We start from the raw sequence: 266,844 nt of genomic DNA on the forward strand, positions 1-266,844 counted from the left end.
TGCAGCTTTAAAATCTAAAAGCGACGGCGTTCGCCCAAATTCTTGACCCAGATAATAGAATATACCTCTGACAATAAGATAATACGATTTCGGAATGGCTAACATAATTAACTTAAGAGCGACGCATTTCGCCTTTAAAAAGTCATTATGTTCACATCGACACAAATTCACATTTCCGAGAACGTGAATAAAAGACATCGCGATCTCTGAATACAACAAAGCGTAATAGAATCAATTCCTTTGGTCAGTAAGAATATATGACCTGCACTGATTTTACCACATACGATGGAATTTCTCAGTATTGAACAGACCAATTCCAAATAACTAAAATGCGAACTTTTTTCGCTAAACTAAGTGAGGCGGCACCTTCCAATGAACATGAAAAAAATCGACGAAAAAGAACGTTATAAAGCGATCATAACAGCCCCATTTTCATATAAATGGCTACAAAATTGTCTATTTAAACGCTATCAGGTAACTCACTGCTATAGTGATACGAGCACAAAAATTGTTATTAGGTGATCTGGTAAAACGGTGGCAGCCTACGTCCAAAGGGGGAAAATAACGTAAGAAAGGTTATCTCGGGGTATACAATTTACAAAATCACGCCCTATTTACAATTTTGCAGAACGGTAATGTATCACAATATACGGAGAAAAGCACTAACGACGTTGCACTGAATAGACCAAACGGCTCATCCTTAATACCTTTTAAGAGAAACAAGCGAAGGTAGCGACGCGAAACCACTTTAAAAAACGAAGCGGAGCAAAAAAAGTGGATCAGTGGGCGACGAGAAGTTACATTCCAAGCGAAATGGAGAGAGGCCAAAAAGCAGGGCAGGGAGAAATACCTTTTACCGATAAAGAAATAGTTGGTAAGACGAAAAAGTAATCCAGAGTTCGCTTTCTTTCAGCTCGCAAACCCTGGCTGGCATGCTTTGCTCCCATTCATACTTGAGTGGTGAATGGTGTTCAAAGAAATACATCCGGAGCGGAAACAGTAAATTTTTGGAGAAATAGATAAGAAAGAAGGGCACCAACACAACGGTTCCGGCAGAATACAGACCGGGCCAGGCACCTGCTTTTCCAAAAACAAGCAGATTTCGTGACAGGAGAGAGATTAAGGGTCACGAGGACGTAATTCAAAAGAATTTAATTACGCAAAAATGAAGAACAACAACTTCGATCGGGACAATACTGGCCAGCTCCAAAGAGACTGTAAAATACTACACCAATTCGCTAAAATACTCCACCTCACGCAGTGAAGTAAAAAATAAGATAAAGCCACATTGAAGTACTGGAAGGAAAAAAAATTGCAACCGCGAAACCCTATTGAAACCCCGAGCACGGTTGGCCTATCTCAACGCATACAAAACAAATTTTAAAAATGAAAACCATGCCGTAAAAAAGAGAATTATAAAACTGCGCGAGAACATCTCGGTGAAAAACATTCCTGAAGACTAACATACGGCAATAACCAGTTTTATTGCAATGCGCACATCATATTGCGAGGATAAATCCTTCGGCCAAGGCATGGGACTCGCGTAGCGGGAATTACGGCTAATGAAGAGATCCAATTCACTTCGCTACCAAAAGCCATTAGACTAACGAAGAGAGATGTCTCCTTGCTTAATTAAGCGTGAGTCCGGAGCTGCTGACCTCACGCACCGACAGCCAAGAGCAGAGCCTGAACGCAAATGAGGATGACAGGTGTGTCCGAAAGGAGAACGGCGAGAGAGGTGTAAGGGGCGAAAAGAAGAGAGGGAAGGGTTATCAGGGGACGAAGTGTGGGCGGAACCAAGACACGGCGAACACGCGAGAGATGGGCATGAGAGAGCCGAAAGAAACGGAGCACCCACTACAGTTTCCCCACTACAAACATTCACTCGATGGGTAATCAAAATAAAGCAGCGATTCGCAACATGTACCACCCCAAAAATGGCACTTTCAGAGTTTCATAGGCCACGGCCACCGTCGAAGAAAGTGAACACAGACAAACTTAGAGACAAACCATCGAATCAATACTGCAACGCGATTGTCAATCACCTCGTGAATGGTTATGGGCCACCTTACATGGGTGACCCATAACTCTTTTTCCGTCGCATATTTTACATTTTCCCAAAGAGGAAAAAATTGCGAATAATATGTCGAAAAAACGCGCAAGCACAGACTTCCGGAACTGATGAGTGTTTTCAAGCTATCTAAGATTGGTGCCTAGTTCTCTAAACTAAAATATGCAGGTTATAGCTATGACTATATTTTTAAATGTCTAAATTTTAAATTAAAATCAAAATTTTGACATCAAATCTCGATCCTCGAAAGCCTCGATTATTTAGTTCTGTCATTAAAGCGTTTTGTTCACAGAAATCAAGTAAAAATAATGTTTAAATTAAAAAATAGCTTAGGACAAGCATGAACTAAGTAGTATATGTTTAAAAATATAAAAATTATGAGATTTTGAAAGACAAGACCACGAGACACAGTGAGACCAAAAGAATGAACTTATAGCAGGGACAATGAACAGGGACGATTGCGGCAGCAACTAAAAATCTGGAAACGAGCGAAATTAAACAAAAGGGATATGAACTAAGTTTTCCTATGGTAAAGGTCCACTCCTGCGGCGGTATCAACAAATTTCAGACGCCGTCATATTCTCTTCCTTTGGTCTTTCGGAGGCCCCACTCGCTTGGAAACGCACGAAAACAAGCTACAACGCTTATGATGTTCTAAGGGCAATTCTACGGTCGTCAATTTTTGGCATGTGAAGCACGTATTCACTTTCGATTCACTACTTATGAGTGCAAGCTAAATATTACATCGTTACATTCTACAATCAATGTGTTAATATCCGCACGTGGTGAGGAAAATTCCTCTTTTTTATTACACCACGTAGCAATAGCTGATTCCTGTCGCAGCCAAGTCATCAAAATGCAGAAAATAACTATGAAACTTAGATAAGAAAATAGCCCAAGCCAAACTTGGAATTTTCCAGAGAAATGTGGAGGAATTAATTGAAAACCACACTTATTTATGCAGAGCATGCTTTCAGGTGGCATATGCAACAGGAGAAGTGACCTACTTAGTTAAAGCGTAGACAATAGTACGAGAATATTCTCTTGAAATGTTGTTTATAAGTACCCTTCAAGGTAACACACAGAGATTAGATAATAGATACCCGAGCGCCTCTGCTGGAGGATTCAAAAGTAGTTGATGAGTAAAGAAAGAAACTAGGCACCTAACGCAACTTGCTCCATTGAAGAACCGCCTTAATGCAAGGATCTTAGAGGACGAGAAACAAAGGAAGGAAACTGAAGAGAGAAAAAGCCCAGCAATTTCGTACCCAGGTGCCCTAAATGGTCGGCGGTGGCTAACGCCAGGAATGTTGCGCTGGGACGGGAAGTCATGCGAGTATATCTGAAGAGAGCACAAATGTGAGCGACTCACCGAAACGAATTGGGTGCCCATTAAAAGGAACACTCTTTCCCGTGCGGGCATCTGGCTCGTCATGTTCCTGCGTTTACTATCGTGCGTTCTAATTGCATTCCGATGCTGAGAAAATGGTTCAAAATAGGAAAGTAAACGAACTGTGCAGCACGAAAGGAGCTTGGCAAACAATTTCCGATTCTGAGAAGTGATGTTTGAAGAGAATCGCAAGGATGAGTAGGAATACCTCTTTAAAAGGGCCTGTTCGTAACCACTGGTCCAGATTACACGTACGGCTTCATTTCAATAGTGAGTGAAAGGAAAAGACAATGGAAGAGAAAACGAACCAAATCGATGCATAATAAGTGGAACACCAATACATTTCATGGTAAATAATTCGACTGAGCTTCTGAACTACTGGGAAATGCAAGGCCATCGATTTTAGACGCATTTCATATTAAGACATTCACCTTTGAACCAGAAATCATGATCTAATAAATAAATAGGAAAGCTTTTTCTACCCCGGGAACAAGCACATACATGAATACCCGATTTCGATTAACACTAATGCCTGCCTTTGCCGGATATATGAAAGGTGAAATTTCACAGAAAGTCCTCCACCCAGTAAGCAACGGAAAATTAAATCCATTTTACAAATACACAGATCTGGCGTATCAGAGCAATTAAAGAACTAATGAAAGATGATCTGCCTCGACAATACGATTCAAAGCATTTTTTGTTCAGTATTATCACATCCATGTTTTTGAATTACATTTTCACATCCATGTTTTTTAATTACATTTTCTAACAATTCTGTAGATGATATCCTCTCAAGCGAAATATAACTATTATGCACAGCGTAAGGAGTAGTCAATCCATGTTTTCAAATTAACTTTTTCCTCAACTCTCAGATATGACCGTAACGCAAAGGTCATTCTAATTCATTTTATGAATTAACGTAAAAATTAGCTATTTATGAAAATTTAATGTACAAATAGTATTAACATTTTATTTTGAATATTACTGTAACAAAATAAAGCATCTCAGTAAGTTATTTCTCACACTGAAATTATATTCTGGATGTTATTAAATTAATGTATCGATATCACTAGACATTTTTACACGGAGGATTGTTTTTAGATTACTCCGCCCAAAAAATTGGAAAACCAAATTGGGGTGTAATGACGGTGGGTGAATTAAAAAATCGATTTTTTTATGGCCAGTAAATTTTATATAATAATCAATTAATCGATGTAAGTTTCCAAAAACAAAATGTAAAGTAAAAATGCCATCTATGGAACTGGAATGAAAAATAAGGAGTGAAAAGTTGAAAATGAAATGAAAAAAGAAACAGCAAAATATGCATCGGTGAAATGCCAGCCATATTAGAGCGGAAGAAGAGAATAAAATTAATTTTATCGGAGTGAAGGGGCCAAAAAACGAACTCAAAGAGGTCCAAGATCGGTATGTATCCACCGTGGAATCGTTTCCCGCCGAGCACGTACTAACGGCAGAATCCGCACACAATCATCGATTAGAGAGGAGGGTGGAAACATTCCCAAACGCCAAATCCACCCGAGAACGGCAACAAGAGGGGAACACACAGGAGTCCAGAACCGCCATCATGAACAAGGGTAGATGGAGGGGAATGGCAGGTGCTGCCAACGAGTTAGGATAACGACAAAAGTGATACCCAGGGAAGGGTGCAACGAAGAGATTTCTTTCAAGAAATTCATTGACCACTGCGCCAAAATATAACGTTAGCTTAACGGTAATGCACTCCACATAAAATAATGCTTGAGTACTGGGAACCCTTCCCTTTCTTTAACATGAACAGAAATTCTTAAGCGAAATATTTGCTTTGAAGCCAGAGCGTACTCTACTTGAAGAGATTAGCTAATTACTACGGGTATCTGTAGCAAAACAAGCCCCAAGAATGGGAGTTGGAAACTATTCCTCGGCAAGAAAAAAGGATGAATTCGCTCCGAGAGAAAGATCTATATCATAGGTAACAGAAGTAACCAACCAATTCCACACGGAATTTTTGATCTCCGGACGAGTTAATGGGAAAGCCACAGCCGATAAGAGTTCACGGCTCTACCGACCTACCCTATAGCATGGGAAATACCTTCAATACTTTTGGTCATTACGGAATTCACCTTGCATCATAAAAGATGGCATAAAAAAATAGCTAAAATACAAGAATAAATTTGAAGGATTAGCAATGACCATACTACTACAAATCATCTACTTCCTAAAAATCGCGGAGATAACACGTTTATAAATATGGAAAAATATTTATGGATCAAGATCACTGATTCAATATGTTACAAAAGTAAGGGAGATTAAAAAGATTCCATTACGCATTCATTAAAAAAATCCACGTATTTCCTACAATTGGTCATGATATTTTTACGTAGAAAACTCCCTAAAAGCTTACAATAGATGTCATAAATGATGCAAACTCATCTTTCAGAAATGAAACATCACAAACAATAGTAATAAAGGTACCAATGTGTTTCAGACATTCGAACAAAAATCACAATATTACCAATTCATTTCATCACATACTTGGATTAGGGCCATGCGGTTTAATGACTTCACAGAAGAAAGTACTTATGAGAGAACACGCAAGACCAATGGAGTTAATTACGAAATTTCCATTTCTGTCCATCAAAAGCATAGAGAACCCAAAGGTACTGTTTGCGTCATCGCACTCTTGAAGTACAGAACAGCACGCCAGCGGAAATACTTCAATTTTCAAGAGCACCCGGTAAATCTCAGACACAAAACATGATATAAGTGTCCTTCCTAACCACGCGCCCGCGCAGAAATAAAACCGACAAACCTCAATAACCGGTGCATTAATCATAAAGATGCATCTTTACATTGCTCAGCAGCGTAAGCATAAGATAAAAAAATGAACCATACATGGAGAATTAAAATTTTGACGGCAATTTCATTCAGCGATTAAACGGAGAGCCATGAAATTAATCCTGGCAACTCAACCACTTATATGTGTGAGACTTTGAGAAGTGATTATAGAAAGCATTCATAGGCAGCACGGAGTGGAGGACAAAACACCGCATCCACAAAACGTTGCCCCTTTAATTTCACTGCCTTCCGGCTATGCGACGGGAAATGTCACACGTGAGGAAGCCGGAGGAGAGACGAGTAAGTTAATGCGAGAGGTCCGCGAGAGTTGAGGATCTCAGATCTCAAGTCCTACATTCCGAGCGATTGTCCAACCTCAACGAGGCGTGACAGACGGCCGCGCCGATCCTTCCCTCGACCGTACTCTCATTCGTCAACATCCAGAAAGAGCTCTTCCTCACCAACCACTCAATACGAGGCAAGAGCGGAAATTAGTTTGCAGTGAGAAAGACCAAATAATTTCTTTCGACCGATATAAGAAAAGAATAAATTAGCAATAGCATATGGGAGTGAGGAAAGTCGTGTATTATGAGAGAATGGAGGGAGAAAATCTCGAAGTGGGAGTGAGAACACAGGCCGTGAGGCTACCCAGTTATGGAACAGGCGATGCATGATTCATGGGGGACAGTCGCGAAATGAGGGCAGGGAGAGTTCGGGAATCGTCGAGATGAGAAGTATCTCCGCGACAGTCCCCCATTCGAGTCACAGGAAGGATGAAAGTGTCGAAAGTTTTCGCACGAACCCAGGAAATGGCAGGATACATTTTCATGAGGCTATTTTTGCGGTATCATCGAGCACAATCAGGGCAGAACTACCGGACTCAGTTCATTAATCAAAAGCACCGCTAGCACCGTCTAAATTGAAATTCAGAGCGTCTGTGAAGCGTGCTTGATGCAAAGTAGAGGGTAAGACTTCAAATTGATAAATACTAATTTCCTCCACTTTCTCATTAAAATCATTCTTCATTAAAACTGTGTCAATTGGTTCGGCGGTAGCTCCAATTGGTAAAAACTAATTGATGAATACCGTTGGACCACGCATCAGACATACCGCTATTAAAATAATTGAAGGTTTACACAAGGTAATGTAATCATTCCTTAAGTCTCATATAATGGTAACTTGTAAACCTCAAACAAGAAAGGAAGATAATATCAATGCAACGACAAGTAAAAATGAAAAAAATTGTGGCAATGGCGAACAATAGCACCATATCAGGGAAACGCCAGACAAATTTTAGTATAACTAGGTATTTAAAAGGTAAAATGACAAAAAAAAAAGAGTAAATAAAACCAGGAAAAAAGTTTTAAATACGGAAATGATCGAATCATTCTCTAATAAAATTATTAATAGCCAAGGAGAACATGATATATCCATTACTACTAAACTCTCTTACTTGGTTAAATGTTGCGTGGCCAGAAAACTGGTTTATTATTTTTAAAAGAGATATTACCCGTACTCCAGGAATAGGCGAACATAGCAATAATCAATATTTTCCGCGCAGATTTATTATCCAAAAAATGAGAAAGGATAAAGTGCATTCAATTTCTATGGCACGCGATAATGAAAATGCGCAAATGATAGCCCACTATACTAGAACATAAATAACCAATAAATTCAAATGAAATTATGAATATCACCCGATTCGCATCCTCCAAAATGCGATTTCATTTTAAAAATGTAAACCTCGCTCCATTTCCCGACACTTATTTTCCAAACCGAAAATAACGCACAGAATTAAGCGGAACGTCGAGAAAGGCTCAATTGGGCACGCTGAAAATGAGTTATGATACAGCGACGAATTTGGGAAGCTGGGGAAAGCGACGAGTTATGCAGACGCAATCAATCCTTCAGACGCAAGGACGGAGAAAAATTTAAGAAAGTACGCGAGAGGTGAAATTTCGCGTCATTCGGCGGAAAGCACGGTTCCAAACAAGTGGAGACTTAATATTCCTCCCCCCGAAAACATACCAACGATCGTATAAACCAAGCGGACTGCATAGAGGAGGTCCAATAGCGTCCCAAAGAAGGTTGATTTCTGTTGCCATGTCGCATTCCATTCGGTTTTCAAATATGATGAGTGCAATGCGATCCACTTTTACCAATATTTTTCGTTATAATATTTGTAATTGCGACGAATAGCATCCTGCTTTTATGACTTTGATAGTTGCCATCATCACGTAGATGAATTTCGGTAAAACCCCTGTTTACACCTCATTTCTGCGAGAAACTACGTGATCACCTTGACTGTAAGCGACGCGAGAGTGGCGACTATTGTAAACCCATTTAAATGCGCGGTCGGTGACAACACATTAAGGGGCCGACTTGAAGATCCTTTTTTGTAATATTCGTGGCATAAACCTTCGCAACATGGGCAACGTGAGGAAGACGGGCGGAGCATCGCCGGTGCCTTCTTCCGCTTCCTGCAACGCCACGGCGACAGGCACGACTCGTTCAATACCGCCCCGAACCAAGCGAGTGGGGTGGCTTGGCCTAAGTACACCACCGGAGAAGGGAAGCGAAGGAAAAGGAGGTAGAGAGGGAGAGAGATGATGCAGCTGGCAACAGCAGCGGGAAATGAAATCCCTCCCTCTTCCCCTTCGCGTTCGTTTGGGCGTTGATAAAAAAAAGATACGAGAGAAAACGAACGCTTGCCGGCTTCAATGGAAGAGTGACGACACGCGTGTACGAGCAATTGCACCGCAATAAAAATGAAACAACGCACTCCACTAATGAGGAAATAGGCAACGCTGATCCAGCGAAACGTTTTTACTAGTGAATGTGAGTGTGGGCATCACCCGAGAAGGTGGAATAGCAAATAAAGAACTGTCAAAAGAGAATGAAATTTCAAAACAATAATTTAGACGACATATTTAGACGATCTATTTGCGTTTAAAATATGCAATAAATCAAATTAATTTAAACTTATTTTATTACATACTGAATTACGTTACTTCTAGATAAGTTTCAGTCAAGATGCCTTTTAGTTCCACCACCCTAAAACTAAACTGATATTCAAGCAAATGTGATATTAACTCTGTACAAAAAGTCAAAACGTATAATCGTACGTATTGGAAAACCAAGTTGCATGGGCAACCAGATATACTATTATCTATTATCACTTTATTATTTAAATGCAAAAAAGAAAATTCTTAATATATAGTACATTAAAATATGAGCTATTAAAAACTGGGTGAATCTATGAGAAATTTGGGCAAGATATAAGAAATAAGACATTAAATAAAACACTAATACCAGATAAAGAATCTTCTATACAAGTTTCATCCATCCAATCATTAGCGCGCATACGTATTTAAAGAGAATAAAAATGCATATTGTATGATATGCACATTGCAAACACAAATTAATGCATTAATATTACCGTAAAATACCGCATACTCAAAATAAATAAACAAAGTGAAAGAAATTTCTCAAATTTAATCATACTTTTACCTTCAAAATCTAGCTATACATCAAAATGGGACAAAAAATGGTATATCGCGCTGGATTTAAAAGGTAGTACAATATTAAAATTTATGATCAGAAAACTCATGCAGAGATGTAAGTGAAAAACAATCAAATTCATTTATATGAATACTAATTCTGATTAAAAAGATTCGTAACAAGTGTCGTCTCTTTCCTTCAACTAAAAAATAAAAGCAAAGCCGCACGGAGATTAGGAACCACTTCGCCCACTCACCCCACCAACTTGGCGGCCTCGACCTGAACAGCTCCGAAGATGAATGCAAATTACGGCATCGAAAAATACAACTCCGAGAGGCTTGAACTCAAACAAAATATTAATTGAATGTCTCAACATCCAGCTTTCTTAGCAATTCTCGAAGTGCTACTTTAAGAATAAAAATGTGATGCCACCACAGCCCTATTACATTCCCTCGAGTATGATAGCTTTCATGACAGAAAAAAGAGAATAAATAAAAACTGGAATAAAAAATTCTGAGACTTATCTCACAGCCTGGAGTATCCAATTCAAAGAAAAATTTATAAAGCTAGTCATACGTACAGAGACTTCAATAATATAAGTACGTGATCAACGACAAAAGTGTGACCCGAATTCGAGAATATTTTGAAACAATTAAGCCCTAAACTATCCCTTGCAATTAAATACGATTTAAAAAAACACTGCAGACCGACACGAGGGTCCTCAGCGCTCACGATTTCCAAGGTAAGTGAGTATTCATAAGCCAGATGTCACATCGGAGATTCATCACAGCCCCGTGACAGCAAAAGTCTCTGGGTGCTGAAACGTCGACATAAGGTGCAAACTTTCTAAGGTAATGATGAATAATATAATACCGAATGTGACAACCCAATCCCTTCAAAGAGACAGAATCGATAAATCAGCTACAGGAAAGGGCCCCGCCCCCTTTGGCCCGTCTCGTTTGTGCAACCGCCCCAAGGATAGCGAAGGTGAACGGGAGGAAGTGAGGGCAAGGGAGGCGCAGGGGACCGAGGGGGTCACGGGGGCGCGCGCCGGCGCTGCCGCTGCAGCCGCCGCCAGTCCCTGTGACCTGGTTTGTGAGGACCCTCCCTCCACAATGTGTCCCGCGCCTTGAATGCGAAAGCAACTCCAACGCCCGCATGCCGACATCGAGAGCAAGATTCGTCCGCCCGAAACTTAAAGAAATTCTTGCCATTATTTTTTTTTAATCCTAAGGCTGAGAACGACTTCAATGGCACGGAGATTACAATGAATTTGAAACCCTTTTCTTGTTTTCTCTCCCTTCCTCAGCAATTGACCACTAATGTGTGTCACATTTAATTAGAACGACATGAAATTCTTCGCAATCGATCATAGGTGGACCAGGGAAATCAGGGCCACCTGATTGCGAGTCATTTATGACGAGATGGGTCGATCTCTTAACCATTTTGAGAAGACGTTTGATATCAAATGAACAAGACTTCACAAAAATACGAAAAATGACAGCATGGAAAATATTGAAAATGTAAAACCTAAAAATACAGGGATCGATCTAATCTTGAAAAAGGATGATTCTTTTCAACACCGGTAAACTCAAGATTTTCCCATCGCGTGGTGAAATTCATAATCTTTTTTCTTTGATAAATATCCATGTATACATGCCAGAAACGACCAAAATTACCAAAATGGCCATGGAAAAAATAACTTTCATCAACCTGATCACTGATATTTAATCGTCTGACGTTATTCAAAAACTTATAAGACGTGAGAAACAACCAAGAAATTTTAAGAAGAGACACTTAAGAACAGTTAAAAAAATTAGGCAATGACTTTTAACCTATAATTATAACATCACAAAACACCACAGTCATCCTTCCTCCCAAACTGTTTACCGGGGCTTTAACCTTTAATTCCGTACTCGCGATAACAGAGTGGCTAAAAAATTCCAAAGCCTTGATTGGAGTAAGCACCACGATTGAAACTCAAGGAAAGCAAGAAAAACACAAAAACAGGCCCAGACAGCGGCACTTAAAGTAATACGTAAGGGCTCCCGAAATAAACGACACTTCTTTGCGAGTGGCATTGAGGAGAACAGCTCTTCAATCCTTCTATTACAATAGGGAAAGAAATATGGCTCACATAGCTAAGAAAAATCTTCTCTTCCACTCTTTATTAAACCTCTAAACGCTCTCAATCCCTAGAGTAGTGACTGGCCGAGATATTGGACCCCTATGGACCAATTAATTATATGAAGGCCGGATGGGAAATATTTGTATGAAAATGGTATTTCACAGTGATTATCACCACGCGTTTCCGCAATTTTTTCTTCCTACTCGTGAGTCCAAGACAGATGAGAAGATTAGCCGAATTTTCAGCCGCCAATTCATCAGAAATGAGTTTGGCAGTGCATGACGTCGCATATAAAACGCCTATTACAGATTTTGGGCCAACGAGAGATTATTGTACTCGCATTGCATTGAATCGACAGCAAAGCATAGGTGGTAAACAGTCCGCAAAAAAAAATCCTCATAACTTCCTGATCATAACAAGAAAAAAAGGTGGAAGAAAGTATTAAAGTTATAACAGCTGAATATATTCAAATGACTCAATAAAAATGCATCGAGGGATGAAAGTGGAAGTGAAAGGTGATTAGGGAGGAGTCGTGGAGCATACCGTGAGGCGGAAGAGAGGCTCACACGGGGAGTGGATGGAGGTGGACGGCGGGCAGGCGGGAGACGGGCGCACGAAAGCGCGAGGTAACCAGAGTACTCCCTTTCTCTCCACAGGGCCTACAGGGAGACAAGGGCTAGGAAGACACAAGGGGAGAGCAAGCGGAGAAGACTTTTGTCGATTGATTTCCTCACGCCTGAATCCTGCTCCCCAAGGGGTCTCCACACGAGGGAATAAAACAAATGTAAAAGAGGAGCAACTTTACTCAGGAACCCTAAAAATTATACGAAAAGTAAATACATTAAACGTCCTCAACCACAGTCGGGCTGACGCTCCCACAAAATCCACAATTGTACGGTTTATGAAGAGACTAAAGACCAGCACCGGAAGGGTTAATTTGCAACAGGATTCTCTGCACACGCAAATACACCGCACCGGTTTGCAACATTTATCGGAAATTTTTATTTTTGGAAAACCGATATTAAATTCTACGCGTCGAGTTAATGCTTTTCTTGTTTTCCAAATCACCAAAAAACACTAACACTACTCTAGGACTTATGTACCTCCAAGCGATTTTATTTTGCGAATTATTAACACGATGGAGAATAGAAAAAGCAAAGCATCGCTCTAATAATATATTGATGAATTAATTAAGATAGCTGGCCCTAACAATATCGATACGTACGTATCTAAATTTCTCGGATTTTATACAATTTGAAAAAAAAATAAAAAAAATGGGATTCACTAGGATACGCCGTGACGCTGAATGTAGCTGGTGAAACAGTGCACACGTAAGGAAATAATGTTCACTTAGACACGCTATCACGGCGATAATGATATTCGTATTTATCCCCTGTTCCCTCGAAAATATATCCCGATTTAGCACGTCACAGAGGATAAATAAATTAAGATAAATAAATAGCAATCTCTAACAACTTTTAACCTTAAAGACAGTGCGGTGAGCTGTTATAACTACGGAGCCAAGATAGAAAGATCACATTTCTAAAAAAAAATGGTAATTAGGCGAGGCATTGTCTTTCCATAATTCGTAATTCAAAGCCAATAATATTAAAGTTTTCACTAGTAGAACACATTATGTATTTTTAGAGATTCCCAAGTACTTATATGACAACTAGAATTCATCACGACGCTCCTTATACCGAATCAGAAAGCAATTCATACCTAACCTAATACACACTTTTATGACTAATCTTGACGACATAAATTCAAAAGCATATCGTTTAACCTAACAATCACTTTAGAATACCCGCAAAGATGGTATTTTATCCCATTTTAGATATAAATTTCTAAGCTGAAAAACAAATTCTAGGCAACCAGTACTAGAAAGAAGAAGAATCCAAGTTGTCGCACACTATAAGGATAAATAGAAACATTCATATAAGACGAAAGACGCCAAGGAAAGGGGCACGAACTCATTTGCACCGCGCCTACATAAGATAACAAAGAAAGACAGAAAAAGATGGACAAAAACTTGAAATCGACTCTCATTTCAACCACCGGACACTGACCCAGCAGACCAAGACTGAATCCAAAAGAGCATTGAATCCAGCGAATAAAAAGCTTCGGTATCACAATGAGAGTACGTTCAACTGAGGTGGACTAAATGAAGGTGGTAGAGGGGGACGAAGGACGTTGCATAATAGCAAGGGGATGAAGGAAAGGATCGGTAGCTTGGAGCGAAAAGAACGTCTGAAGAGACGATGAACGGTAAAAGACGAGAGAAGAGGAACACGTAGTGAAGAAAAGTGAGCTCTTCCTCCCCCATGTGGTTAGAGGGGCATTCCTGTCTGGGAATGAAGGAGACGACGGAGGTACAAATGGGAAGGGGAAAAAGAAAGTAAAACGGAGAAGAAAAAAAAGAGTAGCACGTCTGCGAGTAACGAAGCTGGGTCCTCGAACCCGCCCTTGTGCAACCCAGCGCACTTCTTCCACCTCTCACGGTATTTGCATTCACGGACGCATTGGAAAAGACGACCGGCCATCCCTCTCTCTCTCTCTAAGGAGATGTGCCTCCCTCGCCACTCTTCCCAGCACTCCTGTGTCACCTAGCAGCCCCTCTTAACCCACGGCCTCCTACACCCTCAACACTCCAACTTCAACCCTCCCCCTCTCAGAAAGATCGCGAGTCTCTCTCTCTCCTCTCTCGGTGCTTCATACTTCCACCACTCGACCCGTCTTCATCCTCCAAGGTATTAGCCCCGACTCGGCGACGGTGAGCGTCCAGCTTGAGGCGGCGAGAGAATCGGCTGAGGGGCGGAATAAAGAGACGTTTTTGGTGAGGCAAGGAAGAGAGGATAAGCCGACTCTTGAGGTGCGGAATGTAAAGTAGGGAATAGGACGAAGAGGAAAATTCGCCTTTTTAATACATAAAAGTATGTATGCATACAAGTGTTCGATGGGATGTCGGCTCCGCAAAGCTGAGAGTGCGGAAGGTATACGGGAGGGGGGAAGAAGGGATGCACCATGAAGTTAATTTTAAGGATGAGGCCCACCCTAAACATAAATTTAGCCTTTTATTACAATACTTACGAAGAAAGCGACCAAATGAATAAAATACATTTCCCGTTAGTGTTCTGTAATTCGAAGAGCTTATTTCCTATTTTGGGTTATTACGACCACAGTTCAGATTTTATACATGATGGTTTGGGTTTAAAGGCTAATTTTTCGTCCCTTGAAAACCACATTTAGGTGCCACGGCGCCCACCGTGAGGACAGGGAAGGGCAAAGCAGAAGGGGGCATGGGCGAAAAGGAATCGGCCCGAGTGAAAGAGGGTGGATCTATAATTAACTCGACCAAAAATTTGCATCATAGCTCCTTCCTTCTCACTTCGGTTTCCCTTTCTCCCACTCTTCTGTCCTGGGTTATTGGGTAACTCCCAGTCCTTTCCCTCCCATCACTCTGAAATAAGATAAGTTATGACCACCCATTTTGCTTCTTGACACCAAAGAATAGTTGCAAAACAAACACCTTTAAGCTCCGTTTTGTACAGAAAAGGATATCTGGGATATAAGTACTTTTTCCTTTCATTTGTAACTAAGTGATTTCTTCATTATTATTGGGCAAATATTATGAGAAAGGCTCAGCAGCTATCTTTTTACCTGAAACTAACGACAGCTAACGATAAAAATAAATTTAAGTAAAGCAATTATTCCACAAACCGATCAGAAAATAAGCATAGTAATTTGCGCCATTTCAAATAGTCCATCAGCCAGGGCTCCAAGTTTTGCTTATAAATACCGGTCTCCGCAAACAAACGAAACCAAGTCTTTGGCAAGCATCAAGTTTATCCGAAGGCGTTCCTCAAACTGTGTTCCAAAACTCCATGAGTCACTCTCCACGGTTGGCACATGGTGAGTATGTGGGCGACATAAGGGACCAAAATAGAGGAGGTTAAAAACCCAACTCGTGCAAAAACGTTTCCTGCCGGTTATGAAATTCAGAGCGATGCGAGGGTATGACTTAAAAAAATGCAGGGAACTCAATCATATTAAAGCCACATAAAATTCCAAAACATTAACACAAAACGTTTTCCAAAACAGCCCCAACTTATTAATCCTAATTTTTGTACTACATACCATTCAGGTCCTACAAGACCGTCTTATCAGGAAACCTGATAGAGCCTGAAGGTCAGGTAGCAAAGCGTATACTTAAAAATAAGTATCGATTCTGGGGTAAATCTATTAATCTGGAGAGTCAGCTAAAATCACGGTCCAAAAGAAATCTTCGACGCAACTTATTGTTAGTAAATGTGTTTTTAGCAATCCATATAATTCATTCCAGTCACATCTATAAAAACACATCAAGTAAGAAACGTGACAGCTTACGATTAAACCTAAAACCGCCAAAAAACATATTTTTACGGTGGAGTTGATTTAAGCTGATATACAAGAATAAATAAGAATTCCTACTGGACTTTCATACCAAGATCACAGTAAGGATTGTAATTCTATTTTTTTCATATCCAAGATTATAGCAACTAGTGTAATGGCTATTAGAGAGCTCACATTACGTGATTAAGGTCATGGAAGCGATAAACTGAGTAGGGCAATAATTAATGCGATGCTATCCACCAAGCCACAGGCAAATGCCCAAGGGTGAAAGCGAGAACGCCCACCGGAAACAATATTCCCATGAAATCAGACGAGTATAAACCCTATCCATAAAAAAAGGAATGAGTAATTCTATCCTCCTGGCGATCTTATCTCAAAGAAGGATGATACCCCTGGCGGTATATCGCGAGTCTACCAACGGAATGGTAATTACTATTTTAGATACTTTAACAAAGTCAATAAAATAACTCCGCCAGAGTGGAAATCGAAAGAAATACAGTTATCTATCGACGTTCATAACAATCTACGTATAAAACATTCAAACTCGCAAAAGAAACGAAAAACTAAGCCTATCGACTCATTGTCACCGAAAGACAATAAGGCAAGTGCGGGCGATAATAATAAACCCCGCTCTCAAATTAATACATGGAATATAAATTCTAGCCCCATCAAAGATAGTATCACTTAAATAAGTAACCACTCTTGAATAACCAAACGTTATTAGCCCTGAAATGTATGCCCGACCGTGCATAGGCACAATACTGTAAGAACAACATTTCTAACACTCGACGATAAAGGGAAGATACAGAAATGACCACTGCATATAAATGAAGTCCATCCCAATGGAATGCTATGCCGGCAAAGCATATGGTGTTATTTCCCATTAGGGGCTCCCTCTTACGAAGGGAAACAGAGGCTCTTCGTAAATAAATTAATATTGAGCATATTACAAAATCAAGTACGTTACACTTATAATCCAGAGACGGCTTACAGGGAAAATAATATGAAAAACTGAAGGAACACAAAATGACTTATCGTTGCGACGACCTTTTACGATTGCGCTGCGACGTTTACGATATCGTTGCGACGACGACGGTTAGTGGTCCTTTGGTTGACGTCACAAGAGAAAGTTCTGGCCAAGATGCACAAAATCGCATACATATTCCATTGAAATTACTAGCTTGGTATTTATGTGGCCCATCAAAAAGCAATAAACATGGGCAATAATTTTGAGAGGAGAATTTGATTAAGACGTGTTTTAAGAAAACCAGAAACCTTAGTGTCACATAATCACACGAGGAAACAAACAAAAATGACTATTGAAAAAATAAAATGATCTTTGAGATTCCTAATACGCATCATCGATCCAAGGAATATCATTTTACGGCGATTACGATTAATGATTATTACTGGCAACTTGCACTTTACAGAAATCCGCTCGCTGAAACTAGAACATCAAAGTAGCACAGAACATTTAGAAAAAAAATCAGGCACCAAAAATATTTCGTCTTACAGAAATTAAATCTGCAAACGCCGAAAAGCTAATACATCACAGTTCAGCCACCAGATTTTCTCATTCAATCTCTTAGTTTAACGAACGGAAAAATCATTGTTAGAAGCTAGAACATCAAGAGTACGCAAAACATTTAGAAAACAATCGGGAACTAACAATTTTTCGCTTTATAAAAAAAACCGCAAACACGGAACAGCTAATGCATCACAGTAAGGCCAAAAGATTTCCTCGTTCATTCATAGGTTGAACGAACGGAAGAAAATCATTGTTAGGACTCCCGCTTGAAAGTCACTGGAAAGGCGACCAAGAACTTGAAAGAGATGCGGAAACATCAGCCCCCAGGAAAAAAATCTCGGTGAAAGGGAAAGCAAGTTATAGTGGTTGATTCATTAACTTGAGAATGCTATTCCAACAATTTACGCCTCTCAGGAATTAGAGAGTGGGGTGGTCACGCAGGCATACGCAAAACTTTCCTCCCAACCTTTCCAGTACTCAAAAAGAGAAAAGAAACAAGTGCGAGGGCATAAGACGGGTTCGGTCACACTCAGCAGGACAAAGATGGACTGGAGAGCAAATTCACATTTAAATCGTTCGTCTCCACCCACGGCACCGTCTCGAGTTTCAAGATTTCAAGTTTCAAGACTAGATATGAGCATTGTAAAGTGAGTAGTAAGCTAATGACAAGCCAGAGCCTACTGGTGATCGAGGCTCAACAAAGATAAAAACTGAGAATTAAAATCGAGCATGTAATGAATATTTGTGAGATTCGTGAATTTCAATGAACTATAATTACTAATACCAAAGCCATTGCTCAGTTTTTATACTGATTCACTTCCTGAGACTTTTAAAAAAATCACTAAAAAATGACTTTAGGATTCAAAACATTTTCCAATTCCCTACGAAATGACCATATGAAATTGCAGAAAAGTTTCTCGGGTTTTCTACCGGTTGATGTTGTCCATGTCTTCCATGGCTGATGTCGTCAATGGGAGACATAGACGACATAAACCGGTGGCAAACCCAATACACTTTTCTGCAACTGATTCGCCGGGAAAACCTAAGATTATACATCATATGAAATACTCACAGGTGCGGTTCACTAGCGCCAAATACGAGAAATTGGATGCGAGCTACGCAGGAGAGTACCTGCATACTACTCTGATGTCACTTACACGGTTCAAGAATAACTAACGTTGAAATAATGAAAGTTTAGGTACTATGAAAATTACTCAGGCGCATTAAACCCCGAAAATAATGACTTGCGCAAGCAATTAATATTAAACAATTCCACGCGGAATTAGCAACCAAAGTGAATTAGATTCAAAAGTGCTTACTTGTAAGTACAAATGAGTCATGCGATTCTACTTTAGTGGATTCAAAGGGCTAAAATCTTCCCATGGTACTCCACAGAAATAAAGTCGACAGCATAAAGAACTAAATAAAACTCGAATTGGGTGAGGTATGTCAACCGTAAAATATTTGCAAATGTATTCCAGACATAAATTTTCCGCCAGAAACAAAGGCAATTTCTAATCCACTCAGCCTTTCGTTACATTTTATCTGGGGAGAAATTCTTGGGAATGACTTTTGGCGGTAAAGCCATAAGCATATTCCAACTCGCACGGTCTGATGGAAATTAAAAAGGGTGGGAATACCTGAGTAAAAGCTAAAATTTTGTGGAAGGGAGGTGGGCGCTAGTTATTCCCACCGCGGAAAAGTTTACCAGGGCGAGGTGCACGGTACATGAAAAATATGAAGCACATGAAAGAACAACCTCAGGAGAGTGAAACGAATCTTGTCACATTCTCACAGTCCCAAACACTTTCCATCGACAAATTAAGATCCTATTTTAAGAATCCAATTGACGAAATTCGCTTCCGGATCCCTTTCTTGAATCAAATTCCTCGACTTCTCATCCGTCACACAATCTCATTGTCAAGTGAGTTATCCTTTAAATATTCCCACGTAATCAATGCCGACGGCAAAAGAATTAATTGCATCCCCACCCACGCGTTAGTAACGAGGAAAAAAATCACCGCAGCGAGTGCGTGGGACATTTTCACTCCTTTCTTCGCCAGGGTCACGGACGGCGGGCGGCGGAGGAGGTCGACGGCCAACCAACGGCTTCTCCTTTCGCTGATAGGAAACGGGCGATCTCCGGGATCTCGCTCGCTTTCTACACGAACGCAAACAAAACATTCCAGGAGTTTCCATCGAGATTGATTGTGTATTCTTCGATACGATAGCGGCGGTGGAGTTAAAGGACTGCTTGGTCATCACTTCGCAGGGCCCAACTGCGGTAGAAAGTTGTAGCTGTGCGGCGTTTCCTCTTCAGATCACGAAACATATTACCATCGAAAAAGGAGGCGGTGAGAAAATAGATAAAGGCGTTATTAGATAATCCTATACAAAGGAATAATATTTTAGCAACTGGATACCATGCCTTCGGTATCCGAATCGTCAAAATAAGATGAAACGGACAACTATAAAGTTAGTGGGTGGCTCTGTCCCTGAAGAAAAAAATCTGACGGGACAGGATTGAATTTGAGCAGATCCAGAAACTGAAGCATCACTAAAACTCCAAGAATCCATCCGTAACTTACTGTAGAAACAGCACTTGACTGGGGATCACTAGAAATGGGGAAAATAAAGGAGATATCATATACAGTCCATACGAGTGTCAAATGTAAATAGATTGAAGGTGAAAATATCTATATTAATAACCAGATTGTTTTACCACACAAATATTGAGGGAAGAAGGGTACATTCTTCGCAGTTTAATATGCATAATCAATGGGGTGAATGTTTAAGCCGAGCGCTTACTTCATATAAACTAATATAATACTTAACAACATTAACGTTAAAGAAAATCGACGGAGTATTTGGTATGTTACACTAATCCGTACCTCCCATGCGTACCTCAGACATGATATACCATTAGTAACCAAGCAACGTTCACAGGAAACTAATTCGGTAGTGTTCAAGCACGAATATCACGACATCGGTATCTCGTTTCGAAAAAAATGCGGAAGACACCAGCAGTGGACGTGAGTGAACAGGTAATGGTCGGAGAAAGGGAAAGACGAGGGCATAGCAGAAGACATGGATCTTCAAGATCTCGACCGGAAAGATTGTCAGCAGCTGGAAAGAATGAAGACGCGGCGATGAAAATGGACAATAGTGTTAGAAGAGGACATTAGATTTCCCCTTTAGGCGCTCGACTCCAAGTCGATGACTATTCGTGGAGAACATTTACCCTAGCGGAGCTCCGTCGTGACTCTTGGGGGAAGACGATTGGACGTGGGGAGACAGGGAGGGACGAGGGAGGCTCCAGGCCATGAAGACGCGGAGGCAGAGAAATTCCGAGGAAGAACCGTAAAAGGGAAGACGCTTTCCCCTTGCTCCCGCAGACGAAAAGGGTCGGTGTACGCACATTAAGATTGACCATCCAGCCAAAGACGAGCCAGATAGTTCTCGATAATTCCCCCAGGGAAAAATGTCAAGTCTTGAGGATAAAATCAAGTCATTCCCAATCGGATGATCGACATCAAGTAATGCTTTGATCCAAGCGATCACCAATAAGAGTTATACCTACAAGCTACTACATGTAAGAGCACTCATAAATATTATTTGTTTTAAATCCATATTTTGTAGAAAATAGATGCTAAAAAATGTGATTGTATCGAAGATTTCGTACGTGTCGGTGAAATTTTTTTTTTAATTTTCTTCTTACAGTACATCCCAACATAATTTTAACACGAATGAATGTGAATCGAATTCCTGGAGATACTGGGTGAATGAAAATACAATACGGAATCGCATAGTAGTAAAATCGAAGGAAAAAATTAGATAACAACTACCCCACAAATGGCCATTTCCGAACAACGCTTCGCATTATATGAGGATGCTGATTGTTGAGTTAAGTCCATAGGGGCAACGTGAGGAAAGGATCCCATCAAACGGAAGTAAGAATGTTCTTCACACCGAAGTAAGAGCTGGTGAAACGCCATTTCGATAATCGGATCTTCGAAAGGAACTAAAACGTTTGTGATGTTGTATGATGATTCCTTCACGCATTCATAAACGGCTTAATAGACTTTCACACATTCCGATGAGACATTTCGTTGTTCCGGTGGGATGATTATACTAATTCCGCCGCTTCAGCAACAAGATAGAAAGCAAAAATTTGCATTCCCGGGAGAAATTTTTTAATTAAGGACGAGTGAATCGACCCAATACGGCCGCTTCAAGTAGCAAATTATTCTACGGAAGTAATTTTCCCTGTACTATGCATGATTTTTTTCCACACCCGGTAGAGAAAAATGGAAAATATGTTTAAAACGTTCCAGCTTTCATCCCAATTCCCATTGGCAGGAGGTGATAAAAGACCGCTCAACGCACATTAGTCACGAAATCCTTATTTGGCTGATTTCCCACGAAACTATCAGATGAACAGTATGTTACACAATATCATTTATCTATTATTAGTAATGACATAAAAACTCTAGAAAACATTATATTCTAACTACGATAAAAATTAAGGAGAAATTCGAAATTGGCATTTTTAACGGTCGTGCTGACGTATCGAGTAAAGTCATGAGTACGTACTCGATCCAAAGATCAAAAAGTTAATCAAACCAGAATTCGGATCAGATCAAAATGGCTAGAAAATAGGAAACAAAATAAAAGGAGCGTGCATAATAGAAACACAATACGAATATATTTTCTTCAGAATGAATGAATGAATAAAATATATCATTTAGGCAGTTAACATCTAAATTCCGACGTCGAAAAACTCACGAACGCTGGGAATAAAAGACCCGTGATTAATGAGGAAAACAGGGTAAGAAATATTGAACTGCGGATTGGTCGCTACGAAGGTGACTAATTATCATATTCAAACCATGAAAACAGAGATTTTCAAAGGTCCACGACAAGACAAACGACGAACAATCAATGGTCCCACAGCCGCGAAAGATATCTACAATGGATTCCCATCTTTCTTCTCATTCATCCTACTGAACTATTTCTCATAATTATCACCTTCAAAGCAGCAATGGCAAAAAGCAGGATCGAACCAAACAGATAAAAGTGAAGATTTCGCCCTTCGTTTTTCATGGTTGTTGAGCACATTCCCGCGAGATCAGCGTCCTTCCTTTCTTTTCAGATTTCCTGTCTGTCTGGGCGAGTTTCCACTCTCCCTCCACGTTAATAGGATGCCCATCCACTCCCCACACTCCGCCCTGAGAGTCTTCAGTTTCCGAGCGTGCAAGTCTCTGAAATGCTTCGATTAGAAAACGGGTAGCAAAACGAAAATACGTACACCCACTGCATAAATGTAAATCATTCCTTTTACAAAACTACCAAAGTAAAACTGGTGGGGAATACTTGAAAAATAAGCGAGAAATTAACCACCCGAATGTGGAGCTATGACATTCTAACAATAGATGGCTCGCCGTCGAGAAAGAAGTCTTAATTTCCCAAATTGATACAATAGACGGTCCCTATCGTGGATTCATGGAACCGATTCATTATGTATATGTAAATGCAGAATTTGTAGTTTACAAAAAAACTTCATTTAAATGACCCGGGTGTCGAAGTAACACGGTACCTGAAGGTGCCGAAACCGTTACCGAAGGTACCCGACAATGAACTGTTACTTCGAAACTGGGGTAGTTTAAGTAAATATATTTATTCCATATGAAAAAGGCACTATTGTCATTTACACTTCCAATTTGAGGCAGTAACCCTCGTGATCCACACTTCATTCTTCGCTCTATGTCAGACCAAGAGACCAGTACCTCTGATAAATCTCTTACGAACCAAACCTAACCCTTACATACCAATTATCCGATACAATGCCACAAGACAATGTGAATTGTCTCTCCTAAACTTGGTAGCAAGGCCATCCAGAGGAGCCCCCAAAAAACAATCTCAGAGTAATAAACGGTAGCAGAGGGCCAGAGTACAGACAACACTTATAGACTTCAAAAGTCCAGATAACCCCTCTCGGTCACCTTCATATCACCGTATGCATAAGCGAGAAAGGTCTTAACTGTCATTGTAAAAAACCGATCGTGATAAATGGATACATAAGCCAAAATGCACCTATGCAAAAAAGTCACAACATTACGACCATGTGGAATTTATGGGGTAGATTTCAGAGCTATACTGCTTATCATAAATACTTGGTTGTACACATTCATCTTCACGACGCGAAAGCAGCAATTGGTATTACCTTTGGAATCAAAGTAATTCAACTCAATAAATTAGCAATTGAATTGCTTTCAAATCTACCTTGGAAAGCAATAAAAAAATACGACGCCAATTAGATCGCAAAAAAAATAATTTCTCCGCCAACGTGTATAGCTACGCACGGCCATGACCGAGACACTTGAATTACAAACAGCACCTGCGGAGAAAGGATAGGGTGCAAACCGTGGAAGGGAGGGGCGATACGGGAGGAATGCTGGAAAATTTTTCTCAAAGAAACCCGCAGACGGCAGTGCCGAATCGGGGTAAGTGGATGATACGCGTGAGAGGCTGGAAAAAAAAATTCCACCGCTCGAAGTGGAGTGACGGATGGAAAGTCGTCCCGACGGACTGGCCACGACGGAGCGAACAATGAAGGAAAACCACCTGGTCGCATGGGGAAAGCACGCGTCGTGGGAAACGCAATGGGGGATGGGAGGAGGGCTGACCAAAGGGGACCGCGATCAAGAGCCGCAGCGCCGGACGAGGGAAGATTCGGAAGTCGAACCCCAGAGCCCAATTATCTCTTATTGTTAAAAATCAAAAAAAATCCAAATAATGCCATCTGGAAATAGGGTAAGTATTTTACTTAAATGATCAAGCCAAAACCACGCACTTCCATAATTTTTGCAATTTTTTTACGAAATATAACACACAAAAATTAAAATCTGTGATCTCTGCAAGACAAAGATAACCACTAGGTGAGACCATAGTGACACCCCTGATGCGAACCGTCAATTTCGAGGGGAAATATTACATTTGCCATTAATGAAAGACTTCTTTCAGAGGACGATTTTACTTATCCAAACGACACTGACATGACACGGCCATGAAGACTTTTAACGACTGCATTGGAAAATTTTATACGAAACACCACGATCAATAACTATTAATTTGAAAAATGGAATGATTTCTCCACATTCATAGAATAATTAAATTTCCCACAGGGGTACATCGAGCAAGTGAAACGACTAAATATCATCTCTTGTTATATTCGGCTACATTTTTCGGAAGCAGAATACAAAATGACTTATCTAAAAGATGGATGACTCTCCCAATATAAACTATGGATTCAAGTAGGAAGTACAGCAGTGGCCACAGAAACGATACGACAAATATGAGAGATAGGAGTCAGCATACACGGAAATATGCGGTCGGAATGGAGGGAAAGAATGTGAAGACCTGTAAGGAGCTAGAATGAATTATGCCTTCACCCCCTTGCAATAATTGATAGTTTGAAATATTTGTTGTCACTGCCCAACACACATGAGCATTCTCCCCTAAGGTGGCCATAACCATCGCCACTTTCCGTCCCGTTTGTCTCAAGAAAGACCACCAAACAGTAGGTACATAAACAATACCCTTTGAGCAACCTCGAGGGTGTCTGGCAGGGGAAACAATTCGCCAGGACGAAGACTAGAACTCTCTACCTTTATTTTGCCAACCCACTTCTTTATCAACCAACCACCACAGCAGTGGCCGTGTTATATACTGAGAATAATCTCTGGACCATCTCTTCTACTTGGGAGGTTCTCCCTTTCTCTAGTCACAGTAAATTCCATGTTTTGCTAGCGATAGTTGAATGTCATTGGGGCAGCGAGAGATTCTGCATTCCCGAACCATCCCAACCCTGGGGGATGCGGCGTCCATTACACGATGAGACCTCTGTTCTCTAATTTCATCCCGAATCCCGAACCCACCTGAATTGCTGAGTAAAAAAGTCCATTAACTTGTTACTTTATTTCAATGGATGGAATTTCAAAATACACCCTCAAAATCGCTTGGATATTTGGCTAATTATTACATCAAAATTATTAAAATTGACGTACAACATCACTTTGATTATCAGATACGCGCATGCTGTAATTGAGCAGGGAAACGTGTAAAACTGACAAGGTGAAAAACGACTATTGAGCGACAAGAGTCCTCCAAAATGTCCTCCTGTCCTTCCATTTCCGTCTCCAAGGATCCAAGTTGCTAAGCAACCGACGCGACGCAGCGGAGCGGAGGAACCCACTACAACAGGCCGCCGACTCCCCCTGCCAGCCATCCAGCGCATTCCCCCTTCGCCGGCGGTGGTGGTGGCGGGCGGGCGGCGGCCTCCGGTGACCTCCACGGCGAGCACGACTCCACGAGCCATGCACTCACTCCTTGGCGAGGTGAGAGAGGCCGGGGGAACGCCCCCCGCCGACGACAACGAACCGCGATACTCGTAAGCTGGATTAGAGCACACTCGCGCGCGCCCAAGGCGGCGGAACGCTGAGCAAGGGAAAGTGAGCGAGCACCTCGCGAGGGATGCCCTCGCGATGACGAACGCCGTGATAAGCGAGACACCCTTTCTTACACGCCCAGAGATCATCGAGGTGCCGCAATCTTGCAAGTGCTTTTCTCCTCACTCGTGATGGACGGGCAAATATACATCCATGAAGAAAGGAACAGAGGCGGTCTAGCCAGGTCGGCAATCACAGAGGGCCAGGAACTTTGGAGGGGGGGGGGGGGGCACAACTCTCGCGTCTGTTGTGAAGCATATTTTTTTTAAAGGCTCAAATTACTTGAACCAATTTTTTTTGCTATTACAAAACTCTACGATTTCATTGGTTTCTTTATTTACAGAGAACCTTATACTATTTGACAGGGTCATTCGAAAAGGTTATTTTAGAGGTTTTTTTTATATTTCAGTGCAGTTTCATGGAACGAATTCACTAAATAGAAAAGAGAACAATAATACATCTTTAAATTTTATAAGCTGTGAAATTCTAACTCTTCATAGTATTTGTCCTTGCGAAATGGATATTTTTCATTGCCTTTTCTCTACTTTTAAAAAGCCAGAATTCCGACAAAATCCATTTCTGGGCATTTAATTTTCTAAAAACTTTCCGGGGGAGGACCCCCAAATCACTCCGTAAGGAGGACCCCATCGAGAACCCCAGCCGAGGGGCCCAGACTGCCCCAAACTTGGGATTTCACAACGCAGAACTTTTCTACATCGGGAATTCAAAAAATACCAAGAAGAACTAAGTTACGGTCAAATAAATTGATCCATTCGTTACCATCTGTGCCCATCACATGGTGACATCTGCTGCACCTAGACGACATAATGGTGCGTGAAGATGTCAGTTCGTGGCAAAATCCGAGTAGTAACCAAAAAATCAATTAAGTGGACCTTAATACAAAATGTAATTTTTAAAAATTATGATCTGAGATCATTATTAATACTAGTAATAATTTATTATCACAACTATTTATTTTTAAAACCTATTATGATCCGATATATTATGCCTATATTCGGAATCCCAGTGTCCGAGAATGTCAGGTTTTGGTCTCACCAGACTCACAATCAGGAAATCGTGCAGAACTTTGACTCGTTTCCTTCGATGACAGTTTTCATTTTCCCGATTTAATTAGAATTTTAAAACAGCTTTAGTTACACGAGAAATGGGGTGAATTTTGGTAAATTTGGGTAAAATATTTTAATATACGAGCCACGACACGGCATTTATACAAGAGATGGGAGGGGAATCCTCCTCAAGAAGTTCGATCATTAAGAGGAAGATAAATCTGTATTCCCTACGGGAATTCTCTCAGGCAAAAAACATTATACAGTGATGACACATCTAGTATGTTTTCTCTAAGCCGCATGATACAAATATTTCTCTATAACGACCCAATGTCGAAACTTATATTTTCAAGCGAAAACTAAACAGAGGGTTATGGTTTCCTTTGCACCTATAAAAAGTAAAGTACCCCTTTTGGCAGTAATCCTAACGTGAATAGCGCAATCATATCTCACTATCTCGACATGTAGAGTCCATGGAGCCAATCCGCTGACGAGTTTTCTCTCATTGTCCCGCAGGTTAATCAGCGATCTACTGTGATGGCACTACGACTGCGGATGAGGATAAAACTGATTTTTCGTCCCCCGTCTGTATTGTTCTGAGTGTGAAAACTAGCAGTTAACTTAGAGGTGGTGTATTGAGTAATAGTCTATTTCCGGGTGGAAACAATTTGATCCCGGTAAGAGATCCAGAAACAATTTTCGTCTAATTGTCTCTTTAAATATATTTTTACAAGGTGATGAAAGAGTCAGAGACAGAAGGAAAGTCAAAAAAATAAAGTACGGAATTAAAAGCTTAGTAGATTGGACAATCGCTAAGGTAAGCCGAATTTCAGACTGATTACTGCCCACAACAAGATAATAGTGAATATGTGATCGTCAATTTCCCTCCGGGAGCCAGACATTAACTCAAATACAATTAATGCGGGCCTAAATGACATGCGGACCAAAATTATGAGTTGCAGACTACAATTTTAACGCAGTGAGAAAAAATAGCAACTATTTGGCTGATACTGCCCTTGCAAAGTCAAGGGTACCCGTTTTACATTCAAACCAACACATAGATTAGCAATATGCCTTGTGTCGGAAAAGGCGAATCCGGCAGCTTATAAATACGATAACTTTAATACGGTCCGAGATTTTAAGGAGTCGTCATTGATTCCAGACTGCAACCGTATAGAAAGTGATGACGAGGAGCTCAGCCGAAATAATGCCACAAGATTCCCCGATCTCCCCATTCACGGGATGGAGTCCGGCCGCGGCGCAGCGGCCCCAAGACCGACCGGGCACGAGAGATGAGGGAGGGAGGAGGCTGTGCGCAGGAATTCCATTTCGGCGTCTCTGGGGGGAGGCGAACGTCGAGGGGGCGGGGGTGCTCTCCTCACCCCACGGCCTTTCGCTTCCCGAGAGAGAGGCACGGGGAGGAAGGAGGAAGTGAGCGTGCTTGCGTGCGAGGAAAAATCGGCCGCGGGCACAGCCGACGATGCATGCTGAGGTCTCGAATTCTGACCGCAGGTCACCCATCGCATTGGTCCAGAAATTTGGTCGTCGTGGAGGATCGCATTTCGATGACCAAGTGACTTCAGTACTGTGAATCAGACGATATGCTGGCGCCGGTCCTCAATTATACTGCAGCTGCAGTCTATTGAATTATGCATTTCAAACCAATGCGTTTCAGGAATCGAATCGATCCCTTTTCCACTAAACTTATACTTAAAAACAGCCTCTAAGTATATGGTGAATCATTCATCGAAACTGAATGGTTAACAATAAGATATATTCCAATTAAAATCCGACAGAGGAAAATTGTAACCTCAATAGGGAAATAGATCTTTACTGTAATCAAGTAGTGATTCATTTAGAAGCAGGGCACCCATCGCATAGGTCCAGAAATTTGGTCGGCGTAGAGGATTGCATTTCGATACCTTCAGTATTATGAATCAGATTATACGCTGGTAGTAATCCTCAAGAATACTGCAGCTGCAATCTATGGAATGATTCGTTTCAAACCAATGCTTTGCGGGAATCGAATGATCGGTTACGCGCGATCCACGATCAACTAATCTTTTACTTTAAAATCAGCCTCTTAAGTAGATGGTGAACCATCCATCGACAGTGAATTTTTAAGATCATCCACTTCGTAGTCGGACCTAAAGGGTAATTGGAAGCTCAACGGGAAATATAACTTTATTGGAAACAAGTAATGATCCATTTAGAATATTTTCCATCATAACTCATTTTTCATGTACTTTACATGAACATATAAACAACAGAGGTTTTGGAAAATAGTACCCAGCATTACGACGTAGATGGATTTCCTCCATTGAATTATAAATGCATATTTAACTCAAATTCCATTTCACTGGCATACTTCGCATCTGATGTGAAACAAAAAGGGATCTGTTATGAAAAAATGTGATGTAATCCAAAGTCTACAATTCTCCAAAATTGGGCACACATTATGAGAATTATTTCCAGAGGATACCCACTCCACAATGAAAGCCAATTCATTTTGTGCATAATGTATCCAAAATGCCTAAATCCACTTTGTTCGATTCTTCTTTTAATCTGCCTAGGACCTGGGCTTCACCAAAATCTACGGAAATCCTACGAAGAACTTAAGCATTTTAAGTCACCCACGTCGAATTTTAACTTAATTTTACGAATACCACCTAGCCCAAAGCCAAAGCCGTCCAAACTAAATGAAATATTACGGCTAAAATTAATAAGATCGAACAAACTCAGGTCGTGCAGATTTAATAAGAACCCTGTCACTTAATGGAGAGCTTCCAGACACTTCAGCAGGAAATATATCGGTCGATTTGTTTACTATGTGCCAGAATTCGTGAGGGTGCGTAGTTAACTAATTAAGGGTATGTATCTCTACGAATGAAAACATATATCTATTGTGTCGGGAGAGATACCTAGGGCTTGGGTTATAACAACGATTATGAAATAAGGTGAGCTTAAAATGAAGTAAACTATCAAAGGATCACAAATCACAATTGTTCAAATTACTAAGTACCATACAGCATGCATGATACATCAGGCAACAGACGAAAATATATGGCAACTTAAAATCATAGCCGGTCAGGATCACATAAGGAATTATTGTATCATGAATTTACACCGAACGGTCAACTTCACCGCAAGGACTTCAATCAAATTATTGACAATTGTCCTTTCTATGACTCACACAACAACACATAAATTATAAAACGCATGTCGGGTAAGAATAATTTTCCCGCACCATTTTACGAGTGATTCAGGAGTTAGCATATTTTGTAGGGAAAAATTAACAGTAACGTTGAATGTAAAAATTTCAGAATATTAGTAGCCAGGTAAGTAGCTATTTTAAATCTTGATCTGGAGCAGTAAAAAATCAATATCTTGATAAATATCAAACGAGTACAGTGACGAGATGAAATTTTGGCAAGTATCTTTTTTACTGCGAAGTGAGGACATAGTTGTTTACTGTAATTCACGAATCGCGAAGAAAACAATAACAGGATCGCGCAACTTCTCAATGGCATTTATTAAAGGAGGACTTCTTAATGTATACTTCTAAGGTTAAATATTTACCTTGAACACCTCCGAAAAAAATCCAGATCCAATTTTCTCACAAGTAAAATCATCAAGCCTGTTGAGAGCAGCCACTGCATGGCGAAGAGCTTGGCAGGAAGACCCAGTTTTGCGACTAAAACCGGAGGATGCCTCGGGAGGCTCTTCAGGAGGTACAGGTGACTTATCGCCCGAGGCTTCAACATTTTCATCTAATTTAGTCTTTTTTATACCGATTAATAAGTTACCAGAGTCTGAACTTAAATCCTTCACAACAGTAGGACATGAACCGTCTGAAACTGGGCGGCTCGAACCCATACAATTGCCCTCTGCAACCAAAGCATCAATACCAGTCACGGACACCAAAGGCTTAACCGGAGACACAACACTGCACTGTTCACAGTATCCAATATCATTTCCTGACGTAAACATGATGGAATCCTTCGACGATGCTTCAATTTCTAATCCCATTCACTTCGTAATTTGGACTTAGAATCAGTCTTTTAACGCGAGCTCCTGCCTTCATTTTCCTAGGGTTTTCCTCTTTCAGCGAAAAGATCATGTCCTAAGATGTATCTTTAGGTCCGACACCACAAATTTAAAACCAGCACGCTCTAACACACACTTAAACCTCGAAGTGAGAATGTAAACATAACTGGACCAAGAGGACAACTATCTTTCAATTGTCATGGCAAGAAACATTTCCCATATTCTCCATTGATGAATATGAAGAGGGTATTTCGATTAATGAATCCCTCCAACTACCGATAAGAACACTGAACAGTCAAAGTAATGCCCGTACACGGTATAACTAACTCGTCTTCTCTGCTGGGAAACCGGGTGAATATACGCAACCGCACGATAAAAGCGCCATTACCCAACTGCGAGACTTCGAGGACTGCGACCCGAGAGCAGCACTTTCGAACACAACGATCGTATCACGTGACCAACTTCTTGGTCACGTGGCCTTCCACTTCCTGGCGCGCCACATTTAACTTTTCACAATTGGTGTGAACCGAGATCAGCCACAGAATTACGCAATAAAATTACAATTTTCCTTCAATAACATTACATTTATGCAATTAGCGTTTATTAAACTTATATTTGAAACATTATAACCAAAACACTTAAAAAAACTTGTAATAAAATATCAATTATTATAAAATTCTGTCCAACACTTTTAATGATAAAACTGGTAGAACTTTTTCACAGAGGCATATATAATAAGTCCTGGGCCCCCAAAAAAGTATAAAAATAAATTAAAAATTTAATATTGCATTTTTAATTATTTTGATTACTTATGTAATAAATAGGACGGCAGCATACAATGGTATTTTGCTGTAATAGTGAAATGAATCATTTACCTAAAATAAAAAATATCACAGGGTGTCCTTATTGAAAAATGAGTTCACTTAAACTTGAATATGTATTAGCCCCCCAAAGATACAATCTAGATTCACCATTGATATAACCCAACATCATTCAAGTTCAAAGACCTACTGAGGCAATTTCAGGATTCGACTAGGAATAAAAATCTTTTCTGTGCATAAATTTCAGGTTTCAGTCATTTACCCATGCCACAAAATCATCATTAATGATTAAGTTGAATTTTAAGTTGCTTTGCAAAGTAAGTATAAAAACCTTGTTGCAAGTTTACAGTGAATTGGTTAGTCTTCACTATACACACTTGTTGTAGTTTGCTTCAGATATTTCCAGAAAGTTGGATCATAATAATCCTTTCGGCAAGTTGTCAAACCAAGCCCACAAATTACCTGCTTATTTATCTTCTGCTTGCATGCAATAAATTATTGCTTAAAAACTACTTCCTCCCAAAACACATGCAAATCATTTTCAATGCATTCATTCTGAATAAGGTAGGTATATAGCTTTACACATCAGCATTACCGTTATATATTTCACATATGGCTAAGTTGTTTCGTTAAAATTCAGTTGAAAAAAAATTTCTACAAGGCCAAAAACTTTTGGAATGCTCTCACATTGTTACTTTTTAGCACCCGTCTTCATAGGGAAGATGCCAACAGCCAAACAGCAGCCCCCCAACACCTTTGCCTCATTTGTAGGTCAGTGTTCCTTTGGCCAAATGCCTATTGATATCATCTCCAGCATAGTGCCCACTCATCAGCTTTCTGAACATAAATTACTGCCCCATATACATATTCTCCTCCTTCAACACATTTATGTGGCTAAAATCCACAGGACCACTCTGAAAGCAGTAGTTTCAGCTAAAGGAACAAAATTACTTCAATTTGCAACCTCTACATGGAAAGTGGTTAAGGGAGACTCTTTCCCCTTGTAGAGTGCATTCATTTGATGTACATCTGATGATTCATGAATATTGTCAGTTGACCACCAGAGTGGAAAAGAACATCTATTGATTCTCGCCATAGACCAATCTTCTCCCATCTGTCTCAACCAAAATGTACTCATCTCCATCCCATGTATGATATGTGGCATGATGTGGTGGAAGACAATAATAACAATTAAATAAAGCATTGCAATATTTCCACAGAATTTATTAAAGCATGATGCATTTCAGAATGTCGTTGTAACAACGAAACATTTGCTCAAATGATTTCCATATAAATATTGCAATGTTCCATTTAAGTAATCTCCAAGCCTATTCCTCTGAATCAGTAGGTGGCATGTCAGTTATTTCTATTTCATGCTTTATTCACAGGTTTGTGTAATGCAGAAAGATGTAAAATTGTCAGCTGTGCATACTAATTATTGGGGTACTCACCGAGAGTTAATCCTCCTTTCATTTTCACAATTTTATGGCCAGATATTTCACAGGAGTTGGTTCAAGTTCCCTTTACCCTCTACACAGCTTCTTCCTCTTCCTTCAGTCTGCCTGCTTGCCGCTTCCTATCTCCCTCACAGATGGGGGCTTCTACCATAGAACAGTACACAAAGAGTGGAAGAAAAACCTAGCTCTTGGCCTTCAACCCATTGAAGTCCATTATAACAGCAAACAGGACTTTAATACACCTGTGCGACATTAACTATGCATAGGGTGTACCAATGTCTGTGCAGGATGAACTAGTCAACCACCACTTAGACCAGTAGCTTTACCCCCGAGGAAACACTAGACTACTCTAACCAGCATGAAATTAAGTCATTTATGGATCATTCCCTTCCGACCCCAAACATTTTCTATCCTCCTCTTTACCAAATTCAAAGAAGTTTTAGTAACAGTTCATTAACAACACAATTAGTTCTGATTAACTTATTATGATAACATCTTATTCAACACATTGTCTTCAAGATTTCTTATTAATTGGAAACATTTTTATACTGCCCAAGAGTCCACTCCTTAAGTTTCAGGCTGTAGATCATATGCAGTCAATTGTTTGGAAACCACTAACTTAGAGTATTAATGAAGTACATGATATTATTTCCCCTTAATATTTTCATATATGTATAACAATTTATTACAGTCCACAATCTCAAGTTTCCTGTTACAAGAATCAAAATTCCATGAAAGTTTACTGCTACCACTCCATCTCCCCATCATTGAGAAATCCAAAGGACACATTTATGTATTTCAGTTATAACCAGGGCCACATGGAGACATTTGGAGACTTGGAGAAATATTCTCGCAGGTACATATTCTCAAACTCATCCCCATACTCTTAAGTACAGTGAAGTGTTTGGGTCTTACAGGCTATTCCTCTTAGTAACACGTTCAACTTACAGAAATTCCACTAAGTATCATATTCTCCCATTGCTTTAAGAATTTCTCTGCTTTATGTTCCATACATTTGCAAGCATTTTTAAAGCTATATTTTTCACACAATTAACACATTTAGTCGGAAGCACCTAATGGGATAATGGAATATTGCAGACAATATTGACTTTGGGAAGCTGTCCACTTAGTTTTATTATACTCCACCATGTACAACCCATTTCCAAAAACAGATCTCTTTGGGCATAAGAATGAATCTTCTTGATCCTTGATTCTGTACAGAAGTGTCTAAGCAATTTGGCTCAAATGACATAAAAGGCTTGGACACCTTTCACAACCCAAAATCAAGTCACAGGGGAATTCTTAAGAGACCCAATCACTATTTTAAAAATCATAAAAACTCAAGCCATCACATACTGCTCGGGCTATCAAAATACATTATAAGTGATTCTACCTTCCAATTTATCTCAACACATAGAGAAAGCCATCAACGAAATCAAGCAGAAAGCTTCGGGTGTCAATATCCACGGAGAAAAAATTAGTATGCTGCGATTTGCTGACGACATAGCAGTCATAGCCGAGACAGAGAAGGATTTGAAGAAGACATTGACAAACATGGAAAGGACAATGGTCAGATATCAGCTGAAAATCAACAAAAAGAAGACTAAGATATTAGTTTGCAGTAAAAGAGAGGAGGCTAAAACAAAGATCAACCTAGGAAAGCATAAGCTTGAAGAGGTGAACGAGTTCTCTTACCTGGGAAGCCGAATTACCAGTGATGGACGGAGCAAGAAAGAAATACACAGTAGAATAGCGCAGGCGAAGAGGGCTTTCTACAAAAAGAAGAATCTTCTTACAGCTGAAAATACCAGCATAGAAGTAAGGAAACAATTCATCAGATGCTACATATGGAGTATGTTTCTCTATGGAAGCGAGGCTTGGACGTTGACAGCAGCAGAGAAGTCAAGAGTGGAAGCATTCAAAATGTGGTGCTACCGAAGAATGATGAAGATAAAATGGATTGACCGTGTGAGTAACCAGGAAGTGCTAAGGAGAGTAGGAGAAAAGAGAAGCCTCCTAAAAACATTAAGCAGAAGAAGGGACAACTTAGTTGGCCACATTTTGAGGCACGATGGTCTGATGAAGACAATCGTTGAAGGACAAGTGGAAGGGAAAAAGGGCAAGGGACGGCCCCGAATGAGTTATATCGGACAGGTTATAAAGGATGTAAAAGAGAATAAATATGTAGATATGAAGAGATTAGCGGATAGGAGAGAGAAATGGAGAGCTGCGTCAAACCAATCTTAGGATTGCTGACTAATGATGATGATGATGATGGAAAACATCATCCCCAACCAATGAGAGATGAGACACATTTTAGCATAGATTTGCAGCCCAAATTGAGGGAAAAACCTGAGCTGATAATCAAAAGAGACATTTATGATGAACTTCTTGGCAATACTTACTTGGTTTTAATAATATGCTTTCTCTACATCTCCTGAGACCATTCCATTTAAAAACTACTTGTTTAGAGGTAAGACGGGCAGACAAGGGAGAATAGAGACAGGCAGACAAGGAAAGCCTGGGTAAAGTAAAAATTTTGAGGGACCTGCTCGGGTGGTAAGGGGCAGATAACTCAATGGACAGTTAGTCGAATGATGTATAATAAAGGCTACACTTCACACACCATGAACAATTTGAGGGCAATTTATTTAAAAAAATTCCAGTAAATTTGACGAGGAATAGTCTACCGAACAATTATCACTAATTTTTAAACATCACTATTTACATGAGGTAGAAAACTTGTCCATTAGATATCATGATTTTTTAATATACTGTACATACTTATTCACATCAAAATCATCACTAATGTCTTCTTCAATTTTTATCTTCTTCTTTGGTTTCCTCTTCTCCATTCTTCTCTTCAGTTCTTCTTCACTCAAAGAAGATGTATCAACTGGCAACTGTAGGGTAGAAGAAATAATAATGACAGAAACTGATGTTCGCATGCGTCACGTAAAGTATTTGCTGGGGTATAAAATAAATGGGAGCTTAATACATGATAAATTTTAACATACACCTATACCTACACCTATTTTTAATACCTAATTCTTTTTTCTGGCGTGTCATATACGCTTACTTAATGCTTCATTTTATACAGTGTCTTTTGGATATAAATAAATAACTTTTAATAATACTCAAAACTTAGAACGCAATTAGGATACTTTAGAAAGTGTACATACTTAGCCCTTCAACGATTCCAGTGACCACCCAACATGCATTTTCGTGTAAGTGAGATGCATGTTCTACTTCTGAATGATGTATTTAAACATCAATCGCCCGTTATAACTGGCAAGCGATTATTGTGTTTTCAGAATAGTAATAACAAATACAAGTAATAGCCAAACATTTCACACCAAGCCAAAAATGCTTAATGTCAATTGGCACAATATAAATAAAGTATAACTGTTGAACGAACTCATCGCAAAGGTTACAGGAAATGTTTTTGTTAACAGCACATTTATTGCAAAGTAATCCAGTGAGGAACAATTATAAAAAGAACAGTTAAAGAGAGCTCAGAATTGCAGAGCTATGCTAAAATATTATAAAATTACGATTGAAATGGCACGACAGGAATAAATAAACACTACAAAAGGGCTTCCTACCGTAATGATCTTCCTCGGCTCGTGATAACGAATGTTGATTGAGGACCCATCGGGGAGCACTAACACAGTTGGATATAACCTTGCGTAAGTAAGACGATGAGCTCTGGTTATACTAGCCGTATTACAGTTTAAATTCCTCTGAAACACTTTCCTTGCAGACGGAAAATAATTTTTCAAGCTGAGGGTTGCTCGACTGCTGTAATATATCACATATGGGTCTGAGAAATTTTTCCTCAACAAATTTTACATAATAAAATCTAAGACCAGAGCGGCAGACATCATAGGTAAGTGGATCAATAATTAATGAGATCAACAAAATAAACAGGATCATACATACCGTATGCAATTCATGGGGGCAGCCATGATTATTTACGATGTTTACGATACATTCGATCCGTCGCGTCGGATGACGATAGATCGAAGAGTCGAAGGCGATATCGAAGTCATGGGGCGCCAAATTAAAATCTCATACAGCCACTACAAATACGTTTTCTCTCAGCGAGTAGACATTTTCCCTGATAAAACGCCCATACACCCAGATTTTCTTAGTGTTAGCTAAAAAAGTGAAGGTAAAGGCATCTCCACGTGAAATTTTACCGTGGTGACGATGAATAAGAAAGGATATTTACAGTAGTTAAAAAAAGACTTAAGTAAATAGAAACTCAAATTTCGTTTATTTGTTAACAGATATATAAAAATCCTTAAATATAACTGGCAATAATTACATATATTGCTACCACAGATTTGCTCTGTATTCTAATTTTTGTGGACACATCCAAAAGTTTAATTCAATATTGATTACACGAAATCATTTAGGATTCAGCAAGAGTTACTAGAGGTCACAAATTAAAGACATATGATAAGATAAAAGAAACATTTCCAGGAGAAAAATTAGGAAATCGAATACATTGGAATCTGTGTAAATGGAAGTCTTCTAGCGGTAATTAGAAAAATTTCATTCCACCTCTGATTGTGATTTCTATATCCAATCAAAACATACATTCAACATTTACAGATATGGGGCATGACAATGCTAGCAAAACCCTTATGCCCCTTGCACATTACACGTTTTCACCCATGCAGGAAAAAACTGCACGGGCCTCTTTCTATTAGTCCACTGAAGAAGTTTACAACCAGGGCATACCCAGGATCATACCTAGGGGGGGAGGGTCAAGCTATGGTTCAGGGTGGGGCAATCTAAGTCGTGGCACTATGGCATAGAAAAGGTGAATGAAACCAACATTTTAAGAAAATTATAACAGCGTTTTATTAGCTTATGATATTATTTCCTTGAAAACAGTTTTATTTTAGTTACATATCTTATGCTAATACATATCATTTTTCATAGCTTTAAAGAAAATGTGTTGAATCCTTTCGTTTCAATTCAGTAAAATGATTTTGCTTAATATAAAGACTTTTGCAATTTTTGCTTCTAGGGAGAGGCAGCTGACCCCCTCGGGGCAGGGGCGCAGCTAGGAATTAAGGTTGGGGGGGTCTAGGTGCAACTAATACCGGGGTGTGTGAGGGCATGGAATACCCACCAGAAGCGGCAAGTGTGAGATTAATAAAATGCGGAATTTTAAGATAAATGGTGAGTTTTACAGCTTTCTGCGGATATTTTATTAATCCTTACACTATTCTATTAGTAATATCAATCCAATTACGTAAAATGGATTAAACTTAAAAATTTCTCTGGGCTCTGGGAGGTGTTTTATCCCCCAACATCCCCCCTCGGTGCACCACTGTCTCTGGGTACACCCATGTACCTATGAGACCTTTCACATTGTACAGTTAAAACATTGGTATGATTTTTAGCTGTACTGTTGCCATCCAGTGCCACTGGGGCCACACGGCTATCGTATTGTCTTTCTGCATCGTATTATATTGTGATCCACATAACCAAGTGCACACTTTCACACTAGACTGTTTCAGCCGTTCAAGCAAGGGTGTACCCAGGATCAAAACTAGGGGGGGGGAGGCAAGCTATGGTTGCTCAAGTTGTACGTAAGATTTAAGCATGGAAAAGGTGAATGAAATCAACATTTTAAGGAAACTGTAACTGCTCTTTATTAGTTTTTAAAATTATTTGCTTGAAAAAATATTATTTTCCTTAAAGACATTTACAATTTTTGCTTCTAGGGGGGCAGCTGCCCCTCGATGGGTACACCCATGCGTGCAAGATTTAAAACTCTGCAGTTTTTTCCCGCATGGGCAGAAACGTGTAATGTGCAAGGGGCGTCAGCCCCAAAAATGTTGCACGTAAATAAAAAATACATTCTTGTATTCTTTAGTGTGGATGAATCCGTAGAAAAATGCAAATAATCATCCATTCTTTTGTCTGTCGGCTTTTTCTCCTTGCATATTTTTCCATTTTTATGTTCATATGAAAAATTTCGTATTTTTAAACAATTAGCATATGTACTTCTACAACTCCCAAAAAATGCCTCGAGAGCCTATGCCAGGAAGTTAAGTTAGCTCCATTGAAGACACTCTCTTTCAGACAATTTAATTATTAGCCTTAGGAAAAAACATTCTTCCGTACTTGGAGAAATTTTCCCTACTCTCCATCTTCAATCTGCCACATATGGCATTGGGATGTTACATATTGAGTAAAATTTTATCAAAAAGTAATTGAAAATTTATTTTGAAATATCAAATTCCACCAATATTTCTGAATGATTCATGTCGACTGATTGCAGATTTCAGAATTACAAATTAGCAGGAAGAGGAATTTTTATCATGACAGATTTAAAAAGAATACCTTTATTGGTTATTATTAATCATTTTCAGAACATGTACGCAGTGGCACAGCGAGGGGGAGGCTTTGGGGGATAAAACCCCTCCCAGAGCAGAGAGAAACTTTTAAGTTTACTCCATTTTACTTAATTTGATTAATTTACTTTTAGAAGAGTGTAAGGATTAATAAAATATCCCTCAGAAAGCCATAAAACTCACCAATTTGAACCATTTATCTTAAAAATTTTCTGGGGGAGGGCCCCTGCACCTTCCGCTTATCCTGGCAGATATATCACACACCTCATGTCTAGTTGTGCCTTAAAACCCCCTAGCCTAAATTCCTAGCTGTGCCCCTGCTTGTAAGAGCATCTCCTTCAGGAGTTTTACAGCGATAACAAGAAATGCTCTTAGCAGGAGGCTTTAGAATGCAAGATAAAACCATATAATTTAAGATTTGTGCTACATACTGCAACATTTACTTTGCTAGTGTAATGTGCATTTCTTTTCCTGCCATAATGACAAAAAGCAAATAGTTAGTGATTTTAAATATTTATTTACATCATATTTATTAGCAGTTGAGAGCAAAAAAGTTTTCAGGATCACAGAGCAAATACAAGCATCACAGTCTTTGATGTGATATATTGATTTGAATACACATAACATACTTAATGAATTATTGTATCGATTTATTAATGTATAAACCAAAGATTATGAAATAAGTACAGGATATACAGAGATGAAGTCAAGAATTCAAGTAGCGAAGTCAAGAATTGCATGGAACACCATACCATGATTATAATGATATACTAAAGAATACAACAATAATAAATACAAGAAATAAATTTAAGACAGCACGGTATACAAACCAGAGATAAATAATAGAATTTGAACAAAATATCATCTTTTACCTCTACACTTAATTACAAATGACACTAGCCATGTATCCATGTACGCAAAAAATTTCAATCATTCTCGTTTAGACTGGGTGTGCATGAAGTCACCCCATTTAGGGCCAATTTTGGGCTACATTTTGCATGCTTTACAAGGCACTGAAACTGCACACTATGTGATCCCCATGACAGTAAGCAGCCACAAATTGAGGCCTTGGTCAAGTACTGCAACTGCAATTATTACTAAATGTCAGCTGAATATGTAAATTAGACCCATTTCACAAGGATCTGGATAGTATGCACCCTGAGTTATGTTTGCTTAGCAAGGATTGACGGCACAGCCATATTGCAAAGTCATGGATAGACCTGTGAGCTGCTATACAGCCTACACCACTAACTAGACCACACCATGACACCAAGTCTGTTCAAAATGGTGAATCCTCAAAATTTACGCTGCGATACGATGCATACTCAATATTTAATCTGGTTTTGCACTTCTTAAGTCCTGGAGCCCAATTTTTAGCTGTTAGTGACCAATTCATGCCATAATGGCTATAGACACGGATGCCGGCAAGTCTCCAAATGCTACAAAAATTGCCTTTGCCTCCATCAAATTTGACAGTCAGCACATGGATGGAATAATGTAGCAATATAGATGTGGATGGCATATCACAGTAGGGCAAAAAACCAGAGTAACAAAAGCAATTGCTATTCAAGAATTTAAGAAATAACTAAATAAAAATGTCAGTCAAAGGGAAATTTGGATGCACTTAATACCGGCAGAGAGGTAAATATTAAAAGAAGCTTTCATGGAACTTCATAGGTGAAGGTGGCATGGATTTTCAAAGTCCATCTGAAATGAGCCTTAGGCCACTGTAGCCAACATACAATCAGCCCACATATAATGTTCCTCATATTCCCAGCCATTGAGAAAAGGTGGAGGCTACATAAGTGGACGGATCAAGCAATTAGCAACAACCACCAAAGATAGTGACTGGAAGCTGACCAGGCCATGACTGAATTAGGCTACCATTAGCAACAGCTACAAGAGGTCAAGTGTGGGCTGGCCTTAGTTATTTAAACAGATGCTTTTTAATGTTAGACCTGAGGCTATGCGAAATGATTCTTTCATGGAAAATCCTAGGTATAAAAAAACAATAAATATGTAATCATACTAACTACTTTGCACAGTTTTAATGCTTATTACTTGAGATCATAAAATCATTACTTATCTTCATCAATTATTGCCATAAAATTCTGAAGAACTTGTACAAATATGATATTTTTCCTTGTTATATGAACCAAGGTATTGCATGTTCAAACAATCAGAATCTTTGTTGGGAATGTGAATAGAAAAGGGAAAGAAAATACCACAAGTCAGAAAATAAAATATTTTGCCCAGAGTATATATAAAACATATTGATGGGCACTGACAAATAGAAAATACAACTTTTCACTCTTTTTCCTATTCTTACTCTCCATGCATACCAAAAATCCTCTCAATTTTGCTTGAAGTCTACAGCCAAACCCAAGCAGGAGAGAGATAAAAGTTAAAGAGCATATGAAAATTACATATGTACCCACATGTTAATTAAGTATAAACATTATAACTTCCTAGGAATGATGGTTTAATGCAACTAATAAATTATGCATGAAACAATAATGAATTAAAAAGTCTGTAACATCACATAAATGACTAAAGTGATGGAGAGGCCTTTTTTGTAGAAATTCCTATCAACAAACAGCAGGTAAACTTGGCTCATTATCACCATCTACCTCATTGTATGGCTCACTGTTCCTGAAAAGATAAGACAATCAGAATGAAAACACAAGTGTGTAAATAAAAAAGGATAATGCATTTGTGTGATTGACAAGAATAATGAATACAATTGTGAAAAACTTTGATACTTGGAAAATTAAAAACTTACTGTTTTAAATTATTCCTAATAATTACCAAATTTTGAATGGCTAATATAGAATGCCAGGGTTTCTCATGCAGCCATTTTAATTCTATAAACTGCATAATTTACCCACAATTTGTCCTACACAATTTAAATGCTTTTATAATCTTTACTAGCTACTACACATATCTACCATAAATATTTAAAAGGTAGAAATTAGAAGGAGGTGTTAAGTTAAGATTAAGATGATTGGAAGGAGGTGGAGGTGGAAGAGGTTAGAGATACACGGTCCTGGTATCATTTAAATTTTTCGGAGGCTCAATCTATTTCAATCACCCTGTAATTTCGGGGCCACAAAAATGCAGCTTTTACAACGAATCATGAAAAAGATCTGTTTAACGAATGTATAGAGACAACTGCTACAAAAAATAGCCCCGAGAAATACACAAAAATAATTTTTGGAGGGATATTCTGTTTTTGATAGGAGTTAAGCTGTTTTGATGGACACATATACTACTTCACACATTGAGATGTATTGTATGATTGCAGGATTGGTAGCACCGTCAAGGGAAAAGTATCTAAAACCATTGTGTGGCCAAGAATGGCAAACCTGGCCTGCTAAGAAAGCCCTTGAAAAGAAAATGGATGTGGCCGAGATGAGGATCATGAGATGGATGATAGGTAAAATAAGAAGAGATAAGATAAGGAATAAGATGATCTGGGAGATGACAGGAGTCGTTGAGATCCCACAAAAGGTGAGAGAGGGAAGGATGCAATAGGGCAGTTTCCTTCATCAAAGAAAACGAAATGCAATGATTGTGATTCCTTACCCACCATTAGTGTATTCATAATATACAAATTATTTGGTTTTAGAAATCCCAGTTTAGACAAATGGCAATGGTCAATTTTAACCTCATTTGAAAAAGTCCAGATTGGCATCCGTGGGATGCCACTACACGTGACATCACAGGGACCTAGTGTCTTTACGAGTAGATAGGAGTTTTACAACATCTGAGATTACTAATGCATGCATGAGGCACAGAGCTCAGGGAAACATCTCTTAATAATCACCTATTAAAAATACCTAAGTTCGGAAAGTTTCCTTCGTTTGATAGGGGAATAATAATCCTTATTTAAACCAAGCGCTACCAGCCAGCAGGGTACTCAGCTACCTGCTGGCAGCCTGCATCGTATCAGCGCTCAAGCCTCACCCTAAGGTCACCTCACAAGGTGGAAGGGGGAACCAGAAATACGTCACACAGACTTTTTCCCATCATTCCTACTTAGCCGTCTCTTTTTAGCGCGCTTGATATTTTTCACTTTTCGTTTATTCATAAAAAATGGATATCGGCTTTTAAAAATCTAAAAGTGTGAAATTCATACTCCAGGAGTAATAATCTTTTGATTTAGGCAATAAAAAAATAATAGGAAACCACCCTATTGCTAGGCCATACTTTAAAAATGGATGAGGAGTTCCCGCAGGGCACAAAATATATACTAGTTACCTACAGCATGTCTTCAATGCCTTGAATAGATATCTACAATATCTTGGATATTTTAAATATATACTAGATGTCTTTTCTGAGTGACAACCCTTATTGTACAATGTCCAGTGCAATATGCCAAAAAACACCCAAATCTGGAAAAAAGTATACATAACTGCTATGCTTTTCGGTGGATGGATAGATGAAGTCATTGTACACATGTACACTAAAAAAGCCAAGGAAAATCTACTAGTAAATTTTTATAAAAGTGATTCAAAGTTACAAAAACTCTTTTTTTAAATATCTACTCTGTCTTGAATGCGTCAATTCTGTGAAAGTATGGCTATTCTTCAGCATTCTAAAATGCCAGAATTCTAGGTACTGAAAGTAATTTTAAAAAAAGATTATTCAAAGAAATGATGCGTATTTCAAAAAACAAAAATACTAGTGATAAAAGAGCAGGCATAAAAATTTTAGCAAAATTTATTATTCACTTTATCAAAATTGATAGATAATTGTGAACTAGCTTAGTTGCCATCAATAAAAAAATACAATTCCTTGCACAAATGAGGAGCCAAAATTCTCATCTCTTCTTTTTTTAATTAATTTACAACTAAATTCTATTTTGTTATTACTGTGAAAAACAATGCCATAATCTTTCATACCTTTTATGTATCAAAATTATGCACTCATATTCATTATTAGCCCTGATGAAGGTGTGTAACTATATTGGCAAAAATTTACATTTAATATTCTTCAATACCTATACTGCAAGACACTGAATCAACATTCATTGATACGTTGCAGACTTGAAGGAAATTGTATACTGCTTTGGAAACTTCAAATTTGGAATTAGAGGAGTAAGGCCCATTTATAAAGAAGCTAGAGCCAGAGAGGTTCCAATATTCAAGAAGAATCCTCAGAAGACACCCTACCCTCACCTCCTGCTCTGCCAGCAGGCTTTCAGTTGAAGAATACACTCTTGTTATACCAAAATGTATAATAATCGAGTCATTTACCCTGAATTTTACCACTTAGTCCAATTTTAATACAAATGCCTAGAAATTTTCTACTCAAGATGTCTTGTAGATATAGGAAATGCAGATATTCAGATATCTAAAACATGTCTACAAGTTATAACAAGATATTTTTTTATATCTTCTTTAAGTGGGTACGTGGGGAATATACATATGTAATTAGAAATTTGCAGGTAAGTGGGAAGAGAATGAAGGGAAGACCAAAGAGAAGATGGTGCGGCTGTGTCGAGAATAATTTAAAGGAGGAGGGTTTGACTAAAAGGGATGCACAGGATCGAGTGACTTAGCGGCTACTAGTTCGGAACTGCAACCCCTAATAGGAAAAACTGCAGAAAAAGAAGATGTAAAGGCAATTAAACCAAAATTTACAATCATATTCTTCTGAAGTTATTCTACCTCCACTCTTATTCAGGAGGACTCAATTAGGAAAAAAGGAGGATGATATATTTAGAGAAATATGTTTCTTTTAAATATTATATCTCTATTCAAGAAGCATCGATCACTGATGCATGCCATTTTCTCATTAATAGTAGAATTTAAATGCCAAGTTATTTCCATTTAAACAGCACAATCATCATTGGTTCACAGACACGAGACCCTGCCATGGTTATTTATACTCTCACGTAGAAAAGTGGCTTGTTTATTGTAAGAACCACAGGTGGATCTGGGGGGGGGGGGAAGGGGAGAGAGCACAGGGTCACGTGCCCCCCCAGACCCATAAAAAATATGCAAGATTTTTAACACGGTACCATTATCATTGTGTTTGTTTTGTATTACGAGGTATCCTTGTGCCCCCCAGAACAATATCCTGTATACAGCCTTGCTTGTGCCCACCAGAAAGAAATCTTGGATCCACCCCCGGTAAGAACCATCATCTTGATTATCACCCATCAGCCATACATATGCACAACATTCAGACTACCTACCACATATTTAGCCATTAAAAATTCATTTTCATTCTGACATATGTACCCAACATTTTGTCATTAAACGAATGGAGTTGAGAATTACATTGTGGAGTTTTGTTACAAAAAACATGTTATGGGATAACTCTGCACACTTCCATACTTTTTCATACCTCAATGTCAATAGATTTCAATGATACATCATTTTTGGTTGATTTCTTACAAAGTTCTTCAGTAAAATTTGATAAAAATTAGGTATAACTGAACATGGTCATTGATCCTAATCTTCCTCTCTAATTTTACACTATACACTTATCACTAGAATCTGACTCACACTCGCTCATGTTACTCATCCCATCAGTGGTGATTCGATCCACAGTAAATAGAATATTTTTACACAGTATAACTAGATACCTAGTTATATTCATTCTCTAAAGTCACAGAATATACTCTTCCCCCCAGAAAAATATATTAAATACAGAACTAGCAGCTTCTACACCAAATCTAACAACAAAAAATCCTCTACCCTGGGCAAGTGAAGCTTAATTTCACCATTAGAACACACATCTTCATACTAAGTTACTTCAAAATTGAAATCATTCCCCAGCATTGCCTCAAACAGTCTGCCAATGGCATAAATTCCCCATCATTTTCCAAACTCATATTATTTCTAAGGTAGTTTTTTACATTCATAATGAATTCACTGCGTGTATTAATTTGCATAATAAATTTTGAAATAAATATGTATGCATAAAGCATGCATACACAATGATTAATTCTGATAGAAAAATATTTTTTTTCTCATTAAGACAGCATAGGAGAACAATTTGAACGGCTCTCACCATCTCTCTGATTGCTTTGTAGTGGGTCTTCCGAGAAGTCAGTACGTAGAAAAGGTTAATTGGTTACTTACATATCAATGGTTAACGGTTAAATGCAGGTCCACCCAAGGAAATCTTTCTTGCTCTTTCTCTTTCACTAATTTTGAATTAAGTATGGGCACACAAATATGTAATTTAACTTTCATTACTTAGAATAATGCCCTAGTTTCTGTTTTAATTCTAGGTAGCAATTTCATGTTTTAATTTTTGGCAGCAATTCGAGACTTTTAAGTATTACAATGCCTGTGCAATCCAACTTCCTAAATTTTACATAGGATTTGAAGCAACCTTAGTAATTTACAACATCGGTAATGCTTAGAAGGGCAAGTAACAATAGGGTGGTTTCCTATTATTTTTTTATTGCCTACATCGAAAGATTATTACTCCTGGAGTACGTATTTCACGCTCTTAGATTTTTAAATGACAAAATCCATTTTTCGCGATAAAATGAAAAGTAAAAATTTTCAAGCACTCGAAAACGCGACGCCTACGTGTGAATGCTGGGAAAACTCCGTGTGATGTCGTTCTGGTTCCCGCTGCCGCAAGTGAGGTGACCTTGGGGTGAGGCTTTGAGCGCTGATAAGATGCAGGATGCTAGCAGGTAGCAGAGTACCCTACTAGGTGGTAGCGCTTGGCTTAAATAAGGATAATTAATACCTTATAAAACGAAGGAAACTTTCTGACCTTAGGCAGTTTTAATAGGTGATTATTAAGACATGTTTCCCTGAGCTCTGTACCTCATGCATGCATTGGTAATCTCAGACGATGTAAAACTCCTATCTACTCGTATAGAAACTAGGTCCCTGTGACGTCACATGGAGTGGCATCGCATGGGCGCCAATCTGGCCTTTTTCAAATGCGGTTAAAATTGACCATTGCCATTCGTCTGAACTGGGATTTCTAAAACCAAATACATAATTTGTATATTATGAATACACTAATGGTGGGTAAAGAATTGCAATCAATGCCTTTCGTTTTCTTTGATGAAGGAAACTACCCTATTCAAGTAAATCATTTTCACCTTTATACTTTAAACCTAATGTTTTACAACTAAAAATATGATAAACATATTCTTTTTCATTCATTTTGCAACTGAAATGCATTTTTGATGTTCCAAGTGTAAAAATTCGAAGGAGGGTTATTCAAAATATCCTCAGCATCAAAAATTAATGACAGTGAAACCTCTCTTAACGAACAACCCTATTAAGCCACAACACCTCTGAAAGACCAATTTTAAGGAACCAATAGTAAATATACTGCAAAATACATGAGCCATACTTCACCAACTACTCTTTTCCATCTGGGTATTTAGCATCGAGTGATGGCAAATGAACCACCTACGTGTCAATTATCAATAAGAACATGTCCAGATTAGAGGAAAGAGTTAAATTTATTGAGAAAAGGGATGGAAGAGCACCTGATCTTCAGACTATTTTCCATAGCCCGCCATTATTATCCCTAACACTTGAAGCATAGCCATGTAAAGGTAGAAAGCTGACAATATAACAATTGACCATTTGCTTCCATGTGTGTGGAGAAAAAAACTCACTACTGCTGGTTGGGAAGTCTCTTTAGCAAAAATTCTTCCAGAACTGAGGCAGGATGAAGTTAAGTTGTCTAGGTACGCAGCCAGTAAGGATGGATGGATAAGGCCATGGATGACATCCACGACTTATGAGCATTGGCAAATAATAGAGAAAAGGGATATTTCAGTGACATATACCAATTTCCATGGGGAGAAAACGAACTAACTTTTCACAGAATTGATTTGAAAATCTATGATTGAAAATGAAGTAGGTAGCAAAGAAGAAGTTCTAAGGTCTGGAGAAGTCATCTGCATGACAATTTTTTCCATCTAATGTAAAATAAAAGAAAAAAACTACTATAGACATAAAACACAAATAAATGTCATTTACACTTGCATTTTAACTTTTATGGTGCATTTTCGCAAATATATGTAGCCTGTTAGCAAAAATGTCTACCTATACATAGCAATTTATGACACTCGTTTCCAGAATAATTTTATGCGTTTCAGTAGAAATATTGACTTTAACTATTTTATTTTTAATTATTTTATTAAACTTTTTCCCTTTGATAATTTCTATGTCACTTGCTAACCAACAGAAATAAAAATCATTATTACTATTAACCAGAAAATTTATGGTTAATCCATAAGCATACCTATTTAACAGTGGCGTAGCCAGGAATTTCGTTCGGGGAGGGGAGGGTCCAAAATCGGGGGGAATTTTTTTGGAAAAAAACAGGGTAGAGTAGAGGGTTTTAAACTAATTTTAACCCTTTTCATAATCCAAAAACATTCACTTGTTAAAGAAATATTTTGTAAATTCACGATTTTTCAACAGTCTGTTTTCTTTCATATAGGAAAATAATTTTGTATTTATATTGTATGCCACTGCTATTTAAACTTGGTCTCAATAACATTTAATCATTTGCGAGCTCAGCAGTTTTCCCGATTTCTTCAATCTAGCCATCCAGCTAATTGTACATTAGGGTGGGTCGAAAAAAGGTTTTTTTTCCTGATCAAATTTGCCCTGAGCGGGAAAGTTGCGAAATGATATAAGGATCTCGCACACTAATTTTTTTTCAAATCGGATAATATTAACCACTGCCGCCCAAGCTCTAAAGTTTAAAATTTTGCGAAAAATCAGGCTGATTTCTGGATCAAACGGCTATGAAGACGAATTTTATGAAAATATGGGATAATGGATAATATCAAAGAGTGGATACATGTTTATAGTTTATGAAAATGAAATTTGAAGTTTTTTTGACAAAATCTATGGCTAAAAAAATGTCTATGAATTAACAACAAAATTGGAGTATAGACCACCCGCACAACACAACTCATTTTTGCCTACATTTCTAAAATTCCATTTTGGGGGCTAAATTGCAGGTAAAATAATATTTATTTCGATTGAATTTCATTTCTCATCAAATAAGTCATCATATGGTAGTAAATGATCCCACAAAAAGTATTAATAAGGTAAATTATTTGAAATTAACATCAATCATAATGACGAATAACGTACCTGTGGAGCTATTTTCAACAAGAAATTCAGCCAAGGCTGAGAAAAAACATGACCTGAACACCAAGCATTTCACTAAGAAGCTCTCTGCTAGTTTCGTAAAGAAACTACCCAGAACTCACCACGAGGAAGAGGCTACCATCGAGTTCCACCCGTGTCCCCAAACTTAACCAGCAAATGCAGTTATCAAAAAGAAATGCCTTGATATTAATAATGAAAAACACTTTGTAATGGTTTCCATTATTAATATAAGGGCTCCTTCCACCACGTAAAAGCTTCAAGTTTCGATTTAAATGCCCTTATATTGAAAAGAAATTTCAGAATGACATATGTGATTGCAGACTACATGATATAAACAGATTTTTTTCTATATTTCTCGCTGAAAAGGCCATGTAGAAAACTTTCAATGAAATCAGTTGATTATATCATGTCATTATTATATACTTTTGAAACCTTGATATGTAATCACTGTCCAAGAAGGGATAACCATAGCCTTAATTCTTTCTTTTTTGAGAATGAAACTACTGAAAATCAATTGCATTTATCAATTCAATGAGCAAATTATTAGACAAAGCAAGCTAAAAACTACCAGGAGGGTGATGAAGCATAACAAATAAGGGTCTGTGTCAATGGACTTTCAGTTTCAATGCCATGTATTAGATATGTGAACCAACAAAATGACCATCAAAATAAATATTCAATAGGCTAATAACTATGAAGTGTCTTTCATACATTGAAATGCACAAGTAATTACACAGAATCTTATAATTCTGAGACCTCAGAATAAATCAGTATTTTCTTTGAAGTCATGAGATTTTACCAAGAAGAGTTATGGGCTCCTCTACATACCACTTTTTCAGATGAATAGCTTCTAATGAGCTTTATGAAATGTAATAAGTTTCGAGGATGCAGCAAGCAAGGCTTCTGAATCCATTTCTCCTAATGGGTAATGTAAAGGATAATTCCCAAAAATTCAAACAGAACTTAGAAATCTATTTGCTAGTTTCTGGCCCAAAGGAAGGAGGAGGCTAAGACTGTCATTCTACTGAATTTAATGAGTGAGTAAGGAAATGAGCTCTATCACCTGGAAGAAGACAACAAGTCAGATTACAACAAAGTTCTGAATGCATTTGAAAAGTATTCGAATCCTACAAAGAGAGGAGTCATTTATTGATTTCGGTTTAACTCATGCAAATGACAGGAGAAAGAGCTATTTAACTTTTTTGTCACCAGTCTGAGAGATCAAATTGATCTTGGAAAATGGCATGGAATATGGGTGTTCAGAAGAGAACTCTGCACATTCTGGATTGTGTTACAGAAACTCTGTATGTATCCATCAACTATCAGACCTTAATAAACATTCATGAGAGCATGACACATACACCCTTTCCATGCAAATGCATTGCAGCTAAAAAAAATTATAGCACACAAATTTATCAGCTATGGTTTTCCTTAGAACATTTTTAATAAACAGGGTTACATTGTGAGATTGGTGTTAAGTATTCCAATCTTCTGGAAATTAGAAAAAGAAGCATGCCTTTAATTCAAATAGGACTGGGACTGCAAGGCTACATGCTCACATAAAAATCACCCAGTAACAACATCACAAGAATTACTGCAGCAGGGAGGTTTACGTAGCATGGACATTTGATTAGAGAACTACTTATGAGCAGTTCAGTTGAGGTGAATTTTTCCTCCAAATATATTCCAGCCACTATCATGGCCAAATTTTTCATCACTCTCCCATATTACTTTGAATCTTAGAAATCAATAACGCTAAAAAAATCTGAACATCACTAAAGAAAAAAAATTCCGTGGTGGTATGCAAACAAACACAGACAAAAAATGCAATGCTTTATTGAAAAATAAGCATAATCCTAACAAAAACTATAAATTATAAGAAATACTAACAAAAAAACCATGAGTCCTAGACTTTTAGTCTTAAACCATTGTGTGTGCACAGACTTTGAGTTTTTGAAACTATCATCAGTGGCGTAGCCAGGAATTTCGTTTTGGGGGGGGGTCCAAAACCAGGGGGGAAATTTTGAAAAACTTGGTACTATGTAGAGGGTTATAACCTAATTTTAACACTTTTCATAATTGAAAAAATTTAATTTGTTAAAGAAATATTTTAAAAATTCATGACATTTCAATATTTTGTTTAATTTTATGAAGAAAAATAATTGTGTTTTTATATTTCGGGGGGGGGGGGGGGTCCGGACCCCCTGCCCCCCCTGGCTACCCCACTGACTATCATAATACAAGACAACAAATTAGATTAAAAATAATGACAACAAATATACATGCTATTTAAAAAAGTTTAACAAATTCATTAGACCAAAAAATATCCTTCAATTACAAAAATTTTAGGTCATCATGCAACATAGGGAGTTATTCACCCAATAAAATATAATTCTAAATCACAAAGCTCCTCTAGACGAGAAGAAAAATTGTTCGATGAGTATGAGGGCACTTCATTTTGATGTGAACATCTCTTTAAGAGAAAAATGTCAAATACGTACATTTATGTTCTGAATCTCTTAAAAAGAGATTGAGAGGAAAGAAAAAATGGAACTATGTAACTCCACATAAAATTCTTCCACAAAAATACTGAAAAAAGGCCATGGCTTGCCGCTAGAGAATATAACTTCCATCACAAATTGACATAAAAAAGTATACATTCATGCATGCAACAAATTGGATAGTTTTCACTTCAAATAGATGAGAGAGTAATTGGTCAATACTGATGGACTTAATTTCATATTATTCAAGGAACTGGAATACACCAACGCCACTGATGAAACTTTCAGCATCCATATCAGAGCATGATTTCAATATAATAGCAAAATATAAATAAAAAGAATAAAATAAAGAGGTAAAATTATACAAGAATAACAAAGGTTCAACATTGAATCATCTTAGATAAACAAGTAATAACAATAGCCAGATAAATCCATGCTAAAAAGTCAATCAAATAATGGAAAAATGCAAAAAAGGCCATTTATCACAGAAAGTAACAACATAATATCAAAAGAAAAACTAAGTACAAAGCAAGATATTATCATAACTTTAGACACCTTAAAACACAAGCTGCCATTTAAATACAGGTGCCATTTTTTAAAAACATGCAGACGCTAAACCATTACTGACCGGTAAAGCACGTAGTGCTGAATGAAGAATAGGAAATCAAAGAGTACTGAAAACAATCCCAAGCCAAACTTGGTTGGGTCACCAAAGATTGAAGCCCAATCATCTGCAACAAAATAAATATTTCAAATTGAATGTCAATAAATAATTAGGGTTGCCATTTAGCCAGAAGCTGTCGCCATATGGCAGTAAAGTCATGAACCTCAAAGTCAAATACTCACCATAATTATAGCCATTGAGTATCATTTGTAGCATACTTAGCGTCCCTCCAGTAAAATCACAAAATATATTGCCAATACTCCAACCTTCAGTGCTTTTTCTTAGGTAATTCATGTAAGCCTGATGAAAGTTTCAATTTTCGATAATTAAACTCTCACTCGAATATAATTCAAAAAGTTTTCACCACATTTTAAGCTGATGCTTAAGTAAATGAGAGCCTTTTACTAATATAACAAGTATCTTACCTGAGGGACATATTTGATGAGAGTAATGGCCAGTTTTATGTATGAGCAGGCATACAAGAAATCCAGCCAGTGAATTACATCCACCGAGGAAAGTATAGCCAGTGTAACAAGAACAAGAGCAAATGACAAGAGAATTCCTCTGGCTGTATATGAAATTTTTTGGTTCCCTTTCTGAAAACAAATAGACACAATAAAAAAATTAATAAAAATATTTATCATCTTTGATGATCATTACAATCTCAATTGATGATAAAAACAATTAATAAATGGTCATGGTTGTTAATAAATGGTCCATGAAAAGACAGCTCTCTTGCTTATATTCAAACAAGAGAGCTGTGTGTATATTGTTCAACAATAATATTGTTTTATCTATTAATAGATGACATTCTGAGAATATGGAAGGAGAAGAATGTATCACCAGACATAGAATTGGGATCATCTCAATACTTAAATACAATGCTGTTTGCTGATGATAAGGTTATAATACATATAAGATAAAGAAGACAAACTGCAGATGGCAGTACACAGACTACACCAATTGAGCAAACTATACAACCTGAGAATTTCAAAAACCAAAACAAAGGCTATGGCATTTTTAGGAGGCAACCCGATACGAATAAAAACTGTTATTGAGGATCAAGTCCTGGAGCAAGTGTGGCACTTCCAGTACTTAGGATGAGGTATAACATATGACGAGGATAAAGATATATATTATAAATAAAATTAATAGTTTCCAGAGAATATGTGGCACAATTAGAAGAACTCTAAAAAACAAAACGAGAAAATAAACACAAATAAAATTTTATAAAGTGATGGCAGTTCCCACTGTACTTTACGAATCAGAATGTTGGGTATCAAAAAAGAATGAATTAAGTCAGATAGAATCATCGGAAATGAAATTTTTAAGATCAGTGAAAGGCTGCGTGAAATTTTTAAGATCAGTGAAAGTTTGATAAACTAGGAAACACTCAAATAAGAGATGAACTGGGTGTCCAGGCAGTCACCGATAAACTACAAGACTAAAACACAGATGGAAGGAACACATACTTCACATGCCAAATGAAAGAATTCCAAAACAAGCAATGGAATATCAACCATTTGGCAAGAGAAGTATAGGAAGGCCAAGAAAAAGATGGTAATGTTGATCCGGAACAGGCTTAGTAGCCTAATCCTGGAAGGAAAAAGAAGAAGAAAACACTGCGCTGATGACAATACCTCCACACAACTTCTGGAATTTTTTAAAAATATGTCTGTCTCCTTCATAGGCCAGACAACTTTGGGTGAGAGGAAGAAAGATTCTAAAGGGAGAAAGGAAGGAATAATGACATTAGGTTAACATTTCATGGAAAAAAGACATGTTTCTCTCCATTGATCTATAGCAGGACCAAGTACGTATTGTGTATGCAATCACTGAAGAGATTAACCCCTTCCCTGATTCGGACGAGATATCTCGTCCTAAGAAGACGCGCAAAAACTGACGCGGCCGAGTTAACTCGTCCTATGTCAAGTTGGCTTCTTCTTTCGTGATCTGGACGAGATATCTCGTCCCCTTATTAGAAGTACGTAGTTTTGCCGTGAGAGTGCATACGTGTCTTCACAATGCATGATATCCGGCAAACTTCTATGTTTTTTCGAGGTCCAAAAGAGGGGAAAATCTATTATTTCTCGTAATGTTTATGTTTCTAAACCTATTGGGTATCGAGATGTGATAAATGAACAAAGAAACAATGCGTTTTATAAATAACTGCGATGACTTTTCGCAGAGTTTTTATCAATCGTTGGAACAGCCGAAGTGAGTCGGCAGACAAGTGCCGTCTTGCTATTCTGAAGGTCGCGCGTTCGAATCTTGCTATCGGAAAGGATGTTGTATTATCTTTATTCCGTGAATAAATTAATTTGAAACATTTTATAAACACTACTAAGCAAAACTATCATTACTTACTCTTCAGTGTAGTCGACGGGACCTCGTAAATAAATTACGTCCAAGCTGCTATTCCAAAGGTCGCGTGTTCGAAAGCCATTTCTGTCAACTACGTAACAGTAGTCGGGAACTTTCTGATAATGTTCTTTTTCAGCAATATGGTGTCAAAATCTTTGCACCGAAAATCAACTTGCTCAGTGATGTTTTATTGTCTTTTTTCTTTATAATGACAAACTATATCTTTGTTTTTTAGTTTTCCGTTTGTTATTTAGCTACAAATACAACTGATTATTATTTCATTTCTGTAAGTTCGTCAATATTTGTGACCGTGCATAGATTTGACATAGAACCTTCGGCTATTCAGCTATTTCTCCCTTCCAGGGAAGACATATTTTCTATCTCCCAACCCCCTTGTTTATCCATCCCTTCTCTTCATCCATTGTTCTCTCCCCTCCGCCTTTCCTTTTACGCACTGTCTACGCACTGTCTCCCCTCCGATCTCCCTTTCATGCAACCACTGCACCCTCATCGGTTTTTTCCTTACTGCCCTCCACTTTCCCTTTTTACAGCCGCACATGACAAAAAACACTCTTTCTCACCATTTTTCCCTTCCCAATGCCTCTGACCCTCATGTTTTGGTTTCATTGCCTCTGTCCTTTTACCACTATCTGTTTTGGGTTACTTACACTCCCATTCCATAAAATTCTAGTGTCAGTTCTACGGAGTCTTTTGGAGTGTTCACAGCTAACATTTATTTCCTCTGCGAATTACTGTACAAAGAGCTAGATTCGGCATAAAAACTTTTGTTCTCTGCGAGTCCAGCACTGGATACGTATGGTCAACAATCATTTATACCGGGAAAGGCACTACTCTTGACAAAGACTTTGAAAGTAAGCCAATGTCCTCCCAAGTGGTATTGTCACTGATGAAACCACTATTTGAAAAAGGGTATTGCGTCACGACAGACAATTTTTATACCTCTCCACAACTAGCCGAGGAACTAGTTTCTCATTCTTGTGATACTTATGGAACTGTGTGCAGAACAGGAAAGTGGATGCCAGAGGGGCTGAAGAAGAAAAAAATGAAGAAAGGAGATGTGGCAGCTTTCCGTAAAGGAAAAATTTTGGTTCTTCCCTGGAAGGACAAAAAGGAAGTAACGTTACTCTCTACAGTTCACAATAGGGAAATGAGAGAGGTGCAGAAAAGGGGGGCAGTGGTTATGAAACCAAAGATAGTCATCAATTACAATGAGGCAATGCGGGGTGTTGACAGGGTAGATCAGCATTTGGCTGACTATCCAATCCCAAGAAAAAGAGGGAAAAAATATTGTAAAAAATTATTTTTTCATTTGACGGAAATTTGCTTATGGAATTCATATGTTTTATGTCGAAAAACAGGTGGTGATAAAACACATTTGCAATACAGGCTGGACCTAATAGATAAAATGATTGAACTGTACTTCCCAAGTGTTCCCTCCCCTAAGGCAGGTAGGCCACCTGCAAAAGCCCATCCCCTCCGAATTACCGAGAGGCATTTCCCAGACATAATCCCACCCACGGAAAATAAGTCAAACCCAACTCGGAAGTGTGCCGTGTGCTCCCGAAAGCGAGATGCGCGTGGAAAAATGGTGAGGAGGGAGAGTCACAATTTTTGCCCTGACTGTAATGTGGGTGTTTCAAAGTATACCACACAAAAATAGACTTTTAGTTTATATAATATTTTACCGTTTCAAATTTGGAGTTTATATTAATATTTTTCTAACTCCATCGTCTGTTTTTATAGTGAGTAATTTTTGTGACTATATTTATTGTGAAATATTTTACTTGATTTTTATGCAGAAATACATGAAATTTTTTAAAAAGTGATATAATAAGAGTAAATTTTAAAATAAATGACTTCGTAAAACACTTAAATGAATGTTTTTTATTTAATATCTACCTGTAAATAATTAAAAAACGTAATAAAATAATATGACATTTTTTGTGATATTTGTTGAGAAATATCCGTCAGTGAAGGGGTTAAGAAAGGTCTTGGATTACATTCACTTGGAAAGTACCATGCGAGTATAATGAGAAAGTCGTCAGAAGAGTAGGAGGAAAGAGTCTTATTAAGGGGTAAAAAAGGAGATGGAACAACTTAAGCCTTGGATGTTTTCATGACCAAATGATAAAGGATACCATTGAAAACTATATGTGTATATGTGAAAATATTAGCTGTTCAAGGAATTATGTGCCAAGCTGTATCAAACCAATATCAGAATTGAGCAGTATGATGATGACTTTGTTTTCAATCAAAAAAGACCTTGGCTGTTTCCAAAAATGCCACATATTACAATATTTTATATTCACATCGATTTGAACATCAAGTAACGTTTTTTTTATTATTTTTTAAAATCTGAGACTAATAAAAGAACTAACCTCATATAAGAAACACTGGATAATTGTGACAGCAGTAGCAAATGCTGCATGGCAGGAGAAGAATACATCATTCAATAATACAGGATTTAGCCCACGAGGGTACCTAACTGCATATTCGGCCTGTAAAATAAAAGCAAACAAATGAATATTAACATATTCATATGGCAAAGTACCATTACATTGAAAAAGTAAAACCACTTAAACCTATAACTGACCTCAATGTACGGTATAAAGTAAAGGCCACAATTGAAGACTGAGTACAGAACAAATCCAAGAATATTGAAGGATAAAAAATCAAAGTTCAATCCTACCACACTGTAAGTAAAATAAACAATTATATGCATTCAAGTCATTTTGGTCAGCTTCTGTAGAGAAAACATACCAGGAGGCAGTAACCAGATATCTAACACAAGTTAATGCCAATTAGTAGATACATACATGCCCATTAGCAAAATTAAAATTGACAATAAAATAATACTAATTTAGAACATAACTGCAGTACTACTGAGTAACACACTGAGGTTTTCACTTTCAAGGCAAAGATACCAAGCATCCATTAAATTTCAAAGCATTTTTTAGAATACTATAAACCTCTTTTACACAGAGCAGTAACTGGTCATGCTGGATACTGAGCAAAAACAATTATTTCAGAAAAAATTAAGACCAATGCAAATGTTAAAAACATGAGTATGAATACATTATCATGATCGTTAATATTTGGAACTTTATAATTCTATTAACTCAAGGTATCACTCAGTGCTTCAAATTAGAGACTGGTATGAATAAGAGACGGTAGAGCTTATACAATAGAAAGCAACAGGCATGTGAATTCCAGCATTAATAGTAGGGTGAGAGTGTAAATTTCCTTTCCACCATGCCACCACACTCCCACAAATGGTGTGTGGAGAAAGAAATAGAACGGGAAAACAGAGGAGGGGATTATTTATTATTATTAGCGATGGTTCAGGATAAAATGCCATGCAAAGGGATGGGAAGTTTGAGAATAGGCAGCAAAATGGCAATGACAGAGGTGGCCCAACAATTCACAATTACGAAAGGAGTCACTGTGACGGAGCATGAATATTTACTGAGCTCACAAATTATATTTTGTGTCATTTCTCTTGAGATGAAAAAATTATAATAGGAATGACAGCTTTATGGCATATTAAGGATATATTTTTCCCGTAGAAAGGAGCACTAATATTAGGACCTCTGAGATTACTTGAGGCTGGTGGAAAATTTTATACACATACATTCAGCTGGAGAACTTGTGCAGTAACAGTACCCTAATTCATGTAAAAAGTCCTATTTAATTGTCCAGAGGATAAAAATAATATAATACTAATAAAAACACTGCCCTATATCCTAAATTCATTTTCATCCTCTTTGTCTAACATATGAAGTAAATTAGAAGTATTTTTAGAGCATATCTAATGTGACATCCACTCAGGCTTATCATCACTGTATAGAGACATCAGCGCTCCCAACAACATCCTCTCATTTGATCAACTAATATTCATCTGAATGGAATCGAGAAAAAATTCTATCTTCATAAATGTCTATCATAACTTCATCACAATTGATTTGTGTAGAAAAAAACTTACAGCTCATATGTAACTAAACTGCCTTGAATTAAAAACATTGAGTTGTTTTATGCAATCATGGACTGACATAAATAATCATTTCATTTCTGAGACATACTCAAGAAAAGGGGGAATAAGACATTATAGGCTTGAACCATAAAATATTAAACTGGATACAGACATATGCAGCAAAGGATTTTATGATGAATTAATTGAAAAAGAGTTAATAAACAGATTTTTGGAACAAGAAAACCATCAGGGTGTTTTGAAATGAATGTTTTTTTTTCAAAAATGCAGGCGATTTTCTCTTTTAATCATGATATTAACAATAGGGTGGTTTCCTATTATTTTTTATTGCCTAAATCGACAGATTACTACTCTTGGAGCACGTATTTCATGCTTTTAGATTTCTTAATGACAATATCTATTTTTTGTGATTAAATGAAAAGTGAAAATTTTCAAGGGCGCAAAAACACAACACCTAAGTATGAATGCTGGGAAAACCCCGTGTTACGTCACTCTGGTTCCCGCTGTCGCCATGTGAGGTGACCTTGGGGCGAGGCTTTGAGCACTGATACGATGCAGGCTGCTAGCAGGTAGCTGAGTACCATGCTAGCTGGTAGCGCTTGGCTTAAATAAGGATTATTAATACCCTATCAAACTAAGGAAACTTTCCGACCATAGTCAATTTTAATAGGTGATTATTAAGAGATGTTTCCCTCAGCTCTGTGCCTAATGCATGCATTGGTAATCTCAATGTCAGATGATGTAAAACTCCTATCTACTCGTATAGAAACTAGGTCCCTGTGACGTTACGTGGAGTGGCATCCCATGAACGCCAATCTGGACTTTTTCAAATGCGGTTAAAATTGACCATTGCCATTCGTCTAAACTGGGATTTCTAAAACCAAATAATTTGTATATAATGAATACACTACTGGTGGGTAACGAATTGCAATCAATGCCTTTTGTTTTCTTTGATAAAGGAAACTACCCTATTGTGATTTTAATTGTTTTTAAACTTCAAAATATTTATAATTTGCTTTAACTTCTTATATATTGGTCTCATTTTCATTTTTATACAATTTTATGATTTAATAGAAAATAGAAATTAATAGAAATGGTGTAAAATTTTAATGTCACTTAGTACCGCCAGATGAGTCACTTGACTCAGGCATACACTGTGCCTTTGCATTTTAATGTATAATGCCACTAATCATCATTAACTATTTTGTTTTATATTTCTTTTGCAACCCACCGATATAAGTCTTTCTAAAAATAATGAAGTGCTCACTCAGAGAAAGTGAAGATTTTTGCACACAAAACAATAACAACACTTCACTAAGAAAAGTACCATATTTGTTATTTACATGCATGACAGATTGGGACACAATTAAAGCTTACACATTTATAGAAACAACATAAGTATGAACATGTCATTGTCACAGAAAAAAATTATCAAAGATAATGAGTGTTAAAGGTAATGAAAATCATGAATATTTAGGCATTGCAGGTTTTAAAGTAAATGCAGGACATAACCATTTAGACAAATTTAAAGACAACATAATGACATTCATTTCATTAACATAATAATCATACATGGCTAAAGGTACCTTTTGCGCTTCCAATTGGAGATAACTTGAGGGTAGAATGATACAGACCAAGCAACAAAATACAGCCAGCCAACTACTTGACTTAGTATCACAATAGTGTTAGAATGCTGAACAGTAACTCTGACAAATGCTTGACTTGGGCTGAAAGAGGATAAATAATGTAAGATAAAAAACTGGAAAATGAAAAGGCATCAAGTACTTGATAATGACCTCTATGATCGAAACATGTCGTACGGACGAAATAAATCTGTGGAAAGCAACGAAGTCTCCTTTTCATTTTCGTGTATTAATTTCCACAAAGTTGAGCCGGAAACCATTGAATGTAATAAAAAACTGGTTCAGAACTCTGCAACTAATTTGCTTAAATTTACTAGCCTTTATTATCCCCACAGTGCCAGGGCTTTTCACTATCGTAAATCCTAAATTTTATGGTAACCTTGAGGGGTTCCCCAAAAATATTGCTGGAGTCCTTATATGCGGATGAATCAGTGCAGAAAAGAGAGCATGTTTTAGACTTTTAAATGTCTACAGGCAGTTCTTTGCAGTTCCTAGTTATAAAGTAGTTTAGTCTAGATAATTTTCATAGGCACTCATGATAATCCCCCACTGGAGTTAAAACAATACAATTCTTAACAAGAGTGTTAAATACAAAGTATAAAATCAAAATCCATTGCAAGTCTTTCCTAACATTCAACCATAAAACTGAGCTATTCAAAGCTGGCATGAAATTTATGAACTTTTAAGTGACACAGAGGCAAAATTCAAAGATATTCAGAGACAAATATTCTAGAGTTGATTAATAGTAAGCCTCAGGAAGAGTACCACTTGCATCCATGTACCACAAAAAATGGTTTAGAGATGCCTGTTACCAGGAATTTAACAGATGCATTCAAATGACTTGTCCTGTGACAGATAAACTTGATCACATATATGCAAACTAGCAGTAGTGGCAAAAGACAGGGGCAGGGGAGACTGAAGGTCTCATCCCAAAATTTGGTCAGGGACCTTTAAGTTGAAGTGGTTCAGATGATAACATAGCATGAGAAGTCTTTGAAAATACATGTAAATTAAATTTCACTTGCTTTTTCTTTTCTGCTCTCACACCTCCACATGATCTTTTAGCAAATTGTAGTCTCTACCTCCTGCAATCAACAAAAAATACAAGCCTTTTCTGTTGAGGCTGGGAAATTTTCTATGTTGTCTCATAGAAAGTGGCTCATTTATTTTCCTTGCATTTTCAATTCCAAGCTCTTAAAACATATCTAGGGGAGTTCAAATAATATTTTTTAAAGTAGGGGTGATTTAAATGTACAATAAAAGCCCTAAATTCATCAATAATTAATTCATCATGTTTCCGCAAAATTGAGCCATGAGGACATTCCTGATGAAATTAAAACGAAGTTGAGATAGATGAATACACGAAAACTAATAGGAACTCAGGGATTCGAATTTAACAATGACTTCCAACCATTGATGCAAATGGAGCAGCAAAGATTTTCTCTCTCACATTCAATAGCAGTGGGCACAGCATTCCTGGTTGCATAATCAACTTGACTTTGCAAAAATTTCTCTTTTGCCATTTACCACTTAAATTAAACAAAGGCGAGCATTTTTTTTTTAATATATAAAAAGTTTTTGAAATGCAAATTCAATTACCACATTTGAATTAATTAGAGCAGTTTTTGCACTTGAGCTGGAGCAATTAAATTTCCATTCTGCCAGTGCTGCCTTCAAAAATTTCTTTCTGGGTTCTTACTATGATAGTCTAGAAGGGCAAAAAGGGCTATGACCAATCTTCTGACCTTGACCCATTTTAGGGTAAAGTGAGCAGCCATATTCCATGAAAAAATACTTTATTCCTGGAAAAGAGTAGTAAAAACAGAAAGAATTTTGGCTGTAAATGACTGTAGCATTACTTTATACCCCCACAAACAATATTTACCATGAGTTGCAGGATTTATAATAAACCCCCAAATTCACCGTAAGATGAAAATTTACCAGCAGGGCTATTCTACTAAAAGGGGCCATACGTATGGCCGGCCGTAAGTTTCTTATGGCCCGACCCGAAATTACGGCCTATACCGATTGCACTCTCGAGGGGCCATATCGTATGGCTCAGCCAAAAGTCTTAATGCCCTTTCTGCAGGCAAGTATGAGAATTATAATTGGTACTATAAGTTGGGTTCACTTTTTTTTAACACTAGCCATTTTTTGAGAAGGAAGTTTGTTCCAACGTGGATAAAAAATTAATTCTATGTTCGTTAACCCTTTTGCTGCTTCATCATTTAAAAAGTCTAATAATGATCATGTTTGGATTAAAATGGAAAACATCTTAAGAAAATTATCAGTTCTTGAACTTACAACATTAACAGGATGATCCTACTCAATCTTACCTAAACTCTGTGAAGATATAAGTGCAATGCTTAACAATCACTTGGGTTAAGCAGTAAATAAAATGTAAGTACGGTACTAATAATTGTCGTTACAGTAAATTTCTAAAATAATACATGGTAATTTTGCTCATTTTGTGTTTTTTACAACTCAATCAGTAACCTATTTCAACACTTTATATGGCAACTTTTCAAATTAAGACAGTTTAACATATAGTTGATACTATAATAGCTGGTATGCATAATTTGCAAAAATGATGATTTCCCACTTTTTCAAAAATTCATAACTTTGTTCAGAGTCAAATATCAATGTTGAAATTTTTACTCCAATTTGCTATCATAAAGGACTACATAATGTGTAAAAATCGTGGATTTTTATCCAGTCCCATCTGAGATATGCAGCCTCAAACTTTACAAAAATTTTAAAAATCCAAATTTTAAAAATTCATAAACAATTTATGAGTGAGTTGTCAATGCTGATACTCTATAAAATGTGTGTACCCAATGATATCTTACTATAAAAAAAATATTAACTCTGATAAATTTCTCCTTCATGGTTTTTTTAATTTCTAAAAAGTGGAATTCTTCAATTTTCGACCCCCTACTTTGGAGACCATTTAGACAGGTAAGATTTGCATGGGGAATTATGGCTATGGAACACTATTGTATGGAAGAAAGTACTGAAAAAAACGATGCCAGTTTCAATCTTGTAGCACGATGCAGTCCAGAGAAAATCAATTTAACGCAAACGTCTTCAAAGGGAAAAAAACGCTCCGTGATTCAAAACAAAAATGGCCACCACATGTAAACGGTGTAAAATAAATTAAAAAAAAAATCAGTTTTGAACTTCCCGTTTGTGTAGTAAAAACATATAAAAATATTAAATATGGTCAAGCAACCTACCTTGGATCACTTCAAATGGATTGACCCTCTATTGACGAATCGTTTAAAAGGGTGGTTTCCTATTATTTTTTCATTGCCTAAATCGAAAGATTATTACTCCTGGAGTACGCATTTCAGGCTTTTAGATTTTTATATGACAATATCTATTTTTCGCAATTAAATGAAAACTGAAACATTTCAAGCACGCGAAAACGCGATGGCTAAGTATGAATGCTGGGAAAAACCCTGTGTGACGTCATTCTGGTTCCCACTGTCGCCGCATGAGGTGACCTTGGGGTGAGGATATGTGCGCCGCTGTGATGCAAGCTGCTAGCAGGCAGCGCTTGGCTTAAATAATGATTATTAATACCCTATCAAGCTAAGGAAACTTTCTGATCATAGTCAATTTTAATAGGTGATTATTAAGAGATGTTTCCCTCAGCTCTGTGCCTAATGCATGCATTGGTAATCTCAATGTCAGATGATGTAAAACTTCTATCTACTCGTATAGATTCTAGGTCCCTGTGACGTCGCGTGGAGTGGCATCGCATGGGCGCCAATCTGGCCTTTTACAAATGAGGTTAAAATTGACCATTGCCATTCGTCTATACAGGGATTTCTAAAACCAAATAATTTGTATATTATGAATACACTAATGGTGGGTAACGAATCATAATCAATGCCTTTCACTTTCTTTGATGAAGGAAACTACCCAATTCTTGAATGTTGTTGTTATAACCTTTGTCATTTTCATTTGTGTTTTTTGTTGATCGTAAATCTCTCACTGTGTGTAAATATGTATTCAAATATATTTCATTTTTATATTATTGATGGGTCCTAAATATACAGTGCAACCTCGATATAACGACACCCCACGGTGCACTAATAAACACTCGCTATAGCGAATTGTCGCTTTACCGGAGGTGGAGCAAATAATAGCCAATATACCTGTTGCGGACAGATATACAGTAACAGGAGTGGTGCGGCGACAGATAAACATCTATCCGATAAACGTAAGCATAAATCCAGACGAAAGGCGATGTTTTTTGCATCACTAAATTTCCTTTCTCGAACAACGACTAACTATTCAAACCATTTATAAGCGCCGCACTGAATAAAAATCATGGAAAGCATTGTTTCGTCAATCATTATGCTAATGCACAACCGACGAAGTCATTTTTCTATGCACTTAATTAGTTCATTTACGTGATCATTCTATTATTTTGGTATTTTCCACTGAAAATTCAAAAATTAACTGACAAAACAGTACCCCGGTTATTTAATGCCTCAAAGGTTTCCATTGGTGTATGTTTATTGTTTCTGTACGTTAACCGGCAGTGAAGTGAAATAACGCATTACATTTGTTTCTACCGGTGGAAGGTTGTATAACGTTCCCGCCTTGGAAGACTTTTTCTATCAGATAATGTAATATCTTCATCATCTACGGTAAAAAGTTTGCTAAGCTTGAAAAATGACGTGATTAAAATTACCGTTGTTGAAAAAAAAGTTTCTTTTTGAGTGTTACGCTCGCGACGTATTTGAAATGATACACCGAGTTTACCACGGCACTGCAAACGAGAGTTAGTTGTTCTGTGAGTTCTTCCAGCGGCCACCAGGGGATGCTCGGCTACCCACGTAACAAAAGAGAGCGCCAGTACGACTCCGACCAATGACCCGAATAGTTCACCCTTGTAAATCCGCAATGGAGAATAAATACAATAAGGGATTGAACGAACTACGGCCGTTAAACAGTTTAAAGAAAATTAATTCCCCAAGGCCGTACTCTTTGATGGGCAGATGGGAGTGAGAAGTAATAATGCTAACACGGGAGGTAATGGCAAGATAAGACACTAAGCTCAACCAAACTAACACCAGACTCCCGTGTTAGCATTATTACTTCTCACTCCCATCTGCCCATCAAAGAGTACGGCCTTGGGGAATTAATTTTCTTTAAAGAGAATAAATACGTCCATCCGGACAATTCACGCTGAGTATCATCGCTTCGTACATCCTACATCATCGCTAAGGCGCACTACCTACCTTTAGAGGCATCATTGCAAGAAATACCTTATACTGCAAGGGTTTAGTCGGGGAGTTGTATGTAAAAAAAAGTTCCGTTTCGTCTATGTTATATGACGCGGGGAATACTTCTAAAGATACTTATGATCGGAGTCCTCTCTTCCACGACTTCAGGTTTACACCGCAGGCATCACCAGGGGAGTTGTGAGGGGAGATAACGCTTTGGTGCTTCGCATTAGTATAATCAACCTTCCGCACTCTTAAAATTCTCGATTCGCAATCTATCCCTAAAATACTCCGCTTCAGGCTTGGGCGTAGCCCCTTTCTCAGAAGTTCCCGCAGATTTGAATGGGCAAAACCACCCGAACAAAGCTCCTTATAACTCTTCATCGTCTGCATTCCTTGGGCGCTTTTGTTTTTTTTAATTTTGCAGAGCGAATAGGAAGATGAATTAATTTCGACACTCATATTACTCCTTTATTTTTATTTTCTCACTTAGACGTGTTTGGTGTTTTTTGGCCATGGTGACTGCCATCAAATGCTTTCTATTCACGCAACTCACGGACGTGCGGGTATGCTGCCGACTGCTTTCTGCCGCCCGAGGAACAAAAGAAGATTAAGCATTCGCGAATGCTAATGCCACAATATTTTCACCAAAATTAACTACTTATTTATCGAACGTCAGTTTACCACATAACTTTGAGACTGAGCACTCCATTAACTTCATTTCTAACAGATCGCTAGCAATTACAGAGGTTAAGGAGTCTTGATGAAAGTCTTCCGGCGGTGAAACCCTCGCTATGGCGAGAGCCAACACCAAAAGGGTCTCGTAAAAACGAATTTTTTAACACGCTTATTGTAGGGTCAATTGACGGTGCATCGGCTATCTCTCGTTATAGCGGGAGTGTCGCTATAGCCCGTACTCGCTTTAACGAGGTTCCACTGTATACTGCATATCTATTGGCACCAATAATCCATTATTATTATTGTATTTTAGGCTCAGGAATGACCAATAAAATTAAAAAAAAAACTACCGGATTTTTTTGGGCTCAACTCAATTCTACTCCTGATAGTGACTGAAATTAAAACTAAAGACTGAAATTGAAAAACAAAAGCAACACACCCTAAAGTCATTCCTGCAAAATTAGTTCCCCTAATCCTGTATACTGGCCTTTTGAAACAACCAAATTCAGTATCGCATTGGAGTGTTGAATTTGTAATAACATACTTAAGGGAAATAAAATTAGCCTAGATTTTTAAATGAGAGAGCTTATTTTTAAGTCAGAGCTTTTAAAGAGAGGCTTTTTTTTCAAACAAATGTGTTTGGCTTTCAGGATCTCAGATATAAATTATTTTAAAGCTGAAGAAAATATAACATCATTTAAGATTATAAGCTTGAAAATAATGAGAAAATTCAAGCAGAAAATAGTAAAAATACTAAAAAGGCTGATATAAATATTTCAACTAATGATATTTCAGTGGTAGTGCAGAATATAATCATGTTGTCAATATTGAAGTGTATTTGACGATTACATGGTAGTATGCATATGTAACACATATGAACAGCCTATAAAATATGAGAGAGAGAAAAAGTCAACCTGCAAACCAACAAAAAACTTTTGGTTACACAAGGCATTTTGCCTTTTGGGATCCAGGTTTGTGATAAATTTACCAATTTTTTAAACAAAATTTAGAAATATCCACACTTGGTATGAAAAAAATCAGGGAACAAAGCCAATATTATTATTTTGAAATAACCTGCACCCACTAAGACAAGACAATTATACCCAAAATTCAATATCAACAAAAGTAGATTCACAAATTTTATTTAATTGTTTTTGAATCAATACTTCCTTCAGAAATATCCGAAGGCACATGAAAAATCTAGTTTTTCTACAAGGGATGCTATTCCATCTCCTCAGACAATCTTTATTGTTGCCCATGCACTCCTGTAATCCACACAAGCTATTGGCTCACCCCTAGTATCTTACCCAAAGAAGGTTACATAACACACACGCACATTTATGAATAAAAATAAAACTTACTAATTTTAAACAAACTGCGACAAATATGTGATCACCGACGTTCCTTTTCTTACTTATACAATATTAACTTACTCGATTGATGGGGTGGAAACATTAACATCAATTTCTGTGAGTCCAGGATTAACTCCGTGCACTTCTATAACCCAAGAGTGATTTTCCAATCCATTAAAGGAAACTGACGTTGGATCCAGTTCCAGGACACCCTCATGTTTAGGAAAAATTAAAGCTTCTGCGCTAGACCCATTGTGCTCACTATACATGAAAATAGTAAGAGGATACTAAATGCAGATGCACACTAACACTAGCTAAGTATAAGACACAATTACACATCGTTTGTAATATTAGCAACAGCATGAGGTAATTTTCAAAGCTACAAACCTTAGAAACAATTCGAATGAGGTATTTGTCCCCAGCAAGAGTGTCACATCATGTGGGTACGTATGCAACAACGCTTGACCATTCACTGCAACTGTAACGACTTATATTCAATAGAAGAGAAGTATTTATGCCTATTTTAAAATAAAGAACACAGCATTATTTCTCACCCAATAAAGTGGCTAATTCCAGGAGGAGGACTCCAATCTTCCAACTCATGATGGCGAACTCGGAATAAGTTCCGAAAATTCAGTCGAAACGAGAATTGACTATACGCTAATCCTGATGCTACTGCGGGCCCCTTAAATAGTTCTTCGCGGAACTTAAATTCAAAATGACATGAGGTCACTTGCCTTTTGATTAGGGTTAATTCACGCAATGTTCTTAAGTGACATCTGAAGTAACTATTTACGCTATGAACCGCTGACGGTGACTCACCAGATATGTGCAGAGTATGGATGTGTATTCACAAATAAGAACTCGAAAAATGTGCTGACTGATTTATCTCCAGTTCGGCGGTGAGGAAATGGGGATTTGCTATTCGAAACGGGCCGAGGGCAACAACCGGCCTTGTAAAACTGTGGGAAACCTTTTCATTAAAATGCGACTGTTGGAAGGTTTATGAACACTCGATCATTAAAATGCTAATTAAAATCGCCGATAACTAAATGGGGGTAAAAACAGACAGCAAGCAAGAAACTGAAACTTCCGACATGAGTTTCCACCTGGACGGCCAACTCGAAAAGATAAGGGTTAACGTTTCAAAGCCGAAGTCGATATCCTTAAGTAACATTCAAAACTTGTCGGCCAGTTGAACTGAACGTAATTACCGTTTCTCTTGATAATATCCAGTTGAATTCCATTATCACGTTGTTCGACGATTCAATCCTGTGACTCAACAGTCCCCGCATTTCATTCCGCGGCAACAGTTATGAGAAAGCCACATCTTGTTTCCACTACCTGTTTACTTGAGAATTCACGAAAGGTCTGTTCTTCTGTACCGTTCGCTGTGTTTCAGAGCAACATTTAATATCCTCACCACACCTCTCACGATGTTTTCCTTTATATTTTTATTTGCTATTTTGTTTCAGCTGAAGGGGGGTGGGGGGAGGAGGAGTAAAAATGGTGACTGTAGTGAAGCGTAGCAAACTTAGGAGAATGTTGAATTTTTCACGAGAATTATCGCTTTCTGCCAACAAGTCGTAATACTTCGAACACTCAACAAGTACTTAGGTATTTACGTAGTGATTGAATCAATTTACCGGATTAGGCGGTTGTGATGCAATGATATTTACTCGATGTTGGGGAACTCGCTAAGTGGTATTGCTTAGTGTGTGTTGCATTTAGGCCGCACCGGCCTTCCAAATAAAGAAATGGCTGGAACAAGTGTAATTAAAGCAGTGCCACAACAAGACTCTCTAAGTGAGTTGCGCACTTTTGTAGCGGGAGCTACTCGGACGGTAAAAACAAATCCCTTAGAATTGGCAAGAACTGCTCTTTCGCTTTTGAAAACTTTGCCATCTACTATTGATGCTGTTTTGGAATACTTCTGCGCCCTGTTTGATGTTGCTGTCGCCAAATATGTTTCTCAGATAGAGGTAAGTTGACTTAAATGATATAATTTTCTACCGCGTATGGATTTTTTTGGGTTATTTTGTGTAGTTGACCCAATAATAGCCGATTTGCTCATACGTTTATGAGTGGAGGTGGTGGCTTTGAATTACTGCAGAAACATTCACTTCGTGTTGAAAATTTGGACATGATTCTTACTCTCTCTCTTTGTCGAATCTTTGTGTTTAATAACACTTGAAAAGAAATGGCCTTCATTTCGCTCGAATGGCAGGAACAATCCCAGTCAACACAACAATTATGGCCACAGTATGGCCGAACTGTGGTTTACCTGTGGCAACTATGGCTATGGCTAGCCACAGCTTGCCATACTATGGCCAGACTGTGGTTGTCATGCGGCAAGCCATAGTGTGGCTTGCCATACACATATGCAACTATGGCCACACTTTGGAAAGCCACAACTGCCACAGATGATAAAGTTTGTTTACGGTTGCTATAGATGCAGACTTGTTGATGAGTTATCAAAATGAGAGTTGGCTGATTTCATTGATATAAAGAAAGTGTGTTAAAGAAAGAATAATATGTATTTATTTCAAGAGAAAAGGCTTCCACATTATTTATTGATTTAATCTATTTCAGCGTCTTTCCGTGAGTACTGTGATGTTGAAATGTGGAGAGGATTAGATAGACTACCGTAAATGTTGTAATGACTAAATATGTGATTTTACCTGTTACAGATTGGTCCATAAGCCTAGCTAAAATAACTTGAGGTGGATGTGTAACATGTTATTGTCTCAAATCCAAGGCAATATTGTAATACTAGCTTATCTGTTCTATTGTAATACTATTTATGTTATCCTACTCCACGTACTAATATCTACCAGAAATCATTTCTGATAACGGGATCAAAATTCTGGAATTCTCTCCCTGAGGATCTTAGACAGAGGGGCTCCATCCATGCTTTTAAAATTAAATTGTACATGGATTTACTCAGTGGAGAGCTAAAATAAACTCCCACGAAAATACAGCCTATTATGTATCATTATTATGTATTATGTATTATTGCCCAATATTCCGTCTGCCTATGATGTCAAATTTCAATCCTTGTTACGTGTTATTTCTTTTTTTTATAGATGCGTATCAAACAACTTTACTTGACATTTTTCATGAACTTTTGCTTTGATGAGCCATTTTTTGTAAATTGTGTTTTTTGCTCCAAGGGTTTTTTCCCAGAGCATAATAAATATCTATTCTATTCTATCTGCAATGTTGTTATGTTTTTTTAGTGGCTAACCTAGGCGATCATTAATGGTTATATTATGTTATTCATGGTTAATTTACTGCAATAATAAAGTACTTACAAACATCATTTACTGAGTAGGAACTTTTATTTGCATTTACCTTTCTGATACTCTATATCGCAAAGTGCTACTTGGGGTATGGGGTGCCAACCAGAGGGCATTTTATCGTATTTATTATTTAAATTGATGGTAAATTAAAATTTTTGGTTCGCATCTAATTTTCCAAAAAATCATTATTTTTACATTGATGGGCATAGCTAGGATTGAAGGAGGCATAATAATACTATTAAAAAGGAATTATTATATGTATAAATATTAATATATTAGTGGTGGAGCATTGTGGCTAGCCAAAATGTGGCCATAGTGTGGCTATCCACACTAAAGCCACATTATGGCTAGCCACACTGTGGCCACAGTGTGGCCGGGGGTCAAAACCATTATGGCGCCATAATGGCAACCCACTATGGCCACAATGCCTTGCCACAGTGTGGCCACAGTATGGCCACACTGTGGCCATAATTGTTGTGTTGACTGGGATGGGACTTCCTATGTAGTCAATATTAAGAGAGCTCTAAACATATTCAACTCAGTCATTTGCGCTGCAAAAGAATTAGAGAGCTAGATGCAGTTCAAGACCTTTTTAAGACTGTTTGAAGCATTTCATATAAATTACAATCCCCGTTCAAGACATTTTCTGCCCTTTTATATGGATGGGATTTTAAGAAGTATATTTCAATGAAATGGGAAATTAAATAATTTCCTTAAGTATGCATATTTATGTATCAGTGTTTTCGATGCCGAAACTTCACCTCAATGCAATTAAAAGTGTATCATAATTTATTCATCATTATATCTACATTGCTAGTTTTATTTGATTGTTAAGAAGCGTTTTTATTTTCTGTTAACTCTTGGTTGGTGTACCTGAATAATGAAAATTCCCCCTATCTTTAATGTGTATTTTCATTTCCAGTCTGATATGTGCAGTGGTGGATCTTCAGCGCCTCCTGTATCTACGCATGAAGAAGCAACCATCGCTGAAATCCACAGTGTCCTTTGTAGCTGTGTTACTAGTAGTCCAGAAGCTTGGGTGCCAATCATATCAAAATGGTCACTGGAGCTTCTGGGTGAGTTTGTTCAAAAGGCCACATTTTTTGCTGAGTGTTTTTTTTTATTTTAAGGTCTGTTTACACAATAGATTTACAACCTAGACAAGTTGATGTTTTTATGCATCAACAATTTTAGTGGATGGGAACGGAACATGAACGAATGTGTGAACCAAATAGAAGAGGTTCTATTTTCTGTCCATGTATTTATTTTTTTCCCCGATAACCCAGTAATCCTGGGCAAGGGGAATAACTACCTCCATGGAATTTTTGCAATATAAGTGCACTCATGAGTAACTCCTTTCAAGCATGCCACAGGCTTGTCTACGGTTATGTCCTTGAATAAAATTTGTTTACAGAGGGTGACTATAGGTAATGCAATGGTAAAAATTTCTTAGAAGGTCAGAACTGGGTTTAACTGTAATCAGCCCATGCTAGGCTACCGGGAGGTATCCCGGTGTGCCCTTCAGCCTGTAAATCTTTGGCACCCTCCTGTTTCAAAACTGGCAAATTTTACAGTCAGAAAGCCAACATTGAGTAGTTAAATTTATTTCAATTATTTCAATTCATTTAACAACATAATTAACACCGTCTTGAGTAAACAAAAGGATAATTCAAAATAATATAATTCATTCTGGATAATTCTGGTAGTCTTCCCTCTGCATAGTGCTGGTGCCCTCTGGCCATGGCTGTCCACCACCCTAAAGGCCTGGTTACACGGTACATTAACACGTACAAGTTAATGTACGTTTGCGTGAATGATTTTGGTGGACCGGAACGGAACATGTACGAATGCATGAACCAAATTAGAACAGGTTCTATTTTCCGTTCATGCATTCGCACAAGTTGGGTGGTTACACGGTGCATTTTGGCGTTCATTCTCGCGTTCATACATTTAGACAGTAACCCGTACGTGTTAATGTATCGTGTAACCAGGCCTTAAGAAGGGGTCCAGCATAGGCCTGAATGTGATGGTGTCGTTTACTCAGGCCTGAAATCGCAATTTGTTAAAATAATTCCTTGAATGCATTGGAAATGTGAGATGAGAAAGATAGTCATTAGAAAAGAAGTCTTCCTCAGTCAGCCATTTTCTCATAACTTGAAATTAAATAAATTCCAAAGTTGCTACCAACTTTTTATTAGTTAGTGGCATTTTTAAAGCTCTGGACCATTGAGTCATTCATCTTTGACATAAAGAATCACTCATTAAAGTGTTTGTGATAACTAACCCCATGAATCAGATGTGCTAGGCTAAGAAGTACCTGAGAAGCGGTGAGCCGCTCAAGAGTCAGTGACGTCATGAACTTTTCAGCAAAAGGGGCTTCTAATTCCCAACTTTTTTTTTGGGAGAGAGTGAGTTTTGTTTGATATGTACTTATAAGTTGGTGGAAGATAGGAAAATGCTGTATAGACTCATTGCTTGTTCAAGAGGTAAGATAAATGTGTGAATTTGATCATATAGAAAGCCAGGCCAGAAACCTTGAATTTTTTATGCATAGAAATGGATGTGTAAATATGGTTACAAGAATCGACATCTTTTTAAAACAGAAGATGGATGTACTCAAGGTTATTATGTATAATCTTGTCCAAACATACAAAGACCTTGGCCATACCTTTATTATCTACACATCTTCACATGGGAAAATAGGAACTGCAGATCGGCAGCCATGTGTATCTTACTTTACCTGTGTAATATCTTACCTGTGAGTGATACCCTAGTTGAATTTTTATAATTAAGAAGAATTTTCCTGGATATGAGAGCCCTATTTCTCAGGGCTCTGAAGCTTTAGAGACACAAGATTGATGATTTTGCTATGTAGGACCTTGAAAGTTTAAAGGAAATCCCTTCAAAAATTTAAGATTTATTTATGGAGAGACATCAAGAAAATTTCAAAGATTTAGTGAAGTCAGTATGGAATAAGGTCTGCAGCCCAACGAGTTTTGCAATACTTGGTGAAGGGTTTGATCGATACGATAAGTTTCCTTGCTCTTGTTTAATGATTGCGGTGATTTCCTTCCTGATTGGTAGCTCTCCTTAACACGGCCTACAGCTAGCATACTACTGTATTTGCTGGCCTCTGTGGTGGTGGGGTAAAGCCCTTGCCTGCCAAACAAGAGGTTGCTGGTTCGAGTCCTGCCTGGGTAGGATTCGCCTATCCAGGGCATGGTTGTTCATTTACGTTTAAATGTTAAATTTGTTGAATAACCTGATATAAAATGGCCAATATGAGCTTTATTCGGTGGATTGGAAAATTAAGTGGAGTTAGTATGGACTTCATCAATCAATAAAATGGAGTTTCAATCAGAGGTTCTCGTACATAATTTTCCGTTTATGGGAGAACGGAATCAGGATAGTAGTATGTAAATTGTTGGTTTTGTAGAGTTTCATCGATTGGATGTTTTACGATGTATACAGTGTTAGAAGCCTGAGAATAACTGTCATAGTTAACTTTATTTACATCATAGCAGTTAGTTTAAAAAATGCTGGCTCTATGCAAGAATAGTAAGAAACTGCTGAGCAACTTCTTACCACACGTGAATCAAAGCAGCTCCATCAGTTTCACCATGGAGATCGAAGAAAATAGACTGCTACCTTTTCTGGATGCAATGGTCTCCAAGAAACAGAACAGAAGGCTTCTATCTTCTGAACTCTTTACCAATGTGCTTTTTCCATTTGTGACAGAGATTCAATTAAGAAGGAGAAATGCCACATCATAAACACCTTCAAGAAAAATGACTTCCCTCAGAACTATTGGCAACATGGCCACTTAGGAAGAGAAGGAGCTCTTGGCACTGGCCCTAAAAACAGAGTGGGATATCCACAGAAGAGAAGAAAATCTCCGTCTATGCATTAATTCCCTATGTAACTGGGACATTGGAAAAAGTGGTGAGGATTCTTTCAAAACTTGTGGAGACTCACTCATTGGTCACACATCACAAGCCTCGAATGCAGAGTGAGGGAACACCTGAGGGCCACCAAAAATAGACAATTTCATATCCTTTTTTCGTATCCTCCATTGCCAAGCACGTATGGGAAGGACCAACACACAATTTGGACTTCGGAAATGCTAAACTCATCTCTAAAGAGAAGCATTTCTATCCCCGACTCATATGAGAGGCTATCGGAATTGCCAAAACTCCTCATTTCAACAGGGACAACAGCTATTCGCTCTCCAACGTCTGGAAGAAACTCTTTCAATAACGGACCAATCAGGACGCACCTTGCCAAAACCAAGTCCTATATAAGATGGGAATAAACTTGCATCCGGCACTTCAAACCTGAAGACGCCTGCTACAACTCCGGCGAAACTGTCGAACGAAGATGAATCGACATGGAGGACAACCCATAAGCCAAACTGTGCCTACTGCACCACTCCGTTAATTTCTGAGCTCATATATGTATGTAGTTAGACTTTTCTTGACCAAATACAGATTTCAAAACGACTTTTTTCGTTTCTGCACTGTACAACCTTCTATGTCCATGTAAAATGCTTTCTACATATCACAGACCAGAAGCAGCATGCCTTTTGCTGAATGTGAACTCTGCTTGATTGGGATGCAGGAGGTATTTAATAGGCCATGGAAGGGTATTCACGAGGGTGTTCACGAGCAGCCCTGCTAGACTTTGCATCGAGCTGGGGTAGCAGGGGTGGGTGCAGCAGCTCATGGCTTGACTACCAGCAGCTGTGCACTACAGTAGTTGCATAATTTGCTCTGAAATATGTATTATATGTCAAAGAAGCTTCTTCTTCATTATGCAATTGGAAAATGCTGTTGTGGTGCATGCAAGAAAAACATGAAGGGTCAATCGACCGTTATATATACATATGCCTTTTTATCTACCACGTATTAATATTGATTCAATTTTTTTATAAAGTTAATGCAATGCAGAAAACAATTTTTAAATTTTATTTTTTGCTACATTTTCAGCAATTATTGTTGCATTTTCATGTATGCCTAGTAGTGTTATTCCTAAATTCCTACCCTTGCTAAAGGAAGTGATATAATAACTTTTGCTGATGAAGTTTTAATAGTACAGAAACTGGGATCCAATAAATTTAAGGCATCCAAATCTGTACATTTGTATCCCTGAGTAAAGAAATGTGTCAAGGTCCATTATTAATTCTGATTGCAAGACTATCATAAACAAGGGTAAAAAAATCAGAATGCCCAGAAAGATGTATGGATAAATGAAATAAATCAATAAATTGAAAAAAAGCTAGTACAGATTTAATATGTATGGCCTCATTCATAGTGGATGTACCATAAATACAAGAAAAAACTAAGAGTATTGTCAGGAAATATAAATTTGGATAATTTTTATTTATTCTCGAAGATATGTGTGATAAATGAGGAGAATATATTATTCCCCTCGTTAGTGAAGTCTCAATATAGTGAAGTATAGTCTCTAAATATCGCTATTTTGTATAGTGAATTCTCATATTATGTATTAAGGAAATGAGGAAGTTGAAAAAGGCTGTACATATTTACGTTTATTGTCGAGGATTATTTAATTTATAGTGAACACTTAAGCCACCATTAAATGGGGATGTGCTTTACTATTCCTCATGTAATTTAATGAAAGAAAAGCTGCTGGTATCGAAACTGCTTCAAAATATGTACTTCAGACACTATGAGAATGGAGGAGATGCAAAGTCTCTATGGCCTACAGCCCTGAGGACAATGTCAGAGCCGGGCATCGAAATGTCGGCAGTTATGCAGTTCCTGACCCAGTGGCGATCCCGAGAAATCTTCACTAATCAAACCATTACTGTTAAGCTAGCCTTTGAGGTGAAGACCATGTGTTTTTTTTGCTGTGAAAAGTTTTTTCAGTATCAGTGAAAAAAATCGTTGATACTTTATCAGCAGCAGGTGTTGAAGTTTGTTATTCTGAGATAAAGTGAGGCCTCAATGAGTGAGATAAGGAATTGGTGCTGAAATAATAACGGTGGGCATTTATTGACATTTTCAGCAATACATTTTATCTAATCAACTCCCAAGGAGGTACTTATCTTGATACGTTTATAATCTTCTGGTCCAATAGGTATATGCAGTGTTTTCTATTATAAAGGGATTAAAATGGCATTTAGGTGAAGGCATTAATGGAGCCTAATGTGGATGGAAAAATGAAAAAATCACAAATTTATCCTCCTAAAATTTTACCTGGGTTGTGTCAGTCACAAAAGAATATGTTGTTAAGTATGTTATATTTTTAAGGCAACACTTATAATTATTCCATCTGTGTTTCAATGCTAAGGTTGCTTTGGATAGGGCTTGGTGCTCATTGATCTCCATGAGGGCATGGCTCACCCAGGTCTGAGCTGCAGTTGTAAAAATTTCACGTATTCTGAGTTTAGGTGTCAATTTCTTTCCTTGGCCCATTTGTAGAGGGAGGATTTTGTTAGGGGTGTCTGAAGACTTCAACCAGTATTTGAGCACGGCACCCTTTGGTCTGTAGTATCAAAGAGAAATGGATTGTAAGTTGTTGCAGGAGCATTTATCATAATATAATGAAGGTGAAACCAAAAATGGCAAACAACCTAATCAAGAGACGTTGTGATGAAATAAATCATAGCTGCAAAAATATTGAAGATCTGCTAATGGAGTTCTCTAAGATAGAGATAAATACATTGGTAATAGAATTATGTTGAGAATCTACTGCAATGCTTGACCTCTTTTGACGAAGTATTCACAGGTGGTCAGGTCTAACCTGAGGAGTACAACTGTGGTCCAGGGACACCCAGAAAGGTCTTTGCGTGAGCTGTTCACACAATGGACAGATTCACAAAGAAGACGAATCAGTTAAGAAGTTATCTAAGCTCTTAGTGAAAGTGAGAGACTCACTGTCTGGGGTAGTATAATTTTTTTTACATCTGGAAAGGTACCATACCACTTCTTGAGTACAATGATGCTCATACCAAAGGTAGAGAGAGCTGAGAAATGTAATGAACTCCAAATCTTGAATCTTTTTGTTTCACATACCTGCAAAAACTTCACCTGGATAGTTGGTTGAAGAATCATAGGAAAAAATTGAACAAAAAGTTTGGATTTTAGAAGAATTGAGCAATGAGGTAGACAGTACTATGCCTGATACTAGGGTTAGAGAAATTGATCCATATGAGCAAGCAATTGTGTGTTTGTTTTCTGGTCTCAGAGGAAAAATTTGATATAAAAACAAGGAATCAAGGTGACTGTAGTTTTGAAAACAGCATATTTTGCTTCTCTGATGATATACATAGCCATTGTAACTGGAAGAAAAGGTCTGCAGAACACATTGAACATCATCAAAGAAGTGTTTCAGGAATACAAACTTTAAAAAATACTATAAAACCAAGATGCTTTTATGTGGAAGAAATAGGACAATGTCTGATGTCCATGTCAGAGGAGAGATTGAAAGATTTGGAGTCTATGCTGTGGAAACATCATTACCTTGGATGGAAGAATCACTACAGACATCAATGGTCAAATAGTCTAAGGTAAGCTTGTGAGACCTGGCGGTCAAGTAGGATGCTGGAGATCAGATATTCATTTGAGATGTACTAAGAAGAATGGGAGAAGAACTGTTGATTATTGTAATTCAAAGTAGAACACAGTAGACTGGCCATGTCATGAGACCAAGCAGTATTTGGAAAAACTTGAAGAAGTATTCCCACGAGGAAGTAACTTTGACTAAAAAAATAAGGTCTTACTGTACATGTAGAGGATGTGGGCTAGGGGAACCACAGGGGTTTCACAGCGTTAGTATAGGAAAGAGAGAAATGGAGGGCCACAGCATGCCCTAAATTGTCATGTATAATGAACAAGTTATACTTGAGACTTTGTTGCCTACTTCCATTATAGAAATATTTTATGCATATGTAACCTCCCTTCAATTAGTATTGATAGATTTTTTAGTGTATGCAGTAATTTTTCAATTATATCATTTGGGTGCATAATGAAAAATGGCATTGGACTAACATATTGATCATTTTAACTTATTCTTGATTACGTTTTGATGTTAATTATGTACATATTTTTGTAATTAATAAGCTTTTGAGACTGCAAGACTTAAGCACCAAAAATTAAGGGAGGTGGTTGTAATTGTTCTGGCATCAGTGGCGGATCCAGTATATAGCCAAGGGGAGGGGGCTAAGTTGGGGGTAATCCCCCAGCAGTACTGTGGGTCTGAACAAAATTACCAATCTATCTGGTGTAAAATGGATATTGAAGGTGGGGCTTTAGCCCCTTTAGCCCTCCCCCCCAATAGATCTGCCTATGTCTGGCATTAATGCTGCATTGACTAAAATGGTTATGTAGCATGTGCATCCCAATCTATTTTGTGAAAAATTTCTGTAACTGTGTGTCAATGGTGATTGTCTTATTACAATAAGATTACCGAAGATGTTTGTATTCATGGTATCTGCAAAAAAGTCTACGTAATTTACTTTTAAATACTTATGATTCAATGTAATACAGTTCAAGTTGCAGAAAATTACATCACCTGATGCCTCTAATGATTGTGATTTCCAATTTTTTGATAAAAAAGTGGCCATATCAGGGCATCCTTTTGAGCTGGAATAGGGTGGTTTCCTATTATTTTTTATTGCCCAAATCGAAAGATTATTACTCCTGGAGTAGCTATTTCATGCTTTTAGATATTTAAATGACAATATTTTTTGCGATTAAATGAAAAGTGAAAATTTTCAAGCACGCGAAAACGCGACGGTTAAGATGAATTCTGGGAAAAGCCCATGTGATGTCTAGCTGCTGCTACGTGAGGCCACCCAGTAGCATGGCAGTAGCGTAGAGTACCCTGCTAGCAGGTAGCGCTTGGCTTAAATAAGGATTATTAATACCTTATCAAACGAAGGAAACTTGCCGACCTTAGACAATTTTAATGAGTGATTATTAAGAGATGTTTCCCTGAGCTCTGTGACTCATGCATGCATTGGTAATCTCAGACGATGTAAAACTCCTATCCTCTCGTGTAGAAACTAGGTCCCTGTGACGTCACTTGGAGTGGAATCGCATGGGCGCCAATCTGGCCTTTTTCAAATGAGGTTAAAATTGACCATTGCCATTCGTTCAAACTGGGATTTCTAAAACCAAATACCTAATTTGTATATTATGAAAACCCTAATGGTGGGTAACAAATAGCAATCAATGCATTTCGTTTTCTTTGATGAGGGAAACTACCCTATTATCAAAGCTGCTTACTCTACCGTTAGTGAGTGGTTGGCCTGGGATGAAAATAGCCACTCCAGTAATACAGATGGCATATTTCTCTGACATGGATATTTTGTTTCATAGTTCAGTAGGGGACTACTACTGTCTGTCAATCTACTTTCAATCTCATAAGGTTTGGATGAGACCCTGCTGTATGGAATTATTCATTTAATGCTGTGAATTTTGCAATATATTCTAACAGACATGAAAACAAGTGATGGCAAATAAGAGTTAGCATTGGGTGAAGGGGAAAAATAATGGGAAAATATTTTTTCTAGATGACTGTTTCTCCTAGTCCCATTGTGTATTGTCAGGGAAGCCTTGATGGTGCCCACTCATATATGGCAGATTTGGGTATAAAGATGTTACTGAAAAGCTTAGAGAATTTGAACATGTAACTACCTTAATAATGCTTGATTTAAAATAGTACTTCTTCGCTGTCCTTCACTAAAACATTTTTTTTTTTTCATTTATAGGTGAACTTTCTAGCAAATATGCAGGACGTGCACATGTCCACATAACTGCTGGATTGAATGAGACCTTACAACTATGGATGTCATGTCGAGCTACTCGCACTCTTATTGATATAACAACTCAGTGCTTGTCATGTCGTGTGCTCTCAGACACAGAGACATGCATAAATTCACTTTTGGGTTAGTGATATTCATTTTTTGATTGTATTAGGTTTTGAGGAAAAAGATTTGATTTAAAATTCTATGTTATGTAAATGATATCTTTAAACTCAATGGTCATACAAATACATATGTAAATGTTGACTTTAAGATTTACTGGTACGAGTATTTTTATCAGATCACTCTAATTTCCTGTGAGTAAAACTAATCATGAATGGGAATTAATATGAAATTCAGCTGGCATAGAAGTTTAATTTTTAATAATGTGATTTGTGTATAATTTCAGATACAAGTGTTGTCCATAGTCCTCACTTTGATTGGGTTGTGGCACATGTTGGTAGTTGCTTCCCTCATACAGTCATTACTCGTGTCTTGTCATGTGGTCTTAAGGATTTTTGCCACCATGCTTCATCATCATTTGCAATATCTGGTACAGGGGTTGGGAAAGATGCCACATCTGAAGGTGGGCCAACTGGAACACCGAGTGTAATTGCGGTAATATGTTTAATATTTCAGTACATTATTTATTTGAACATGACTTTTTATAAAAATGAGCTCCACTGTTTTTAGATTCATACCTAAGTTTGCAAAATAAATGTTTTACTGATTGGAATTGATTTATGCTTTCAATTCAGTTTGTAGCTCTCAGTAATTAAAATTCTGTGAAATTAAATGGAGAACTTAGTTTCAAGTATGTATGGTAGACCAAAGAATTCTTGGCATTCATTATATATCATTTTTAGCTGAAAGCCGTGTTAGTTTCTTTTAAATATCATTTTAAGCTCATTTATATTACCTTTACATTTCCTATTATATTTATATTAAAGAAAATGATTTTGTAGGCTCCTAAGGTCAACTCGGTCGTTGGAATACTTGGACACTTGGCTGGCAGTCACTTCAAGGATATTAGAACGGCACTTTTAGATCTCTTTAAGGTTCGTGCGAGAATTTCAATTCTTAACATTTGAATTATATTCATAATGTTAGCTGATGATAGTAATAATTTTTTTGTTAGTTGTTAGAATTGGGCTTAATTTTATTGTCTGTTATGCCTAAATATGTTGCTCATTTGTGAGTGAGGGTTGCTCATCCTACCCTCATTTTCAAAGTTGTTTAAGTCTAACCCATGTGTTTCACAAATTATAATCTAGTGGAGTCTGGAAGAGGAAGATGAAACATTTGCTGTGGGAGTAAATTTGGAAGCTGAGGAAGGGGTGGCCCATCGCATTGCCACAGTTCCTTTCCTCCTCCATCTTGCATCTCTTTCCCCAATGTTGTTGCGAGCACTCACCACAGACGTGTTACAAACGTGTAAGTAATTTAACTTACACTAGTGCTTAATTAGCTATATTTATGGTGATTTGGATACCCAATTGTAAATACTGATCAAATTTTACTAACTGCTGAAAAAAAGGATTTATGAAACAATTTGGGTGTATGTCATCATCTGCCTAAAGCTTTCATTTATTGTTAGTTGCAAAAATTGTTTACCATACAAATCACATGCTTTCATAGTTTCCAAACTCTGGATTGTATGGAATTCACCTCATCAGCAGCTGATGTCTGTTCATTGTAAGGTTTTGTGCTTGAACTACAGTATTCTTTTTGGTGATTTTTCATCCCTTTTTCTTTATTGACAGCTACTGAACTTGTCTCACCTCCATTCCTGACAACTAATATACATATGTAGTTTGATTTTTTCTTGGATAACACTTGCTGTGTATGAGTGGGGGCAGGGGATGTTGCTTGTCTACTTTTTTTGTCTCATCTCCTCAGTTTCAGACTGTTTCCTTGAAAGAAAGTCATCACCATGAGGTTACTATTTTATGTGTGGTACTCTGGTGCCACAAGGAATTGGGAAATTAAAAAAAATAGAAAATATCTAAGAAAACTTGCAAAAATGCATTGATTGCTCTAAATATTAACGGTAAAGTTTGAAATGATACGAGGGTTGTACTAAAAGTAATAAGGTTCCCATGTTTTTTACAAATAGAACACTTTGTTAATTGTTATTAATTTTCACATCATCAAAAAACTTACACTGTTTCCTATTTTTCAACGTAGTCTCCATTTTTTAGACTCTTTTGAAGACAGTGCTCCAGGTTTTCTATCCCTAAGTTGAAGAAGTCTCCCGCCAACCTGTTAAGGAAGCATGTGACCTCTGCTCAGACTTCATTGTCGCTCTTGATGTGTTTTCCACTTAAGAGTTTTGTTTCAGGGATGAAATGAAACACCCATGCTTCATCTTTCATGACGATAGAGTTCAACAACTTCTCCTTGTTGCCTCCTCCTCATATTATTGATGAAATTTGCAAGCACAGTCAAGGTTTTGCACTTTGTGTCCGTCAGTCTGGGGGACCTAGTGAGCACACACCTTGCTATAACCCAACATTTCTGTTAAAGTTCTTTCAAATGTGCCATTGGAAGCATCAGGAATGCATTCAACAAGTTCACGGATAGTGACCCTCCGATCTTTGAGCAGCTCACTGTTGATCTTCTGGATAATCCGAAACCGGCAGTCTTCCACTCCGTATTTCATCGTGAACTTCCGTGTAACCCTCAGCAAAAGCCCTGCACCATTTGGGGACGTGCTGAACGGATGTGCACTCTTCACCATAAACTTCAGTCAGTTGCCAATGAATCTCCACCGGCGGTAACTACCTTGCGTGGAGAAATCAGATTACTGCTCGAATGTCACACTTGGCGGGAACAGGGATCGACTTTTCCATTGTTGACAGTTGCAAAGCCAATACTGAGTGACATAGTGAATTGCGGACAGGCAGACTTGAGAGTAGGGGAACCACTGTGCATGGCTTTGTTGTGGACTTTAGCCTAGCACCTTCCCTCAATATTGTAGCTCATTGGGAACCTTACTTTTGGTACAACCCTCGTACTCAATTTTGGAATCAAATACTCCTGGCAAGTGCTGTTAATTCTACTTGAAACTGCCATTAATTTGATAATGGGCTTGTAATGTATAAAAAATATAAGTAGGTGTATTTCTCTTATTGTGTTGTTTTTTATGAACCTTGCTCCTCCTCTTGGTTACCCCCGTTGGTTTTTTTTCAGTCACTTCCACTTCTTTTGTGTCCTCCTACTTCTCATATGGTTATTTAGTGTATGTACACAATCCAATAAGATCCATACAAATTATTAATATGGCTCCAGAGTTTGTATCATTTTTACCTTTGAAAAGTAGCCTAATATTTCATGGTGATTAGGTTCTGTAATTTTTTTAATTAATGAAAATGAACTTTAACAGTGTGTAATGTAATGTATGATAAATATCTCTGTTCAAGTTAAGAAAATGCATCTAAAATTTTTCAGTAACACCTTCCATGCTTCCCCGGTTGGCTCATTTATCCCCTGCATGGTGTAGATTCTTTGGGGGTCGGCAAGCTCTTCAGGATTTGGTTGTGCACTTAGCTTTGGGTTGTGAAAGAGGGGGTACACAAATTTTACGACTCCTAATTGATGCTGCTACATCACAACCAGCCAATGACTCTAATGTACCCCCAAGTGTATCCAGTCAAGTGCGAGAAAACTGTGCAGAAATTCTCGGTAGGTATTAATGCTTAACATTGCTGACTCAGCATATTTTGTCAAGTTATATACTCCAGTGATGAAATTTGCCATGAAAAAATCATTTGGCTAAGCCAGAATTAGTACGCGGATCTCACACTTGCTGATCAGGGTAGCTTATGTTTTGAGGGATTCAGTTCCTTCTGTATTAGCCAAGTTCCATTGTTTGTAGTAATAGTTTATTTGTATTGTTTGAAAGAAAAAAAAAATTATTTTCCTTGGCATTGTTGTTGCATGTATTCTAAAACTTATTATGTAGCTCCGTTGGAGTTCGATGCATCTAAAAATCTTAAACTCCATTGTTGTAGAAATACTAAAGATTGAAGTTTGTTCCTCATTCCTTATTGGTTATTAGTATTCCTCTGTATAAGATTTAAGGATGGATTTGAATTTTCTCACTACATCAGCCTTAAGCCAATGATTTAATTGTGGTAATTGCACAAATCTGGCTGGAACATATTTAGAAGACGACCTTTCTTTTGGTAGTTTGCAACTAAAACTTAATTAGCTACAGAAATTCATGATATAATAAATAATAACAAATAATAAGTTCTCATGAATTTATCTTTTTGTCATGCTAAAAAGGATATTCCAGCTGTTAGTGCTAACAGTTTAAGTGTTATTTCTGAACCTGTATGTACAAATAAATATAGCATAAGTCAAGGACTTTGTTAATGCCTTTATGATGAGCCTGTTTATCCTTTCGTGTGAAAAAGGAAGGAAAATGATGTAAAACAGTTGCTTCGTAAGCATGACCGTCATTCCATGTGCCACAGTGTGGACTGGTGACATCAACACCTTGTTTGGTAAAATTTATCCTGAAGTTTGCTCTGAGAAGATGGTGGTGTATCTGGCCAGCATGCCTAACCGGGAATTGGGAGATCCAGGTTCAAATCCCGGCTAAGTCAAATATTTTTTCATGGCGGACTTCATCCTTAGTGTATATATCATTTTGATTCATGCAGGTATGGTAATTGATAGCCTATGGAGGACTTGAATTGTGTTTCATCTCATATTTTCTTACAGAACTTTTGCTTCAAGAGATAGATGTGCTGGTGCGTTCTGGTGCATCGGCTGCAACTTGCCCATCACCAGGCCCTGCTGGTGGTGGACTCAGTGGAGGTATCTCTCTTGGAGGGGGCAATGAGCGATGGGTGCCCATACTGTCCTCTGTATGCCATGAAGTATCTGCAATCAGGCCCTTGCTCCTAGCTGGAGGAGGAGATGAGGAAACTCCCTCCAGTGAGCTGGTGTCAAGAACTGGTGTACGGCTCGTGTCCCTTCTTGCTTCTGCACATTTGGGACCATCCCTAGCTGCTGAGGCAGCTGCTTTTTTGCTCCGGAGGGCCACAAACAATTTCCAGCTGGCTACCTTCCTGCAGTTATTGCGGCATACTCAGGTTAAATTACCACGTCTCATATTTTATTGCAATATATTGCATTTGCACATTGCAATTTTTCAATTTAGATCATACTTATTTTGCTATCATAATTGCATCTGATAACCCTTATCGGCCTTATGAAAACCTGAAGCTTGGCCATATGCTATACTAACCTCTAGTGGGGTGTTCATAATTTAGAAGCCTCTTTTTAGTAATTAATTTTTTAGTTGAAACTTACCTGAATGTATTCAACAATGTTGTTATGATTTTTTGGAGTGTTTTTTTTGGAATTTTAATGATATTTAAAGGAATTCGTGAGTAAATTGGGCGAGTGTAGAATTACCACTTATGCTTTCTCAGGACCGTTACTCTAAGGAGTGATATATTTTACTGAATTTGGTGTAAAAAATATGCAATTAGGTATGTATGTATCCCTAAAATATTTGAAATTGTACTGATATTTTTTTAAATTTAGGAGGCGTCTTATTCATGCATTATAATTGTTATAACCCTAATGTTTATGGACAAATGCAGGCATATTTACAATTTTTTCATTAATTGCCATTATTTAATTACCAGTATTATTTACCATTTTATTTAATTTTTACCGCCTTGATAAAAACTCGAACTCCTGTAGATTTGAGACAAATAACTATCTACAAATTTTCGGAAAGGAGTTATTGTTTAGCCAAGTAGTAGTCATAAGAATTCAGATTTGTGTCTGCGAGAGACCTTCAAATGCTAGAAGCCAAAAAGAGCATTTTTTTGTATTCTTCTTAAGATTTGTATTTCATAAGATCTGCCACCAATAAATTTTCAACAATTTGAAACCAAAATGAGGACTTTCTGCTATTCCCTGAGAGTAATTAAGATTAATGAGGAGGAATAAAAAATGAGGAGGATGTTTTTGGCTTCTAGTCTAGATGTGATCAGTCTTATAACTATTTTCTTTCTATTTATGTAGGCATCTCATCCTACTTTGGCCACTGATACGCTGAGACGAGTGCTAGACTGCCTTCCTGGTGATGGTATGGATGATGATGGTGGGTTCACTGGGAAGGATGAACCACCTCTGAGATTTTGGCTGAATCTCTATGCACTGTTAAAGTATGAAGCATCAGAAACACTCCGCAGAACGCGTCAGAGTGGTCAAGTCAGTGGCAAGAATCGACCACGGAGTCATCCTTATGGTGGAGATCACGTGCCTCATAGGCCAATACTTGACGCTGTTAGAGCTGTATTACCAGATGTTACCACTTCCTTGTGTACATCCAGAAGTATTGCCATGAGACATGCAGCAGCATTAGTACTCGAACGTGCTTTACCTCTGGCAAAGGAGGTGTCAGCTATGAGCATTTTTTCATCCCCTGAGTTATCCTTGAAGGTGGCACGTGCTGCAGTTGTGCATTTCTTCCTATCTGCTGCGGAGCAAGAGTTAGAAGTGGAGATCAAAGACTTCCAAGGTACATATTTTTTCAGTCACATAGTTTTGACCTATGAATTTGCTTCATTATGCAATACTTTGTTGCCACTAATATGGTCAATGCTTTACCCACAAATGTAATGCATGGAAATATTTTCCTTTATATAAATGGCTGATGTTGTTAGATTATTTATAACAGTGTTGCCAGTAGCCTTCACTTTACCTGAAGTTTAATATACTCTCCCCATAGAAAATGTTTCTTTGTATAGGCTCAGTGGTATGGGTACATTTGGTGTCCAAGCTTACTCAAGTTACATGGCAGTTTTACTATTAAATGGAATACATACTTGCACTATATTTCCCAGCCTCCACCTCATGATCCAAGCAGTGAAAGTTTTTTGAGTGTAACATTTATTTGAAGATTTATCATATCAAACCCTTAGATTACAGATTCAAGCCATCTATGAATATTCTACGTAGGAAAGAGGACAGGTATTCATGAATTCCATCAAATATGTAATATGGAATTTATGGATTCTACTGTAGGTCTGACCCATCATTACAAGTTTTACTAATGTTTTGCTAAAATTTCTATATTTATTTACAATGAATATTAATTTTTATATTGAGCAATATTTTTTCCAGTGAGGTTCTTCAGTCATTTACTTGCAAACTTAAATACCTCTTACCCTATAAAGTAATGTATCATAAGGAATTGGCGCAGTGGGGTAGCCAGGAATTTCTTTCCGGGGGGGGGGGGGGATTTTTGAAAAACAGGGTTCTAAGTAGAGGGCTTCAAACTGATTTTAACACTTTTCATAATCAAAAAAACTTAATTTGTCAAAGAAATCTTTTGTAAATTCATGATTTTTTCAATATTTTTTTCATATTTCTCCGGACTCCCCAGACCTCCCCCTCGCTACGCCACTGAATTGGCATGCCTAAGTGTACTTTGTAGTAAATGCCTTTCATCAACTCAATATATGTGTATGTATTTATTGATGTTGTTATTTGATTGACATTGACAATACACCCACTTCTTTTTCTTTCAATAGAAGCAGCATTGTCTGGTATCACTGTGAGTGGTACATCTGGTTGCAGAGTTGCATGCCGTATTTTATCCAAGTTGGTTCCAATTTCATCTGCTGCTAGAGCTTTGGCTTTGAGAGATTTACTTGAAGGTGCTTTAGTTCATCAGGAAACAGCAACTCTCTTTGGTGCAAAATTGGCAGCAGAAGGCAGTAATTCATATTTGAATCAACTAGCCAACAAAGGGGTTAGTATATCATCTTGTTGTATATTATTTTTATTTGAATTTAGTAAATTTAGAACCATTAATATATCATTTTAGGAATAAGGAAATGTAAATAGGATGCATACTTACGGTTAAATATTCCAAGTTGAAATTTAAATGTTAAGAGTATGAGATGAAGCTAAGGTGTCAAATTAGTGGAATACTTGAGATGACTGAAGGAGTATATAGGGTTCCGCTACTTAGTGTTGTTCATATTAAGATAGCTAATATTGCTGTCAACTCTTGATTATCGTAATTCAGAAAGAAAAGACTGGAAAGGAGCATGATCTTGTGTGTTTAACGTAAGAGAAATTGGGTCATGAGTAAAGAAGTTGATGGTTGGGTCAAAGTTTAAAAAAAAAAATGGGTTTGAAGAATTTCAGATGTGCAGTATAGCATTGAGATAATGAAATTTATGGGATCCAATAAGTAGCAAGTTAATTAATATTTATTGTGAAATTCATTATTGCGAAGCTAAATTTTTTGCCAAATTTTCTATAGCTAAAAATTTTTCTACAATTCCCTATCCTGGATCCGCTGCTGGTGTATAGAATACTTTGACTTAAAGTTTTAGTCAAGGAAATCAAAAGTGCTAAAATATAACTAATATATTGTATTGAGTAATGTTTGGTGTTTCGCTATCATTAGCACTTGTGTCCAAGAACCATTCATCTGTGGCTGCTCGATGCATTGGGTCATGATCACAAATCTGGGAAAGAAGTTTGCCAAAATATGCCAAACCACTGCACAGCATAGGAAAGTAAATTGTGTTACACCATGTAGTTGCTCTGCACAGAAATTGTCTGGGAGGCTACTACTACTTGACGTGGTTGCTAGATCATGGAGTGTTGTCTTGTCCGGCCTCTGTCCATGATGTTTTAAACTAGTAGCACAGAGTTCCCAATTAGTCAACTTGTGCAAAAGGATGCCATCATAGAGGTGGGCAAGTGAGCAGTGCCAACTGTGCACTGGTAGGGGAAGGTGTAACTCTTATTCCAGCTCATGACCAATTAGAATGGAATAGAAAACCTTCTGGGTGATTACGTTGTTTTCCTTCTCTTTAGGGAAAAATTGTAATCACTGTCCAAATCCATATAAGTCATTCAATTTTGTGGTGAACTCATGCAGCTGATGAATAAAATTTGAAGCTTCGTTTTTCCACTTATATATTTATTTAAACACTACCGCGGTTTCGACGCACTGCGTCATCATCAGGCAAGGAGTACAACTTCATGCAGCTGACTCAATGCGGTGCCAAAAATCTCTGGGCATGGCTACCGTGAGCAATAGTTGCTAATCTGATGTGCGGCCAAACTGCCCAACAGGGTTAAACTGGTAACCACTCCATTGCCCTGTTAAGAAATGAGAACCTGATTAGGTTTTATGGGAAAACCCCTCGCCATCAAGAAATAGGTAATTGCTCCAAAGGATATTTTCTAAACAGGAAGAGATTTATCTGCATAAGTCATTCTGAGAAAAAAAGATGAGTCTAACACATGATATTTCCTTTAAGTTTTAACCCTAATACAGCTTTACATCATATCCTACCTCCCATCCTACACATGGAAAAAGTCCCCCATCTTTCTTTATTATCCTTTGACTAATACCCCCTCTCAGACCTTGGACACTCTCTGTGCCCTTCAATGTTGGCCAATACATTGATAACGCCCTGCCCTCAACCTAGCTTAATGTAATTTTGGAAACTTCCATTGTTTTCCAAGAAGTTTTAGAAGTCTTGGGTGCAAGGTACGCTGAAAAGCTTTGTAATTTTTAGTACAGCAGATGTTTTAGCTCCTGTAGTGCATGCATTAAACTTCATAGTAATGCTGTTTTCAACACTGCTGGAACTGGGAATTACGTTTGTAATTTCTTAACTTCAAAAAATTGTTTTATTGTTTATTTTTCTTTGTATTAACATACCACTTTCTTTGGGACCATGAATTGACTTTGCAGCAACAAAAAATTCATAATAGAATTGTTCGTATGAATGAGAGTGTATGGTATAAGTCGTCAGTGGTGACTACCTTTGCAATAACAATTACTTTAAAAAAATTGGAGAATCAATATTTTTGAGTAATCGTAAGGGGAGAAAATAGCATGTGTGGGAATTCAAAACAATTCTTTGGAGTGTTCTAAGTCTACTTGGTTAAGTGTCTGTGGTTCAGACCCTGAGATTCAAATTTTGATTATTATGTCATTTCATTGGGATGACTGTCTTTGATAAAAGTTTTTGGCAGGTTATGCTTGTAGTTTTATGTTTCAACCATTGAATATTTTTTGCCTCCACAGAAGAGTCCCCTCTCCAGAGCTGTTCTACTATGGGAAAATGGACGTCCAAGAACGGCTCTTCCTCGAAGACATTCGTCAGTATTTCTTGTCGCTGATGGAGATTTATCCAAGGGTACCAAGAGTGTCCCTAAACCTCCTCGTGAGGAAGTGGTGGCTCTGAACATTCAGATGTTAGTGGAAGCTGTGAAATGCTGTTGTTCTGATACTAAAGTAAATCCTGCTAAGGAACCTGAAATAGACTCTGCCAACAATAGCCAAACTACTTATGGCACAAATCCTATCAGCACTACGGGTTCAGTGTCATTAGATGCCATTTCTATGGTTTCTCTCCTCCTTGTTGAAATTGTATCTCCAGACGTTATGTATAATGGACTTCCATGGCCTGAGGAGGAATTTTGCAAGGTGAGTAAAGTTTGCAATGTTCCTAATTTTTGTAGAATTGAATGTGAATGCATATGTGTATTTTCACCATTGCATATTGTGTCTATCTTCATGTATTGAAAGGATCTTGATTGCATCCGTGATGTTAGGCTGTGCTATCAAATATAATTTCTTTTACTTAGATCTTTGTTTATTCTACACTATGGTAAGGATTTAGTAACCTGTCACAGAATCATATGTAGTTGAAATTTTTTTTATTGAAGAATTTCTTGATGTCTTTGAATTTTACTCGGTTATTAGGATTTCTCAATTTTTAGTTAATTTTTTATGCTTACAATATTGCCCCAAAATATTTTTCTATTGGCCAGAAAAAAGTCATTTGAGAACTGATCCAATGACATAATGTCTGCTAGGGGATGTATAGCCTACTCGGCTTCGATAGTGTAATGGTTATGCTGCTTTTAGATTATATTGGTAAATTTGGGGATCATTGGAAAGAAAGGTTTGTGGTTTGTCAAGTATATAAACATTAGATGCAGGTTTTACTTGGTGGAATTTTTCAATCATGATGATAGAAGAAAACAACCACTTTTGTAGTCTTCAAAATGTTTCCTCACATAAAGTTTCTCTTGTATTTATGAAACCATCCCTGCATATTTTGGGGAGTGACTTATCTACATGAGTCAAAATAAAAAGTTATTTCTTTCCAAATTCCTTTCCTCCCAGTACATTATATTTTTATATCATTATATTTTATTATTCTGAGGGGAAAATAACTCAGTATAGCTTCATAAGTTTTTACTAGATTTATTCTCTTGTTTTCACAATCCTAATTATAACACTTTTAGTTTGTTATAATAATGATTGTGGTGGTAGCAATGGAAAGTTACCACAACAATCTTGATCTCCTGGGCATTTTGCAGAATCTATTTTTCTGGCTGGCATACTAATTGAAGAGAGGTAGCGATATTGACACCGATCTTCCTGGGACTTCCTCCTGAGTTGCGACATGTCTATCTGTTCACCTGCGCTGACAGTCACCCTGTGTCTGCTTACATTACATGGGTGCTCGCGATCTCCTCTCCACTCCCAGATATATGCCAAGCATGACAGGGTTATGCAAAAACTATACTGCCATTGCTCTCCTGGTGATAATGATAGTGGCTTTTTACACACCTTGGAAAATTGGGGGTAGGGAACACTTAGACTCATTGAATAGTGTGGAGACTACTTGAGTGGGGCAACTTCTTTACCGGTGGATAGTTGGGGATGGGGAAATATACCTCCATGCCATTTGCCTGCACTTAGTCCCACAGCAGGGATGAGAGAACACATGTCTGAGCCTTTTTGCTTGCACTTAGTTTCAGGGGTGTAGAGGGTTTGAGGAACAGAAAAAAGATGGGCAGGAAATAGATTCACACCACTCATTCATACTGTCTTCTATGACTCACACACTGTGCCTGTTTTATTGCCTCGCTACACATTCATGGCTATTTTGCCTTCTGTCCAAATAAAAATGGCTGTAATATACACTCTGTATGGAGGATTATAGATTTGATTAGCATGAAGGGGTCTTACAGTTTTAAAGATTTTTAAATGGCTACTGTCACTAGTGTTTGCTTATAAATTCTAAAAGCTTAGTAGGTGAGTATAACTAATTGTATCAGGCATGTTGGTGAAAATCCTTCATTGTATGAGTTGATTTAAAACAGCCACTTCCACCTGATGTTTTATTCTTTCTGACCGTGGTTTCCTTACAGAGTAAGATTATCGAGATAAATAGCACAGGAAAATTGAGCTGTATATATAATGGGATCAGGTGGAGTGAGAAGGCTGAAATTTCAGGTGCTGAGGAGGTGGTGGTTGGGCTCGGTGCTTGGGTAGGCACCACTCTGGGTGGGGGCTGAAGGTTTGGATGAGCAAGTAGGAAAATGGGAGCGAGAGGGATATGAATGTTAACCCCATTATTTACACATTAAAGAATAAAATACTATGTGGAAAAAGCAAAGTTTTAATTCTTTCAACTCTTACTTAATTGGCAAGTCACAAAGTTTGATGTTAAATTGCTCTTTTTCTCACTATACTAGGTGACAATAGAGAGAGATCTGCAAATCAGACGGACCTTTGAACGCCTGCCTGTTCTGTGGGCACTCCTAACTCTCGCAGCAACTCATAGACCAGCTCTTTGCTACTGCTCTGTTCTTCTTCGAGCTATAATGGCCACTCTGCTAGCTCAATGGAATTCACATACAACTGCCACCACCACTGCAATATCAAACTCCTCCAGCAGGCCACCGCCCCCACCTAGTCTTTTGGCTAATACTCAGAGGTTAATTGATCTAATGGCCTTGGGACAGCTGCTACCTTCTCCTCTGTCTGCCATTCGAGATGTAATTCCAAAAATAGGTCCTCGTGAGGTATGTATACTCAAATATTGCCAAGCAAAGATTATTATTTGGTTTTAGTTTCATGCATATATTATTATTCTAATTTTGTGGGGAAATACTTTATTTTAATTGTATTTGTTTGAAAAAGTTTAAGAATTCTGTTTGCTTGGTATAACACTAACCAGTGTTATTTTATCCATGTCATGAAGTCATGAGGTCATGGGGAGATTTGTTTAAAATTCTTGACCTCTTAATCACCTGTTTCATCTTATATTTTGTTTCTGCTAGTGGCATTGGTTCTATCTAAACATTAAAAGTGAACTGAGTTGTTCAAGTCAGTGAAAATTGCCTCTCTTCACTCATCATAATCACTTCTTCTTGTGCCTTTCTTCAAGTCTATGAAATATTTCACATTTTTCTGCCAAAAAAAGCTAACCGCAATGGTATCTTTAAAAGAAATTAGTTAATCATTAGCTTTTATTATAGGGATGTTGAACATAGCTTGAAGGTTCTGTGTTTGTGTAATGTCAGCTTGATTTTCAACCTGAATGTCCATTGTGCCTTATAATTTTTGTTATTTCTTTTATGGAAATTGTATTTTTTAATAATAGGATTAAATTGGAAATAAAAAAACCACATTATGACATTTTAGCTGGGAAAAGCATGTACAAAATTGGATGCTATAAATATAAGAAAATTGAAAAATTAAATCAATGTTGGTTTAAATTAATTTAATGACTTGTCTTTTATGAGGAACAAAATAAATTTGAGTTCAAACAGTTTAGGAGAGGCAGTGGATTTTTACAGACCACTTAAAAAAAAGAGAAAAGTAAGTCAATGACTTGCTGGCTTTAGCTGCTTGCCTAGCGGGCGAGGACTTCTGATAGAAGAAATAAGTGCACAAAATGTTCTTAACTTAGGGATGGCCTACAATACTTCTAAGTACCTGAAGCTTTTGCAAAAAATATAAACTGCATTGAAGTTGTTTATTGTGGTGAATTTGGCAAACATTAGCTATGTAGTATGTATCTTAGACACTTCAGGATATAAATGAAGAATTTCTCTGAGAAAAAACGAAACAGCTTCAACGTAATTTTTAAAATTTCAATGTTTGAAAATGTTTTTTCTTCCAGGTTGTGGCTCTACTCCGTGATATCTGGAATTATACCCATGAGAATATCCCATCTCCGGCACTCTTTTCTCAGGATGCTGGTTCTGGGTTAGTGTGGCGACAAGGTATGGGTCCAGGTGCAGAGGAAGTAGAAGGTGGTGAGGTCAGTTCAGCAAGACCCAGTTCAAGGCACACTGATGCATTAAGACATACTCTTCAGTTACATATTGATTCACTGGGTACCTTGTATCCTCGGCTTTTTTCACTCACTGCAAAGACTGTGCTTTCATCACCGGCTTCGCCAAATCCAGAAGACAGTGGAAAGACAACCGTTCAATTTTTTTCATGATGACCCACGTACTTAGTGAGTGAGTTGATATTCCATGAGTGTGAAACTGATGAGCATCCTAGTGCTGACTTTTTGGGGTAATTGTGATATTGTGAAGAAATTATCTCATCACTTGGAGATTAGTCTTAGACCATTTGTAAGCAATTTCCGTTCCCCATGCCATAACTAGTGATGGAGTACAATGAATTTTCTGCTATTTGGATAAGTAAGAAATTTTATTTTGCCTATAAAGCTCATATTTATTGTGAAAAATGGTTGCTGATTGAGTGTAAATGAGAGTTAAATTTTGTGCTGTTTGAACTTTTGTCTAAGGGAACATCTAGCATGTAACATTGCATTGTATTTTTGGTTCAGAATGACGTTTATTCACTCAGTTAATAAATTGAATCTCATTTTTTGTCATCTTCCTAGATGCAAGATGAGAGTCATGAGAATTTTTAACGGACAGTTTGTTTTCAAATCATTTATGCTGCATGTAGGGATCAAAGAGATATTTATCATCATCTCTGTTCTAACAAGAAGATCAATATTTCACGCAGTTGTTTGCATGCAAAGTCTTTGGTGAAAGTACATACAATTACCGTACATGCTGCACTATTTCCCATTGTTTTTTAAGACTGAATCACAGTTATAAAAACTGTTATTGTTTCTCATCAGGGCTTCCACTGACTTGCCTTTTCTTACTTCTAATTACTTATTTGCCAACTAGACAACCTTAATATAGTTGAAAGAAAATTAATTCCCCAAGGCCGTACTCTTTGGTGGGCAGAGTGGGGGGTGAGAAGTTACAATGCTAACAAGGGGAGTAATGCAAGGAAACAAGATAAAACACTAAGAGATTAAACAAACATGCAGCTCACTCACGCACCTCGCAGATTTGCTCAAAGAAACAATGTCCGTGTAGGACACACGCACTCACTCACACAGGTTTGTGAAGCTCTCGCTTACGACAGTGACCCACTCACACACAAGAATAGACAAAATCATAAAATTAAGAAAAACACGCTCTCACTCAAACACCTCGCAGATTTGCTCCAAGGAACAAATGTCGTAATAATAATGCATAGGCCCGGGCCATCACTACATACATGATTAGTCACTTTATGGTTGCCATATTAACTTCCAAATTTATTAATAGTCGAGAAGAATATTTTAGGAAATGAAATTGCATAAAATGCACAAAAAAACATGTACATATTGCGTTTGGCTCGAAATCATATGATGATACATATGCTCCCGGGCTGATTTTTAGGAGCCAACGCTTTTCGCCTTTCATTTGTTCCCGCAACGCAGAGCTGTGAAGGGGCAAAATTTGTTGGCAGGGGCATCGTGCAATGCAGAGCTGTGAAGGCACCCCCAATTGACTGAGGTATTTACTAGTGTAAATAAATACTCAACCACACTACTTTGCGGGAGGTTATTGAATTTGAGCAATAGAATCTGCTAGGAATAGGTGCCTTAGCAGGAAATATCTTCCCTGTGGATACCTGAGGGTGTTGATCGGTTGGCCCTTTCTTGCCTTAGATAACTTATGATACTTACATGAGGAGAGTTTAACCCTTTTACTGCCACTGGGCCGATATATCGGAATGGTTGAGCGGAAACTGCCAGGAGACGATTTCTAGGCCCGACTTATTTGACTTTTTTTGTGATTGTGGCCTTTTCAACAGCTGTAATTTAAGTAAACCCTCATAATCTATGTATGGGGCATCGTGCAATATATCTTAAGTATTGGGAAAAAAATCTAGATGTATTACATAAAATTAAAAAGCTGAAAAATTTTAAAATCTGAAATGTTGCAAATTCCGGAAAATAGCCTTGGCAGTCTTCGCACACCCCACCTGAAATGGTCTGGCAGTAAAAGGGTTAATATTCTGATGCTTGATGTGTAAACATTTATTTGAGTCACTTGTCTGACCTGTTTTTCATGGACATTTCTTTGTTGCACATGCCATTGAATACGTTTGATCAAAATATCCTTGGATATTTGAATTGAATGCATCCGATCTAACAGTGAGTGGTATGCGGAGGAACAGGGTTTGTCTAACCATCCCTTGCCAAGAGGTAGCTAAACTTGATTTCTCCTTTTAAATTTTTTTCAGTCCTATTTGGAGATGAAAATAGCATTGCTTTAATTTTATTAATGTGAAAGATACTTCATTACTTTATACCTTCTATTTTTAGCATTTAATAAAAAATGCACTTTCCAAAAATATCTGATGATCTGAAACTTGAAATTAAATGCCTGGTCCATGTTGGAATAAAATCGTGGACCTGTCAATCCCTAATTATTACTTTTTAATAATAGGCATAGTTTGATGACTAAATGAAAGCCATGTATTCTGTGATTTGGCTTAGCTTTACCTTTAGGTAATGTTTGACTGCTGAGACTGAACTGAATTGAAATAATTTATCAATTTATATAGGGTGCATTATAGGTATTAGATATTCTATCTCTTACCTACCATTGTTTCAAAGTTAAGTGATTCAATCCTAATGGTACACACTCCTTCCTTCTGATAGACTTGCTACTTAAACTTATCTCATCCTCGATATTGTAGCCCTTGTCTTTTTTCCTCATTCATTGCCTGACAGGGCTGGACATACCTTATGGGGTATGCCCTATCAATTATCCTTTTCTCCATTTACACAACTCATCAATGGTTTTTGCAGATTTTTTTACTATGTTCTTCCTGATGTCAACCCTCACCCATTTTCTGGGCTTGAAGATAGCAATGGAAAATGTTATTCAAAAAAATAATCCTACAATTCATATTTAATTTTAAGGTTTAATTTTCAACAGCTCAATCATTTTTATCAAGTGATGCTAATTAATTTGTAGGTTTATATATGAATAGAGGTTAATATGTATTATGTATGTAAAATACATATTATTAAGAAATAGTCCAGAAAATTGTTTTAAAAAAGTCTTGTAACACAAGAAAAGACATTGATGAACCTTATATTTTATTGGCCTGAAAGGTACCATGGAAGCATTTTTAAATAAATGTAGTGAAGACCATCAGTTATTACCGTTATAAGTTTTTTGATTTATTTAGTTTTTCTCAACATGAGGTCACGTGATAAAACTTACATGGGAATAGAAAGTCTATTATTAATCAGTCAAAAAATCAATTTTCTCCCTCATGATCACAACAGTGAATCACAATAAATGGCTGAATTATTTTCACCAGCCTAGAGACAGTTGTTGAGTTTTTTAGCAAACATGTATCTTTATTTCCATTAATTACTTAAAATACAAACATGTAAACCAATCAAAATTGTTCAAACAAATATTAAAAATCTGACAGTGAAGGAAGGTAACGTAAAATAAACCCATTCAAAATCAAAAATTTATACTAGCACATCATTCAGAGTTAAGATCTCATTCATCTACATTGACACTGAAATCTCAAAACTGCTTGGCAATATCAACTCAATTCTTCCCAAACTCACATGATTCTGACTTGGAGGCTGTGTCAAATTAACTCACTCAGTGGCTTGTTAACGCAATCAATAGGGTCCCTTAGGGACAACAGGGGGGAGGAATATTGGAAAGGAAATTGAGTTTGCGAGAGAAGAAAGGAGAAAAGACTGCCATGGCTTCTCTGGAGTCAGCCAAGCACCAAGTCTCATTGGTAATTGCCTATTTCGGCTCATTGGTAAACCAATACTGCCCATTGTAAGCCTTTAATTTGTGCAATATTTCCCCTGATATTTTATATAAAGGAACTAATTATGATATGACATTGGTGATAATTTTTAATTTGTAATCTCCAGTTACCAAAAAAACTGAGATCTTATTTCCAAATGATATAACTTTCACCTAACTTCTGATTAAAAAAATTAAGTACAAAAGTAAATCATTCAAAATTATATGAGCTAATTACAGTGCAACCTCGATATAACGACACCCCACGGTGCACTAATAAACACTCGCTATAGGCTATAGCGAGTGTTTATTAGTTTATAATTTATAGCCTATAGCGAATTGTCGCTTTACCGGAGGTGGAGCAAATAATAGCCAATATACCTGTTGCGAACAGATATACAGGAAAAGGAGTGGTGCGGCGACAGATAAACATCTATCCGATAAACGTAAGCATAAATCCAGACGAAAGGCGATGTTTTTTTGCATCACTAAATTTCCTTACTCAAATAACGACTAACTATTCAAACAATTTATAAGCGCCGCACTGAATAAAAATCATGCAAAGCATTGTTTCGTCAATCATTATATTTATCGAACGACAGTTTACCACATAAATTTGAGACTGAGCACTCCATTAACTTCATTTCTAACAGATCGCTAGCAATTACAGAGGTTAAGGAGTCTTGATGAAGGTCCTCCGGCGGTGAAACCCTCGCTATGGCGAGAGCCAACACCGAAAGGGTCTCGTAAAAACGAATTTTTTAACACGCTTATTATAGGGTCAATTGACGGTGCATCGGCTATCTCTCGTAATAGCGGGGGTGTCGCTATAGCCCGTACTCGCTTTAACGAGGTTCCACTGTAACTAAGTAAATTAAGGTAACATAATATACTCCTGTTTATAGGGCACATGAAAGTGAAGTTCACATGCGTTAATTCGTTGCCAGACTAACAAGTAATTCAGTATGGAATGTCAAAGTTGGAGCTGGAAAAAACATCAAGTACCACTTCACAACAGAAGAGTAAACACATGAAAAATACAGCGAAATATCCTTTCACGAATCTCTCAGAAATGCTGGGGATATATCCTCAATAGCAGCATCTGGATTACAAGTGAATGAAAGAGTAAGGGCATAACGAACCCCGGACTTCACCCTTTCCACCTGGTGAAGATTCTCAGAGCCAGATGTAAAAATTGAGACACGCCCTGAAAGCAAAGATTGTCATAGAAGAAGAGCAAGAATAGGAACAGGTGAAAATGACAATAGAAAATTGTGAGAAATCAACAACTTCACTTATACTATACACCGTAATTCTGACAGTGAAGAATATGAAATTCTAGTAAGATATAACTAAATTTAATTCAGTGAGCATTAATAATCTACAGAAACTCACCAGTTTTTGGTTCAACAGTCCTATTTAGTGGACTTTTGTATGTATCTCTGTATATGAATCTGCCACCCGTAAAATGCTTGTTGTAGTCATTCAGGTATACAAGACCAGTATAATGGAATGATTCATATGTTTCCTGCAAAAGACAGATAAATTGTAGATTAACTTTTGAAAATAGGTAAGGATTAGAAGAATCCAAACGCAATTTTAATAGTGAAGCTTGATATAGGAGAACTCTATTGACATATTTTCCCATCATTGTCTATATTCAGGGTCAGTACAGTCATGTATATTCAAATTTGTCCCCCTCAAATTTTTACGTTCATCTCACAATACCAGATAATTATGTACGTTCAGATAATTGTCAGATGTACTGATGTCCTTTAATAACCACACATACCCTACTTAATGTGAAAATTCAACTACAACAGATTTCTGATATATTCATATATCATCAATGCAGAATATCATCAGCATTGCTGACATTTTCAAACATGAGTAAAATACATATAGTCCAGGAAATGAAGCATTTTGGCTCGCAATTTTTTCAAACTGAATCGATTTTCTTGAAATTTTCACAATAAGTAGGGAATATACCAAGAATCAAAATCTATATCATGCCGACGGGCGCTTTTACCCTGGGGGTGGTTTCCACCCCATCTCGGGGGTGGAAAATATTAATTATATTTTGACTACAGGAATCGATAGAAAAATAAATTTTAAGAATAAAATGTTCTTTCCATTTTTTGCGTAAAATTAATATTTTTCGAGTTATTTGCGATTGAAAGTAACAGTTTTTTCACGAAAAAATCAACGATTTCAATCGATTATAGGCAAATAACTTGAAAAGCATTAATTTTATTAGTAAATTGTGAATTACAAAACTGTAGCTTGTAAAAATTTTAAAAAAAATCTTATTTTATATTTCCTTTATGACCAATTCGGACCGAGCTACAACTTGTTGATGGTTATCTATTGTTTGTCATATGCTAAATTTGAAAGATTCAATGCCAAATAGCGGGAAAAATGTAATTTTCGAGGAAAAGTATGTGATCTGTTTAAAAGTGTTTTTAAAAAACTTTCTTAAAAGGAGAAAAAAATATTTTTTATCATGAAATTTGAGCGAGTTATGATTAAAAATAAGATCAGTCCCTACTTTTTTGTACGAAAAAATCAGCGAAAAAAACTCCTTATTACCACAATAGACAAAATTGATCAATGCCCTTCAGTATTTCTCTTTATTTAAGTATTGTTAATTGATCCTAGAAGTTGTTTTAATTTATAGCTCTAAATTTGGAAAAAAATGGAGGAAAAAGTGAAAAATCATTTTCTACAATTTCGTTAAAAATGCTCTTTTTTTCAAAATAACTCCAAAAAAACTGGAGATATGAAAAAAATGCTAGAGTAACAAATTGTAGCTTCTTTATTTTCAAATATTTTGGTGTGTTTCAATTTTCTATACAATAAATATTTGGTGAGATATTGATAATTAAAACCTCTATTTCCAAGGGAGCTCCACCTTATTTAAACCCTTAAATCCCTCCCCTTTAAAAATAAATGACTCGAAAAAAATTTAATTCACATGACCTTGTAGTCAGTAAAAACCCTACAAAATACAATTTAAATGAACTTTCTATCATAAAAAATAAAGGAGCTATGTTTGAAATACCAATCAAATTTATTTTCGAAAAATTCGAAATCCACAATTCAGAGCATAATATTCCTCATAATCAGCATATACTTTGTGTACTTTACGTTAGAAGCTAACGATACACTCAAATTTGCTACAAAATAAACACGTATACCCATAAGATGGTTACATACGTACACATATGTGAGTATGTGTGCTCTCGCTTACAGTGACCTGTGAGCATGCATGTGGTGGGAAGACTGTCCGAAGCCATACAGTCTCCGTTTGATTGTGTTTCATGTAATGTCTACATAAATGTACATTTATTTGTTTATGTTACCATGACGAAGTTTGTTCTGTTTATCCTATTGTTATATCTTTTCTGTGCTGTGATTAAAATCATGAGAGAAAAAAGTGAATACATAATAAAAGGAGTTAGAAAGTGAATAAGAAGATACAATGTGATAAATAATTTTTATTTTTAGGGTAAATATTTTTTTTTACATTAACCCCCAATAAGGGTTGATTATTATGGGTTGAAACGCCTTAAAATTATTTTCCAAACAAAAAAATAATTATACAAATAATTTAAACTAAATTTTACCCGTATTTAGCTTTAAAATATAATATTTTAAGTTTCAGCTTTTAGGGGTAGTTTTTACCCCTAAAAAATAAAAGGCGCCCTTCGGCATAATATAGATTTTGAAGAATCTAATCCCAACTATGTATGCAAATCGATTCGGTTTGAAAAACATTTTTATAGGAGGTATGATCAGTATAAACACAAGTTGTTATGCAAATCGATTCAGTTTGAAAATTCTTTTTTACATTAACCCCCAATAAGGGTTGATTATTATGGGTTGAAACACCTTAAAATTATTTTCCAAACATAAAAAAATAACATATAATTTAAACTAAATTTGACACGTATTTAGCTTTAAAAAATAAGTTTTTAAGTTCCAGCTTTTAGGGGTAGTTTTCACCCCTAAAAAATAAAAAGCGCCCTTCGGCATAATATAGATTTTGAAGTAGGGGGTATAATTAGTCTAATCCCAAATTTTGGTGCAAATCGATTCAGTTTGAAAAAATTGCAAGGTTTTTCACTTTTATGAGCTTCATTTCCTGGACTAATAATACCTTTCAAAATTGTTCCCTTAGCCATTTTTGACTGTATTAATAGGACACAGACAAAATAAGAAGGAAAGCAGACTCAAAAAGGAAGTGAATTTGAACACACAAGGCCATAGAAATAGAAATACATGGAAATATAATATGTAAGAATTCAATTTTAATTGGTAAATTATTAATGAGACATTACTAATTTCATACATTTTTATTAGACCTACGAATATATTTTTAGCTTAAAAAAATTCAATCCTACCTTATCAACATGAGGAACCCAATAATGGTCATGCACAGTATTGGGTTCTTCTGATGTTAATCGGGAAAAAAATAGTGGATGGGTAAGATATGGGGATGCACCAGCATCATGACCTAAACTATAATGGATTCTTATTGCCTCCCGCATCCTATTTTTCAGGTCACTGGAAAAAGTAATAAAGCTACCATTAACTTCTATGATGAGTAGAAAATGGATCACTTCTTGGGGATGACAAAGTTGGCTAATTATCTCACTCATTTTTTGACTAAATGAAACAAACAGAATGATCAAGGTTATAAAAATAGCAGTTCCATACTTAGCCTATAACACAAGTTACTCATCTAAAAGTAGCAACCTTTAATAAATATCCCCATAATGATATCAGTACAAAACACAATAAGATTTTGAATAGGTCTACAGTTTTTCTATTTGTCTGAAAACTGTATTATTGGCAAGTATATACAGTAAACTCTTGATTTTACGAAGTTTTCGATTATACGAAGTGATATTGCGGTCCCGGTGAAAAGCCTATGCTAAATACATGGCGCTATTCGATTATACGAAATTTTTTGAATTTACGAACCTCGGCTCGGTCCCTAGGAGCAAATGGCATTCGTTTATACGAACTACGGCGAAAATTTTGTCAACAAAACTAGTTACGCCGGCGTAAGTAGCTACAAAATCAGCGCTTCCAACTGTGGTCCATCAAAAGTGCGAAATCGTAAATGATAATGCAACTTTGGAGAGAAATGGGTCGCCAAAAACCTCACTGTGGGAATATAGGGGGAGTAGGAGTTAAGTTAAAATATCGCGGCTGACATTATGCCCCTATTTACGTGCCTGTTCGTAAACATAGCATCGACAATAATTCGTAGTTTAACATGTCAGGAAGGTCGCGCGGAGTATTTCGTACACCCCTAATTAACCCTTTGCACTGCTGTGAACGTACTTCGAAGACTACTTGACTACTTTTCGCCGAAGCACTTCGAAGGGTGCCTAATCCGGGACCCTTTCCTCGACGAGGTCACCCTCGCTGGCCCCTGAAACTGGGCTATTTTTTAATGCATTACCTGACGCAACCCTGGGTTTCAAAGGAAAAAGGTGCCATGGGGGGAAAAAGAGTAAAGTGCGTGTTACTGTGGGGCTGTGCGTCAACCAAACGGGCACGGACAAAATAAGCCCGTTGTCATTGGGAAATTTGAAAGGCCACGGTGCTTAAAACATGTAAAATTGGAAGCCCTCCCCGTTTTTTACCATGCAAATAAAAACAGCTGGATGACCCGAGAAATTTTCCAGCAAACGGTTATACGTCTACAGAGAAAAATTGCTGGAGAGAACAGCAAAATTGTTTTAACAATGGATAATGCCACCGTTCATAAATACGTGGAAGATCTAAAATTGGCTAATGTTCGAGTCCTCTTTTTACCCCCGAACTCGACTAGCAAGTCCCAGCCCTTGGACCTAGGCATTATCCAGAATTTTAAAGTCCTATGCCGGAAGAAGCTTGAGCGGTATTACTTGCGATGGATCGTTATGTATACATTCATCTATTTTGCTCATGTGCGTTTGGATATCGATTTAGATATTTTTATTCATGATTATCATTCTTTCAAATCTATTTGCTACTTTTATAAATGGGAACAGAAATTAATAACATCCCGAAATGGACGTTGATACATGCAATCCGCGCCATAATATCTTTTCGTGTATATATTGGCCTTTGTGAATGAGCAACTTAAATATCTTAAGTACTGGGCTCTATTTACCGCCAATTTATATTTTATAGGCTTCTCGTAATGAAGACGCACTTCCTAGTCTAACCATGAACTTTCTTCTCACGCGCTTCCCCATTCTCCCATGCTGGGGTTCTGTCTTTCCAAAGCCGTCCCTTCCCTCCTGCCGCCTTTGACTGATCTTGCTGACACCCACCTTACGCATCCCAAACCCCTCCTTCCCCAGCATTTCCCATTCACTCCCTCCCTAAGGAGACTGAGCTTGTGTGCGTCGCAAAAAAATACGGCCCCCAAAAGTAGACTGAGGCAGAGCTGAAGGCCATTTCCCCACCCTTCTTTGTCCTGCCCCCTTCACCAGTCCTTGTGCTGACCACACTTCTTCCCTCAGGCAATCCCCATCCCACTCTTATTCACCCCACCCACTGGGAACGTTCCCCGATTGTGGAGTAGGGCATGGTTCATCTTTACCTGCAACGGGGGGAAGTTATTAACCGGAGAGAGGCGGAAGAAGTATCTTCCACTATCGGGAAAATGGTGCTGCGCTTATAATTGTCTCTCTTCTTCTCAGCTGACTTTTCAATTGAAATTAATTTCTTTGCTCTTTCCACACTATATTTATTTACGATTATGGCGCGACTATTTTTTTGTGCTAAAACTAAGAAAATCTTTTCTCTATGTCAATGATCCTTTGCCTAACTTTCAATACGGCGGAGAAAGGAACACGAAAACTAAATGAGGTGACGGTACAGGTTTTTGCGTGTCATTTTTTGGGAATTCACGCTAGCGAACCAATACTTAACCACGTTGAGAAATGATAAAACGTCTCTTGTAGGAAAACAATCAATGTGGATAATAACGTTTCTATCTATATTTCTCCGATACTGTAAGATGTTTCTCCTGTCGTTTTCCGGTTGGAACCTTGCTCCTGTCGGCATAAAAGGAGAGAAACATACTATAGGAACAGGTCACCTCACACCCGGTATGAAGAATACAGTCCTGATGAAGAATTAAGTCTTAGTCGGACGGAGAACTCAAACAGAATTTACTTCAAATATTCGCCAGAAGATAATGACATCGTACGTTATTTATGATCGTAATTGAATCTCAGTGAAAATAGAGCACATTCTGCTGAAAATACGAAGTAACTCGAAATATTAACTTACGAAGGTTATTTTGGAAACGGGCTAAGACCCTTGTTTTTCTTTTTTTCTCGTCACTGAGCGATAGAGGGCGACATAAATGGCGGTTAGGCCGGCTGCCGCTAAAATTCCGTGGGTGTCAGAAACAAATATCTATCTTTTGCATACTTAATAGTAGCTATTGGCTCCTAACCACAAATTTATAATTGTTAATTCTTATAATAAACATTGCAATTCATTATTTGATTACGTTTTCTAAACTGGTCGGGAATTTCTTTAGCGATCGTTGATGTTGAAGTATGAACAAGAAATGGGAATTTTATGGTGGTATAATTATTTAACGATTTTTCACATCATAAATCGATACCAAAAAGCCTTTTCTATGAATTATACCGAGAATAACCACCGAAAACATTTAAATAAGACCACTAAAGACAAAAAACGGCGGAAGAAACAAAAGCGAACATTTTTTTCGTGACTTATGAAAAAGGTTTGAATTTACGAAACTCGATTTTACGAAGTGCCAATTTTCCGGTCCCACTGACTTCGTAAAATCAAGAGTTTACTGTACCTACATAAAAATAGAACTATTGGATGAAATTAATCTAGATAAACACTGATCCTGGGAGCATATTAGCAAAGCATACAGATAGTTATAATACTTAAATTGGTAAAACTAATGACTAAGAGCAGAAAAACTACACTGAGGCCTTTCATTTTATTTCGATTTATAGAATTTTCTTAAGTTATAACTTTAATACTGAGTGTAGAGCTAGTAGAACTTTCTTCAATAGATGGCAAAAGTATGACATAGTCGGCAAACTTGACATATTTGGACCTTACGATAGGGTGGTTTCCTATTATTTTTTATTGCCCAAATCGAAAGATTATTACTCCTGGAGTAGGTATTTCATGCTTTTAGATATTTAAATGACAATATCTATTTTTCGCGATTAAATGAAAGTGAAAATTTTCAAACACGCGAAAACGCGACGGCTAAGATGAATTCTGGGAAAAGCCCATGTGATGTCTAGCTGCTGCTATGTGAGGCCACCCAGTAGCATGGCAGTGGCGTAGAGTACCCTGCTAGCAGGTAGCGCTTGGCTTAAATAAGGATTATTAATACCTTATCAAACGAAGGAAACTTGCCGACCTTAGACAATTTTAATGAGTGATTATTAAGAGATGTTTCCCTGAGCTCTGTGCCTCATGCATGCATTGGTAATCTCATTGTCAGATGATGTAAAACTCCTATCTACTCGTATAGAATCTAGGTCCCTGTGACGTCACGTGGAGTGGCATTGCATGGGCGCCAATCTGGCCTTTTTAAAATGAGGTTAAAATTGACCATTGACATTCGTCTAAACTGGGATTTCTAAAACCAAATAATTTGTATATTATGAATACATAAATGGTGGGTAACAAATTGCAATCAATGCCTATTGTTTTCTTTGTTGTAGGAAACTAAGCTATTGATTGAATTTCCCCTTTTTCCAATGCATAAATGATTATCTAGTGTAAAAGTAAGAGCATAATGTTGTGACCGGGATTATTTGGGGATTGTTTTCGATTTCTGTTATTTTCCATTGTGCTATTTTTCCCTTTCGCTTTTGCCTGTTTGTCACCAAGGAAGTGATTTCACTTTCGACCTATGGCACATGGCCCTCAGCCGTTTGCCGAGAGATTTTCTCCCGGACTTTTACTGTATATTTTCGGATTGTGGAAACTTCCAGCTTCTTCTAACCATAACGCCCAACAATAATATACATGTAAATATCAATTATAATTATTGTCAATTACAACAAAATTGCAATAAATAAAAATCATGAGAATGCCTAGAAAGGAATACTACCTATGAAAGTTCCGAGGTTTGTGAATCTTCAATTTACACAACAAATATATCCATAAATGTTTTTTGTTTTACATCCATATGTATAATTAGTGAGTTTTGTCACAGTTAATAACTGTATTTCCTGATGCTTCAGGCCAGTTATGGTATATTTTTATGTCTCTTCTACAAAATTAATGTCTGTAACATTTAGAAACAATGCATATACAGTTGAGGACCTCAAATCTGGTTTCCAGAAACCTGGAAAACCAGAAATCCGGAACATCTGAAAATTCCTCTGTGTAGTGTTTTGACTTGCCACCTTGTGGCACCACTCTCCGAGCCTTGCTCTGCATCGAGCAGGAAGTTAGCACGTGCTATGAACATACGCTAACAGCCTAGGCAGGGACACGTACGAATCTCAAATATCGAGCACAAGAGCCCAAATGCATTTATAAATTAACTAACTAACAGCATATGCCATGAAAACAAGAAATCCAGAATCCCTTTGGTCTCAAGCTTTCTGGATTTGAGGTCCTCAACTGTATTTCCAAGTGGCTGAAAGAGGTGACTATCAGAAGGTTGAAAAAGATAAAATCTGAGGTTAAAATGGACTAGGAAAACCTTAGAAAGTTTTTAACATACATATTTTTTAAAGATATACGTAGATTACAATATCAAGTATCAAACTTGTGTACATAGTCATTAAAATCTTGTGAAGCAATAATTCATACCTGTATAGAAGACATGAAGAAACAGACAAGATAAAGAGAAGCCAAGTCTGGAAATGCACACCTGAAAACCACAGATTGACAAGTCGGCAGTTTCAGGGGTTTCAAATCCTCTAAAAATGTTCGGAAGATATTGTCAAAGTGAACCCTCCACAAATATGCCTCCTCCTCCTCTTCAAGTGAAATCCCACAAAAAAATCCTCACTACAACTATGCAGAATAGTGAGCAAGTTATTTTCTTATGGAAAGTAAGACAACTACCCAGACATTGAATTATGTCTACCTAATTTTGCAGAGATTTATGTATTAACACATACATTTTTGAAAATTCCATAGAAAATGTTACCAAACCCAAGTGAGAAAATCTGAGAATTGTGAAATCTAGATTTCGTAGCAACCATACATGAGAACTTGGATACATAAGTTTTACAAGAATAAAATAAGTCACAGTAGGTGCTCAGAGAAGATTCCATGAATGTGGGGTTTACATGCCACAATGATACCTCATTGTGCAAAAGGAAGTCAAGGAAGCAGAGGCATGTCTTTTACCTGATCTTTCATCCAAATTCATAATGTCACTCCCACAGAAACAGATTAAAAGTGGAGCATCATACCAAGTTCAGAGAATCATGTCATTAATTTGGACACTGAAGTGGAATACCATTCCAGTGAGCTACAGTTGGGGAAATTTTATGGTGCATCAATGAAGTATAAATTGATATGTATATTAAAAAATAAACTTTGCTTTATTCCACACAATATTCATTAAAAACTCTACCAGATTGACCTTTTCAGGTCTTTATCTGAATTTTTACTCTATAATTTCACCCAGGGGCGGATCCAGGATTTCTTTCTGGGGGGTCACAAGCAAGGCCGTATCCAGGATTTTGTTCTAGGGGGGGGCACAAGAATACCTTGTAATACAAAACGAACGCAATGATAATCGGACCGTATTAAAAATCTTGCCTATTTTTTACAGGGGAGCATGTGCCCCTTGTTGGGGTTTCATTCTTGTGTCGGCTATCAGCCAGCAAGGTTGGCAGGCGTGAGAAGGCACGGCTCATTTTTTTTTGGGTGTGTTAGTCACGCCAAGTGATGTAACATGTGTGGTTCATAAAGGTTGTTCACTCCTGCTTATTGTGTATTTTCATTGCCCACATCAATGCTACACTGCTAATTAGCCTACCCCCTCCTCCTAGATCCACCTATGATTTCACCATTCCACGAAGTGAACTTGCTAACCTTTGATTTGACAAAGTATAAATTTTTCCATGATAAACAAGAAGTACTTACCTGAAAACTCTAATCCCATGAGCAGTAAAAAGATTCTTTGCATGAGGCAATCTTCTTGCATCAATGAATTCTCCTGAGTTACCACGTCCACTTGTCAGTGCTCCAGAGTAGAGGTCCAAAATAGATGCTGCTCCTAGGGATCCAGACTTTGAAATTTTTGGATTCAAAAGAAAGCCTTTAATCGCCGCAGCCAACAATGCATCACTCTCAACTTTGGATAGCAGGGAATCTGTTACAATCCGTCCACATCGCTTAGGAATGCACCCTGAAATAAATTTTTTGTGACTTAACTCAATCATAAAAAGCCGAATGAATCCTACCCAAAAAGCATAAACTTATTAACCCCTTTTAACCCACGGCTGCCTCTGGGAGAAGTCAAATTTTAAGATTTTTCATCTTTAAAACTTGAAAAGTTTGCCCTCAATCATAATTATTGTGGTGGCAAAATATTTCATCATTAAACTTTACACCACAGAATAATATGTAGTTAAGGTATTTCCTGAATAGAGCTGAAAATTTACACATTTTTGATGTTACTTAGAAGCAACATGGGTTATAATGCACTAAAATTGCAACAATCTTTTACTCATGGTAAATGTATACTCCAAAAATATAGAACTAATTTATACGTGCAATCTGAAACATGAAAACATGACCAATTTTTCTACCATTCTAGTGCTTGACACAACTTCACCTTGTGCACACGCATAAAAATTAGTTTCGATCCACCCTTGTTTGCCTTAAATATCAACCAATATTCGGTACATTTTCATCCCTCTCATGAAAGCACACAATCCTAAATATGGGAAGACATAATTTCTTTCTTCCATCACTATTTTGAGTATTGTACTTCCATCACTGTATTATTTTTTTCTCACCATTTTTAAGGTACCTTATTCTTGAAATCAAATTTTGCTGGAACACTTAACATGGCCATAAATACTCACTTCCTCATTTCATTAAGAATCTCTTTTTATTAGGGATGGTCAAATCGGATACCTTGGATCCAAATATCCGTGGATAATGCCCTTCATCGGATACATCAGATCCAAAGTCGTGGAAGACGTCGGATCTGGATCCGAAATTTTAAATTATAGCTTAAGTGAATGTAGCGCCCCATTACAGTGGAAAGAGTTCCGATTCTCCCTTCAAATGCAGTCGCAGTTTTTTGAAAGCTCTCGCAGGGGTTACGTAGCGGAATTTCAGCCGTGGAAAATAAAAAAGACAAAATATGACTGGCACATAGTGTGATTCTTCCCAAGAACAATCATCGGGGTAATCTCAGCATCGTAGAATAATAACCACGTCAAAAGTAACTATGTCGCCATGGCTATGATTTCAGAAAACCACCCTCGCCCGTCCATCAGCCCGTGCTTCTGTTGTTTTTTTTTCATTTCCGAAATCACACAGACCATAATTCATTTTCTTCTAGGAAAAATATCAAGTTACAACAGAAAAATTGCAGCTTGTTTCATCCCTACAGCATTACATCTCACCAACTGACCTTTTTTGGCCTACCTCCTTCAATTCTCTGTTTCTGGAGGATAAATGCTAGGTGAGTGACTAACTGGACCCGAAGATGTCTCGATGGCTTCGGCAACTAGATGATATGCAGGAGATTTAAAAGAGAATGAGGCCAAATGCGACGCATTTCTGACGATATTTCAGTTTTTTTTTTCTCACTGATTACCACTAAATTTTCTATTAACAATTTTTTATTTTTGACTATAGTAAAATGCAACATTGTCCAAACAGCATGATTTTCAAAGAAACAAGCGTAATATTAACCCCTCAAACAAGCAGAGACGGATTGGATACGCCAACTGCATATATCACATAGCTCACCCGGCTTCGCTTTGAAGGCAACGACATCACTAAAGCAAGATCTGACTTGTTCGTCCTTGACTCCCTCTCTCACGGCCTCGTTTGTTGAAAGACTGAGGGAGCATGTTCCTTCCCCTCAATCTCTCCTTTACGCGCTTTTGATGCCCACCCCTTCCTCTTGCTGAGCGGTCGTCTCGTTGGTCTGCATTTTAGTAAGTTTCAGCCAGACAAATATTTCGCTCAACTCATGCAGTCAAATGTGTACCTCATAATGTTCAAAGGTTGACTTATTGCAAAGATCCTTTTCATCTACAACCTTCCCATCTAGTTCAAATCATAATTATATACCAATCAGTGGGAGTTCTTTGATGATAATGTTCTTTTCTGCGAAATTCACTATACACCACCACACAAAATAACCAATTTATTTCGTTGGTATATTATAGAGTATAAGAATACTGAATGAGAGAATGGTAGCTAGTCTTTTGAGAAAATTCCTGCAGAAAAAATCACTTGTGTTTCCAAAGTTCCAACTAAAAATTTTTGCCAAATTGTTTTCACTAGGAAAACTTTGCGATTTTTCTCCCAACAAAGGTAATTTAGGGATAACCCTTAGGCAAGCTTTTTCCTTCCAAATATGTTCTTTGGGGTGCAATAAATATGAATTAAGCCTTCAAAGACATGAGGTGGGAGTATGGCATTCTAAATCCGAGGCTGATAGCAGAGCTTCAACTACTTTTGCTCACAGCCCAGGCCCTAGAGGCTCATTTTTTTCAACTGGAAATACATAATTCCTTTTAATCACTTCTACTAGCCTCATTTCATTTTCAAAGGTACATAAAAACAATAAGCATAAGATTAGGTTTAATCTAGGAAAAAAGATGAAATAAAACAAGCATTAAATTGTTAACAAAAAGATACACTATGCACATACATTATTACAAAACATGACTTAATTATTAAGGAGCAACCATGATCTTTTTTATACTAGCAACACCATATCAATTCATTCTATTAGTTTTCTTTACAGCCATTCATTTAATAAAGCTCCCTACAGAATACAGTCAACAAACTCAAAATTTGGAAGCCAGTGCATTTTGATGAAAATGATATCTGAAGCAAAAAGATGCATATTTACCAAGGGTAAGAAAGAGAATGTTTACGTAATCTTTGGGAGTGGAGTGACTGATTCTTTGTGTGACAACTTGCATAAAGGTAACCTATACTACAACGAAAAACAAATTTTAGTTTCCCAAAATTCTAAATGCACGATTATTCAACAGGCATGCTATTAATTTCTTCAAAAATGTGTTCATGAAGTGATTGTTAGAGTAAAAAATCATGCAAAGACCTAAATATTCTTCTCAAGAATTTGCAGGGCTCAATGAAAAAAAGAGAAGATCACACAACCCAGAGTGAAAGTTAAAATATGAAGGAAAAACACAAAAGCCTTTTTCTGGAAAGATATTATGGAAGTTGAAAGCATAATAAATACCTGAGGTTGTGTGGGTCACATATCTGTAGCCACTTTAGACAAGAGGGCTGGAATATAAATTTCCTCAATTTTATTTACTAAATCGCTAAACAAATAACATTTAACAGTGATACTAAACTCAATGATGCATACATTTGTATAAAATGCACAGGAATATAATATAAAAAGCATTTCTAAAAATATAAAGTAGGAAACCAAAAATAAATGTAACAGCCAGGGATGCATCTAAGTACTCGCAATAACGTAAGCAAGATATAATTTTTTTGGAAAGTACAAAAGAGAGAGAACAAGCAAAAGGAATTGCTGAAGTTATGAAGCACTGACTGAAAAACTTTACAAGCAACCACTTTCAGAGAGAGGGCTTCTTCAGTGCTCAGAAAATTTCTACTTCAGCATGCTGCTTAACTCGCAGTTTATCTATCTTGATCATTTTATAGGTACACTCAACATTTTTCAGCCCACACATAGATGCTCACAATATATTTAAGTAGTAAATATCGCAGATCTTATCATCATTTAACATGTGCTTAACTTAAACTTTGATCTTAAGTAATTGCTAATCATTATTAGCCAGCATATTCCTGCAAGATAGGGAGGCAAATTCAAAGGCCTGGAACCACCTAACTGAATTCAAAGGATAATATGTCCTTTGTTCCTTATACCGTATATGTCTGAATATAGTCCCCCCTTTTTTTCCAAAAATTCCTGTGATAAAAGTTAAGGGGGGGACTATATTCAAACCCATTTTTTTAATTTTTCCCGAAACTCGAGCCTCAAAATTAGGGGGGGGGGACTACATTCAGAGGGGGACTATATTCGGAGGAATACGGTACATCTGATCACCTCTTATCACGAAAGTTACATTCTATTTTGAAGTCAAACCAATTTTGCATTGTTGCTAACGGTAGTCCCCTCAGGAATAAATAGGTACTAGGCGAGGATCCCACACCCCCACCAAAATGGGGATCTAAATGCACCACTGATTAACTCAAAGATTCAGAAGTCACTCATGAATGGCAGAAAAGTTTGCCCTGATAGCCCAAGACCCCTCTGGTTCCCAAGTACCCACCCTCCAACCTCCCAGCTTTATCAATAGAAAGCAGCTATGAGCAATGGACCATGGTGAGGGTATCTCCCCACATGACTTGGGGGAAAGATGAGATACGGGAAATTCCTCTACAGCTGGACCATTTAAACATTCTGAATCATCCCTCCTTGTGACACAAAGTAATAAATGAAGAAAGACTAACTGATGGCACAGTCACTGAGTATCCGAGGAAAACAAAAAGAGTAAGGGAAACTAAAATGCCTCTAGAAGCAGAATTGGCGCCACAAACTTTGTCCTAAAACTTTTGAAAGTGACTCTACATTTGACTTCATGACCTCATGGTATAAAAAATATTCGACCTTGTGGATAACTCCAAGAAGTATTTTGATCATACAAGGAAAGATGACATGATTTAATTTGTTTTGACAGAGATTGATGGACAAAGATGATTTTCAATAATAGCTTATATGTTTCCAAAACCAAAAATAATCAAACAGAATTTTCAATTTTTTTGAGAAGTTTTGTTATCATAATACTGGACTGTAAACTACTCATGAACTTTTTATAGAATGCCTTTTCGGGGTACATTTGTCACTATCATGTAAGATAGTATTGTGCAATTGATTCATACTGATTTACTGGTGATGGGGGGCTGGCAACTGCATGATCAGCTTTACAAAATATGACCAAAAAGACAAAAATGATGGCTAACTTAGGACATTACATACCTTGGACAAAAGACTTGAGTTCCTCTTTATAGTCTTCTGAGCAAGTGACCTCTTGGGATCTGTGATGGATTCTTTCCGTAACAAGAGCAAAGGTTTTTTCACGAGTCACTCCATCTCTAGAAGTAGTAAAATATACAACCACAAGGGCTCCCAACACCAAAATCCCTCGACTCCATATTCTGTGAGAAGTAAGGTTTGGGACAGGACCTCCAAAGCGTTCCTTCATGATGTTTTTATCCGCAAAAGAAGAGATTAACAGTGATAGAGAGCTACATAAAATTGTTGAATTCATACAAGTAAATGTATCTACACTTAAAATGCAATTCCCACCAGAACACTCAACAAAAAATAAGTACATACTTAGTTCCAGAATATCTAACATACATCTCTGTTTTTACCACCGGTTTTCCACAACAATTCACTTTTTGGGTAGCATTTTAATGAATCGAGCCACATCTCACAGTTAAATCCAACAATTTACCAACTATAACATAGGTTCAAAAAGAGGACTTTGAAAAGACTGCTTTAGTTTTTAAGGTTTGATACCTTTATTATGGCGTGACACTGGTGGGTCAAACTCAACTTTCTTCAGGTGCAGTGACAAATTTACTGTTGTTTTGAATTTTGTGGCAGTTGTCATTTGGCAAAATGGGAATTCAGAGGTAAAACTTGGCGTGTCTAGACCATAAATGATATCCTATGTGATGCACTCAAAATTACATGTTAAGAGAATCGTGCTGCCAAGGAAGAAACTCGTGTAACACAAGGGAGATTGTGAACCACCAGTGGATCACACTCTCGCCAGACTAGGTGGAATCACGTAAAATGGCCTACTATCTGTAACTTGGCCCACCACTGTCAGCGAGCTAGTCAGAGAAAATCTGTCAGCAACCAATTTTGTACGAAACACATCTATTCTGAGTTAGAGATGATCCCACTCCCTGATATGACTTCAGAATAGATTTCACAACTTAAGTTTAATAAAGGGTGATTGGCACCACCATTTTCAGACTTTGACACTAACCTCAGTCTACCGCTTGGCTTACGAAAGCCCAAAAACTAGCATTGCCAAGTCACAACAGTCGCCACGTGCCACATTCTGAGGCACTGTACATTAGCATAGTCTTTAGATGCACTGGCCTGGAATGGTGGCTACTCCATGATCCTCCACTTTCTCACTACCCGCTACCATTGGCGGAGGGTTCCCAAGTGTGGTGCCAACTCTGGGCAAGGGCTAGAAGATGAACCTACATGGAACCCACAGAATAAAGTATACCCGTGACCCACCAGTAAGTCTCACCACAGTCTGAACCCAGGAATGGAGAAAAAGCTCCACAGCAAAAATGTTTTAGGTAAGCAAATTCATACGAACAAGCCACATTGACTGTCAGTTTGAAGCTCTAATTATTAGTTTTTCTACTTTGTATGTTTGCTTGCTGTTTTCATGTTACAACTATAGTCATTTAACATAGACTCACTCATATTTCACATAATTTTCCAACTAATGTCTTTTTTGTTCATAAGAGAGATTTTCTTGAATATATGTTGATTGATTCCAAGAGTACCAACACTTTTTTTAACCGTTTTACAAGTAATACGGGGAAATACAATAAAAATTGTACACCCTAATCTCAAAGCCTTCTCCACAGAGCACCAAGGTCCCTAGGATCCCAGGTTCTGCTAAGATTCAACAGTAAAATTTCACACCACCAAATCTTCTACCCAGCATAATGCCGCAGAAGAACAAATGGTGAATCCATGAAAAATCAATGCAATGAGAAGAACTTCCTCATAGGCTCAACAATATAGACTGCCTCCACGTCTCATTATAATTCACCATGATGACAGAAAAGAGATGCAGACCAATAGTTACGCTCTTAGCCCATAACCTTTCCCTTAAAAGCTTCATAAAACCAAACCTTTCTTCCACAGTCCTTACCAATACCTCATTTCCATATCCCAGCTGCCACACAGGACCCCACCCCCAACCCAATTAAATAAGTTTCAAAAAATTAGTCTTAGGGTCATTTTCCTATTTTTCAACACCCATCGTCTTTGCTTATATGCATTAACTCTAGTGTAAAGACACTGGGATTATTAAACTGTTGATGTAAAAAAATAATGAATTGCGTAAAGCAGGAAATTCTCAATGCTATCTTTCAACAATGTATGTACATCAATCCCAACAAATAGTACTGGAAACAAAACATATTTTCACTTGCTTAAATATGACGTAGTGCCAAAACTAACTTTGTTTTAATATCGGCAATTACATGTATAATTAGGTACCCAAAGATGTAGCTAAAATTGTTTTTCAGGAGAGAGTGAGGGTATGGATTGGGAGTTCACCTAGGGAGTGGGTACTTTTCATGTGGGGGGGGAACTTTGTTGGAGAGGACACCCTAAGAAGTCTGTATCTCCCAAGCATTTTGGGAGGTGTTGATCTCTAGACTTGTACTTATTGGTAGCCTTGTAATTACCTAAATATTCAACAATCATTCCTGGGTGATTTCATCTCAAATCAGGCAGAGGGGTGTCAGGTGACCATCACCGATTTCTCTGAAATTTATATATGTGAAAGCAGTATTCTTATGATGAATAATGATGCATCTATTTCAGCTCAGAACTGAACCGTTATAAAGTTATTATCATTTGAACATTGCAGTGTCAGGCCTAAGAGTAAAAAATGAAAAATCACATTAATACCAATTGCTAAGGAACCACGGCTTTTAAAGCAGTGGTTATTGTTTCATTTTGAAGAGAATTCATTTATGCACATTATGGCATAACTTGCAAGTCATTTGAAGCAGTAATAAACAAATAGGACTTGTTTAAACAATAAATATTCGTCATTATTTAACAATTTATTACTAAATAGGCCACCTTTTATTTTCTTTAAAATTTCTCACTGATCTGATCTGATCTGCCTGATTTGAGATGAAATGGCCCTCCATTCAACATAGATTAGACACACCAGAACAATACATGATCTTTGAAAGACTAATTGACTTTCTGGAAACCAATAGCAATATTAGCAGCTCTCAACATGTTCAAATGCAAAACTGGGGGTTGAGCTTCTACGGCCTCCAAACCTGTAAAAAGGAAAAAGCTCAAATGGCCATATAATTCTCCCATGGCTCGTCCACCTTGCAAGTAAAAATTGTCACTGTGTTGGGATGCGGGAAGGGGGAGAAATTCACTACTGCAGGGACCAAACCCCAGCCTCTCAACCGGAAAGCCCAAATAACACACACATTCACTCACAACACGCAAACAAAACAAGATCCTTTGTGAGGGCTGTTGGGTTCTCCTTAAAGATTCTTGTTCCACAAAAAACCGGAAATCTTCACAGGATAGGCCAGGGATAACCAGTGATTTCCGCAAACACATGCACTCAATACGCAGTCACACGCACATTCTCTCTCCCACAGATGGCTTCAATCTTCCGGGAAAAAAATAGCTCAAACGAGAGCATGGTCAAGGTTCGGCAAGGGGACGAGGATCCACACGTATACGTATTTCCGCGACAAGGTAGCCCTCTTCAGTGTGCTGAAGGAAAACAAAAGCACTTCCAACACAAGGCTGAAAGTGGAGAGGATGGGAGGACAACCTAAAAGAAATAGGAAAGAGAATGGGGAGGGGGGAAGAGAAAGCAGTGAATTTCTCCCCTTCCCAAAAACCAACTCTGTGACAATTTTTACTTGCAAGGTGGACGAGCCGTGGGAGAATTATACGGCCATTTGAGGTTTTTCCTTTTTACACTCTCAATGTGTTGTAAACTTTATACTCCAATCATTGCAATTTAAAATAATTAAGAATAAAACATTTAATTTTTGCTTTATAATACCAAATAAGTTTTTTTTACCTCTGGAGGCAATTCCTTTTTAGCAAGTATGTTTTTCTTCCTCAAAAAATAAACATAATCCCTAGCAGCAACTTCCATGGCATCATCTTTTTTCGGTGAGCTGCCTATTCCTACATATTCATATCCATTTAGTCTCAACTTGCAAGTATAATGAGGATTATTCTGGGGGCCTAAGGAGTAAAAGCTTACATTAAACAAATGAATAACATATATTTTAACAACAAGTATCTGTTAACTATAGAATTACATACCAGATGATTGAATTTCGTACTGAGGTTTAATTTGCCTTTTTCCACACCATTCATGAAGAAAATCGTGCATTTTTGACATTTTTGCTTTATTTTATTATAAACCAAGATACAACCCTGGAAAAGGAACACAATCAGTTTTAACTGTCTTGTATTAATCTGGTCATTAATGCACTTAAAGTATACATAAACCATTTCACAGCGGCCCACCCTCTGGAAACCTACCAGTCACATGCGGCAGAGGCGCTGAGTGCATGGCAGGGAGGATGTTAAAGTACGTTCAGAGCAGTGAAAGGGTTAACCTGTATCCCATGAATTTGATATAAAGGTAGAACTCAAGACAAGGTCCAGTTTTACTGAGGCAACCAGATAAAAATGTTCACAACATCTCATTTGAAGGAATATAACACGAAAATTTGAAAGAAAGTCTAATTATAAATTTTCCATTTACCTATTATTATAAAATCAATGCAACTAAGGTTGTACTCTGTTATTAATTACATTCTTCAACATTCCTATCACTGTGAAATGGAAATTTTATTCTGTAGCTTTGGAGATGACAGCAAAAGTAAGCAAACTTGAGTTAGTGTGTGGTATCATGGGTTAAATAAATGATGCAGGAACTAGGGGAGGAAGTAAAAACTGACCTACAAGCTCAACCATGAGAGCTTTGTGGCTCATTGCCAAAATCCAGACGAGAACTCATCCTTTACTAACAGCAAACTTCCCTTTAAATTGCATGTTTTAAATGCAAGGACAGAACAAATGTAAGACTGATGCTCCCTCATGTTAATTTATACGCTGTTTTTTCTTATATTACATATTCTTATATGGTACATAATAATAATAATAATTCTGATATCCAGAAAGCTGAAAAATTTGGCAAATTGGAACAATCTCAGCAGGAAGTTCACATATCAATGTAAAACAACACACGTTCCACAAAATGGGAGGTCTGGTCACACTAATTTGGACCATGGCGATTTAGTAACCAGACTTGATTTTTGACAATCAATCAATTCAAAGCACTCCTTAGGAATGTTATTTCAGGTAGTTACACAGAATAAAACTCCATGAAAGAATCCATTCCTCCGTTGCAAGAAGTAAATTTGATGGTGCACAAGTGCAATTACTTACTTACAAATGACTCTCTTGAGTTAAATAAGAGCCTGCTAAAACGAAAGAACCATAAACATAGTTGAACAAATCTTGGGAAAGATAGCCATTGATAATAGTGAGAGAATACGGATGTCCTCAATGCAGTGGCGGATAAATTAGAGCCCCCCCCCCCCCCAGAGCTCAGAGAAATTTTTAAGTTTAATCCATTTTACTTAATTGGATTGATATTACTAATACAATAGCATAAGGATTAATAAAATATAGCTTGGAAAGCTGTAAAACTCACCATTTTGAACCATTTATCTTAAAATTCCACAATTTATTAATATCGTACCCACTTATCCTGGTGGGTATGCCATACCCCCCACACACCCCGGTATTAGTTGCACCTAAACCCCCCCCCCCTCCCCCCAGCCTTAATTCCTAGCTTTGTCCCTGCTGCAATCTATTGCACTTTAGCATGGTAATTGCAACTTGCCAATGAAAAACACCAATATTTATTCTGGTAAATATAATGATAACAACAACCTTCTAACAACTTTTTTATTACATCTCATCCAGGAAGGAGTGGAAAAATGCTGAAGGAAATTGGATTAGACTTCAATGACAGAAGAATCATATTCCAGCTGTACAGGGACTAGGTCACTAAAATATGCATACAAAGAGAAAGAAACATAGAAGGAAATATTAACCAAGGGGTTCAGCATGGATGTAAGCTATCACAAGTGCTCTTCGATGCGTACATGGAGGGAGTGAAGAAAGTCATCAAGGTAAATGATGAAGAAAACAACGCGTTATGATTGACAATGCAATCACAGCAGACAACAAAGCTGACCAACAGGATCCTCACAACAGACGATTGAAAAAGTGTTTCAGGAATACAACATGAAAATAAATAGTAAGAAATCCAAGATAATCATGAGTACAAGGAAGAGAGAAAAGTGGCTGATGTTGCCAGGGATAGAAGGAACTTTACAAGAGCATTCATAGCAAAGAGGCCGCTATAATGCTAGAAGAGCATGAAACTTGAGATCAGAAAACACTAAATGAAAATATTTGTGAGGGCAGTGGCTATGGTTCTATGGCAGGTCCTGAGGTTCTGAAGCTTGGACCATAGGAATCTGATCAGAAATAATAGAGGCCCTTGAAATCAACTACTTAAGGAGGATGCCGAGGACAAAATAGACGGATAAGATGAGGAGGTATTATAGAATAGTAGGAGAAGAAAGGAAGACCAAGGGAAATGTACCAAGGAAAGACCAAAAAGGGGAGAATGGAGGGCTGCAGTATACCACTCTCAGGATTGCAATACTATGGATGGCAGAAACGAGGGGAAAAACACGTATCCTTCAACCATTACAACTACTCTTAACGCTACATAAATATCATGTCCTTCAGAGGTTTGGAATGAGTCGTGTGATAGTGAAATAACTACAGGACGCTATTAACGTCACCCAATCATTACGAAGTTAAAATCTTTAATTACAAGGAGAATTCAAGAATGCATACATATAATGGATTGATAGGACATTAAATCTATTCAAGAGCTATTATTGAATCCAAATACCGATTCTTGAGGTGCGGAAACGTTGTGTTACCACTATAGTGGAGGTAAATTGCAACCTAAGGACGAATCACCTGACACTGATTCCAAATAAAACCAACGTTACGAGCTAAATTAACGAACTCTTACGCTGGAATCGACTAATACTAAAAAATATGATGACACTCTCCTGTAACTTTCCTGCTATATTAAAGAATAGATATTAACGTTGACTACGATAAAAACAGCTTATTACGCAGAACAAAATATTTTTACCTGGATTAATAAATTTCTTGAAGATGATTCTTTCACTTTGTCAAGCCAACCATTGTCATCCGTAACAGATTTTGTTTTTGTCAATATTTACAACACCGCCATGCTGTGATCGAAACAAGCGATATTGATTAGGTCGATAGCATCGATAGTAGACTGCTGCGACTATCGATCTTACTGCATATTTCGTTAGCCTTTTGTTATTCCTGATATTTCGGATTCAAACTGGCTTTTGGAAATGTGTGTCTTCAAGTTAAGGGAAATCAAGGTTTGAAGAGAGTGAATTATGTAATATATCTCCTAATGGCTGAGATTTGAGGTTAGTAAAAGGTTTCTTGAGTGAATTGGAATTGAAAATCCTCAAAAGTTGAAACTTGAAATGGAATCAGTGGAAGTACCTCTATCAGTATATGATACAGTATCAATTAATAGGCTCAAAATTTTGAAAAATTTATGGCCCCTTGCGAATAAAATAATAAAATTTTACTCCAAGAATTACCAAATACACTTGTAAGAGGAGGGAAAAATGCAATAGGCCTAAAAGTACGTCTGCACCTATTTACCTAGAATGCGCATTGATGCCGTGAGGCCTTACTGCTGATGGCCAAGGTGGGCTGTAGAGTGAGGAGTGGGCGTACTTTACCACTGTGCATGTTAGTTATCCCTTGAGTCTCTGTAGTAATATTTGGCAAAATAATTCATGATTTTCTACCATCCATTTTCATTAATTAAAAAAAAATTGAACCAAATACTATTAACAACCAGGCCTTGTTTACTTAAGAATCCAAAATGCAACATACGGCAAATGCTAGTTCGTAATAATTTACTACAGGCAATGTTAATGTTTTTCCTGTAATTTTTATAACCATTAAATCTAGGTCATTGAAGTATTCCTCTTTTCCCAAAAATATTTACAAATTATTTCTATTCCACTGCTTGTATTTTATCATCTGGTAATTTTGACATACATTTTTGTTCATACCTATTTTTTGAAAGTCAATGACTGTGGGAAAACTATGTTGGGAATCACCATTATGCATCGACAATCACAAAATTGGTTTTATATTGCTCTCCAGTTAGTTATGCAATTTAATCTTTTCCACTTTCATTATTATTCTTTTTCACATCCTTCATTGCCTGTTCCATATGTCTCAGAGGCCTTCCAGTGCCATTGTAGCCATCAGCCATTGTCTATAACCTGCCTTCATCTCTCATGGTATACCTAATGAAATTATAATTGTGTAATACATATATTGTGTTTCTCCATGAGGTTTTCATTTGACTTCTCTACTCTCCCACTTTTCTACGTCTTCCTCATTTCTCATTCAGAATATTCATTTTATTTTTATCCTTATTCTGATAAAACTTATTTAAATCCTTTCACTTTTGTTTTCTCTAGCTCTGTCATCATCCATGCTTCACTACTATAGAGAAGTATGCTCCAAATGTAAGTACATAATTCTTTTTATATGCCCTCTTTGCCTAAGGTATAGTACTCACAATACGTCTTGTTTCTTACATTGGTGGTTATTGAGTGTTCCAAATAGAAGAACTGTTTCACCTCTTTTCATTTTGTTGTACTTATTACGAAGATGATTTATCAAAGAATAAACTGGAATTTTTATCATTGAAATATAAGAATCACTTAACACGTTCACTGTTGTGGATTTTTTGACGAATTTACCTATTCCTTGTGTTTTTCTTCTGACTTTCGCCATAATACTTGGATCCTTTCCATGTGAGTTTTCGTGTGCAATCAGCTAAGTATGCTGCGTCAGTCACGTCATATGTGCGGCACCATATTAGCTGTGACCAATGGCATGCCAGGAGATGCCAAAAAAAGTGACTCATTCTTCAGTCATTATCTGATGAAGAGGACATATGTATATTGGTCATTATGAGTGATGCAGCAGTGAACGTGTTACAAAAAAAATAGAAAATTCAATCATAAAACTTAATTTTGATCAGAGTGACCCAAACAACTCGTACAATATTTTAGTTCTATGCTAAGTTGTATTAATGCAATACTCCTCTTTTTAATACTGCAAATATGAAGTTAATCTCCATTTAACTACCCCTATGAAAAAATTGTATAAACCTGTTTCAAAATTTGCCATGGCAATGTATAAGATTGTATAAAAATTTGAAACAGGTTTATACAATTTTTTCATAGGGGTAAGTATTCAACTTCTTTAAAGATTTAGTTACAGATATTCAGCATTAATTTTTAAATATACATATATATTTTCAAACCTTCCCCTAGGGCTACTACTTACCTATTGGAAATATTCAATTCCGTTCGATTGAAAAGTGAAAAATTTCAATTGAATATATATATGGAAATTCAATAGAATTTTCTCATATTTGACACAATGAGCTGGACAAAAGGTAATCTGTGTGATGGTGTGACATAAATAGGAATAGAATGGGAAAACACTAAGAACTTTCACTTCCCTGGAAACATTTGTACTACGAGTCTCAGGAACTCTCAAACTGTACCTTATGGATAGATGTTGTTCATAGCAGTTAGATCGGCTTGCTTCTCAAGGTTGTCATATGAAACCCTTATGTAGACTTACCAGCATCATCCAAGAAATAAGAAATAGTGGTGGGGAGGAAAGTAAATGAGTGGTAACTTTTCTATTAATTGGCCAGCTGGATAAGAGAGAACATAGATGGTATCAAACTGTAAGCAATGAGATTGTGATTGCAGAATTGATGCACATCCAACCGACCATGAGGCGGTGCAGGTGTCTAGCAGCCTTATTGAGAAGGAAGTAGAAAAGGTGCATGGAGAGAGCTTGAGGAAATAATCAGATATGTTATAAGTTCCAGGTAGGAAAAAAATGGTGGTGATGAGGGAATGGAACACTTTAAGAGGGAAAGGGGAGATTGGAAGGAGGAGGAAAGGAAATAAGGGAATTTGATTTAGGCATGAGAAATGACTGGGGGAGGAAACGGTAGAATTTTGCAAGGGTAGCAAGTTATTCAAATTTGGTCTGGGGTCTAAATGACTCCCTCTGCCAGCAACACTACCATTCAATATTATCATAATACCATTGTAAAAAGTGTGTAATATTGGATTGCGACTGAAAATACAACTCGATATTACAAAATAAACATTCTACTATTATTTCAGCTCACGAGACTGCCAAAACTGCTGAAGGTGGGAAAACCTTCCGTTAAATTTTTTTGCAAAAACAAATTTTTTGCAATATTGAGAAGAAATAATTAGAAAAGAGTTATATTTTTACCGTAATATTGACCTTGGTGGCATGAATTATTTATATCTAAGTGGCCACCCGAAATTGCTCGAAAAGGATCAGAGAAGTGAGAAACTTGCAATTCATGGTCATACGGCAGGATTTCTTGGTAAAGGAACAAAGCAGGAGTGATGATGGTATACATGTGTAACAGCAAACAATGGAAAAAATTATTTCCCTATTCTGCTCACAGGATTAGCTTATATCTCACTCCACAACATTGATCGTTGTGTGTGTTTGCACGTGCGTGCACCAAGAATATCGTGTGAACACATATCTCAACAAAAAGGTGTGAACCAAGGGGACTAATAGTTAAATGTAGAATCCTTGGAGTTATGTTTTACCTCTGAGGGAGTCAAGAGGTGTGCCTACCCGCCAGGATAGGCACACCTCTCCAACTGCAGAAGTTGTATGACGTGATGTAACAAACTATGTATAATGAGAAAACTATGTGAACAATGCATCGGACACAACCAGAAGTAGCACTACGGACTTGGGGAGCATGAGATGCACCTATGTACTAACATTGGTTGCAACAGGGTAGTTTCCTTCATCAAAGAAAACGAAAGACATTGATTGCGATTCGTTACCCACCATTAGTGTATTCATAACAAAAATTATTTGGTTGTAGAAATACCGGTTTAGACGAATGGCAAGGGTCAATTTTATCCTCATTTGAAAAAGGCCAGATTGGCGTCCATGTGATGCCACTCCACGTGACGTCACAGGGACCTAGTTTCTATACGAGTAGATAGGAGTTTTACATTGTCTGAGATTACCAATGCATACATGAGGCACAGAGCTCAGGGAAACATGTCTCAATAATCACCTATTAAAACTGGCTATGGTCGGAAAGTTTTCTTCGTTTGATAAGGTATTAATAATCCTTATTTAAGCCAAGCGCTACCAGTTAGCATGGTACTCAGCTACCTGCTAGCATCCTGCGTCGTATCAGCGCTCAAAGCCTCGCCCCAAGGTCACCTCACTTGCGGCAGCGGGAACCAGAACGATGTCACACGGAGTTTTCCCAACATTCATACTTACCCACCGTGTTTTCGCACACTTGAAAATTTTCACTTTTCATTTAATCGCGAAAAATAGATATCGTCATTTAAAAATCTAAAAGCGTGAAATACGTACTCCAGGAGTAATAATCTTTCGATTTAGGCATTAAAAAAATAATAGGAAACCACCCTATTGTGCAGCTGAATGGAAATGCATAGCAGACAGACAAACAGACATCCTCTTTTAAATAGACTTTTATGTATAAAGATTGAGATATATGATTGAAATTTTCACTTTTAGATGCATAAAATCCTTACATATCTTATTCTGTCCTACTATTTTCATATACATATTCTTTTTGTAGATTGCTGTTGATGATTTTGCATTGTACTGGTGACTACTAAGTGTTAGTAGTGTTTTCTAATATTTTATCTATTATTTCATCCAATATTTCTATGATTAATCATAATTGACACACAATATTGCCCAAATAAGCACAGGGCAGCGACAGGATAAGCACAGAAAATTTTCATCACTAAGCATGCACCTGTGATTCTGTTTTGAATCTTTGTTGACCATGCTATCCAAGAATGTGATGAAGTGGTAATTGGAAACCTTGTGCCCCTCATTTCAAGAATTGTTTTTACAGTTAAGTACCCTTAATCAGTTATTGGAATGCTGATATGAGATTTGGCTTTGTTATAGTTCATTGTCTGAGGCACCATGCACAAATTTCCATGTTAAAAAAAAATACAAATTTTATATGCATACAGAATGCTAGATAAAGTACAATTCGCATGCTGGGTTAGTTCAAAAATTGGTAAAATGTTGAACTCTTTTTTCTTATGTGATACAATTCAATTCTTTCATTTGAACAGTGAATAAATTCTAACTAATTTTTGTGGGATGAATTTCTGTGGAGCAAGAATTGAACGACAAATCTTAAACTTTCTAGGCCTCTGAATTTTTTCCATAGCATTTAATTTGAATTTCATCCTCGTTAATGAGATACAATTAAAATACATCAATCACTCTAACTACCAAGCGCGTTTTAAATGGTGGTGTGGCACTAATCACTGGCAGTCATGAAGGTCATTCTTACTTCCGTTTCCATCCTTGATGGAATGCAAAGGCTTAACACCTAGTGGCACGAACCTTGGTAATTGGCCATTTAAATATCTGAACCTGGATAGTTTAGTGATGTGTGCCGAGGCCCTGAAAGCCAAATCTCTTGAAATCTGATTGAGGGGAAAATTTTTCTTCTAACCAATTAATGTGATTCTCTACGAGTTTGACCATGGTTTTATTTTTTCCTTTAAATTATAATCTACTAGGTAAGTAAGACTGAATATTGTGCCAAAAATGTTTTTCTAGAAGCCTTTTTAAGGTCGCTTCTACTATCAAAAGTTCATGTCCTTCATTTTTCTTTAAAATTCCTATTCAAAGCTCTTAGGATTTCAATGCAGAAAAATTTATAAAATAATTTTTATTAAGCATCTTCCAACATCAACAATTCACATATTTTATAAACCCTCAGAATCATGTAAAAGTTTTCAAAATTTCATATAAAAATCTTATCAAGCATGTTTGTGTTCTAAGGAATGATTACAATAATTATTTTTGTCAAGTGTACTCAACCATTGGGTACGTTTTTTGCTGCTTGAAATAATTTTCTTACATTTTTTTACACCAAAGTATTTCAAAGATCACTTACATCCCTTGATGAATTATGCAAAATTTATCCTTAACTTCTAAATTTGAATATCCAGATTGAATCCTAAAATAAAATTCTGGACTTTAAGTACTACTATATTGGAAGTGACAAGAGTCCTTGCGTTAACCAAACATGAGCTTATGAGATCGAAATTTCCATAAAATGGACATAATTTACCTGTCAGAATGAAATTTTTTGTGCACCATTTTCTGTGCCCTTAAGACAAAAATTTTGAGATCAATTAAAAAAAAATGCAAGCTTTCATTGTCTAATTTATGGAATGTAACAAATGTATGCAATGATATTTGCTCATCTAGTGATATGAATAAGATAATTTTCAAAATTAGTCAACCATTTTATTATAATTTGGTGAAAAGTTTTGGGTTTTCAATGAGACTTGTCATGATTTATGACAAAATACGTATATTGCAAGTAGTACATCTCATTTTGGCCCAAGAAGGGCTTGGAAAATTAATTTTGCTTGTAGACATCCAGCAACAGGCATGATCAATCAATATTTTCAAATCCTACAAAAATGATGGATGACCATAAACAGAGTTAATTGCTCACAATAAATTTGGTCACATTTTATTTCACTGTGAAACTTTTGAATTAGTGGTAAATTCTTCTTGTGTGGGAATATTTATAATATTAATGGTTGAACAGTTCAGCAGCAGATTTAGTTCATGGTGTTAGCACCCACAGAAGAAAAACAACATGACAGCAGTCCAACACGTTCCACTCTCACCCCATCCTTTTGGACAGACTGATTAGGGTGTCTCTCAGGAATTCTGACAATCACCCACTGCAATTCAGCACAATATGTACACATTCATCACAGCTCATCATGTTTGGGCCCTGAGAATTCTTCATGTGAAATGAAACCATTCTTGTCCTGATCTTCATGCTGGAAAATTTCTTCAACTAGTTTATCGTGGTCCTCAAGCATACGCTTCATATCATCTGCTGGTTCTCCACCTTCAACATCAGTTATTTGTTTCTTTAGGTATGCACTTACCTGGAAAAATAATTTTTAATTAGATGTCAGCAATGAAGAATCTCAAATCAAATTATGTTATCTAAGTAAGCAGTATATGTACATAGCTTCATTTCTGTAACATTATCAAACTTCTTGAAAATGTATGTAAATATGTATATGTATAAAACTAATTTCAGAAGCGTATTTATTTAAGGATGTTATCTACTTTTGGGTGCCCAATTACTCCTATCCAATCAGTAATTTATCTTTACGCTTAAACCTTAGATTACTATGCTATTCATGTGATAGCACATTCAGAGCATTCATTACATATATGGAAAGTTTTAGTGATATTTTCAATGAATGACATAACTCTCAATTATCCATGCTTTTGAATGCAAGATTAGTTATGGGTAATAGATAAATATAGGTAGGGAGAAAGTAGTTTTAAAGTAGCCGTTCAATATTTAGCAAATGGTAAATATTAAGTGGACTAAATAAAAATGGAAGTTAATATAGAAATGTATACGGCAATTGTTGTTCTAATACTAGCATTTATCTTCACGCCCACATAACTTTTAAATAATTTATTCCAACTATATATATATTTATACCAACTAATAATATACATTTATACTAAAACAATTCCAACAATAAAATGTTCAAACTTTTTTGCGTGACGTATAATACACAATCCACAAACTACTCATTAGAAGCCCACGAATCAAAGGTTTACATTATTTGCATCCTCCTTTCCTTAATTTGCCTGTCTCATAAGCGTAAATTTTAAAGGAAGGGGAACTTGTTGTTATTGCTGTCTTATGACCTATGTGACACTCAAATGCCATTGCACTAGTTGAATTCAACAGCACTGGTGTGTGGCTAGAGGTTGTGATTGGATTGTCCATTTCGGTCCAAAATCTTAATTCATTAGGTGCGATGGAAAGGCAAGTTAGGGGCAGAATAAATACCTTGGTCATTCAGCAATTCCTTAGTACATAGGTGTTAAATAAGAAAACATGGAAGTTGATCCCCACTTGTCATGAGTTAGGGCTTCATTACAGTTTGGTTTCATTAACGTCTTCAAGCCACCACTCATTGTGGAACAAACTAAGAGTAATTAATTTTAAGAGTGACTTAACAATGAGCCCAATTGGCAGGAATCTACGAGGTCATCACCTTATTGGTTAAATTTTTTATTGGCTAAATAAAGGTTGATACCTATTTTGCTGTGAACAGCTTGAGAAGGTGACAGATCGGAAAATGGGGTATTTTGGTCTCTTAAATGTCCATTTTGTATCACAATCAAACAAATTAATGAATTATTCAGGGTCTTGGATGAAGTTATAAGGTTCCTTACAAAATATGGGAGAACTTAGGACTAAAATTTAAAAAATCATCCAGAATTGTAGGGCATATGGGAAGAAAAGTGTGCAAGCAAAAATATTAACAAGTCTTTGGGTAAACGTATTTTTCATTTCCTTCCAATATCATTCCTGGAACCACAAATAATTCTAAATCATGGGCAACATCAATCATAATATGGTGCATAAAAAATCTTTTGAAGGACAAATATCTGCCATCTTGTATAATTTGGTTGTAGGAATTAAGGATATTTTTTTAATTTTAGAAAACTAATTCATCTACATCCTATAAAACCCACTTCTGACCATTGACTGATTGATTCATACAAATGTTTGGGGTTAATGAAATGAGATATGACAAAACGTCATGAAATCAATCCCCTCAACAATCATCTGAAGCCCTAGCAAAACTTATCTAAGCATTAATTTTTCTACCTATCACATTGTTCCCAACTGCCTCTACGCCTCTATTTTTTGGGGGTCAAAAAACCAAGGTAATGAGGCATTAGAACGTCTTGGAGAAGCTTGTTAATGGCACCAAAGTCATTGTGGCAGCCATCAGTCCACACCTTGTGACATTCAGAAAGCCTTGAAGCTAAGAACTGTTTTGTATTCATAGGATTCAATGTATGTGGTTTAGATATCACAGACAAAAACCTTCCCCAAGGTACAAATGACAAATAAAAATTGTAAGAACTGGTAGAGTGACAAGGAAATACCACAGGCCATTTCCAGGAGGATCTGGGAGGCATAGCCCCCAAAGAGCGACAGTGAGTACTATCATAAAAATGAGTACATGCAACCTTTTCAAATTCTTCCCTTCCCTAGATTAAATTTTCACTGTGGGGCCTTCCAGGATGTCCCAATGTGCGATATACCAAATAATGAAAATTGTCATTAATTCAATATTGGTTTAAAAATGAAAACAATATCATAATACATAGTTCATGTGCAGCTTGTGGTGGAAGAGGCTAAATAAATGGATTATGTGGCTAAATATGGATTAGAGTAAGCAGTTCTTCTTGAGCCTTTGGATTATTCATGTTCGTCAGACTCTTCTGACAGGAATTGGGCAGTGGGGAAAATTTCTTGGGTGATTAACATGTCTTCTCAGTCATAATAAGAGATTCATATGTAATTGCATAAATTCATCTTCTGTTGTAATTTATTCAAATTTTATCCATGCAATCCTGCCCAAAAGAGCAGAATGCCAAATTTTCAGAAGTATCATGTGAATAACTTCATCTCCCATTCAGCTTTAATGCAGCTGATTTTACTCCAATACTCCAATATTTTTTCAATGGTCCATTGTGATATAGTTTGAAGAATAAAGACACTTGCATTTTTCTATTTATCACCTTTTTCTCAAGCTGTTTGCCATGAAAAATTGACCACCTAAACCCTTTCTCAGATCAGTTGATTTCTTGGGTGATTAACATGTCCTCTTACCACTTCTCAGCTACTATTATCTTCCTCACATCAGCCTCATGGTGTTGTTTACTGTGATCGATTATTTCCAGTAAGATTAGAGATTAAGAGATTTATTCTCAGTAAGCAGTTCTTCTTGACAACTTTCCCGTTTATTTTATTTTGAACTAACGAGAGAATGACTGGATTGGGAAAATTATTACTCTGTTGTGACGTATCTGTCCCTTCCATCTACAGAATTCTTTTAATGAAGTGCAATTTTGGGTCTGAGTGACTGATCCCATAAAGGGCACTAAATTGAGTAAGGGTCATGTTCTTTGCCTTATATCTGTGAGTAGTTGTTAATGAGTTACTCTAACAAATAATATGAATATATACATACATATAGGTCATGTTCAAACATCACCAGACAGCATTAGATCACCATCAGATTGTACACCCTAATAGTGTTTATACCTCTTTCTAGAAATGTATCTTATTAGGAGCTATACTTAGATTTTTAAGTTTACTTAAGACAAATATGCACACCAGATCTCACCACAACATGCCATCCCAACACCTTTCATGCACAATGAACACATGATTTGATGCAGATAATTTCCCTGAATCTGCATATTTTATGTTGTGGTAAGAGTTTTGAGTGCACAAACCATAAAGTCACGAACCTCCTCTCGCGACAGCATGTTGTCCTTATCGGAATCGATTTCTTTGAAGACGTTAGCAGATGGTGGAGTGTCTCCTATGTTCAGAAGCTCTACTTCAAAAGTAAGAGTGGCCCCTGAAATTGAAAAAGTAGGATTTTAGACGCTGCGTAACTTGCTTCGAATTTTCAATATTCTTCATGCTGGGTGTTCATGGCTTTGTGCTGTGTTCCTTGAACTCGACCATTTTACTTTGACTCTCACTGGGAACACATAGCTTACTGTCGGCGTCAAAATGATGTGCCGCTGTAATTTGCAAATTTATATCTGGACTTCAGTGCATGCTATAATAATGAATAATACGTCACTTTAAAGTAAATTTTATTCTCAATTCGCGTTTATTTTTTGTTTACTGAAAAATTTAAAAATCAAGACATGCTAGTGCAATGAATGACTCCGCGCACCATAAAATTAGCCGTTTTCTTGACTTCATGAACTTTGTAACTCAACCTGGGGAAAACTACTACCTCTACAACATTCATCTTCCACAATAAGTTGCAAACATTAATTTAAATTAATAAATGGCTTTTGCATATTTTTAGAATGCATATTTTATTGTAAAATAACGAAAATGTTTAAACTATCTACTCCTACATTTTACCCCGAAAGAAAAAATAAAATTAATAGAAACACTTCCTAATTTATTTGCAATTTTTCTATGATCCGAAAATACATGATTTTCATGTAGTGTACATTATATAAGGACATTAAAAAATATGCCGGAGGGAACGAATGCTGCGTTGCCACGTCTTGCGCGCGAAACTTTGCTTCCTGGTTACCAGTACCACCAGTACTAGCCCCACGCAGCACCGTTTGGCAACATGACATTAATAAAAGTTACTAATATTCACAAATAAATATAAATATTTTTATAGATTATAGATTATAGAAAAATTGCAAATAAATTACTAACTGTTATAACACATGGATAAAGAATAGCACTCAACCTCCATTGGGAATGGAGTGAAAGTGAAAAATGGGTTAATGCATCCCAATCACATTACTGGGACATATACCTGCCAAGTACATATTCCATGGTAGACCATTGGGGCTAATTATGCCAACAAGATGGATGCGTTTGCAGTAGCACAAGGGTTAATGAGTTTGGAAGAAGGCATGTCCGGAGTTATGCATGAAAATTATGTTCGAGGAAGGACATAAGTAGCCTGTCTATTCTGTTGCATCTTCTTACGAGTTCTGGCTCACAAAAATCTCATTTGCGACCACTACTGTTTTTGAAACTACCAAGCTCAGTTAGGAGTTCTGTTTTCGAAATATTATGATTAGTATTGAAAATTAATGAATTGGAGCTTCGGTGAAGTAGGTTAAAGTAAATATAAAATATTTTTTCAACTAAGTTGCATAGTATTAAAGGGGTGTTTATGACAGGATCATGGGCGTACCCAGCGTGGCGAAAAATCTGTGTAACAAATATGTGTAAAAATATGGTACGTTATGTAAAATTACACATTTACTACACTTTTTTACTCACAAAGTTACACAAATCGTACAGTCTGTGCATCCTGTACATCATTGATACCACAGCCGTACTCAATGTGATGCATCAGATGTTACACAGATTGTACCACTAAGTTACCAGTCTATTCATGCACCAGAATTGTACTCAATATATACACATCAATCACTATTTTTGGGGACACAAATGTCATCACAATTTTACCACTGTGTCGCGATACCATTATATTATGTAATTATTATTTTTTAATATAAAGGATTAAATATCGTATTTTGAAACTTGCGCCAAAGGCCAAAGCGACCGGCGGCCATCTTGCATACCATGTCCCAACAGCCGTCGCGCTGAAACATTCGCAGCTACTGTATTTTGTGACTTTGCGAATTAAGCTATGCTGTAGAATCTTATTTCACAAGCAAATTTACGTTGAAGTACGCAATGGAAGAAGTAAATAATCCGTGTTTCGCAATGAAGACTGGCAAAAAGGAATTGGTAGAATACTATTTCAGGGACTTTTTAAATAGACGCCGTTTTAAGTTCCTGTCTGTTTCTGTGTACTGAATTACCGGGTAAAGTGGATCCTAGCGGCACGAAGAGAGATATAAGAATATATCCTTGTCAGCATCAACACATATCTGCTGAGCTGACCATGTAAATGTAAGTAAATGGAACATTTTTTCTATTCGTTAGTAAATCACCGAGGTTGTGCATGTAATCTTTCGTATGTACTAATGCGATTAATGAACCGCTAATTTCTGTCCAATAAGTATTTAAGATTATTAATTACTATGTTCACAGTTTAATTACAATTTAGTATGATCTTTGCTTTCGCGGCCATAGTAAAAATACAATCCATTCAGACCGATTAAGTGGAAATACCAGGGTTCTCGCAGAAGAATCCACTTTGTTAGCAGTTAGTTATGGCATTAAAGTATCAGTCTCAATCTCAATTAAATCGTATACGAAGAGTTTTTTCTTGAAAATGTATAACCATTGGAAATACGTCGAAGAATTATAATAATTAATAAGCTGTTCAAAACATAGCCATCAATTTAACTCTCTCCGATCATTATCATTTAGGTATTGATTTGTGCTTCAGTACATTTTTTACGAATGCCTAAATTGCAATGAAAGTCATAAAGAGTTTTAATGTTATCAATTTTCACAATTTACGCATCTACCTTTGAAAATGAAGATTACAATGTATATACTTTGTTAATTTCATTGCAGATTTCCGAGTTGGCCCTAATTGGAGGCAACACTTCTAAATAAATGATTTTAACGAACTATCCGGTATGTCATGAAAGACATCTTGGAAGCCAACTATAGCTGGATAGGCTACAAAAATAAAAGAGTATTTTCTGAGCTTGGCCTGAAAACAATAATTTTTGGTAAGTTTTATATTACATTTTTTCATCATTAGAGGAGAGATACTATCTGAGGCAATTCTAAATCAAAAGGATATTTCTTTGTGAAAACACCCCAAAAAACATCTATCCCTTTCTTCAGTAAGACTTATTTCTTATTAAGCTCTTCATCCCCACTACATAAGTTATTGTCTAACATATCTCTTCCTTATTTTCCATATAAATTGATCCTTCAAAAATTTTATAAATTACCTATGATGATTAATTGGACTACATGTTGTTGATATCATTGTCATAGAGAATACCCCTTCTTTTACAGATGCAGTTCGACTTTATCACCTAAGTGCTTCATCTAAGGAATTAGAAAATTACACAAAGCATTGGCTTAGACATGACAAATTTAGGGATGCCTAGAAGAAAGGCCATCATATTGATCATCCTAATCAGTAGTGCAGTTCTCACTTCTTTGTAGCATTAGTGTGTAATTAATTTTCCCATATTATGTCAATTGGTGTTTTAACTTTTAAGTTATATTGAATAACAATATTAAATTTCCTAAATTTGATATCTTTGTGGAAGTATTCTGAAGCTGTTTATTAGTGTGGCTTCTTTTAAAATTCTGTTAGAAAATAAATAGAGTTGTGATAACATAAATGCATAAAATTACTAGAATTTAATTTTCTGTTAATAACCAAATGAGTTTGATTAATGGTTGCACAAAAGTCCGCAGAGGTGATGACCACGTTGTCAAAGCTGGCCAGCGATTTAAATGGAAGACATAACACTGGCTTGGGGAAGAAGAAAATCTCAGGAGCCTGGCTTCGTAAGTTACTTCAAATTTTATTTTACCTATTGGCTTAATATAAGTTGGCTGGAATCAACATGGTATGAGGTAAAATAAATAAGAGCAGTAACTTAAGGGGTTGTTATTTATGAAAATGTTGTGAAAAATAAGGTTCTCTCAACCACTGTTTCATTTCATTAAAAAAAAAGAAAGAATGTTTTGACAGAAAGTGTAATGTTATGCATTAAACCAAATTTTTGTCCATTTTATCAAGTTATAAAATTTTGCTTGACAAATGTTCTTAATTTTACTTTTTCATTTAACAGGAACTATCAAGATCATCAAGAGGGAGTAGAGGAGGCAACAATTGATGATTTATAGTTCTTCTTCAAACAGCAATAAAGATTGATTTTTAAACATTCCTGCATTTATGTTTTTAATTTTAATCCTAATTGCATGGTACCCTTGTTACCATTATTGTACACCTGTGTACTAAATGGTACTATAGTGTACATCATGTACACATCATGTACCACTGCAGACTCTGTACTCACTGTACACAATTCAGCGCCAATGGGGAACATGCATGAACTTTGTTTCTCCCGTTATTGTAGCCTATCTTATAGAGAATTTTCTCACCAATCCGAATATATAAGCCAAAGTTGTCTACGTCAATCACAAATTCTGTAAAATGTTAATGAAATTCTAAAAAAAATCGACGAAAGTCACGTGACCCGGAACGCTTTCTCATTGGCTTGACGTCACCGAACAATATTCAGTCTCAGTGGCCTCAGTTCTCCGTAAAATTCGATGGCTAAATACTGCTGTTTTTCAATGAATACAGATCTTTAATGTCGTTAGGGAGTTGTTGATGGAAAAAGAGGGGGATTGTTGGAGGAATGAGGTGAAAAGAAAACTGATTGACAAAATGAATGAAGTGGGATTTAAGAAGGCGCAGTCAGACAATTTACCTATGGTTGACTCCTTTATTGTGGCCGCCTTCCATAAAAACAGTGATTCTTTCGTCGCCGCCGAGATGCGTGGAGTGAAAGCAAGCAGGTAAGCAAGCAATTTAATGCATAGGAAAAATTTTAAGTTTTAACATTGTTTTCTGTTTATAAATACTTATTTTTGAAATCAAATAAACTATCCTTCATCAGCGGTTAATTATTAGTTGCCCATAATTTTAATACCAAACTTATCATGCGGTTCTCTTATATCAGCTCCATAGTCGTTAGAATATAAGTAATGAAATAATAGACTAATCTACAAATATGTTTTAGGTATGATTAATGCCTAATAATTCTGAATTATTACAACATCTTCACTCACCAAAAATACGATTCGGCATTTAGCAAACTAAATATGTCTCATAATATAACACTATCTCTGAAAAAAAGAAAAAAGGAGCTGCACTTTGTGTTGCTGCTCCTGATTTTGAGAAGACAAAGAATATTTCTTGTCTATGGATTGAGTATGACCATGATTTTGTAATGAATGTTGTGGCTGCCGCCACAAGGTTTTGGGGGAAAAATATTTTTCCTATTCTTTTCAACAGCTGTAAACATGATTAGTTTTTTAGTTACCCCAGAACTGGCCCCATATACTTCTTTTTATATTTTTGTAATAAATTTATTTTGCACTCCCTTTCATTGTGGGCACTTTTTCAAGTATGCTACTTTATTAATGGAGCCTGAAGATTAATTAAGCCTCAAGATATATTAATCACATCATCCATCAAGGTAATAGGATTGTGATCTATACAGGCATGAGGAACTAACATTTTAAATTCCCTAATGCGTCTGATAACACGCTCAACATGAATCCTCAAGCTCAATATTTTCGTCTCCATTACTTCCTTTTTGGTGCTCTTAACTTCAGACTTAACACTGGGGGGTGGAATTAATGTGCAGCCTTTTGTACCAAGAAAGCTATCAATGTGTTTGAAACCCCGATCAGCCATCACAGCACAATGAAAAGGCAAGTATTTAAAGTAATCACATTGCTCTACAAGCAGTGAATCAGATATCCTCCAAAGCCCTTAGATATGTAATTTATTAATCCATCAGGTGAGCTAGACACCAAGTACTTCAGAGTATTTGCAGACTTGTATTCCGACCATGTTAGAGCTTGTTTTACAGGGTCCGATGGTTTTTCTATCTCTGCTTCTAAGCAATCAATAATTGATTGTACATGGCTATACCTTGATCGAAATGGTATGGGCAGTAACTCTAATATCTTTTCCTTGGCTGGCCATATAATGAGCTGTTTCATACATTGGGATATTTTTGGAACAGCATCATGAAACACCCTACTAGCTGTGCTGAATGATATGCTAAAGTCATCAGAGAGAATAGTAAAGCATTCATTAAGTCTAATCTTTTTTAGAGTTAGCATGATCATGGACATATGTAAATTTGTGTTTCTCTGAAGAGTGCCCAGAATGAAGCAACAGTTTATAGGTACACCCATGTATAGCTTAGGGTTTCTATTAACTAAATTTATTCGTGCAATTGCTACTTGCTTTCTTTCAACTGAGTCATTTTCATTAAGAAATTCAGATTCTGAGTCATTAGATGAATTATCAGAAAAACTGTACTCATCTTCTTCACTCACATCCTCCTCAGAGCACGACTCCTCACAAGTTTCACTGACTTTCCTTCTCTTCAAACTTTGAATGGGGTGTCTGGGTATTTACATATTTTATTTTTTTGGTGATGTCGCCCTATCAGAAACACGTCTTTATTTGCGTTTGTTTGCTCCTGAATTTAGTGCGTACTTGAACCCCAACACTTGATGACACTTGAGAGGAAATACCTGAACTACTCTCCCGGTCATCCTCTGACTCAGCTTCAAGTTCACATAGTTTGTCAGCTTCATTGCCACTGGAACCTATGCTCAATTATTTATATATATGAATTGAAAAATGCAAGTATCAAAGCTCCATGCACACGTACTTAAACCGGTAGAAAAATGCGCAGCAAGGTCAACCCGAAAACCTTGCTGCGTATGCTGCACCACCCCGCGAAAGTCTCCATCAATACGGTAGAAAAATCTTATAATAATACTTTTCTTGAAATATAATAACACTTTTTCCGTTCATAATTAAGTTTTTCCTTTGATGTAATTATTTGTAACTTTTCAATTTATATTACGTGGCAATAACATCCTTTGGCTCAACTCAATCTTTTTTAACTCACAAAAATAAGATTTGCAACCTTACTGGCACGTACGCTGAAATGATCCTCACAACAGAAAGCTGTTGATAATTTCGAGATAGAATTTACGTCTCTTCTGCAGGCTCTCAACCATTTTAATCTCTTCTTCGAATCTTTCGGGACATAAATGAAAACCTTCTTCGGCGTGGAATTTGAGGTATTTCAGCAACAGGGCACGACACAAGATTTGTAAAACGTTCTCTCTTTTTTCTCGTTTACATCCATTATGCTTGTTATGCTTGAATGAAATAATCAATTAAGATTAGTGAAAATCACTAATTAAGAAGCAAAAGCAATAATTTACTCGAAATGCCGTTCCATCATTCATCCACTTACTTTCTTGTCAAAATATAAACAATGGTCTCAAGCGATATCGTTCTGTGACGTCACGCGTCCATTGCCCCATGACGGAGTGTTTTCAGCCTGCCGAGAAAGAATTATTTTTAAAGAGTGATATCTCAGTAAAAAACCGCAGGTCACCTGTGAAATTTTTACCAAATCCATTTTAGATAGTGGTCTTCCGATTCATCTTATTATAAAAAAATGTGCATGTTCCCCATTGTTACACAAGTTACACACAAAACCTACACAGATTGGGCCACTTTACCACAAAGTTACACAGATTGTACACTGGAGTTATAACTATGTACACTATGGTTACACACAGCCTTCTCAGAGTTTACCATTTTCCTACACTAATGGTACACTCAAAAGCTACCATTAGGTTACACAAATGTTACCATTCTTTTTCGCCAGATAGAAGCAAAAATTACAAATGTCTGTAAGGAAAATACCGTATTTCTCCGAGTATAGTCCTCCTCTGAATATAGTCCCCGCACCTAATTTTGGGGCCTCAGTTTCGGGAAATTTTTTCAAAAATATGCTTGAATATACATAGTCCCCCCCTTTACTTTTACCACGGGTATTTTTTGTAAAAAAGGGGGACTATATTCAGATAAATATGGTAATATTTTTTCAAGCAAATAATTTGAAACGCTAATAAAGAGCTGTTACAGTTTCCTTAAAATGTTGGTTTCATTCGCCTTTTCCATGCTTAAATCTTACCTATAACTTTAACAACCATGGCTTGCCCCTCTAGTTTTGATCCTGGGTATGCCCTTGGACAAGATGGTCAGGGATATTTTTGGGTGCATGCACTACTGCTGATTCACAACATAAACTCTTGTAGAGATACATTAAAAGTGCACATAATACATTTGTTTGATAGCTATTTGAAGAATAAAAGATAATTTAGAAAAGGAAGTAAAATTACTTTGAAATAAGAAAAAAGCAAAGAATATTTCTAAGCTAAGGAGTAATATTAAGAATGGATTCAATGTAATATAAGAGATTGGTAAAGTTGTGAGATGGTAGAGAAAGAACTGGAGATTTGATTTTAAAATTTGCTTGTCCCCTTAGTACATTTAAAATTTTGAATTATTGCTTTCTGCAGCCCTTAATAACTAGTAAATCAATTCTATTTCAATTCAAGGAAAGGAAATGCATGGAAGCTTACCTTTTGGAATGACATTTCCTGCACCTCTATCTCCATAGCCAAGTGAGGGAGGGATAACCAGCCTTCTTGACTCTCCAACGCACATGTCTAGAAGTCCTTGGTCCCAGCCTTTGATAACTTGTCCTACTCCAAGTTGGAAAGTGAATGGCTGATCACGGTCATGGCTGTTTCAGCAGTAAGGGAGCAGTTGTGGTGCAACATGAAATAGAAAAGAGATGCCATGTTTTTCAGGGTTCTTTATAGTTATTGTTTAATAAAAAAAGGGCAAAATCTATCCAAAACATCAAATATCATTGATAAAATAATATTTTATGTAAAAGATATTTCACACTTTTTCTCAACTTAAAAATTCAATTGGCCCATTTATGACCATGGAATTAAGGGTAATAAAGTTGATAAGTGGCTTTCGAGGCAGTAATTTTGTAATCAATAAAGGCAGAGATTTTTTCCATAGTAGAATTTTATCAAATGCATCTTTTAGAAGTAGTATTATGCAACATTACTACTTAAATGTTTGGAGAGGCTACCTTAAGAGACATAGAGAATCCTATGCATAACATGCGCCATAAATCCTCCTTGTATGTAGGTACTGATATTACTTCATATGTTTACCTTTTTTGTTTTTGCATCAGCTGTGCGATCAAATGGCATGATTTCCTGATAGTATATCTACATAAGTTCCTAATGTGCGGTGAAAAGCCGCTTGCGAAAATTCATTGGTGGTGGAGAAAGCAAAAGAGGGGCTGCGCGTCCTTAAGAAGACTCGAGGAAGCGTTTAGAAAGTTTTGACTGTACTCAATGTCTGTTTGCTGATGGTAAGCGAATGCAAAGAGCTTTCTTTCGTGCTCTAGAAACGAATCCAGCGTTTTCAGAGGTTGGGAGGAAAGCCTTAGCGTCAGCATTACTAAGACAACCATTTCACTCAAGATTTCGAGCGCACTGTTATTCGGTTCGTAGAACGGAACAAGCTTTCACTCACGTTGAACGGTTAGTTATGGATTGATAAAGGTAAGCATAACGGCTCTTGATTGACGCGTCGAATAGGTGGCTTCTCCAGACATCGCAAGAGCAGAGGTACTTCTCTAATCGAATATTTTGTTCTTGGATAGCGTGACTCTCAATTTTCCTTTTCAAGTGTTTTTATAAGTTTCCTCCTCATATCTATTCTGCTTGCTCTTCTTCAGATCTCCTTTTGACTTGTATTGGCTGCACTTGCTACCACCCAAATTACCAATAATTCCATTTTACGCGTCTTCGTAATACATATCCATCCTACACACTTCAAAATCGACGTCTCACCGAACTCGACCTTGTTTTAGGTCGCGTTACTTAACATACATAACATTGCATTCATTCACTTTGCGTTAGGGTTGTTTAGAATCCTGTCAAATGCAGTTATATTTTCCGGGGCACATCATATGATCTGGCTTGACTCTTATAGCTTTCCGACTTGCATATCGACGGATAATGATTTGAAAATCGAGAGCAAGAGCTGTCTAGGAGGTTATGGGGTGTCAACAGAGTGGCATTGTCTCACTGATTGAAGCTCAATAAATTTATATCGCACAATAAATTGTTTTGGGAACCTCTGCAAGGGACAATTAGAGAGTATTCTTGTTTTTTATTACCTGTATAGTAATTTGTAGGTGAATTCTAGGACGCTGGTAAGTGTCGTTCTTTCCCGATGATCCTTCGTCAAAGTGAACGTATTTATTTCGTTGGTGCAATCATTCAGTTCACGTAAGTTTAATGGGCGGAATCTTCCTTGCAGCAAACCTTCGTTTGCATGATATGAAATGCTATTTCCGTCGGTCCTGATACTGATTATTTCTTGGCGTGTCTAAGGTGAATTTGTGATTTTAACTGAAAAAGCTATGCTTTGGTGTACATATTATTCGATGAAGATGTTCAGTTACACAGAAATTCAGTTTTACCGTAGAAGGTGGAATTTTCAACTGAGTCAGGGTGATCGCCGAGTATCGTTTATCTTTTAACGAGTACGATTCTAGTTGCCTCTGGCTTGAAAATAATTTTAATATGCTAGTATCATTCAAATTTTGTCGTGTCTTTTTCCGATGTCATTTGTTCGCCAAATTTTCTTTGTAATCATATTAACTTTCGTAAACTGTGGGAGAAACTAGGGCGTATGAGACTTTATAATCATCCCCGTAATGCGAAATAAAAAAAAATCTCCAAATGGTTGATTTTTATGCTAAAGTTCACTACTATTTTCAATCACGCATACTATCATAATAACCCGAATAAAAAATCCTATAGGTGGGTATATTTCAAATACTTTATTGGACTTAGTAATCAGCATTAGCATTTGGCCGTTGGAAGTAATGAGCCTGAGATTAAATTTATCGTGAGTAGGGAGGAATAGGATCGTTTACCTTCCCTGAATCCCTTGCGTTGGCCATTCGCCATTCCGCGCGCAGTGCTCATCGGCTATGTCTTCATTAATCTGACACAATGGACATCAACTCTTGCATTCCTACCTCATGCCTTAGCGCGTTACTGAGTTAGTAAAATAGGCAATCGCGGTAGTGTTAGCATCAACCATATCATTTATGAAACATTGATAATTATTGATAGTAGTGCCAATTTTATTTCAGACGGCGAATGAGATTTTGATTGTTAACATTTGTTTCAGATAAATTGTCAACTGTATTTTAAACATAGAATTATATATGTAAGTATGGGCGTACCCAGCGAGGGGCAGGAGGGGGCAGCTGCTCCTTCCCCCCAGAAGCAAAAATCGCAAATGTCTTTAAGGAAAATAATATTTTTTTCAAGCAAATAATTTTAAAAACTTATAAAGAGCTGTTACAGTTTCCTTAAAATGTTGATTTCATTCACATTTTCCATGCTTAAATCCTACCTACAACTTGAACAACCATGGCTTGCCCCCCCAGTTTTGATCCCGGGTACGCCCTTGCATGTAAGAGTATTGCTTTAATATTAAGGCGGTATATGTATGGAAAATCAAAAGATGAGGCCGTACCTATATGAAGGAAGGCTACGATTATAGGTGAAAACGCTTTATGACTAATACTGCTTTTTATTGGGCGGTCTAACTTTCTTACAGATTCGAATGACCGATGTGCAAATGGAACAAGTTTAGGTAGGAAACCGACAATTATAAGGGTAGAAATGCAGGTGACGGAATCCGGGTGTCAGTAAATGGACGTCCAATTCAATATTTGAAATAAAGTGGCGAATACGTCCAGACAGATGATCATTCAAAGGTCCATTGTCTACCTCGAAGGTCGCAAACCCCTTCGTGGCTGCCGGCCGCATGGCCCTATTCAACGCGATATTTACTCCATCTCGTTAGCCCCATTGGAATAGCTACGTGGGGTGTAATACCAGGTATGCGAGTTAATTAAAAAATTAAATTTGAATATTTAACTTTGTGCAAAATATTTTTTAATGCGACGATTTAAAATAATCAGCTCGTTTCAATTTTACGCGTGGTATGATAATGTTTTGGTGTTCTAATTAATTCGAGGAGCATCTTCAAGTTCGTGCTTTATGATTAGTATATTTTTCGACGGCACATGGGTACTTACTTTCAATGGGTTGTCCGTACGAAAAAAAGCAGATCTCATCACTATTTTCATCATGGAGGGATGGCTATTTCTTGCTCGCCCTTCTTTGTGTGCATCTCTCCACATATGCTCGCAGCCGTCTTTTTCCGTTCCCTCCCCCCCCTCATCCGCGCGGTTTTCCTGTCGAAACCACTCCCTTCTCCACTTCTTCATATCCACCTAGCATCCCTCCTACCCTTCATCACGCTGTCCCCTAATTCGCCCAGCCCTATAAACGCCCGCGGTTCTATTTCGGCGCCGGATGCCCTCTCTCTCTCTTTCCCCCACGAGAATCATACTATATCGCCCACCCATCCGCCCTTCCTTCCTCCCTTTAAGTTCCCGTCATCTTTCTTGCCACGCCCCCGCTCTCGAAAAAAAACGAGAGCGCGCACGCTTAAGCCGGCCACACCACGTAATGGAGCCGAGAGAAATTTTGAGGAAAATTAATGAATGACGCATCGTTTACAACAACTTAAAACTTGACTTTATTCAGTGTGACTATGGAGTTGAAAGCTTGAGAAGATCATACTCTGGTTCATAACGACTTAAAGCTGCGTAACTCGTATTAGAATGAAAATTAGCTGAGAAAAGCACAAGTTTCTCTTAAAAGTGGACAGTGATAAAGAATTAAGAATGCTTTTCGACAGTAGCATGAATTATTAAAAGATCTTTTCACTAGATTCTATATTTATTACACGGTCTTAGCTGTGATAGATGGAATTTCTCACTAATATGAGGGACTGAGATGCCAAAGGGTACAAGTGATTTCTTTTTCTAAACAGAGCTAGGAACCGAAATTAGGCAAAGGCAACAAGCGGGATCAACTATATATACCGTATTGCATTTGATTTTCCATTCAATGTTAGTACAGAATACAGACTCACTCGTATCCCTTGTCCACCAAGATTTTGTATACTTATTTTATCAATTTATGTACCTAACTCTGTTTAGGAAGAAAATCACTTGTACCCCTTCGCTTCTCACTCCCTCATCCGTGTCTTGACTCAACTTAGGCCAAATCAAGTCATAAACAGGCTTAAAAAGGAAGTTTCAGCTAAACCAATGGAGAAAAACGTTACTCAGTCGCCCAGGATGCCTACTTAAAATTGATTTTCACTTCTATCAACCCAGAGGCGTGGAGCCTCCGTATTTAACTCTTAGAGTGGAGTTTATTACATGTTCCTTCAGATGTAAATAAAAGCCCTATAGCTGTTTGGATGGTTCCTTTCACTCCTCCAGGGCCGCTGGTGAAGCCTTTCAATCTGGCTCCTAAAGTTACAGAGAATCCTTGATTGCCGTGGAACTTTTTTTACGCTCAAAAATTTTTTACGCGGTATATTTTCCATTTATCAATTTCCTTCATGCTCGAGACACATTTCCATGAAGTCAAACCTCCATCCATCAAGTTCTTAGAATATTTGCATCATGAATCAGCTTATTTTGGCGCTTTGTATTGTAAATTGCGTGCCATCGAATTTAGGTTTCGTTCTGTATTCCGTCATTAAGGCCCTTATTTTCGTCATGTAAACAAAACAATTTCAACCAAGAGAATTTGTGTACGAATTGATCTCATGATGAGTTCGTATTCGCCTCGAATTTTGAATCGGTACCATTTCATTGCTCTGCCCAGAAATGGGTTTGATTACATTCGCCAGGACGTGACTTCAGATTTTAGCTTTAACACCTCTCTCGTCCAACTAAATGAATACCTTCTGTTCCAAATTCTTTAGTGGAACCCAAAGAAGCTGTGATATTTACCTCTCTAAAAATTTTACGCGTGTCGCCTCATTTGTGGACTGCAGACCTGCGTTGATTTCTCACTGCTCTTTAAAGAAATTTAAGGAACTCAAATGTCGCCCCATGATTTTGGTGGAAACAAAATGAAATACAGCCTTCAAAAAACTAAATTTTATGTTTTTTTCTCTTTTGAAAACTATTTCTAAAAGTCTACATCCTCCACAGGCGATTTCAGGGGAGCGGCGCAATGGGGGTTGCTGTTATCAAGGGGCACCAAAGCGTACACATGACCTCACGCACAAGAATAATACTGGAAGAATGTTTATGGTATATAAATAAAATATTTTTGACTTATAAAATGAGTAATAATAATGATATGCAGCCGTGTTGTGGATATTACCGGTGTAATTTATATGATCAAAATCGCCACATCTTTTTATTTCTATGAAAACTTTATTTGCTACCAGTTTTTAATTTTTGCAGATACCAGTGATATTTTTTCCATCTGTTTGAGTAAATTTAAGATTTAAAGTCTAAATACATCTAATTTATGATAACTCATCCGTACAAATTCTTATTTCATTATTTATTGCAATGATGAATGAGGAAGTTGTCGGCCCCATTAAGTATGACTTTGAATATGCTCTGATGCATTAAAAAGGCTAATGTTTCGCAAAGTAGAGCATGCAACATAATTTTCTCGTTTACGAAATATTTATTCGAATATTATCTCTTAATTTTATTTAACGTTAGAATAGAATTTTCCTTTTGCCATTTTAATTTAGCGAAATCGTAGGTAACACATCATTAACTATCTACGCGTTTCAATTGTAATTCAAAATTAAATTTATCGCTCTATTTTACGCGAGTTTTTTATCAATTTTTTTATTTTCTTCTTATTCATACTTCGATATGGTTTCGATTTCAAGTACAAAACGAAGAATGCCTTTAGTAATGATGGAGAATGCGCTGTCTTTTTAAAGTCTATTCAAAATAACGCCTTGCTTTCACGTTCTCACTGGAGTATATTAAATGCTATTTCATAGATTTTTACAGTTGGATATCTTCGTGTTTATCATAAACGTCTTGAGACTATGTCGGGAGCAAAAGGTTATTAACAGAATCTTTCACCCCATCGCAAATCGCGGAAGATTACGTTCTAATCATTCTCCGATAAATTTCAAGCCCTTCTTTTCTTCAACATGGTTTTAAAATGAAATACGCACAGACTATCTGTTTTTGCGTGAAAGCATGCATGAAGACTCAAACCATGTATTCAATCTAAATATAATTCCTTTCAGGTGAAAAACTTTTCTCTCCCGAAATCGGAGGTCTCTGATTCGATCGCTTTTGTCGAGAGTGGAACACGGCGACGCTTCCCCGCAAATAATCTCTCTTTCCGTCCTCTCTTCTCTCTCTCTTGAATCTCTCTCCCATTCCGAGTCCAACGGAGGTTGTCTCCTTTCTGCTGGTGCGGGCTATAATGAAGGACGGGAAGGGGTCGCGGGAGGCGCAGAAAAGAGACGACGGACGAAAAACAGCCCTCGCCATTCATTCATTCATTCATGCATTCACCGTTCCCCGTGGAGGGTTTTTCGTGCGACATCCGCGAGTACCCCTCACCCCCTCTCCCCCCGGTCTTTCTCCGCTCCGCCACCAGATGGAGTGGATTGCGCGCGGTTGCAGCGAAGAGAGAAGGGACGGAAGAGCAAGCAACAAAGTGAGAGAGAGAGGGCAGTGTGTGAGAAGGGCCGTCGTCGTCGGCTGGCAGGTATTAGGCGGGAAAGAGAGTGAAGGGTAGCGGGAGTAAAGAGAGACTCTTTCTTGCAAATTTATTTTTGAGACGAAAAAAGGGGAAAAAGCTTCAAAAGTCGTTAGTCAAGACGTATGAAAGACGGGAGCGTGATCCCGACCTCACGATCCTTTCCTCTTCTCAACATTCTTTCCAATCTTGATCCCGTACTCGAGAACGCCTAAGTCGCTCGCCTCATGCCATTCTCTTTTTCATCGCTTTATATGTATTTTGCTCTCTCCTCATGCCCCTTTCCCGCTAGGTCCTCTATAATCCGTTTTGCAATCACTCGCCTTGCGGATTTTTATTTTGTTGGTTGAGGGAAAGATATCATAAGCGAGTCGAGTTTTTCCCTCACGTCATCCTCTACCTTCGAGATTGAATAGGAGGAGATGTAACGCGACAGAAAGAGGAGGAATTGGAGTTTTTTCTTCTCTTTTTTATTTGTCTCCTACGAGCCCGTATCCTCTCTTCCTCATCTTCCGCTGCAGAGGAAGGTGCCAACAAGAGGGCGCCGGGCGCCACCCCCGCGGCACGCCCATTCCCGGATTTCTAACCGTCCGCTGTCTCAGCCACGCGCGGCGCCGGGCTGCTCAAGGCTTCTCAGGAAAAAAACAATCATTCCATATCCTCCACTCTTTCAGACCAACACCTCCACTATTATTTACGAGCCCAATGGCTTCATGGCATTCGGAACACGGGAAAGGCTGTCGCACATGTGCTCCACACAGCTCCTCCTGCTTGATTTCTACCCTGTCCTCCTGTCCGTCTTTGATGTTCCGTCCACCCTACAACTCCATCTCCATTGTTATTTATTTCTTCTCTACGTATTTCATTTCTCTCGTGTTGTCTTTTCTGTCGCCATTTTTCATAGTTTGAAAGACATATTTACAGAAGAAGAATTCTTCCACGCTGCTTCATGGATAAATAGGATTAATACACCATTTATATGGGAAAATATTGATTCTTGTTTATATTAACTTTTCATGTGAGATGAGAATAATTGTTCATGATTGATTATTTTCGGTATATTTTGCTCACATTGAATTGTGAAATTGCTGTTCAGAAAGTCTTACCTCTATCGTGGTAATTAATTCCTCCAAGAGAATGTTATCCATTTAATTTTCTTTGAATTGGTGTGATGTTGTATGGAGTGTGCTTTTTTAATAGAAACACTGTTGATTACGATTTAGCAGCACTTATTTATGAAAGTTCTTGCGGACTTTTTATTTTTCGTAAATAATTGACCGTCAAAAGAATATCCTATAATGGCACGTGCTAGTTCCAAATCTTGATATTCACAATGAAGGGACATAATAGGTTTGAGAAAGGAATCAAATTTTATCTCATGTGAGAGTTGCAGGTAGATATGGTATAGGGCCATTTGACAAAGTCTTTGAAAACTGGGATTTCTGGAAATATTGGACAAAGTTTGTTAGTCTCCTATATGCCCTATATATTACTAATGGTTATAACGACTGAATTATCCTATGAGAATATTTACATTTGGATTTTATAAACTTTTTTTGATGTACTTATATGGTGATTTACTAGTCTATCCTCAGATAGAACTGAGATTGCACTAAAACATCGCTCCCAGCGCATTTTTGTCACGTGGGCCAATAACGGGACTCGATCCTATTTAATCAATTTAGAATTATTTGCGAAACTTTTTGATTAGAAAGAATAGCATACTAGTGAATACTACATCTTCATGTGCGTGGATGCGTAGAATTTCCAAAGTCAACGTTATACTGCAGCCAAGATGTAGGTCATGAAGTCGAAATATTCAGTGAGCATACCCCTTAATGACAATGGAGATACAAGGGAGACGCCCATTTATTTCGACATTCGTTGGAGTCGACTTTCGAGTCACCTCCCCTTCCCTTTCGGGAAACGTGTGTGATCAAGTGGGACCACCTCCAAATTCTTGCGTAAAGCCATTCTCGCTCTTACAAAACCATCAATATAAGAGTACGTACGTTTCTTGAATGGGAAACTTTTTTGTACCGTTTTGATGGGTGTAATAATAATTCACACCAACATTCAAATTTTTACTCGTACTTCAATATATATTTTTATTAGCTAAGAATTATCCTGCATGCTACTACTTCACAAACATGATTCTACCTTTTTCAAATCCTCAAAAAGAATCGACTGAAGTGGGAGTTTTTCGTTTGAAGTTTAAGTTCGTTTGAAGAGTGCACATGTACGAGTAGATTCTCTCTGGCTATTCCCCAACATTTTATTCCATTCTTTAAAGATAAAAAAGTTGTAAAACAGTGAAAGTAAGGCAGTTATTCGTTTTAAAGAGATACCGTACAAAGAAAGCTAGTTCATGAATGAAGAGAAAATAAACAAATGTTTTCCTCGCATTTTCAACTCTTTCATCAAGACTATCACTTTTAATAGAGACGTTACGATAAAATTTGTACCTGAAAGGTAAATCACGAGTTCTGTGACGACGAATTTTAAGCTCCATGAGTTCCTTTTGAATGCAAAGGTGGCCATGATAAGCTAGCTATCCAGAATCCGCTCAACCTAAACATTAATCGCCCTCAGGCCACTTTGCTATTGACTACGATAATTGATACAATTAGCCGAAAGGCAGACCTCTAGTATGCATGTCTGCGGTGATATTCTGTAAAGGTATTCCCTAAGCGCGGAGGGACCTCTCCGACCCCATGGTCATCGTTCGCTTCCGACAGACATGACGTAAAGCACAAAGCCCGTCAATTCCCCAATCGTCCTTGCTTTGTCTCCCTCGAACCTTCGTACGATCGAAGAGATAGGCTCGTTCCGTCAATTCGCGAATGCCATCAGCCTAACTACATCAGTGTTTTTGTACGGAATTGCCTCTGCCGTTTCATGCCGATAAGCCAAGTTGAGAAATGAACTGAAGCGAGATAGTAAACGTCCATCGTTAATCCTCTGTGGTGTAAAATCGCATCAAGTATCGAATCTAATCACATCGCTATCACACTAGCCTCTTGCATGCGGATAAAAATCATCAGTATTTTTCTCGCTATCCGAAATAATTTTATTTTCTTTTTCGTAAGACCATTGGATTGCGTCCTTTTCTTCTCACCGGTACACTTGCATTTGCTGCAGTGATGGCTGCTTGTCTTTTGTAAGTTAATGTAGGGTGGGCCATTCACATGTGTGTACACTTTTTACGGTCGCTATCACATAAAATTTTTCGAAATTTGCATTGTATGGCCGAGCAAGTGGTCATCGAGATCGATGCGTATGCTACTGTTGAGGGATAACTTTATGGATGAGCAAGATACTGTTAGTCCGATTACGAGAATGTAGCAACTGAAGGAAATTAAACAATTTCTATATCTTCAGTCTTTATATTTATATAAAAATAATTGCTTTTTTATAACTCATTCTCTAGATTTACTTTAAAAGAACTACCTAACGATATTTGGAAGTTATTTCACTCAGTAATGCTCAAATGGAGTTTTTTTTTATTAACCAACTTTGGTTTCAACTTTTTGCTAGTCATTACTAAGGCGCGAAAAGTGGAGTCCTACGTATGATTATCCTTTGATAATCTCTCGCAAGGAGTTTAAACCTAAGTTGGTTAGTAAAAAGAAGTGTGAAAATTACAAATGGAAATCACTTCCAAATATATTCTGTTTTCTTTAGTAACCAGTCACCTGTGCTAGCTGCGTCTTTCCGTGAGGTATGTATGCAGGTGCATATGGAGGCGGGACTGTTGTCGCGAACGACGCGGCGGCCAGTACCCGAGTGTGTGGCGCGTGTGAAATCTCCAGGAGATGAACACGGTCATGCGTCGCGTCTTTCTCTTGGCCGCGCGGACGTTAAGGCGGAGGTGGAGGACCGAGGGGATGGTGGGAAAAAAGCAAGGGACGCCGCAATGCGTACCGAATAGATATATCTCCTTCTTTCCGATGTCACTCGAAGTGGAAAAGACTTGTCACAGTAGCATGTGTCGCAGGAGGTGTTGCGGCCTTACACATCTGGCAGGCAGTTTGCGAGGTGAGGGACGGCTCGAGAGACAGAGAGGACACGAGCGGCTAGAATGGCGAGGGAAGAAGGTTTGGACGTGGTGGAGGAAAGAGAGGAGATCTCTGAGGGATCTTCTTGGGGCTATTTATCCGTTGCTTTTGTTTTCCCTTTTCCTCCCCTACCACCCTTCGTGGATTTTTGCGCCGGAGTTAGGGAGGATTTTTTTCTCGCCGCATCTCGTCTTTTTCGCTGAACATATCTCGGGATTTGAGAGAGGGAGTTGTTTTTCACCGAGTGCCACTGTTTCTTGAGCGTTTTCAAAGGTGGGGATTTTACGTACGCATCAATTTTGGGGACAGGTATAATATTTTTTCGGCATGACACGCGAGAAGGATGCATATATCCTTGTTGATACGCTTGCCAGTATTCGGTGGAAAAGATCACGTCTTTCCGTTTTCAAATCTTTCTCTTATTCTCACAGGTCTTCGTCCGGTATTTATTCTACTAAACATTTATTTTGTGGTTCTCGAATTGAGCCAATTTGGAAAAATCGTATGATGTTTGTGAGAAATTTGGTTTTGCTGATTTTCACTTCTTTTCGCTTTCTTGCACCAGACACCGGATGATGACGTCCTTGTGTGGAAATATGTTGAATATAATTATAATAATAGGAATGAATGAATTACAAAGCTTTCCCTTCAGATATCAAGCATAAGCTGAATACAAAATGGCTAAACAATTTCGCCGATTTGTAAATTCTTTGCTCAACATTTGATTTCGCGGATGTCAGTATATACATATTAAACAATACGCATACCATTTCAAATTTCCCTCTTGGTTCAATATCTCATATTTTACGGCAGAAATAATAAATCTTATAAGGCCCAATTTAATGCCAGTTAGCAAGATTTACTATGATTTTTAATACGATACCTTTGATGAGGCCTTCTATGGAGATAAATAAATGGAAAAAGTTGCGGGGGAGACTTAAAAAGAGCGTCGGGGTCGGAGAAGATATTAAAAACTCTCGGCTAAATTAATCTCTGCGAGTGGAGCATTTAGGGAGTCTTAAAAATGTGAGCGGGATGGGACCAAGGTGAGGGGATTTGGCAGTAGGAGGGAAGGGCGAAGGGAAGGAAGGGGCTTGGAGGGTGTGTGGTTGTTTGTGCTCGTGTGGGAGGAGAGAGAGAGAGAGAGGAAGGGCCGATCTTTGGCTTTGTATGGAGAAGGGGTCGCCGACCCGACTCCAGTCGCCAGCCAAGGCATGCCAAGTGGGGAAACACACACGGGAGCCGGAAGACTCGCTGCAAACTGCGACGCCAGGGGGGGAGGGGGATTGAGGATCCGTTGAGGCGTCCGAGCGAGAGTGGGGAAGAAGACCCTTTGATGGAGGGTGCAAAGAGAGAGAGAGGGTGGGCGCGCACTGCGCAGGGATCAGAGGGGGGACCTGGGTGTCCCTGCAGTAAGGGTGTACCAAAGGTAATCATCCATTGTTATGCCAGAAACGGAATTATTTGTTGGATTCTCAAATTATTGCATGAATACTCAAATTATATCATACATCTCGTTGGTTTTGGAGATGGGTAACTGTTTAAAAAAGCCGACCCACATCTCATGACTTAAAATCAGAAATGAGATTATATGATAAAAATCATTGGATGTCCGTTATTATATTTCAGGTTTAGTGAGTGGCCCTAGCAGTTTCATTTACGTATGTTATTTTTTATAAATTGAAGGTGTGAAGATGCAAAAATTACAGAAATAAATGTTGCGAAACTTAAAAAAGGATTGATTGATTTTAAAAATAATGCTCTACAAAACTAAAAAGGTACATATTAATTGAGAGGTCGAGAACTATTCAATATCATATTTAACAATGAATACCTAGGCATCTGGAACCACAGGAACCAAGTCCTCAGTCTTCGCAGTGACCACTATTGTGTAGGAATTGCTTAACTCGACACTCGCGATATGCCAGGTACCTCAATTACTGCTCGAGTTTGAAACTTGGATGCTACAGTAACCGTCTTGAAATTGTATATAATCATTTTATGAGTCAAATTACCATTTGAGTACTCAATCACTTGAGTATCAAAATACTCGGCGAGGCATCAGCAATTTAGTGATCCTCCCTAACCTTAGGGATTTGAGGGAGCATATAGTAAGGGGAGTTCGTTATACGTTACATCCCGCCCCGGGGACGGTGGATCTTCCCGGACGCGCGGGGCAGTAGCCGGACCTCGCGAAATTTTGGTGAGCTTCCAATTGGCAGCGCTCGTTTCAGAAAAGATGCATGCCATTAAGTCGGGCTGAGAAACGATCGTGTTTTTAACTCTTCCTTGCTCGCCGTGAAATGAATTGTATCAATTTAGGACGACAATAGTTCATGTCGATAGGAGTGGAAGCTAAGGGCGAATGAGAGGTAGGTACGGGGCAGCTATATATCACTAGCTCAAGGCTTTTTTGTGATATCGATCCAAATCGAGTGCGTTAACTCTTTGTCCTTTCATGCGCCGGAAAGAATAACAGGACACCGAAAGTACAGTCATCCTAAGGCGATGGTCTTTAAAGCTGCAAAGGAATCATTTTATTAAAGCTTCTCTTAAGAATTTTATATTTTTTCTGACGGCTTGAATCTACCTATATTTCGTATGAAATAGGTTATGTTGCTCATTTGAAACTATGTATTACCATATATGATATGAGGTTTATTTTTCCTTCATATGCTTAACTGCTTTAGTGAAATTTTACTTTTAGATAAGGATAAGGTTGGCCAAAGTTTTATTAAATAATCAAGCGTCGTAAAAAGATAATTTGTTGCAATGGCTAGTGAAAACATAGGTTCAGGTATATTTTCATTTTAAGTGAACTTAATGAAGGCAGCGATCTCCTGATACTATTCATAAATGCAGTGCAGTGATTTTTAGATGTGGATAAGTGAATGATTAGCTGGATGGTGAGCGATATCTGTTAATACAAGGAATTAGCACACAGCGATTTTGTTTCAAAACAAGTCTCTTTATTCATAGTTTTTTTTAAACAGAGTCACAATCGTAAACCGATCTTAAGTTTCGGACCGATGGATGTTGGTAAAATATTTGCTTATTTTCCTCACGGGAGGATTATATGTCCTTCTGTTGTCATATTTTGGGTAGCAGTTGTTTTTTCTTTCCCTCCTTCCACCCTCAGGCGGCGGTGTATCTCTTAACTCTGCTTGTTCATTGGGAACTTCCAAATCGTCAGGTACGCACGAAATGATTGGATTCAAGATGGTTTATTTGGTTTATTTTCGGGAAATATGTTTAGTTACGAAGATCATCTACAGTAATAATCTTGAGCGTCAAGTTTAAGGAAACAAAAAAAAACTGAACCGTAAAGTGAAACTTGACCTTTGGCGAAAAAGGCTTGGGATCCAAGTCCAAAAAATCCAAGTTTCGCACCCAAGCTAGGAAGATAAGCGAACTACAATCACATTCAAAGAGATCTGTTCAGATTCTTTAATTGACACAATTTCTACGAGGTATCGAGCATGACATCTCCCAGAATTTGGACTTTCCTTTAGGACCGCCCTCATTCTATGAATTAGAAAGCAAAGCATTTGGTATTTCGAGCGTTCGTCTTTTCAAGCTTTATATTCAAAGCGCATTCAAAATATAGATTATAGAGTAAAATGGTGAGGTGATTAGGAATCTCCCTATAATTTCTTGTGCTCCATGTACAGGGCATACTTGGTAATCCGTCAGAGAACTAACAAAAGACCAGAAGGATTGTTCCGGCATTCGTTCAAAACTGTCGTGGGCTTGTGAGAAATATCATCTTTAATCTGTGAAATTATTTTCGAAAAAAATATAAAATTCTTAAGAGAAGCTTCTCATAAGAATCCCGTTACATTTTTCTGATTACGTGACTCTTTCAATACATTTCATACAAAATACATATTACGATAATACTACCGATTACGATATCAGAGATTTATCTTTTCCCTCCAAGTGATAGCATAATCCGGAATACTTGAAACGTCAGATAGGTGGAAAAAGGAGATTGTGGTGGCGTATTGAGTATCATTACAGCGTAAGATATCAAACCAACTAACTCAGAAAAAACACGCTCCGTATTGTCATTATTTGCTTTTCGACGCAACAGATACCTTCGCCCTCCTTCTGGATATCTTGTTGCCAGAGAAGTGGCTCCGTGCGTTTTTTTCATCGTCGCGTGGATGCGACACACCACGGTCACGATAGATAGACAAGCGGTCGCAGCTGGGTGGCTGAGGGTCGCGCGGGCCGAGAGATTAGAGATGTTCCCCTTTCATCGCACGCGCTTGTAGCCGCGTCCGCGCCGCTGCTGCAGGTCCCGCCTGCCTGCCTCATCTCGAATGAAAGAGGTGAAAGAGTGGTTTGGGGAAGGAAAGGAATGGGAGGTGGAGGTGGGCTAATTTTTTTTTCTGAAGGATATACCCGTGGAGGAGTTATGGGGAGAGGCTGCTCGCTGCGTGACAGGGGGAGAGCCTGGCAATCCCTTGATCATGGTATGGGTAGCGAACGAACTTGGCTTCTGGTTGCTTTTTTCAAGCTGTTGATACGCTCTCTTCAGCTCCTGCCACCTTATGTGCATTCTTATTTTTTCGGTATCACACTTGATTGTTCCCTCCTGTCGTAATTTTTTCACTTCGAGCTGTTCTCAAATGTTTTGATTAGCACTATACTTTTTGTCTTTATTTTTTGTCTGTTATGCCGCTAGTAAATTTCTGATGACTGCCAAAAAGAATTTACCAGGTTCATATATCGCCAATTGCTGAGTTACTTTTATCGCCAAGAATGAAAAATTATGATTGAACAATTTTCTCAAGAAAATTATTCCGGTTCTTATGATTCACGCTCATAAGTTCTTACAAATTGTAGGATTTAAGAGTAATTTTGAAATCTTTTAGGAGCGTGATATTTAACAGAAGTATTTATTCCGGATGCTTCACAACGGTGGGGTAACTTATTTGAGTGTTATATTTGCTGTACAGCAATTGCTATGAGATATTCAGAGCGCCTATAAATCCTCAAAAACGATCTGCGGGAATAGAGAATCCTGGGATGCTAGCTTCCGCATTGATATAGTAAGAAAAAAAGTTTCTATGTTCGCTTCCCAGTCATTAGAAAAATAAATTTCATAAGTCTTAGAAAAATTACTATAGCTACGGTATAAGTCTTATTGCCCCGAGCGTTCGTAATGGGCTGGAATCGTCCTATTATAACAAAATCAACATATTGGAAGGATGTAGGTTACGGTGAGTATTCGAGCTTCTATTTTTCATCGATGGCTGTACTTTAGGTAGGTACTTTATCGTACGAATTTTTATTATCCTGTTGGTATATAGGGTTTTCATTTTTAGAAAACCTCGTCAAAAGAATTATCCTTTGTATAATTATCACACTTTTTCTGTGGAGCAGAAAATTTTCCTTCCAGCCTATAAATTCATTGGAGCTATAATTTGCGTTAGTCAAATGCAACTTCCGTCTGCCTCAATTATCAAGCCCCTGCCTCCTGAGCCCACTATCAAACGGATAAAATCATATTTCAAATAAATTTTCCGAGTACGGAACAAGTTTCGCCTTCATTTCCAGCGGTCATTTCCTTCGATTACATTTTTGGAAGGAAAATATTCCATTCTCACTAATTCATTGGAATTCATGCAGAGGGGCGAATTTTAAATTGTTTCGCAAAATATCCTTGCGAGCTAGCCAGCTATTGAGCTGCCATAATTTTTCGCCAGTAACTCTCCGAGTTCACATGCCTAAGATCGTGGTCTCCATGCCGAATCTCTTGTCTTAAGGAACCTCTTCTTACAGGGTGGAAAATAAAATCGCCTATGCATGCACTCTTCACCCTCTCCCGAGCGCAGCCTCTCTCTACCGCCTGAATCCGAGGAAACTTTCGTCCGCCCCGAGAAATGCCGTCCGTCTCGTTCCCAATCCCCTAGTCAGCCGTAGACGACGACGACGGCGGGATTTCTTTTCCTTGAGAAATATTTATTTTCGCCTCTCTTCGGGGAGGAACGCGAAGGACGGTTGGAGGTGAAGGACACTCAAGTAAGAGCGTGCTCGAGTGTATTTGCAAGTGGGGTCAGCGCTCACTGGCGTCACTGAATGGGATCGTGTGAGGGAGAGACTGCATGCAGTCATTCCGAGTGATATCTTTTCGTTGTTTGTCTGGGTGACGCGGCTGAATATGGAAGAATATGGTGCCTGAGGAGGAGAAGAACCAGAAAAGGGGGAAGAATAAAGAGAAGGTTGGGGAGGAATTATAGTTTTCGCGAACTCTTTTTCTTTCCGACGGCATTCAATTCCTCCATTATTTTCCTCTTTCCTACATGATCCGTTTTTAGGCATGAATTATTTGGTTATTCGATGTGTTTGAGAGACAGCCGCTTTAGTTGCATGCGACATACTTGACGAAAGGACCCGTCATTAGGAGGTCATCAAAGCCCATCAAAGGTTTGGAGATGATGATCTGATGTTTTAATAATAAGGAAAAATAAGTGGTTCATGTGTTTTCGTTAACTTCAGACACGGTTGAAATTAATGCTTTTTTAATACTTTTTTTGGCATACCTATTCATTAAATTAATCTCCTCTGGAGTTAGTTGCACTTTATGCCATATACTTTTCCAATGTACATAACATGTAGTACGATGAATTCGAAAAGCGGATTTTTGCACTAATATGGGAAATTTATTGTACGAGAAAGTAACGCTTACTATAAAAACACGCCAGTGTATGAAGTTAATCAAAATATATCGCTTTACCTTATTTACTGCATACCATCCATTAGATTTAAGTCATTAAGTTTTGCTTCAACGTTTATCTCAAAAGGCCTAGCCACCCATTAATTCACAACTGTTTCTTTATTGTCTCATCTCATTTGAATATCTATAGTGAGAATATTTTAAATTTTCACCCACAGAGGTTTCAAGAATCCGCACCAGTATGGTTGAAGGGAATAGTCCCCAAAGCACACACTTTCTGGGATTTTCCTGCTTCTGAACTCGTTTTCTCTCGCCTCATTCCAAGTTTTGTGTGATGTTTGTTTCAAGGCAGTCCAGCGGTCGGATCGTCTGCGAGCTTCACTTTCTCCTCTTTTATATCGATGGAAGTCGCTTTCCGTTTTCGACCTTCATCCCTTAGACCACTAAGACCGTCAGTTCACCTGCTTATCGCTCGCAGAGCACGGCAAGTGGTGTGCCACTGTGCCATGTGTAGGCTGGGACACCTCGGCTGCTTGCAGTGGTTTTAGGGAGGGCCTTCGATCGCTTACCGCCTAACATTTATTTTCTTTTCGGGATATTTCTCGAGTTTGTCTGGAGTGCTTTTTTCGTCGCACACCTGAGACTGGGCGTGAGGTTCGGGAGGGTGATTACAAGAGGTTTCAGCCGCGACCAAAGTTCCCGGTGCATTAAAGACTCCATTAACTCGTCATGTGATGAGATGCTGTTCATGGATTCATACACCACATCAGATTCTGCGATGATACCTAGTAGACTAACAAGTATATATAACGAATATGTAGGTATTATTAAATAGTTTCATGTGCTCTCCCCTCCTTCAGCTGAATAGTGGGAGGAAATGATTTTTCTGTAATATTTTTGAGTAATTGCGATAGAAATGACAACATATTTACGATACCCTCTGGAATTTCAAAATAGCTGCAGGAAACCGCATCAATTATCGTATCTAAGCAAGGAAATTTTCTGATCAATCATCCATTTAACCGGTTTCCTCTCTTAAGCACACATAACAGGTCCTCAAGCATCGAGTCATCGCATTACAAACATAATTCACGGAAATCCAAATTTTATTCGGTTACGTTAAACTCACACTGGAAAAGTCTAAAGTAAGCAGGTATGAATAAATGCAAGCCAAAATTTGGGCATCTAAGTATAGCATAACTTAGCAACAAACTTTGGAATTAATTCATATCTCCGTCCCGAGTACCGCGAACTACCGAGAACTTGTAATATCTTGAATTACATTTATAATGAATGAAAGAAGTTGAAATGCGGGTGGTTTTGGGATTAGATATGTCCTAGTTTCGCCTGAGAGTCACTTAAATAAAACTGTATTAAAATTGATAATGCCCTCTTTCACTTAAATGTATGCACTCTGTGACCGTGATGCTTCACGAGAAGGGTATTATTTATATTGACCCTCAAGAGATTTTTAAAAACAGATAAAAATTTTGCCTTATTTACTTCATAATTTGAATACTATAATGTGTTAATCCACAGGTGCTTCCAGAGTGTTTCTCAAATTATAACTCAAGTGAAAAGATGCTTTGGAATTTGAAAGTGCCTATACGGAATTGGGACGCAGTAATGTCAGATCTGTATATCATGAGAGTTTAGTACAACTGCGTTCTATTCTACCCACCAGAATTGACGCCAAAACCTGACCTCGGACACAATTTAAACGATTCAAGGAAACTGAATGAAGAAAATTTACGATCGAGGAGGAAATGCCGAACAGAAAGACGCTGAGCCTTTCCAAAGGTGAGACGGTTGTACAGATTGTATGCACGGTTACTTTGAACGGATATTGAATCGACGATTTCTTATCCTACAAAAATTGAGGAATCCTCTGAATGAATTAAATGAATATGCTGTCAGTCTCCTCTAATTGTGTCCCTACCTCGGTATAAGCTTTAGGGACTCTTGAGATTTATGATAAAGTTATCTACTCTCTAAATGCGAGTAAATCTGCTTTTTGAGTTTGAAGCTGTCGTTATAGAAACTGAGTTGTCTTTTTCGTTCAGCGAAAATACTGCCGAGTTGGAGACATTGATGATAAAATAGTCAAAATATTGTTACTTCACAGTCGCGACGGATGGTAAAAATTGAATGAATAATAAATAATCGTTTTCACCCGTGGTGCATAGTATTTATTGCTTTAAAGTCTTAAACCCATGAACGAAATATGGGTATTTTTGTAATCTAATGAATACACCCATACTATGGCAGCTCGCGGGATAGTATGCAGATGCGAGGCTGGCGAGTAAATTTGCGGCTCCAGTCCGTAGACGTGTGCGTGAGACGGGGCAGATGGATCACACAGTCACTCAGCGGACACGCACCATAACTCTCCTCCTCAAAAGTTTCCTTCCGTCGGAGGCAGGTCGCGTGGGAAACATTCACCCCTGCCCCATCCTCCGCTCAATTTCCCTCTGCCATCCCCACTCGCCTCGGTCGCTGGGCACGTGAAAGATTCTCACAGTTTATACCGGCCGCCCCCATCCCTTTCCTACCCCTGGAGTGTATTCTCGTCTTTGGAACATAGGTTTGCACTTCCTTCAGAATGAGGAAAACAAAAAAAAAAATGAATAGTTCATTCTTGGTGCTCCAAATTCAAGGGAAATAGAAGATGCTAGCGCGAGACGATGACTTTAGCTCCGGAGTCGAGAGGGAGTCCCTCGAGGGTGTGAAGGCGTGACCCATAGAGGTATCTCGGGCATGTACCGGACGGAAGAATTAAAAACGGCTGTCTATTTTTTTCGTGGTTCCCTGTGGGATGAGGCTTATTAAAATGCAGGCGTTCTCATTCAGATAAACAGAGGTGTCCCGTGCTCGTACCTTTCATTCGCGCCACATGCGCTTTTGTACCGTATTCAAAGAGGAGATAGACCGATACCTGGGGCAGTCTCTCTTTATGGGCGTCGTAGTGTAGACGGGTAGGTGGGTAAGAATGAGAACAAGAGTTATTTTAAGAGAGGAGAAAGGTTGGGAAAAGAATTTTTTTCTTGTGAAAACCATGTGGGATTCTGAGGATAATAGTATGAGAGTATGGCAAAGAAACCAGTATCATCAAACGTAACGCCGTACTGTTAAGATTGACGAGCGTTATATAAATACTATAAAAATCAGAATATAGCTGAAAATTATGCTATAAATGGCTATATTTCCGTTGCTCTTGAATATTGTCGCACGCTTTTCTGGTATACCTATTATCGGAAAACCTTTTAAAAATGACTTTTAATTTTTCATATTATAGTGTTTCCGTATTCCACTTCCGTATATAAACCTATAGGCCTTGGAATAGTGCTGTCCAACAAAATTTGATATTAATTATTCCAATATCTATCAAGAAAATGCATTCAAAACCATAAATTCTGTAAAAGATATTGTAGAATTAAAACCAAATCACTATTTTAGTTGCGAAAGGAAGGGGAATATATATTGATGTGCGAATATAGATTGCGAGCGATGGATGTGCGAGTGTTCGAATATAGATTGATCATACATTCAATTCATTCCCCGTATTGAAAATGGAGCGAGATAATTTTTTAAATTAGCCTTAACATCGCTGTTTGTCCCAGCATATAGTAAAAAATAGGGAAATATACGGATGTGCCAAATTGATGAAAAATGCACGAAAATCAACGGCGGAAATCATATTTCAGTGATATTAGAGGAATATAGACGAGTAATGGGGAAACAATCTTTGATCTTAGTTTAAAAAAATGAATGCGAAGGTAAATAAGCATAAACATTTCCTTATCAATTGTATTTCTTTCAAGATAAAGCTTCTTTAAGTTTTCCTCTTAGATAGAAAGTAAGAATTTGAAAATAGAAATTAAAATATTCCGATTGATTTTAATGACATGTTAATGAAGAATATAAATAAACATAAAAATCGTGATTAATATTCTAAAAGTTGTACTTTCCGGATAAGAACATGCGAACTTTATTGTGGAAAGGTTAATACTATTTCGATAGATTTGACGCGACCGACATTTGAATCACCTTTGCGTCTTTAGAAAGGAGCGTGAAAAGAACCAGGAATCTTCTGTTTCATTGGACACGGCAAACCCCGGGGGCTGCAAATTATAATTAACTTCCCGGGAGGGAGAGAGTTGAGAAAAGGGAACGGAGTGCACGGAAGGAGTATGGGGGAATTCTTCTACGAACAGGGTCGACCCCTTTAGACAGCAGTGGTCACTTTCTACGGCCATAAGGAGTGGTGCTGTGCATGACGATGCGGTGAAAGCTCTCTTGAGAAACTCCACAATGCTCCTCATATTCCAAGCAAACCGATTCGTGGCAATGGCGATCATGACTGCGAGGTCGTGCTACCTCCTCGCAGTTTCTCGTTGAGCAGTAAAAATTTCGTTCGTCTTGACGTATTCTCGGCTATAGAGAGGGCCGCACGCGTCTTACCCCTCGATCCTCTTTCCCAGCGCTCAGTCACTCTCTTGTTACCGGCGAACTTCCCATTGCTATGTCGGAAACTCGTGGTGTAAACTCTTAATTTTCATCTAATGTGTTGCTCTTGCGATCGTTAACCGGACACATTAATGTAAAAATAATGATAAATCACATAAAACCGACAACGGCTGTCTCAGTAAATATTTTATTAGAAGTGACACACTAAGTAAAAGTTTTACTCTGCGAAATCATCATTGGAAAACCATCTTAACTGCTGATATTTCATTAATGATGGAAGGAAATTGAGTTTTTCACAAGTTGGACGAGATATTGATCTTCCGTTATATGCAAATAAAGGCAATATTAATAATAATAATAATAATTTAAAAACCTTTACACATTTACGTATTGAAAAATCTAGCGTGGGAAAATTAAGAACATATGAAATTCATATTTCGGGAGTGACTAACAGAATCAAACGCGTTTAACCCCAGGATTTTGGGTTTTGAGGCGTTAGTTACCGGCCCTCTATATTGACTAGTGAGCGCGAAAGCTAATTTTTATTCGATAACTGAGTCGAATCAACTGAAAATGAAAATTGGAATTTTAAAGTTCTTGCCTAGTTCTTAAAGAAAAAAATATTTCCAATTTTTTCGATTCAATTTGTGTGTAAAAAGCGATTAGTAAAAGACATTTACTGTAACCCTTATGAATTTATATTTATCACATGCCTCCTAGGACTCCAGATCTCACTTCCATGATGTTGTATTGGGTAAAAGATTCTGGAAAGGGTGAGGAGCTATCATAGGTAGTGATGGATCTTATAAGATGATCCTCGCCGTATGGCACTCAAGGAAGTCATCACGCTAAGCAATCGAGGCGCACAGTTAGACGTGGATATAGAGTATGAGGAAGAGAAAGCTTTGTATTCACCTCAGTCACATTCTGTACGTACCCACCACTGTAACCATGCCCTCACTCTTTCAAAGAACACATCTACGCATCTCAAACCTACTATTTGACATAATGACGGAGAGTCAACAATACCAAAGCGTTTTCATACTAAACAGAATTTTTCTTAAAACACTGTCTTAGAGTACTATAACCCTCACACTTGAAGAGCTGTGCTTTCCAATTTCTTGATTATATTAACTATATAAAGGGAATATGAAACATCCTTTTATACATTGTTAAAATTTGATGAGACATAAATTTTCCCATTTTATAGGCGGTTTTTTGTTTTGAATTAGGAAAATTATTCCTTTTAATTCGTATTTTTCGAATATTCGGTAACGAAACAATAAAAATCCTGAGAAATCACGTTTAATTTTTAAAATATTTTTATCATGGATGCTCACGTCATTAAATAACGTTTAGCCTCCCTTGGTATTAACTCTGAAATAAAATATGTTCTCAAATGAATTATGTTAACTGTATTAAGGGAATAAAAAGCGGGAAGCAAGTAATATTATCATTTTCACATGTTATTTCATGGATTCAACGTGATTGAGGATTGGAATACGAAATTATGGCCAAATAAAAGTAAAAGTAATGAGTAAATTTCTTTACGCAGTGAATATTAACGTTATCAAAGCGTTTAATTGGTATTGCCTCATTTTTGTAAAATATTTTAGATATCTTTTTCGTAAAATTATCTAACGTTTAACTGAAACTTAATATTTTAAAATATTTGTTTCAAACGGTGAAGAATGTTGCTGAAAATCTCGATGTATATTTAAGTCCTTGATTCCGTTTCCTCCTAGAATTTTCCTAATAATTTTCGACGCCTAGCTTTAAAAAACTTAATATATACTCTGAAACTAATCTGACAGGTGCGATCTTGAAGCTTTTCAGACCAGGAGACTTTCTATACAGAGGCCCTCGCAGGCAATCATGCATGAGAAATGACCCTCGCCGTGCCCTCCAAGAGATACACCCCTCATCCTCTCACCCCTCCGCCTTCTCTTAGGTCCCTCGATAATTTGTGACTAATGCCTCAGAAATGGGTTTCTTGATGACGTAAGGGAAATAGCTTGCGTCTCCATGAAATATTCCGTGGAAAAGTTGCTGCGAAGGGTCTCCGAGGGAGTAGGGAGCCTCGGAAGAGATGTCAACGATATTTTTTCGATCTCGCAAGCGTCCTTTGCCTTCCAAGGTTTGCGCTTTCCGATTAGATCGTTGAAAAATGGTGAGATATTTCTTGTCACGAATGTGATGCAGGAAGTATTCGCGTTCCAAAAAGACATTTTCAATCAATGCACACGAGATGGGTTGACTTCTCATATTCCGTTGATCTTCAGTTCTTGTGTCTAAGCTTCTCGCCCTTGAATTATTTTATGTGACAATTCAAATAATAGTATTCGTCGTGGGAATAATACCACTCTGTGGTCAGGAATTTGCGTTACCAGAGTAATCATTAATATTTACGCCGGCCTGCGATCAGTATTGTAATTTTTAGCTACCCTTATTTAAAACTCGCACTCTAAAACTCTAAAACCCTTTAGTCTCAGATGACCTTTAAAAAGTCCTCTGGCTCACCGACCACACCGATACCTTGCTGCCTTCTTTGATAATGCAACCTAGGAATTCAATAGAAAACAATTTCCACTCGATTTGAACCATTCCCAATATTTTGCAAGAAACTACGTCTTTAATATACCGAATATCTGTAACTTAATCTGGACATATGTCCTTTACTGATATTTGTAAACCCGAATATACCATATTGAGTGCCATATAATCATACCGGATATCTATAATCTTACTGAAATTGAAAAATTCGGCTGCTACTTTGAACGAGACAATTTATCAGTGATCTTTTTGACAGGGATATCAAAACTTTCATTTCTTATTCATGCATTTCATCGTAATTATATTAAGATATATCGAAACCTCCTACTGTAATAAAAAAGTGAATGTAGTTGTTCCATCGATTGTATGGAAGAGTAGAATTTCGTTAAATGTGAGAGTACTCTTGGCTGTTCAGAAATAGACTTTTCCCCGAATAAAACAGCATAAATAAAGACATTGATTTCGTAAAACATGAGGAGATTCTTTGAAGGGATTTATTCATTCATGCAAAAATTTAGGTCTAGTGATGGGAAAATTCTATGAAAGAGGAGACTATCCATCCTCAGATTAAACTTTAACAATTACATTTATTAAAATTAAAACTATACCTCAAGAGCCATCAGTGCATACACATTCGAGCGCGAAAATGCTTTAATCAATGCCAATTAAATACTTTTTCAATCAATTATTCATCAATGACTAAAGATTAAATTATTACCTCACGGACTTAGCCACTGACGATATTTTCAAATAAAAGTGATTACGGTAATATGACTCGCACTTTTAAGTAAAAGTCGCTTTAGTCTTGAGAACTGCGATTTTTACATACCTAATCATTAGCTCTTAGCCACTGCTGAATACGAAAATGCGTGTCGGTAAGCCCGCCCACCTTGTGACCTTTGAATTTCTCAAAGTATCCATTTATAATTATTAAGGTCAAAGAGATTAAAGATATTAATCAGAGCGTAATTGATCTGTATCTATTTACTATCCTTACACCATAAAGTCGTAGTAACTTCCTTTCATCTTTGCGTAAAATTCAAAATAAACTGTATACTATCTGCCTACAGCTAACGCACTTAGTCATAGAAGCCGTAGTGGGTAAACATGGTATTTCGTAATGCTACCATGAGCTTAATTGAGGAGATACACGCTGCTATCCCTCGACGAGAAGCCGCTGAGTTTGTCGAAATAGAAGCAGTAGACTCAAGTCCAAGTTATGGCTATCTGAAGGGAGTTTATTAAGCATCAAATAGCCTGAAAAAATCTCAATGGAATAATTTATATATTACATGTGTAAATATTTATTAAGGAGGAAAAATATTTTTTTTTAATACTGAACAAAAAAAACCTTAACAGCATAGTTAGTTAACGTTTATGTTTAATTTTATCACTAATTTAGCGAAAATTTTATGAAGTTAGTTTCCCGCAGTCTTGTGCAGTAAATGCAGTCTTGAGTCATCGTGAAGCAAATGCATCATCACAGTAGAATCACCGTGTAAAAAATATGCTTATTGCAGTCACTTGAAATTGTTTTACTCATTTATTTCGAATGGTTAATCTTTCATTTTTTTGGTTTTCAAGGAGTTCTCTGTTTTTCAGTAAATCAAGGGAGACACATCAGAATATCAGATTTTGCTCGGTGGGAATTTTATCAAAAAGGGAAAACACCGATAAATTTTCCAATCGATGTATTTATATATATAACGTTAACAAACATGTTTTGAGATTCTAGTCCCATTGACCATGACCCTTTCTTAATTGGAGCCATAATATCTGGTAAGTGCACTAGCTAGGAGTTTCGGATGAAAAGTGTTTTATTTTTTATTTTTGGGAATACCATAGCTTTAGGTTTATTTTTTTCGAGGAATAGTTGAAACGATGGCTTTGGAGCTTTAAAGATGAGCGGATGATGTGTTTTGTTTCAAACCTTATCGGAATGGGCTACTTCTGTTTTGGAATTCACTGCTTCGATTATCTTGACAACAGCAGTACCTAGGTTCTGCACCCGTAGTCGGCTAAGTTATTAAATAATAATAAGCATTTTTACCTTTTTTAACTTTGAATATTTGCATACTTTTTACTTTTTATAATATTTATTTTTTACCTAAGTAAAAATTAAGACAATTTTGGGTAGGGAAAGGGAGTGATTATGAGTTAACAAGAAAATCTTCTCCCCTCCGCAGACCCTTCGGTTCCACCTTCGCCCCTCGCCTCCTTCAACTCTCGGCTCCCTACAAGTTGGAGATGCGCGCGGGTCCCCCGAAACTACCTCCAACCTCCATCCATCCATCCCTACATCGCGGAAAGGGGATGAATATTCATTCCCTCCTCCGCGGAATATCCCCGCGTGCGATTGGACCACGCCACACGCGCGCAGGGATAAAAGGGGGTGGAGGGAGGAGGAGGAAGAGGGGGTTTCCGTGGTCCCCTCTCCAACTGCACACGCCGATGTGCACCGCCGACGCGGCCCGCATTGCGGGGGCTATATCTCCCCCTCACCCTCTCCCGTTTGCCACCACCACCACCCTCCGCGTGTCGTCGTCGTCATACAGCCCCATGCCTTCACCTCCGACCGACCTCCTGTGCGACGCACGGGAAAAGTTGGTCAACCTCAGCACGCTCTTCCTTCCCCCTCTCGATCTACTCCCAGTCCCAAATCCTACTTTCCTCGGGATAACCCTTCCATTTTTATTTTGTCCAACCGCTCCCTTTCCCTCTTAAGCGACGACGGAGATCCCCATCTTCTTCCATGCCTTCTACCACAGGCGTCTTTCCTTACACGGAAAAAAACGATGAAAAACTTTTCTTGTTAACTCTCTCACTCACACATTTTAGACACAAATTTATCTCACTTGCCATGAAATACAGTAACAGCATTGGTAACGCCTCCACACAATAATTAATAGCTTAATCGTATAATGTTTCAGAAAATAGTGTCATAAATAAGGTAATTATCGAAAAAAATTAATTATTGTATTAGGTGCTGAAATCACGGTGGGTTATTAAACATATTTGCGGAAAAAAATTCAGTGTTTTTTTTTGTTTTGAGTTAATCAACTCCTAGTTACGCCTGATATAATTTTATACGCACCTTAATTTATTGAAACCTCGACACGCTTTTCCACCGCCTCCTTCCTTTTTTTCCTTACCCCTCAGTCCCTCGGGAGCACCCCTTTAATTTTTTTGGTTCTCCCCTACTAAGATGACGGTGAATATCCCTCTCCCATTTCCCATCCCTTCCACGACCACCACCATCGTCTTCAGAGGCAACAATTTCCACGTGCTCCTTTTTCTATTCAGGGTGATGCTCTCTCCCCTCCTTTTATCCCAAACTCCCGTACATCCGACCCCATCTCTTTCGCCCATTTGCGCTCGCGAGTGTACCACGACGCGCGTCAACGCCTCAATGAAGCGCGTGCTTTCCTCGACGTGAGAGAGGTCCAGGTGTCCACCTTGTAGCCGTCCTCAGCGTGTTGCGTCGCCTTCTGCCTTTTCAAGGAGCTTATTTTTAAATTCCGGTTTTCGGTTTACTCACACTTAAGTCCTCGGTGAATGTTTTGTCGACCTTTTATATTTCATTTTCGAAGTTTTGATTATTACACAATGTAATATCCCTTCTTGAAAAAACTTGAATCTAAAGCTTTGATGTTCCCAAATATACGCAAAAAAAAAGTTATCATCCCAAGTTTCTACCACGTGTGTTTATCAGATATTATGGCTTCAATTACCAAAGGGCCCTTGTATGCGGCACTAGGATCTCAAACCGTGTCGGTGAACGTTATATAAATTCATAATGTGAAAAAGTTATGCTTTCTCTTTTTGGTAAAATTTATTGCGAGAAAGCCTCTATTTTGTACACTTCTAGGTGCTATACCAACTGAGGTCGAGTTTCACTGGCGGAAAGATTGAGTGGAAGAAAATGGTGTCTCTTTGTCCCCCCAAATTTGATTTCATTATTTTTCTTGGACATATACTCTTAGGCCAAAAATACATGAGGGTTGAGTTTAGTTTATAACATGGCAAGTGTGACACGAATATTTGACCAAGCCTTAAATATTTTTCTTTAAATTAATTCATGGTTTTCGTTTTAATGCCTTTTTTTCCTGGCTTGTTTGTAAGGCCTTTGATTGATATTCGGGATAAAATAGTTATCAGTATTCTTCTAACAATCAAGTTATACATTTGTTTAACATCCTTCAACAGCTGCTCTTGCCTGAAAAAATTGCTTCGTACAATGTCGGTGAAGCATTCCTTTGCTTTTATTAGCTTTCATCACTCCTCACCAATTTTCTCTATTCTCCTAATGACATCAACTGAGCTAAATTATTCAACTTGGCTACTAGATTGAGAGAGAAAGAGGAAAAAGATGTGAGGTGCATTGAAGCGGTGACCACCGCTGGAACGTTCTCCCCCCGTTTAAGGTGACCCTTGGGTCGTGCGTTCCTCGTATGTGTCTTCATCCCCTCGCATTCTTGGTCATATTCATCATAAATTGGGGCCCAAGCGGAAGAAAATCCGGTGGGATTTCGATGCGGTTTGGGTCGATCGCCGCTTCGTGTCCGTGCGAATAGAACGAACACCGATCTGTTGGCGAGGTAAACGACCCGCTGTAGCATTCCAAATAAGAGGAACTCTGCGAGCGTCCTTCCAGCTGACCTCACGAAACTTTTTATTACTGCACAGCGAATTAACTTTCTGCTTTGTTCAGCTTGCTTATTTGACTTCTAATCAGTCTTTATCTGTACTTGTACTCCCCCTCTGTTTGCTTGCAGAGCGCTTTCGAACCCTTTTATCACCTCGGTGGCCCAGTTATCGGGTTTTATTAATTTTTCGCATCATGGTAACCATCCCTGACAATTTCTACCTTTAATTCTTATGGTGGACTCATTTTTTGGAACGGAGATTAGTATTTTACGCAGATAAAGCAGCTGAGGTTATTTTACAACAACAACGCAAATAAATTCGTAGGCGATTTCAATTGGAAACTTTGTGATTGTGTGCATTATAAGTGTGCATTAGATTGATTTATGACAATATTGGATAGAACACCTCACTGTGCATGTATTATGCGCGAATATTCCGATGTTTAGTGAACGGGAACCGAAGACGTCCATATTGAATGCCCAATTGGAAAGAATATCACTCCCGATGGACCGCTCTTTTTTTCCTAACGTGGTAGTGTTTTATAAATTTTTCTATCATTTCAAATTTTCAAGGTATGCAGAGTAGACAAAACGCATACTATCAACTTGAAAACGAAAGTAATTCTACATATTATCTCCGAGGTAAAATGTTTTCATAACTGAATTACAAGTAAATGTTAATTTTGGGCGTATTATACGTACGATGAATATTTCAAGACGGTAGCCTAAGTTTTAAACAAGTAATACGCCAGAAGAAACGATACCTTCGGTTGAGCAGGAATAATTTCTCCATTCAAAGGATTAAGGCTATTTCAAATTAGTTTTTGTGATACCTCCCACTACTTTCATCACTCACGAAGGGTATGAAAACTCTACGCAGTGAACTATTAAGAATAGTCACTGCGCTCGGGTTCTCGTACTCGAATAGCACTACGAGGGCACGCGCTGCAGCGCGTGAAGTCGAGTGAAGGGGATGGCTTAATCGCTGCATAGAGTGATGTCAGCTCGGAAGCCGCGTGGGGGTAGACGGTGCCATTTAGTGCGTCCCGAGTGACGACGATATGTAATAGCAATTTCAAGGGCAAACTCTTCCAACCGTAAACTTTCCGCCTCATATGAGCTGCGAAGTAATTGAAATAGAGCGAAGGAAGAAGACGATACACGGATTACTAGTGCTATTTTCTTTTTCAGCCGCCATGTGAACTGTCATGGCACAATGGAATTCATTCGACCGAAATGTCATTTGATTTAAAATGCATCCAAATTTTCACTTTTTCGGCTTTAGTCTATTTTGTGGCTATTTATCTAGCAGTTTCTTCAATGTCATAGCGTAAAATCGAGGTAAAAGCTGACGATTGTCATGTCGAATCTTGTTTTTTTTTGTTCATAGTTATAAACAAATCTTCATCATTCAGAATTTATGATTTTGGCAGCGAGGTGATTTAAGTATCTGATGTCATCACGCTACGCGTATCCTGTTTTTATTGGTGTTGATGCCGCCATCTATTATAACTCTTTCATTCTTCCTGCCGATTTCAGGACGCAAGTTGCAGCTGCTCCTCTATTGCTAGACCGAGTAGCTAGGGGAAAGGTCGGACGATCGAGATGGACACGAAAATGCTGTCAAATGGTCGTGTGTTGGCACATACTTCGGTTGCCTTCGTGGTATCAATTAGATGCGACGAGGCGTTGCGGTGGCCAAGCCAGCAGATAGAATTCTTCACTTTGATATCATAAAGCAGGCATAGAATGTGTAACATTATCGATGGTAATGCAGCTAAAAGTCTGAATATCAGTGGCATTGTAAGTGCCATCAAACGTTCTTCCGAAGGCCCGTCAGTCTTACTAAATTTTATTTGCTAATTACTTTAGAATAAATGTGCAAGTTCAGTTAATAGCAGCCTAGTCACTACTTTCAAGTTCCAATTTAATGGAAAAATGAACATTTTTCGGGCTACTGAATTATTATTGTCAAAATATTTGTAAAAAATAGTGCACATATCTTCCGTAGGTTATTTTTCCTGATTTACATTCTCTGAATGATGCACCAAGTAACTAAATTTATGCAGGGAAAACTCGTTCTTGCATGTAAACTTTTGCTTGAGGAGCTCTTCGATGGTAGTCAGTCAATCAGCTAGATGGGTCATCCCGTCTCTTTTCAAATACATTAAAACAAATATTGTCATATGAGTTGGTGAGATTTTGAATGAACTCTTCACCAATGGGTAATATAATGATCATGAAAAACCTGCCAGGTTTCAATATCGAAGTAACGCTTGGGAACTATGTCAAGAAGCAGCTAATAGGCTTCGGATCTCCACATGATATCCCGGATGTTGCGGGCATTAGTCGAGGCAGCGCGTGCTAGCTGATTGCAATTATTAGTCTGTCTTAAGTTGTTCGCAAGTTTGTCAGGCATGGATGAACGTATTTCAACGCCGCGTTGAACATTAAATAGGTGTAATTATATAATTGCGCAACCAGAGCTTATGACGCAGCAGTTCCTTTAGATATAGTTTCGCACCTTCTCCTCAATCAAGGCCACGGCGGTGCTGGAGAAAATTGTGTAATATTTTAGCCACCCCCCAGGAACTGGACTACAAAGCAGTTTTACCCGGTGGAGTGGGCCCATGTGTGATCTTAGGGAGGCAAAGATGGTGAAGAATAATGGCAAGAGAAGAATGGGACTGGAAAGCGTACCCGTACAAACCTGTTTACTATCCTATTTTCCCGCACCCCTTTTGATTCGTCTTCAAGTCATCATCGTGTCCTCGACTTTCTCTGGCGAGTCTTTACTGGAGAGGGGTTTATGAGTGAAAAGACATCAAGGTGTTGGGCGCGTCGGGATAATAATCAGGAGGCGACGCATCCCCCTTTACAGCGAGCTTAGGGAGGGAGCTACAGTAGCGTGCGGATTTGATGGTTCGGCGTGACGGGCGTGAAGGAAGCAATGCCGGAATGGGGTGAGGGGATAGGGGTGGATAAAAAAGAAAAACTGCGTACGCCGTCATTTCGGTGAGGAAGGAGATGAGGAGATTTACGTATCTATTTTGTATGATAATGAGTGCTCCGTTTCCCTGTCAGGCACCACGTGCCCCAACCAAAGATAGTAACACAGTTACCTACAGCGGTTGAAAACTAAATAATCTATACTCGTAATTTTCAAATTTTCGTTGTGAATTGCAGTATAATAATTTTTTCCGAAAGTAATCGTTACTTTATCTATACTAATGCACATTCCAACGACCAGAGGTCGTACTCTTCGTGATACAATGACTAAATCTAGGGCTTCATCAGGTAATCACTCAAAAATACATTCATGATTTGTGAATAAAAAAGTTTGCTGATTTTTTTTCTTTAAAATTGACCAAACGATGAATTTTAATTAAACTCCGTGGACGTTTTGAAAATGTTTTATGAAAAGCACTGCAACTGTACTTGTAGTTGAATTAGTAATCATGGATTTTGTAGAACATAAAATTAAAAAAAAATATTTTCACCAGTATTTCGAATATTCTCTGGGCTTACATAAATTGATTCCGTGCGTGAATTTATTTTTCAATCTAGTATAAAAACCCAGAAAAAAAGAAACCCTTTTTTGAAACGTGGTCGAAATAAGTATTGTTTTATTATTAGACCTACACGCTCCATGAATACTTACGTAGAGGATGTTAATAGTGACTTCTCACCTTCTGAAAAATGTAATTTGTATCTGTATCCTATTGAAAACTTTAAAGTTATTGTTACTTAGTCCAGGTATAATGTGGTACTTCTCATGTATAACCCTAACTCATACGTTTCGGCAAGCGGCGAACGTCAAATGATCTCATCTGTGGTGCCAGGAAAGGTCCGTGCGTTCATGCGGTTCGTGGAGACGCACGGTTGCCCTTTCTCCTTCTCGCACGCACGCACGCACGCCCTTAATGTCGTCCACTCTCCCTCTGTCCTACCTTTCTTTATACCCTTCACGTCCCGTCCAACGCTCCGTATACCCTTTCGCCGTTGGTTACGCAATGCAAAAATGGGTGGAGGACGTCTGTGCACGTTCGTATGCGCACGTTTGAGGGCGCTCTCGGGTGTACAGGGGGTTTAACGTGAACGGCGTAGTGTTCAAGAATGAAGGGCGAGAAATCGAGTGAGAAATTTCTGCGAGACGCGTTATATGGCCCTGTTTTGGCGCGACTGCATGCCCCTCTTCACTTCTCTCTCCCACTCTGAGCTGTGGATCGGGTTATGGAGTCCCGAAGGAGAAGGAAATTTCAGGCGTGGAACACGTGGATGAACCACTGGATAATTCAGTCAAACATGCGGTGAAAATTTTGAATAATTGAATTTTGAATATATTTTGGGAGAGAGTAACTCAAACTGATTATTCCTATACTTCTTAAAATCACGAATATGGTGTCAATAAATAACTTCTTTGTCGTCACTTTACACAAGTGTCCTTCATCCATAATGAAGAAATCGTTCGCAAGGTAGGTAATGAAGATTATTGCAGGCCTTTTTTGAGTATCACAAAAATTGAAATCCAAATGAATGAAAATTAAAATAAAGGCTTAAAGAAATTGCTACAGATTAAAGAAAATAGTGGTTGTGATTAGATGATTAAGATTTTGTTCGTTCGCGGTCACAATAAAATGTTATGGAAAAGCAACTTTATTCATTCGAAGACTTCTCAGCGGTTTATTTTCCTTATCTCACGATCTCTCGAAGTAATCTTTCGATAGCGGATCAGTTGGGGGAATCATGGAATAGAAACTAAGCACGTCTCCAGGAAGCTATAATCCCACCAGAGTTACTTCGAGACGAGTTGCTGCCAACGATCGAAATAGGTTCATGAAAGAGAGAAACGTCTAGTTGACCTGAAATACGAGATGCTTGTCTCAGGTTCTAATTTTCTCTGAAAGTAATGATGAATGTCAAAAAATAAGATTGTGTCGACAAGTACGCGCCGCCCTCTACCACCATTCTTTCCCAGTCTTACCCTGCGATACCAAAATCGTCAATTGGATATCGACTCATATTAAATTTCTCAACGTGTAGTGGATAAATCATCAACTTAGTTGGAAAGCATAGTTTTTAATGTAAATCGTATATTTACGAAGGAAAGTTTTATATATTGCAATAATAATATCGGCAAACATTTTCCTGAGAGAAAATTGAAATAGAGTGAAATTTCCTGAGAGTCATACTGAAATCAATAAACCATAGTTAACCCTTGGTGATCACCTAATTTATTATTATATAAATATTTATCTTATTAAAAATCTTGTTTAATCGATGCTTCTTACATCCTATTACCAGGCGATCGTTGTTTTTTCTAAAAAAAAGGGAAATTATTAATTCAAAACGTTTGGACTCCGAAAGGCTCCTTTAGGATTAATATAATGTACTTCTACCTCTTGGTTTTGGATTTTCTTCCGTTTAGTTTTGCGATGATTGCTAAGTTTTTGGATTATTTTCTTCAGCGGACTATCAACTGATTGTGAGTTAACACGCTACCTCATCTCCTCTAACGCTCCCCCGAGGCGCCTAAACCATGGCTAAGGTGACATGGGTAGCGCGAAATGGCGAAAATTGAGCGAAACCTCTTCTACCAAGCGGGTGACATGAATGGTGATCACATGTTCAATCGAAGGTCACAAGGTCTTGTCTTCATGTCCCTGGAGGTGATGCGGCTGAATGCTTGCTATTGATATGGATTTAGTCTACACACTTCACGTACTGGAATCGGAAAATTTTACGTATTTGTAGAAAATTATTCGCTTAAAAGCTCCTTTTGGAAGACGTGATGTATGGCATAAACTCGCATTTAAAATCATACGGAACAAGCCTGATTGATTTTACTCTTGTGTCATCTTTTCTTGTTCGTACTGTTGTTGTAAAAAGGCATTATGATTCTCTGCTTAGTTCTTGAGAATAGCCTTTCTTTGAATTTAGAACCACTTTTATCCTGTAATTTGTGTTGGTACTGTTTTCTAGAAATCTTGTTCATATCTTTAGACCAAAAACAAAATTATACTGATTACATTGAAAATTAGGTATTTCCTTTTATGATAGATTAGAAATGAACTTCCTTTCAAATTATGACTGGCTGTCACCAGAATAGTAATGAATTTTCAAAGATACGAAATCTTTGTCAGAAAAATTCTTTCACTGGAATGATATAAGGCCATAAAAAGTGATCTCATGCTTTCTCGGTAATTGTTGTGAACATGTTATTCTCAGAATTGTACTGAATTAGGCTCCATGTTGAAATCGATTTCATTCAGGCTATATACCTTTTACAGCGCCTTTCCTACTACGTAAAAAGGCAACAGGATTGACTACTATGATCTTGAGAACAATGCTACTTTATTGCAAGAACGAATCATGTTCACAACGGTTTTTAATTTTTTTATGATCGTGTAGGCAACCTGAACGACGACCTAACTCGGAGGAAATTCCGAGTAGTGAGCTATACTTTAATAATTTGAGTATGATGAGGGAATTTAAAAGCGGAACAGAATTATTCTCGAAATTGAGCCTCGTCGACTCATAGCATGTTAATTAAGGATGTAAATCAAGATGAGGGTCCAAAAAAGGTTGGGGAGGTGCCTAGGTTGGGGAGGTGACTTTTACGACACCATTATAAGCATCAGAGAAACCAGCGTTGTCGAAAATTTTGTTGATCTCTAAAGGGTCGCGCGGTGGTGAGAGAATGCGGTCGTCAAGCGGGATAGGGCTCGTGGCATAAAGCGGAAGTGGGGAAGACAATCTCTAATAACCATCACTTTATATTCTCGGGGAAAATTACTCTCTTTCTCGCCTTATTCCAGATTCAACATTGAGAGTGACTTCTTGAAAGATTCCTTTCTGAAGAAAATGAATCCCCATAACTGCTGATGAGAGAAAAGTTGATTTTTGTCGGGTAATGTTAGCTATAATGTCCTACCATTGTGCATAGTGGTATTGTCCCATTTAATTACATTTCTATGACCAATTCTTGGACAGATGGACAAGATACAGTACCTACGATAAGATGATTGAACGCATTTGACGATAGGGGCTTTGCTTCTCGCATTAAATTCGTGGGTTTTCTAAAATGTATGGAATGAGAGAGCGACAAAAATATACATTCAGCGGTTCTAGTGAGCTTTTGATGGAGTGACAATAGATCTGATAGATAGCGATGAAAATGTATTTCTTTATTATGATGGTCCATAATTAGAGTTACTGAGCAGTGTTACCGCAATAGCCACCAAAAGAGTATAAATACAGATTTGCGAGGTCTCTAAGTTATCTTACAATTTCCTTTCTATGCTAGGTCTTGATATTTTAATTTTATTGAAAAGTGAGTGTTTTAGAGTACCTACTTTAAGTTAATAAGTTATAGGTTCCCTTGTCCTCTCAGCAGTCCCCCTTAACCCCAACCAAATTTAATATTGGAAAAGTTCCTTTGGTTATTGCTCTTTAAATGTTAACCAAAAGCTAAAGTACCGGTGAAAAAAAATCAAAAACCATTTATAGAGACTAACAGACGAATTCCTTAGACCATTAATTCGTGACGGTTTCACGTTCTGTATTGATATAACATAACTTAGGAGCCAATTTAGAAGCCAAACACCTCCTCGTATGATATTCGCCGATAAAGGGACAGATTGTTGCTATGAAACTTGGAGTCTTCCTCTGCATAAATATCGAACACCCATCCTTACGCTAATCGAGCCTTGAAATGCGAAGCATTGATGTTTGAACAGAAACTGATGTGTCTATCATGGAAGGCCATTACACCTCGTGAGGTACATTAACTGTATTGAGTGCAGAAATCTAGAGGGAAAATTCAAAATTTAGATGATGTTGTATAACAGCTAGGTAAATATGTGTTTTGGATCATTTGGTTGGATTATTTCAATAAACCATTGCCATATCAGAAACATACGGTATTTGATCTTTGACCAGTGAAGAAATGAAAAATAAGCGAAAGCGACGGTTATTGCTTGCTTTATAAAATAAAATGTATATTTGATGAATTAAATTAGCCAATATAGCGTCTAGTTGTAGTGAGATTTAGACAGAAACACTCGAGAGCAAGTTTATTACTGTTCATTTTTCAAGTGAGTGATCAAGACTTGGTGTGTTTCGCGGAACATCTCCGGGAAAAACTTGTAAAAATAGCTGCAATCCACTGACCATATGCCTGGCCATAAGGAAAAGATAAAATGATGAAAATAATCTACAAAGTCCTTAAATCTCTATCAATCCTTTTTAGTGCTATCGTAAGAGACTTACAGGTCAAGTACAAAGTATTCATAAAAATGACTGCAGATAATTCTTTTGTGAATCCGAAAGTCCATTGTGTATTACACAAGAGAAGTCCAAAGTTCAAGGTCTCCTTCTGAGACAGTATAGCGATGCTTTATAGCTTAATGATAATATTTACTTAATGAATGTCAGTCAGAATCGGTTGACATGCTAACCCGCAAAAAAGCAGACAACTGCAGGCCTTAAATCATGGTATCATAAACAAATAATTTCTTTTACGATACTTCATTCAACACATAGTAGCAAATGGGATCGATAAGTTAATATGTACTCTAACTTGCATATCATATTGGGTGCTTTATAAGATAGAAAATTAAGAATCATAGTCTTATTCCGTCGAGGAAACCGAGTAGCAGCGAGTTACATATGCTCCTCAGGACTGTTAATTGGCTGCTGCACACACTATATTTTCAGAAACGCATCGTAGCGCACGTCTTTGGAAAAGGAAGTTCACCTCGCGAGTTGTGGATGAAAATTATGATGAAGAAACTTCTGGATTCCAAATTAATGGCAAGAACGAATCAAATTAAGGTCCGTTTGAACCTTGCCTCTGCTTCACTGTCTCTCTATGATTTGGCCGATATTTTCACTACTACTCCTAAATCTTTGTAATAATTGAACTGCTAAAGCAGTAAATATATTATGATCATGTGTACATACGTCAAAGAAGTATTATAAAAAATCTTCCCAAATGATTAATAATTTAGTGGAAAAAGGTTACTTTCAATGGATTCGAAGTCTTCTTTCATAAATACGAGGAGAGCAGTCTCTAACGAGTGATAGCATTTCTTTGGTGGATTTGCTTATGATTGCGCCGTATGTTGGCCAACTATGGAAAATATTTAGACGCCCTAAAATGCCTTAAGAGAATTATTTATAGGAAATGTTTCTTAGAATGGCACGTGATCCTTTTGATATGGACTTCCTTTGTCCTCTCTGCAGTCTTCCTAAACCCTACCCACATTTAATTTCGGAAAAGTCCCTCACAATGGGATTCTATTTAATCTCCACCAATTAATATTTTAATAAGAAGATTGGTTATAGCTCTTCAAATATAATCCGAAAGCAAATAAATCCTCAGACCTAGACCAAATTCTTACTTATTTTCCGCAATATATAACAATTTAAGTAAATGTTTTTCATTAAATTAATTTAATTCCTTTCATGTCTTTTATCGTCTTTTTTCAAAACTTTTCCCTCTGTATGGCAATGTAATCGGCAAGGACTTCACAATAAATAATGTTCAACTGAGACGCTGCCAGGTAATATTTTACAGATATTTATTAACCCTACGAGACATGTTTAATCATATTTACCCCGGTGCCGAGTGCACTGTTGTAAAAACAATAAAAAACACGTGTCCAGCGGAGGTAATACATATTTGTGAAAATTAGATTGCGACGTTTCAATTTAACAGTCCTTATAAAGTCCATCCAATCGAGCCAATAATTGCTAAGAAAAGATTTTTTTACGGCTGTAGTTGTGAAAGCTGATGAGATTCCCATCATAAGGCTACTTTAATGTCTTCAACCCTCAACTTTCTCAAAAATACCTATCTCACTCTAAAAACACCATTTCCTCATGCTCGTAGAAGCCGTGATTCAGTTGAGAGGTTTCACTTGGAAAAGTTCGTGATAAACTGCGATGACAATTTTCAAGAACGTTTCCGCGATAATATCGGTTGTGACCTCTGGAAAGATACATTAAAAACTCCTCTTTCCGCTTCCTATTCAGGTGACTGTAGTGAAATATGCCTCTGCGATACAGGTGTTTCTTTCTAAGGGAAACATGACGCCAAAAATAGAACGAAATTTCTCAATATGCTTCATGATCCTTTTCTCTCGCTTTGCTAAAACAAAATCATTATATTACGTAGTGTTCTCCAGCAGTAAGTATGGAAAATTAAAGGAAATCTCCGCCATTTCTCATCGATTTTTAATGGACTTTTGCTGCATCTCTTGCATTTAATTTCATGTATTAATTTTAGATATGGTAAATTACTTAATTATAAATTTCAGAATTACGATTTTTGATCATGGCTTGGCGTAACTGTTGTCTTACAGCCTGCCATTACTACTAATTTTCCACCGTTGTCTTGCGTGCGATTGAGTATCGACTTCATCTTTCCCAGGGTTAGTATACTATTTTGTAACATAAAATAACGATATTTTTTTAATGTTACCAATAAAGCCAATGCAACATGATTTCGTACACATTGGCGTACCCATTTGGGGGAGGAGATAGAGAATGGGCTCTTACTTCCTCCTTTGTTCTCTGCGAAACCGAAATTTATCTTTGTCAGGTCACAAGTCAAGTGTCACATGGTAGCAGCGATTGGAAAAATAGGATCAATGAATTACATCATTTTATTCGGGACTGTCAAAACAAAAAAAAACTTGAAAATTTCTCTTTGTATGCCTTGTGGAACATAATCAACTTATAACCCTCGATTGAAGCAAATGAGGGTAAATAGGAGTCCTTATCATTAAAAATCTAGTGAGCCATTGCACTCATGCTCACGGGTGCAAATATAGATAACCGAAAGACCGATTAAGAAGGAATTTGCCCAGAAAAAAATAATTTGACTCAAGCAGAATTCGGTCCCGGATCTTCCGATTTCAGGCATGTTACCAGGAGGTCGGGGCTCAAAACCCAGTCAGGTCAAATGCTTTTCTCACAGTAAATTTCCTTCCTCGGTGTTTTATAGTACATATTATCAATAGTCAATTTTACCGGCATTATTATTTTAGTTCCCTCCACCTTCAATTTTTCCTCCCAGATGAACAAAAATCAAACTTCCACTTTAACGATTACAGAAAAAAGTATTTCTCACGCCGAGTGATTACTCTCGTGGAAAAGGATGCATGAAGGATGGGAAAAGCAGATATTATTTCGAAACTCACAGTGCGTGCCTCTGATTCGGAATCCAGTCGACTTCATGCGACGGCTCTCTATTGTTCTGCTGTGGCATTTATTTTTGGAAGACCTTGATATGCATTCGCTGGAAGGAGGCACATATTTACAAAAAAAGCGAAAGAAAATGTCTTGATGCTCAAACAAAAAAGCGAAATAAAATGCATTTTACTATGGAGATATTTTTAAAAATATTTCTCTGAATTTGACGCCAAACATGCATATAAATGCGACGAATTTCTCTTAAATTCTGAGATTTTTACCGCTTAAAGCGATCTCCGAATGACGGATTAATGTCCACACAAAAACGAAGATGCTCATGAGAAAATTGTAATTGTATAGGCCAAATATTTGTAAGGAACCTAGATGGTTAGGACGATTTTCCGACAAAATAATAATGCTGTAATAGGGTGGATTCCTATTATTTTTTTATATGCCTAAATCGAAAGATTATTACTCCTGAAGTACGTATTTCACGCTTTCAGATTTTTAAATGACGATATCTATTTTTCGCGATTAAATGTAAAGTGAAAATTTTCAGTCGCGCGATAACGCGACGGCTAAGAATGAATACTGGGAAAAGCCCGTGTTACGGTTCCCGCTGCCGACGTGCGAGGTGACCTTGGGGCGAGGATATGTGCGCCGCTGCGTTGCAGGCTGCTAGCAGGTAGCAGAGTAACCTGCTAGCAAGTAGCTCTTAGCTTAAATAAGGATTATTAATGCCTCATCAAACGAAGGAAACTTTCCGACCATAGCCAGTTTTAATAGGTGATTATTAAGAGATATTTCCCTGAGTTCTGTGCTTCATGCATGCATTGGTAATCTCAGACGATGTAAAACTCCTGACCACTCGTTTAAAATCTAGGTCCCTGTGACGTCACGTGGAGTTGCATCGCATGGCCGCCAATATGGCCTTTTTCAAATGAGGTTAACATTACCATCAACATTCGTCTAAACTGGGATTTCTATAACCAAATAATTTGTATATTATGAATACACTAATGGTGGCTAACGAATTGCAATCAATGCCTTTTTTTTCGTTGATGAAGGACACTACCCTATTCGATATATGGCTTTTTTATCTTGGGTATTACCACTTAGACTTGTTTAGCGAAAGTGAGAATTTATTCCTGTTTTTCATTTGCTTTTCTTTTTATTAGGTGTATTAATAGGTGATGTCTTACTTATTTTTTCCCATTTTTGATTGATATCCTAGCCAAGTTAATGAAATTAAGTGAAGAAAAACCGGAATTATCGTCCTTCGATTGCACATATTTTCCACTGAGCGTGAAAAGTATTTTTCCATTTATAAGAACATATCATTGAGAGCAGGTTGTGCAAGAATCCGCTCAGATTCTTGACATAAGTCCATTGGGATTAGTAGTCCAGTTCGTTATTCTTCAATTAGCTTATCCACTCACAAGATTACAGTTACAGCATATACTTAGATTGCTTTTACTTATGGAATAGAAACGAACTCGCGTCAGTTAACACTGAAAGAGGAAGCTTCCAAATAGATATGAAGGAGATAAAGTTCATCAGGACTTATAATGCTAAACACATGCATTTAAGTCACCATGACGTTGTAAATTACCTTGGCTTAATGTCACAGCCAATGGGTTTGATAGAAAATCCTTAATATATAAGATAGATAATCCTTTTCTACATGTCTTGCTATGTATTTTTTTCACTTTCTACGAAATAATTAACCATTTCTATACCATTTAGGATTTTCAGTGATTCAGCACTCTCATCAAATTGCAAAAAAATTGCTAGGGGGCGTTCATTGTTTGATCCTCAACAAAAGTGCCAACTATAAAATTATATCATCATGCATAAGATTTATATTCGTATACATTTGAATTGCCCGCAAAAAGAACGCCATAGCTAACCTGTGCATATTCATCATTTCTTACTTCATAATACATAAGTTCAACTGATTCAGGCGTGATATAGTGGAAGTTGGACGTGTTGGACTTAAAGGTAGTTGCACTTTTCCACAATTATTTAACGAGTACGACGCGTTTCGGCTGACAGAGCAATCCTCTTGTTCCAGATGGTGGCTCTGTGAGCCGAAACGCTTCGTACGCAATAAATTATTATGGACAAGTGTAATTACCTTTCATTTTAAATTTCACTTGCATCGATGAGATTTTCTCAGTTTATTTTAGAACGGCATATGATGGCGGGAGTAACGATTTTAATCCCGGCCTGCCACGAGTGATTTCTTCGGTTGGCCAATGGAGTTGTGAATTTTAGGTATCCCCGAGGGCACTTGTGTGTCGACGATGAATAGATAAAAAGACGGGCCCGAGCCCTCATTTCTACTCGGGGAAAGCTCCCCCTTGAGGGAATACGGATCCCAAGCAAGAGCCAATAGCGCTTCGGGCCGCGGAATCGACCGATCGAAACTCCCGTGCGATCTCCCTCTTTGCCGTACTTCTTTTCTCGGCCCGTCGTGATCTCCATCAGGCAGACTCCTCCTTCTCCGGTCGATCCTCGAGAGTCTTCCTTCCTATGTGCCCCTACCACCCCACCCACCTCCCTCTCTCTCTCTCTCGCCGCATCGCGATGGTTAAGACTTTACACTCATTTCCTTCCTCTGCATTACCCCTTCATTCCCTCTCCTCTCCGAAACTCAGCCCCCCCCCCCCCGAGGCAATAATCACGACACGTACTCGCTGCAGAATGGAAGTATCAGAAGACTTCCGAGAGAAAGGGGGGAGGTGGTGGAATGATAGGCGATCTATGGAGGAGACGGAAATGGAAACGAGGCGACGCAGTGGAGACGTACCGGTTCAGAGCAGCGAATAATTTCCCCATCTTGCATTCGTAAAAATTATCCGCTTGCCTCCGGCGCAATGGTGACGATTAGTTCCCGGAATGCAGCTTCACGGCTGCTATTAAGAAGATGCATCCGGTTCCTTAAGGAGTCTAATTAATTTCACAGATTGATGGAAACGTTTGAAAGTGCATTATTTTTTCAGTTTGGCAATTTTGTTCTTTTTTTATTAAAGCCGGAGGTTGTATTTTAACGATTACTTCTATAATCATAAATTAACGTATAGAATAACATCTCAAATCTGCCGCGTGTCTGATGCACGGAAATTGATTCAAATTTCCAGGATTCCACGAAATGGAAGAGGTTAACTATATGATATATTAAGTTATTTAAATAAACTTGGATTCTGGCTTCCGCATAGCCATTAAACAGTAATGACTATTTTTTTCCATTGTTAATTATCTAAAAGTCAGGTCAACTCATTCATCCTTGAATTAACTTTTAGTTGATTTGGGGTTGATTCAATCGCCATCATCGATTAATGTCCCTTTTGCACAATATTCGGTAGTTTACCTTTCTTTCCCGTCGATTTTTAGGGTTATCGTTAACCTGCAATTATCGATGTCGAAAATTCGTGAGTGACAAACTTGCAGCAACAAAACGCCAATAAAAGCTTTTTTATCGACTGAAAATAGAATTTTAAGATCGATAATAGAAATGAATGTAATTTAGGTAGATTCTGTCGTGTTATTTAAGTCAGTTAGACAAATTAAGTTCCAAATCGGATGTTTTTAAACGGCTTACTATCATAACTTAGCCAGTGAAATTAATAAACTCTACTTAATTAATTAAAAAACAATGCATTAGAAAACCTATTATAGAAATAGAATTATTTGTTTTTAAATAATTGAAATATCTTCGTTTTGATTTGATTTGGCAAAATTCCATTACTGAGTACCAAGGAGTTGCTAAAAATTAATGGATTCGACTTTCTGCTTAATACTACCAATACTTAATTCTAGTTTTGTTCCTAGCAATGTATTGGGGAACATTTGTCTTCAGAAAATATTTGACGGAGATTTCTCTCCCATTTTTTTCCATAAATTCTCGATATAAAAATCTAGTTGAATATTTTTGATTTGATCGATATTTCCATCTGTCCAGGTCTACTAGCTGGCTTCATTTGCGATACTAACGTAGATCTCATAGATTAAATAAGAAACCAGTATTTTGTGCGACCGATGCATCCATTCATCTCAAACAGAGCTTGATTTGAATGCGACATTCAAAGAGTTTCATTCACTACGTACCTACATTTTTGACTCCAACATCTGCAAAATTACTTATAATACTCTTATACTCTTTTCACTCGAGTGTCGTCCTAAATTGCTACATTGTGTAACGCGAACGAGTGAATGGGACCGAGCGAAGTTTCCATCCCAAGATTCCCTTCTTTATGAGTGTTTGCTTTTTGTTCCGCGCTCGAAGAGAGCTTGCGCAGGATTAAGAGAGAGAGGGAGAGACGACGACGAAGGAAAAGTTTCAGGAACAAGTATTCTGACAATCAGATATTTTGATCTAATCTTTACCCCAGCGTCTCCCCGCGCCGTCTCTCCCGTTTACCCCTTGGAGACAAAATACATGACTGCTGCGATGAAAGCGTCTGGAAGTGCTCGCTTTTTGTTCCTCCTCCCCTTTTAACCCACACGCTCCCGCCCTCTTTTTCCAGCCACCAGCCCCCCTTTAGCTCAACAATGGTACGTGCGAGCATAAAATTAAACCACCCGCTTGAGGAGTTCAAGCTCTCCTCCTCCCTCTCCGCTCCCGTTTTCTCCACTTCCTTCTATCCTACTTCTCCCCGTCAAAAAAGGGGTCCTCAATTTTTTTTTACATCTTTTGGCCCTGCTAAAGAATCTCACGCAAAAAGGATTCCGTGAAGAAAAGGATTATATTTTGTTATTCCCCATTTCTCCTCGTAAAGGAGCGCAGAGGGTGAAGGAGAAAGAGGCAAGGGGTAGAAAAACATTTCTCCCTCCAATCTTTCGGAAGGGAAGTGAGGGAGGCCGAAGCAGTGGGAGGAGCGGACGTGGAGCAGTGTTCCTGTGGCGCAGAGCCAACCAAATCGCGGTGCCATTTTTACGTCCAAAAGTCTCGATTGGCAGGGGGAAAGGCGTGAGTTTTGGCAGATTGGAGGGAGGAGGAAGGAGACAGTGAGGAAAATAGTGAGTTGGGAAAATATGAGAAAAGAATGAGGAGGAGTGAAAGGATTGGGACGAGGAAAAAAGAGATAGTTCAACTCCCCGAAGGTCGGAGGTTTAGAGATAAGGAATCATCTTCTTCTCAATCCGATATCGCTTGATGAAATGATCATTCTTGGAAGAGGGGTAGAGGACGGGAGAGAAGAAAATGACCAATAAAGTCTTCCTCTTCCCTTTGAACGTGTTCCTGTGTCGGATCTTGCGCTTCGTCTTGTCGTGTATCGCCACGCGATTGTTTCCTTTCAGGACTCCCTGACCTCAGGTCAACAACCACCTGTTGACGGAAGAATAGCGTGGGCGAGAGAGAGAGAAAAAAAGAGGCAGCGACTTCTGGGGAGGGAGGGAAGGGGTGTGGGGGCGTGGCCAGCGGGCATTTCGAAAAAAAAAGAAGGAAGGGCGGTTGCTCGTTGGGGCGTTGCGCCGTTGGAGATCGATGGGAAGAACTGCCATTCTTCTCGACTCAAACTTCGCAATTTCCTTCGAGAGTTACTTACAGGGTTTCAGAACTATTGTTCTGAGAACAAGGAGGGGGGGAGCGGATGGTCAGTTGAAGCAATCCATTCGCCGCTGCGTCGAAATATGACAGCGTCAATGCAAGTTGAATTTTACTCGCTATACATACTCGAGGATGCCGCTCTTCATGTACCTAGCTCTTTAATTTCGGTAACATCTTATTCAGTTTACTATCAAAATTATTAAGGAAATTTATATGCCTTGCTTCGAGTAATTATCCCTCAATAATTAATTCAAAAACTTCGCAAAATTTTTAAGAGTACCACGACGGAGTTTCATGTTATATTATTATCATCGACTGCACCTAGGTAACGAAGTAATATCTATGTCGTAGTTTCCGCATTTTCTTTGGAGCTTTCATCTAAAATTGGAGCGCCGAGGCAAAAGAAATAGTAGTAGGGATATAATTTGAGGCTATGTACTCTAATGCATACTTGACACCTCGGTGGTGCTATTCTTAAAAGCAGGTAGTAAGCATTCTGCAATTAGATCCAGGTTTTTGCCATTGGTATTATTTAAAGGTATTAAGGGAGCTGAAATCAATGTCCCAATATACGAATGAGGTAGGTTTTTGAGGTAGGTTTAGAAGGAAAAAATCCATGAAAATATAGTTAAATTAATATTTAAAGATAAATTTTGGTCCTGTATCGAAATTTTATTTCTCCGATAAAAAATTTTATGTCATTTAGGTTTATTCATTCCGCATTTTGGGAGAATGAACGTCTCCTTCAAAATCAGTACACGAATTATCATTTTATGTCCGCTCGTCTTGACTGATATTTTTCCCCGTGTGGCAAACAATAATTTGCCTTCGTTTGGGTTTTTGGTTGGGAAATTATCCCAATATAAGTCAATCATATTCCTAAGAATTATTTATTTAGGTTTTTAAACAATATCACATTGAAGAATCTAATAATTAATAGTTACACATTCGAAATTTAAATAAACAAGGGACCAAATCATTGAAAAACTATCGTCTCACTTCGCATATTCTTAATTGAGAAACCACATAGCTATATTTGGTTGCTTTGAATTGTGTCAAATGCGTAATTTTCCTTAAAAATTCATAATTTCGAAATTGAATCTTTTGGGCTGGTGTTTATTATTTTATGTACGAGGATTTTATTTCATTGGGCGAGGATCTTCACCTTGGAAACTGAACTACTTCAGAATAAAATCGCTTTACGAATTGTGGAAATAGCAAAGAAGTTTCGAAATACTGTACAGTTACTGTTTTCTTCTAAAAGAGTTAAAAATTTATTGGATTACTTCCTTACAACATGAGCCATTTTCAGGGTATAAGATGAAAGATGATATTCTGTTATATTTTACTGAAATTCTATTCTCTCATGAATTAATTATCTTTGACGCTTAGACACATCTCATAATTAAAGTTACTCACGGAATTGCAGCTAACATTTATGAGATTTTATTTGCACCATGTCCTCCCTTAAATTTTTATCCATTACGTAACCAACAATTCTCGTAGCCTATAAGACAAGCGACTGAAATATTTATATATGATTTAGTGGAACCCACGATTAATGGAAACATTCTCGAATATAAGGCAAATGCTATTCCATTGTTTCAGATGAGCATTTCATTTAATTGGCCGTATTATATATGTTTATAGTAAAACATTGAAAACTAATTCGTATTCATCAGCGGAATTAAATTAGCGAACCACCTGATGCGTAATCGCTAGCAGAGGTAAATATATTTCTCTAATCCGCTCACTGTGGAATCTCCATTTCACGACTGCGACAGTTTGACACTCCAGCCCGGATTTACTCGTCAAGGCAAAGTTCACCGTACAGAGTGCATTAAAATCTCAGGTTTCGGAGGCATTTGAATGGGAGAGGAAGAGCTTGCATCTCGTGCCAGATTACTGGGTGGAAATTGGGGGAAAGTAATCCGTGAAAAATGAAGTCGTCTCACCCCTCGTCTCCCTCTCTTTAAAAGATGCTGACGGAAGAGGAGAAGAGATGCAAAAAGGGAGGCATTCATGAGAGAGGAGGAGGAGACAGTGTAAGTAGTCGCGTTCACTTTCCGGGGATCCTTTGCCACAGCCGCGCCCTTGCCGCGTGCCGCACCGCGCCTCACCCATCCCCTCCCCCCCCCCCTGCACTCCACAGAAGCACGCACTCTCGTGTCAGGTAATCCCCATCTCCCTCGGGGACGTTCTTTATTTTCTATTCTTTTTTTTCAGCATCCCATTTCCTTCCATTCTCTCCTATTTTTCCGGCGGGAAAATTCAACCTACCTCTGGGTTCGTGGAGTAGACCTCGAGGAAAAAATAAATAGTTCTGTATACCAATATATATGTACGTAGGAATATGCAAGGTGGTGTAACTAGTTGTTCTCTTACTCCTCACTGGCTAACCATTTTTCCTCTTTTTTCACTCCTTCCTTCCGTCTCCCATTTTCTCGCTTTATATCTCCCTCTCATTCTTCGCTCTTTTCGCCCTCCCACAGGCCACTGCTTCCTTCCGCCTATCCTCTCCCTCGCTATCCTCAACGGAAGAAGCTTGGGATATGAGGGGTGAGAGAAGAAAGGGGATTGGGAAGATAGGCGTGAATGGGAGTTATAACGCGGGTGGGACGGCGAGGATTTTTCTCGGAAATAAAACGGGGATTGGGTTTTCCTCCCCGCAACTCCTATCCTTGCCCTGCAGTCGGGAGTTTCCTCCGCCCTCACTCGGATCTTTTGCTATTCTCATTTCCTTCCACTGTGCCCTCTCGCGTTGCCTTCAGACTCCCCCTTCTCCCGCGTCCCACCCCCTCTACCACCTTTTCCTTGATTTTGTCGCCCTCTCGCGTTGAGAGTGGGTGCACATCATCCCGTCGCGGCAACTCGCCGCCGCATACATTACACGCCCTCGATCTCTCTTTTTCCTCCTCCCAATGGCGTATTTGTGTTCCTCCGCCGCCCCGAGTCTCTCCGATATTTCCATCTCTGCCCCGCGGGGAGACCCTTTCCCCACAGGGCGTGTGTTGTGCGGGAGGTGGTGTTGGTGGGAGGAAAGCCTGCAGATCCACTCGTCACCACAGCGAGGAGGGCGATATTTTGGCTCTCCGTCTCTCCCTCTGGGGGTCTTTCCTCGCTACATTCTTTTATCCTTCCCCCTGCCTCCCGAAAGTTGCGAATTTTGAGGTGCACGTGCAATGAGCAGGATGCGTTTTTGGACGAATTCACACTAATTTTCCGACTGATTCTTTGTGGCTTGAGTTCGGAAAAATATATAAATTCTTTGGTTACTAAATGCATTTCAAAATTTCTCGCTCTCTGCTATTTTTCATCTTTTTTGAGAGCATGTTCAATCATGTAAACAGGCTATTAGGAAAGGCTATAGGAGGTAATTGATTGCAAGGCATGGGTTGAATGAATATGAATTAAATCAATCGTCCCTTGAGAGATTTGGTCGAGCAGTATTCAACCCATTTAGCTTAACTACAAAGTTTTGTACCCTCCACAATTTCATTGCTTAGGAACAAATTCGCGTGTTCCAACCCCATACGTGTCATTACTTGGACTAATCGGAAGCTGATCTAATGCTGACGCGGATGTTATGAGTATTGAAACATGTGTGGTTAGTTTCTGTGTAATAAAATCGCGGTGAGTTGAAGACTACATATGCATTAAACAATGAAATTTTACTCCACGAGCATAAACGTTTAAAAAAATTATATTTGGCTAAAATTATTTTGAAATATATGTATTTCATTACTAGTGGGAACGCTTTAATTCATATTCAACACTTACGCATTTTGAGAAATGCTGAACTAGATGCACCGCATTAGGAAGCTATGCATAATCGCGAAGAATTCGGGGTGACATCTCTCTTTTATGCTGGATATTTTCACAGCGGAGCATTTTGATAAATTCTGGATGCAGGTGAAGGGCGTTACTCATGAATTCACGTCGTAGCTCTGCTTTCAAGCTGCGGTTTTATTTTGAAAAGGTATTTCTCTCTTATAAATTCTCCACATATTTGAAACGCTACGGTAAACCTACTCCGTCCTCTTGGGAATAAGAGCTTTTCCCATGGCCGGTGGTCACATGGAAAAAGAGTCGATTTCGTGTCACTGTATGTTTAAAGACATACCAAGTATTTTCTAAAGAATTATATTGCGTGATAGAGAGGGTAGGAAACAATCCAAGAATGAAACGTGCTCTTCCATTCATGAAATCCAAATGGTTCAGATTAAATATTTTTCCTTTGAAGACAATCAGACAACAGAAGTCATGGGTCACTTTTAATTGAAATTGTAGGACCATGACCAAAATCAAAATCAACTCTTGGTTCAGTTTTGTGCCTAGATTATATGTTGGAAGGGCCAAGAACAATGTTATGTCTGGCTAAATTATTTTAATGAAGGACACCCTATGATACTTTAAGAGTAAAATAAATGGAAATGAAAAAAATCGGTAAGCTCGACAGTACTACTTGTCGATGGATAGGAAGTGTTGCAATAACGACAGGTGTATAACCAAGAGTTAGTGAATTTTTTTTTTTTTTTTTAGGTGTATAACAGCTTAAATTTGAAAATTTACCCTCATTCCAGGGACCGGGCCTCGCTTTTTACGCCCCTGTTTTAGTTTAACATTTTCACGAGTCTTAAATACAGGGAATTATAGGAAGACAATGACGTATGCTTGTAGCCAAATACTTAAGGTCTCGACTCCATCTATACCAGTCAATAGTATTGTTTTCTTTAGTTCTAGAATTACATTATAAGGCACGGTAAAGGTCAATTGATAGCCATCGAGGTAAGCTTGTAAAATAAATAAAACAAAAGTAAAAACGAGGTAAATTTGATCTAGTTTTTAGATTATTTTACTATTTGAGCAACGACTAGATTCTCTTATCAATATTGGTTTTAACATTTTCCTCACGTTTACACAATGTGACGCATTTCTTCGGCTTAATGGTATATTTCACATTTCATATTTTTTTTCTCTTTCGATTTGGTACTTACGCCATAACTATATGTCTGCTATGATACAACCGAATTTTGAGACATTATGGTGTACAGTTATTGATATGGAGAAGCCACTGAACTAAACAGCCGAGTCAGCAAGAGGTTGTCATTTTTTGTGCGAGTTTGCTAAAACTCCAGTGAATATTGATTTAATGAATTTACCATCGTCTTTCACTATTATAGTTCATTCTAAAGTTCCTCCCCTCCTGATTCGTTTTTTGCCGGAGATGAGGAAAAATGGAAAATATAAGTTTCTTTACCTGCTAAGGAAGTTTTCGACCTGCTATGATTGTCACCTGTTATGCACGGTAGCAAAATATAAAAGTTTCTTTCCTGGCAAAGCCAATTACTTGTAAAATGATTTCATCCTTTTCTAATCTTGAGAAGATTCTCCCGAGGACTCCAAGGGAAAAAAAAGTTATCCAGAAAGGAAATCTCATTCTCCAAGGAAAGGATCCGAGAAGGAGGGAAGGGAGCGGAAATTCAGTAAGGGATCGGTCGATTCTTTTCTAGAGATTGTATTAGGGTCGGTAGAATGGTAACAAGCTTTGTATATTGAAAGTTTTCAAACATCTCTTCCCGGGTTTTAAAAGATATACCCACAGGTTGCCTAAATTTAAATATTTATCAATAATGAGAATAACTTTAGTGAAGCTATGAACAAATGTTATTTGAAAAGCGAAAAAGATGACGTAATTCAGGAAATTAGCAGTTTTCCAGAAGTTTTTTAGGCGCGTAAGTTCCCAGTTGCCCAAATCGCAGTCAAGATATTCTATTTTCTTATATTTACTGGCAAACAATGGGATGGAACATGACGGGAACATGTTGGATATTTCTAGGCAGTACAAGTGGAACTGAATTCTTAAAGTAATTGACATTAATTTGTTGGTAAATATAGACTATTATTTTGAACAACGATATTTTTCATACCACCGCGGAAATTATCCTAATAGACCTGATAAGGTCCACTGTGGGACGAAACCATTTGTAGATAGCGATGATTTTTAAAATTACTGCACCAAGTTCTCATTAAAAATACTTGTGCTAATATCCAAGTTAAAATTGCACATTTCTCTTGTCATGCTATTTGATTACCTGAGTATAATTCGGTGATTATAGATATCTTCCTATGATAATAATGCATAACCACACCATTTATTTAATAAAATATGAGCCTATTGAAGTCGTTTTTCAGAGTTACGTACACCAAAGCGCCCTTTAATTGCCTCCGGTGGTGACGTTTGCTTGAATGATGGTTTCCATTACTGCGAATGTGTCTGTATTAAGTTTTTTTGGACGTGTGTTTAAAAGTTTGACCTCAATAATCTTGTACCTTATTGGTTCCATCGTTGTCATAGAAACTTCGCCAACCCTCCCAGTTCGTTGGTACTTTCCGGTATTTCCTGTGATTATTTTAATAGTCCGAGTACCATGTCATCGCTTATTGCATTCCACTGAAGACCCATAACACAATATTAATGTTTTACAGAAATAGATCCTTTGAAACCAATTTTAACTTAAAATAGCAATAGAAAATTCAAAATTTATTACATTGTGCCAAAGCAGCAAAAATAATTTCATGCTATTCACATTAACATTTGATCAAAGTGCTACACACCTTAGACAATTTCTTTTTGACATTTGTTGACTTTGAAATTTGTTAATTTTAACCAGTAGATTTTTGTCTACAAAAAGTATCTTGAAATCAAAGATATTGCTCTCACGTGTGTTTGCGATCATCATTTACTCTTCGATGCGTTGCGCAAAGGAACTCTTCCTGAATCAATTTTCCCTTTATCGCGGCCTACTACTTTTCGGTACAATTTACTTTGAAACGTACAGTATCTCGTTGATTTTACATTGCCGAGACTGCCGTGGAGTAGCCTCTCTTCATCTTTCCTTTCTATTGCCCTACTTGCACTCCGGAGTCAATTGACTCCGCAGAAAAAAAAAGAATGAAAGCTCTCTATGCTCTTTTGCAGTCTTCAGATAGGGAAGGAATGAAGGAGGAGGAAGATGACTGGAGGATACTCTTTCCTGTCTTTCAACTCCCCATACCTTTCTGATCTCTCCAACTCTTATCTCGGAGTCTCTTTCTAGCCGATGCCGCCTTCCCCCCTCCCACCCCCACTCCCTCCTTATACTCCCCCTCCCCGACAGCCCCCCCCTCTCTCTCTCTCTCTCTCCAGGGTCCCTTTCTAGTCGCTGGCCTCCTTACTTACTCTCCTTCCTCACCGGCCCAACTCACCCTATTCCATTTCCACCGGAGTTTCCTTCATTCCCCTCGCTCCCCCGCGCGCTAGAGAGACCCCTTACCCTCCATTCTTCACACCCCTGCTCGCGCGCGCGGTTCCTCTCAGCGTCTTAACCCCGCCAAACTAACTCTACTCTCCTCTCTCTCTCTTCCACACAAACCTTCCTCTTCCTCAGCCCCTCATCCCCCCCCCCCTCTGCACCACGTCACCTACATCACTTTACAACACCTTCGTCGCCTCCCACTCCAAACACGCGGGTTCCTTCTTCCGTAAAAGGTGGTGGGGGTGAGTGTAAGAGCCCCAGTAAGGTGAGGTAGGGGGAGAGAGAGAGAAATAGAAGGGGTTTGATCCGGGCGGTAGAGAGAGACTTGTGAGGCGTACGGGAAAAAGGTTAGGGAAGGGGATCAGGGTAAAAAGAAAGAGGTGGAGGAGGTTTGGGGATACCTTACCGGAGGAGGGAGCGTAATGGGGGCCGTTGGAAGGGGCATTTCTAAGAGGTCAGGGGATGGAGTTAAGGGGTCCGTGCTCTGCATCCGAAAGACAGCACAGTTGCCTCCTCTCTAACATCCATTATTCGAAGACTTCTCTTTTCTGAAACAGTGTCTTGAGATGCTCTTCAGTACTGCCACTTAGGAGATGCGCCCACGTTCTCTGCCCTTCCATCAGCCCTATTTCCCGCGCTCACTCCCTCCTTACCTCCACCCGCCATACAAACGCACACACTCACGCCTCGACCAAACCTACCTTTATTTTTATATCTCCACGCCACTCTTTCAGTCAGCACGCGAGGGGATTTATTTTTTTTCGCGGCCCTAAATTGGGATTAGCAGTTACGTGTCCGACAGGGTTCGCTTGTTAAGGGATCGGAGGGAAGTGGTGGTTCTTCCCGCTGAATGAATGCTTTTAGATTCACTTAACGCACCGTAATTGACTTGATCACCTACGAAAGGATTCCGATTCTTCCGTTTGCCCTCGATTCTGAAGAGTGGAAAAGTTTAATGCGCTCACCTTAGTGATGCTGGCATTACTATTCAAGTATATTTTAGAACTGAATTCGCGATCGGAATAGAGAAAAATCAGACCAATAAGAAGGCGTCTATTCCAAAATTCAACAGTCCCAGAGAGCTAGAAAAGAAATGTGTAGAAAAGGACATTGAAGATGTCATAGTAAATTGCGAAAAATGTTTGGTCACTCAGGCTAGCTACGATATGCACCAGTTAGAACACGCCTAATCTATTGATTTAAGATTTAAGTCTTATATGTACGTCATCAATGTTATCATTTTGAAATTGTATGGACTTAAAAAGCATTTTAAGAGAGTCCACGAGTGAATAAAGCAAGCCTATAACAAACACGATATTTCACAAGGAAAAAATGTCATTTATTTGACCAAAGCTCATTCTAAAGCTCAGTATAATATGTTGAATAATTGCTTTTTCATTCTTGAAGAGATGGTTGAATTATGAAATAATGATCAATAAAGTACTTCTCTTAGTAAAGTTAAAAGCCTTAAAATATTCGGCGCTCGCATACATTGCTGTTTGGAGACGCGGAATACCAGCTGAGTGAGGTTAATGAGTACGCGGAGGAAATTCTGAGCTCCCTTATTTCGATGAATTTGGCATTTACAGTACAACGGAGTAGAAATGTGCAATTGGATTAATATTATTTTGTTCTAATCTTTGACGCATTTATGCATTTAAAAACGTTGGAATCTCGTCTAAATCATTTTGTAGCAATTTTTTGGTACACACTTTTCACTTAAATTCGCACGCCTCCTACAAAATAAATGAATTCAAAGCCAAATGACGACAGCTGGTTATTTCTGACGCCTTTGATTAAATTCGCTGAATAGCGTCTTTTGAAAATAACTTCATATTTTATTTAAGTATAGTTCATTTCAGTATAGTGCAGCAAGCTATGGTAAAAGTCTGCGAGGAATCATTATTATTTCGAATGTTTACCCTCTCAGGAACATATAACGTGTATTAAATCCCGATATTCGGCTTTGTTATATTTCATTCCCTAACTTATTTATCTCCCCATCCCTTTCCTTCGTTAAAGGCTCCTTTTTTCTAATCCAGTTTTGGTTCCATAATAAGATTTCATAAAAACCCCAGTCTCCCAACGCACAAGAGGAATAATTTTAGCTTCACAAAAAGTCTCTTGCTCTTTAACGCTCGGTTATTCACGGAACGAATTAAATTACTTCTGGAGGGTTTCGGGCGAAGTATGTATGCACCACGACTCTTGACGGTGTTGCTGGAACCTCGCTCAAAGCATTGCCGTAGGGGATAAAATTTAAGCCACCCACTTAAAGTCGCTTTTTCGTCTGCCCAACTCTTTAACTCTCTCGTTTTGGAACGAAGCAGTTAGCTCCTCCGCAGGCCCATTCACGATTGGGCCGATCCCGTTTCCCAACTTTCAGTTAATACCTCCACTTCCGTTTACCTCGATTTTCTATGATTCATTTCCAGGGAAAAGGCATCTTTCTCGATAACTCTTTTTCTTTGCAAGTTAAAACCCTGGGTACTGCTAAAACTCTACGTTGCAAGCTTCCCTTTCAGTGAAAATAGTTTAAGATAGCTATTGTGAAGAGGACCCCTTCTCTCACCGCTTTTGTACTCCTCCATTCATGCTCAAATTCTGGATTTAGTATCGTTTCCATTGTTCTGCGCACCCTCGTCGACGCCTTGCTGCGGAGAACGTTTGTTCGTTTTGCTGGCGGACTGTTGAAACATAATGCAAGTCAATTTACTGCTCTCCTTTGTCTTCACGTTTATAAAAGTGACAATTTTCATTTCTACTCCTAAAAGAGTTTTTGCGGTGATTTAATTTCTTGCAATCCTGAGCACGCTTTTTGATATGAAATAGGTCAAGTGAATATGCGTTCACGGGGACTTCCGTGCTTCAAAGTACGAAAAAATGGGCACACCTTGGTGCTAAAATATAACGGAAGTTATCTCTGTGCGCGTATTTTCCCGTAGTCATTTCGGCGAAATAAAATGAGGCTGTAAAAACATCAAAAGTTTAAAAATCGAGTTTTTTTAATGAATATAACCAAACATTTTAAAATTTAAATCTCCGCCACTTTCTGGCGAAACATAACGTTCAGAATTGAGATTTGTTTAGATACTATATGGGATGTTTAAGTGAATCTTGAATGAAATAATCAGTCTAGGTCGTAATAATTTTGTACGGTTTCGACTGCAGTGGAGGTTACAAATGTTCAGTTATAGCCTCACTGTCCTACTCTTAAACTTGATATCTACAAAGAAAAATTCATTTAAGATCTGCCGATGGCAATGCTAATTAAATGGGATTTTCGAAAACAATACCATTTACAATTCATTTCTAATCCGTGGAATACTTGAAGGCTCCAACTCGCACTTCACACCAGTAGCGGATACAGAGGAAACTCTAGAGATGGGGGCGCGAAATATATCTTGAGTTGTCTTTACTTTTATCGTAATAAAATGGTCGAGTCACAGGCAGAGTATGACAAAGTTTTATTTAAAGTGATTATACACATGTAAAAGACAATGCCATATTATGATGTAAAAAAGTTACAATTGTGGTTTTATTATGTTCGGCAATACAGGCGGACCCGCAAGGGGGGTGCGCGCGGCCCCCCATCTGTATCCGCCACTGCTTCATACCAAATAGATCACACACTTCAGAATTATCCTGACAGTGGTCACTGTGTGAGAGACTCTGTGATTTTGTATAGCCACGTGAAATTATCCGTCTCATTTTCTGGCCCCGACAAACCTCGATTGTTTCGATGGTAACGTTGCATTGTGTCATGTGACTTGCGTGCGATGAGCGAATTAGTGCACCAATGTTGTGCATTTGGGTGCCAAGAAAAAACATTCAAGGAAAGCTCATTGACCGTTCATGCGTGGGTAAAGTTGTAAATATTTTAATAGGGTATTTCATTTTGATATGAGGTTTATTTTACCTCCCGGGCTCATTAATGCTTAAATTTCCCACGTCACGTGATACATAGTGTATGGTATTAGATATGTGTAGACTAAATAGGGTAATAGCTACCCGCACTCTACTAATCCTTGCTCCAAGGATAACATTAGCAGGCGCTAGGAAGATAATGCATCAATTGAAGCAGTAATCGCCGCTTTATGCACTAACCTTTACGCACCTTGAATATGCAGCGAGCGTATGGGATCCGGTGCAGAAAGACTTAATCCGCGAACTGAATAAAATACAAAGGAAGGCTGCGCGTTTCGTCAAAAACTGCTACGGGCGTACAGACAGTGTTACCCAGATATTAAGCGAATTAGGCTGGGAGCCGTTGGAGACTCGGAGGCTGCGCGCTAGGCTTAGATTGCTTGAACAATTGAGAATGGATATCTTTAAGAGAGACACAGAGAACATATTATTAGAGCCACACTATATTTCCAGGTCCGATAGAAGCGTTAAATTAAGAGAGATGTTTTGCCGAACGGATAGATATGGGAATTCGTTTTTCCCCCGAACCATAAAGGACTTTAATAAACGCTAGTCCCAACCTCGTTAGAGCACTTCTTTTTTTTATAGTTGTAAACGGCTGGTGCCCTAACACCTCCTGCCACACGCCTTTTAGACGGCTCGCGGGGTATTATGTAGATGTAGATGAACCTGTGTCAGCAATTGCTATGAATAACGGCCAGACCTTGAGCGCGGTTCTCATTGATATTTCTTCTAACCCTAAGATTTCTCCTGACATTCCTGGGTTTGGTATTTAACGCGACAAATAATGGGAGACAATGGCACTTTTTGTCTTCAAAAGAGCGTCATTGCGAACCAGAAAAACATCACGAGTCCTTCCCCGCCAGTTCCTCAGCCCTCTGTGTTCCCTTGCATCCAAGGCTTAAGCCATTGAGGAAGAAACTTCGTCACGGTTTCGTTCATGGATTTCTTCCCACTTGTTTCGCGTGAAGCGTTCTCAGCTCAGAAGTGTCGATTGTTTAAATCACATATGCCCTCTATCAAGTTCCGTAAGAATGGTGAAGATTGGCTGCTGGTAGAAAATAAGAAAATAATAAGGAAATTAACCTGAGGTCGCGAAAAGAATACGGTTGATGAAAGCTCTGGTATGAGTTACTGAGAAACGTGATGAGCATATCAGATGACTTTATACACTCTGCAAATGGAGCAATACCCTGGAAATCATTTAAACTACCGTGGATTAGAAGAATCACCGAAGACCTTGGATGAGTACGTTTGCGAATATGAATCACGCCGATTGGCTTTGCTAAAAAGAGAAAGGCGAAATATTCCGGACGAAATGTTCAGATTAACCATTTCTAAAACTAAATGTTCGTTTTGTTTGTGTGAGTACTTTTGAGCCACTTTACTCCCCCAGAAGTGGGATCATTTCACTTGAATTTATCCCTGGATGAAATACATCAGTTCTTTTAATTATTTTTTTTAAGAGTTTAACAATAATTTGGTTCCATTTCAACTGTGGTAAATAGATTCAATCTAAGATACTCTGAGATTTTCTGCGTTACCAAAATCGTTCCATCATCGACGTGGAGCGACTTATTCTTGAAGCGTCATGAGAGGCATCTGTTAGCACATAATTTGACTTTAAATACTGAAGCTTACTCCCAATTTTAATTTTTCATGTAATCTTTCATTACTTAATAGACTGCTTTATTTTCTTTATTCCTGGATCTTTGATATCTGGGTTATTCCAAGGATATGAAGACTACATAAATAAAGCGTCGGAATTTCTAGATATGGTACGTTGATGTTTACTTAAGCTTCAGTATTTCAACTCATGTCCAACGTAACGGTAATCCATTCATTCTCTAACGGTCCTCGTAATGCATCTTAATCTGATGATGAAATTCACAATCATTCCGAATGGCGGATTGAACAGTTGACGTGAACTACATAGCAATATTTCACCCAAGTAACAAATGGAAACTTTCCTCATTCCAAGTCCACATATGGATTTAATACCTCGGAAAGATACCTAATGAACATATTTCAAAGTCAACATCAAAGTTTATATATGCGAGTATAATATATAAAAATACTGTAATCCAGAAATATGTCGTACACGATTTCACACACGTGGAGTCAAATTAGAGCCCACTAATGGTGAGCGTTTGGGGATGGGAAAGGATTCGAAATCAAAATATAAATTTAGCCTTCATATTATTATTGTAGTTAAAGGAAAAGAATTGTGTAACCTCAGTTTTATGTCGCGTAAGAATAATTTTAACTATATAGGCCGTAATCTTTGGTCATGAAATTTACGAAAATTGGACTATCATTCAGTAGAATTGGCGTGCCGTTCTGACGCCGGTACGACATTTACTGAACTTATTCTTCGATTTTTTCAATAGCTTCGTGAACAATCATTCCTCCTTTACAATAAATTTTAGTTCTGCAAAATTACTTTGCCCTCGTTCGTGGCAAATTTCGTCATCTGGAACCTGTCAAACTCAAGAGCGATGGGTCGCTATAGTTGAGACGCGTGCCCTCCAGTATTGCCCCGCAGTGATCCTCAGCGTGACCACTCGGGCAAAAACTTAGGAAACTTTGGAATTGGGTCGACCAGCATTGCATTCATTCGCCGCTGTCGAAAAGAAAATCGGAAGGTGAGAGAAGAAGCCCGTGTTTTCCACTCATTAACGCGTCCTAACCGGACGAAATTCGTCTGCTTTCCCGGAGACTCCCCCAATAATTCTTTTTAAAAAGAGCCGAGAACTTGTGAGAGAGTTGGAGCACGGTCATTTCCCAGACAAGATGACCTTAAACGCCTCCGCCTAAAGGCAGGTGGGAGAAGAGGTATCATTGCCGTCTCACGATCATTGTTGCGAGGGGAGGCGCCAGAAAACACCTTGAGGAGGAGTGGTAGGAGACCTTTAACGCCCCCCCTCTCTCTCTCTCTGCGCTGGTTAACGGCGGCGGTAGGATGGGGGAAAAGTGAGACCGAGGGAAAGAGATAGAGAGAGAGCAGGAAAAAACAACAAAAGCGAGAAAACTGGGCGACCCACTCACCGCCGCGGAATTCACCGTTAACCAACCAACCAACCCGTCGAGAGAGAAGGGGTGAAAGTTTTTCGAGCGGGTCTTACTGGATTGAGATAAAAAGGCCGCCTCGTTGAAATGATAAATAAGCCACTCATCTGGTAACGATCCGTGGACGAAGAGATATAAAACGTTTTCGGAATTCGGGAGAGATATTGATAGCCGAGGTGTACGGTTACATAAGAAATCAAAGAAATGGCCTACATGACTATGGTTCGTCCTGTGTTAGATTATGCTACGTTTATTAGTGCCTTGGAGTGAAGGCCCATGAAGACTGCAAATATTTGCCAACGTTTCGGTGTATGAATATACCTTCATCGGGAATTTTTTATTTATAAACAAAGCCAATTCGTTGCAAAAAAGACCTGATGAAGGTATATCAGTATACCGAAACGTTGGCAAATATTTGCATTTAAATTCTTCAAGGCCTACACCGCGAGACACTAATCAACGTTAAAAATGGAGGTCAAGAGAAAGAAAAAAGAAAGGATATGCTACTTCAGTGTGGGATCATAATAGTAAAACAGATATTTCAAAGATTGAAAAAGTTCATAGAACGGCAGGCAGAAATATTCTAGGGAGGAAAAAAAGGGGGGACAGTGCCACAGTTGCTATGGTAGGGTGCTTAGGATATAAACCATAGTCATTAAGGCGAACAATAAATATATTATGAGGGGTTAACCAAGCGTTTAAAAGAGATCTGGTTTGGAAGGAAATAGGCCAAAGCTGGACTCACACTGCTACAAAGGAAGGAACGATCATAAATTACAAATTAAGTTCAAGAAGCAGAATACGAAAATTTGATGGAACCCTTCCGGAGGAGAGAAGTTAAGGAGTGGAATGACTTGCCTTAAGAAATGTTAAGATATTCCACGCATATGTTAAAATTTTTATGTATAAGTATTGCTCGATTCTTTGTTGGTGTCATTGTGATATATTAGGGAGCATTGGAAACTGGGTTATTTGGTTCAACTTTCATTAGATAATGGTGTGGTATTCGCATACGTGTATTATTTGATCCTACGCGTGTATTTTCTTTTCCTGACTTTGTTCTTGTGGTAACTAAGCCAAAGAATTTACATGCCATGCTTATCACGCACGTCAATTACCGTATGAATATGTGGAGCTAACAGTAGAGCCCTCATTCACGTTAGTATAATATTGATGACATAGTTTTATTTAACGCACTCAAAGTTAAATCAAAGTATGTTATGCCTGACGAATGAAATTGTGTCATCGCCAATTTCGTACATTCTTCGCACTAGCTAGTCTGCATTTGTGAAACAGTTAGGTACTCGTTGAAATCAGATTTATTGACCAGAAGTAATCGGTATCTTCGGAGAGGCCTTGAGTTTGCAAAATCCTGGAAATTTCCCTGACCTCCGATCGCATGAGACGTTTTATATTAGAAAGCTGGAAAATAACAATTTATTGCTTCGTTATAGTTGTATCCAATCTGTAGTAAGTATTGAAATAACCGATATTTTCCTGTCAGATTCGTTGCTTTGTAAATTTTAATGCTTTCTTCGAAAAGGATCGATAGGGCTATAAACTTGTGCCGTAAATAATGTGACTGATGGACGATATTGCTTTGCGAGATGGAGAGTGATTTTCCTTTAACATTGTGTAAGCATTTGAATGATTGCCTTATTGTGGAGGGTAGTTGGCCGAATGGACTCCATTTACCGAAGCAGAAAAGCAGTGACCGCCGGTGTGAGCGTGCATGAACGAGTATTTCACGCTCATTGTTTCACCTCGCCGAGGCCAGTGGTCCGTCAGACTGGATTTGGAGGGAGAAATACGAGAACGCGCGCCTTTAGTGACTGCTATCTTTCTCCATCCCTTTCTTCTGAGAGGTTTTGAAATTGTTCTCTTGGGCCCTCACAATTTCCTTACACCATAGCATAATCTGAAACGATGATGGTTTTTAGGGAGCTTACAGAGACAGGTTGGCTGGCAAAAACCTTATCAGCAATGACAATTGCATGATCCCGAATTGTAGTTTTTGAAAAAAAAAAGTTTTACACTGATTTTTTCCCTTATTTAAAGTTAATTTTAAATTATATTGCCGAAGTCTTCTGAACTTCCAAAAGAGATACTAAATGGATTTAGAGAATTCTATCCACATTTCAGTTCTAGTTTAAGGATCAAGTTTCTGAAATACACTCAAATGTTACTACAGGTTGAATGAATTCCTATAAGTTTTTCAACGAAATTGTATTTAATTTACTATTTAAACTTTTAGCCTGCTTCCAATTTGAACTAATCTCATACTTGGGAAAACTATCTCTTAAGAAATAACGAGTAGTTAATAGATATACCTATGTAATATAGGCACTAAATTTTAGCCCTTGTTAGTGAAAAAAATATTTTGTGGATAGCGTCTCTTATAATGGTTTAAAATCGACGCTTCGTTGCTCGCAAAACTCGAAATCTGTGCGACACAACTATTTTGAAAAGTTTTTACGTGGCCAAAAAGTTCATCTTCTTCCTGAAATTATCATTCATTTTTATTTCTTTCATTCAATAGGTATCACATCAGAGAGATATTTCAACTCATTAGTACACCAATAAAATTCCTGTCCTTCATGAGGACTTGAGAATTGGATGAGCAATTATATTAAACGAATACTTTTCTACCGCTCGAGAACTTCAGAAACTTTGGCTTAATAAAGTTTTATTACTTAAAAACTTTGACTGGGAAGTATTAGATTTTCATCCCCTTCTTAAAATGCCCTCTCCGCCGTAATTTTTGTGTTCTAAGAATTCGAGAGGAATAACCGAAAGTAGTCGAGACTCTGTGCCCTACCTTCCTATTAGAAGCATAAAGCCGATTATTCTTCACTCGATTACGAGTGGAGTGTCATCGCATACTTTTTAAAAACCTCTCATCTTCTCAAAAGATAGGACGGTTAAGGTATGAAAAATTCAAAAGTGTGCGCAAAGCGAGGGAAGAATTTTTTTCGAGCCGCGACTCGAAGAAAAAAGAAACACTTGTGGGTCCCCCTCTCATCAGGCAGCAAAACATGAGATGGTCGTTTTTATTCACAACGGCGTCCTGAAAAACTTTTCCGGCACACCTTTCTATCGAGAATTTCGCCAACAAATCGTCAAAAGCTCGATGTACAAGGGATCTCTGACGCAACAAGCGTTGTGCAATTTGAGGAAATGACCACGGCCCGAGTTCAACGAGTCCGGCCAAGAAGCAGACGACGGAGAGAAAGGACTGGGCAAGACTGGCCGACTGACAGGACAGTGACGCAGAGAATTGAGGACTGAGATACTGAGCAAAACACACTAGGCGAATGCAATCCCATTCGGAAGTTAGTATACACTGTACATTAGGGTCTTTAGGCGGTGCTGGTAACAAAATCCCTTTAGGTGGAATCGGGCACACGATTAAATGTACAGTATGACTTCGCACTTTTCTGGCTGATTCGTATCAGAAGTTTTCCGGGTCTTCAGACCATGTCAACAAACGAAACAGCACCAATTGCTAACTGAATTTTGTGGCATTTAGAAAGCGTTTTTTAGTGCTCAGTTGGTCTCAGTTACTCTGCAGTTGAAAACTGTTTATCAGGGTGGTATAATTTTAAATATTGTTGTACTACATTCATGCCAAGCTTGAGTGAGTATCTCTATCCCAGCCTCGTCGCCAGAAAAGTGGGTTCGGGTCTACGTCAGTAATGTCAGACGTTTGTTCTGTCCCAAGTCTCCTATATTTTCTTTGAGATTTAGTTTCTTTGTGCTCCACTACTTGCAGCAACTTTTACTTCTTCCCTTCCCTCAACATTCCTACCTTCCCTCCCATCAACAATGCCCTAACAACATCAGTATCAATAACGAAATATCAAACATTACATACTCTGCCGTTGAAAACTGTTGAACCTAGTTTAACGCCCAAGAAAACTTCATCGATCAATGTTGTTTTGTTTATCAGGGTGGTTTAATTTTCAGTATTGTAGTATTGCATTCATGTCAGGCTTGAGTAAATAATCCAAAATAGTAATAAGCAATGGGCGAGAAAGATTGGAGTTTAAAAAATCTCTCGTAAAATCTCGTGGCCCATACGCATACCGCCTTCTTTTCCTTCTTGGCAATCGAGCGCTACGAGCATACATGTGAGTGAGCTGTTGCCACGATCGCTTCCTCTCCGTCTGGTGCCCGTGGCGCGCGCCCTGCCACGTATCAGCTTCGGCTGCCGCTCGGCTTTCCTGCCGCGTTTGCACATGTCTGCGTGTGTGTACATTACGACGCGGCGAAGCCGAATTCTTCTCACGGCGGCGGACAGTGGGCTGAAATTCAAAAAAAGCTTGCCCAAAGTCGAAAAATGGCTAAATGGAATTTTCTTCGGGAAAAATATTTTCATTCCCTTCCATTCAGTAGCAGTTGCAGTAGTCACAATAAGAAAATGAATTAAGCCTTAAAATTCTGCTTGAACTATAAATTTACGTATTTCATAGCTTCTAGCATTAATAAGTACAGTACATCGATAACTATCATAGGCAATTTGAAATCTATATTTGATCAATTAACCATCGAGATTTTGCTTTTTAAATGCATAATCAACTTTTATGCAATTAACATCGCAGAATCAGAAAAATATATATTGAAAATACAATGAAGAAATCACGTTTAACAGCCCAAAATCCCTCTGAAATGCACTTGAAATTGCACGTGGAATGGAAATTGATGAAATTGTTATATGTACTTTTGGCCAGCTTTTTTCCTGTCTGGCCCACTGTACAGCGGTCAGAGCGGTTCCGTTGAAAAATAAGTCAGTTTAAGAATGACAGGGGGAGGAGTGGAGAAGACGGGGTCGAAGGTGGGATTGGAGGTCCTGCGGGAGATGAGAGGGAGGGAGGGAGTGAAGATTCTCTGGAGATCGCTGCAGAAACTTACGGAGACGAATCGGCTCGTCCACGATAAGACTCTTGTCTGTCTGTCTGCTCCAGTGGTAAGCGAAGACCGTGAAATCAAAAGGGAGGACACCGATTTAAATGGATAGACTTTAATATATATGTACGTGTTGCAGCTCATTGCGTACGTCACTGGCCCCCGTGACCTCTTCTTTCCCTCCCACACGTAACAGCTTTGACCGAACTGTTAATTTCAAATGCGTGGGAGAGAAATACGAAAGGAGACGCGAGTTTTTTTTTCGCGCTAGAATATTTTCATTTTCTTTCGTTCGCGGAGGCATTCCGGAAGCGGGCGTGCCCTCCAAAACGGGCATGTGCCACGTTTACTAAAAGATTAGGGGGGACTTCTCCGCTCCGTATGATTGCACGGAGAAAAAATGTGTGATCTACTGCTCGAGGATAAGAGAGCGACGAGTTAAGTCTCTCTTTTCCATCTCGCGGTGGCGCGGGGGGATTTTTGAGGAGAGTGGGTGGAGATTTTAATCGAAAGAGATGAGGACCCATAACCGTTGATCCGAGGCAATCTTTCGTAATCGCGTCGGAGCGTACACAGCTGATGCGGACGGAAAAAAAACTGAAAATTTCTGCCAGTCTTGACGGAAACTTTCTCCACATTTTTTTATTCGCGGCTTTGGGTGTGTAATGAAATTTTTGTACCGTCTGACGGCGCGGCGGTGCGTGATATAACGAGTAGACGGAATGGGCGAGGTATTCAAGTTGATGGCAACAGAGTATGAGAACCCTCGTCATTCCTCGTAAGAAGCATTATAATGCTGGTGGCCAAGATTGTTTGTTTTTCTTGCGAAACATGCGCACATTCATCCTATCCCGGTGTGTAAACTTCATGATTTCTCCCGGAAAGTCGTTTTTGAACTCAACACTTTTCGGTTTTACTCTCACCTGGAATCGAATTTGGTCCCGTCCTGCAGCGTTCCGGTGTAGTGCATCGTGAGCATGTCTCCGTTCTTGGTCTTCTGGTCGCAGCCATCTGGGACGGTTAAGACCTCGATTTTCAATTCCTCCTTGGCGTGGGCCGCAGACAGCAGAACGACGGCCAACACGGCTGCAACCTCCAGGAAACTCGAAAAGACACCCCTCGACTTCATCTCGACCAGTTGTTTACGGGATTAACTTATCGATATATGTGTTTATTCGTGGTTCACCAAGTCCGTTCCCCTTTAATTTCCCAGCCTTAACCTCACGGGCAGTATATACGGTCGAACTTATCACGTCCGGGTTCCTTTCGGTTGTACACGTGCCTCGTCTCCGTCTCGTCCAAGCCCCGTCCCGGTTCTCTCAATGCCCCGTGGCTACTGCCGGAGTCGACTCGAGTGTATGCATGGTGGAGTATTCGTTTCCCTTCCTCACGTCCCCTCCCCTACCACCGCGGTCGCCCCTCTCCTCCTCCCCCTCCTGCGCGTTGGCAACTTGGAGCGCTGCGCGCCTCATCCAACTTCTCTATCTTTTCTTTTCCCTAACAGTCCACCTCCTCTTCCTCCACAGCGGCGATGCCGTCGCCTCCTCCACTCCTCTGCTTCTTTCGCCTTTCCTTCTCTCCTCCTAAGCCTTCGCCGTGGCCTTCATAGGAGGTACTGACTTCGTCAATCTCGCTCGGCTTAGCGAAGACGTCGCTGTCCATCATTGGTCGGGTGTTTGGTCAATGAAGCAGCAGCCGCGGCATATTTTCATCTTCAAGGAAGGCTGATTTGCCAGATTAAGATTTCAAGAGCAATTAGATTGGTTTGAGGGATATCCTGTGCCTATTTTCTTTCTATGTAAAGGTTTCCGACCGCTTTAGGTTCCTTCGTTTTGCGTCCTAATCTTCTAGAAGGAGAAATATCCACTTCAGACGATTGCACTGCAGCCTACAGATCAGAAGAAAAAAATTCATGCGGTAAATTGTTGATGCGATCATGTTTTCCTGGATTTCAACTTGTGGTCTGTTGCACTTCTGACCTGAAGATGTTAACGGAATCGCGGGCGAAACATAAGCCCTGAGGCAACAAAAAACATGGTGGAAGATTGGAAAACACGACTCGTCCAACAATCACCTAAATTACCATGAGAAAAAAATTCCTGGACCGGGAATCCGACCTTCTCGGCCTCTCGGCCACTGCGCAGACCGCTACGCTATCCATGTTCCTGAATTGCCGTTGCAATTGTGAAATTCCCGGTCCTGGGGAATTTATTTTTCATGGTAATTTTCACCGCCGTTCACGCGACAGGCACGAAATATTCCAAGTTATCGTCCAACAATCGTTTAACATGGTCCATTTAAATTGATATTCATATAAATTTCTCACAGATTCGAGCCACATCGATGCTGGGAAGAGAAGAAGAAATTTCGAGTTCAGAGGTCTGTTCTATGGTCATCCTACCAGTCCACAAACACCTTTTCACATCTACGAGTCACATCTCTTCACTATAATCCAAGTAAACGTCTCATCCGGCCATCATTCCACATTTTCCTCTTGAATTTTCCCGACTTTGTCTCGCCTTCCCCTTGCATCTATTCCTTCCTTTTGACCACCCCTGCCACGCTCCCTCGCTCAGCACTCGCCACTGGCGATCCCTATTCGCCCTCTCGGTCTCAACGCATCTTCTTCCATTCTCGTCCAACATCCCTCAAAGTCTCAACATTCACCGGATAGTATCCTGCCCTCTCCACGACCTCTCTTCCCTCCAAAGCGTTTCCCGCTATCGACGTCAAAGAGGTAGCCTTTAGCGAAGTTAAATTGGAAGATGCTGCGTGACTCCCGTCGAGAATTTTGAGGTAAAATGCCTGTTCTTGTGTAATTTTCAGGCTGGATATGTATGCGGAAGGCTGGATAACGTCATCTGTAGGATTGTGCAAATATTGCTTTCTTATCTAAAAATTTATTCTCCCAGCCTACGGTGAGGAAAACCAGGTAATTTTGATTTGGGAGTTTGCTAAATGTTATAGCTAAGCTTTTTATTCAGGCCAGATAAGTTAAGAGCTTCAAATTTTTATTGGTTATCATTATCGATTTCGTGTGCTCAAAAGAAGGACTTAAATTGCAATCCATTTTTTACCAATGGATTCTTTAGTTTTAATGGTTTTGTAAGGTTTCTCAAATTATTTTTTTTTTGGGAATTTTTATTGTTATCTACCCAGGGGCCGTATTCTGTAACTCCAAACCGATCGGTGCGGCACCGATTCGTCGGGTGCGACGTCACACCGACTCCCGGTAAGAAGTCGTGCGATTCTGTACGAACCCGGTCGGTGCGGCACCGACGAGAGGACGGGAGATCGTCGGTAGCCGTACCGACAGCAAAAAGGTGTCGGTACGGCCACCGACTAGTGGGTTTCATGAATCGTGGGTGCGCATTGTACGTTTTATTTTGTTTTTATCTCACCACCGAGTAAATAATGAGGTTTTCTGCAATGTTATCTTTTTCTGCCCCTTCGAATACGCCTCTATAATTCCCTGTGTCATCATCTATATTAATTACCTTGACAGAAATATAAGATAATGGTTAATAAAAATGAGGTTTGCTAACATATAATGACTTTCTCTCATTTATGTTACCACTTTCACTCGCTTGTAATAGGCTTTATTTCTCTCTATCATCATTTATTTGCTCCTTTGACATTAAAAAGATATTTTTGATTAAATATGAGTTTTGCCGCAATGTTATCACTTTATATCACTCTGAATAGGCGACTGTTATTTCACTCAATCATCAATTTGGCGTTTCTCTCGGCATAGAAATAAGATCTTTTTATTTAAGTATGAAGTTTGCCACCACGGTATCAGTTTCTTTCATTTGTAACGGGCAACTATATTTCATTTCATCGTCAACCATTGATTCCCTTGACGATAAAAGAAGATATTTGTTAATAAGTATGAGGTTTACCGCAATATTATCATTTTCTCTCACTTGGAATGCGCAACTTATACCTATGTATTTCACCCAATCACAATTTATTTACTTCCTCGTCATTACACTTCTTTTAATTACACCCAGCTCCATATTTTTATAACAATTTCCTAACTTGTTTCTCTAATATGACATTTACATTTGAATCCTACGTTCACGTTCCATGGTATGCTATTTTCGTCTGCTACGGGTAACCTTCCGTTGATAACATTTATACGGAACTTACTTAATGACAACTATATTACCAAATCATGAATAAATAGCATTATACGGAACCAATATTTAAAAAAAGAAACTACGATCTCAAGGATAGTTTCAATAATTCATTCCAGCAACAACAATCTCCATCACATACAAACTTTATTGTGATGTTGTAATATTGTTTCCTTCGATTCTGTAGGTACAGCATTACTACCACACATTATATAAGCATTGTTAACAACTTATCCAATATCGTTTATCTTAATCTAGCAATAAGTCGTAATTTCCGCAAATAAAAAGATTGAGAATGACGACAACAAACTGTGCCAATGAGTCTTCTCTTGTTTTTACCCTTCTTTCATTGGTGGAGACACGTGAAACTTCGGATATATTCGGATTTTCCCTGTTTGGGAAGGAGAGGGAACCGTTACGACTGGTTTGAAACCGACGACCTTACAGAATCGCTGAAAGTGTCGTCGTCGGTGCGGAATCCGTTGTCGGTACGGTTTGATGTCCAGTCGGCGGGCTTGAAAGGGGAACCGACCGGTGCGGCACCGACGAAATACAGAATACGGTCCCAGGTAACGCTTTCTAAAAATATCGAATGGCATTAGATAAAGCTGGTCTCATATGAGAATAGAGACGGACGGACGTATAATGTTTGAAAATTCGTCATATTTTACATGATCATTGGATATTGATAATGGCTTCAATGGATTATTCTTCTCTCTCCTTTCACTGTTAAACTGTTTTACAAAGTGAGTCTCTTCAATAAATGATTCTCGTAGATGCGATTCTCTGGCAAGAGAGTGCCTGATGCTCGGCCTTTTTTCTCCTTCATCCCTTGGCTTACTCGGAGCCCTCAGTATACCTAATTTATTCATCAATGTGAATGTATTAATTATACTGTCATTTTATTCAAATGCCTTAAGCGTAATACAATGCACGAATAAGAACTACAGTTATTAATATACTTCAAAATGAAGTAGCTACTTTCAATCATAAATTCCATGACAAGCGCGTAGGGAAAAAAAATGACCGCCATGATTTTCGTTACGACCAGAAAAAAAAACAATGGGGAAACCATGACTCAAGCAGCGAAAATGATGGCTCCATTAATGGTGGGGCTTGCCAAGCACTTCAAACGTGACTGTCAACTATTGGTCCACGTCACAAGTAGCGAATCCTTATCGAGGTTGAATTGGACTCTTACTTCCTGTTTTCGATTCGCTTCTTGGAAAATTTCTCCTTTTAGTAGTCTAGCTGAGCAATAAAGAGTAGGACAAAACAGCTAACTCTTTGCGAGTGCCTAAATCAGGAGTGTTTGGCAAAATAATTTGGGTCAGTCTACTGTGGAGTAGAGCAATCAACCGTAGAAGGCACGAAAAAAACTTAAGGAAGGTAAAAAAATTTCTTTCAGATTATTGTGATTTACCTTAGAACAGCAGACATTAAATTCTCAATAAACTTGATTTTGAAGGCTCAACTTGATTCTATAATCTATACCTATTCTATATCTTGATCTAAGTTTTTGTAATATTATTAAATACTTTCCTTCGCCGTATTTGAGCATCTCCTTGAGTTACACAGATTTTTTGAAGTCTTCTATGTTTAAAAATCCCATTAACTATGTTTTTTCTATTGCTACGGTGGCTAGAGAGTCCAAAGATTATAGATTCTCCTTACCAGCACGTTAATATTATCTTTCCGCTGATGCCGACATGCTTTCGAATTATCTTTTTTTATTTGATACGGAATAAGATTTTTTTGATTAATAAGGATTTTTTTCTGGCTTTTCGACTGAATATATACCTCTTTTGACTGTATCTCCTACCTTGGCCTCGGCCAAACTGTAGCTGCTCATCCACCCGTGATAGGTCTGGGTCACTTGACGCACCTGATCCTCTATGGCCTTGATTTTCACTGCCCGGGAACGTTTTCTCAAATGGAAAGTGCTCTGAATAATATCCTAATTCCTGCTAGAAAGTGTTTATCTATCCGGTTTTTCATAGACTATTCCACTATGTTATAAGTTAAGAGTATTTTTGCGATTTTGATGTGAGATATCGATAATAACAGTCTCTAAGATAATATCATTGATCAGGGAATGTAATAAGATGTTTTAAAGGCGAATTTAAGAGTATAGGATTGAATTTATGACTCCAATCTTCTTGTGCAATTTATCTTAACAATAGCCATGAATATTTGATATTCTACTTAGTAATCATTGTTTATTTTTATTTGTTTTTATGTCCAATGTCTCACTCCATTGCTTTATCTGATGTAAGAATGCTATTAAGTTTCAAATAACTTTTTTATAAAATTACATAATATTTCTTATCGATAGCGAAAACGGTATGGATTTCGGATGTATTTTATTATTTATTATTATCTACGGTTCGTCTCTTTGATATACCTAGGATGGAATTCAATCATACCTCCTCCGGAAAATTATTCGATATTTTATCTAGGTAACCACATGGTCTTACTATTGATGGTAGAAGGAGCCGTTTGAAGCTTTCGAGAGCTTGTTCGAGGTAAAATATCACTTTATAAAAATTTATAAATATGTATTTCTAAATTACGAAGCATCCTGTGAATAGTGAATGAATGAAATAGTATAGGGTAAGGCCCTTGCATTTCCGTTTTCCCAGATTTTCTTGTGCCTTTCTGCTTCTTCAGAGGGAGCTATTTGAGCAGTCTGGCCTCCCTGCCATCGAGTTGGCATCGCGTTTTCCAACTCTTGAACCCTCTTGTGTGAGGACAGCTAAATTTTGCATGGAGGAAAAGCGGTGTATTACGAGGCCGTAAATTCCGTGCCGTGGGGGAAACCAGCCGAATGTAAAGCCTAAAGGTGACATCAACCATGGAGACCGCTTGTTTTTAGGTCATGTCTACGCTCACTTGTCAAAATTATTTTTAAATTTCTGCTAAAATTCTGCTTTCTTGTCTCTTCAGAAGCCGAGGTAGCAAAACGTTGAAAAAGTACATTTTTCCATGCAGTTTAGAAGTACAGGGGAAAAATGAAATAAATTTTTGTAAGTAGCCATTAAATATTTTTTTGAGCAATAACTTTAAAGCTGTATTGAAACTAAAACATGCTTTTATCGTAGTTAATCTCATTACTTGCTAGTCGAAAAGCATAATCTTTCATGAAAAATTAATTCTTTGCTAATTGGCGATTTTGCTTTTCTGGTTATCTTTCTGATTGTTATCATTTTTTATATTAATGTTTGATATTTATTCCCCTTTAATCTTTTTCCCAAGATGGTGATTATGTATATTTTCTGCCACACTTCTGTAAGCTCCGTGCTCCCTTTTGAATCAAGAGGCCACATATTTTACAAAAGACCTTTAAATCAAGGTTGCTCGGTTGTACACTCTCTATATGCTTTATATAACTAAATCGAGACACTGTCTTTTCAGTTGCGGCTCTCATACTCAAATTTCTTTTCATTGCCGTAGCCTTTGGAAGGGCCATAGTAAAAATAAAATTGAAAAAATGTGAAATGCTTTAAGTAATTCCTGAAAACACCCTTCTGGACAAATGTATTCTCGCTTCGAATCGATTTTTGGAAAGTTTTTAATTTTCTCGTTTTATTTAAAAAAATAACTTTCTTGATATCGCACGTTTTATCACCGAGTTTATTTTAGTTAAAGCAGAATTTCATTGTGCACACCGACTCTTGATGGACATTGCTTAATATATGATACCATGTCATATGATTAACAACATATCCATATTTTGCGTTTCCCAGCTAGTACGAAATATATCTTGTGTCAAATATTAACTAATCTTGTGAATTTACGCAAATATTTTACATCACAACACCTAGGAATAAATCGAAAAATTCTATTCAATCGTCTTTTTTCGAGCTACATTTTTACCGACCATGCGTTTTTTGTATCCATGTCTCGATGCACTTCTGTTCTTTATGCATTGTATGGAGAAAAATTTCCATGAGCTTTTTATGACGTTTGGCGGTTTTGAAATCACAGTAATATTATTGTAAATCGTTGTTTAAAAATGCATACGTATCAGCAGTTATTGCTTACAAATTGAAGGGGCAGCAAAAGTTTCAAAGTTTGATGCTGATGAACAAACATTGCAAATAGTAATATCGTTCGTGTGGTGCTCAATGATTATCATTATTTAGTATTTTATCACATCTTTATCCATAAGATGTTTAGGGATGTTGGAGAGAGTGATTTTTTTTTGTTTCTACACTTATATATAAATATTCTACTTCATTCATTCACCCGGCGCCTTAAGCGCAAGCATGCATATAAATTCAGAGGTAAGGAAAGAAAGGGATAGGATCCTTTTTGCATTATATGTTCCTATCCCTTTCTTTCCTTACCTCTGAATTTATATGTATATATACACATATATATATATATTATAAATTGACTATGTGGATTTTCGCCTTTTGTTTGAAAGTTACAGCTACCCATTGATATCGCTTTGTATTGCGCATTATGATTTAAAAAACTGTCCTCTAAGCAACTGACTTCAAGACATCCTTCATGTTAAATATTTTAAGACTTCGAGTGCGACGCAATTACTTTGTCTGTGTAGCAAAAACTCAATCAGCTTCTCAATAAGTATCGCATCCTGACGAGATCAGTTACTTTCATGAGCAGAAACGACGGGACACTCGAGAGCAAATAATTGTCCTCCCCCAACGCAAGCTTGTGTTCTCGTTCATCTCTGCTCAATCACGTCATCATTTCGACGGAGCGGAAAGGACTCCCCTTTCATGAGTGCCTTTCGCTTTTCACTCTCATTCGAGGCGAGTTGGCATTGGTGTGCCGCGAATGCGGACGCCGCGGCGGTGTCCCGTTATATCAGCGCACATACTTGTCCTTCCGTCCTCGCCTCTCCTTTCCCCCTGGTCTCTCCCCCCTCTCACCCTCCAAACTTTCTCTCCTTTTCCATGCCTGACCCATTATATCTCATTCTCCCTCTTCCCCACCTCGGCAAACCTCACAGGCCTCTTCAGGGCTCGCAGAGGTGCGCTCGCTCGGCGGTCGAAAAAAAAAAAAGTGAAAACAAAATAATAAAAAAGCCCGACTCCTAAACGGCGGTTTGGAATTATCGCCTGCCCTGGAGCGACCCTTGAAAATAAAGCTAGAAAACGGTTGAATGGTATGGGGGTGGGGGGGGGGGGTGGAATAAAATGCTACCTTCCTTTCGATTCCGCATCTGGTTTCGTTAGAGAGTGGAATGTCCATTGCAGGGATTAAGCTGGGAGGAAGATGCTGTTGGAGTGTATGGGATGCGCAAGATGGCATGCAAACTCTCTCCCTTTCCTTGTAGGTATCACACCATCCTTCCTCCCATCCCGGATGAAAGTTGCTAAGTACGAGCGTGAGTTTAATGAACTTGATTGCTAAATAGTTCCGCCGCCACCCTCGTCCTCTACGAATGCATGAATCTCCTCCTGTCCCTTCCATGTCTCATCGATGTAAATTAATCTGTCAGCCCTCTCTGTTCATTGTTTTTTCTCCGAATTGAAATTTTCGCATGCTATGTTGCATTGTTTGTGCTGAGCACAATAGTCAGGCAAAAGCTGCCATGTTTTTATCGATAATTATATTACATAAGTTTTTTTTTTAATTGCCTGTTATTTATCGGTATATTTTTTTCTCCGAGCATGAAAATCTCGGCAATAAATATCAAAGTGTTTTTTCGGTCAGAATGATCTTAATTTGAGGTAAGAATAATATCTACTAGAAGTGGAAAATCAAACTCGTATACGTCAGGATATCTCTATCCATTTTTCATCGACTTTAAGCCCTTTTATTTGTTTTCCATTGTGGTCATTTTTGCTCACAGTACTTACTCAAGCCGAACTCATGCTTGCTTTTTTTTTTACTATTATTACTCTAAATAGCTCGATTAGATCGTCGTTTTTCTGCCGATACCAAAACTTTAATTTCAAGGATTTTCAAGGCAAATTACATGTAGGAGAAAATTCTTAATTATGTCACAGGGGCTGGAGATTTTCATCGATTGCCAAGTTTATGTCTTTATCTGCAGCAAAATCATAATCTCTTTTAATTTCCGCGGCATTTTTTTTCTTCTTTACTTTTACATATCGAAGCGAAAAAAACTGCATTCGCCGTGTAAGACATTGGTAAATCGCTAACTTTGCCGATTTTGGAAACATGCTACGTGGCCCCGGAGGATAACGTCGAAGGTGATGTAATCGATGAAAAATTCACATATTTATCGATTTTTGACGTAGTATTGCCGATTTTCAAGATGAATAATTCGTTTTTACCAAAATATATTACCAATTTTTCTGAAAGAAATAATAATTTTTGTATATTTTTACCAAAATATATTACCAATTTTTCTGAAAGAAATAATAATTTTTGTATATTTTTGTTGAAACTTTGAAACGTCGCGTCGAGGCAAAAGTACGATTGTAGGCTGTGGCAGATATGTGGGGAGGGCTATTGCCCTCCCTCCCCTTGGGTATCCAATTTACACCAGATAGAATTGTCGTTTTTTTTGGACCCCCACTACTGCTGGATTTTTAACCCCCCCTTTGTCCCTATTCTGGATCTGCCACTGATTGTAGGTCATCACCAAAAGTCAAAAATCGTGAGATTGGTTTGACGCAGCTCTCCATTCCGATTTCCTAACTGTTATTCTAATATAATAATAATATATCTCAATTCCACATAATGGTACATGAAATTTTAACAGCTTAGTTTTTGTAAGGTGGAATATAGGTACCCTGGAGGTAAGGACCAGTGTTGGAGTTGCCACCTCTATTAACAAACTGACAGCTGGCCGATGCGGCCGAAACAAAGGAATATGCCATAACTTGTAAGTCAAAGTTCGATTTTCTTTAACGTGAGAATATTGTGAAGGATTGAAGCATAAAGCAGAAAAATAAATGAAAACAAATGCATTAATTACCATTACACATAGAAATATTCCATACACTGTACAGAAATCAGACTAATAACATACAATTTTTAAATAATGTACAAAGTTAATATTTACAAGCACTCTTCAATATTGTCTATGGAGAGCAACCATATTTTCAATTCACGTTAAAACAACGTGAAGGGCTTTATAGAGGCTGTATGAAATGGTAGAAGGTTAAACATCTTAGTATCACAATATTTAAGACCTTCTAAAAGCTTCGTTATTCGGTTTTGGAATAGGTACTCTATTCCGTGGCCTCAAACCTTGGTAGGAAATATTGGTAGGAATACTAGTGAGTAGTATGCATTTTTTTAGTACAGATAAATGGGGAACTTGCATGAATTTTTTTTATTTCATAGGCGGACAGAAAATTATTTTCTGAATACAACAAAGAAAACCGCATGTAAATCTGAGTTTTCCTTCGCGAGATATTTAATGATAAATATTACGAATTTTAAAGCGCGGGAAAAACTCCCTCACCCCCCAAGCCACTGCCGACGAAGCCTCGATGACGTCAAAGGTGCCTAAACATCACGCGAAGCTATTGTTGTGATTGTTTGTAATAGTTGCCAGCAGTTGTGAGAGCTTCGTTTGTTAGACGTGTTGAATATTTTATATTTAAAGATAGAGGCTAGGAAGCCCTCGTATTTTGCATTATTTATAATATTAATATCTGAGTAAGGGCATAAAATATAAAACTGGAGCAGTTAAACCAAAAATTTGATAATACCTAAATAACATCGTTGTAGGAGTCTGAGCCACGGCCATTGGAAAGGGGATACGTTAATTGTAAGTTGATGTTATCGACGGCATATCATTCATTTAAGTATGTAATTAGAACGATTTTGATGTTTACTAATGTCCGCTTAGCTTTTATATACAATAACTTCATCCGTTTATTCGTAGGTACCGGAGAATTCTTTAGGACTGTCTGTGCTTGTATTATGAGGTGAATTCCAGTCAATGCAACTTTTGCTCGCTGATTGGAGACATCTAGGAACATTTTTGTGCCAAAATAGTGTTATTTTCAACGTGACATCTCCCGTTAAGCTACTGCTAATAATCACAGTGCCAGTGGTTGTAATGCACAAAGTTTGACAAGGTTGAAAAATATCGGCCATGAGTTATCAGTGTTCCATCGTGATTGAATTGTAAAAAGTGCTACTACGCTATCGATAAATGTCTAACAGTAGTGTAAAAATTGTCAGTGGCGTGCTAATCTCCGTTGTTCACCGTAGATATGACATTTCACGATCACGCTATTGAAATAAAAACTGTGTGTGAAGTTTGTTATTCCATTATTTCAACGAATAGTAGTGAGAAATGTCACCTGTGTCACTTGTGTGGGATAATTTAAGGGTTTAAATCAGTGAATAAATAGTTGTATTCATCATAACGAGTTCTGTTATTGTAAGTTGTACGTGATGAATATAAGAATGTGATAGTGACATCCAGTTTTTGATAAGAGTATTTGCCTATTTCCCACTATATTATTATGGTATATGCTAGTATATTGTTTATGGATTTACGTATATTATTGAAATAGGTTGTAGCTTGTGTGTGTGTTGGCAGCGGAACCGATTCGCGATCTCACATGTGGATTGTGTGCAGACTGTTTTGCTGTGAATTCGTACCGTAGGGCGGATAGGACTACCTTCTCCGTTAATCCGGCGTTGCCAAATTCAACAGCACAGCTTACTCTAATGTCAACAGAACAGCTTACGATCGTTATCCTCCAGTATTACAAGTTTCTTTTACAACTCGATTTGCCGCCGACGTATAGCAATAATTTGTCTTAACAAATTCCATGAGGGTCGTGGCATCAATTTTTGGTGTCCTAAAAAAAGGCTGGTGTCCTAACACCCCATGCCACACGCCTTTTAGGCGGCTTGCGGGGTATTATGTAGACGTAGATGAATTTCAGGTGTACTATTCGAACGAGTGGCAACGTTATCATCCATTTTTCTGATAACCAAAACACACGAAGTGAAACGCTTGTACTTCATCATCCCGATGCCGCATTATTAATATCCCAAGTAATAATCTAGGCACAATAGCAATAGGAAAACTTGCCCAAGAATAACAGAACAAAATAAAGTGACGATGAGCGGCTAAATACTCCCTCAAAACAAATTTTACACCATGCGCTCAGCGTATTTCCCTACTCCCTACGGTTGTTTAGGCACCTATGACGTCACGCCTGGCCTCGGCAACGCTCGGGTGTCTTCGCGCAGTGGTCGGCTCAGAGAAATTTTTCTCGATTTTAAATGCAATTTTTTTATTTCTTTTGATGTTGAATGGAGAAACTGAAGGTATTTTTGCGAGCTAATGTATCCATTTGACTTATTAAAAATAGTTTTTAGAGCAATCTACGACCCATGCAAGTTCCTCATTACATATTTGTCTTATGTAATAGAATTTCTTAAGTGTTGTATTCATGTAATTTTTAAAATTTTGTAAATGATCTTTTCATAGTGACGTATTTATTCTCTTTTGCATCCATAATAATCTGCCCTACGTTACTCATATGGGACGTCTCCTTCCCTTCTTCCCGCCCATCCGTCCCTCGACGATTGTTCACATCAGGCCATCCTGCCCACTAACAATAAGTTATCCCGTCTACTCCTTAGGGTTTTTAGAAGATGTCTCTTTTCGCCCACTTTCCTTTGCACTTACTCGATCAATCCATTTTATCTCCGTCACTCTTCGGTATCATCACACTGCGAATGCCTCTACTCTCTACTTCTCTGTTGCTGTCAATGTCTAAGCCTCGTTTCCACGGAGAAACTTGCTCCATGTATAGCATCTGATGAATTGTTTCCTTACTTCTATATTTTTATTTTCAACATTTAAGTACATTTCTTTTTCTGTAGAATGCCCTCTCCTCCGGTGCTATTGTACTCACGATATCTGTCTTGCTTCTCCCATCGCTGGTCAATCGGCTTCCTAGGAATCCAAACTCTTCCTCGTCAAGCTTTTGTTTTACTATTGTTGGGTCCAGTCTCCTCTTTTTTGCTGCAAATGAATATCTAAGTTCTATTTTTGTTGACAAGGTGTACAACATTAGTGCTTTCCAGCTGGTTTTTATTATGAGTAGATAGAAATAGTCAACATATGATGCAATATTTTTTCCATAAATATTACGTCGGTTAATCCTACAGCTAAGTGTCAAGCCAATACTCGTTAGCTTGTCTTATAATTTGTAGCATCATGCATTTTCAATCATTGGCCTGCATTCTTAGAACTTTCTCATATTCACGCTGATATTTTTGTTATGTTTAGTGTTCGAAAACATAACGCTGTTCCTGAAGATGCCCAATGCGGAATGAGTGGCTTAGAGAAAAACGTTTGTGGAATATTATGAGCATTAACGTTGAAGTATCAAATTTTTGAGAGCGTTATTACACGAAATATGGGGGATAATAACGTATCAGATCCAAATTGAATTTATTGTTGGGAAGTAGGAAGATAAAATACTTTTTTCAACACATTTGTTCATTCACAGTGGTTGGTTGAAAGAATTGGGGAGTCTCATTTGGAAGATGAGTTTGCTGCTGATAAAGAATCTGTGATGGAATTCATTCGAGTTAACCTGCTACCCACGCAAAGAGTGCGTGTTTTACTTTCTCGCCAAGAATATTAGAAATTCATAAATTTGATCTGTGGGTCATATCGCATCACTAAGTGGCCCAAGTTCGGCACGAAAGAGAGAGCGGAGAGAAATGCGTGGAAAGGTGAATATACTCGGAATTGAATCCGCTTGTTCGGCCTCTCAAGTAGACCACGGGTATGGCTGGTTCTGCTATGCCCAAACTGACGGGTCATGTTTTCTGACCGTTCCATTTTCTTGTATCCTCGTTTTCCCTCACCTGAAATTCCTGCACCGTAATTGGTATGACTTAATGAGGTTTAGTGCTATTTACGCTTTAAGGTTTCGTTAGTTTGCTCTGATCAACATAAATTATCGGCTGGTTGCTCGTAAATGGTAGTAATTCAGATTTAAAATTCATATTTTTTAATCATCGCAATTTTGGTGGAAGTGACATCTGAAATCCGAATGAATCTCTAAGATTACCTTGAGACCGCCCTATATGGGCAATCTGATCCTCGATATGAGAGCGAAGACTTTCGAAGAATTTTTCTCTATTAGGTACCATTCAACGGATTAATTTCGTGACCCAATTTTCAATGTAGGGGTCCTCTTTTCATGATGTCATCAAGAAGAGGTTATTTTCCCATTGTATGCACTATCCAGGGAATGATTTCAATGAATTTATTTAAACTGCGATAGATTACTCCATGAATTATGAGAGATATTTCTGAATAAATAAATAATTTGCTATAGGAATTTAAATTCTTATTATGTTTAAGAAATCAATAGATTGTATTAGTCAGCGAACACTCAGTGATCACATGCACTATATATATAAAATTTTCATGAGAAATGATTCCCCTGGACCTGGAATGGAACCAAGGACCTTTGGATTTCAGGCTTCTGCGCATACCAGTACGATATCCATTACAATTGTTATTTTTAAAGATAAAGGTCCGTGGTTCGATCCCCAGTCCAGGGGAATTTTTTCTCATGCCTATTCATGTCTATTTCACCACCGTTCACGCGGCAGACTTCGAAATATTACACATCACATGCACCGTTGCCAAAATAACGAACCGTCTCTCCTCTGAGCGGGAACGTCTTGTCTCTCAACTATCAGATTTTTTTGCCCAAAATGTTGCGCTCACTTGACGAGGTATTTCATCTATAACCCACGTTGAAAGATTCACCCCATAGAATGGATGTTCGGATGTACGGAGACAAGAAAGGATAGTTCAAAATCCGCACGTGGCTGAAGGTCATCGGGAACAGTTGAGAAAATCCAATTTGCGAAGTTTCCAACTTACGCGAGAGCAATTAGGAGATTGTCCAAAGTGGGCTCATGTTGGAGATATAGTGATAATTACCGAGTTGATCGAATGCGTTGTTTACGCCCGGAAAATTAGTGTTAAGGTCGGTCCCCAGAGTGAACGCCACCGTAAATAAGGCTTTTACATCAATGATGAGGGAGAGACGGAAATTACAGCGTGTAAAATATTACCATCTCCAAAATATCCAGGTTCAATCTGTTATAATAGAGTAAATAATGCTGGAGTAATTGATGCGAATGTGATAAATGCGAATTTTCACCCGTCACCCTCCAAGCTATCACAAGCTGTGATGATTTGTTGATGAGTGCCGCATTCTTTTGTACATGCAAGAAAATAATAGTAAAATAATACAATACGTTTATTTTCCTCGTATTATTGGAGAAAAAAATCGGCGTTGGATGATGTTAGTAGTTGAATGACTGTATTGAAAGAAGGTTTCAGGCGTATGAATTAATGTACTTACATTCCTGTAACCAGAGAGGCATAGGAGATGGTGATGGGAGCAGAAAATTTACCTGAAAAAAACTAGTATGGTTCTAATGCAAATGAAGATCTTTCTGGGATCGAATCAGCCTGTATCATAGGAAATTAGATTATCAACATCCAGCTTCGGCTAATAGAATATTCTTAGACTCTTTGAGGCTTTGTTCTCTACAACACCATTGAGTCTCACTGACACTGACGCGATCCTCGTCACGATGGGTGAGCTGGCCCGAGGAAAGTCGAACCCCCATTAGGAATGGGAATCAGCGTCTTGTCGAAAGCGGACAGCGTAAGAGAGTTGGAAAGCGGAATAGGGTCTGTGGCTGTCGCGTGGGTTGCCGTCCGCGCATTCCAGCTGTATGCTGTCCAGGATTTAGATCTTATTCAGTGAGGGTAGAGAGTCGAATTTTTGGCCGCGCTCTGAAGTTCTACTAGAGGTCAACTTTGGGGAGATTCATCAGCGACAGTCATTAGAAATTGTCCTTCACTCTAATGAATCCTTTGATTAATTTCTGCTCCTCTCTTAGTGGATAGGAACTTGACTTTGTAACTGTATAGCTGGTAAGACCTAATAAATTGAGAGGACTACTAAAAACGTAAAGCTCAATTGTGGTTGAATGTGAATCTGAAATTCTGATTAAGGCCAAAGAAATCGAAAAAATTGCTGAGCACACCAAATATTTGTGTCCACAACTCTTTTAAATCCCATTTACTCCAGTGAGAGGGTCGCTATTTATTCGTTTTTCATTGATCTTTTAAGATTTATTTTTCATATGACTCTGGTGTTTAAGATGGTTGGGCAATATAATTTTCTTACATAAGTGTCAAACTAAAAGAAAGTGGATTCGAAAAGGCAATGAATACATTATAGAGCTTTAAATGCTCTTTATAGATCGTTTGAAATTTATAAAATCGTAAGAAATAGTTCGAGTGACTCCATTATTACGTTTCACCCAATTCGTATCAGGATATTGTGTAAGATTTATTTCATATTTACTTCTTTCAGGTCATTTGTTTATTTTTGCGTCTTTGTATTTTATGATGCATTATTCTATGGACATTAAGAGCAACAATATGTCTCCGTGCGATGAGGAAGCTGAAACCAAGGAACTAATTCCTAATCGCAGAAAAGAGTAAATTTATTTCCGTGTTCATGACTCGTACGTAAGTTTTCAAAGGCATAAACTTTGACCTATTTAACAGTTTTAAATGTATGATCTTGGAATTGATTCTTCATTTAGGACCATGCAGCATATTACCTCCTTTAAAGTCCTGGGAATGAAATAATCCTTCAAAGGTTATTCGGAATTCGGGGACTTACCAGATTGAAATGTCTGCGAGCATTAGCATTCTTTTACCCATGGCCTTTGTGATGGCAGTTTGTGTTCCTGGCTTCTTCGCGAACTTTCTCACCACATTTAAGGATGATGATGCGCGCAGGTAATTACAGTCGTTCACTCATTGAAAACTCACGCTCTCAATTGCACCTCAGAGCCGCTGAAAATTGGTCGCACGCTGGTAAAAATCTATTTCCTACCTCTAAGTTGCGTTACAGGTCTGTGCTGGTAGGAAATTTGGATTTTAAAACAGGCGCAATCTTTTTTTTTGCTCGTTATTTTCTCATCCGGGTCGCATTGCCTGTGAAATTGACGATGCAAGTTCATTCGGCGTTAGCGGTGAATCCTGAAATGAATTTCTCTTTTCTAAATGTATTGGGTGCATCTCTTCTCGTTGTCGGCACGCTGAACAGATGCCATACATAAACAAGGTTCTCTTCGAGGTCCAGTTCCTTTTAATGAGGTCACTCCTAGATCTTAATCACCTAGATTTTTCATCTGTAACGCCTATATTGATTTCACGAGCAGCATGACTAAATAATTCGTAAAGACTCCCAACAGATGTATTATTACTTACAGGAAGCACCATTTTCCTATTTTCCTACACCAAACCTACTGCCTTTTCCTACTTTCATCCAAAAAACTTAAACATGAACCTTTAATCGATTGAATTAAGAGAAGTGTGCACTATTATGAAAATACACTATTCACTATGATTAATTATTCCTTTTAGGTAGTGAAAAATCATAAAAATTGAATTTATTCGCAAGTAACTATATGAGTTATGTACTTATATTATAAAATAGTAACTGATTATTCGGGTGAGAAATTCAATTCTATCGTTACCAAAATTCGCTAAGCTGAACAATTTATTTTTGCTCACCAATATTCTCCTGGCGATATAAAATAAGGTTACCGCTCGCTATGGCTTGTTAATAGTAGGATTTTTTCTCAAATCTTCAGTATTTACGCGTGTGTTTCTCTTTGATGTACAGTTCGTGGGTATTTAAATGTTTTTTTAATTTTTATAGCGATATTTTAGTATGTAGTGTAGTTTTAATTCTTGTTGAATGCGACCTGAATTATTCTGACGACGGGTAACATCACTTGAGGAGACGGAAAGAGTTTTTTGAAGTTTCGTGTTACCAGCAGAGCGATAGAGAGGAATCCGTACGATCATTTGAATTAATTGAGTTCCACTTTCAATGTGGTCTCACTATGGCATAAAAAATGGTGTCTAACTCTTAATGGTGACTTGAACTTATACCCGCAGGGTATCAGTACTCCAGCTTCCTCGCCTATCCGATACTCACCACTTAATATTTACCACAAATGTAATTATTCTACTCTTAATTTTTTACTCATTATTTTACTCACATTTGCGTGCTATCCTAAGTATTGTGAATTCAAATGAAATTCAGCCATAGTTGTGTAATTTTACTCAAATTACCCTCTATCGGGACAAGGCTTAAAAAAATCAAAATGCTCAAAAAGTGTCCATTGACTGGTTACTGGCTTGTGTTTTATGCGGACGTAGCGCCGTTAGAAATTATACTGAGTTTAAATCATTACAAAGTGGAATTAATTTTAATCTTTTTTGCGATTACGGATTTTTTTCTTGGTTTCAGCTTTCTTAACCGCATAAGGTAATATTCTTGATCTTATCTCTCCAAGAATTTGACCGACCCGTGCTAAGCACTGTATGCATGTGATATCCTGGATGACGAAATGAGGCATAAGACAGCTTGCAACGCATCCATTACTCCATTCAGAATTCACAAAGCTTGATTCGTTGCCATAGGTGAGGCATTTGTACCTGATCCCTCCGACCTGTCGGAGCGTGCCAAGCCTTAGTACACTACGGACGCGTCGCCGTCTGTTGAGGCTATCACGGCTGGTTTCTCGATGACGTGGAGGCCCGCTCCGATTAGGCGCCGCTGCCGAAGCCATCAGCCTGGCGACCGTCTATTTCCGGCCTCAAGGTCTCGTCCTTCGGCGTTATTTAATTATTTGGCTCTCTCACGTCCCAAAACCTGTCGCCCTTCCTTCCTGGTTCGTGTCAACGTTGTGCCTTCGACCCTCTGTCCGCAGTCCCTTGAGAGCGAGGCATGAAGGATTGAGATCCAAGCTACCCAATCAGTGGTCTCTGTGCTGCCTCATATGGGTATTCCTTAATTATAAATTCAATGCCGGACGAGAACTAAAAAAAAGTATTGATCTCATTGACCTCTTGCTCTTGCCGAGCGGACAAAATAATGGGGAATATTCCGTGTTACGAATCGTAACTTTTGACTGTCGTAGATTGGGATGTGAGTTAAGCCTAGCTAGCTTTAGTCTATGTACTACGTTCTGGAAGTGCGACAGTGTAATCCCGTTTGGAAACATTTCCGCGCTTGTACTTGATGGAAGGCTCCTTCGTTGTTCAAAATTATTATATGGCTTGGATTCAATGCTCTTTCTTGTGAATGGTTCCTATTCATTTAGAGACTTGAACTTATTTGTCAGTAATCTGATAATCAAAAGCTTTACTGCAAGTACATGATAGGAAATAATCATATTTTAATCGCGCCTCTGAGAGATAGTTTTTGAATCTGGCGTTCAACTTTCTAATGCGAACTATTTGGACTATTGAATGATTATATCCCTTGTTATCTTTATTAAATATTTTAAATTATTTTCCAAAGTATTTCCTTTTGGTATTGAAGTCGTTAATAAATTTACAAGGATGCCAACAATTGAAACAGTGAGTGGAAAAACATTTTTTTATCTCATGATAGCCATAAGTACTTGGGTCTTCGGTTATGAATTTATCACGTTTTCAAGGACAAGAGTTACAGCAAGCGTTCAAAATTGAATCGACCCATGCCATTATCATTGCATGATTACTCTGGTCAGAGGGCAGTTTGTGAGATAAAACTGCTCTCCAAGTAATACTCAAGGAAAATTTGACCAGTTGTGGGCTACCTCTCTTCCCCTCATTACATATAATAAGGTTTTTTGACCCTTTTATCGCTAGCATAGAAATGTAGCAGTCTATGAATTTGATAGTTTGACTAATCATTGCAATATTGAGGGAAAAAATATATCTTAAATTGCTGTATTCGTCAGTGCGGCAAAAAATGTAGATTTGAACTGGAATACAGACGTTGTTGCCGTAAATCTCTGTTATTTCTCATAAAATGTAACTTAAATGCCTGAATTATTTCAGAAAAATATTTAAATGACCGACCAGTTTCGTTAATTTGCTCTATCTTCTGGTAAGCTTGCATGAAAATGACATTTGCTACGTTATTCGGCTATGAGCTCTTCAAGCAAAGTTTGAATCCTTGACGGAAAAATTATGGATACATTAATTTTTTTAGTTCAAACAGATGTAAATAAATCAAGAGTGATGATCTATTTTTTCAAATATTGAAGCAAAATCTTTGTGCCTTTACGTGGTAATCCAACAAAACGATGTCATTCAGATATAGCTCGAAAAATCTAACAATTCTAATTACAAATTTTAAATTAATGACCTTCATAATAAAAAAGAATGAATAACTAAGACTATTATGCCTATATATCTCTATATCACTGTATATTATGGGTGAATGTTACTTGGACTGATAGGATAATATGGTTTGAATTCAAAATACCGTGCAGCAACGAAACTGGGCGTGTTTAAAGATTTACTCTTTGTGAAATAAAAACGTTTTACTTCTACCATCATGAACCGGTTTCATGAAGCCGCGCCGGAAACCAGTCATTTCGCTTGAATATAGATATTGTTTTTAAATAATGTGCGTTATGGCAAAAAATCATGTTAAAAAAGAGGCTTTTGCACCTATCCATGCTTCTTTGGAAGCTAACCCTAACGATTAACTGAGGTCAAAATACGGTAGTTTAGTGAGCATGATAGTTGATTCAAAGCGCTGAAATAAGTGTTGATTTAGAAATATATATCTTGAATTTTCCAGTTTATGTGCACCCATTTTCATTGATACCAGCGAATGCCTGACATGAATGCATTATATTGTCTCTAGAGTCAGTGCTTCCAATCTCATATGTATTCGTTTTAGATTTTCCAGTCACGATGGAGGGGAATAAATAGCTACTGGTCTCATGAAAGCAAGGCTTCTTGTGGCCTTCAATAAATGTTTTTGGTAATATTGAACTAGGTTGACTATATCTCGTCATGGAGTATCCTAAGTGAAGATTTTATACTAATATTTACGGCGCATAGATGAATATTTTGCGTTTATTCATTCACTCTTTCTTGATACTCATAGATTCACGAATAGGAATTTATGTTTTATAGTCTTTAATGTCAACAAACGTAAGCAATTATAGCGAATCATAAGAGATATTGAAGTCGTAATAATTATTAAATTTATGAATTATAATTATCCATTTAAATTTTCACATATTCGAGATTTATTAGAAAGGAAATATGTTTTATTTCCAATTCGTCGGTATAATTCCATTGTAAATGCCTTGTGCGCATGAACGATTGAATTCTATTACGAATGCTTAGCATGCTTTCCCGGTGAAGACGTTTACGTATTTTTGTTCTGGTTCAGATAAGATCAGGCTCTCCATCTGGCGATGTTTCAATATTCTACTTATCTTGCAGCTCTGAGGACAATCTAAGTACCGGCTGGTATGAAGAATTGTTCCAGCTCGAAAGCCCAATAATAATTCACAGCCTCCCGTTTATGATGACATGAACTTCTCAGTTAATGTGCCAGATGGGGAAATGCTTAGAGGAGGATGGTACTTTCCCAAGAGAAAGTGAATTAAAGCCTTTCAATAAGGAGAAAGCCTAGGAATCCCTTCAAAGGGACTGCGAAATGCCAAGATATATGGAGACAGATTAGCTCTTCAGAACTTTGTATACTAAACACTAGATTTCTGGTAAAATGTTTACTGCATAAATGGTACATAAAAATGAAGTTTGTTTTTACCATGTTTTTCGATTGACAGTGGATCCTAAAATTCATAAAGATTTCCCCTGTGTTTTAAGAAATTTATTTGATGAGTATAGAGTGAACAATCCTAAACCTGATCGATGACATATGCTATTGACATAACTAAATATTTTATCTCTGCCGTAAGCGAGGAAGAGATTTATTTTGGTGAATTATCCCTTCTTTAAGGAGCATGATTTCGTTATCTCTCACCCCTGTTATCTTTGGCGATTAAAAATTTATTTTCCAGGTATATCCAGTTTAGATGTATTTGCTAAAAGTACGACTTACGAAAATAAGAAAGAATAATTCGTCTTCACTATTCACTTAGGATGAGCATGCAAAAAAAGTTAATGGGTATAAATGGATTGCACTTTAGTTTTAATATTATCGATCTCAAAATAGGAATAAATTTTAAAGCAGCCATCGCATAAATGTTATTCAATTTTAACGTTAATTATATTAAGGTTATTCAGAGTTATATAACATTATTTTCCTGTCCACTGAACGAGCCTTCGAGTAAATAAATTAATTTATGTCACTTATGGCTTAGGTTTCTTTTTATTAAAAAGCCTACTTAAATATTTATGAGCTCATTTTCTCTATGCGGGATAAAAATGGAAACTATGTCACTCGAAGCTTGAATTATCCCCCAAGTTTACAGAGTTCTGCGAAAATACGTTCTCTAGTCCTGGCAATCCTTTCGTCTCATGATTTGGGCGAAGGAGTTACACGGAACATTCCCACTCGAAATTTAAGTCTTGCCCTTTTGCGCCTTGCTTCCGACTAATTTGACTCATTTCAACGATGCCATTTGTTCTCGCGGTGAAAGAGCTCAGTGGCTCCGCTCCGATCTATCTCGTGGAATCGTTTTCGGACGGATCTCTGGAGAAGATTCAAGATGGGCAGCTGGATAAACGAGCCAAGGGGCATTGTCTCCCTTTTCCCAGGAGGGCACTGGCGTGGTTTTCACGCGGCAGGGCCTTTCGTTAAGTCAGCTGGAACGTTGGATACAATTCGAATGCACCTCACGGGTGTAGCGGTGGTGCGGTGCGAGGGTTGAGAATAGCGGGCAAATGAGCCCTGCTGTGGGAGCTGGATGGGAGGGGGAAGGAGGGAGTAGAGAGGGTGGTGAGAAAAGGATGCTGGGAGAAGTGTGTCGCGTCCCACATTCTAATTGAAACCGCAGAGAGCGCCTCCTCGGCGATGTGTGGTGGCCGCGAAAACTACGTCGATCCTCAGATGTTCTCCAGCGCCTCCGCGGTTGTTTACAAAACTTTGTATGCGTTACGGGGTCCGCCGCGCCGCGGGCTCTGGGGAGGAAGCGGGCGGAGAAATTTCCCGCGGAAAATAATGGAGTGGGATGTGCAGCAGAACGCGCAAGCATTAACGATTCCTTGGAGGAAATGGAAATTGCAATTAGGCTGCATTTATAGTTAAACGGACTTGCATCCCTTTTGGGACGAAGGAAGCAATTTTTTAGTTTAGGAGTGAGAAATGTTCAAAATTTGGCCTTCTTCATTCGCAAAATTAAACTTATAAACTAGGTGGTTAAAGGGCAATGAATTGCATTTTTTTCCATTAAAATTTGAATTTTTTTATTTTTTATTTTTTTTTGTTTATAAACACATTACAATACATCAAAAATACATATCTCAAATATTAAAATATATGTTATACATTAAAAAACATTCCCTTTGCAAATTCTTAACACGCTTTTCACTATATAACCAACACATATTCTGACTTATTGGGCAAGAAAAGATAAAAGAGAAAAACCCTGATATTACAATATTTTAGAACAAAAAAATATTTTTACAATTAGGAGACCTTCTGAGCCAAAACAGGCTCATCAGCAGGTTCTCCATAATTCATTTACAAGAAGTTAAAAACATCTAAAACAATGAAAGAAACGATAAAAAACTTATGTCTTAAAATTAAAAATTATAGTCCTCAAGTAGATAATTTAAAAGTTTACTTTTGACATCCGAATATGTGGTTAAACCATGCATTTCTTTAGGTAATTTGTTAAACAATTTAGGAACACTAACCACCATTTTGTTTTCACCGTATTGATTGAAGCATTTGGGGATTTTATATTGGTATAGATTCCTCTTTTCCATTTTATGAAAATTGTCTTTCAGTGTTTTGTATTTATTGGAAAAATAATTATCTATTACTAAAATATAGGTTAGAAGTTTTTCGAGTGGTAGTATTCTTAGTGTTTTATAGAAATTATTTGTATCGTGAGAGTCTGAGTTAGCTGACAAATTATTATCATTTTTTTTGTGGTATGCAATCGCTTTGATGATCCGGTTTTGTGTACTGTATAGTTTTAATTTATGTACCCTACAGGTTTTACCCCAAATAGTAACGCCATATCTTAATATTGATTCAGCAGTTGCGAAATACAACATCTTTTTAACTTTAATATGCAAAAAATCTCTAATATGATACATTTGATAACTAACCTTTCGTAATTTACTACATATCTTCTCACAGTGTTCCCTAAATTTGAATGTCTGATCTATTATGATACCGAGATACGTATATTGTGTTACTTGTTCTAATTTGTTGCATTTACACACAGACTTGGTTATTTCAGTATGCAGGCATTTATAATCATGTATTGTTATATGAATCTGTTGAACGTTTGCTGCATTATTGGCTATGGACATAACTTTGGACTTCTTCATGTTGATGGAGAGGTCATGGTCATGTGACCATTTTGTTAAGTTATTTACATCATTTTGCATGTAGGCAATGGCAGTATTTAAATCTCTATGAGCAGATATCAATACAACATCATCAGCATAAAGTAAAATATTACAATTTAAAATACATTTAAATATACTATTAATATACACAGTAAAAAGGATTGGTCCTAAAATAGAACCTTGAGGTACACCATATTCTACATTTCCTTGGTTTCCAATACAGTTTTTAAATTTCACCCTGATACTCCTCTGCAGGAGATAGCTTCTAAACCATTTCAGGATATACCCTCTAATTCCAATATCCTGCAGTATATGCAGCAATGTGGGCAAATTGACAGAGTCAAAAGCTTTTTTATAATCCACATATGTGACTACTACTTTATTATTCTTATCAAGGTTGGTATTTATTATGTCGGCAAAATTTTCAAGTGCATCTTTAGCTCCTCTACCTTCCACAAATCCATATTGGTAGTCTGAGATTATTTTATGTTTTTTCAAGAAATTTGTTAGATACTGTGCCACGTATTTCTCCATAATCTTATTGATAGTTGGTAGCAGGGAGATAGGTCTGTAATTCGCAAAATCTTTGTAGGATCCACCTTTATAAATAGGTCTAACCAATGCAATTTTTAGCCCATCAGGCACTATACCTTGGGTAATGCTTCTTTTTACAAGAGTAGTTATAATAGGAAGAAGTATAGGGTTTGCCTTGATATCTCTGATTCTGATTCTATCTTGACCAGGTCCCTTATTTTTAAGCTCTTTTATAATTTTTTTAATGATATCTTCTGTGGGTTCCGGTAAATAAATACTACATAAGTTATGGAAATGAATGTCATCATAAAATTTCTGTCCACAAGTACATTTAGTCTCTTCACTTCTTATTAAAAATTGTTTCAAAAACTTATTACATATTTCTTGCTCATTAAAATCATTAACTAAGTGGCTAAATATTGTATCATCATTACATCTGCTAATATTCCTACCTGTCATTCTATTAATTTCATTCCAAAGTGTCCTATTATCTTGTATATTTGATACCTTTGTATTCAAGTGATCAATTTTTGCTTTCCTAATATGTTTCACAGTTTTATTTCTTATGGTTTTATAATTTTCTTTGAGAAAATTATTTCTGGGGCTATTTTTCCATTTTTTAAAGGCCTTATCTCTTTCTAATATTAATTTGTAGATAGTTTCATTCATCCATTTATTTTCTTTCCTTCGCCCTATAGGCTTGAAGGTTACCTTTGATTTTTCATAAATGTCATTGAATATCAGACTAAGTTTTGCAAACATAATATTTGGGTTGTTCTCCTCCACTACAGTGCTCCATTTATAATCATTTATTTGTAGGTCCACCCTACTATTGTCAATATATTCTATTTCCCTATGTCTATAATTTTTACAATCAGCTGACTGACCCAGACTTGTTTTTTTCTTTTGGTCTATGAAGGACACACCGATTAAGTAGTGATCTGAAAGTCGATGTCTTATCATAAAACTGTTAACTAAGTTAGAATGTCCATTAAAATGTATATGATCTATACATGATTGAACCAGATGACCGTCTTTGATCTCTTCCCTTGTATATGCATTAATTAATGACAGGTACCCATGTGACAAAAGAAGTTCTTTATATTTTACAGTATTTGCACAGTGCTTATTTTTAAGATTTATGTTTATGTCACCTATGATGATGGACTTCTTGTTTTTGGACATATTGACAATGTTTTCTAGCTCCTGTAGGAAATGCAAAACATTTTGATCAGGAGGCCTATATATAGCCATTATTTTTATAGTTTTACCTTTTATATTTAGGGTCCCTATAATTGATTCCGAATTTATCATCTTAAAGTTTTCATCAGTGAACTTAAAATCTTGTTTTATGTACAGTAGAATACCTCCACCTCTTCTACCTTCCCTTAGTGAGGAGTAGACATTAAAACCATTTATTTTGTATAAGAAAGTTTCATCAGTTGTGATGTTCACTTCTGTTAAAATGACCCCAGCAACTTCTTTTTTTATACATAGCTTTTCAAGTAAAACAAGGAAAGAATCCCAATTTTTTTAAATCGACCTTATGTTCAAATGAACTATGGTGAATTCCTCATCAGTAGTTTTCTTACATGGGACATCCAATACATTTTCATACGCTTCAAATTCAATACAAGGACTCTTGATATAGGAATAATCCATTACAGCTTTTGAATTTGTAATTACCCTTCAAAACAAAATAACCAGATAAGTTAAAGATTTAAAAATATTTTTTCATTTGTTATTCTGACAGCCTCTGAGAAGGATAAATCAGTATTATTTATAATCTAGGTATTTATATTAGAAATGTTTTTCAATTTCCTCTATTGTTGAGATTTTAAGAATCGTTGAATTTTCATCTTTTTTAACCAGTACCTTCCCATCTTTATACCATACATATTTATATCCATATTCTTTTGCTTTAACTTTCACATTCCATAACAAATTTTGATTGTACCATGTAAGCCCATCGTTTATGTATAACTGATGTCCATATTTTTCTTTGATAGTGTTTTCTCTTGTTAATTTTCTTTTGCCAATTACATTCTGTTTACATTTTCAAGAATTAAATTTCACTATGGCTTTGTTAGGCTTTAGTGCATTCTTTCTGATAATAAATACTTCCTCTAAGTCACTTTCATTAATATTTTCTACCTGTAAGTCTCTGAATAATCCAATCACTTTGTCCCGGACTTCATTGTTTGTATTCTCAGTAGAGCATAAACCTACTATTTCCACATCACAGTCATACTGTTTCTGCTCTAGCGCATTTACCTTTTGCGAGAGAACTTCAATTACCTTGTTTTTATCTGTAATTTCCCTTCTTAATTCTACAATAACACCTTTTAATTCTTGTATAGTTTCGTTATTACTATTTACTGTGGACTTAAGTTCTTCATTGGACACTGTAATATTACCAATTGAGTCCTTAAGGTCCTTTAAGTCCTTGACAATAGTTGTAAGTATTGTCTTGATGTCTCCTTCTGGAATTGTGGACACTAACCTTGTATCTGCAGAATTTTTATTCTCCTCGTATTCTTCTCTTCGGCGACAGTCCAAACAGCGCCATTCCTTCTTCCTTGCTTGAGATTTACCTCGCCAGGTTGTCTCTGCTATTCCCGAGCATTTGAAGTGGAGCTTACTATTACAGCCTATACATAACACAAAATTACCATCCTTCGGTAGCTCTTGGTCGCACTTCACACACTGCATAGTGAAACGAGGATAATCATCATATCCTTAGCGTGCAAGCATTCACTTTAAGATCTTTTAAGTGAATTCGGTTTTGTTATAAGCTATCCTATGTCACAATAGCCAAAACCACCAAAAGCACCATAACACCAAAACAAAAGCTGCAACTTCCAAGACTCCGTAGCTCGCAAATATAACACAGTTAGCAAAGGTAATATCTCTCTAGTTCGTCCAACAAATTGCTAAATTCACTATTGATAGTTTAGCATTTAATATTGATGTACTTGTTTGTAATTCAAGGTATGATAATGTCTAATTGGTACTATTTACGGTTATTTAATTACGAACCGATTTAAGTTTAGATCTTTATGTATCTATTTAATGAATAACATTTTTACAAAATTATTTTAAAAAATATTCTGGGTGTGGAGATTTTCCTCATTTTAGGAATTCAATAAAATTTTATGGAAACAATTTAGAGACAACGTTTTCACGGACACTTAAATCGTGCCGAATTATCACAAGGCTAAGAATGGATATTTTCGACAGATTAAAATATTAACTGATAAAATATGAGATTTATACCTACTGCCTTTTGGCAAATATCGATTCAGGAAGGAAACACTCTTACTACACGCTGATATAGAAAATTATCCTTAATTTTCTCCGTAAAAAAATGCATTTTCTATGTAATTATGCAGCAATAAATGCTAGGAAGTTTTTATAAAAATAATAAAAGCTAAGAAATTTTTATAACCTACATTCCATTGATTTTGCGAGTGGCTGATTACGTTTTTTGTTTTTGGAGATGCTACTGTTCGCAGTGCCTTGGTGGTATGCAATACCTATCAACGAAAAGTGTCTTCCGGAGGATCACATTCGCAAAAATGAAAGACTGGATATTGATAAGCGAGGAATATTGTACTACTGAGACTTACCCGAATCCCTTTACTTAACTTACGTACAGAATGCAATTTCGAATAATAATAATATTACCTCATTCACTATAGCTACGCCTGTAAGTGCATATCTATGCGTATTTTCTCTTCATGGTCAATTGGTTTAGTGGGATGATATGTGGAATCAGCAAGTGTTTATGCATCATCATACGTAAACCAATGAATTAGCGTATAAGACTCTGTATATTGATTTTTTTAAATTTGTCGTTTCTTAATGAAAATTATTGCCAGAGAATATTTCTAGTTCTTTCATCATTAAATACCTTTTGTTGTCTCACTTCCTTATATTCGTGTTAACGTTTTTTTTTTTGTTTTTCAGACTTCATTCTTCATGCAGCTATCCATCATCTCGCTGCAGTCATTTGGGCCGTAGTCGAGTTGCAATGCCAATCTGCACCTTATGAAGGGAAATATGATGCTTATGATGATGGTTTTGCTGTGCTGTCATAATTACCATTGAAAAGTAAGTTACAAAATTGTTATTTTTTCATCGATAACACTCTCGTGCAGAAGTTATTTTCAGTTTTTATTTCGTGTGTGGACCAACAAAAGCGTGACAAATTTTCCTTCTCATTCATTTTTGGGTGATCATCATCCATCATCATTACTGGTCAACAATCTTAGGATTGGTTTGACGCAGCTCTCCACTCAGTTCTCCTATCAGATAATCTTTTCACACCTACGTATTTCTTCTCTTTCACATCTCTCTTTACTTGTTCCATATATTTTGTTCGAGGTCTTCCTTTTCCATTCTTGCCTTCCACTGTCCTTCGACGATTGTCTTCATCAGGCCATCATGTTTTGGGTGATATAATTATCAAACAGTATGTTCCATGCGATTTATTGCGCCCGGAATGGTTAACTACAAACTACTTGCTCTTAACTCCAAAGAAAGCCGTAACAAAATGTTTCATTAGAACGCTATTTGTGACCAGGAATTGCACAAGACCATGTTCAATGGAATGTGCAGGGGTATCTTACGTCTAATGGCTTTGGATCTACAGACCAAATAAACGTATTCACTTGCCATTTTAAGTACTTCGTGATATTTCAGTTTGGTTTTGACGAAAGTGATGTCATAGGAATTTATATACGGTTAGAATAGCTGCCGAACAGTTTTGGAGAAAAAATGATGCTTATTATACAAGTTTTTTCACATTAATAGAATCGATTTCTATTAAGTGCGCGTGTGGTAAGACCCTACCCTGGAGAAAAAATTGATACTTTTTGATTAAATTTCATTTGCATTCGTAAGGAATGTATCTGTAATTTGAGATAGAAATTTTAGAACAACAGGGACATTACAACCTCACGTGCTACTGGAAAACATTGGATCATATACATTTCTTTCTATTAGTTGAAAAGATTAGCGCACGGTGTGCTTAATTTTTGTTGCCCAACTCATTAAATGCGACCTGTTGTAAAGCTTATCATTGATTATATTATTGTGCTATAATTGGAATCGTGATAGACGTGTTGTTTTAAATCATCGGAAAGCCCATCTTCCGGAAACGGACGCTTCATTTGCAGCCAGATATATAATTTTTACCCTCGAAACTTGGCGAGAGGAGGAGCTCGTTTGGAGGAAAACTTTTAGCTCGTCTGGGGGGTTTCGAGTGCTAAAACTGCGGCTGAAGTGCGAGTGGGCTCAGGATACGACACGGGAACCCGCCTCCGCGTCGCTTCTAGGACGAAATGGGTAGAGGGAATAGTTTGCGGGTATTAAGCTCTCCCGAACCTGCCCGAGTTCACCGTTGCCTCCCACATTTAAGTGTCGTACCTACTGCCGGTTCGAACGCATCTCTTGATTTGCCCATTCCTTTTGGGAAGAAAGTATCCTCGTACCTTCTCTGTGCTCTCACATTTCTTTCACTATCGGTAACTTGGACGATCTGTTATTGCTCTCTGCAAGTTTATCTACTTATTCTTTTTTAATCTTCATCTTATAGGTGCATATTAATAAACCTTGTGAAAAGTGTTGGGTTGGAACTATATCTTCGATAGTAGATTATTAAATCCTTTGAAAAGTCATTAACATTTCTTAGGTGTATGAGGGTAATGTTGAAGGAATTGCATATTGAAGTGGTGCATTTGTTATTCTATTCTATGCTTAAAAGAGAAATACGTGAATAAACTGATTAATTTTTTCCTTCTGGAATCCATATGAGCCGGTCAATATTGAATAAAAACCATCTCTATAATTCTTTAAATATCTGGTATCTAAGTATATGTCCCTTAGAAAGAAAATAAATATGTGAATTCATCATCATTGAATACAATTCTCATGTGCTCGCATTTTTGTATGCGTAGGTGTAGTTAGGGCCAAGTTGACTTTTTATTGGCTCCATTGACAAGAGAAAACTACCTTTTTAAATTGCCTTCAAATGTTTAGTTTTTAACAATATTTAAAATTTGCCGATTGTAAGTCCATTATAAAATTCTCTAGTTTTATTTAATCAATAAGCCAAGCATCACATGATATAATTACAATGAGATCCCTTTTCCGTTAGCTATTTCTAAAGGCATTTGTAGGAAACTTAGGACATAATACAATGTTTCGTTGGAAGTAACATTAATCTTTCATTAATTGCTTATCCCTTATAAATTGATTCTATTTATATCCGTTGGTGCATTTCTTGGTCTCTGGTTTAAGAGTGATTATTAAAAGTAAAAATTCCTACGGAAATCCTGAAATAACGTAGTTGATACACAGTGTCACTTCAGAACGAGGAATTTTGGATTCAGGATCACTTGTTTGCTTTTATTGTTTTTGGCCATTTTTTCTGCAGAAAAAAGTATATTAGGATGCTAAATTTGAAATTAAATTCTACAGTAAGCCAATCTCCTTTGTGGAAGTAAGAATTAATTGATGAATTAAACGCTTGGTTTTAGATATTTCCTTCATAACACCTCAGAATTTATACCGAGACGCTCATTATGACCTATTAAGTAAGATCTGTCGAGAAAAAATGTACAATTAATCTGGAAACGCCTCGCCATTTCGGGTGAAAGTATTTGGAAATTAAGCTATTTGAACATTTCCCCCCCCCCCCCCAAATTGTGGAATACTTTGAAAAATATTTCTCTTAATCTAATCTGCCTTCGATCTTTGGAATATTAATTACTTTTAAAGCTTTGGCAGTGTCCTCCTCTTTCATTCCTTCAACTTCCTCTTCCCAATGCAGAGTGCATTAAGTCTTCGCGTGAGGTTACTCATTTGCCTTCGTAGATTACCGACCGGAAAGTTTTGGTTTGAAGTTTTGCCCCTACCTTCCAGCGAGGGGGAGTTTCTAACTCACTTTGATGGCGTTATTTAAAACGGCGCTGCGAGTCCAAGCACCGTCACTTTCAAGCCTCAGAGGGAGTTGCCGCTTCAAGCGATCCAAACGCTGATGGAACGACCCTTCTGAAGGATCTTAGCACGAGGAGTTCCCTTCATCCTGGTAATGGCCGTGAGTCTTCCATTTTTTCTTTACAGATCGAGGAATTAGAAAAAAATCGTCGCCTTCTCCTCGTCTCTTATCTTGTGCGACTTTTTTAACTTCTGAACAAAAGATACGAATACTAAAATTAATGATTACTTCTTAATAATAATATGTACGGGTACTAGGATTTATTTTCAGGCGCCTACTTATACTCAACTGTGAAGTTGTGCAGCGATTTTCGAAGGACTGCAGAGCGTACATAGTTATAGGCCCGTAACTTGGTCAGGGGGGAGCAGCTATACCTCGGGTAAATTATTATTTCTCAACGCTAATTCCTGAAAAAGTCATGTCATTCTGATCTCTGATACTCTGAAATATATTTGACACTGCACTTAATTTTATCATCGTCATAAAACTGATCAGGATACAAAATATTTGGTTCAAATGTACAACTTAATAAAACTCATATAAAATTAAATCGAAACTTGAAGCTTTTACGTGGTGGAAGGGCTCCATATTAATAATTCTTTTTTTCATTATTAACTCTTATAAATTTTAATAAATACACTTTAATAAATAACAATATATAAACATATTTTGGATTCAAGTTTGGACCATATACGCTATTGCTAATTTTTTATTGAATTCGTCTTGTGCATGCCCTGTATGATTATACATAACATGAGATGACTGTACTCATAGGAGGGGGATAACAACGTAACGAAATGGTGGCGTGCTGCAATCTTCTACCATATTCCCCTGTGAAATGATTTGACCGAGAAAATTTTGCCAAGATGGCTTACTACTTCCGTGCAATCAAAGAATCCTCGGTTTCAGAGGTGAGGCAATTTTGTACAGCTGAGACTTGTGGGGGCAAGGGGATGGAGACATCGAAAACCCGAAACGAAAGGCTTAAATAACGGCTCGGGGAGGATTCCTTTCTGCATGGATTATGCTTGAGGCACCGAGTAAAAAAGAAGGAGTGAAGATGTGGCATGAGTGGCCACGGAGATGCCCGGTGGATGATAAAAAGATAGGTTTGCTCTTTCCCACCCCCTTACCGATTACACACACGCGCTTACGTGCACGCACACTCGGAGAATCCCATTCTCTTGAATTATAGCGGGAATCCAAAGTACTCTATCCCTCCTCTCCAGCCTAGTTCCCACCTCGATCTCCCCATACTTTCCCCCTCCCCACTCCCACGACAAGACCATTGCCCCTCCTCCCCCACCCCGCGGTCCGAGAGGTAAATCATGGGGAGCGGGAGTTTTACATTCACGCGGGGGATACTACTCATGCATTATATGTGGGCGGTGGGGGATGTGTGAAGGATGCTGAGAGTGAGAGGAAGGGAAGGAAGGTGCGGTTTTGAGGTGGAGGGGCCGGGGGAAAAGGGATTATTCGGGGGTGGGAGAGTGGCTGGGGTTTTTGGGAGGATTGGTTTGAGGCGGCGGAAGGTGGTGGGGTGGGGGAAGAAGATTCTCGGAGAAAGGCGCGTATGTGTTCGGGTTAGGAGGAGGCATATAAGGCGGTGGTGGCGGCCGTCGTGGTGTGCGGGATGCTGCAGTGATTGAGTCTTAGCGCGTGCTCAGTATGTGAGATCGGGAATGGGAGGAACGATGCGCTGCAACATAGCGCGGAGGGAGTGAGAGAAGGGTTACTTGTATATGTGGAGGAAGGAAGAGGGTTACTCCTTGAAACATAAAGCCCCGTTCACAGCAACTTAACTTTGCTTTAACTAGACTAATTACTAACACACCAATGAATAAAGTATTCTTTTATTCACAGCAAACGCATATTGATCGTGAAATTTATTTAGGAGGAATTTAAATAGTTTTAATTTGCCTCGCAAGACGAAAACATTTTCCGTGTTATGGTTTTTTTTCAAGAGAAATATGAGCTGTTCCCAGTCAAAGACTGTGATTAATCGAGTCATGACATTTAAAGTTGATCCATCAATGAAAAAAATAATGTCTTTTAAAGGTTAGATATGTTGTGAAGGAAAATTCGATTTCGATTAATATCGAAAATCGAGTTTTAATCGTCAAATATTGAGGAAATCGAGATCGAGTCATGATATGCGAGTTTCAATCCGAAGTCGATTTTCAACGTTGATCTTTACTATTTGGTTTTATCTTAGCAACGCCACTGCTGGCCTATGATAACGTCATCCGTCCCACGTGAAAGACTTTTCTCTATAGCCAGTAAAATTGGAAAGACACACCCTTGATCATCAAGAAGCATCTCAATCAGTTGACCTTTCTTAAAAATGTTGTGAAGCGGAATGGTTCCAAGAGGTGATACCAAAACTTAAATGTGCGTGCATTAGTCAATTTTTATGACTAATAGTTCAAGCTAGAATGTATCCTAACTAGAATTTTGTCGCCTACTCAAAAGTGCATTTCGATTAAAAATCGATTTACATAGATATTTTCATCACTATTGGCATGAGCGTTTGTGAACAAAAAGACGCTCTGTTTAAGTTTTTAACTTCTTAGTTACTCCAAGTTGAATCGAATTGTTGCGAAAAATGATTAGAGGTTGCAAGTTAGTGGCGGTGGAATCGAAAGGATTGGAAAGGGATGGTTTGGTGGATCAGGGAAGACGGTTATTTTTTAAGGGTGGACGTAAAAAGAAAGGGGTCGAGCTTCGAGTTTGAGTGAAGGGAATGCGGTTTTTGCCAGCACCACGGGATCACACGGATATCTCAAGATGAAGTTCCGTCCTAGCCCGTAGGAGTTGAGCTGGGCGATGTATATCAGGCGTATGTAATGAGGAAGACATTTCTGCGGATTTTATCCGGTCCATACCGTTCCATTCCCTCAGCGTCCGTCTTGCGGCGAATACGTTAAGCAGGAACAGCTGTGGAAGGGAATCGAGGTCGAAGGTTTATCTGATCCAAATTTGTTACAATTTAGTGAGAGTTGCATACGGCAAGCTGTAGTTGTTGTGAGTGGCAGGGGTTGAATTTACGCTGGAATAGGACTGTGTTAATCTAGCATCTAATGGTGATGATAAGTAATGTCTGGGGAGATGCAGGTGATATAAACGCTGCTTATAAGGTACTATGCATTATCTAGGCATTGAACGTCTGAATGTACCGTATCAAATCAGTTGATATGTCTGAGTATCAAGTATATATACGTGTTAAATTTTGCTCGAAGTAACTATGAAACCTCCAGTTTGTAACACCAACGATTTTTAAATGAATAAACTTGGCAAAATAAATTTTTCGCTTTTCAATCATAAATGGACTAGCAAGGCAACAATTAGAAAATAATCAAGTGAACTGCACCTTTTTTTTAATTTATCCAACTCTAATGCAGTATCTGAAACATTACTTACATATATAACTACAATCAAAGGGAAGTAATTTTGTAAAAAATTAATGCGTCTTGCCGTGAACAATTCCGATGCAATACATTGTGCCGGCTTTTAAATGGTTTCTAAGCTGTAAGTTTTGGAATATTAACTTACTTTTTTACTATTCTTGTATTTTGTTTTAGCCTTTTTGTAACTTGAGTGGTTAACGAGAACAAATTCGCGATCTTCGAGTTGATGAAAATGTTTATAAGTAAAATTGCTGCTTAGAAACTAAGACTTTGGTCGGAAATGCTATACATAAGTCACATGAATTTATTGATAATGGCTGATAAGCAAGATATACATTGTCAATGGACTTCAATTATCGTTCAATTGGAAAATTGAGACCATGGGACGAGTAAACTTAGCCATAACGGTATTGAGAGTAATACTGCTACGATTAGACGGCATTAACGCTGTGAGTAATGTCGTCATTATGAGAGACAATATGTGTGAGCCTAAGAGAGGAAATAGCGGCTGTCTTCCCGGATGCCCCAATCATGTGGAATGGGGTTGATTGGAAGCATATAGATGTCTGAGTCAGTGAGTAATCAACACGAATTATTGACCTTGGAAATTATCTACTCTATTTTATACTCCTGTCCAGTGAAGTATATATTAGGACTGTAATTATAACGTTCACGTAATTAGAGAGTGCAAAAGTACGCCGTGGATTTTTCATAATAAACTCGAAGAAGGTTAGGTATTAATTGTTACAGAAGAAGAAAAAAATAATTTGTTATCAAACAATTTGTATCGGAGAAAATTGAAGTTTAAGCATAATAAATGTTCCAGTGACTTCGGATGTGAATAATTTTACAGGGCAAAGGAAATTTGTTCTTACATTATTTCTGTCATTCCACCCAAATTTGACCAGAAATTAGGCAAAATTAACCCATGACATAATCAATTCCGAACAAATTTGGCGAATCGCCTTCATTTAATCACCTCATAAAAGTCTTTTTGCAATGGTTTACAAGATATTGTAATGTTGTCTGTACTTAGGCTACCTCATGCAAATCGTGGCAGCATTTTTTTTAAAACGTGTTCCATAAAGTTCTTATTAGTTTTTACATCCATTCATAGTCTTATAATTAATCTTTAAACAACCCCTATTTAAGATTTTAAGATGTACTGGTTGTGAATACATATTATTTTATAATTCCATTTAAACTTTTTTGGTGTTTATGGGCATCCCATTGATAGGTTTTAATTAATTCTGATGGAGCAAAAAGAGCAGCGAAAACACGTTTGAAATGAAAAAAGGTCCCGGGTGGTAATAAAATCCCGTAATCCATACTGCGGATGAATACAAAGTCCTAGCCATAATGCAAAACTAAAGGATATTGGTAATTATACTTCCAGAAAAAATCATTAGAAGAATTCTTTAAATCATGCAAAGAGCGCATTTCGGTTTTACGAATGAGGCATTCAATTCCATCTTCAAAGGCGCTGATTCATGAACGAAGTTTTCATCTTCTTAACGCTGCTTAAGGGCACCAAAAACTGAGATGCTCTGAGCTCTACACACAAAAGACGGTTGATTTCATCTCCTTGGAGACTTACGGAGGTTCTGAACAGCGAGGAATCGTTATGATGTACCCACCCTTCGCGTGAAACTTTTGACGTAGTTATACTAATTAGCGGGCTCTCTACATTTTCAGCGGGGAATACAGAATCTCGGCGGGCATGATCGATCGATCGTTCCGGTAATCGTGTCCTTACCTTACCCTGTATTCGTTGTGGATCTTTTCTATCAAGTCGGTCCTGCTTTCTAATTGTCGCGGTGTCGTGCAACAGGATATGGCTTTCTTGGCGCATAATCCTCTCCATCCCGGAATTCCTGCTAGTCGTCTTCCGCCGCACCGATTGTCGGGAAGAGCATGTGGTCCTGAAGTCCCGGGGGAGGTGAGAGGATGGGAGGTGCGGCGTCACGGCTCTCCTGTTTGAGGACCGTTAGAGACTGTCCTATTTTTGGTTATAATTGATCGGAGGGGAGTAGGGGATGCGTCCCTTCCTCCCTTTACGAAGGCGCGCGCTTGCCCATCGGCACGCGGGGTTCGTCGCCGACGGGCACGATCTTCCCACGAAGACGAAGCTCCCGCATGCCACCGAACTTACCTTCCAATTTCGAGGACTTAAGCCCCTTCCATGTTTGCCCTACCTTTCCTGTTTCCCTCGACACCGCACCCAAGATGACGTCGTGTTCGATGAAGTTCAGTAATCCTCTACAGGTACGCACGAACACACACATCGGTGTACCTCGGCGGCTTTTTTTTTTCATACGACCAATCTTACCATGATTTTCTCCATCGAATACACTCCTGAGGCATCCTTCAAACATTTGAAAAGTATGAGCAAGTTTTTACTAAGATCACGTACGTTTTGGTGGAATGAGTGGGGTAGGTCGAGGCGATATCGTTTATACACTCAATATTATTACATAGGTGATTGTAATACGATATTTTCACGTCTTTTTTATTTTTCAGCTTTTATCTTTCAGCACAATGATCGAAGCATGAAACTTGAAATAATATATATTAATTTTATAGGAAATTTGATATCGTAAGCTCTGTTCTATAACTTCTGTAAGTGCAAAATATTACTTTAATTTCTAAGTTTTAATGTGAATTCTATGCATACTTAAGAGTGACAAAGAGAAGTATTTTATGATCGCGCACGATAAGATAATGCTAAAGCCACTGAAGCCTATGCCTCATATTTCCATAGCGTACATCGAAGTCTGTTATGCCAATTGTTTGATGTAGCATTTTCATGCGGATGAAGTCGTTCCTTAATCATTATTTATTGAGATTCAAAAATGTATATCAATGAATGAGGAGCCTTATGAGTTAATCCTCGATTATTTAGAAAAAGATTTTGAAAATTTAACCTCCTCATTCAAATCAGGAATCCGATGAAAAAGTTTCCACGTCTCAATTTGTATCTATAAGATATTTCATAATTTTTCCAGCTTAAAATGCATGGTGTAAATGCATAACCGCGCTGTTTCTTTTTAGTGTTTTGTCTTGGTTCAGACTTCCGTAAATTTATATCATAGTTACTATTCTAAAATATCTCTTGACGCTTGGGAACGCTTAAAATTTGTTAATAGTTTCCGAAAATGGTTTGATGAGTAAAAAATTTGTCCATATGAAGGAGAATTTCGGCTGTTTTACGGGCATAATGTGGGAATTGGTAACTACATTTATTCAAACGGAAACTTTTTCCCAGCATTTATCAATAATAAGGCAATATTTTTAATTTTCCGTGGATCTTTTTGCGATATTTACGTTCCTTATTTTACAAGATTTTGGAAAAAATTGTGTTTTTTAATCACGAATGGTTGCATAGAGAGGTAAAAATGGAGAAGGCGTAAAAGCTGTGCTTAATTTTTCGTAAATAAATTGTTGTAAATGGGTAGAATGAAATTGATTGGGCACTTCATGAGACAGAAATTGAGAAAAACTGTGCAAAGTTGAGGAAATATTCCTCTTGGGGCAGTTCATTTAACCAATGAAGACTGAATACGGGAGGCCTCTGAGTGTGCCTGAAAATTAATTTACGTTGGATTAGCGGGAAATGACTCGCTGCGATGAACAAACCTTCTCATTAAAACTCAAGGATGAAGGAGTGCTCATCTGGTTGTTTCCAGGTTTCACAACACAGGCAATTTCATTCACTAATTTTGATTGAACTTATTATGCTGCTGGGATTCGGTTAATGGATTAGTAGTCTGATTACCTCGATTAGAGTCATCTCTATTTTGATGCCTTACATATAATTGGAGAAATATTTTTTTCATTTTAAATATTAAAAATTTTCATCTCTTAACCAGTATCTACTTAAAATATTACGTCCATCATAATTTTTTTTCTTTTCAGTTATCAAGGAAATATTGATTTAATATTAAATCACCCGTGAAAATTTTTGCGAAAATACTCTAATTAATTCCTTATTTATCGATTTTCCCCAGTCTTCCGTCAAATTGACCATGTAATACATATTTTTTTGTTTGTGTTTCTTTGAATTCGATGTTTCTCAATATGGACATAAGTCGACACCCTCTATCACAGAGACGCACGCAAGATTGGTGAGTATCAAAGAATTGATACGCTGGATGATTTTAAATGAGGATCAACCAATACCACTGTTACTAGGATGAGTTCAACCAACGCCAGTATTATTAGGATAACTTCAACTGGCGAAAAAAGTAATCAAACGGAGAATCTGTCAATAGTTTATAATGTTCTGCTGGTACATTCTTGTGCTAAGTTTAGTATATAGATGTGGTGTGGTCCTTTTTTATCTGTTAGAGCATACTTGAACTAATATTTGAAATCTCCCCTCTCATTTCTTTGATTCTCGCTGTAACTTAGGCTTATAAAATTTAGCTACTAAGTTTAAGGAATGGAAATAAATAGCATTCTTCCTCGCTTAAGGTTGGACGTCAGTTTTTGCTTAAAGACAGTGATTAAAGTTACGATGATACAATTGATTTCGTATGAATATACGTCCTATATGCATTGACGTATATTATCGGCTTGATTTTTCTTATTAAAATTTCAATGCAGTTAATTTTAGAAAATATGACTTATCTAAGCCGTACCAAATGTGACCTATTGCATTAATAAATAGAACATATGTGTCTAAATGGGAATATTTTTTCAACAAATTACCGTGGTTCAAAACATAATACAAGTTTATGCAATTTTTGTGTGTCCCACGTCTGTTTTGATGCTTTAGTAACGAATGGAAATTTGTATTTGATTTTTTGCGAGACGAGTGCGTAGCTTAGCAAGTGGTGTAGAATACGCGGAGATTTTTATTCATCAACACAATTTATCCTACTCCCGAGGCGCTGGACAAGTAAATTTCCATAGAAACGAATTAGATAGGTTTAGTATGTTTATGCCTGTCTCATTAATATGCATTAGCAATGGAATGAGGGGAGTTTAAATCCATGACTAATTCCTTTAGCTTCCCACCCGAGAACTTCACTTCGCTGAGCATTTTGTGGAAGTTGGTGGTTGAATTTTGAAACTTGTACTCCAGTGGATAGAAATAATGGATGCAAACCACCCTCTGTTCTCGTTATTATCTTACTACTTGCTAAACACGATTGGTGAGTTTCTACTTCATGAATATTCAACATTCTGTATGCCATTTTTATCGGTAAAAATCATAGCTACTTCTTGGAGTAGATTTGGATGAAAATAATTTTCGATTGGAAAATACCAGTAGCATAAAATCCTTTTAAATCTTTATTAAGTAATTAAGAATCATCTCTGCCTTTAAAAGAGTACATATCCATTTGAGAGCGGCAGCCGACCCGGACTTACATTGCCCCTTGAGTGCACGCAACCCAACGTACGTCGAGATTTCTTTGACTAACCGGTCTTCCTCATCGGGAAATGGGGAATCGGTGATCAGGATTCCAGAATACCTTGTGACTGTGATGAAAATAAATGCATTGGGTATACATAGTGCACAGAATTAACGTTATCTGCTCCAGCACGTTATGAATAAACTTTTATAAGAAACAAGAAAAATGACAACTATTCTCAGTAATCTTTCAACTTGACCGTATCTTAAACATGAATCTATTATTTATCTCGTATATGAGCCAGAATAAAGCTTTATTTTACGTGTTTGTAAAACAATTTATATAATCCATTTTTATGATTTTACCTCAATTTTATCCGACTTCTGACCTGAGGGCTGGATGGATTGGATGCAGAAACTATTGTCCCAACCAGACATTGGGATGCGGAAGAATGACCGAAATCGTCTTCCGATTGCAGTTTTTATGTAAATTTAACTGAATGAATGGCCAAAATCAGTTATCAAGCAACGAATGAAAAAATACCATGTATATTCTTAAGCGAAGAAGGCGTTACCTTAATTGATTCCACGTTTATTTAATTGTGTTCGGATTAAGGACGTATTTTGAAGCACTGATATTTCTCTGTGCTTTTTTTTCTGGTGCTATTGAATAAATTCTGTAACATTTAGTATCACTAATTGGAAAACTTACTTTATCATTTGATATAAATGTACCTGTTACGCTATAAAAAGGAATTCCCGTGCCTTCTATATAATTGGCTAAATGCGCTCTGTGCAAGTTCTTTAAATATTTGGTTTAAGGTAATTTAATAGAAAATCTTGTGTCCCACCAATTTTTCATAACTATCACTACGCCTTAGAAAGTCTGTCAGACTCCTTGAGGACATATTACTTACATTACCCAAGCAGAATACAGATAGGCCCTAACTTACGTGGAAGTTCCCAACTGAGGAAGACTTTTGTGAAGTTATTTCGTGTAATCTTTCTCCTACAATTCTGTCACATGTAGCGGAACATAATCGCGGAAATCATCCCTTTTCCCACTCCTGGTGAGGCGCTCAAAGCTTCACAGGATTATGGAACTACCTTATCCGCATCGAAATAGTAAAGCAGGGAAAGTCAAGTATTTTTTGGTTTTCATTCTTGGAAAGGTATTTTTTCCACTTTTCTGCTTTTTTCATAATAAATGTGGCTTGCTTTCCTCCAATTTCATTCAAATCTTTTTAGTCTATTTTTTTCTATTTTATTTCAATTATTTGTCTTTTAATGAAATTTCATTTATATTTTTTATGTGGATGAGTCGTTATATGAAATTCACTGGTGTGGACTGGGCACCCCATTTCGCTTAAAGCTACGGCTTTCTATATCGCTATATATCAAAGCGAGGAATTCTCCATTTTGTCCAAAACTACGGCTGTAATGACGGCGCAGTAGCGATGGTCAGGCCATTGTTGAATTACATTGCCACTCTCTCTCACACTTGCTGCGCGTCAACCTGAAGATTGATCTTAGTAGGTGAAATTATAGCTCACCCCAGTGCAAGCCAGGCGTGAGAATATCTCAAGTTCAAGGTTGAGGTTCCTGTTTCTATTTTGGACCACCTCACTCCGCAAAGATTTATTTAGTAGTACGCAAAGGCTTAGTTCAAGAGTTAGTTCAGACTCTCCGGCCAGTACCCAATCACCCTATCCACTGCGTCTCCCAAATGAAAAGGTAATAGCACTCTTTGCCAAAACGTTTTTACTGCCGTTAAGTTTCGTAAATATTAAACAAAAGTGATTATTGCGCATAATTTAATTAAAAACTATTTCGATTGGAAAAATGCTCACCAATCTCGCAATGGCATAGAATAATATCTACCTGACTTGATGTGAAAGATATGATTGATAGTGTGTTATTTTAGGAGTTAACTTAGAATTTAATTGATTCTCTGACGGAATTCCGTCTATGAATTTTATGATTTTGAAAATTTGGACGCCAGTTTTGAATCAGGTATGAACCTAAGTTGTCTTAATTGCGAGTCTCATTTTCATGAGAATATTTTCTAATTCTTTTTTAAAATATAGCAGATGATCTTTGTGAGAAAATGTGTATACCTCCAAAGAAAATAATTGGTTGCATTTCAATGTAAAATAGTAATCCTGTATTTCCTCTGGGCTTAAACCATTTCATTTTGTACTAAAACCTTTGACGCACAAAATTTCTTGCATGAAATGAAGACATATTGGCCTAACATCAGGATATATTTTAATTCTTATAAAAATTTATGGAAATGAACGTCGTTTATCTTAAATGGCCTTCCGATGTCCCATCCTTCTGTTCCACGGCACAGGTGCATGCCTGTAGGGTGTGAGAGATTGGCTTCCAAATACGTTTGGCCCGGTCAGTTAGTGCTCAAAAGGCTTAGGGGTTATTTTGATTTTCTTCTTTCTGCTCTGTTCTTAGTTTTAGGGTGCTGAATCCGAATATCAGATTTGCAAACGAAATATCATGACCTTATCTCAAAAATGGCGAAAAGATAAAAATTGAGTATTTAAAAGTTAATGGATGTTATAAAATTCTAATTGTTTGTGGATTTTTTGCAACTGTTCTCAAGTAATTTTCTAACACAAAGCTAAATTCTCAGATATTTTATTTATTCACTTTCGCTTTATTTATTTAAATATAGAAATTATCATTGTCGAAATAAAAAGGTATGAGCGATTTCTTGATATTTTGTACTTGATCTTTTTCTCACAATTTTCCCTCACGGCTGCAACCTTTGAAATTTGTATCGGCGGGAAAAAATTTACGTCCGACCCCTTAGATTATTCACTCGCGGCTGTTAGCGCTCATTGAAAGTCAGCTGTACCCGGCTCACACTTTTAGCTTCGGGTCATTAGCCACTCAGGAAGGAAGTTTCCACGCTTGCAGTCAAAATCGAAGTGCATGTAGTTGATTTCGCGAACGTATTTGGGAGTGGATTATATAATCATTGATTTTCCGTTGCTAAGTCGAAATACCGCCAACTTTCAGGCGGGAAAAAGCCTTCGCATCAGGGAGGGAGCGTGTGATGGAGACGGGCGGTGGTGGGGGCTTAAGCAGCATCCGTCACTCCGGATGTGGCCTCCCAAGATGACTTTCTCGTGTTCCTAGGCCCGGGCGTCCTGCTAGGACGAAGGCAGGGGGTGGAATGCTTCCTGTTCACTCTCCTCCCTCTAATGCGTTGCATCCCCACTCTCTCTCTCTCTTACCCTTTCTCCTTTGATTTCACACTTCCACCTTTCTGAAACCCTCCTGCTCTCCTCCATTCAAATATCGCTCTCTTACGTCTTTGACTCGCTGTCGGAAAACACGCGCCTTGCTGCGATCGATGCTTAACACTAATATGGTCTTTGGAACTATATCCTTACGTCAAACCTCTCCAATCTACCCCACACACCCTCCTTTTGGTACTCTTCTTTGCCCTGGGTTGGGGGAAGATGGGGCCACCTGGCCTCACACAACCCAGGTTAAATAAACTAAAGTCAAGTCAAGTCTTCTGTATCACCAAGATTCTGAAGTGCCTTAGCATCCCTCCTTACTTTCTAGCTCTTTCGACCCCTCTCGTACTTCCTCCTAATGTGAAAAGTTTTCTTGATCTCACGACCAAGCATTCTCTGTGCGGTATTTACTGCCCTTCCTCTCTTCTTCGTGTTCATAATGTAAACTCCTAAGCGTAAATATCTAGTGATGTGTCTGTCTCTATCCTTACCATGGTTATGATTTAAATTATACTCATACTTTGTAAATTCGGATGTTAAAGAACAATTTGATTATATTCCTATATTAGTATCCAGAGTTATGACAATGCAATCTATCTTCAACCTTATTCAAGTGTATCACGCGAAAAAACAACTTTTTACGCAGTCATTCTCACGATTGTGGATGGATAAAATTTGCAATAAAATAATGAGCGAACTTGATGACAATCGGGACTCGAATCACTCAATGGTCGGTCATGTTCGACTGTTGGTTGATGCAGGTGGTTCTCTCGCAGCAAATTAAAACTTAACCAGGATTCGAACATGAGCGGCCATCGAAAGATCCGATTTCAAATTCTGTCCAAGTCATATCATTATCTCTTCATGTATTTCATCCATTTCAATATGAACGGCAAGTGAGAGATTTGGGTTGGCATCTCGTTAAAATTGAAGGGTTTTCTCGTGTATTCTGACGATGCAAGGCACATTTATGAATTAGATCAAAATACGTGTACACGCATGCTGTTAAATGGCTTCATCTTATTGCCCTCGACGTTTTTGTCTCCGCACAGCTCCAGTGCGTACACTTGACTCGCTCTTCTTCGCTCGTTTGTTCCTCGTATCTTCCTTCTCACCGCCTCTTCTTTCTCCTAATCAGTCCGCCGCCGCCTCTGGGAGGGCGCTGCGTTCGCTTCCGCACTCACTCGAGAGCGGGAGGGAGGTCCCTCACTGCCGCGCCTCACCGGAGGAAGGCGCGGCGGCGCCCGCCGGGTGTGCCGCAGGCGGGCGTGATTTATACGCGGAGTCCTCTTCGATTACGTCTTCCCCTCACGAAACCTAAAACCTCCGCGACCAAATTGGCTGTTTTTGTGTCTCACTCACTCCCGCTCGGGGGAGCAGAATAGAGAACTCGAGAACCATGGTGGCGACTCGGGGCTTATCCGTGATGCTACGGAAGCGTATCATTTTCCACGATCGTCCAAGAGACTCAAGCTAATTGAATCTTAAATTCTGATCTACTGATGCTCTAAGACTTTGGCTTTGGCTTTTAATGAGCTTGCTCTCTCACTTCCTGGAGGGTCTTAAGACTGGAATCGCCTCCGGTGAATGCATCTAGTAATTTGGGGCAAGATTTAATGGTTTGTTTCCATGAAACGTATTTCTGTATGAGAAAGCTCTACTGTACTAAAATTTTCACTTTATTTGATCGTTGATTTGCTGTTTATATTTTATAGATTAATACTTTTAGTTTCCTTCCGGAAAAAAAATTGTGCAAATTTTATCTTCTAAAATAATATAATTTAATGATATAGCCTAAGCCTTAATGGTGAAGAAACCGCATGACCGTTCGGCTACTGCATAAAAACTGTTGGTCAGAATTGTCCCAACGAATCACACATAAAATATGAGAACATTGCAGTGTTTTATTGAGTTCAGTACGCTGCTTTAAACAATTAAATGTGCTTTGAAATGTATATAATACTTGTAAATTTTTTAAAATTAGGGCTTCAAATCAAAAGGCATGGCTAAAATTAGGTAACTGATTCAACTTCTATCTTTTGTTTCCGTAGCTTGTAGATTCTAATTATAATTTAACTCTGTGCAATAAACGGTAGGGATACTATCGTGGTGAAAAAAAGCCTCGTACTGTGCAGGAGTGGGTCCAAAATTGAAAAACTAACAGGCAGGATTTCCCATTTATATGAATATATGAATGTTTTTCAGCAATGCGCCTCTAATTTGCTTCCACATTCGGATTCCGCGAATCCTTTCTGGAATGTCCATCTCCTCTCGTTGATTTGTTTTTGCCTAGTGCAGAGGGAAATGATATTAGCTCCCTGGCCTTAATTCGCCTCCCCGTGTCCCCCGCCAGAGGATCGCTGCCTTCGAGTGGGCACCTTTCCGCTCCGTGGGGCCCTCACCGGCCGGCACCGTCCCCCGCGAGGACCGACCCCGCCGACGTCCACCACTCGAGAAGAGAGACCCCGCGGTGTTGGCTCCCCTCATCCCACAAGCAAACTCCCACTTTCGCATCCCCCTGGTCAGAAATCTGGCTCCGTCGTTCCTCAACGTCCTCGTTATGCATTAATGTGCGGCGCTCTCTCTGGTCCCTTGAATTATTCCCGGTCGCGGCGTGGACACGGAAGCGGGCAAAACCCTCCCCGTTCCTCCCTTCTCCTCCTTCCCTCTTTACCCCTCTCGCACCGCACTTCGTAGTGCTTCTCTTGCGGCACTAACCCCACTCGCCCTCCCCCTCCCGTGCCCCGTTCTCCGGTAATTTTCGTCATCTTGAGTAAGCGAAATGGTGGATGTAGGAAGGAAATAGGCAATAATGAGAAGGCCTCCCCCACTTTGTGTACCAGGGATGTCGTCGCTTGCTGCTAAGGGAGAAGGCTCGGCAGAATCCGTCCTAAGGCGTTGTGATCACCCCTTTCGTCGCGTGCCGTGTCTAGAGAAGATGATGGAGGGAGACGTTGGTGAATTTATTTTACATAATTTTCGCTGTCCCCTTATTGTTTCATTGTGTCATTATGGTACTGGCTAAATGTGGCGTTACGATAGTTCTTAGGTCTCTGTTTGGCTTAATGACGTTTCAAAAAGTACAATAACAAAATGCCTAGTGATAGAAAAAGCGATGAGGAGCTTTTCCAGAAAAATTTCGAGTCAAATGATTATTTTTGAGTGAGAATTTAAGCTAACGAAAGGGATAGAAATCTGATCGTGTTTTCCAACCGAAGAGATTAGAAGAATAACGGTATGACTGTGGCAGTGACCATTTGGGGATCAAAGTGAGCGGTCGTCCCAAACTTTTATAGGCTCAATTGTGACGTCATAAAAATTAAAGTTGATTTATTTTTGGGAAAAAGGAGTTGAATTAAGGAACCTCAGCAAACTTCGGTCTTAAATTCACCTGTAGTCGAGTCTTAGAATACATATTTTTTGTTGCACTCTCTAACGTCTAACTTCCATTCGCCAGCTACTGGGTATGAGTTAGGGCAGGGTAACGGGCTGCAACCATGAAGCCACTCGCTAATTACGCGAAGAGTGGCCTTCGCAAAAAGGTCTCCCCATCCCTCTAAGGATAAAACCTGAGCGTTTTCGCTCACTTGACTAACTGCCTGAACCGACCCCTGCGCATTCCTCATGCGTTACCTCTACAAGTCATACACCACAGCTCGCTGAACCCATCCTATCTCCCCTCCACCTTCTTTTCCTGTTTATTTTTGTGGACTCCTCTATCCATAGCGGTGAATTTCCAAAAGGAACCAATCTCAAACATAATGGAGTGGGGAGTTCCAAGGCGGTCTCATCGCAAATGAACAGATCAAAATGTGTAATTTTCGCATGCTAAAATTAATGCTTTTTACTTCATAGATGACATCTTATTATGGAAAAGCAAGAAATAAGGGCACAAACTATGGAAAGCCAAATTCTTATACTTTTAAAGTTATGCTTTTAAAAGCATATTGGACCGATTATGGCTTCAGATGCGTAAAACTAACGTAATTAGAATCTAATTGAAGCATTCATTGCCAATAACTGAAAGGGTGGCATTTTAACGTGTATACGAATATTTTTACCACGATTATCAGGACGTAGAGGGCATTCTGTATGCTTTCTTGTATTGAACATTAAATTTTACACTACTTGTAATAACACTAGTAACAATAGTTATTATTTTCTATATGAAGAATTTATAAGCAAAATTCCAATATATGTTATCGTTAGTCGATTAAATACGAAGTGGAAAAAATTTAAAGCGGGAAAAATTCTTTAAAAAAGTATACAAATTGTTATACAATAAAATTTTCTTATTTAAGATAATAGAAAATGTTGGTTGAAAAGGGTATAATCCACATGCCCTGAATGACTCAAGGTGATAGTATAAGTCACACTAAAAATACCTGTCGAGAATGAGCGGTATTTCGCACATATAGGCAAACTATAGTGCCAAATATGCATTTACTCATTCATTCGTACGGTTAATATTAACATATCGTTTTACCAGGCCTTAAGACGAAGTGGACAAGCAACCGGTATTGAGGAGTGCTTCTCTTCACCTGTATTTCCGCATAGTTACCAATACGACAGACATCTTGGATTTTATATTCAGAATATAATTCCACTGCGATCACTTCTGACGCTAAACCGGTTACTGTTACCGCTGTTAACATGGTAATGACCTACGCTCTTCGCCGAAAACGGTATCGTCTGTGCCGATGTGCATGAAAACAGTTTTAAACCATTTTTTCCTCATCGCGGCAGTACTTTTTTAAGCTCATGTCCAATCTCCAGATCTCGGTGGACCATGAGGCCGCATAATCTCTCTGCCGGGGGTCTGTTTTTCTCTTCTCTCTCTTTGGTATATTCACGCCCCCACCGCGTCTGGCCATCCGCGCGACCTCGGAGATCCATTACGTCTCGTGTCGAGAGGTCGGCAGGGGGCAAGCGGTGGGTGTGTCCTGCAGTGTCCCTCTCTTTCCTCTCACCCCCCATCCACCGACCCTCCAGTTTCCGCGGCTCCTTGGTCGTCGTCGAGCGAGCCCTCAGAGTTGAAGTGGGGCCACGCCAAGGGCCGGCGCGACGAGAAGGCCAATCGGCCCTCTTTCGCTTTGCCGGAGGCAACGCCGCCGACTCGCCTGCTGTTGCGGTCGTGATGATAGAGATTTATTCGGTGAGGGAACGCTACGTTTTGCTTCCGGGGTAAGAGGGTAATTAAATTTTACTCTGGGAACTTGCGCGACACTTGGAATGCTCGTGAGTTGAAAAACGACCTGTTTGTGGCCCGGCGAGGATGTTGAATCAAAAATCCTTATTATCCGCGTACTGCCGTAGAGAATTTTGCGAATGAGCTCGGCGCATAATATTTACTTTTGGAACTCTTTGTGCTTATTAAAGAAGAAACATTACTTTCCAGAGTTGACGTTCGCATTCAGGGTAAGATTGCGGTTTTATTAGGGAGCTGTAGGCTATTTTCTCTCGTTGCGTAACATTTCTGAACTCTGGCGGCCGTTAATGAACATTCGTCATTACCTCTTCCTCTTCGTGTACCTGTACCTTGCGGGCTCGGTCGACATCAAGATGTTTTCTCGTGGTGTTGTTGCATAAATTTATCATCTTTCTGCTCTTTGAAGGTATCATGAGATGTTCTGATGTTGCTTTATATTATTGCTCCAGTTGATCATTAAAGCATTGATACGTTTTCTGTAATTTTATCTAATTGATTAATTATGGAAAAAACAATGCCAATGATTGATCTATTGTTGATTAAAATAAAATAAAAGCCGTGAATGGGAAAAATTTTGCAAATCGCTCAACATATATGTTTTTGCGTAAGGAAACCTCTTCTCCTGAGATATTGGAACAATTGAGTTGAGTTGTGGAAATATTTCTTTTTAGATCTTATTTCTACGACCTAAAGCACGTTTTTTTTTTTGCAAAAAATTAGCTTGAAAATATTGCTGGAAAGCTTTAATCTTTGAAATGCTATCTTTGTATATATTTGAATTATCAAAAATGAATTTTATAACAGTACATACTAATTTACATGCGTTAATTATGAAAATACAAACTTAATACCCAAATATATAGTATTTTCCCTATAAATATGAGTTTTTTTTTCGAATACAGGAAATCCAAATGCAATGTGAGTTTTCCTATCTTTTCAGACACTTTTTTAAGCTACTTTACCCATCTCAAATGTATGTGAAGGAAAATGACTAAAAATATAATTTCAGAGTCAATTTAATCGTTCAGTGAATTAAAACCATGTGGATATGAAAAATCCCTCATCGAAATTATACCTCTTGGTACTGCGAAATTAGAAGAATAAATTTTTGTTCCTGCAAAAAAATGAGGGAGAGTTGTATGGTCTTTAAAATTTATGGAATTTCGCAAGCCTTAGAATTAAAGCTCCCTTTGTATTTATTTGAATTATCATATGTGTTAGAATAGCTTTGTGAATTACTTGAACTTGAGAACTAGATGCAAAAACTGTACTGGCACCTACGAGTGTTTTCAGCGCTTTTAAATACCATGCAACCAATTATTACACAGTAAAAGTGTAGAAGCCGGACTACTTGAAGTTTTCCCCTCAGGATATTTAAAAATTATCGTATAACCTACGTCATCATTTTCCATCCCTATTATTAGCAACGAGAGCATTACCTTTGTGAGCTCCATATTGGAGTAGCGTAAGACTTTAATTCCGGCGTAAGATGACCAAATAAACGATTATTATTCTTAATCGAACAACCATTTCGCCAATATTTCTGTTATCAAGTCTTTATCTTCAAGGTGAAGCGTTGCTCATTTTGCTGATGGAGAAATAATTGAGCTTGAACGGTCATAATTATATTACTCTCGCCGATTGCTGAACGATTGTCTTGAACTCGGTAAACGACTGAATGTGTGATGTTAATTAAAAAATAAAATTTTAAATATCACAGAAATTGTGTTTTGTGGGTTTTATTTTTTTATTTTTCTTGTAAGCCTTCAATTATAATTATTCAAGAGTATTTAAAGTAAACCTAAAAAAAGTCATTCATTGAACTCGAGTGGCTAGCGCAAGGTTGACCCCGGAATTTAACCGACATTTTAGAAATCCTACGGAGTTAGAAACCTAAGGAACGGTATGTTTGCACGTAAATACGGGACTAATACTGACTTTAACCAAAGTAGCCCAGTTAATTCATACACACCAATCTCTCCTAAATTTTATGATGAATGGTGATTTAAGAGTTCTATTTGTTTAATTTATGTTCGATGTTATTGGGAGGCGTATATTTAAAAACTGTGGTGTTGAAATTTTAAATGACGTCGCGACGTCACACATTCCTTAATGAGTAGATTAGGTCTCCGTTGAGAAATTTCGCGTGTTATTTTTAGGAATACGTGATATCTTTATCCCCTAGATCCGCTGTGAAAAAAATGGACCTGAGTGTAGCCTTTCAGTTCGACTGAGTTGAATGAACTTGCTACCGAGAGGTCACCAATTTGAAACACAGGTCGAGAATCTCAAAGAGCGTCACATTGCTCTCTTCGTTGCATTTGAAGTTAGACGGTAGTGTAGACGATGAGGATGATTTCTTCTACGTGTCTCCCTCTCTCTGGCTATTGAGAATCTTTGAGTTTACATGTAACGCAGCTTGTTGGATGGGAGGAGTCGGTGAACGGAAGATGGAACTTCCGCAATATCGACTTATGTAAAATGTACGTACACTCATGTGTATTTTCATTGGCCTACATGTCAATGATTCATACGCGGACCTTGGCTTCAATATGTATAGTCGTAGTTTTACGCTAGAATGGCGAAAATATAAACAAGGTGATCAACATAAATCAATTTGTGTGGCCAATGAAATGAGTTTCTATCGCAAATAAAGCAAGGAGATACCAATTTTTCTCATCGCCAATCAATGAAAGACAATGAGAAGAAGATATTTTGGAAGCTGTCCGAAAATGGTAATGAAATTCCTCCGGTGTCTAGTTGGGACTGCTTTAATTCCCACTAAGCACTTTTAGCACTATTTACCTCTTATTTAGTGATATAGAATGCTCTGGAAAAATTGAAGAATAAATAGGGAGAAATAGTGGTCCTACCAAAGGAATATCATTGGAGTTACATGAATTCAGATTTCACATTCATAGCTTTTATTTCTATAATAAATATTTGGCGCACTTTTGCTAATAATGTTATTCTTTGGTATTGAAATGCGTTGTATTTAAAATACATTCGACTCACATTTATTTAATTTGTCCCGACCGAGTCTTTTTTTGATCCTTTTTTCCATAATTTTTAATTGAAATCTGTATTATCCACTACTTACCTATACCATTGTTTAATTTCAGGTAATATTTTCTAAAATACCACGTTTTTATATATCTGTTCGTTCTTCCTGGAGAATCTTTAAACTCAAATTTAACCTACATCCTGATTAGCTATGGACTTAAAATCTTCAGCATACATCAGAAGCAGAATATAATGCTTTCTTACAAAATTTCTCGTTCTTCAGAGGCAGTATTAGCCGTCATTTTTTTTACCACTAACATTTTTATTAATCGCTTAGCTGCAGCGTACATTTTGAAATATGTTTTTCTTTAACTCTAAGCTGCCTTTGGACCTCTATATTGTTTTAAGATTTGCTTTTTTGCACTTTTTATTTCGCAATTTTTGGCAGCCTTAAAGGCTTCAATTTTCTAAAATAAAATTGAGAATATAATATTAGAACAGGCCGGAAAATAAAAATGTGTTCACTTAGACTAAAAAGAAAAAAATTTATAGTAAATAAAAAATTAATTGAAAACCCACATTTTCATTCGAACTTAAGAGAAGAAAATAAACCACCCAGCCTTGGCCTTACCTTTCAGTTTGTGGTTAAAAGTCGACATGTTCAAATCAAAAAACCTGGTGGGTATCAATTTCAACATTTACACATTATTATCCTACTCGATGGATAAGTGTTAAAGACATTGGCTTTGAAATTTATGCGCACTACCTTTTTTATTTAGAATATGTGGTTTTTATCTGAAAAATTGAAACTTGTTACCTTGGGCAAAGGCAATGTGGTTTATTTTCTTTTTATAGTTCGAAAATATACGTGTATTTAAATTTCTGTATTTATTTATTGTTATATTTACGATTTCTGACTCTATGCGAGGTTATGTCAGCTACTAAAATTGGTAGTTGATTTTATAATGCCACTGGGTCTTGCTCTTTAATATTGTATGTTTTGATACTCAAAGAAAAGATTTTGATGTAGAAGTTATACTGAGCCCTGTCATAGCCCATTTTGTTAAACTTTAAAAATCCCAGAAATATGTGAGGTAATTTATGCCATAATTTACCTGTTTAGCCCTCCTTTTGTTTGACTATGCCCTAAGGTTACGTGCCTCGTATCCCTATTTTGCTGGTAAAAGTCATTTGTATCTACCGCTAGTTCTCTTCAAGCTGTATTTTACAGCCATGGAAACAATGAACGTAGGCTGCGAATCGTAGTTTAAATGTGTTAAGTTTCGTTGGAACTTATTTTCCCGTGATGACAGTTGGAACTTATTTTCCTGTGGTAACTGGTAAAATTCTGGAAGATAAATTGACTCTTCCGGCTGTGATGCTATCTCGATGGCCTATTTTGCGTTGTGCTCCTGTTGCCACTGCTCGAAGATGGTATGAAACTTATAATGTGAAAAAATGTTCGTAATATTTTCGGTCCTTATTGTTTTATCTCTATAAAAATCCAAGTTTTATTATGTTTACCATTCCCTTTTCTAAAAGGTTAAATTTAACGAGTTACGAAGGGGGATCTTTCAATTGCTACTCAGAAGTGCTACCAGTTACAGTTAGAATCGTGTTATATCTCAGCGTTATCATATGATTTATTTCAGCGATAATTACTCTGATTTTACACCTGCGCAAGTGGCTGCTTACGAAGTCATTTTACCATTTAATTCTTTGAAAAGGCCTTTTCGATAGTTACGTTCTGACTGCTCTTATTGCTAGCCATTGCTTTTGCGATATGAAACTTCGAATTTCATTATTGGTTGGTTTCATACTTGTGGTTACTTAAAAATAATTAGACAGCCATCTATCCATTGAAACATTCATTTAAAAACAACAAACATTTCCAAAGCTGCTCTCCACTAGTTTGAAGAAGAGATTCATTGCATCCGTCTTTGCATTGAATAAATAATTTGCATTACATCCGCAAAATTTTCAGTGATTTATTTATGATACCAGCAAATAATATAGGCATGGATTTAGTTCCACAATTCTCAAATATTATGAATATAAATTTTTCATATTCCTTTCACGGAGGGGTATACCTTGGCTTTAAAGGTGTTCAATGGTGCCCCGGCTGCGTAAAAATGGAGGGTTATAGAAAAAAAAGGAAGTCATTTTCGGATTCAGCGACCCAAAATTAGCCAGAAACACCCTAAATTGCAGCGGGGAATTTTTTGAACTATTTTTTTGCAGAACAGTGTTATTGGTTGTATTTCATATTTAATCTGAGCACTACTACAGCTTTTGTTTTGCGTTAACTCAAGGAATCCGGCTTATAAATGCACTATTACTTTAAAGGGCCAGGTTAATAAATCTTCATTTTCTGATATAACATTTATCTTAAAATTACCACTTCACATGTGCATTTTCAGCATATAATTTTATAGGCATAAACAATAACTCCTCTAGTTATTATATTTTAATTTAAATTGGTCTCCTCGATTCTGCTATGAGTTGGAATCAGTTGCGCAGCGATGGGGGTTTTGGAGGATAAGACCCCCCCCCCCAGAGCTCAGAGAATTTTTCAAGTTTAATCCATTTTACTTAATAGTATCAGTATTACTTATAGCATGGTGTTAGGATTAATCAAATATCCCTCAGAAAGCCGTAAAACTCACCATTTTGAACCATTATTCTTAAAAATTTTCTGGAGGAGGGCCCCCGCAACTCCTGCTTACCCTGACAGGTATGCAATACCCTCAAACTCCCGAGTATTAGTTGCGCCTAAAACTCCCCTAGCCTTTGTTCTTAGCTGCGCCCGGGCGCGCCCATGGTTGGAATAACTTGAGGCTTTTTGCTCCCCTCGTGGATTGATGGGCCTTCCACTAAGGTACTCGGTTTTATGGTTTGCAGCAAACGATACATACAGAAATTTTTTTTTCTACATTGTATGGTCCTCTTCAAAATTGCTGCTATATAATATCCTGCTGTACCACAATACCATGAGGGCATGTTAACACGCCTGTGGCTTAATATGGGGAGAGCTCTACTCTTACCCATACAAAGCCACCCTCGGGTTGAATCAATCAGTAGGTGACCTCAATACTAGTTCATTCTTTTATTTTCTGACAGGGTTTCATCAAAATGGATATTTTAAATATTAGAACGGACATTTTAATTGCTTAAAGCCGAAGTATGTGTAGTTTATGAAAACTATATGAGGATTTTGGAGCTATAAAATGTATTCATTTGAATTGATGCAGCTTACTTTGAAATAGAAATACCTATGATTGACTTATGTGCATTATTTACTTGATCAAGAAGGAAGGCGAAATCTTGACTAGATAAATAATCTGATGATAAAGGCTCCTTTTCTCTGTGTAATGTGGTCGCGTACAGCCGTATAAATTCTACCGGTCGTATATCAGTGCTTGCAGCTTTTGGCATCTTAATTCGCGAAGCAGCGGGCGATGACGCAGGCCAAGATGAGCGAACGGCAGCGACATGGAAATTCGCCCATATATGGGATGCTCAGCTGCCGATGCAGGTATTGGTGTATCTAGCTGATGTTTAAGGGGCATAAGGCCCCATAGACGTCATTTAAATTGAAAAGTATCATTTTGCGAGCCAACTGGTAACTCATCTTTTAAAGTAATAATTCTTTAGATGACATTTATTCTCATGAAGTTCAAAATATATTTTTCAGAAATGTTGAAATGCGTTTGAACGTTTATTTTTCGTTCTCTGTTAATTTTTAATGATGGGAAATCAGCGATTAATTAGGCAAGAAATGGCAAATTATTGTATTGTAAATCCGTATACTATGTTTTTTTATAATGTGTCTGCTAAAATATAAAGGTGCTTCCATCCTCATAAAATTATTTCCACGTTTCCTGAGATTATAAGCAGTGTCTGACTTTACTGGATTCAATTCAAGAAGTCAATTATATAGGAACTCCGCTTCTGAAAAAGAAGATAATTATAAAATATTTTTTTAGAATTTTAGGTGATGTTTTCTGCTGTAGCATGAAAAAAGCTGAAAAAGAAAGTAGAAGTCCGCGGTTTTCAGGTAAACAAATCTGTGCACATCCAATCCAAATTATGTATTTTTATTCCAATTAAATTATATTTTATGATGTCCATAAGAGTCAGCGCTAGGTTAGAGGTTCCAGGGCTCCCAAAAATGCATCCGCATTGCTAGCAAGATAAATTTTTAAAAGTTATATTTAGGAGGGTCCCTTTCGCTGTGCGCTCATTCTCACTATTTTGAGGAGAGTGACCATTTATTTTGCTCATCTGGCTCATATCCTGTTGTGAGTGAAATTGGCGTCGCTAATTTTGAAGTGCTATAGGTTGAGCTAATACTTATGTTCGTTATTTGTGAGTTTTTATGCTAATCATTTCTTTATTTAGGTATATAGAGATCCAATGGCACTAAGGGTGCATTAACCTTGCAATTTCAAAACACACCCAGTAAATTTTCCATCTCATGGTCTCTGATCTTGAAAAATTATTTGCTGGTCATAAGTAGTGAGTTTCATTTTATTGCTAACAAGAATAAGTGTGGACGTTATTCACTTAAATTTAATATTTTCAAAGCATTCATTACGTGAGTTTTCAGCGAGTATTTTTTTAACTGTTCTGAGGAATATGCATGTCTTTTTTCGTCAATTCAGATTACTCTGCTTTCACGCATACGTACGTGTAGTTGCTCATCATACCCATTAATTCCGTGCTTTCACCATCACTGCGTATCTTCCTTATATTCATATCTGCTTACATCATGCTTGCTTAGCTTGCTCCTCTGCCCCCCCCCTTATTTACGTTTTATCTCACATCTCATGTTTGCTCATCACCTCACATTATTATTGACCTTGTAGAAATCCATATAAGAGTTTTGGGATTACTGCCGTTTTCTAAGTGCAAAATCATACCATTATAATGCAACATAATTGTTCTTGTTCGATCAAAATGTCATTTAAAAATATTTTTAATATTAATTATGTTTGTTCTAACAAAATTGTGTATTCAGAATGAGACAATCATGTTAAATTTACGTTAATGGATGCAACCTCTGAAGTCAAATCTTGTTGCTACGTCCACACATAAAGTGAATTGCTAAATAGCTGCATGCAGTTTGAATCTCTAATGTTACATTTTATTGCATTCCAGTGATTAATGTTTGCCGCCAATAGTCTTCTCAAGCCGATAATGCATGTTTAAGACTTCTTGATTAATCTATTAGCCTCGGGTTAATTGCTTTCGCGAATAGAGTTTCTCGTAGTAGAGCTTAGCGCTGCGGCATTGAGCGCTTCGCAGAATGGTGACGCGGTCAGCGGAAGTGCGGAAATTCGAACCGAAAACGTGTGCTTGAGGCTTACTTAAATTCCAAGAAATACGGCGAACAACGAGGAGGGCGACTAGGATGAAATACTGCGGAAGGGGGAGGCGGTGGGGAGATTGAAATATTATGATATCTCTCGCGGGTGCGAAGTCATCTCTTGCTTACGCTAATGCCGAAACTCTGCACCCTCTTCCTCCTTCGCCCCCTCCCTCTCTTTCCCTCCGTCTCCTGTTGCGCCCCTTCCCATAGATGATCAAAGTCACGCGAACGTCTCAGCGTCCCTTCTCTCGTCGGGGCCTGGATTCCGACTGTGCCGGCAGATGGCTTTTTATAACGCACATCCGCCGTGCAGCGCGCATTTGTCTCTCAGAACTCGCATTACCTAATGCCGCCGCAGGTGAGAATGGAGCGCCATCAAGGGCATGGTCATCTCTTACCCCACGAATGCCTGCACTCGCCTTTCATATCATTTCAAGTACCACGGCATTGTTGCTCAGATTTTTAGGAGCTTTTGCATGGACTCCATTAGGTCGGGTAATGTGTTCTCGGAAAGAAATAAGCTTCAACTCCAGTCGCAAGAAATGGACCAAAAGTAATTCATTTACATCTCAAATCCAAAGCTTGCATGTGAATTTAAATTCATAGGACTGATTACGTCCGCAACCTATTGAGATCCAAACTTTTTCGTTGAGATTGTTAACCTGATAATATTCTTCCAATATTATTTTATCTTCAATGTTAGAGTACTAACCGAAAATATGTGAATTTAATTTTCCTTGACATCAATGTTGATTTGTATTGATCGCTTTGTGATGACTTTCCACGACACAAAACAATGATTGTGACTATGTAGTCTAATTTCCTAATTTATGCGATTTGTTTCAAATCAGTTACAATAAATTATTATTTCTAATATAGTTGGTAATAGTTTCACTTATTTTTACGATGGCGTTCAAATAAATAAATGTATGCC

The 266,844-nt window shown here is 37.9% G+C and overlaps 6 protein-coding genes and 1 long non-coding RNA gene across 9 annotated transcripts in view; 2 read left to right on the forward strand and 5 right to left on the reverse strand.

The window, feature by feature from the left end:
• The window catches only part of LOC124158182, a 194,421-nt gene extending 162,549 nt beyond the window's left edge, over positions 1–31,872 (reverse strand). Inside the window, exon 1 of the mRNA XM_046533372.1 lies at positions 30,999–31,872. Coding sequence (XP_046389328.1) covers positions 30,999–31,448 — 450 coding nt within the window. The 5' untranslated portion in view covers positions 31,449–31,872. The remainder of the gene's footprint in view (positions 1–30,998) is intronic.
• Positions 31,873–36,374: 4,502 nt separating this feature from the next.
• LOC124174082 (39S ribosomal protein L55, mitochondrial) lies at positions 36,375–37,783 on the reverse strand. 2 transcript variants are annotated; one of them, XM_046553218.1, is made up of 3 exons: positions 37,687–37,783; positions 37,350–37,545; positions 36,375–36,647 (listed from the first exon to the last, which is right to left on the reverse strand). In XM_046553218.1, the coding sequence occupies exons 1-3, from the start codon at positions 37,710–37,712 to the stop codon at positions 36,501–36,503; spliced, it is 369 nt and encodes a 122-aa protein (XP_046409174.1). In that variant the 5' UTR covers positions 37,713–37,783; the 3' UTR covers positions 36,375–36,500. The 2 variants fall into 2 exon arrangements, with proteins under 2 accessions (XP_046409174.1, XP_046409182.1); XM_046553226.1 differs by having other exon boundaries at positions 37,350–37,542; positions 37,687–37,730.
• A 2,835-nt stretch (positions 37,784–40,618) lies between these two features.
• Positions 40,619–70,127, reverse strand: LOC124158200 (cystinosin homolog). Of its 2 annotated transcripts, XM_046533391.1 has the most exons (11): positions 69,914–70,127; positions 69,254–69,820; positions 69,087–69,186; positions 68,781–68,960; positions 61,373–61,513; positions 58,392–58,491; positions 58,177–58,296; positions 53,839–54,009; positions 53,596–53,713; positions 53,378–53,480; positions 40,619–42,773 (listed from the first exon to the last, which is right to left on the reverse strand). In XM_046533391.1, exons 2-11 carry the CDS (start codon positions 69,300–69,302, stop codon positions 42,710–42,712), a joined length of 1,146 nt encoding a protein of 381 aa, XP_046389347.1. In that variant the 5' UTR covers positions 69,303–69,820; positions 69,914–70,127; the 3' UTR covers positions 40,619–42,709. The 2 variants fall into 2 exon arrangements, with proteins under 2 accessions (XP_046389347.1, XP_046389354.1); XM_046533398.1 differs by having other exon boundaries at positions 69,087–69,177; positions 69,254–70,124.
• Positions 70,128–70,214: 87 nt separating this feature from the next.
• LOC124158192 (integrator complex subunit 5) lies at positions 70,215–96,532 on the forward strand. The gene is made up of 13 exons (XM_046533381.1): positions 70,215–70,681; positions 72,924–73,077; positions 81,738–81,914; positions 82,180–82,388; positions 82,736–82,828; positions 83,045–83,204; positions 85,221–85,454; positions 86,502–86,875; positions 87,822–88,320; positions 89,336–89,556; positions 91,864–92,265; positions 94,332–94,661; positions 95,765–96,532. Exons 1-13 carry the CDS (start codon positions 70,457–70,459, stop codon positions 96,089–96,091), a joined length of 3,405 nt encoding a protein of 1,134 aa, XP_046389337.1. The 5' UTR covers positions 70,215–70,456; the 3' UTR covers positions 96,092–96,532.
• Positions 96,533–100,699: 4,167 nt separating this feature from the next.
• On the reverse strand, positions 100,700–123,122 carry LOC124158216 (2-oxoglutarate and iron-dependent oxygenase domain-containing protein 3-like). The gene is made up of 8 exons (XM_046533407.1): positions 123,017–123,122; positions 120,082–120,195; positions 119,831–120,000; positions 115,966–116,185; positions 110,871–111,135; positions 104,147–104,309; positions 101,139–101,271; positions 100,700–100,950 (listed from the first exon to the last, which is right to left on the reverse strand). Exons 2-8 carry the CDS (start codon positions 120,158–120,160, stop codon positions 100,799–100,801), a joined length of 1,182 nt encoding a protein of 393 aa, XP_046389363.1. The 5' UTR covers positions 120,161–120,195; positions 123,017–123,122; the 3' UTR covers positions 100,700–100,798.
• Positions 123,123–123,224: 102 nt separating this feature from the next.
• Positions 123,225–141,920, forward strand: LOC124158278. The gene is made up of 3 exons (XR_006864754.1): positions 123,225–123,332; positions 124,413–124,460; positions 141,803–141,920. It is a non-coding gene; the product is annotated as an uncharacterized LOC124158278 (long non-coding RNA).
• LOC124158266 (FK506-binding protein 2) lies at positions 128,751–208,637 on the reverse strand. The gene is made up of 4 exons (XM_046533465.1): positions 208,203–208,637; positions 141,827–141,990; positions 133,432–133,544; positions 128,751–130,013 (listed from the first exon to the last, which is right to left on the reverse strand). Exons 1-4 carry the CDS (start codon positions 208,406–208,408, stop codon positions 129,831–129,833), a joined length of 666 nt encoding a protein of 221 aa, XP_046389421.1. The 5' UTR covers positions 208,409–208,637; the 3' UTR covers positions 128,751–129,830.
• Between the last annotated feature and the right edge of the window lie 58,207 nt (positions 208,638–266,844).

This window comes from Ischnura elegans, chromosome 1 (assembly GCF_921293095.1).
Source record: "Ischnura elegans chromosome 1, ioIscEleg1.1, whole genome shotgun sequence".
Classification (NCBI taxonomy): domain Eukaryota; kingdom Metazoa; phylum Arthropoda; class Insecta; order Odonata; family Coenagrionidae; genus Ischnura; species Ischnura elegans.

Excerpts from the sequence above, each read along its gene's own strand:
- LOC124158216 (XM_046533407.1), bottom strand. The coding sequence starts at position 120,160 with ATGTCAAAAATGCACGATTTTCTTCATGAATGGTGTGGAAAAAGGCAA. Across the intron at positions 120,001-120,081 it reads GTACGAAATTCAATCATCTG|GCCCCCAGAATAATCCTCAT; the intron begins GTATGTAATTCT and ends TTTACTCCTTAG. Across the intron at positions 116,186-119,830 it reads AAAAGGAATTGCCTCCAGAG|GAACGCTTTGGAGGTCCTGT; the intron begins GTAAAAAAAACT and ends AACATCATGAAG.
- LOC124158266 (XM_046533465.1), bottom strand. The coding sequence starts at position 208,408 with ATGAAGTCGAGGGGTGTCTTTTCGAGTTTCCTGGAGGTTGCAGCCGTG. Across the intron at positions 141,991-208,202 it reads GGGACCAAATTCGATTCCAG|CCATGACCGTGATCAGCCAT; the intron begins GTGAGAGTAAAA and ends CTGCTGAAACAG. Across the intron at positions 130,014-133,431 it reads ACATGCTGTCGCGAGAGGAG|GTAAGTGCATACCTAAAGAA; the intron begins GTTCGTGACTTT and ends TTATTTTTCCAG.
- LOC124158200 (XM_046533391.1), bottom strand. The coding sequence starts at position 69,302 with ATGAGTTGGAAGATTGGAGTCCTCCTCCTGGAATTAGCCACTTTATTG. Across the intron at positions 61,514-68,780 it reads GTTTCCACCCCATCAATCGA|CCCAAGTCAAGCATTTGTCA; the intron begins GTAAGTTAATAT and ends ATCCTCTTTCAG. Across the intron at positions 42,774-53,377 it reads CAGCACTACGTGCTTTACCG|GAACAGTGAGCCATACAATG; the intron begins GTCAGTAATGGT and ends TTATCTTTTCAG.
- LOC124158192 (XM_046533381.1), top strand. The coding sequence starts at position 70,457 with ATGGCTGGAACAAGTGTAATTAAAGCAGTGCCACAACAAGACTCTCTA. Across the intron at positions 88,321-89,335 it reads GGAGATCAAAGACTTCCAAG|AAGCAGCATTGTCTGGTATC; the intron begins GTACATATTTTT and ends TTCTTTCAATAG. Across the intron at positions 94,662-95,764 it reads CAAAAATAGGTCCTCGTGAG|GTTGTGGCTCTACTCCGTGA; the intron begins GTATGTATACTC and ends TTTTTCTTCCAG.
- LOC124174082 (XM_046553218.1), bottom strand. The coding sequence starts at position 37,712 with ATGGCTGCCCCCATGAATTGCATACG. Across the intron at positions 37,546-37,686 it reads GCCCCCATGAATTGCATACG|CAGTCGAGCAACCCTCAGCT; the intron begins GTATGTATGATC and ends GATATATTACAG. Across the intron at positions 36,648-37,349 it reads AGCCGAGGAAGATCATTACG|TTGCCAGTTGATACATCTTC; the intron begins GTAGGAAGCCCT and ends TCTACCCTACAG.